The 288,358-nt window shown below is 38.1% G+C and overlaps 2 protein-coding genes across 5 annotated transcripts; one reads left to right on the top strand and one right to left on the bottom strand.

Moving 5' to 3' along the window:
* Nucleotides 1-6,092: 6,092 nt before the first annotated feature.
* ATP13A4 (ATPase 13A4) lies at nt 6,093-145,846 on the bottom strand. The gene is made up of 30 exons (XM_036849669.1): nt 145,592-145,846; nt 110,198-110,371; nt 87,479-87,625; nt 78,672-78,742; nt 78,501-78,581; nt 76,928-76,998; nt 75,282-75,412; nt 71,598-71,667; nt 64,349-64,483; nt 61,780-61,950; nt 60,778-60,935; nt 59,980-60,168; nt 56,924-56,985; nt 51,218-51,368; nt 49,568-49,654; nt 49,185-49,338; nt 47,916-48,027; nt 36,762-36,886; nt 32,081-32,244; nt 31,133-31,255; nt 29,793-29,872; nt 28,327-28,369; nt 27,830-27,939; nt 25,835-25,931; nt 24,028-24,100; nt 16,671-16,842; nt 15,759-15,952; nt 14,462-14,550; nt 11,958-12,038; nt 6,093-7,399 (listed from the first exon to the last, which is right to left on the bottom strand). Exons 1-30 carry the CDS (start codon nt 145,652-145,654, stop codon nt 7,187-7,189), a joined length of 3,591 nt encoding a protein of 1,196 aa, XP_036705564.1. The 5' UTR covers nt 145,655-145,846; the 3' UTR covers nt 6,093-7,186.
* A 39,701-nt stretch (nt 145,847-185,547) lies between these two features.
* On the top strand, nt 185,548-279,353 carry OPA1 (OPA1 mitochondrial dynamin like GTPase). Of its 4 annotated transcripts, XM_036850188.1 has the most exons (31): nt 185,575-185,787; nt 189,390-189,708; nt 190,363-190,459; nt 193,522-193,629; nt 194,681-194,734; nt 195,421-195,488; nt 204,371-204,481; nt 209,733-209,786; nt 212,561-212,665; nt 214,382-214,468; nt 215,112-215,225; nt 217,143-217,223; nt 217,345-217,419; nt 217,748-217,819; nt 217,903-218,002; nt 218,726-218,856; nt 221,507-221,579; nt 221,672-221,744; nt 223,021-223,136; nt 224,047-224,111; nt 224,882-224,958; nt 238,585-238,750; nt 241,418-241,570; nt 242,947-243,055; nt 243,557-243,636; nt 246,749-246,889; nt 248,710-248,826; nt 255,593-255,686; nt 256,201-256,311; nt 276,984-277,058; nt 279,111-279,353. In XM_036850188.1, exons 1-30 carry the CDS (start codon nt 185,756-185,758, stop codon nt 277,046-277,048), a joined length of 3,048 nt encoding a protein of 1,015 aa, XP_036706083.1. In that variant the 5' UTR covers nt 185,575-185,755; the 3' UTR covers nt 277,049-277,058; nt 279,111-279,353. The 4 variants fall into 4 exon arrangements, with proteins under 4 accessions (XP_036706084.1, XP_036706087.1, XP_036706083.1 ...); XM_036850189.1 differs by lacking the exon at nt 194,681-194,734 and having other exon boundaries at nt 185,548-185,787; XM_036850190.1 differs by lacking the exon at nt 204,371-204,481 and having other exon boundaries at nt 185,588-185,787.
* Nucleotides 279,354-288,358: the final 9,005 nt, after the last annotated feature.

Raw genomic sequence — 288,358 nt, forward strand, 5'->3', positions numbered from 1 at the left:
TTTTCTCAGAGTGCTTTACCCCTTAATATTCCTGTATATGATTTCATGAAATGCACCTTCACCTCCTGGATAGGTATCTCTCCTATCTTTATAACCTATGTTTCCCTGGTCACATAAACCTGGGACCGTAGTCAAAAACAGGATCACAGAAGCAGTGCCATGCTGAAGTCTCTCCTGAATCACTGAGAAGATCCACGGAGTACTGCAGTAGGGCTCCTGGTGACAGGACGCTCTCCTCTCCCACACAGACACACAGAGCACCACTCTGAGATGATCTCTGCTGCTTCCATGAGGCTTCTATGGGCTTTATCTGACTTGGAGGTTAGTTGCAGGGGACCCCAAATTGCACGCCACTCTAGTCACACCTCCCCATTTTCCATCTTCTTTAACCACTTTCTACCTCCCTTAGCCATTTGGAGACATGCTCAGGCTGTTTATAATACTTATAGGTCTCTGTGTGACACCCTCAGCCAGTAGCAAAATGCATCTTCCTCTGGTGCTCACACAGTCACATCACTGCAAAGTGACAGAGGCCACAGGTGGATTCCCTCCACTGTGCTTTTATCACACTCTGACACACCAACCACAGAGTGGGCCCCTATCTCTATCCCTCCCCCCATCTCTATCTCTATCTCTACCCCTACCCCTGTCTCTGTCTCTATCCCTATCTCTTTCTCCATCTTTATCTCTATCCCTATCTCTATCTTTTATCTCTTTCTCTCTCTTTTCATCACAGCTTTCTGTTCCTTGGGCCCTTGCAAAAGTTTGTAAAGGTAAGGTGAAACCAGAGAACAAATTGGAAAATACAGAGCCAATTATACTTAAACTCTCCCCCTGTTCCCTAATATCCATTGTTTGGTTTTTGAAAAAGTTTGCTTGCCTCAATTCTCTCTTCCCTCGGTTGAGTACCTTTCTAGGAGAGCCTTTGCACTCACAAATAAACCTCTAGTGTCCTCTACATATTGAGATGGGCTTTGTAGCATATACCTAGCTCTTCTAATTCTACAGCACACCTCCCCCACCTGCTATACAAACCATGTATATGTATATGTATATACATCTGAGCCAAACTCATTAAGCACAACATTGGAATCACTATACTTTTATACTTTTGGTTGTTTTTATTCATAACCCTAATGTTTTAGTTAAGCTTCTTTGTATTGAATAGAAAACAGATGTTCACAGACAAAGGAAGAGAAATAAATCAACAAAATGTCCCAGTGATTATATTTTTTATTCAATCATGCCACAGCTGCTTGCAGAACCTCAACCATGGCCCTGTGCTGCGTATAGAGTGGGAAAATGAAATGAATCAGACTTGGTCCCTACCCTCAGAGAATGTGCTCCTAGTTAAATGGGGTTGTGTAGGCATTGGAGGAAATTGAAACACTATTGGACGATAATACAAGGTAAAAAGAACTGCCTGCTACCCAAAGGATGGGTATGTATAGTGTGATGTGTGTGCAGATAAAAGAGGTCTCCCATTTGGTTTGGCAGATCCGGTGGCATTATAACTGGATCTTGAGAAATAGGTGGGATTTGGATGTATGAAGATAAGAGTAACAATTATAGAGAAAACAGCATGGGAAAAGGTATTGGGGTGGGAAAGTGGTTACTGTATGCTGCGAATAAGTGAATTACAGAATGCTGGGAATAATAAGTGAGTTACTGAGTGTGGGAATGACAGTTTGCTGCATTATAGAGTACAAGGATGAGAAATGTCTGAGATGAGGCCAGATGTGGCCGGTGCAAAGGGTCTTAAATTCCTTACTAAACAATGTGTATTTTATTTGGTAGATAATTTAGACTATGAAAGGTTTCTGATCATGGACGTGGCATGATCAAGTTGGGCGATAAAATTCATAGGGACCTTGAGAAGCAAAACTAGAAGAGAGACTTCAGCTGGGGAGACCAGATAAGAGATTCTTATATTCAGGCAGGTGGTGGCCAATGTCTTGGAGGAGAGGAAGTTCTACTAGAGAGATACCGCCAAGAGAGCGTGCAGGGATTTAAGAACTGATTGGAGGGGGATGGGTGGGACTTTTCATTGCACGCCCACTTTTGTGGTTACACAAGGAAAAGTCCTCACTTACCCACAAAGCCTTCTTGATATCACACAGAGCCACCACTTTTGGCTTGTGATACAATGTGAATGGTGCCCCCTTGAGTTGTGCAGTGCATAATACATGCAACGTATGTGAGACCTTCTGGCAGCACTGTCACCCTTATCCACAACTTCAAACTCAACAGAGTTTCCATAGTCAATATGTGTGCAGCCTTTATCACAGGCCAGTGCTTTATCAGATTTTTCATGAAGCTGAAACACTAAGGAGAGAGAATCGAAAGGAGATGGCAAGGAAATAGAGCTGGGAGAGTCTGGATAACCCTTTGAGTACTCTACATTCAAACATGGATGTTGCTCTACAACATGTTACATTCTTTTCCCTAGAGGATTAGATGATTTGATTAGCAGAATCTGGCTAGGAGTGAAAAACATAAAGGACCTTCATTTGGAAATCTGTAGACTAGGATTTTAGACTCAGGTCACCCATTTCCTAAGTGTGTGATCTCAAACAATTGGGATTTTTTCAACCTCAGTCTCCTGAAGGGTTGCGCAAGTATTATGTAGAAAACAAACCGAGCTAATGGGGTGAGGAAACCCTTGGATAAAGTGGTCGGGGCAGGGCAGACTTTTTTGGAGAAGTGACCAGTGAGCTGAAACCTGAAGGAGAAGGAGTCAGCCATGAGGGTAGGGGTTGGTGGGAGCGGGGGGAGCATTCAAGGCAGAAACGATGGCAAATGCAGTCTTCCCAGGGAAGGAACAAGCTTGACATGTTTGGGAATGCCAGGGTGACTCACTCCTAAGGCTCTGTCAACACCTCCAGGAGAGGTGTGTTTTGTCATTGTTGTTTTTATTTGTATGTTTGTTCAATTTTGAAGAAAGTCATTTCGTTGATAAAGTTTAGAGGGTTCTTTTAACAAGTCTAATGGAACCCAAAGGACAGCCAATGTTGTGTGGCAGCAATTTTCAAGGGTTTTTCCTTAAGCATAAAGAAGTGAGCATAGTACAAAGCCGCGAGAGAATTCATATAACCCTAAAAAAAGCTGTACAAAGCAGGGGCTGAGCAAAGTTCAAGCAGAGATACAGGTTTCTGCTTCTGGAGACTGAAGGCAAAAACCAGAGCTTTATCTGATCTCATGACGTAGGCTCACAGATCTCTGGTTTTATGATTTTACTCTCTCAGCTGTGGGAGTTGACCTCTTCTGTGATTGATGGTTAGGTCCAAGAGAACTTCTAGGAAAACTAAAAACTCTTTCTGGAGGAATTCATACTCATGATGGCAATCCATTGGACAGTTGCCTTGTTTGCCTTCTTGATTGTTGGTGCTGCAAACATCCTGGGGAAAACAACATGGAAGAGTGACACAGCAGAGACTTCGCAGGCAGAGAGGTCCCATGTCTGAATGCAGCTCCAGCTCCTCCACTCACGAGTTGTGTGTCCTCGGACAAGTTACTAAGCCTTTGGAGGATTTGGTACCTCATGAAAAGAAGGAGGATAGTAATCCTTGCCTTGCCTTCTTCCTAAGACTGTTATGAGGCTTAAATAAAAGCACGAGTGTACAGGTGTTTTGGAGACTGTAACATCCTGTAACAAAGCAGGGAATAATAGCATCTGCAGTGTTAGAAATGCCTGGGACTTTGTATAGATGTTGCTTTGACTCAGCATTACTGGAGCAGACCACACCATTTTATTATCCAGAATGAAAGACTTCACTGCGGAGAAAGGGAGACTGCTTTTAGAACAACAGAATGATAGATTTTACTTGCCTCCTTCGTACAGAATAAATTATTATAGCATAAACAACATACAAGGCTCTGAATATATAATCACTTTTTCCAGTCATCACATCTGCAAGTGTGTAACACACACTTCTGTGAGCACATAAGGATGCACATGGCACAGCCATACTTCCATTCTCTATTTCCATCATTGCATATTTAGCAAGGCGAGCCTGGAGTCAGGGTTCTTCTCTATGGGTAAGAGCCGTATACCTTGGAGTAAACATACAGGGGACCCTCCCAAATGGTTTGGACCAGGTGACTATGTCCTTTTCTCCTCCAAGTCCTGGTCAGGAAAGCATATCGGGCACAGGTAGCACTGCCCTTGGGCTTGGGGCACTGTCCCGTGTTCTTTTTCTCAAAATTTTCAAACACCTCTTTCTGAGAAAATACTCACATCAGAAGTATCCCCCAGCTGTCAATTGGGCAGTCAGGGCCCCGCTCTGTGCAACTTTTGTCTAGGTTCCTGTTCCATCAGAAGCCACCTTCCAAGGTACAGAGCCATCAGCCTGTGCATCCTCACCATGGGACCTCCCCAACCTAGCCCCCCACAGGGTCAGTATGATATCTGTGTGGGCAGCAGTCATAAAAGGTTCGCATCACAGCGTGAGACTGAGACACTGGGCGTATCAAGCCTGAAAGGAATCCTGCAGGTAATTGAGTTTCATCTGATACTTGACTTCCCTTGCTTATTGGTCTTTGAATATCTGCTGCAACCACCAATGTCACGGAGTGCACACAGAAGTCACCAGCTTCCCCCTCTGGCAGTGCTGACTGTTAGGGTAGTGGTCTTCGTGTCAGCCTGAAGCCACTCCCATCGTGCTCTTCACCCACTGGTGGTGCCACCGGATCCAGGTCAGAGCTTCCTCTCTCACGGTAACTCCTTCAAGTGTTTGAATACCATTCTGGCGTCCCCTGAATCCCCATTTTTCCAGGCTAAGCACTTCCTGGTCTTTCACTCACTGCCTCTAAGATGTAGTTCGTCTCAAGAACCATCTTTAGAATGAGTCCCTTTTGGCCAAGGTTTTACGGCTGTTTGGCTGGTGAGGAACCAGAGTCCTCCGTCCCTGTTCCCTGCCAGCTGTGTGTGAGTTGCTGAGGATGGAATCACTTCCGATCAAGACAAAAGCAGCTCAGAATTGCAGAAAAACAAGCAGACACCTGTGGTTTGGGGTTTTGTTTTGTTTTTAACACACCTCTAGCCTAAGGCTGGCAGGATGCCTTGAATTCATTTGAACAGAAGGCCCTGGAATTAGCAAACGCTTGCCTCCTTGCACCTGGCAAAGAAGAAATTCACTCTTTGTTTGACTGTGAGATCACACCATGCACCCCTGCCCTGTTGGAGCTTAGTAATTAGGAGGTATTTGGAGGTAACAACAGGTTCGCTGAAGATTTGTGTCCAAGGTCTGGGTGTGCTCTCCTCACCCTGAATCTCAGCTTTCTCATCTGTAAAATGCGGACGGTAAGCCCTTCCCTGTCTGAGTCCCAGGAGGATTATGTAATTCAGACGGCTAGTGGAGGTGATAGCACTTGGTGAGAGGCTTTTCAGAGTATGAACGGTGCACCCCACGCTTGCTCGTCACTAGGCTGCAGACTATCTCCAGCTTGCCCCTGCCCACAACTTTAAAAAGATGAGAACAACTATCAGTTTTAGAAAAAGACATTCAGAGCTTCCATATCACTGCCAAGGCTGACTTTGTCAAAGGAAACATTTCTTTCTGTACTGAGGAAGACAAAGATCCTGCAGCCTGCTCTAATGATTCTTCACACCCTATTTTAAAACCAGAAACGACAAGGTAACTTTGTGGCTGAGAAACACCATGTTCCAGAATTATCTGCACCATGCTCCAGAACCACGCTCAGGAGTTCAGCCGGGTAAGGGAATGCTTGCAGATGCTCTTGGGAAGTAGCCAACCAGCCAGAGACTCACTCCCTGCCCGGAACATTCATTTAGGATTTGATGTTTGCCATGAAAATGTTGCTTTTGCTTTAAAATACTTTTTGTGGATGTTTTCCTAGAATTCAGTGTTGTCTGCTGAGCTCAATATAACCAAACTGTACTAATGATAAAATAAGGGAAATTTTTGTTTTCTGAAATCTAAAGCCTCAAGCTTAAGAAATGCATACGTTGTATGAGGACTTACGTTAATGATAACATATAACGTGGTAGCACAAGACTAACTTTCCTCAAAATAATAGAGCAGAGGAGTAAAAATTCCTGGAATTGGGCACACGGGATGTGGTTCCTGGAATTGAGCACACGAGATGCGGGGTTCCTAAAACATAGACATTCACAGCGTCAGGAGCCAGAGTTTAGTGGACAGTTCTAGTGCTCTTTGATTTGTGCTACTTTCCTTTCTTTTCCAGGAATATAAGCCAGACAAACTATGTAATCTGGGGGACACTTGTTAAAAATAAGGACTTTCAAGATGGCAATAGCAGAGTATTAAACCAACAATGGGACCTTTCTGAGCATGAGACCCTATGCGACTGCCAGATCGTATGCCCATGAAGCCAGCCCTAAATACAGGAGACTGTACTCCCTAGTTTCTTTGCCAAATCCCTGGTTAATGTGGTGTGAGTGATGGGAGAGATGTGTACCACTTTGACACAGTGAAGAGACTCCATCCTCCTTCCCCATCGCAATATACATGGAGTCCTTGTGTTGAGTCGGTGGAGCCATCAGACTGGGGCAGTCACCACTCCGAGGAGGGCTATTCTAAAGAGCCACCCGGATCAAGACAGAAGCTCTTGAGTGTTAAGACACTGAGATACTGGAGTTGTTTGTTATTGCAGCATCGGCTAAGCCTATCCTGACTAATACTTAGGGGAAGGCCGGAAATGGAAGGAAACATCTCAAATCTGAAAAGTACCATAAAGGAAAGGAAACAAGACAGTGAGGAGTGGTGTTATGGTTCTCATGCATTTGTTTTTCCATCAATGAAATAAGAATTCAAAAATGATCTTTAACATGTTTACAATTCTATGCTACTTTCCCTCCACTCATTTAAAAAATATATTACCTAAGAAGAAAGATTAAGTACTCTCCTTCTCCTTTAGCCTCCCAATCTCTTGGCCCATTGCCATCCCTGGACCATTCTTGAATCACTGAACACCTCTAATACTTTCAGAAGCCAAGAGAAAAACACTCTCCTAGGACAGTGTTCTGTTCTGTAGAAAGTATTTTATCAAAAAGACTTTAATTTGTCACCATGATTGGACAGGTTTTTGATTCCAAAAACTCTAGCTGATATTGTAAGAGTCTCACTGCTTAAAAACAAATCACTGAAACTGGTCCCTTTTGTCATCGTTACTATGTTATATAAACTTGGATATCACAATGCCTTCAAAGTTGTTCCTCGTTGCTCTCAAACACTGGGTTGCTGTAAGACACTCCCCTGCCACACGCCGGCATGTCAGAGTAGGAGGTCTGGTTTATGGGGGGCCAACTGGGGTCATTTGCCAAGGCCCTCTGCCATATCCGATACTGGCTTTTTGATTGATAGCCAAAACATCTTTTGATTATCATCCACAGGGCTCTATTTTCAATGATGGCCTCCTGCAAAATAAAAGAGTTACTGTTTACAATCAGAGGTTAAGTGTTTCCAGAATACAGCCTTCCATAGATCCTCATAAGGCACTACTGCATTGACTGCTTCAATCCAGCTTGACAAACAACTTGAGCCTCTGACAAATCCAAGGTGATTTCATGTGATAGGTCATGGCTTCTCAAACTTTTCCACTTAAGAAACTCTTCTGGAAGAAGAGAGAGAAACATAGTCTCAAGAATCCAGAAACATAGCTTGAAGTAGTCTACCTCAAGGATTTCATATGTAAATTAAATGTAAAACCATCCAAATTCTGCAGTTCACTCCATATCACATCCGTATGTGATTTAATATAAATGACACTTAAAATTATCTACTACCAAATGGTATTGACCTTGTAGAAAGCTATGCCATGCTTATGATGTGACTTGGGTGTACCCTGGCACATCACTGTGTAGTCATGAACACAGGTAAAATTTGGGATGTGGGCCACAGTTTCGGAGCTGGACGGATCTGGATTTGAATCCCAGCTCTGACACCTACTATGGGCAAGTTAATCACCCCATCTGAGCCTCAGTGATTAGAAATAATAATTCCTTCCTCTTATATTTGTCATTAGGATTATATAACTCCCCTTACAATGCAGAGCATGGCATGGCATAGCTACTTCCCTTTACCATTCTTCTGAACTATTCATTTAACAAACGGCTGTGCATTGCAGCCTTATTCACATAAGCCTCCAAACTTCACCTACAAATATTTCATTGCAATGCGTTTTTTAAGCTGACAAAAGGTATGTCCTTTGAAAACATTTTGGACTGGCATTTTACTTCATGAGTTAGACTGAGCCTTGAATAGAGCCCAAGTTATAACTTATAATACATAGCACATGAGGGGTTATGTTAAATTCATTTTTTTCATCATATGTGGTCACAGAGATTGACCATCTTATAAGTTATCATGAAAGAAACAAAGAGGAAAATATGAGGACCCAAGCTGTCCCATAGAATTAGAACTGGTTTTGGTGTCTGTCAGTGGTATCTTTGCGAAACTGAAAGAGTTAATTCTGTAGGATTCTACAAGGAACTTTGCTAGAGATAGTGGTTTCCTAAAATTCACCCATCTTTGACATCTGAGTCCACTGCCCATGGAAATCATAGAGAACAGCTAGTCTGAATATTCTCTAAAAACTGATCATCTGCCGACAGGCTGTTAAACACTCACACAGCCATCTTATCAGCATCTTGCAAACCTCAGGGATCACCTAGCCAAACCTGTTCCCTTACTTTCCCAGAGCAAGGTTTTTTGTCCTCCTTAATTAACAAGAGAACAGTAGTTCTCCTTAGAGCTGAGATAAGGCAGGATCATAGGTATTCAATTAAAGGTTTTAAAATCTAATTTATGTCCAGGAAATCTTAGCAGGCTTCAGACAAAACAAATGAACACACACACACGCACACACACAAGACATTAGTGCTCTACACAGTATCTTGAGCTTTGTTACAATTCTACAAATGTGATGACCTGTATTACTTTGCTGCTCTGAAAAGGGAATCAAAGAAAGCACTGAGAAATAATCTGTCCTGTCACTGTACATTGTAAATTAGATGTAGAATGAGAAACAAAAGAAAGCCTTGATGATATACCATTTCTTAAAGAAAAAAACAAAACTTCATCACATGAGCTCTTCTGACAGACATTCAAATAATTCATATATATGTATATATATATATATATATATATACACACACACATACATATACACACACACGCATTCACACAATGCATAAGTAATAAAAGGGAGGGTGTTAAAGCTATCCACATTAGCTCCTCTGCTTGTTAGCAGGAGGTTAGATCATGAGACCCAGCAAGTAAGGATAAGGTCTCACTCAAACTTGTTTTGTGAGTATCAAATTACCGTCTCCATCTGCTGGGGGTGGGCAGGCTCACTTCTTACATTTAAGAATTGAATAAACCTTTACCCAGCTCCTAATAGAATAAAGCAGTTGTTATAGCTAGTAAGATGACTTGCCATAGTTTAATGGCAAGCAAAAAAAGAAATTTATACCCAGATAACTATAACGCTTGTCTTCTTTCTCCCTGTAGATTGTGAGCTCTACCCCTCTGCTATTATTACCCTTTTCACATCATGCCCTAGTACAAGGCACGGGTTCAACAAATGCTTGTGGAAAGAGTGAATGAATAAATGATTGCTAGACACAAAGTAAGGAATGGTAAGTACCACAAGAGATAACATAATAATAAGAGCTTATATTTACTAAGTGCTTACTATGTGCTTTTCACTGTTTACATTTCATGCTCACAGTAACCTATGAGATAAGGTACCATTATTATCATCATTTTGCAGTAAGGTACCATTATTATCATCATTTTGCAGATGAGGAAACAGAGACACAGAGAAGTGTAGTGAACTTGACCAAAGTCAGACCACAAGAAAGGTGGAGCCAGGATTCAAACCCAGGTAGACTACTCTGCAGCTATATTCTTAGCTGCAAATATACTGAAGGAGAACGGCTTCCTGCTGGGGGATTCTGGCAGACTTTGTTGCTTGATTACCCTACAGCCCATTCCTCCTGGCTCTTCCCTGCCCACCTTAAAAAAAAATCATAACTAGTCTAAGCCAATTTGTCTAACTTTTTGGCATAGATCCACTTTCCCAGAGTCCTTTTCTACTAAAGCTGACTATGAGACAGAGTTCTGAGTAATGAGGCATAAGAGGAAGCCTTCTTGTGGGCTGCAGGAAATTTTTTGCTTCCTGATAAAAGGTTCATACTTGTGGGAAAAAAAAAGCTTGCTGGTACCTCTTCTTCCATTTTTTTCCTGCACTGAAAACAGACATAAGGCCAGCTACATGGGAGCTGGCTGGGCCCCATAAGCAACAAGCACAAACATGAAGGCCAACATCTAAGGATGGTGAGACAAAAAGGTGGAAGAATGCAGAGCCCCAATGATGCCACAGAGACACTAAACTAGATCTGAAGCCACTGGCTTCCAATCTTCTTGTTAAGTGAGTCAGTAAATATCTTTGTTGTTTGCACTGTTTGCTGAGCTTTGTTACTTGCCTAACTGATCCAGGCATCAGGAAAAATTTATGAACAGGCTAATACTCTAGCTGTGCCACAGAGGATGGAATGGTATGTCAATATGCAGAAATGGGGAAAGATGTACTAGACAGAAGAAATAACATGATCATGGACAGGAATAAGATATATACATAAGATTATCCCTTAAAGGACAAGGACCATCTTTCTGCAACTCCATAAGAGGACTCTCATGGCAATGCTCTTTTATTAATTCGGTGGCTTTGGGGACCATATTGTTTAGCACAGGACTCCTCAGTGTGATTCCTGAGTCAGCTGCATCAGAATTACCTGGCAACTTATTAGAAACAAAAGCTTGTATCTACTTCAGACCTACCAAATCAGAAATGCTGGGGCAGTTCTGGACAATCTGTGTTTTAACAAGCCCTCCAGGGAATTCTGATGCCCACTCAAGTTTGAGAAGTCCTGGTTTAACAAAGAGATCGATGCTCCTTATCCTAATTCTATGTCCTGTTCCGCCACCAGCTCCTGCGCAGCCTTTACCCTGCTTAGTAAGGAAGGCTCTGGAGCTCCTGCATACAAAATACTGCAGGGCCATCAGGCCCCAGGTGCGCCAGCCCACCACGAATCCCCCCTCACTGGAACCAGTCTGGGTTTGTAAGTGAGAGCAGGACTGGGGACAGATGGAGTCTTAAAGCTCATCCCTCCTACAGAATGGATGCCTTTTCTGGGGCGCCCCCTCCCCAAGAGTGGGCTTTAAGAAATGGGGATTGTGTCTAACAGCCTTGAAGGAGGAGAGAGTAAAGCGCGTAGCAAGGCAAATGGGGAGCACAAGCTCATTTTCCTGGGGAAATGCAGCATAAAGAATAAAAGCTGGGAAAAGCTCACTCTGAATCTCATTTCCCATCTGTAAAGTAAAAATGATAGAAGTTGTTCAGTGAAAGAAGCCAGACACAAAAGGCCACATACTGTATGATCCCCTTTATATGAAATGTCCAGAATAGGCAAATCCATAGAGACAGAAAGTAGTTTAGTAGTTGCCCGGGGGTGAAGGAGGAAGAAGGGGAAATAAGGAGTGACTGCTAATGGGTGTGGGATTTCTTTCAGGGCGATGAGAATGTTCTGGAATTAGACAGTGTTGGAGGTTGCACAACTCAGTGAACATATTAAAAGTCACTGAACTGTACACTTTAAAAAGGTGAATCTTATAGTATGTGACTCATATATCAGTTTCTTTTGAAGAAACTTGAATGAATTGAGTTGGGTCTCTATTTGTGAATTTTAGAAATGGATAGGACCTTCTCCCATCCTCCCCAGCCCCACTTTACAGATAGGCAAACGAATGCCTTGTTTGGAATTCATCAGAGGGAAGCGTCATTGCTCATGTTGCCAAGGAAGGGAGACCCTTGCACTGTTGAACCTTGTCAGCTAAAGCTGTTCCTTTTTCAGACTCCCAGAGAATGCCTCCGCCACCCCAACTAGCAATCAGCAACCTGAGGCCACTTACCTCCACGACAAGGGACACAATGAAATTGGAGCCGAGCATAATGACAATGTAGACCCTCCACAGGACAGGAGTGCAGAGCAGCTGGTGGGAGATGAAAAAGCACAGTCAGTCCGAAGACTAATTATGCTGCAAAAACTTCATGCTGTTCACAGTGTACATGCAGGGCTTCTAACCACACTCATTCTTGTGAGACACTAGACACCTCTGATGGGCAACTTTGGCTTGACTTTCTTGGAATCGCGCTGCAGTCTGAAACTCAACTCATCCAGCTCGCGTTCCTTCCCTCTGTCCTTCACAGGGGTCAGACCCACATCATAGTGTGGCATCCTCCCCACCTCCACTGGCTTCCTAATCTTTTTTTTTTTTTTTTTCCTTCATAGGTAATTCTTCCAATAACTTTCTTACACATCTCACCTCACCTGGATATCTCCATCTCAGAAGACTTGGACAAATGTAACAGTTTGCTACTATTTGGGTAAACGTGGTAGAATATACATATAAGAAATGTATATGGATACATGTATAATACATATCTGAAAGTATGTAAAGTAAACTGGTGTTATCAGTTGTCTCCAGAGAGAGGAACTGGTATTCGGGGGACAAGGATGGGAGGGAGGTTTTCATCACATAACTTCTCTAAACTTCTGAATTTTAAACCATGGGAATGTTTTCTCTATTTAAGAAAAAATATGAATTAAAAAAAAATGAGCAATAATTAGGTTGCAAAGCAGCATGATTCCATTTAAAATAAAATAAACTTCATAAATCAGTCAAACACACATTTATAATATATGAATTTTCAAAGATGGAAGGCTATAGTCAATAATGTTATAATTTTCCTTACCTGCATAGTTACATTTTCTAAAATGCACCCATCATTTTATGTAATAAGAAAAATAATTATTTTTAAGGTGAGCAATAATCCTTTGCAGAATCTTTTGAAGTCATGCTGGCAATGACTCTACACAGGTTCCCTCCAAACCAAATACGTTCCTTATTTTTTTACAAGAGGTCCCAGCCCCTCTGAAACAGTTTTCACTAACTAAAGAGTGTAACTAAATCCAACATGTTTTAACCTTAACTTCTGCAGGATTAAGGAATTTTAACTCATTTAGAAGACTAGTGGGCAAAGACTGTTTATCTCCATGAGTACCTAATCTAACTCATAACAATTATACTGTTGACCACAGTAATACAATTATAAAAATGAAAAACTGAATGTAGATATTAGTTTATATGTCAAATCTCACCATGGGTTTGTGAAGGTGTTGCTGGTTTGGAATGCACTATGTATTCCAAATGCTTGTCTACATTTAGGAACCTGATCTACAATGATCAGTCAGTCAGTCATTGCCATTATGTGCCATTCACTATGCCAGGCACTGGTAATACAAGAGTGAATAAGATAGGATCTTGGCCCTCATGAAACTTATCTTTGAGATGGAGAAGCAGACAGGCAATTTTACAAAGAACTAAAAGCTCAGTTCCCTTTATCATCTCTTCTGTATCCTATTTATCGGCCTAAAGGACATTTATTAATGATTAACTTCTAATTCAAAAGAAGAATAGATTAGAGGAATCAAAATATACATTTTCCCTTGCTTGAATATGTAAAATTTCTGTCTCTTCTAGAGTTTCACAGTTGTCTCAAAATTACAAAACTGTAAGAGAGTACTTGAGGTAAGATATGGATCTTTGAACCTAAGTTTTGCAGACATTAAGTATGTAATACAGAAAAACACGTTTTTAAAGAGTTTTAAAAAAAGATGTAAATACAGATTTGAGAATTAACCCCAAAAGTGTTATAGGCAAAACTGTTTTAAACAGCTTCAAAGCAAAACCATTTAAGAGAAAATTCTCTCACATTTGAAAGAGAAAATATATAAATAGAATTTCCAATCTTACAGGGATCTTTTAAAGGAAAAATGTTCAATGCTTCTGAAATACTTGAAATTAAGGCTAGACAGAATTTTATTTCCCGACCAGCTTAAATAAAAAATATGAATAAATTCAGCATTCATTTTAACCCTACCATCTCAAAAGAATAATAGGTGTCAAGAATCCATGTCGGGGGCTTCCCTGGTGGCACAGCGGTTGAGAATCTGCCTGCCAATGCAGGGGACACGGGTTCGAGCCCTGGTCTGGGAAGATCCCACATGCCGCGGAGCAACTAGGCCCGTGAGCCACAACTACTGAGCCTGTGCGTCTGGAGCTTGTGCTCCGCAACAAGAGAGGCCGCGACAGTGAGAGGCCCGCGCACCGCGATGAAGAGTGGCCCCCGCTTGCCGCAACTAGAGAAAGCCCTCGCACAGAAACGAAGACCCAACACAGCCAAAAATAAATATAAATAAATAAAAATTTAAATGTTGGAGCACACAAGAGTCCCATCTTGAAAAAATAAAAATAAAAAAAGAATCCATGTCAATTGCAATTGTGGCCTGCTTTTTGAAGTCAGGGTGTTATATAACTATAAAATATCATCATATCCCAGAGATAAGACTTACATCCAGACGCCTATATAATTCTGGAATATCGGCAAATAGAATGAATAGACACACACTCAGCTGTATGACCAGCACAAGGACAAATATATCTGCGGAAATAAGAACACAAGCTATCATTTAGAGAAATCTGAGTCCAGAGTATCACATCCATTGATACGCATACTCTAGATTAACACTGATTAGATTTACTTGATTTCTACATCCAAACTCAGCAAAATAGATGAAAAGTACTCATTTCTATGCAATGGGTCTCACCTCTACGATTTCTATGTATGTCCTTGAGGTAAGTGGAAAATTTCACATGCATGTTATATGTTTCAATTAATAAAAATGGGACATACATATAGGGTAATACTGACAAAATAACATTTTCAAAAAATGCCTTGGAGATAACCAAGTATCTGAGTCTCTTTAATGCAAATCATCTGCCTTACATGTATGTGTATAGCTGATTCACTTTGTTATAAAGCAGAAACTAACACACCATTGTAAAGCAATTATACTCCAATAAAGATGTTAAACAAAAATCATCTGCTTCAAATCCTTTTCTGGGAAAATGGAGGGCTGTAAATAAACAAATGTTTGAATTGCAATCATGCGGAGGTCAGCATTCGATTGCTTCCTCATCCCAAGAAGAAGAGCAAAATAACTTTCTCCGAGCAAATTTTTCTGAGGATATTGATTCTTCAACTTGTGCTTCTAAATTTTCCCAATTAGAGGGGTAGTGATGCTATGCAAATACATGTCCCAAAAGCTAAACAGGTCACCTACTTCTCCTAACACTCACCCCCACCCTCAGCCCAGACTCTAAGGAGGTGAGAGGTACTTTGGCCAAGAATCTCAACAACTTTCTATAGTCAGGCTCCTCCAGGCTGGACCCGCTCCCAGAACTGCCAATCACACAGTGTCATCCCAACCATTGTATTCATGGCAGGAGACACTTCCAACTGAGTGCTGTGACCTTCTCCCCATCTCCTCTGAGATGAATTCTGACAAGTACTAACAAGCAGAGAATTAAACGTGCCTTCCCAATTTGGAGTGAACCCATGAAAAGATATCTAGAGACAAATTTCTAGGGAAGGGAAGAGGTGGATTAAGAAACTCTAGTATTTAATGCAGCTTTGAGGGAGGTAGCAAAGGACCAGGAAATAAGGCTGCATGTGTTTACAGAGACCTGGAGTGGAAGTCAGAAGACCCTAGATGAGTGCCAACTCTGCAATTGCTCCTTGAGTGACCCGGAGTATCTATTCTCCTCTCTGATGACCTCTCACCTCTGATATGGTACAGTTCTACTCACAGTTTGTGTAGGTGGGCTGCCTAAATGGTTTTCCTTTAGAGAAGACAAGAGCCACAATGATACAGTTGATTGTTCCCAAGAACCATATAGTAGTGTTCTCAAAACTTGTGAAGACACCATTACTTCCGATGTTATCTGGAGCAGTTGGAGAAATGGTTAACTTTGAGGTGGTTTCATTTTGCACTGTGCAGGTACTAAAAAGGAAACCAAAGAAGCTAATGAAGTGAGATGACAATCCCTTACGAAGCATATGTATCTACACAACTACATGTCCTCAATGCTTCTATAATTGCCTACACTTTGGGAAAGAATATACTGAAAAGTAAAGAAAAAGAAACCAGCATGTATAGATCTATATTTTGGGTAGATGGATAGATGATTGATAGATAGATGATAGATAGATATCAATAGATAGATAGATAGATAACAGATCCAACAAGTTATTTATTCAATAAGTTGGGCACCAATAATGTATTAAGACTATGTGAGAGAAAAAAGATATGAGTAAGTCATGACACTTCCCTCTATTTGCTTCAGATTTCTGAACATTTACAAGTAGTGTGACTGTACAATTTATCATCCAACAGGCACAGATTTGAATGTAAAAGGAAAAAATATATCATTTCTTTGGGATATCAGGCTTAAAATAGGGCTGCCTAGCCAAACTATAATGCATGGTTACCCTAGATAAAAAAGATGGTCAGAGTTTACTATCATTCAAGATGAGCAAAGATAAGTGCTAATGAATGATGCCACCAAGCTGTGCTACAAAGAAGAGATCACTGGAAAACTGCCAAGGGCCTTAAGGAAGCCAAAGCTTTAGTAGAATGAAGACCCATTTGCCTCCCAACATATGGGCCAGATGATGTTTGACAGAAATTAGAATGTGACAATCTAAGGCTGTGATCGTACCTGTGCATCCCCATGGAATACCAAGGCTGCCTCTGAACCAGAATGAAGCCCACAATGTGCATGGCCAGGCTGAGAAGAATGTTGAGAATCACAGAAAGCAGCAGAGGCGGGGAGATCAGCCGTCCTGCAGGTCTGAAAGGCACCAGCTTGGGATAGGCACCATTCAAATTCACTACAAAATAAATTCAAGTTTTATATGTATATGAGAGCAGGAAAATTTTGTATTCTTCATCAGAAGAATGGTGTAACTTCTTGGGCCCATATATCTGAGGAAATTGACAAATTGAAATATTGATACATCACAAAGTAAGGGAATAAAACAATGAATGAATTCAAACTCAAGTCATATGAGGAATTCTTGGAAGAGCAGACATAGAACAACAACAAGATGCCCTTTTCCCCCCTATTAAATAAGCAAAGACTATTAAATTATAGATGAGGAAGTGAAGAAGTGAGCACTCTCATACACTCCTTGTGGAAATGTATATTGACACAAAAATACCTTCTGCAGGGCAATTTGGCAATAAATATGAAGAGATTGAAAAATGTTCATAACCTTTGACATAGCTATTCCATTTCTGGAAATTTATCCTAAGCTAAAAAATCAGAGATGTAGGAAGATGTTCATCACAGCATCATTTACAATAAATTATGGTACATCTCTATAATGAAACAACATACAGTCACTAAGAAGTAATGTTTTCAAATATTTAATAACAAAATGAGGAGTGACATCAACCAAATGGCAGATTAGCAACTCCAACATCCCATCCCTCCACAGAAACATTGAAAAACAAAAGGAAACTGTCAGAAGCAACTTTGTCAGAACTCTGAAAAACAGACGAAAGTTTACAGCAACCAAGCAAATGCTGAATTAAGAAAAAGACAACTTAAAATTGGGAAGAAAGCTTTGTGGCATTTTTACTTGCCCTTGCCCCCCTCCCTCCTTAGCTCAATGGCAATCTTGAACATGGTTGTCTGCATTCCCAGCGGGGGATCCTGGTCCCTGGTTACAAAAGGGGAAAAGCAGACTTTATCCACAAATTATTGTGTCTGTCTGTTCTAACCTGTCTGGGAGCTACCTGGAGAACTGATGCAAGGTGATCATCTCTGTTTTGCCTAATACAAAACTTAGTCAGGGTGGAAAAGCAGCATGCACTCCTTAAAAACACTGTTAAGGCTAACAAGCTACCCATAGTCATGGGGAGCAAAAGATTACAGTTGAGACATAAAATAACAACCTGAAGCCTAGAAAGAAAAGTTAAGGAGCATTTATTTGGAAAATTATGGTATTCAAAAGTACCTGTGCATGTTGGGGAATATAGAAAGCCATATGGGGCTTCCCTGGTGGCGCAGTGGTTGAGAATCTGCCTGCCAATGCAGGAGATACGGGTTTCGAGCCCTGGTCTGGGAAGATCCCGCGTGACGCGGAGCGACTAGGCCCGTGGGCCACAACTGCTGAGCCTGCGCGTCTGGAGCCTGTGCTCCGCAACGAGAGAGGCCGCGATGGTGAGAGGCCCGCGCACCGCGATGAGGAGTGGCCCCCACTTGCCGCAACTAGAGAAAGCCCTCGCACAGAAACGAAGACCCAACACAGCCAAAAATAAATAAATAAATTAATTAATTAATTAAAAAAAAAAAAAGAAAAGAAAGCCATATGCCTGCCAAAGATGTATGCTCAGAAAAGACCAGAAAAGACCCTAAGTTTTCAGCCCTGGATAATTGCTAGACTCAGCACAAGCTTAGTTAAGTGTTGAAGTGCCCCAGCACAGAACTAGTCTGCAAAGACTGGGAGAGGTATTTCTTTGTTCATGTTTTTAAACTCGTGGAATTCAACTCATGGATATCTCTGTCAAAACACTAGCTGAACAAAAGCTAAAGCAATAGAGATTTTAGTGACCACACATGACAACTGATCTAATCTTTGCAAAAATAGTTTAGAAAAGTCACTAAATAAATGGACTACTACAGTCTTCAAAAAGCAGCAAAACAAAAACCATCAAGCCCTGGGGAAGGGAAAGAATCTGATTTCCAGAGTTACAACATTATAATGTTTAATGGAATAAAATAAATTGACAGAAATTATTTCTGAGGAAGCCCAGACGTTGGACTTACTGGGCAAAGACTTTAGTACAACTGTTTTTAACATGCTCAAAGAACTGAAGGAAATCAGAGAAATAATGTGAACAAAAGGAGAGTATTAAAGAGATAGAAATTTTAAAATGAAGCCCAAAGACATTCTTTTTAAAGAATCCTCTTTTATAATTTCTATCTCTTTATTGACATACTCATTTTGCCCAGTAAAGGTAATTTGGGCAAATATAAAATCCTATATTATTGTATTTGTGTTTTTTAACTCAGCTTTTTATTCCTACATGATTTAAAAGACAAATGCATAAAAAAACAATTATATACGTATGTTATTGGGCACACAATGGATAAAGATGTAATTTGACTACAACAGCATAAAAGGAGGAGACAGACCTGTAAAGTAGCAGAGTTTTTATATGCTACTAAAGTTAAGGTACCTATTCAAACTAGATTGTTACACATTTAGCATATTACATGTAATCCTCATAATTATATATTATGTAATAAAAAACCTACAGTTAACATCACACTCAAGGGTGAAAGATTGAAAGCTTTCCCCCCTAAAATCAGGAACAAAACAAGGATGCCTACTTTCACCACTGTTATTCAACATTACATTGGAAGTTCTATCTAGAGCAATTAGAGAAGAAAAAGAAATAAAAGTCATTCAAGTTGGAGGAAAGAAGTAAAACTATCTCTATTCACAAGTGACATGATACCGAATATTGGAAATCCCAAAGAATTCTCAAGAAAACTTCTAGAGTTGATAAATGAATTCAGCTATGTTGCAGGATACAAGATCAACACATAAAAATCAGTTGAGTTTCAACACATCAACATTAAAATGTGGTATATATATAATGGAATATTATTCCGCCATAAAAAAGAATGAAGTTCTGACACATGCTACAACATAGATGAATCATGAAAGTATTATGCGAATAAGATATGCCAGAAACAAAGGGACAGACATTGTATGGTTCAACTTATTTGAAACATCTTGAACTGGCAAATTCATAGAGACAAAAAATAGTTTAGCGGTTATCAGAGGCTAGGTGGAGGGGCAATGGGAGTTGTTGCTTAATGGGTAAAGAGTCTCTGTTTGGGGTGATGAAAAAAATTAGAAATAGATAGTGGTGATGGTTGCACAATGTTGCGAATGTAATTAATGCTCCTGAATTGTACACTTAAAAATGGTGAAAATGGCAAATATTATGTTATGTATAATTTACCACAATAAAAAAGAATGAAAATATTTACACATAAAAAAGTGGTCATAAAGTTAAACTAAAAAAACCAGATGCACAACTATTATATAGAAAACATAATTCAAATTTCTTTATCTATACGTGTGTGTGTGTGTGTGTGTGTGTGTGTGTGTATAATTGGAAGGGAATACATCAAAATGCTTTAATTGGTTAGCTCTGGATAGCAGGATATAGGAGGATATAGGTGGTTTTTTTCTTTGTTATCTCTTGCAATGTTTTCCATCTTCTTTTCACAATGAATTATATCAAAAAATAGAGAAAAATCTGGAGATGCTTGTTATGGGAAAGAGAATAATCACAGAAGAAATGAGAGCTGTTTTCAAATATCTGAAGGACTATTCTGGAGAGAAAAATCAGACTATTCTCTGCCACCCCAAATGGCAGAACTGAAGACTGAGATGGGTGAAAAGTTACACAGAGGTAGATCTGGCTTGATGTAAAGGATTACTCTGTTAACAGTAAGGACTGTCCAAGGATGTTCTTACAGTAGATTTAACAAATATTTAATGAGCTCCTTTGATATGTCCGACACTGTTAGAAGTATTGGGAATACAGCAGTGATCAGGATAGACAAGGTGCTGTTCTCACGAAGTGCACACGCTGAGTGAGGGAAGGCAGGCAAAAACAAATAAAAACATAGGTAAATATCATAATTTCAGATTGTGAAAAGTAGTGTGAAAAAAATAATGCAGAACGTGTGGTGATAGAGAATAACTGGCTTGGTCACTATTTAAAGTGACCTATCTGAAGTGGTGACATTTTTCTGACTAATAAGAAAAAGCCAAAACCATAGGCAGATCTACAGGGAGAGTATTTTAGGCAAAGAAAATAGCAAAAACAAAGGTGCTGAGGTGCCCACAAGCTTGGCAATGCTCACAAGACAGAAAGACCAGGGTGTCTGGAACAAGTAAGTGGGTAGCAGTATGGTTAGAGGTGAAGCTGGAGAAGTAGGCCGGAGCTGGATCATGTAAGACTTTGGATTTAGTGTAAATGGGAAGGATGACAATAAAATTTACATTTAAAAGACAACAGTCTTACTACCGTGTGAAAGGTAAATTGGGGTGAGAAGAAGTCAGCAAGAGCAGAGGCAAGATCAGTTGTGAAGGTACCGCAGTAATCCACAGGGGAGGTGACGTGGCTTTGTGACAGTGGCTACAATAGGGATGGAGAGAAGCTATGTAGGATGTGTTTCGGAGGTAGAGCCAAAAGCAATTGTATATATATATAGATATATGTAAAGGTGAAGAAAAGAGGGAAATTAAGGATGACTCTGGGTCTTCGATGTGAACAACTTGGTAGATTGTGATACTATTTTAATAGAATACAAGCTCCATGAGGAAAGGAATTTCTATGGTTTTTTCCACTGATGTATGTCAAGTGCCTATTACAGTAAGTAGTACAAACCAGACACTCAGTAAATATTTAATAATTTTGTTGAATATCAGATCTGATAGAATAAAGCATTCTGTTGGGGCACATTAAGTCTCCCTCTTGTTAAATATCCAAGATTAGATGCTTAGCAGCTGTATTTCCAGAATTCAGGATAGACATCAAGCCTAGAGACATAAATTTGGGATTCATCAGCATACGGATGACATTAAAGCCATAGAATTGGTTGAAATCACTTAGGGAGATTGTGTAGATTGAAAAGACAAGAGAACCTAAGAACAAGCAAGCCTTGAAACATTCTAAAAGTTAGAGCACAGGTAAAGGAGCAGAGACCAGCAAAAGACATGAGGAAGCTGTATTCATTAAGGCAATAGATAATTCAGGAGTGTGTGGCATCACAAAAGCCAAGAGAAGAAACCTTTTGAAGGATAAGAGTGCTGTTGAGAGATCCAAGTACAATGAGGAAAGAGAAGTGATCAGTACTGTTGACCGCAAGGAAGTCATTGGTGGACTTGACAAGAGCAGTGTTGGGGAAGAGACAGCCGAAGTGTGGATAGTACTTACTCTCCTTGAGTATGTCCTCTGAAAGCAAAGCTTTTGAGCAAGTTTTTTAAACGATAAGTTGGCTTGATAGCTGTTAAGATTATGATGACGAGGTATAAGATGAAATAGTGGAAACAGTGTGAAAGCAAGACCAGGAGGCATGTGGAAGAGGCAGTCTAAGATTGGTACTTTTTTTTTTTGTATAGAAGTATAGTTAATTTACAATGTTGTGTTAGTACAACAAAGTGATTCAGTTTTATATATATATATATATATATATATGTATGTATATATATATTCTTTTTCAGATTCTTTTCCGTTACAGATTATTACAAGATATTGAGTATAGTTCCCTGTTTTATGCAGTAGGTCCTTGTTGTTTTCCTACTTTATATACAGTAGTGTGTATACGCTGGTATTTTTGAATGTATCAGTAATGTGGACCCTCCCAGCCAGTGGTGTTTGGAGCTGGCTCATACGAGCTCACAAGAGCCAACTGCCACTAAGTTTGTAAGCCAATTATTAAATATGGCCATTATTAGAAGAATACTATATAAAGTTGCAATTAATAAATATTATCTTAAAAACAAAGATAATGAATACTCAGAACTGATAACGTCCTAATGATTTTACTACAGTTTAGCATTATCTCTGTTCTTAAAGTTAATAACGGAGATTGAACTTAAACGTGTGTCACGTCTGTAGCCATTACATCATGAACAATTGTTTTTTAACTGAGGAAATATTCTTCCAGATTTCAAGAACTATTATCCAAATAAGTTGCTCACATGACTGATGAATGATTAAAGTTTCAGCATAAGCCTGTGTTGTTTTGCTCACTCAGGTAAAGAAAAACGTCAACGAACATTCATTCACATCAGAACTATTTCAGTCATCAATCACAACAATATATTGACTATGGATACAAGACTTTGATGAAACTCAGTTAAAGCATTCTGTGAGAATCCATTGGCTAAATGGAATTTGCAAGAAAGAGTAATGTATACTTTATTGTTATTTGATAATTGCTCACTACACATTTTTCTTTTTAGTAAAGCTTATAATAAGCTTCTATGCATATGCATATACATGCATATCTACAATTGTTTGGAGAGCTGACTGTTACATATGTGCCAGGAAACCACTGCCTTCCACCAAACAACTGCACACAGGCCCAGAATCCAAATTCATGCCCATGAACATTAGAATCTGGCTGATTGAAATGAAATGACAATAGAATTAGAGATGGCAAGTGGACAAAGTGGGTCTACTCAACTGTTTGGGAAGTTTGAGAATAAAGGGCACAGCAGCTAATGGTAGACTTGGGGTCATGGAAGAGGTTTTAAAGAAAGAAGATACAAAAATATATTTATCTGCTGATTGGAATGATCCAGTGGACCAGAGAAAAGTTGGTGATACAGTAAAAGATCATTCCAGGAACAAAATCCTTGAGGAGGTAGGAGCAGGTAGGATTTAAAGTACAAGTAGAGCTGGTGGCATTCATATATGAGAGAGAGAGAAAAGCAGAGAATATGGTAAAGATGATGGATAGAATATGGAAAAATCCCATAGCAGGGAAACTGGGGAGACAATTCATATATTAGTTAGGAGGTGGTGGGTGAGAGTGGCATAACGGCAAGATTACATTTAATCTCTGTTCTAAATCCTGAGAGGATTGGAAATGGGAAACATAAAAGCCATTTAGCGTCTATAAATTGGGCACATTTGGACCATAACTATACCTAAAAGCACACTGAAGTCAGTGTTCCTGATTTTCAAGGTGCTTTTTTTCATTTTAAAGGTTTAGTGACCATTTATAGAAGCTCTATATTTTGTGGAAAACAGCAAAACAACGAGCCAGCTTTTCCTTTGCTAACACTTTCAACACTTAAAAATGAAGATTCTATTTCCTCTTTCTCTCTCTGCATACCATACCCCTTTGGGAATACGTCACTCATCACTGCGGCTATAGCTGCTACCCCTCAATGGTGGACTAACCCTGCAGGGGCAGAGGGAAGCAAGTGGAGGGGAGTATCTCTGAGAAGAAAATTTAAAAGACGTCTTACTTGTTACACCAATAAGAGTTGTAATGGCCAGGTCCTGGAACAGAAACTGGTAATTTGAAAGGCTGTTTGTCTCCTGAAAATAAAAAGGAAAGTGGCTCAAAAAAGTTATAACCTTCTGGATGAAATGTGACATCAATTGCACTCATTTTCTCACTGCAACATAGGATTTTCAAGTAAATTACCAAGGAGATGGTATGGTCAGGGGCCTGGTCATATCAGCAAGGGTACCAAAGACAAGCCTGCAAACTCCTTTCTAGCCAGGAGGGCCACTGCAGTGTGTTTTCTGGGCTGCTCCTTTGAGCATCAGTGTCACCCCTGTTGAGGGGAACATCTCACTCTGATTCATCTCTGCTCTCTTTTCTACTTGTTAGCAGAAAGGGTGGGGTTTGGTCTGGCACAACAAAATGATACATTCCCAATGGTCAGTGACAAATGTGTGGTGATCTTACCTAAATTTCACCAATGGAAAATGAGAATAACTAAACCCACTATTTGCATTCTTGGGTGTTGTTAGAAAGTCCTGATAAAGCATCTTGATATTCTTGAAACAAAAAATGTTCATGTCTTACTGATTTCAAGAAACTTGCTTCCTTCCCCCCTCCACCCCCTTCGTGGAAAGGAGATAATGATGACCCGTGTTTAACTCTACTTTTGAGCATAATGAGTTATTGGGATTCCAAAATAGGGCCAAGTTTCTATAAACAGCCTCTCCTTTTCCAGCCCATTCATCAGTGAGAGGAAAAGGACTTATATAATCTGAAAATAACGGAAGTAAAAACCTTCATACCAGGAGCAAGGGGGCAAGACATAGAGATGAATCTAGATACCTTCAGCACAAATGGAATTCACCTTCTCAGTGTTACTTAACAGAATAAGCCCACGTGTTGAGCTCACAAATACTAGATATGTCTTTTCTCCTTTTATATTTTGTTAAATAGTAAAAACCATCACAAGACCTATGTGCTATGGGGGCCATGATATGTCAGTTTTCAAGTCCCTGTATTCAGGGAATCAGTGATATGCTGCTTTGTACTAGCTCATGAAAGTCAACTGTTAAATTTTCAGGAATTCCGTGAGCTGGTTTTTAAACACAGTCAATATAAAAACTTAAATTATATAAATTTACCATTAAATAAATTATACTAAAAACACAGGTAATAAATAGCCAAAACTCAGCACTCTCTAATCATTTTCCTACATTTAAATGTTATCAATGGTCTTAAGGTTATTTACAACTCTTGTATCTATATGGTGCAAGTACTATAGAATGGTATGCTACTGTATAATACATCTCTTCCCAACTCCATGTTCAGTGACGTCAGGTAGATAGCTTGAAATCAGCCATGGTGGGAGTAGTTATGCCATTGAAATTGGTAAACATTAATGATTGGGGTTTGTGTTTCCAGGGAGAGCCAGTTATGAAACATTTACCAGAACCCCAATTAGACAAGCATGTCTTTAACCAATGTTATGCTAGGGTGGAACCACACTGGAACTGGGAAGATAGAGACCTGGTCCAGGCAAGCCAAAACAACAGTGAGAGAGAAAGTTTACCTTCAGTTCTGAACCTCAGCTACAACGATAAGAAACTTCTGTCAGAGAGTCAGAGAACTGACACCAACGACTTTTCCTTTGTATCCTTGTCTATTCCTGATTTACTTTCAAAAACGTTAAAGATAGTTATAGAGAGGCTGTTGGTACTCGAAATATCCCATGTGCACTCTTTCTTTAAGAGGCATTGCAAGTTTCCAGTGACCGCTACTTGTTTTAGCTCTCACTAACCAAGAGGCTAGGTCTCAAGTCATACCCAGTAGAGCAGCAGAACACCAACATACTGAATCATGCTGTACAGAGCCATGTACTTAAACATGCAAAATGAGGTAACGAGAGCCGCACGTCCTTCCCTGTGTGAGAAAAGAAATGAAAGAGTAATGAAATGAAAGTCACAAAAAGAAATGATTCATCTCTGCTCTCAGGTCAGTTATTCTGTGCTGTTCAGCTGAGCTCAGAAGAAAAAACCAAAGCCTGATAATTCGATTGTTTGTCTGACAGACTCGACAGTCTTGAGCCAGTGGGAGCCGGCAGTCAGTGTGCTAGATTTTCAAGGAAGACTAATTCCAGGCCAAGGTCCACAGGCCTTTGATTGAGCTTTGGAGCCCGAATGTAGAGTTACTCTTGTCCTGTCTGCAGGCATTATTTCAGCTCTGAGTCAGGAGACCTGGGAACTGGTCCCAGATCTCATATCTACTCACTAATGTGATTTGAAAGGTCATTTTCCCTCTCTTGGTCACAGTTTCTTCATCTGTGAACTGAGGAATTTAAATAAGATTGCAGGTTTGGGGGCTATTTTCATGCTCCAGGTGCTTCAGGAGTTTGCAAACATCTCATTCAAATTTCGTTTGGCAGTCCCAACTTTTTCTAAAACTGAACTAAGACAATAGGCACACTCAAATTAGGCATACATCAAATTTAAAGAGACTGGAATCAATGAGCATGTTCATTTGTATTACTGTTGATTGACTTTGAGTGAATAGTATATATTTAGAGTGTAAAGTAGAGTACTTATGAAATGCCACTTTTATCTCATTGATTTGGGAAAAAATAGAGTTTAAATTTACTTCTGGTCAGAATGGTTTCCTGGGATTCCAAAACCTGACCCTCAAACCAGGCTTTTTCCTGTATGAGGGCTTTGCTGCTGCTGTTTATTCCGCCTAGAAGGTGGTTTCTCCTCCTCCCTCACCTCCTTAGAAAGGCTTCCCCACACCACCACATCTGAAGCAGCCGATTCCGCTGCCCAAGCCATCTTCCAACTTTTCACACTACCCCTGATTTTTCTGTGTGTGTGTTTATTGCCCAACTTCTTCACGGGAAGAAAGCTTCGTGAGATCAAGGGACTTTCGATTTATTTGCTTCTGGGTCCCCAGTGCCTCCAACTGTTCCTGGCACTAAGTCCCTACTTTATAAATATTTGTCAAATTCATGAATACATTTTTTAAATGGGGAGGAGCTAGTCAAATCACTATTTTAATGTGGTGGAAAGGGTATGATATTTGTAGATAAAACACATTGAAACAAAATTAATTCTAATACAATCTTCAATCCTATATGGCTGTGAGCTTCGATACATCAAGTTCTCTGAGCCTCAATTTCTTTGTTTGTAAAAGAAATAGTGACCATCCCTACAATTCCAGGCTGTTTTGATGTATAAGATACTAGGCGTTAAAGCACTTTATAAACTGTAAACACATACTAGTTATAATAACCAAAAGCAGCCACAATGCTAATCATCTCCATCATTCAAACAAAATGCAGCAGAAGTACATATTCTGGGGTTGGGGGAGGGGAACAAAGCACCAAGGGAAATTGTAGCAGAAGCAGCAAAGATGAATAAATATTCTGAAAACTGGTGATAGGAAGGATATTCCAAGGAAGCATAAAGAGGCAAGAGGAAAGGAAAGCAAGTAGGGAAGAGAAAGTTTCTGTCAATTCTCCATTAAGAAAGTATCTAAGGAGATACATTTAAAATAATAATAATAAGAGTATGATTGACATTTTCAAAGCAGCAGTAAGTTCCAGATTCTAATCTAAAAATAATCTATTCAGTGATTTTCATTAGAAATGCCACTGTTTTCCCAGGAGGTAAGTCCACTCTGGAGTAGAATGTTTGACTGCTTTCTCCCACAAAGCACCCTCCCCGCCCAGGGACACACATTTCCACTGCTCTTTGCCTGGTAAAACAAAGGGGTCTGCACCTAAAAGTCAAGAGACATTAAAACAATGCTGGGGAAAAGTACCTACTTACTTGATAAGGTGAGGTACACATTCAATGTTTGGAGTTTTGGAAGTGAAAGGTGAGGCCACAGATGCTTCCTGCTCTGATAAAGAGATGCCCACATGAGCCATTTTCAAAGCCTGAAAGCAAAGAGTCAGCTTACTGTATAGATGCACACTCACACACGTCTCTCCTGAGGCCACACAAGAAAGGCTAGTTAAGCTGCCCACGAAGTGGCTTGTGGGCCCAAGCACTGGCCAGGAGATGATCAAATTTTGCTCTGCCTGCCACATAAGAAAGAGATGGCACTGGGACACCTAGCCAAAGAAGTGGGGAATCCAGAACCAAATTCTACTCCATTTAGTCTGTACTGACCACTGAGTCATTGTGTGGCTTTGGTTAAAACCTTTCCAAACCGTCCACATCAGTTTCTCCTTCAAGAGGAATGGAGGTGGTGTATATCCCAGGGGATACTATCTCTTACAGGGCTTGAAGCAAGTACAATTGACACACTGACAGCTACTTACCCCACAGTCATTGGCTCCATCACCACACATACCTACAAAGTAACTAAAAGGGAACCATGTCAATTGTAGAGGAGATCAAAGCAATCTTACCTGCTAATTGCTCTAATGAAAAAGATAAAATGAGCTTCATTACTTAAGGCTCAAACTTATTATTTACATTAAGGGAGTTTCCCTAATAGTCTGGTTTGACTAAAATAAAGTATGACTCAGCAGTTCCTACAATGGATTAAGAAATCCCATACAGCCTTCCTGACTCCAAGCGATTCAAGGAGACCCTGCACTTCTCTGCCTAGGAGGCAGCTCTGTCAGCTGTAAAACAGGATGTTCATGATTATATGACAGCATGGCATGGTGGGGAGGGCACAGGATTTGAAGCCAGAAGATCTGGATCTCTGACCTGATCCCTTTCCCATTTTGACTATCATTTTTCTCCCCTACGAGCATTATGAGTATTCAGTGAGGTGATGTATTCTAAAATGATAAATAAGAGTTTGTTGTTGGTGACATTAATAGTAACTGGAGAGGAAATCCACCGTGTCAGCTGTCACTCAACTCAAAACTGTGGTGCCAGGACCAGAAGTTGAAGAAAGAAAATATATCCCCATTTCAGGATTGCTTTTTGAGGCCGGATGAATACTGCTCTCTTGAATTGTTGACGAAGACAGTCTGCTTTTTAAGGTAGAAGCACGCTGACAGTGTTTGCAGAATTTGCTGTGCTTCTCTTCCACACTGCTACCTAGGCAACAGGTTTACTGTGGAGGTTTTTAGCCATATTGAGAAGATAGGGCTTTTTGCATATAGAACTTTTGCCTAGTGACTGCATCAAGTGAGTAGGAGGGTGGACCAGGGGCGAGTAGGAGTTGGAGTTGTGTGAGCGTGGTCCAGCACCAGAGGTAAAGAAAGCCTCCGAGACTCCATGGGGTTCCATTAACAGAAAATAAAGGATCCCAAATGATGGGGTTCTGACAATGGAGACCCTTTGTGTTAAGAATATTTTTCTGATTTAGGATGGAGAGGATGCTTTAGCATAAGAATGTTTTAATATTTTTAGGGTTATGTGAATCTCCTGTCATAGGGACCTCCCTATATCATAACCGTGAAAATAACTTGTAAAAATGAAGTCTAAATTTTCATTGTACCTTTAGGAGCCAAGTTCAGATGACCTTTCCAGAGTTATTTCTTGTGCCCCTTATGTTCTAGTTCAGTGGGGTTCTCAATTCTGGATGCAAAATTGACTTATGAAAGGAAATTTTAAAAATACTGATGTCCAAGTGCCCACATGAGCAATTGAATCAGAATCTCTGAATGGTGGTGTCCTGGCATTGCTAATTTTTCAAAGCTCCCAAGGTGACTGTCATGTGTAGCCACGTTAAGAACCACTGCCCTAACCAAACTGAGTGACTTCCTTACTCTCCCCCTGCCATGCCTCCATGCACTTCACACCATCTGAATTGGTAATGACCTACTCTAGTTTCTGAAATTCTTCCACCAGACTGGATTTCTGCCCTGGAGACATTCTTGCAAAGATGGTCCCATTGATCAATATCTGTAAAGAATGCAAAAGGGAAAATTTTTTTTTATTATGTCAGCTGGTCATATATGAAGTAATTGATAACATTCGGAACACTGACTGGGTAATGATATCCATGAGTGAGAAAAATATTTGTTTCCAAGAAGCCCTTCTTTGGATTTTAAGACAGATATTGAGACTTTGGTCATCAGATAAGTGATCAGGAAGACCAAAATCAGTAAAAATGACTACTTAATAGACATAATTGATGAAAATGATGACCTACAGGAATTTAGCTCAGGGGCCATGAAGAATGTGGTCCTGAAAAACCCTGAGCTTGATGGAACCTTAAACCAGTAAAGTATGAGAAATTGCAAGATAACAAGAGGTCAGGATCCCAGGAGAAGGAAAGGAGGCAATTGCTTCTCAGAAAATTGTTCAGATCTAGCAGAAAACTAGCCTAGTGATGAGAGGGTGACTATCTGTGGTCTTTGACTTAACCATACCACCTGGGCTTGACCAATTGTGAAACTCAGCTGATATCTCCAGCCTAATTTGGGCTCTGAAACATTAATGGATTGTCACATTAATGGATTGTTGTATAAAAACCTGTACCAGCTCCATCCACCTGAACCCCATCCAACAGAGTCTAAATTCTTCTGTGTTACAGCTGTGTGCTCTCTGCTCTTCTTGGCTGTAAACTCAGCTTATGGTTCACTCAGCTTTAAAGTCTTCATTCTTTTTTTCTTAAACAGTACTTAAGATAATGAGCAATTGAATACAAATAAATTATCTTTTCTTTACACTGGACACAATCTTTCTCTAGTTTGCTCATATGTTTTTTATGTATATAACTTACCTGCCCTCATTGTGGGTTTGTTCTTCATCAGAAAAGTTTTAAGTTTGACCCTCTTTTGTATAGACGTCCTCTATCAAAAACCTAATGGAATTCCTCTATTCTTGGCCTGCCTTCCTGTATAATTGCTGGATTTACACTATACTGTGAGACACCCTAACCATGGCAATATAGTGACAGCTCCCCCAAAGCAATCTTATCACTTGAGAAGTCACTAATATTTTAATCCTATAGATGATGGATAATTAGTTAGTCAAATTTACTTATTTTAAATCTAGCAGGAAATGAAACAGCAGTGACCTCTGCAAAACTATCTGCTTCCCTTATGATACATTCAATAGGTATATCTAACCTAGTTAGAGGTTTGAAATTACTTACGATCATGCTCTGTGACACTGTTAGCATCTTTACCAGGAGACTGGTACCCTCTAAGAACTTACCTTTGGCAGTAGGCTACTGAAATGTTGACTTATAACCTGGAAGGATTTTCCACTTAGGGCAAAATGGTAACTTCCTTCTCTGCTGTTATCAGAGACTTCTTCCCTGATGTTAATGTAATTGTCCTGCAAAGCAAGACACAGTAATTTTAGACTTGATAGAGTGGTTAGGACCACAAGCATATCTGAGCAAAGGCAACAATGACAGTCTGGGATCTCTCTTTAAAAGTCACACTCCAGCCCTGATTCCTCAGAGAAACACCTTCTCTTTGCTGGATCAATCTTTGCACATCAACAGCCTCTAGTGAACAGGGGGGTAACACTTACTCACGTCCTGTTCTCATCCTGAGATTTGATCTCAGTGAGTCCCAGAGAAAAGCACATTTCACACATTTCAAGTATAAAATACAAAAGCATTGCAGCTTAACAAATCTCTCCCTGAGGTGAGAACTTTCCTTTTTTTTTTTTTTTTTTTACAGAATTAACATTGTTTCACAAGGACACAATAGAGATAGGATACTGACAAGATTGGAGATAAATGAATAAAACTTCTTCCCACCCTGAAGATATAGTCTGGTTTTCCAATGCACACAGCAGTGTCTCTCTTAGGGACTAAATCCCCTTTGAACCCAGTGGGATGGCTGGCAAGCAAGGGAAAAAATGGAAAATTAGACTTGCAGCCCCACTTACTATATTCTTTCTAAAGACTTTTTTTAAGTTTAAAAGAATGTATTATTTCCAGCACCCAGGAAAGCACCATACCTTAAAGCTCAGTAGGAATGGTATGGGAAAGTGATATAACTGAGTTCTTTGAACAGTATACATGTTAGACATTTGGAGAAGTATGTTGACCCTAGGTCACCTCTACACCTCTGCCAGTCAAAGCTGCTCAGTAGCCAACACTGTGTGACGAGTTAGATAATATGGCAGAAGGTCTGCTTTTAGGTATACCTGACTCCTATATGCAATATGTTTCTTCTCTTCGACTAATTGCCAAGATATAGATGCTGATGAGGACTCAGTAGTTTCGTTTGCTTCAATGAGAATGACTTTCTGGCTTTCAGAAACCATTCCAGACTTTCTGGCCACTGTTATTGCAGTCTGAAGATTGTCACCTAGAAGAAAGGAAAAGTATCCCAAGATGAGATCGAAGAGACAGAACCAATTCACGTAGAACCTAGAAAGCTAGGGTAAGGAGTTCAGACCTTATTTTTGGTGCAAGAAGAGATAGTCTCTAAGTTCTCTCTCAGCCCTGACCTTCCATGATTCTGTGATCCCTTTTCTTATTATTGCTGCTTTTCATCTGGTTACTTTATGACCTACTAGTATATTTTTGCCAGGGAGTGGGAAGTAAAATTAAAAAGGAAAAGTTCAAATATGTTTCTGTTATTTGTCAACAGCTTAGTAAATGTTTAGCAAAACTCTACTGGTTTAATATGACATCTGATGGTTCCACTTCCAGCTAATATGGAGTAAGTCCACTAGAATCTATTTCTCCCACTGATTACAATGGAAAACTCTGGAAAAAATGTCATTTAAAAAACCTACCTGAGGACTTTGAAAAGTAAACACAAATGGCAGAATGTGAAAGGGAGTCAAATTTGGAGAAATAATCTACAAGGTGGAGAGATTCTCAGCTTTTTTTCTCTTTCCTCTCACATAATTTGACCTGAGTGTGAGCCCCAGTCCCAGAGCTGTGTAGATAGCTAAAACTCCAAGAAAAACCTACTTTTTCTGGCCAAAGGAACCAGGAAAGGGGCACTGGAGGGCTGAAGAGTTGTGAGGGAAATCCTAGAAAGAAGAGAGCTAGACAAGGAGACTAATTCAGTATATGAACTATGTAAGCCCCAAGCTCAACCCAGAGCTGTGCACGTGTAGAGCAAACCCGAAGAAGGATAGCAAAAGCTTCAAGAACTGAACTATGATATTAATCACCTCCCATATTCCAGAGTTTTACGTGCTAAAACAAAAAACTCAACATTCTCTAGAGGACTTTACCAGGATCCAAAGTATCCCAACATAATATTCAAAATGTTCAGGATTCTCAACATGTGAAAAACCTGGAAAATCTGGCCAATTCTCAAGAAAAAACAATTCAATATTTGCCTGTCCCGAGATGACCCAGATGTTGGAATTATCAGGCAATGCTTTTAAAGCAGCTATTGTAATCCTCCTCCACGTGGTGAAGGTTAATACTCTTGAAATAAATGACAAGATAGAAGTTCTCAACTGAAAAAGCAAAGAACAAAGATTGAAGAATATCAAAAGAACTCACACTCATGTCATTAGAGCCCAAGAAGGAGAGGAGAAAGATTGGAACAGGAAAAAATTTTTTGAAGAAACAATAGCAGAAAACTTCCCAAATATGGTAAAAGATTTAAATTTACAGATTCAAGAAGCTCAGTGAATCCCAAACAAGATAAATTCAGTGAAAACCACACCTAGACACATAATCAAGCTGCTAAAAAACCGAAGATAAAGCAAATATCTTAGGAGCAGCTAGGGAAAACAACAAATTACATATAAGGAAACAATAATTCAAATTATCACAGATTTCTCATCAAAAACCATGAAGGCAAGATAACAGTGCAACATCTTTAAAGTGCTGAAAGAAAAAAATTGTCAACTCAGACTCCTATAGCTAATGAAAATATTCTCAGGAATGAAAGAGAAATAAAGATATTCTTAGATAAGGGAACCTAAGATAATTTGTGCCAGCAGATACGCTCAAAAATAAATGCTTAAAGAAGTTCTTTAGGCTGAAAGGAAATGATACCAGAGGGAAACTTGCAACATAAGACATGAACATTTAGGAACAGAAATAATAAAGAGCTGGATAAATATAAAGTCGATTTTTCTTCACTTATGTTCTCCAACTCTGGACTGTTGAAATTAAAAACTCTAACATTGTCTGGTGGGGTTTCATTATATGTCATACACATATATATACAACAGTAACAGAGGAGAGAAAGTAGGGAATGTTTATGATGATAAGCCTTCTTGAAAGGGTAGGTACAGATATAGTGATTCATAGAGCAACCACTTAAAATAAATAATGTAACAACTGGCTGGCTATCCCTAACATGGTTTCTCCCAGGTTTCTACCAAAATACTTTGAGAATCCTCAAAAGAGCTAACTGGGGGGAAGGAGATGCTCTAGCCTGAGATCAGAAGAGTACAGGGAGCCCTGAGAGTGAGAGGCTCTTCCACATGCCTCAGCAGGGCAACAACGGCCATCTGCTTTGCAACACAGACCTTTCTGCCATCTGTCACCTGCGAGAGGTCTGTTGTTTAGGACATGCAGCCCAGGCCTGATCCTCACCATCTGACAAAAAGAGATAAAAACCTACTTAAGAAATTCCAGAAGCTAGATAAGGAAATATAATGTAGAACAACCAGAACATGACTGGTAAAGTAGGCTAGCTGCTGGAGACAGAAGAAAGCTGCATTAAAAATAATGAGAGCACTTAGGAAACTCAAATGGAGCACAGGGAAAAAATGGTTTTCTAAAGTCACTCTTACCCCAAAACACAACTTAAGAACTTCACAGTTCAAAAGGTGATTTGAAGGAGATCATCCTCATTTTTGATACCTGAGTTTGCAGTTTGAAAAAATTCAGTGCAAAAAAAGGACTCTTAAAGCTCAGAGCAAAATTATAAAAATATGAGAGTTACATAAGATAGACTAAAAAGATGTATGTACAACATGGGGAATATAGCCAATATTTTGTAGTAACTGTAAATGGAATATAGCCTTTAAAAATTATATGAAAAATTTTAAAATATGAGTTAAAAGAAAAAAAGGTAAGAGACCGAGAGGATAGATCCAGGAAGCCTGTCATGTGAATAATGGAAATGCCAGAAGGGAAAAAGGAAAGAGAGAGAACAAAAGCCCTAATTAACAATAGAAGAAATTTTCCTGAGAAGAAGAAGACAGATTAAAAATGCTCACAATGTTCCAGACTAAATTAATGAAAAAAGACAAACATATAGGCACACCTTGGTAACATTTCTACACTCTAAAGTTAAAGAAAAAGGATTACATGTAAACAGAACAAGTTACCTACAGTGGACTCCACTGGCCCTGTGATATGCAATATCAAAAACCGGAAGACAAAAGAATAAAACCTACAGACCATTAATAAAAAAGGACTCTATATATAAAATAGATAACTAATAAGGACCTACTGTATAGCACAGGGAACTCTACTCTGTAATGTAGAGTCCTCTACATTAGTAGTGTAATATAGGTCTCTGTAATGACCTATATGGGAAAAGAACCTAAAGAAGAGTGGATACATTATATGTATTGACATATGTATAACTGATTCACTTTGCTGTACACCTGAAACTAACATAACATTATAAATCAACTATACTCCAATAAAATTTTTTTAAAAAATGTACTCTAACCCAAACATCCTATACCCAGGCAAGACACCATTCACCTATCAGAGCAAAGAAAGATATTTCAGGGTATATAAAAGATCAGAGAGCATATCACCCTTCCAACCCATCCAAGGACAATTCTTCCAAAAAATTACAACCAAGCAAGGAAAGAAGCAGAACAGAAATTTCAATATGAAAGAAGAAGTGAAGAGGGAGTGTTGTGAGCGATGAGCTCTTACTTCTACATAAATCTAACTGGTAAAGGATAGATTCTGAGACTGTGTAAAATCAGTGCTAAATAAAAATTTTGAAACAGAAGGGTCATAATGTAAGGGGAATTCTAATAAGTAGTAAACTAACTCAGCAGCACCTAGAAGCTGGACTGAGGGGCTAAGAAGGGAGAGGGGAAAAAGTGATCCAAAAGTCTCTTGGATTGGGGTGTGTGGTAGTGGAGGGGGATGGAGAAGCACCGAAGGGGAGGGGAATGTATTCTCGAGTTTCCAGCATCAAATTGGGTTCAAGGACAGTGGGATAGGGAGAGAGTGTTTTGGTGGGGCAAGACTGTATCTTGATGCCAGAATTCATAGAGTTAAATGCATCTGACTTCGAGAGCAGAGAAAGGGAAGGCAATACACCCTCAAAAAACATGAATGCATAAGGAAAGCATTGGCTCTCCACTCGGAAGAATTCATTAAGAAATTTCACACATTTCTCTTGCACGATCCTTTCTCACTGCTCCCTTGTTTGTGATTTGGACTTTGGGAGTGGGAGTAGAAGGGACAGAATTTTTTAATCTCCAGAATTGTAGCTCTCATTGATGGGTCTTCAGTGTATTTTACAGACCACAGTGACTAAGCATTCTTCTTCTCCGAACATTTGATAATAAAAATCAACATCCTTGCATGGCTTATGTCTTCTTATTCAGGTGTTATTTCAAAGGTTCCCTCTCAGAAAGGACACCTCATCTAAAGTAGCTGGTCAGACACACTTTACCACATCACCTGTTTTATGTACCTCATAACACTTATTGGTAGCTGTTTATTCAATTGAATGATTGATTTTCTATCTTAACCCACGTGAAAGGAAGCTCAGAGTAATAACTTTGCCTATTTTGTTGGCCATGTCCAATGTCTAGAACAGTGTCTGGCTCATAGTAGCAAGTCAACAAGATTTGCTAAATGAGTGAATCTCTGTCTATTTCCACATCAAATTCTTCCTGTTTTTACACACACTTTGTTCTATACCTGTGATCATTACGGTCCTTATCCGGGCTGAGATGAGCTCTTCAAGGGCAGGTTTTGTCTCTTCCTTCAGTCGATTCTCCAAGATCAGCAATCCCAGAAATATCAGGTCTGATTCTACCTGGTCCCTGGAAGTATATGGATGATTGAACAGAAATCACACATTTTAGTCTTTCTTACAGGAAGCAAAACAAGAACAAAGTCAGGTATCTTCCTCTCAGAGTGGTCCCCACTCATTCACACACCATTCCTGGGGTACTGAATGTGTGCATGAACTATCCAGAAAGAAAACAGGAGGGGGCAAAAGGATATAGAGACTTTTGCTCTGACAGAACTGAAAGGAAGAGAGGATGCTTATTAAGAACGAGATTAACTTTAATCTTTGTAGAGAATGAATTAAATAACCACAAAGCTGCCTTCCATCTGCTGTGGTGATTTTCATCACCACACCTGTTAACAACCACCAGGGAGTTCTAGCTCTGGTAGAAAACACCATTAAAAATAAGTGAGGCAGGGCACCTTCAAGATGGCAGAGGAGTAAGATGTGGAGAACACCTTCCTCCTCACAAATGAGAAATACATCTACATGTGGAACAACTACTATAGAACACCTACTGAACACTGGCAGAAGACCTCAGACTTCCCAAAAGGCAAGAAACTTCCCATGTACATGGCCATGTGGCTGACAGGGTCTTGGTGCTCTGGCTGAGTATCAGGCCTGAGCCTCTGAGGTTGGAGAGCCGAGTTCAGGACATTGGTCCACCAGAGACCTCCTGGCCCCATGTAATATCAAATGGTGAAAGCTCTCCCAGACATCTCCATCTCAAGGCAAAGACCAGCTCCACTCAATGACCAGCAAGCTACAGTGCTGGACACCCTATGCCAAACAACTAGCAAGACAGGAACACAACCCTACCCGTTACCACAGAGGCTGCCTAAAATCATAGTAAGTTCACATACACCCTGAAACACACCACCAAACATGGTCCTGCCCACCAGAATGACAAGATCCATCCTCATCCACCAGAACACAGACACTAGTCCCCTCCACCAGAAAGCCTACACAACCCACTGAACCAACCTTAGCCACTGGGGGCAGACACCAAAAACAGTGGGAACTATGAACCTGCAGCCTGCAAAAAGGAGACCCCAAACACAGTAAGTTAAGCAAAATGAGAAGACAGAGAAACACACAGCAGATGAAGGAGCAAGGTAAAAACTCACCAGACAAAACAAATGAAGAGGAAATAGGCAGTCTACCTGAAAAATAATTCAGAGTAATGATAGTAAAGTTGACCCCAAATCGTAGAAATAGAATGGAGAAACTACAAGAAACTTTTAACAAGGACATAGAAGAACTAAAGAGCAAAAAAACAATGATGAACAACACAATAAATGAAATTAAAAATTCTCTAGAAGGAATGAATAGCAGAATAACTGAGGCAGAAGAACGGATAAGTGACCTGGAAGATAAAATAGTGGAAATAACTACCACAGAGCAGAATAAAGAAAAAAGAATGAAAAGAATTGAGGACAATCTCAGAGACCTCTTGGACAACATTAAACACACCAACATTCGAATTATAGGGGTCCCAGAAGAAGAAGAGAAAAAGAAAGCGACTGAGAAAATATTTGAAGAGATTATAGTTGAAAACTTCCCAAATACGGGTAAGGAAATAGTCAATCAAGTCCAGGAAGGGCAGAGAGTCCCATACAGGATAAATCCAAGGAGAAACACGCCATGACACATATTAATCAAACTATCAAAAATTAAATACAAAGAAAAAATATTAAAAGAAGCACGAGAAAAGGAAAAATTAACATACAAGAAAATCCCCATAAAGTTAACAGCTGATCTTTTAGCAGAAGCTCTGCAAGCCAGAAGGGAGTGGCAGGACATATTTAAAGTGATGAAAGGGAAAAACCTACAACCAAGATTACTCTACACAGCAATGATATCATTCAGATTTGATGGAGAAATTAAAACCTTTACAGATAATCAAAAGCTAAGAGAATTCAGCACCACCAAACCAGGTCTACAACAAATGCTAAAGGAACTTCTCTAGGCAGAAACACAAGAGAAGGAAAAGACTTAAAATAACAAACCCAAAATAATTAAGAAAGTGGTAATAGGAAAATACATATCGATAACTACCTTAAATGTAAATGGATTAAATGCTCCAACCAAAAGACAGACTGGCTGAATGGATACAAAAACAAGACCCGTATATATGCTGTCTACAAGAGACCCACTTCAGACCTAGGGATACATATAGACTGAAAGTGAGGGGATGGAAAAAGATATTCCATGCAAATGGAAATCAAAAGAAAGCTGGAGTAGCAGTTCTCATATCAGACAAAATAGACTTTAAAATAAAGACTATTACAAGAGACAAAGAAGGACACTACATAATGATCAAGGGAGCAATCCAAGAAGAAGATATAACAATTGTAAATATTTATGCACCCAACATAGGAGCACCTCAATACATAAGGCAAATGCTAACAGCCATAAAAGGGGAAATTGACAGTAACACAATAATAGTAGGTGACCTAAACACCCCACGTTCACCAATGGACAGATCATCCAAAATGAAAATAAATAAGGAAACACAAGCTTTAAATGACACATTAGACAAGATAGACTTAATTGATATTTATAGGACATTCCATCCAAAAACAACAGAATACACTTTCTTCTCAAGTGCTCATGGAACATTCTCAAGGATAGATCCTATCTTGGGTCACAAATCAAGCCTTGGAAAATTTAAGGAAATTGAAATCATATCAAGTATCTTTTCTGACCACAACGCTATGAGACTAGATATCAATTACAGGAAAAAAATCTGTAAAAAATACAAACACATGGAGGCTAAACAATACACTACTTAATAACCAAGAGATCACTGAAGAAATCATAGAGGAAATCAAAAAATACCTAGAAACAAATGACAATGAAAACACGATGACCCCAAACCTATCGGATGCAGCAAAAGCAATTCTGAGAGGGAAGTTTATAGCAATACAATCCGACCTAAAGAAACAAGAAACATCTCAACTAAACAACCTAACCTTACACCTAAAGCAATTAGAGAAAGAAGAACAGAAAAACCCTGAGGTTAGCGGAAGGAAAGAAATCATAAAGATCAGATCAGCAATAAATGAAAAAGAAATGAAGGAAACAATAGCAAAGATCAATAAAACTAAATGCTGGTTCTTTGAGAAGATAAACAAAATTGATAAACCATTAGCCAGACTCATCAAGAAAAAAAGGGACAACACTCAAATCAACAGAATTAGAAATTAAAAAGGGGAAGTAACAACTGACATGCAGCAATACAAAGGCTCATGAGAGATTACTACAAGCAACTATATGCCAATAAAATGCACAACTTGGAAGAAGTGTACAAATTCTTAGAAAAGCACAACCTTCCGAAACTGAACCAGGAAGAAATAGAAAATATAAACAGACCAATCACAAGCACTGAAATTGACACTGTGATTAAAAATCTTCCAACAAACAAAAGCCCAGGACCAGATGGCATCACAGGCGAATTCTATGAAACATTTAGAGAAGAGCTAACACCTATCCTTCTCAAACTCTTCCAAAATATAGCAGAAGGAGGAACACTCCCAAACTCATTCTACGAGGCCACCATCACCCAGATACCAAAAACAAAGATGCCACAAAAAAAAGAAAACTACAGGCTAATATCACTGATGAACATAGATGCAAGAATCCTCAACAAAATACTAGCAAACACAATCCAACAGCACATTAAAAGGATCATACACCATGATCAAGTGGGGTTTATCCCAGGAATGCAAGGATTCTTCAAAATACGCAAATCAATCAATGTGATATACCATATTAACAAATTGAAGGAGAAAAACCTTATGATCATCTCAATAGATACAGAAAAACTTTTGACAAAATTCAACACCCATTTATGATAAAACCCCTCCATAAAGGAGGCACAGAGGGAACTTACCTCAAAATAATAAAGGTCGTATATGACAAACCCACAGCCAACATTGTTCTCAATGGTGAAAAACTGAAACCATTTCCACTAAGATCAGGAACAAGACAAGGCTGCCCACTCTCACCACTATTATTCAACATAGTTTTGGAAGTTTTAGGCACAGCAATCAGAGAAGAAAAAGAAATAAAAGAAATCCAAATCAGAAAAGAAGTAAAACCTTCATTGTTTGCAGATGACATGATACTATACATAGAGAATCCTAAAGATGCTACCAGAAAACTACTAGAGCTAATCAATGAATTTGGTAGAGTAGCAGGATACAAAATTAATGCACAGAAATCTCTTGCATTCCTATGCACTAATGATGAAAAATCAGAAAGAGAAATTAAGGAAACACTCCCACTTACCATTGCAACAGAAAGAATAAAATACCTAGGAATAAACCTACCTAAGGAGACAAAAGACCTGTATGCAGAAAACTATAAGACACTGATGAAAGAAATTAAAGACTATAAAAACAGATGGAGAGATATACCATGTTCTTGGATTGGAAGAATCAACATTGTAAAATGACTCTACTACCCAAAGCAATCTACAGATTCAATGCAATCCCTATCAAACTACCAATGGCATTTTTCACAGAACTAGCGCAAAAATTTTCACAATTTGTATGGAATCACAACAGACCCCGAATAGCCAAAGCAATCTTGAGAAAGAAAAAAGGAGCTGGAGGAATCAGGCTCCCTGATTTCACACTGTACTACAAAGCTACAATAATCAAGACAGTATGGTACTGGCACAAACACAGATATATAGATCAATGGAACAGGATAGAAAGCCCAGAGATAAACCCATGCACATATGGTCACCTTATCTTTGATAAAGGAGGCAAGAATATACAATGGAGAAATGACAGCCTCTTCAATAAGTGGTGCTGGGAAAACTGGACAGCTACATGTAAAAGAATGAAATTAGAACACTTCCTAACACTATACACAAAAATAGACTGAAAATGGATTAAAGGCCTAAATGTAAGGCCAGACACTGTAAAAGTCTTAGAGGAAAACACTCTAGAGGAAAACACTTGGAGGCAGAACACTCCATGACATAAATCACGGCAAGATTCTTTTTGACCCACCTCCTAGAGAAATGGAAATAAAAACAAAAACAAATAAAGGGACCTAATGAAACTTAAAAGCTTTTGCACAGCAAAGGAAACCATAAACAAGACGAAAAGACAACCATCAGAATGGGAGAAAATATTTGCAAATGATGCAACTGACAAAGGATTACTCTCCAAAATATACAAGCAGCTCATGCAGCTCAATATCAAAAAAAAACCCAATCCAAAAATGGGCAGAAGACCTAAATAGACTTTTCTCCAAAGAAGATATAGAGATTGCCAAGAAACACACAAAAGGATGCTCAACATCATTAATCATTAGAGAAATGCAAATTAAAACTACAATGAGGTATCACCTCACACTGGTCAGAATGGCCATCATCAAAAAATCTACAAACAATAAATGCTGGAGAGGGTGTGGAGAAAAGGGAACCCTCTTGCACTGCTGGTGGGAATGTAAATTGATACAGCCACTATGGAGAACAGTATGGAGGTTCATCAAAAAACTCAAAATAGAACTACCATATGACCCAGTAATCCCATTACTGGGCATATACCCTGAGAAAACCATAATTCAAGAAGAGTCATGTACCAAAATGTTCATTGCAGCACTATTTACAATAGCCAGAACATGGAAGCAACCTAAGTGTCCATCGACAGATGAATGGATAAAGAAGATGTGGCACGTATATACAATGGAATATTACTCAGCCATAAAAAGAAATGAAATTGGGGGATTCCCTGGTGGCGCAGTGGTTAAGAATCTGCCTGCCAATGAAAGAGACACAGGTTCGTGCCTTGGTAAGGGAAGTTCCTACATGCCGCAGAGCACCTAAGCCTGTGCACCACAACTACTGAGCCTGAGATCTAGAGCCCGCAAGCCACAACTACTGAGCCCACATGCCACAGCTACTGAAGCCTGTGCGTCTAGAGCCTGCACTCCACAACAAGTGAAGCCACGAGAATGAGAAGCCTGTGCACCACAACGAAGAGTAGCCCCCACTCACTGCAACTAGAGAAAGCCCGCACACTGCAATGAAGACCCAACACAGCCAAAAATAAATAAATAAATAAATTTATATTAAAAAAAAAAAAGAAACGAAATTGAGTTATTTGCAGTGAAGTGGACGGACCTAGAGTCTGTCATACAGAGTGAAGTACGTCAGAAAGAGAAAAACAAATACCATATGTTAACGCATATATATGGAATCTAAAAAAAAACAGAAAAACAAAATGGTTCTGAAGAACTTAGGGGCAGGACAGGAATAAAGATGCAGAAGTAGAGAATGGACTTGAGGACATGTGGAGGGGGAAGGGTAAGCTGGGACGAAGTGAGAGAGTGGTATGGGCATATATACACTACCAGATGTAAAATAGATAGCTAGTGGGAAGCAGCCGCATAGCACAGGGAGATCAGCTTGGTGCTTTGTGACCGCCTAGAGGGGTGGGATAGGGAGGGTGGGAGGGAGACACAAGAGGGAGGAGATATGGGGATATATGCATACGTATAGCTGATTCACTTTGTTATACAGCAGAAACTAACACACCATTGTAAAGCAATTATACTCCAATAAAGATGTTTTTAAAAAAAATAAGTGAGGCACAAGGTAAATAAAACAAAAAACCAGTTTCTCTAGAAATCAAAGCTAGAGAAATCTATGGTATTTTAGTCCCAAGAGGCATGAGGCCATAATCTCAAAAAAGGAGCCCTTCTTTTGAAGTCAAGCTTCTCTCTCCCTCCCTGTCTCTCTCCGCCTCTCAGCAGGTAGCATTGCTTCTCTACATAAAGTGTGAATGTTTCTGCAAACAAATAAATTCTCCGAGGCTCCTGACCATCACAAGAACATTTCCAAAACCTTCCACAGGACCAAGTGCAGGGGAGCAAATTTGGGATTGTGGTTTCAAAGATTCTTCCATGATTCATTTATCTGAGACCCAGATACCTCTAGCAGACACAAGAGCAAGGCACCAGTACCGCCCAATTCTGGTCGAAATACAGATGAAAGCAAAAAAACCAACCTGCCTTGCTTGTCTCAGTGCTGGGCCTCACTTCAATCAGGGGCCCGAACTAGAATTAGGGGTACTCTCCAGGACACCACTAACACCTCCACTGGAGTGACAGAAAGTGGACACAGCTGAACTACTCACCTCAGAGCTGGCTCAGAAGGATAGCACTTCCTATTCTTCTGAACCTGCCATTTAAGTCTCTCCATAATCTGATTCCAAATGATCTTTCCAGCTTCATCTATCACTAAATTCTTTGTCCACCCCGACCTCCAGCCAAGTTGGACCACTTACCATGGGTGTACTCCGTACACAACCATCTCTAAACATTTGCTCTTTGTGCTGTAAGACGTTTCCTCTTATTTCATGGAGAAGGTTATAAGTTCCGTTTATCTGCCATTGAAACCCTTCCTATATTTTGAACCTGAGCTCACATGCACCTCCCCATAAAGACTTCCCCAGAGAGAAACACTTGCTACCTCAACATATTACTTCTACCTCAGTTTAGCTTGTATTTTATTTGTCCGTATATTATCATTCGTTGCTGTCTGATCTGTCTCTCTGTCTCAGCTCCTTAAGGGCAACCTTTCTCAGTTCAGTGACAAGTTCAACAATAGTCATGTGGTGCCCATCACAGAGGAGGTGCTCGGCAAACATTTGCCAGTTGAAATGCTCTACTGTCTGCTGTAACAATTTTTCGCCAGGTGACCTAGGAAAATTTACTTCCTCTTTCAGAATTTCTACTACCAGAGGGTTCCCACAGGAACTGAAGTCAACCAGTCTGTCAGATCAATGACCATTTAGTGAACACACAAATAAGTGCAAGGAACAGGTCTCTGGAAAGGGGAAGAGAATATGCAGGGACTATAGTAGCTCCTGACTCCAGAGATTTGACATTCAACTTGGGGGAAAAGATTAGACCTGACCACTTTGGTTACATGGAAGGCTGGGAAAGTATCATGATCATGTGCAAATAAGAGTCCTATGCCATCAAAGAGGAAGGTGAAATCATTTCTGGGTGGAGTGATTGGAGAAGCTTTACGAGAGGAGGTGATATTTGAGCTGCTCTTTGAAGGATAACTTAGTTGATGCTTGATTCAGGTCCTCTAATCTTTCTAGTGGTCCTCATACACAGGCATCAGGTTTTAGACATTTTCAGAGATGACTGACATGGTCCAACCACAAGGCACCAGATCGGGCCAAGAAAATGGCTGCAGGGTCAAGCATGTGATAAAGTCTGCAACCCACTTTGGCACTCGTTTTTCTGGTTCCTCTGGCACATGGCCTTTGTAGGGTTCAGTGCACAGTAATCAGGAGACCAGCATTCTAATCCCAGCTCTGAGACTACCTTACTGTGTAACTATGGGCAAATCATTTTCCTTGTCTGGCAATCTATCTCTACTTTTATAAAAGCAGGTGGTGAAACTAATAGATCTGCAAAGTCTCTTCTAGCTCTAACATGACATGATTCTTCTTTTCATTCAATCTGAGCCAGAAAATAAAGAGAAGACGTAGTCCCTTGGAGGGGCTCATGCTCTGTAACTTGGAATAGCATGCTATCTTTTCCTGCTTCCTTCACAGACATTATACCTCCTCCTGAAGCACCTAAAAATAATGAAGAACGGGGAGTGTAATACAAAGGAGCATTGTCACTCCTGTGATTACACTTCATGTTCTTAAAATCCATGTGATTTTTAAAAGGTGAAATATGCATAAAGCGAACGAAGAACCATCAAAGAAATTATGATATCAGTGCTGGAAGCACTCTGAGTAAACACACACACACATGCACACACACACACCCCAGAAAGAATGTTCTGCTCTAATCATGGATTAGAAAGGCTAGGTAAATTGACTTAGCTAGAAGTATATATAGTGGTGATGTGTCTTTAACACAAGATTGGCAGATTGGCGACCTAAGCTCAGATCCTACCAGTGAACTTGGGTATAGACGTTACCAGATTTTGAAAAGTTGGAATTTCAACGCTGTGAGAGTCAACTGTGACTCTCTTGTGTGTCACCATTTCCCACTGCCCATGTGCCTCTGCCTGAGTGCTTTGTTACATGCACAAGCCCTGAAGCCATGAGTTTGAAACTTGATTTGCAAATATTTTATTATAATAATCAGAAGCAGCAGCTTAGCAGCCAGAATCTTGATAACATGTGTCAACAGGCTCTCAGGAAACAAAGTTTCATTCCCAATTCTGCCGCATCACAGACCCAAGTTTCCTCTTCTTTAAAATGTGAGATCCAATCTCAAAGGTCACTTTTAGCTCTCTGATTTGAGTGAACTGGGTTGATTAAATTACAACAAACATCCAGAATGTAATAACCAAAGTTTTAAGGGTCACAGTAAGCTGGCCCACTCTCCTGGGGCCAGTAAGTCCAGGGATCCAACATTCAATGACTTTGGATGAGCCATTTCCCACTCTGGGCCTCACCCACCATTCACAAAGAGACAAGGTTGGGACACATCAGTGATTCTTATCAGGGGCGATACTGCCCCTAGAGGACATTTTGGAAACTTTTTAGACGTGCAAAATGTTACCCTGCATCCCACATGAATTTTGAATATTTTACAGGACATTCATGGACACTAAAATATTGTTGATACTTTCCTAAGCCAGTACAGAATTATACTGTTTATTTCACACTATTATTATACTATTTAGTGTACTGTGTTTTTATAGTAAATATAGTACAACTATATTATAATAAGCAAATATAAAATTGTTTATACTTCTCCTAGCTCTGTTTTACATATAAACACAAAGTATTTTGTACACATTTTTAAGATTCTATTGAGTTTTCCAGGAATGTGACTACCATATACAATGAGAGGAGGGTGTACTATTTTATTCCACTTTCCCAAGAGTTTTTAGCCATTTCACAGTCACCTTGCTGACAGTAAGACTGCCGGCGGTATTTGAGACTTTGATGTATAACACACCTGTATCAGTCTGCATTCCTGAATGTTACAGCTCCAATGATTCTACATAGGGTGCAAGAAACATCTTGCTTCATTTTGTTTTAATGGAGTCAGCTGTGTATTTATGGAACTATTTATTACTTTTTATAATGCATTGTAATTTTAGCTTCTATTTGTTCTATATAGAGGGCATTATATTTCTTTTTCATGGAGAATATGTGCAGATCATGTTACATATGAATTTTACTTCCTTATATTAAAGGAAGTGATACATAATACAGTTACAGGAAGAGAGTGTTGAATCTGGCAGGGTTGAAAACAAATATATTAGACCTCCCAAATTTAAAATCCTAAATAACAAAATAAGCCTTGATTATCTCCACAGCAGTGTTACCAATAGTGGCTGACATAGAGTATTGGACATGACATTGAAAATGAAATAAACACCATAGTCTGAAAACAGTGGAAAATAAAACAACACATAAATTTGAATCACTAATTACTCCAGTCCATTTTAGCTTTTGAGCATCCTTATTTTAATCTACATACCAAAGCTCTCTTTAGTATGGCCTCTCCAGGTTTTTCTTGTGTTTCTACATTACCTAGATTATATATTGAGTCCAAGCTATATTTATTCATTTCATTAAGTTGTGTACTTTTTATCAAGATTTTTTTTGACAAGTGTTATGTTTTCTTTCAACAAATTCACCAACTATGATAAAAAATAAAAATAATAAAATCCCAAAATAGCTAATTAATTAATTAAATACCAAAAATAATTTAAAACCAAACTTATATTTGGTTCAAAATAGGGGCATGACCACAACTTCAAACTCTCTGGAACATGGGTTGTATTCATATATCTGTTTTCACAAAGCTGTACAATCACATCATATTTTACAGTTTATACAGCTATTTCTCATCAGTTCTCCCAGTCAATGTTCACATCAGCTTTGTGATTTAGGCAGGGCAGGGATGACTATATCCCCATTTACTAAGTTCAGAGGCATTTCATGCACACAAATTCAGTAAGCTATGTTGCTGGGTCCACTGCCCAGTCTGGTGCATCTTCCCACGAAACCATTCTGCTTTATCAAAATTCCCCCCACCCCATTTACCTCATCAAGGCAGTGGTGTGATGGTCCATCTCCAGCTTTTTGTAGGCCAGTCCTATGACCCGGAAGCCCTGTGTCGTGTAAATCTGAAGTTCACTAACAAAACTAGTTGGTACTGTTCAGAAAATAACACAAGATTAGTATGCAATATGAACTCAGCTAGTACTGGGAGAGAAATGCTTTACAAAGAGTTCCAACTCTTGCCCAAGAAAACACACCTCTAAAAATGTACACAAACAAGTCAGTGGGAATGTTAAATATTACTGCATTGTCACGGTTGACCTCTTGGGATCCAGTGAAGCAGAAATGAAAAGGAAGCATTCAAAAAAGAAAAAAACAAAAAGAAGAAGAAGAATGGGAAAAGTGTATGATTCTTTTTTTCTCCAGTTTAACCATCAAATATTTATTGAGTCTACTGTGGGTCAGGAATTAGTGATGCAGAGATTACACTGCAATTGCCACTCTGAGGGTCTTTGTCTAGTAGGGTAACAGCCAGTAGAATAACAATACAATCGAATGAGATCCTTGCTATGATCCAGGCAGTTACAGCACGCTATGGAAACACTTGGTGCATCTATCAGACAGGGAGGATGTGATTAGATGGAGAAGGGAAAGGGCATTTTGGCTGAGGGAGCATCATGTGCTCAGACACAGGGCCATGAGACAGCAAACCTTGATAGTTCATCTCAGGGGGAGCACAGGATGTGAAGATAGGAGTGGTAAGGAAACTCTGGGAAGTTTGATAGGAGTCAGATCATGAAGGCCTTAGATATGATCCTAAAGGAGATTATCCTGGAGCCTATGGGAAGCAACCAAAGAATGAAAGCAGGAATGTGCTAACATCATTATACTGTGTGACAGAAAAACCAATCTGGTCACAGTGTGAAGGGTGAATTAGAGTAGGGGACACTGAGGGGCAGGGAACAAATTCACCAACTATGAAGTGATCCAGTGGAGGGATGATGAGGGCCAGAGCTGATGGAGTGACAGGGCCATGGATTAGCAATTGACAAGACAGAGGCACTGAGGGAGAGAGAGGAATCCAGGAAGAATCCTAAACTGGGATGGGGGAGTAGTACTTTCATTCACTAAGATGGGAAATATAGAGAGTGAGAAAGATAAGCTTGGTTTTGGTACCGCGTTTGAGATGCCAGTGAGTCATCCAATTGGTGATGGTCAGTAGGCAATTGGATTCATCAATCAAATGCTGAGGGGACATATGTGGGTTGGAAATACAGATTTGCCCATTGTAATATAAGTCTGTCCACTTACCTGTCTCAGGTTGGCAAAAGCTGGCCACCCTCTCCGGTGCACCTTTCATGAATGCCAGCCAGTCACCCCCCATCTCTTGGGCAATGACTGTCATCCTCTGCAGCGCTGATGAGAATGGGAACTGATGCAGGATTGCAATTCCTGCCACTGGGACCTGGATGAGGGATGGGGAATGGAGAGGGACACACCACATAGCTTCTAGCTGTTGGAAATTAATTACTCCTTTGCCAATCCTTAGTTTAGCAAATAAGGGCAACAAGGTCTCACCAATTTTCATATGTGGAATTCAAAGAAGACACATCTCTGAGCTTTCAAAATTGTGGGCCTGACAGGACTTTCCTTCTGAGTTGGGTTTTGTGGGGCAGAGGGCGGGCAAGGCTTACCTGGCTGGCTGGTTTGCAGGGCTTAACAACCATGGCACATGCCGGTGCTCCCGTGATGTGGAAATCATGCCCGGAAACCACCATTTCCTATTTCAAACAGGATGTTTCACTGTAGAGATTTCTTTCTTGTTCATCCACTAATACTGTGCTCAAATCCTTCCCTTGAGAACATCTCAAGCCGTCTCAATGTATTCTCCTCCCGCAGCTACACGGAGGTGAACCAGGCTTAATTCGCCACACACAAAAATAATGCATCGGAAATGCTAGGAACTTGAAGGGCAGACACTTCTGAATTATTCATGCAATTTCTCCTGCTTTCTCTGCTGGAATGTGCTGTATAAAAGCTCATTCTCCATTTCTGAAGGGCCTAACTTGAAAACACTGAGCGTGAGTAGCCCGCACCTTACTGCCTTTTTCTCCTGGTTCACTGTTGCTCGTGCACTTCCTTCTCTGTCTAATTTGGATTCATGGTCCCCAGGGTACAGCAGGGCAGGGACTGTGATATATGTGGTTAATGTTCAGTAGACACTCAGGAATTGCTATAATAAAGACCCTAAAGTATAGTCAAAGGAACCTTTTACCCAAAGATGCCAAAATGCTTTATAATCATCTCATTGAGTGGCAGAAAAAATCTCAGAGAAGAAATTATAATCTCTACTTAAAGGTACAGAAACAGTAACCCAAGAAGAATGGAGAAAGTTACATCAGACTGCTACAGAACCATGTCCTATTAGTGTTCGAAGGGACCCTAAAGACTGTCTCCTTCAGTGGGGCTCACACATGCATCACAGGGGCCTGGAGCTGAACCAGGCTATAGGGGGTGGAGGTGGGCTTGTAGCTAAGTAGGTGGGGATGTGTGTTCCCTAAGCTGTGCTTTTACTCCCCATTTTCTATCTCAACCAGAGTAACTCCAACGATTTGTTTTGTGTAGGATGCTTTTGAATAAAATTTCCTTTTAAGAAAAGATTCCAGCTTTTTTGTTTTCTTTTAGGTGAACACTGCTGGTCTAATTCAATCCCCTCATTTTAAAGTTATGGAAAACCCCAACAGGAGACATGACCTCACGAGGTGAAGGAGGCAATCAGAACAGAGCCAAGACTAGAACCTGGAGAGCCGGATTCCTCGTCCTGAACAAGGCCATTTGATCTGAAATCTACTTCAGAGTCTCAACAAAAGCTCTCATGGTTTTCCTTTTTATTGTCTAGTCTTAGAGACAAAATTAATACTAAAGTAGTAGGAATAAAACTCCTGGTAACAACGAATTATCCTAAGCACTGGGGACAGTGACGTTTCCTAATCCCCATGTTCGAGATAACTCTGAAACCAGACATGGCTCATACTACAGCTGGAAAGGGTTAGAAAATAATTATATAATAATTATACTAATACTATTGAGCTGGTAATATATTCCAGGCACAGCACCAGGGATTTTTTTTAATGCGTCCTTCCACTTAATCCTCACAATAACCCTAATATGGAAATACACTGTACAGAGGAGAAAACTGGGGCTTAGATGAGTTTGCCCCTCATTGCCATATGTACTCCATATTGGAGACCTCGCATTTTATGAGTATTGAATAGCTATGATAACACCTGGCTTGGTCTGGCATTGAAGAAGCTTCTTAGAATCTTTGCAGAACAGAAGCTTACCCAGGTAGTAGCTTCAAACATTTTGAGGTCCAGTGGGTCTCCATGGATGGTCCCATCCAGGAGGATCAGAGAATGGCAGCTGGCCATGGCTGCATACAGTGGGCCCCATGGCAAAGCCTTGCCTGAGGCAAAGTTGTGGACTTCCTGGAAGCTAAAGGAGAAAAGGGAAAGGGCTTTAGTCCTATTCCTCCAGGTCAGCATGGAGCTTCTGGAGGTGACCATCCTTTTAAAAAATAAGTTAATATGCTTTGTTACATTACATATCCACACTCTAATCTCCCCAAATGAATAGTGCTTCCTTCATCCATCATCCTTACATAAGTTCAATGAGTATGAGAAAAAATCCTGAGGTTCTTTCAAGCTCTTTCTTCCCTCTTTTCCTTACCCTCTCTCTGGCACTGATTTAAATCCAGAAGTATAGAAAGAACTAGAAGTATCACCCTTAGTTCTAAGTGTGTCCACTCCCACTTGAGCTTCCAGACCACTTTATCTCTTATGCTGTGAGACAGAACAGGCTAGCTCATACTATAGCTACTTGTGTATATCTGTGTATCTCCTTCAATCTATTCTTCAGGGCAGGGCTGTCTCTTCCATATCTCTCTCTCCAACATAGCTGATGTTTGGTCCACAGTAGACAGTCAACAAATATAAGAGCAAATAAATGAATGAGTTGGTTACTGGAAATCTGAAAGACCATAATGGTAAAGAAATGAAATTTTTAAAAGACATTTTGAAAAGGACACGGCATTCTCCTCTTCCACCCTGGCATCTAGGATCTATATTGCAGCCATCGTTACCATTGCTTCCTGTAGAAAGTGCCCTCATCTAAAATCTACCGAGATACAACTCAAACATCACATGCAGAGTTCTTTTACTAACTCAGAGTTGAAGTCATCAGGTTTGGCATTGGACCTACAAAAGGATGTCCTCTGGACCTTATTGGTCAGTCCCTTCTTACATGTGTAGCGCAGTAAGTGGTTCACAAGGCAGGCCATACTGTTTGGTGGACCCTGAGCGGCTGAAGGTGCTTCCTGAATTAAGGCCAAATCTGATTCTTGGAGCCAGTCAGAATCTACTTGCTCCTCCTCCTCCACATGTCAACTTCCTTCAGATTTGTGGGTCAGCTTGGCTGTACCCCCTTTAATACTCCCTTCCTCTGGGATTACACAGGAACCTCTAGCTGTGCTTCCAATGTGCAGTTTCCAGACCTCTGACCTTCCTAGTTACTGTTTCGTGAAAGAATTTGTATTTTTTACTATTTATCATAGTTTGTCTTAAAACATGGTCTCCAGGATCAGACTATTATCTCTCATGATATGGACACTGCATTTCCTTTGGTTGCTCTAGAGTTTTGTTCCTGAAAGCATATACATCAGAACGTTAACTCGTAATTCAGCCAAATTTCTTCCTGGTTTCCTCATTCAAACTTCCTTAAGAGTTCAAAAACCTCTCGACTGATTACTGAGCCTGTTGATCATATCATTATATATTGAAAGATCAAGTTATCTCAGTGGTTACAATATGTCTCTGGTATTTTAGTAAACATCTAAAAGGAAGCAGTCACCATCAGTGATTAACACAGATTCTCAAGCTCACACTGTAAAGCAAACACAGATCAGGAAAAAAGAATCTTATCTTTAAGATGGCACACAAACTGTCTTCCGTATGTAATTCTGAATACACAGTTCTGAGTTTGGGAGGATTGGGCCAGACCCTGGTTTGCACAAAAATAAATAGAACCCTCTGTCATCCCTGACCTTGAACTATTATTTGAATGTTTATGACTTATCAAGACCAGGTAGCTCAGGTAGACTTCCAATGACTTTGAAGTACTTGGCACATTAGGCAGGCCCTCTTTGGAAAAGATAAGAATTATTAGAAATGAGCTTACATTTTACAATAAGATATTTAACAGCGACTAAGTCAAGTGCTGACTTCTTGCTTAGAATTTAATCTGTTTTCTCTTATTCTATCAATTAAATTTGTCAATTAAAAAAATGTTGGGGGAATTCCCTGGTGGTCCAGTGGTTAAAAATCTGCCTTCCATAGCAAGGAACGTGGGTTCGATCCCTGGTCAGGGAACTAAGATCCCACATGCCGTGGGGCAGCTAAGACTGAGCGCTGCAACTACTGAGCCCGTGAGTTCTAGAGCCCATGTGCCACAACTAGAGAGCCCGCGTGCTGCAACTACTGAGTCCGTGCACCACAGCTAGAGAGAAGCCTGCACACCACAACGAAGAGCCCACGTGCCGCGACTAAGACCTGATGCAGCCAAATAAATAAATAAATACTTTAAAACATTTTAAAAAACACTTTTAATTGCTCTTTTAGTCATTTAGAGCCAATTTTGACCTTTTTGAAGGAGGGAAAGGAGGGAGGGGGGAAGGAGAGTGACAGTTTGGATTAATCTATCAATAATCTAAATAGTATATCAATTGTTTTTATTTAAATTTGACAAGTCACTTTTAGAAACAGAAAGTTTTAAAAGTTTTGTGAATAAGATGATGTCAATTCAATACGGAGAAGAGCATTCAAAAGATGGAACATATTAAGTTCACTTTAAATAAACAAACATTTATTGTGCATCTACTATGTGTGCCTGCTATAGTGCTATATGGCATTAGGGACACAAATATAAATAAGAAAAAGACTGCTCTCTGAATGCTCACATATTTGAATAAATGCATACATTTTTTATAGACACTGAAACAGGAAAATACGAATGAACAAGAAGACCGGGTATATATCCAAATCTATCTTCAAGAGAAAATGAAAAGATCTTTAGAAAGTTACCACTTGTAACAGCCTCCTTCTAGAGACTAAAATGGTTAGAAGCACCAGGATTAATTTTTCAACTCCAGAAATGGATTTGCTTATAAATAATACATTAATATGAAAATGTGTTAAACATATATAATTAAAATATTTTATGGTTAAATCGTATGTCATTTGCATAATGCAGAAGAATCACGATGTACCTTTTATGCATAAGATGCTTTGTGATTTAGGTTGCAAGTATGAGAGGGAAGTATTTTCATTAAAAAATCAAAACCTGAGCTCATGCAGCTCAATATCTAAAAAACAAACAACCCCACCAAAAAATGGGAGGAAGATCTAAGCAGACGTTTCTCCAAAAAAGACATACAGATGGCTAAGTGGCACATGAAAAGATGCTCAACATCACTAATTATTAGAGAAATGCAAATCAAAGCTACAGTGAGGTATCACCTCACACCGGTTAGAATGGCCATCATCAAAAAATCTACAAACAACAGATGCTGGAGAAGGTGTGGAGAAAATGGAACCCTCCTACCCTGTTGCTGGGAATGTAAATTGATACAGCCACTATGGAGAACAGTATGGAGATTCCTTAAAAAACTAAAAACAGGGCTTCCCTGGTGGCGCAGTGGTTGAGAGTCTGCCTGCCAATGCAGGGGACACGGGTTCGAGCCCTGGCCTCGGAAGATCCCACATGCCACGGAGCAACTGGGCCTGTGAGCCACAACTGCTGAGCCTGCGCGAATGGAGACTGTGCTCCACAACAAGAGAGGCCGCAATAGTGAGAGGCCCGCGCACCGCAATGAAGAGTGGCCCCTGCTCGCCGCAACTAGAGAAAGCCCTTGTACGGGAACGAAGACCCAAAACAGCCAAAAAATAAATAAATAAATAAACAAAATAACTAGGAAAAAAAACAAAAAACAAAAAAAACAAACAAAAAAAACCTGAAAAATAGAGCTACCATATAATCCAACAATCCCATTCCTGGGCATATATCTGGAGAAAACCATAATTTGAAAAGACACATGCACCCCAATGTTCATTGCAGCACTATTTACAACAGCCAGGTCACGGAAGAAACCTAAATGCCCATCGACAGACGAATGGATAAAGAAGAAGTGGTACATATATACGATGGAATGTTATTCAGCCATAAAAAGGAACGAAATTGGGTCATTTGTAGAGACGTGGATGGATCTAGAGACTGTCATACAGAGTGAAGTAAGTCAGAAAGAGAAAAACAAATATCGTATGTTAACGCATATATGTGGAACCTAGAAAAATGGTACAGATGAACTGGTTTGCAGGGCAGAAATTGAGACACAGATGCAGAGAACAAACGTATGGACACCAAGGAGGGAAAGTGGAGGGAGGGGTGGTGGTGGTGTGATGAATTGGGTGATTGGGATTGACATGCATATACTGATGTGTATAAAATGGATGACTAATAAGGACCTGCTGTATAAAAAAATAAATAAAATGAAATTCAAAAGCAAAAAAAAAAAAGACAAAAAAAATTAATTAAAAAAACCCTGAGGGCTTCCCTGGTGGCGCAGTGGTTGAGAGTCTGCCTGCCAATGTGGGGGACACGGGTTCGAGCCCTGGTCTGGGAAGATCCCACATGCCGCGGAGCGGCTGGGCCCGTGGGCCGCGATTGCTGAGCCTGCGTGTCTGGAGCCTGTGCTTCGCAACAGGGGAGGCCGCGATGGTGGGGGGCCCGTGCACCGTGATGAAGAGTGGCCCCCACTTGCCACAACTAGAGAAAGCCCTTGCACAGAAACGAAGACCCAACACAGCCAAATAAATAAATAAATAAATAAATAAAAATTAAACGTTTAAAAAAAAAAAAAAAAACAAACCCTGAAATCATCTATACCTCAATTTTTTAAAAAAACCCTCAAAACCTGAATTTGTCATATGTTCGTGTTCTGATCAGGCTGGAAGTTGCAGTGGGGAGAAAAAGCAGGCAGAGAAGCAAACTCAAACAAGAGAGCCCCAGCAGAGGGACATGCAAATCTTTACCATGTTAAGTTGTAAACTGCCAAAACGGAGTCCTTTCTGGCCAGAAAAGAGTTTCTGGCAGCCAGAAAGTAGTGTTGCCAGAACTAGAATACCAAGGAAAATGAAGTACACTAGCTGTGGCTCCACAGATGTTCCTCATCCTGAAATTCAGTGTCTACAAGTCAGGGCAGTGTTCCTCCTAGCACATGGAAAGGGTTCAGTTTGTACAAGGAATGTTACCTCCTTGAAGGACAGTGTCTTGGTACTGTCCAAATGACACACACTGGCCCCGAACTAATATGCTGACAGCAAATCACATTTTAGCAAAGATTTAAATGCAGTGTCAAAACTTGCCCTTTGGGCTTCCCTGGTGGCGCAGTGGTTGAGAATCTGCCTGCCAATGCAGGGGACACGGGTTCGAGCCCTGGTCTGGGAAGATCCCACATGCCGCGGAGCAACTAAGCCCGTGCGCCACAACTACTGAGCCTGCGCGTCTGGAGCCTGTGCTCCGCAACAAGAGAGGCCGCGATAGTGAGAGGCCCGCGCACCGCGATGAAGAGTGGCCCCTGCTTGCGACAACTAGAGAAAGCCCTCGCACAGAAACGAAGACCCAACACGGCCATAAATAAATAAATAAAAATTTAAAAATAATACAGACATACACTTTATTAAAAAAAACAAAACAAAAAACTTGCCCTTCATCTCCTGGGTTCTGTGAGTGTCCCGGGGCTGGGACTGGGGTGGAGGAAATATGCATGTTTTAGTGAGCTTTGGAAGTAGTCAAGAAGAGAAATTAAATGAAGATACTCTGGCAACTGCTGCTCACCAAAGCCAGTGCCAAAATCTTTCCATCACTAGTATTCAGGGAAAAAAACACAGAGTTCTGGGAAAAGAGAAATGACAATGCATTTGGTCCCAAGTACTCACCCACTCCTATCACAGGGCACGACTCCCCAGAGATCCAAGCCATCCCTTGTTAAGGTACCTGTCTAAACAGAAACAAGCGCTCGGTTGACTCTGAAGGTGCAGCAGCCCCACAGTGACACTGATAAGCTATGTTTTAACAGGAAAATATATGTCACAACACATGATCAAGATCAGCTCTTCAAGGAAGGACACAATAAGGTGGGTATCTGGAGTCCTGGGTGGAAGATTTGATGAACTCATAGCAGTTGTGTGACAAGCTGGCACTTAATCTCTTTGAACTTTAGTGTTCTCAGCAATAAAGGGAAGAAAACGGTACCTGCCTTACATATTTCAGAGGCTTGTTTTGAGAATTTAACAGAAGACTGAATGGATGGGAGAGTCCTTGGTAAGCCTGCTTTTAAGAGCTATAAAATGGGTGAGTCTCCACAGATATAGAGAACAGACTCGTGGTTGCCAAGGAGGGGGGCGGTGAGGGAGGGATGGATTGGGAATTTGGGATTAACAGATGCAAACTATTATATGTAAGATGGATAAAAAACAGGGTCCTACTGTATAGCACAGGGAAATATATTCAGTACCCTGTGATAAACCATAATGGAAAAGAATACGAAAAAGAATATATATATATGTATAGCTGAGTCACTTTGCTGTGCAGCAGAAACTAAACACAACATTGTAAATCAACTATACTTCAATATAATTTTTTAAAAATGGGTGAGTCCCAGCATTTATAGCAAAAGTTAAAAGTATGTCATCAGAAACAAGTAATGGAAGTAGAATTTTTCACTGTTCTAAAGAAATATAGTTTGCTATTTGACATCTATTTGGTAAAAAGGGGTTTGTTGGTATTTCTCTCAGTGCGGTATAGTGATGAAGAGCTTGGACTGGGCTAAAACACCAGCTGTGTGACCTGGGCCAATTATTTAATCCCCCTAAACATCAGAGCCCTTATCAGTAACATGGTCATAATCATATAGGGTTGTTTTAAAAATTAAATGAGATACTACAAAGTGCTTAACTTAATGTCTAGCATAGAGTAAGAGCTGAGAATAATGATAATTGCTCATAATTATTACTTAATTTTTTATTCAAATTCATATCACAATTATCTTTCCCACTCCCTGTTTCCTTTTCCAAGTCCAAGGATAACATGATCCTAGAACCAGAACGTCTTTTCTTATGATGCTAGTTTGATCACGAAATAACATTGAGATGGTGGCAAGAGCCATATTAACCTTCTGTTCTTGGTAGATCTCTCTGATATTCAAGTAATTATAAAATACAGCTCTGATCCCATTAATTCTCTGCTATCAAAAGCCTTCACTGTACTGTTTAGTGGGTACCGAGTTTCCGTTTGGGAAGAGGGAAGAAGTTCTGGAGATGGATAGTGGTGATGGTTGCACAGAAATGTGAATGCACTTAAAGCCACATAAAAATGGTTAAAATGGTAAATTTTATGTTATGCATCTTTTGCCACAATAAAAAATAAATTAAGAAAATGGAAGGCAACAACAAAAAAGAAGAAAAAACACCTTCAATGACTCCCCACTGCCTAAAGAGTATGTAAACCTTTCTTAGCCATACATTTGAAGTCTACAACACCCTCTCCCGTTACTAATGTTCTGCTCTGATCAAAATCACACTCTATTGCTCTCCTGACTCCTTGCCCACTTTCGCCTACCTACAATGTCCTCGGGTTGTATATCTTTTCGAATTTTCTGTATATTATGATATTTGACATGTTACGAAATCTCTCTCTCTTTTAAATCTATTTTTAATTGTGAAAACAGTGGTTTACATTATGTTATAAATAAAATTATATAAGTTTTGTGTGTATAGCATTATAGTTCTACTTCTGTATACCATACAGTGTGCCCACCACCAAAAGTTCAACTTAAGAAACCTTTCTGACGGACAGACCGCCTCCTTGGGGCTAGCCAATTCTTAGAGATAACCAGGGTCTCAGCCAACAGCATGCCTTTGATATGCAAACTAACCAGTCAGGAGTCATACCTTCTCTATCTGACCAGATTCCCCAGGAAACAGTCTCTCTGACTTAATCACCCCAGCGCCAGCTACTAGACAACTAAAGACCACTCCTATAGCCCAAAGCCCACCAACATCATTCACACTAGCCAATTCTCAGCTGTGTACCCTGCTCTGTCTTGCCCTTCCTGCAGAAGCTCCTATAAAGGCCATAACCCAAGCACTCCCCTCACTCCTGCTTTGCTTCCTGATCAAAATCTGGCATTCCTCCCAGGGCCTTGCCTGGTGAGACATGGCTCTTCTGTCTAGGGGAACTGTGAGTGACATTAAACTTTTCTTTCAAGGGCATCGACCTCTGCCTGCGGTCACTTAGTCACCTTTATAAATTAAGACCCAGGCACAAAACAGCCCTTCATTTCCATCTTACCCTCTTACAGCTCTCACCTTCACGCCAGCACACGAGTATATAGACAAAAAGAATATATGCAGGAGAAGGTAGAATAAGAGGCTGATTGGGAGTAACTGGCATGGGATCAAGGATTATTTTAAGCAATATACTGCAGATGGGAAAATATAGTAAGGGATTGACTGGGGATTTATTTTAACCAAGTCTCATAGTAAGACACAGCTAAATAAACTCTTCCTTTTTTATTCATTCATTAATTCAGTGAATATTTACTGAGCACTGACTGTGTGTCAGGTAATGGTCCTAGCATTAGGGATACAGTAGTAACTGTAATAAAAGTCTTAAATTTTGTTCTTTGCATGAGGGTATTGACTACAGAGGGACAGAATGCTATTTTAATTCATTGTGTTTCATAGAATATTGGAGGTGGAAGAACCCTAAAATATTCACCTATTCAGTCCCTACTCTTCCTTCTCTAAACCCTAGAATCTGAGAGCTCAAGAGATGTATCTGTCCTAGATCACACATCCAACCAGAGACAAAATGAAGTCAGGTACCCAGTACCCACATCTAATGTTTCCTGCCTCACAAGAGTGTAAAGTGCCTGTGCATGACGACAATGATGATAAAAATGTCACTGAGGATGAGAATGAAACACACATACCTTGTCAAAGCAGACAAGGTTTAATTGTCCACATACATTAATCCTCTGGGGGCTAATACAAAAGATGCCTCTCTTCTTCAGCCTCCGCTGGGCATAGATAATGCCTGTGGTCAGGGCAGCAGGTAGAGCGGGAGGAACCGCAATTGTGATGACATCAAGGGCTTTCTTCACCACCTCCTCCGGAGGTTCCTGGGAAGATAAAGTCCCTCTTTAGCTATTACAGATAAATCAACCGTGAACGCTTCTATGCATATGACTTTTTTCCTCCTTTTTGCTTACTTCTTTAGGTCAAATTCCTGGAAATGATGTGAGTGGGCCAAACGTGGTTTAAAGGGTATGAACATGTTTATGGCTCTCAATACATTTTGCCAAAGTGCAATGAAAAAGCTTGTAACAATTCATACCACTACCAGCGGAGAACAATGTAGCAGTTTGCCATGATCTCACCAACATTGGGTTTTATTTTAAATTCCTCGTTTAACAGCTATAAAATACTACACTATTGGAATAAACATCCTCAGATTGAAGATGAAAAACTAGTGTAAGGAAAAGTCCAAGAGCGGAGGCATGTTGCTATCTCAATAAACAAAGTGTTTTATCCCACTAGATCTGATGGCTATTCCGGAACTTGGTGATCAATTGCTTATATTGGGCATCTGGGAGTATATAAGCAGGTTTCAGTGTCTGGCTTTGCTTTCCCAGGTTTGAAAACTGCGCCTTATATTAAGGTCAACATGGAGAGCATAAAATATAGATGAATGTACGTGTGCATGTAGTAAAAGAACAAAAGCTGTTTACCCCACTGAGCACATAGACGCACAAAGTATAGATCATCCCGATGGTGGCTGTTCCTACGAGGCATAGGAGGAACCTGATGGCATCCCTGTAGAGCTTAAAATTCATCGGCTTGGGGTAGAGAATAGATCTCACGAGGTCCCCCTTTGCAGTGTTGAATCCTGAAGCAGCAAACACACACCTCAAACTCTCAGGATGACAAATACTACTGTTAGCGCTCTTCTAATCCTCAACACAGCCTTTGCTTTCTCTAGAGACACTTAAACAGTGCTTAAGCCCAAATGCAATTAAAGGATAATTGGCCAAATACCTAAGTGCTAGAATGGATATACCTGAGCTCTTTCAGAGCCTATTCTTCTCTGGCTTTCCTTCCTTATACTCTTAATTTCAATGCATCCCAGAGATAGGAAAGCACCATATGGGGGCAGAGCACAGCTTTTCCAAATACAGCGTCATTTTAAGGAAAGGATTTGTACGTGTGCACGGATGTGCACACACACACACACACACACGCACAGAACACTTGAATTAAATTAAATGCCCCGTAAATACAGATGGGTTCAATTTCTAATACTTTTCATCATCGAGTTTTCAGTTTCTAGTCCTGCCTGGAAGGAAGTTGAGATATTTCTTTGGGTGAGAATACCTAAGTTCTAGGTCCAGCTCTGTCAGTGACTGGCTGTGTGATTTTTTTAAACTTCACTTGAATTGTGCAGGTCCCAGCTATTCATGTACAAAATGAGGACAGGCATCTTTGTTCTGCTAATCTGATATGTGGAAATAGTTATCAATTACAAAGCATGTGAATAATAATTGTTGTCATCAATGTTATTATTTTTACTAAAAGGTATAGGCCATAGCTCAATTCACATTTTAAATATCTATATTTACATATATGGGGTCTGTCATCTAAAGACTGCTCCTTACCTAATTCATTTAAGGCACTAGACAAATTGAGCGAAAATATTTCATCAAAATAATAAAAAGAAGGAGATGTTGACTAACCCGTCTGCAGTACTACTGCTTTCACGGTGCCAGAGCAAGCCCCCCTGGCCTGGATAACCTCTGTTCCACAGAAGAGGACATGCCGTTTGTAATCCGCTTCACTCTGTGTTTTCCAGGGCACAGAGCTATCCATCTTAGGTAATGGAGTTTTAGTGACCGGAATACTCTCTCCTACAGAAAACAAGCATCTCATTTTGTGAGGTGGGAGGCCTTCACTCACTTAAGCATGCAAATACTAACTCATCACACAGCAGGCATTTTTTGGAGGCTGCCATGTGGCAGGAACAACCCTTGGTATAGGGGATACAAGGAGAAACATAGTTCTTGTGTTTAAGAGGTTTGTAGTCCAGAGGGGGAGACGGCCATGGAAACAAATAAGTATAATGTCATATTATAAATACTATGAGTATTGTAAAATGAAACAGAGATGCTGAAATAGACTGGAAAGAACCATTTAGGGAATAGCAAGTTGTGGGGTCTGGGGAATGAGAGGCCATGAGAGCTACGTAGGAGCCAAAGCATGCCCTGCATGCACATACTTAAGTGTTTAAATGTTTTTCTATAGGCATTGGTGGCAGGAGGGAAATAGGGAGATATTTAGCTGTTTGATTCAGGAGAGTACTATGACGTTTACGTACAAAGAGAGTGTACTCTGTCTGCAGTGCAAGGAATGAATTGAAGTCTGATGAGGTTGGAGGCTGGATATCCAGTTGGGGAAAAATCACAAGAGTCCTGGTTAAAGAAGACAAGGTCTGAACTATGGCAACTGGCAGTAGGAGGAGAAAAGAGGCACTGGTTTTGAGAAATAAGAAATTGAGCAGCTACAAAACTTGGGGAGATTTTTATATTGGCAGATCCATAGGGACAGAGGACTTCTAAATGTCTTCCTGGTTTCTGACTTGGAAGAAAGAACAAAGGGTGGCATTAATCATCAACACAGGGATTATAGGAGGAAGGAGGAATTGCCTTTTGGTCCCTGATTTGGCGATGCCTTGTGGAATGACCATGTCGAGATGCTTTGTAAGCAGTTAGATATTTATTTGGGTCTGGAGCTCAGGGGAGAGGCCTTGACCAGAGATATTTAGTCACAGGTCATCACCTTATGAACAATAATTAAAGCCACAGGAAAAGACAAGATTACTTAGGGTTCGAGTGAAAGGTGAGAAAAGGAAGGGTCCAGGACCCCTGAACAACATCAAAAATCAAAGAGATGGAGGAAGAGGAGCAGTGTAGGAAGCTGAATGGTATTGCCAGTGGTAGAAGAACTTGGAGAGTCAGCACTGTCTTGGAAAGTTAGAAGAGTGTTTTCAGAAGGAAGAGACGGTCAGGATGGTTAAATGCAGCAGATAGGCCAATAAGATGTGAAATTTAAAGAATCCATTGGATTTGCCGATTGGGACATCTGTGACCTTTGCCAGCACACTGGGAGGGGCAGATTTCAGTGGGTTAAGTGGCAATACAAGATGGTGAATGAGTTGTGAGAGTAACCAAATAAAGAATAAAGCTTAGAGAATAAAGCTTATTGAAGCCCTCCACCTCCATTTGCACAAAGGACAGTATAAGATCAGGGATATGTTCCAGTATACTAGGGCCACATTCATTAGGAAAATTGTACTTGGCACTGTAAAAGTCCCAGCACGAAAGGATTTTATCAGTCTATGAATTCCCTAGAAAAGAAACCTGACCTGTCACACATGTTTTTTTTTTTTTTTTTTTTGTAAGTTCACATAAGAGGGAGTTGTGTGCTCTTGTCTGCATTTAATGCCTTCCTGGTCTGCCAGGAGGAATAGACTTGATTTGGACTTTAATGGGAACCACTGTACTGTACATCGATATGTATTTATAGCCTCCAATTCCATCTCTGAACAAGGCTTTATGATTCTTTAGCTTACAGAAAGGTTGGCACAGCATCTTCTTATAAATGCATATGTGAGTAAGAACTCAAAGCACCGTGACCTTGAGAAGTCACTTCTCTCTGAACCTCAGCTTCCATATCCATGATATGACGTCCCTCCCAGCTCCAGCATGCGATTTAAAATGAAAACACGGTTTAGTCCAAAATAACCAGTGTGTATTCTGAAATTAGCAGATTTGGCAAATCCTGCCTCAACCACTTTTCAACATTTTCAAACCAAGCTAGGAAGAGCCTGGCCTTGACCAGGGTGGGGCAGAGTTGAGGGGGAGGTGTTTCAGGATGTCATCTATGGTTTTCAAACCCTCCGTGTTTTTCTGAAGATGTATTTTATAGCAAAATACTAAACATAAAAGTCACAGATGATTCTGAAACATCTAATGACCTCTAAAATCTTTAAATCTTTAAAATGACAGGGTTGTAATAACCCTTTGTTCAAGAAATAAATGCTAAACACTTAAAAAGTTAGGACTGTTATCTAACCTAGTACATAGAAAGCAGCTTTAATTTGAACTCTCAGATCCACCCAGTTGCAGGACTGTTAATAAGATTTGTGGGGATAGGAAGGTCCCATAGCGACCCCATGCTTTGCCATTATCATTCAGGAAAAACCTGGGAGAAGCAGCAGAGGCTGTAAGCTAGGAGACAGAACCATACCTGTCAGCATGCCTTCATCTACCACACAACTTCCATCAAGCAGAATGGCATCACACGGCATTTGCACTTTGTTCCCCGTCAAAATTAATAGATCTCCAGGTACCAGGAAGCGTGATTCCAGCTCCTGGACTCCAGCTGAAAGTGTGAGGAGACAGAGTTGAGTCAGGTTTTTTTCCCACAAAAACACAGTCCAACATCTACCTAAATTGGAAATCAGTGAAAAAGCAACCAGGGCATATATAAAAAGGAAGCCATTCCTCAACATTGATTTGAAATCTGCAAACTATAAGAAAAAAAGATAATACATTATATTACATAAAATAAAAACTTTTGTGTGGCAAAAAAAATAAATAAGCAGAGAAAAAAGTAACGACAAATTCACAGAACATGTTTGAAACTTACATTACAGACAAAAGATTAATATTCCTAATAAACAAAGAGTTTGAGAGAAAAGAGATTATAGCAAATGACTGTATAGCAAAATTGCTGGAGATGTTAACATATAGTTCACACACACACACAAACACACACACACACACTACAAGTGGCAGGTGTTAAACATTTGAAAAGATATTCATTCTTACTCATAATAAGAAAATTGAAAAATCTGTCCTTCCTTTCTGCCTTCTGTCCTTCTTTCCAGTCTTCCTTTACTTCTTATCTTCCTTATTCATTCCCAAAGCCCAAAGCTATAGGGGGTCAAGCAAGATAGACATCCATGCAGGGGGCTGGGTGAAGTGGGGATGGGGGTGGCAGCACCCACCACACGGGGGAGCCTAAAATGGATGAATGGGTGCTTACATGGCCTGGTGCAGAGTGTCAGAGCCCAAGGAGGGAGACAAGGACCCCCATGGTGGCAGTGGCCTGGTGTGAGATATTGGAGTCCAAGCAGGGTGAGAATGGCAGGATTGATACAATAACTGGATATAATGAGGCTAATGAGAGCCAGGTTTCTCACTGAAGAAAGGAAGTTACAAATAGAAACAGAAAGAAAACCAGAATGAACTCTGTAGTATTGGACTAGAATTGGAGACAAGAGTGTAAACTGATGGTTTTCAATAGAGAAATAATATAGACGTGAATGTGTATGTATATAAGAATACATGCAAATGTATTTGCTTGTCTTTTTTTATATGTACATGCTCCAATTCTGTTCTCTGAGAGGGCTGAGAGCAGTGAAAACGCACTACTGATGTGCACACCTAGTGCCCAAATTTTGGTGTCTAAATGTCATTTCCCTTCAAAAAAGAACTAGAGTTCTTTAAAGAAATGGCTGATTAAAACGCTGGGCCAAAAAAAGTACAAATAATATAAGGTAGAACGTCCTGCTATGCCAGTAAGTAGGGAAGTGCTCAAAGAGCAATGGGGTCAGATCAAAAAGATATCAGAGCCAACTTACAGAGCTCTCGCTGCCTAAATCTATAACAATTTGAGCATCAAAGTAATGAATAATTATAATGAACAATAACCCACCAAATAAAATAGGAGTTCATTAGTCCATAATGACATAAGTAAATGAATAAATAAGTGAGGAGAAAGGATAGCTTTTTCTTACAGTAAATTAACAATTAATTATCATAGAAGGAAAGAAAATTAGAAAATCACCATTTGACCATTATCAAAGCAATAATTAATCTAGCCAAGAAACATCAATGGATACTAAAACTAGTGGGTGAAAATTTGATGAGGGTTGTTTATTTATAAAGTCTCAAAGTACACGTCAACAAAATAACTATTAATTAGAAAGAGAAAAAAGTAACTGTACAATAGAGAAACCTGGCAGACACCATTTGATTAAGTAGTCCAAGTTAACATCACCAGTAATAGGACAAGTTTAAATTATGTACCACCTAAGAGAACATGGCATCACTTTTGTAATATTCCAGCCAAAACTGCATAAGCTGAATTTAACTGTAAGGGAATATCAGGCAAATTCAAGTTGAGGGACATTCTACAAAATAACCAAAGTGGGAAGAGTCAAGGTCGTGAAAGTCAAGGAAAGATTAAAGAGATATGGCAAACAACAGTATTCGGTGATCTTGGATCCTTTCTTATAAAGAACATTATTGAGACAATTACAAAATTGGAATGGGACTGAGCATTCTTTGGTACTAATATCAATATTAACTGTCTGATATTAATGTTTTAATTGTTGTTACATAGAAGAATGCTCTTGTCTTTGAGAAATATACACTAAAGCATGAGGGAGTCATGGAGCCACTTATTTTCAAATGGTTCAAGAAAAAAGTTATTTGATCTACTCTTGTGGCTTTTCTGTATATTGTAAATTATTTCATATGGAAAAAGAAAAGAAAGAATGAAAAAAAAAGAGAGAACCATACATGAAATAGCATTGCTCACCTATCTGATTAGAAAAATCTAAAAGTTTGTCAGTATATTCTGTTGGCAAGATTATGAGGAAACAGGTACTTTCACACATTTTTGGTACGAGTGAAAACTGGTACCTTGTCTATGGAAAGAAATTTGGCAATATTTCTCCATCAAAAATACATATGCATTTATTATTTAACTCAGCAATTTTACTTCTCAAAATCTATGTCAAAGATAGACTGGAAAAATATGGAAAGATAAATGCACAAGGCTTTTTAGTACAGCACTATTTGTTATAGTAAAAGGCTGGGAAAGAATCCTTCAGTAGAGAACTTACTGAATAAACAATGGTTCCTCCATACAAGAGAGTATTACGCAGCTGAAATATGAATGAATATCTATATATACTGCTCTGAAAGGGTCCCTGGGAAACATCATTAAGTATGTAGCATACACACCAGGAAATCTAAGTTAAGTGTGTAGGATACATCCCTGCAATCTAAAAAGCAGCAGTATATGTATATATCCTATTCTGTATATATACTATCACTATGAATATTATCTATAATTTGCATTTTTGAATGTAAAAATTTTTTTAAATGATTACTATTGAGAGTATGAGTACACAGGTACAGAAAGGAAGGTTAGGAAATTGACTCCCCTGAATGTCTTTTGTTTTATGGATTTAACTTTCAAATCATATAGATATTTTATATAGTAACTACACTAACACAAAAATAAATTTGAAAAGCTAACGCTAGAAGTCTAAAACAGAATAAATGAGGTGAACCTATAGAGCTGTTGGCATAACCATACAGAGAAGAATTATTTTGAGCGACTTTAAAACATATATTTTCAAGTATAATTTGTACCTTCTTCATGGTGTATCACAAACAGGAGAAAAAAAGAACTCTAAAAAAAATCTTAAATTGTTTTTAGGAATCATATTGTTGCTGGGTGTGTTGGTTTGTTACTCTGAGATTACTATGTGTAATGGGATAAAGCAAAGGAGTACTTTGTTGCTGTAATTGAGAATCAGGACTTGTGGTATGGAGAAAGGAGAGCTAGAAGGACAATCAACAAAGTTAAGTTAAAAACCCTTAGTTCTAAACTTAATCTGGAAATGTCAGTATGAGCTCATCATTTCTGTTTATCTTTAGAATATTATTTTCTAGGTATGTCTTCTGAAAAGGCCTGGAAACAATGACTAACACCACAGAAATGAGCATTCCTAACACTGACTGAGGTCTCTAAGTACCATATGTAAGAGGTCTTTGGAAAGATGGATGTGTCCAGGTTTGGAGCAGGAATTGTCCAAGATGAACTTGGAATAGCTTATCATACCAGAAAGCAATACAATTTTCAAAGATTACTGGGGCCATGTCAAATGAATTCAAGAGTCAACATGAAAAGGTTCTGAATGGCCAAAGATGGGCATCTTGAACAACAAGAATAAAAACTGCAGCGGATGAAAATATACCAACCATGTTAAAATTATACATCTATAATGACGCTAAAATTTTTTTAAAGCCTTTGGAAAATGCTAAAAGATCAACCCATTATTTTGAAAGCTGGTAAATAAGGAGAAATAGTCAGATATTTATCCTGAAACAAACTGAATCTCAGGGTAATGAAATGGTTGAAGAAGCGTGTCTCTCTTTATGGAAATATTCCACTTAATGTATGAAGATGGAATATATTTTAAACTCAATGAAATAATAAATCTGGGTCATGAGGATTTATGTCTGTTAATATCACAAGAAAAAGACAAATATTATGTACCTCTTATTAGAAATACACAATACCAACTATGAAGTACTCTTGCCAAAAACTCAAGCCTCAGATCTAACCACCAATTTATAGGAAGTACAAGGAGTAGAAAATCATGTTAAATTATTCCATGAGTATGCAATCAATACACTCAAAACCGTGGAAACCACAGGATGAGCCACTTACTTTCTTCAACAAAAAATTTTCAAGGAAAAAGATATGATGTGGAGGAGGGAAAGTGTGAATTAAAATAAACTTGAAACTTAACCAATTGCAGTATATGGACTTTATTTGGATCCTGATTTGAAAATATATATTATATATCATAAATATATATTATATATTGTATATCATATATATCATAAGTATATATACACACACTTGTGATTCAATTGGTGGAAATTTGAATACTGCCTGTAGAACTGATGATTTTTTTATGTTTTTGGGTTTTTTTTAACACCATTTCAGAAAGCTCTCTTGTTCCTCCCACTTCACTGCCCTCACTCTTATGTTTTTTTAAAGCTGTGATAAAGGAATTAAAAAGGAGTCTTTATATTTTAGACCTATACTGAAATGTTTTCAAATGAAATTATATGATATCTGAAATAGTTTAAAAATAATCCAGGGTGAGGGAGGAAGTAGAACTGATGAAAACACATTCAGTGACTTGATAATAATTGAGTCTGGGTGATAGGTACATAGGGTTTCATTATCGTATTCTCTCCACTATTGTATATATGTAAAATGTTTCATCATAAAAAGTTACATTTTTATGTAACTTTACATTTCAGGACATTTTTAAAGGGTAAAAATTCACTTCTAGCAAAGATATAGCAAAAAGGAGCAAATTTGTCTTCCCACATGAAACAACCAAAAGTCATACAAAATATATGAAACAATGGTTTTAGACACTAAATATAAGCAACAAAAGAAATGGGAAACAAATGAAGATGCCCTGCATCTTACTGCCTTTAGAGGGTTTCCAGGCCACTATGAAGGAGGCGGAACCCAGACAAAGTCCAGAAGACTCTTAGTTTGGAACAGAGATAAAAGACTATGGAGATTAAGGCATCTTGAGTTCACAGAACAGAGTACTGGAGAGAAAGTAATTGCCCAGAGGGAGAGCCCCAAAGGCCCACAGAGGTCCCCTTTTAGTATTCAGCAGACTAGTAATCAGCACATGCATATGAGGGAACTACTAGCAAATGAACAATGGGACATTCACATTTAAAATATCATTTAAATAGCATCAAAATATGAAATATTTAAAAATAAATCTGAGAAAGAGTGAAAAACTGTACGATGAAAACTACAAAACACTGCTGAGAGAAATCAAAGACAAATAAATGCAGATACACCATGTCTGCAGGTCACAAGACCCAAATTTGTTAACATGTCAGTTTTTCACAAATTGATCTATAGATTCAACACAATCCCAATCAAAATCTCAGCATGTTCTTTTGGTAGAAATTAACAGGTTGATTCTAGAAGTCATATGGAAATGCAAAGAGCCCAATATTGCCAAAACAATTCTGAAAGAGAAGAAAGCTGGAGGACTAACATTATTCTAGTTCAAGACTTATTATAAAGCCACGTTGTGTGGCACTGATATAAAGACAGGCAAATAGAACAGTAGAATAGGATGAATAGGATAAGGAGTCCAGAAGTAGATCCACCCATGTACAGGACACTGATTTTTGGCAAAGGTGTAAAGACAATTTAATGGAGAAAGGACAGTCTTTTCAACATATGGTATTGGGACATTTGGATATCTGCTTGCAAAAAATGAACTTCAATCCAAAAAAAAAAAGAAAAAGAAAAAAAACTTCAAAGTACAACAGAGACGAAAATGTAAAACTTAAAACTATAACACCTCTAGAAGACAATGTAGAAAATCTTGATGACCTTGGGTTAGGCAAAGATGTCTTAGATATGACAAAACACATGATCCACAAAAGAAAAAACTGATAAACTAGACTTTAACAAAAGTAAAACATCGGGCCCTTTTAAAGACACATGAAGGGAATGAAAAGATATTATAAGTTACAGACTGGGATAAAATATTTGCAAATCATATTGGAAAAAGGACTTGTATCCAGAATGCAGAAAGAACACTCAAAATTTAATAATAAGCAAACAGTCTAATAAGGAAAAGATTTAAACAGATACTTCACCAAAGAAGATATACAAGTAGCAAAGAAACACTTGAAAAGATGCTCAATGCCATTCGTCATCAGGAAAATGCAAATTAAGACAACAATGAGATACTACCCCTCAGCTATTAAAATGGCTAAAATTAAAAGACTGACCATACCAAGCAGTGGCAAGAATGTGGAGCAACTGGAACTCTTACACACTGCTGGTGGAATGTAAAATAGCACAACCACTTTGGAAAACAGTTTGGCAGTTTCTTTAAAAGTTAAATATTTACTTATCATAAGATCCAGCCATTCCACAGTTAGGTATTTTCCCATAAGAAATGAAAGTGTATGTCCGTAGAAACACTTGAACCCAAATGTTCAAGTGGCATTATTTGTAATAGCCCCTAACTGGAAATAACCCATATTTCCATCAATGAATGAATGAATGAACAAACTGGTCTATCTGGACAATGGAATTCACTCAGAAATAAAAAGAAATAAACTATTGATGTTCTTAACAAAACGGATGAACTTCAAAATTATTATGAACTTCGATCCCCAAAAAATTAACCCAAAATATACTATAAAAGACAAAAAATGCATACTATACAATACCATTTATAAAACATTCTAAACATGCAAAGTGGTTGCCTGAGGATGGGGATGAAATTGTGAGAAATTGAAAGGGAAGATTACAAACAGGCACAAGGCAACTCTTAGGGGTGATGGACAGTCATCTTTATTGTGGTGATAATTTCATAAGTAGGTACACATGTCAAAACCTATCAAATTGTACACTTTAATTATGTTCAGCCTATCATATGTCAGTTTTACCTCAATGTTTTTTTAAAAGGTGAAAAAAATCTCCACTTCCCCACCCCTTTAAGTAAATGCACAGGAAAAGATACATATGAAGATGAGAGTAGTAGGAACAATCAGAAATACAAATTTAAATCCTTTTCTCATTTCATATGGACAACACACAGATCTAAAATGAAGTGACTTACCTTTTTTCTCACATACAGAGACTGTAATGCTATTATGTGATTCAACTAAATGGTGGAGCTTTACAGATTGCTGAAAAAAGAAGAACAGAAAATTTTAAAAAGCCTTTTCTATTTGAGGGATAGGTCCCAGATATTATTCAGTAAAGTGTTAGCCTTCTTTAAAGATGGAGCCAACTGAATGTACTGTTTAAAAACAAGACTGAGTAGCCTCCTACTCAACTGAAAAAGCATCCAACTTGCGGTGCTCTTCAGCCAGTGATAGAAGTACGTGCTGTTTAATAGAAAGGAAGTTCCCAGCATGCTCTGTCCACTCAAAAGAACTTTGATCATTCAAGATTTATGTTTATACCTAAATAGTATCAAGAACCAAAGCATTATCTCAGTTTTGGGTTATCCCACATCAGAGTTCTAATCCTAACTTCATAAGGAGTTTGATTGTTCCTGTTATGCCCTCATAGTATTTGCTGGTTTAATAGGTGAAATATATGGGACATTGAGAGTGAATAAATAAGAGGAGACAAAAATAATAATACAATTATATTTGATTTCACATTTATGAAGAAATTATTGTGTGAAAGACCTTTTACATGGTCCTGGGGATTACAAATTCTTATCATTTAGGTGTTTTCATTTTTTATTATGATTTGGTCATCTAAGACTCTCCCTTAATCCCTAGCTTCAAATCATTTACAACCCGAATGAATATGTCCTAAGAATGATGAATAGAATCATATAAGGCAAAAGAGGTTTCTGCTATCAACTTATTCTTTTATTCATTTATACATTCACTCAACATTTATTGAACAACCTTATGCTGAGAGGTTTGGGGTAGAATGGTCAACAAAACAGATATGATTCTTAGCATCAGGAATTTACAACCTACTGGGTAAATACATTTAATCAAATAATCACACACATAAATATATCACTGCAATCAACAATAAAATGAAAACAATAAGGTGTTTTTGGAGCATATATAGCTAATGAACCAATAGAAATCTTCCCTGAAGAAGTGACATTGAATCAAATAGGTTGTTGAATCTATGTATCTCAACTCACATAGAGATATTTGAACTTGAAATACATATATAAATTTGAAAGTCATTAGCATATGCCTTTAGAAGTCATTAGTATATGCAGCATAAGAATAATGAACACTCAATGTACTTGCATGAAAAGACCATCAAGGCAGTATTATTAATAATAATAGTAAAGCTAGGTAGGAAATAGTGTAATTATGCTCCCTCTTACATAAGAAAGGAAAACAAAATATATGTATATTCCAAAAAAATTTTTGGAAGAATGCCCAAGAAACTAAAAAGTGGTTGCATAAGTGGAGGGGTGGAGGAAGAGGGAGCCTTTATGTGGTGAACATTTTCATATTGTTTTGATATGAGACACCGTTTTTTAAAAAGCCAGGTAGAGGAGGATGAACTATAAAAAGAGAATAGAAGAGCAGCTAGAGAGGTGGAGAGCGTGTTGTCACTGAAGCCGAAGGGAAAGCTTGGGAGCAGTTAACAGTGTCAAATGCAACTGAGAGGTTTAGTGAAATCTACGCTGTGGAAGAAAGTATACACTGTGGGAGGGGAATCATGAAATCAGCAAGCAAAAGACCAACCACTCAATAAAAATTAATGAGGGACATGAATACGGTTCACAGTAAAAGAAATACAAATAGCTTAAAACATGAGCAAGTGCTCAACTCACAATGGAAAACATGCTATTATAGTTATGAAATTCTATTTTCATTTATATTGGCAAAAATAAGGAAAATAAACACTCATCTACTCTTGGGAGAAGTGTATATTGGCATTACTTGTTTAAGGGGCATTTGACAATGTCTAGTAAAAAAATAGATTTGGCTTGTGATTAAGCAATTTCAAATATAGAAAATTTATATCTCCTTATCAATACAGATATGTTTTACACACATTTACATGTAATATAAATTATATATACTTGTGATTTATACATATTTGCAAACACATATATGTGGATGTATGAAAAGATATATATGCAAATATCCTCAATGCAGCATTGTTTTAATAGCAAAAGACTAGAAACAGCCTAAATATCCATCAATATAAGACTGGTTTTAAAATTATGGTACATTTAGAGAAAATATATTTGTGCAGATACAGAAAGATATTTAAGATACATTAGGTGAAAAATGCAAGTGCATAACAGTGTATATACTAGTATACTTCCATTTGTGTAAAACAAATTAATGCATATGTGTTTAACAGTGCTAAAAGTATATAGAACATCTGGTCCCAGTGGATGCTTCTTAAAAGGAGACCCAGACACTGAAAGAACTAAGGTGGGAGGAGTATTTACTTCTCATTTACACTATTTTGTTCTTGTGAACTTTTTTTATTATGTCCATATATTACTCCTTCTATTAAGAAAAAAGACTAACTAGTTTTAAAAAGTACTTGTTTTTTGATTTTAAAAACTATCTATGAGCCTTAGGATTATAGTGGTGACCTTAGCAAGAGCTGTTTGAATGGAGTCCTAAGAGAGGAAGCCAGCTCCATGTAGATGAGCAATGAGAGGGAGATGAGTAAATGAAGAGAGGTGCATAATGAGCTTGAGAAGTTCTGCCATCAAAGGGAGAAAAGAGGTAGAGTAGTAGCTGAAGTTTGAAGCATGGTCAAAAGAAGGGATTTTTTTCATTTGTTTCTGTTTTTTTTTGTTTGTTTTTTTGTTTTGTTTTGTTTTTAAGTTGGGAGAAGCTTGAGCATGTTTAAATGCTGATGGGAAGGCTCTTAGGGAGAGGGAATGAGAAAAAGAGTCATTCACTGACCCCATAAGCATGCTGAGAAGGTGGAAAGGATGCTATCAAAAGCACAAGCAGAGGGCACCTCCTCCTCTGTAATGAGAGATCAGGTCGGGAGGGAGGTGGAGACAAAAGTCATCTGGAAGTAGGAGGGTGTGGAACTGAGCAAATTCCTATCTTATGATTTCTATCTTTGTGGGGAAAAAAAAAAGCAATGAGATAGATTATCAGCTGAATTAGAGGAAAAGTGGAATGTGGGCAGTTAGGCATCTCAGAAACTTGAAGGAAGATTTGGTTTGAAAACTTAATTCCAGAGAATGGGAGAGCACATTGACCAGAGACATATAGAAAGCTTGGGCAGATGAGGTCGGTATTCATGGATTTATAGCGCAATCAACCAACCTGTACTGTGTGATTTTTTTCCCAGCAGCACCTAGATCCCCTTGTGTAGGCATAAAGAAAGCCAAGAGTTGGACTGGGGTTTTTGACAAATGATTACCAACCAAACAGAAAGGACAAAGATATTAAACACTCCTTATTAAATATTAAAGACTCCTCCACCTCTACCACCCCCTTTTCCACCATCTTCAAGACCCATCAGTAGTCTCTACACATATTTTTTCACTTATTCACATTCATAAATATTTGCATTTTCTTCTCAATAATCAGACTTAGTAAGCTAAAGAGAGGGAAAAAAATAACTTGAAAGGTTAGGGATTGGGATGGGAAGGAAAGGAAGAACTAGAATTTGTTGAGCATCAGCTATTGTGCTAGATATTTACAAACGTGGTCTCATTTGTTATGGAGTGGGCAATGATTATTTTCCGATTATACTCTTTTCAAACAAAATTTCAACAAGTCACACTCTTTCTTTCTCAGACCATACGATTGGTGGAAAAACTCACCTCTCTGAGATCATATACGGTCAAAGCGATGGAAATGATCGACATGATTATGATAGCAAAAGCATACTCCTTATAGTCTTCGCTAAACCACAGACAGACACTGAAGAGCTGAAATATGTAAAAATGGATTTAAAACCTGTTGGCAGCATAAAAACAGGAAGACAAGGGAGATATTTAGGTTTACACTTAGCTATTCATTGACTTGTTTGTTATCATAATCATCTCCATGACATAAATCGTCCCCACCCAATATTCTTAGTCTTATTATATTTATGCAGCAATTACCATGTGCCAGATACTGCACTAAGCAACTTTACCTGAATTTACTCATTTAATTCCCATAATTATCTTATTATCCAGAAGTTATTACTTATCTCCATTGTAAAGATGAAGAAACTGGGCCTTAATATGTTGAGAAACTTGCCCAAGTTCACAGAGCCACAACTGTTACAGATCAGGACTTGAACCCAGGCAATCTGGCCCCAGAGCACTTATTTTTAAATCAACCACTGCACCTTATACTTTAACAAAGTATTGTCTCATGTATCACCATGTTGACCGTCACAACAGTTGTGTGAGGAGTAGATATTATCATGTCCAGTTTACATTGAGTGGTCTTTGGAACCTGACCTACTGGTCAGGTTTACAAAGTTAAAATGCTTTCTAGTTGTTCTTCTCTATGATACAACATTGCCATATCTGAAGCCATTAAAGTACTTTAGATTAATGTACGAGTTGAAGACTAAATTTTCTCATAAATAGAGAGCCAAGCTGAAAGGAATAATCTAGATAATTGAGCATCTAGAACACTATGAGAGAAAGCAGAGATTAACTCCAACAGTTGTAATCCTGCCTGGGATAAAAACATTTTGTGCCCTTACTCAAATTCCCTCTAGTTGATTTCCATCTTTCTAAAATAGGAACAGTAATCTTTGCCTCTGGTTAGGGAACAAGCACACAGAAACTTTTATCAGTTTCTTCTGCTCTGTTTCATGACTTAAAACTTGCTAGAAATATTGAGAAAGTAGCTGGAGCTTAGTAAGTCTTTTTTAAGTCAAGGAGGAGTGGAGGTACCATGCAGGAGAGGACCCAGAGTACAGCTGTAAGGTTGTAGTATCATAATAATCATGGTAAAATGAAAAATGAGCTCAGTGATAGAGTCAAACAGAAAAAATTCAATGTAGTAAATTACGGTCAAATCTTTCTTTCCCTCCCACACGCACATTGAGATCAGTAGAACTAATAAGGCTGAACAGATGTTTTCTTCCTACAGTTTTGGATGCTAATGCAATTGTATATGTTGCCCATAAGAAAGGGATTGAGTTGTTTAAGTTTTAATTATTATTTAGTTTCACAAGATGAGACGGGATAAAAAGTATAGGATTAAGAAAGAAAGAAAGAAAGGAAACCCTGTGTTCATCTAGTCATTAAGGATAAATAGACACATGAGCATCATATCTTATGCTGTAACAGGAAATGTGTGTGCAAAAATGGACCACAAGAAACAGTAGAGATATGAATACGTTTTGCATTCTTTTAAAATAGCCCAAATTACAGTTACTATTAACAAGTAGCATTCTTGATCGTTTGACTAAAAATCTAACCTTGTTATTTTCTAGCCAGCACCAAGAGAAAATACTGATTACCCTCCTTGATGAGCAGTTTCCAGATGGGTGTGATTTCAACATCAATAGTATTTGGCCCACATATTAACCTCCTATAGGGAGAGATCACAGCTCACTCAGTTACTAATAATAAAAATGAAACTCATTTCTTACCCTTTCAAAAAAAAAGTCTATTCCATGTTCACTTTCTCACTTGTGGGATCACATATGCCTCCCTTATTACATAACATCACCATCTTTCTCAAAATAACTGGAGAGGGGGAGGTTTCCAGGTGCAAAACCAATAAACATGATCATTTATTAAATTAAATATTTCCCTGATGGTAATTTGGGTATTTAATTTTAGTCATTGTTCCATTCAAGTAGTTTCAGGATTAGCACTCTCTCAACTCTGTCTCTCCCCAACTCTTGGCTCCATGGATGTGGGACAGAGGGCTCATTACAGGGGAACAGTTTTACTGATAAGGAATACCGGGCCTACTTTTCCTCCTCCTATTCAGTTCTGGGAAGCTGCAGAATTTGTTTTAATGTGAGTGAAAAGGTGTTGAACTCTCAAAAATAACTCCACAGTTATACCGCCCTTTAATTGAAAACTCAGAGATGTGTTTCTTTGATTACACAGAGCAATGACACTCTGTGAGTTATTTTGCTGTTGGGAATGCTAAACACTTTCTCTGTGCCTTCTACATAGATGCTCAGACCAAAGAGCTTAACGGAATGTAAATACTACAGCAGCGCTTCTCAAACTTTAATGTTCATACAGACGGCCTTGTGGTCTTGCGAATGGGAAGATTCTGATTCAATAAGGATGAGATGTGATCTGAGATTCTGCATTTCTAACAAGCACCCAGGTCATGCTGATGCAGCACTCTGAGTCCATTCAAAGAACCACCAAAGCTCCGCCCCAAAATGGGGTGGAGGGGAATGCAGTAATCATAGAAACTTAGGACAGCAAGGTGTTTACAGAGTTCTCCTCCCCTTTTTAACAGTTAGGAAACTGAAGCCCAAAAAGGAGAAGCCATTTGCTCAAAGCCACAAGTGAATTAGTGACAGACTCTTGGCATTCAACCCAATGCCCTTCCCAAACCTCGCTCCCCTGCCCAGTAGATTATTTAGAATTGTGGAGCTACAAGTCTTGCATGATATTCTTCTGCTGCTCTACAATTATTATTTAACTATGCTGTCGTAGTATAATATATATTTCCTGATCACAGCCAAAACTGGTTCAACCTTATTATTATAGTAACCTTGAGGAACATTATGCAGAGTAGAAAGATAACTAAGCCTATAGTCAGAGATGCACTTCTTCCTCTATCACTTCCATCCGTGTGACCTAGTTCAGGCCACTAAACCTCTCTGAGTCTCAGATTTCTCATCTGTTATACTGAGATGATGAGGATGTCTGTTCTAACTCCCCCACGAGGTTGCATGAAGGGAGGTAATGCATATAAAAGCATTTAATTTAATAATACTAAATAGAGCATTACAACATATTCTGATGTTGAACAGTTAAGATAACCGTTTCCTGGGCTCTCTTTTTCACTAACTGGTGACAGTCGTTCTGAGCTGGTGTAGATAAAAATATACGTGGTACCTAATCTCTTGTTCTTCTGTTGTTAGACCTGATCCAAACTTTACATGTATCTTGGCAGAACTGAGCCAGTCTTCCAAAGAGCTAAAATAATAACAATGAGAGAGACATACTGAGCAAAATATTTTTGAAATAATATTTTTCTTTTCAGATGCAATTGCTCAAACAACTTACCCAATTTTCTGAAACTGTCCTTCCAAGTTGTTCCAAACATACCTTATTTTCTGCACTTTTATGCATCTCACCTGCAAAAGAAAAGTCCTAAGAAATCTCCAGTTTGAGGATCAGTAAATACATAGCAGTTCAGTGACTAAAGAAGCATTCGTGGAAGAAGCAAAGATAGAGCCCTAGTATACTTATTTAAGATTTATCCTTTCCTAACAAATCCTATCCTTGGTTACTACACAAATGGCATTCTTTATTAGAAGTCATCATTCAAGCAACGTGTATCATGGGCCTACTACACGGATAAGTATATAAGTAAAACTCAGCCTCTGCATACCACTACTTGATAACCAAACAAGGGAAGAAAATATGTTATGAAAGGGAAAACTATACCATACAGTCAAATTATGCACATGTCAAAGAAATGAAAACATAATAAAGTAAAAATTATAGTATTGAAATGCTGTAGAAATACAGAGAGGGTAGATGACAGAAGGTATCATGGAGAAGAAGAATCAGAGCTGCATCCTTAAAGGACTGGAAGAATTTTGCTCAGGTGAGAAGGGAAGAAGGCATTTCAAAGAGATTATACACAATTTAGTTGTGAGGGAGGGGTAAGTGAGGGGAGCCTATTTGACAGCAGAATGGAGAATGAGGCTGGAAGGATAAATAAAGACCAGATGATGCATCCTTAAGTGCTAGCATGAGTATTTAGAACTTTCTTTTGTAAGCAATGGATTTTCAAAGTAACCTATGGAAGAGACACTGAAGACACAGTCTAAAAGATTAGACTGGCAGCAGGTTCTAGAAGACAGTGAGATGGCTATTGCAAGAAAATGAACTCTAGGAAGCAAGCATCTGAGGGTGTTGGCAATGGAAAGAAAGGTTAATGCTTATGACGTAATGCCTTCTTATTTTTGATTTCTTTAAGCAACTTTACATATAAATCTGAATTTCCTTTAACAGGTGACCTAATTAAGTACAAAGAGAAATGGTAAGACTGTCATATTGTTATGGAGCAATGGTTATAACCTCATTTTGCCCATTGGAATCAACTGGGGAGTTTTAAAGAATACTGATGACTGGGTCCCACTCCCAGAGAGATTCTAATTTCCTTTGTCTGGGGTACAGCCTGGGCATAAATAGTTTTAAACTTCCTCAGGTAATTCTAATGTGCAGCCAAAGTTGAGAAACAGTGTCCAAGACTTCCTTTTACAGCTGCTCTTATCATTGTGTCCTTGAGAAATTCAATGAAATTTCTCTGCACCTCAATTTTCCCATGAATAAATTAAGGCAATTGGCCAGATCATTTCTAAGTTCCACTGCAACTCCTCTGAATATGTTCTATACCTATGAGTATTATAGTCTGTATAAACATTAGATAAAATCTAAAACTTGGAAGAGCATATAGTTGGTACATAACAAGTGCTCAACACATTTTTTATTAAATAAATAAATGAGTGCTTTTCACAACCACATGTCAACTAGAAATAGAATTTATTTTCTTTTTTGTAAATTGAAGTATAGTTAATTTACAATGTTGTGCTAATTTCTGCTGTACAGCAAATTAATTCAGTTATACTGTATATACTTTCTTTTTAATATTCTTTTCCATTATGGTTTATCACAGGATACTGAATTTAGTTCCCTGTACTATACAGTAGGACCTTGTTGTTTATCCATTCTATATATGCTAGTTTGCATCTGCTAATCCCAAACTCTGACTCCATCCCTGCCCCCTTGGCAACCACAATAGAAATAGAGTTTAAATCCCTAAGCTCCAAGACCTGGGTTACTTCAAATGACTTTTAACCTTGTCCAATAAATATATATATGTAAACTTACTGTGGTAGTCATTTCATGATGTATGTAAATCAAATCATTATACTGTACACCTTAAACTTATACAGTGCTCAGTGCTGTGTGTCAATTATATCTCAATAAAACTAGAAGAAAAAAAATATATGTGTATGTGTGCACCCATACACACATTCATAGTTACCAAGTGAGCGTATTAAATACTGTATTTTTTATTTTACAGAATGGATTTATTTCAATGTGTTGGTTGCAAAATAATATTTAAAAAAATAAATCCTATCTTCCAATTGACTTTCAGTATAAAATTGGAGTGAATTGCCACTGGGAACAATTCTTCCTTCACAAGCTACAAGTTAAGGTGAGGAAACATGACCAGCCTGGGGTGTGTTAGCTGTCATGGCCCATCTTGGAGTCTCGAGTTTTTTGCCTCACATTTTCCTTTCCTTTCCAGTATTCTCTACAATTTTACAAATAGAGCTAGACTGTGATCACAGCTACTGTTTACTGAGCACTTGGGGGGGCGGGGTTCTTGTCTTTTTAATCATCCTGTGGTAGGACAGATATTATCTTCATTTCCACTTTGCCGCTTAAGTTCATTTTGATTAAGTAACTTGCCCAAGACCACATCTATTAAGAAACAGGGCTGGGACTTCCCTGCTGGTGCAGTGGTTAAGAATCTGCCTTCCAATGCAGGGGACACAGTTTCGAGCCCTGGTCCAGAAAGATCCCTTGTGCTGCGGAGCAACTAAGCCCATGCCCCACTACTACTGAGCCTGTGTGCTGCAACTACTGAAGCCCGCAAACCTACAGCCCGTGCTCCACAACAAGAGAAGCCCCTGCAATAAGAAGCCCATTCACCCCAACGAAGAGTAGCCCCTGCTCGCCGCAACTAGAGAAAGCCCACGTGCAGCAACGAAAACCCAACACAGCCAAAAAATAAAATAAAGAAAGAAAGAAAGAAAGAAAGAAAGAAAGAAAGAAAGAAAGAAAGAAAGAAAGAAAGAAAGAAAGAAAGAAAGAAAGAAACAGGGCTGGAAATTGAACTCGAGCCCCTCTAGCCCCCAAGTCTAGTCTCTGAAGGATCTAATAGTCAAGCTAGTCTCAGAAGACAGTCTGAAAATCCCATAACTTCCAGTATTCAAGTTGTATAAAGTGAGGGTTGCCTACTTTATTAATTCTGTAAGTTCAAATATTCAAGTTAGAAAAAATGTAAAAGACAAACGATGGTAGAATGTGAGACCCCTGCTCAGTTAGAGAACCTAGATCAATAGGCTGTGAGAAAGTTATATAACATAATAGCAGATGAAGGCAGCAATAATGAGGAACAAAGAGGTTACTGATAAGTTTTATGTCAGGCCAGAAAATGGAAAATCCCATTATCTCCTGACAATTTCTGAGGCTATTCATCACAGAGTGAGAAGAATGACTCCATCATAGGCCTTTTAAATATCTTTGAGATTCCCCAAGCAGGAAACATCTCTGCCTGGAGTTTCTCGACTTCCCTCTTCACGTCCAGAGGCTCTGAAAGCTGATAAGTGGATGTTAAGCATAATATTTGCAAAGGGTGAAGTTTATTTGCCCATTGCCTGGAACTTCAGACCAAGAAACAGTAATTAGGAAATCAAGGATCAGCTGTGGGGTGATTTTCATCTTTCTGCTCAGAACCAGAAATTGTTTCAACCTCAGGCATCCCACTCTTCATTTCTTGTTGGAACAAGTTGTAAGAGCATCCTGTTTAACAGGTTAAGCCATGGGTTTCACTTTTGTGTGTAATCCTACAAAATAGCCCTTGGAGTCTCCTCTTAGCCTACATTTGCTGCAGTCTCCAAACTCCCCCTATGTGGTCCTGAACGGTTATCATTTTGCTATTGTGTTATTGCTGTCATTGTCATCATTGTTGCTGTGGCTAAGCCTGTGACATATCTTCCAATTTTAATAAAAGTTTCAGTCCTTTATATGAATATAGCTAATTACCGCTCACAAATCACATTATTCTTCCTTTCATTTTAGTTTCACGACAGCCCTGAGAAACAGGCAGAGAAGGCATTACTACTCTTATTTTATAAATAAGAAACTCAAGACCCAGGGAGGCAGTAACCAACCAAACTTCCTATGTTGTATGCTTGTAAACAAAGATATCAAGCCTGGGTGCCAGAACTTTCCATTTCAAGACCCTTGCCCTCTCCTCACATTTTGTTTGTTTATTTGAACATTTCTCCATTTGTCTGTCCACTTATTTGTTTGATGCAATTAAAGATGGTGGAGGTCAATAATATTCTGAGGCCATGTCCATAGGCTGATTTTGTTTGTCTACCCTCAGGTGAATGGCCATGTAAAAAATTAAGCAATCTGTTGGTTGGGTGCTTCATCTCTTTTGATTTTGTTTATTTTGGCAGTTAAGACAACTGGGTGATAACAATTGACAGAAGAGAAACTGCTCAGCAATTGACTTTTATTGTTTTAAAAAATTGACCTTGAGCTCATAAAACCAATTTAAACAGCTTTCTACACATATATAGATTGAAGAGAAAGCAGTCTGTGTTATAAAATATGTTTTTAGTACGAATGTTAACTAGTCATAATCCAAGTAATACTAATTTAATATGATGGGAAAGGAGTAAACCAAATACATTTGAATGATAAGATCATTTTACAAACATAAACTTACTAGAATATTTTTGGGGGGGTTACCTTTACCATAAGACAAGCCCTGTTGCATAGATTATAATATAGGGCATGATGCTACTAACAGTTAATATGCACTGAGCATCTACTATATACCTGCCACCATACTGATCTTTGTATTTCTTAATTTAGTGAATTTTATCAATTAATATTAGAGGTAGGCAATATCATCATTTTATACATGAGAAAATTGAGGCTCAGCAGAGTTTAGTAATTGACCCAAGGCTGCACAGTTTTGAGGGATGAAGCTGAAATTTCAATTGAGCTCTGTATGGCTCCGAAATCCATGTTCTTCATAATGTCCTATACTGTCAGTTCAAGACTGGCACAGTGGAGGATCAATCCAAGAAGAACATATAACAATTATAAATATATAACATAGGAGCCCCTCAATACATAAGGAAAGGCTAACAGCTATAAAAAGAGGAAATTGACAGTAACACAAAAATAGTGGGGGACTTTAATACTTCACTTACACCAATGGACAGATCATCCAGACAGAAAATTAATAAGGAAACAAAAGATTTAAATGACACAATAGGCCAGATAGATTTCATTGATATTTACAGGACATTCCATCCAAAAACAGCAGATTACACTTTCTTCTCAAGTGCACACAGAACATTCTCCAGGATAGATCACATCTTGGGTCACAAATCAAGCCTTGGTAAATTTAAGAAAATTGAAATCATATCAAGCATTTTTTCTGACCACAATGCTATGAGATTAGAAATAAATTACAGGGAAAAAAATGTAAAAAACACAAACACATGGAGGCTACACAATATGTTACTAAATAACCAAGAGATCACTGAAGAAATCAAAGAGGAAATCAAACAATACCTAGAGAAAAGTGACAATGAAAACATGACAATCCAAAACCTATGGGATGCAGCAAAAGCAGTTCTAACAGGGAAGTTTATAGCAATACAATCCTACCTCAAGAAACAAGAAAAATCTCAAATAAACAATCCAACCTTACACCTAAAAGAACTAAAGAAAGAAGAACAAACAAGACCCAAGTTAGTAAAAGGAAAGAAATCATAAAGATCAGAGCAGAAATAAATGAAATAGAGGCAAAGAAACCAACGCAAAGATCAACGAAACTAAAAGCTTGTTCTCTGAGAAGATAAACAAAATTAATAAACATTTAGCCAGACTCATCAAGAAAAGAAGGGAGAGGACTCATATCAATAAAATTAGAAATGAAAAGGGAGAAGTTACAATGGACACTGCAGAAATACAAAGCATCATAAGAGACTACTACGAGCAACTTTATGCCAAAAAAATGGACAACCTGGAAGAAATGGACAAATTCTTAGAAAGGTATAAGCTTCCAAGACTGAACCTAGAAGAAATAGAAAATATGAACAGACCAATCACAAGTAATGAAATTGAAACTGTGATTTAAAATCTTCCAACAAACAAAAGTCCAGGACCAGATGGCTCCACAGTTGAATTCTATCAAACATTTAGAGAAGAGCTAAAACCCATCCTTCTCAAAACTCTTCCAAAAAATTGCAGAGGAAGGAACACTCTCAAACTCATTCTACAAGGCCACCATCACCTTGATACCAAAACCAGACAAAGATAATACAAAAAAGAAAATTACAGACCAGTATCACTGATGAATATAGATGCAAAAATCCTCAACAAAATACTAGCAAATAGAATCCAAGAGCACATTAAAAGGGATCATATACCATGTTCAAGTGGGATTTATGCCAGGGATGCAAGGATTCTTCAAAATATGCAAATCAATCAATGTGACACACCATATTAACAAATTGAAGAATAAAAAACATATGATCATCTCAATAGATGCAGAAAAAGCTTTTGACAAAATTCAACACCCATTTATGAAAAAAACTCTCCAGAAAGTAGTCATAGAGGGAAACTGCCTCAACATAATAAAGGCCATATACAACAAACCCACAGCAAACGTCATTCTCAGTGGTGAAAAACTGAAAGCATTTCCTCTAAGATCAGGAACAAGACAAGGATGTCCATTCTCACCACTATTATTCACATAGTTTTAGAAGTCCTAGCCATGGCAATCAGAGAAGAAAAAGAAATAAAAGGAATACAAATGGAAAAGAAGAAGTAAAACTGTCACTGTTTGCAGATGACATGATACTATACATAGATAATCCTAAAGATGACACCAGAAAACTGCTAGAGATAATCAATGAATTTGGTAAAGTTGCAGGCTACAAAATTAATGCACAGAAATCTCTTGCATTTCTATACACTAACAACGAAAGATCAGAAAGAGAAATTAAGGAAACAATCCCATTCACCACTGCAAAAAAAAGAATAAAATACCTAGGAATAAACCTACCTAAGGAGGTAAAAGACCTGTACTCAGAAAACTATAAGACACTGATGAAAGAAATCAAAGATGACAGAAACAGATGGAGAGATATACCATGTTCTTGGATTGGAAGAATCAATATTGTGAAAATGGCTATACTACCCAAAGCAATCTACAGATTCTATGCAATCCCTATCAAATTACCAATGGCATTTTTTACAGAACTAGAACAAAAAATCTTAAAATTTACACGGAGACACAAAAGACCTCGAATAGCCGAAGCAATCTTAAGGGAAATAAACAGAGCTGGAGGAATCAGATTCCCTGACTTCAGACTATACTACAAACTTACAGTAATGAAGACAATATGGTACTGGCACAAAAACAGAAATATAGATCAGTGGAACAGGAATCCCAGAGATAAACCCACGCATATATGGTTAACTAATCTATGATAAAGGAGGCAAGGATATACAATAGAGAAAAGACATTCTCTTCAATAAGTGGTTCTGGGAAAACTGGACAGCTACATGTAAAAGAATGAAATTAGAACACTCCCTAACACCATACACAAAAATAAACTCAAAATGGATTAAAGACCTAAATGTAAGGCCAGACACTATAAAACTCTTACAGGAAAACATAAGAAGAACACTCTTTGACATAAATCACAGCAAGATCTTTTTTGACCCACCTCCTAGAGTAATGGAAATAAAAACAAAAATAAAAAAATTGAACTTAATGAAATTTAAAAGCTTTTGCACAACAAAGGAAACTATAAACAAGACAAAAAGACAACCCTCAGAATGGGAGAAAATATTTGCAAATGAATCAATGGACAAAGGATTAATCTCCAAAATATATAAACAGTTCATGCAGCTCAATATTAAAAAAACAAACAACCCAATCAAAAAATGGGCAGAAGATCTAAACAGACATCTCTCCAAAGAATATATACAGATGGCCAAAAGGCACATGAAAAGCTGCTCAGCATCACTGGTTATTAGAGAAATGCAAATCAAAACTACAATGAGGTATCACCTCACACCAGTTAGAATGGGCATCATCAGAAAATCTACAAACAACAAATGCTGGAGAGGGTGTGGAGAAAAGGGAACCCTCGTGCACTGTTGGTGGGAATGTAAATTGATACAGCTACTATGGAGAACAGTATGGAGGTTCCTTAAAAAACTAAAAATAGAATTACCATATGACCCAGCAATCCCACTACTGGGCATATACCCAGGGAAAACCATAATTCAAAAAGTCACATGCACCCCAGTGTTTATTGCAGCACTATTTACAATAGCCAGGTCATGGAATCAACCTAAATGCCCATCGACAGAATGGATAAAGAAGACGTGGTACATGTATACAGTGGAATATTACTCAGCCATAAAAAGGAATGAAATTGGGTCATTTGTAGAGATGTGGATGGATCTAGAGACTGTCATACAGAGTGAAGTAAGTCAGAAAGAGAAAAACAAATATTGTATATTAACGCATATATGTGGAATCTAGAAAAATGGTACAGATGAAGCGGTTTGCAAGGCAGAAATAGAGACACAGATGTAGAGAGCAAATATATGGATACCAAGGGGGGAAAGTTGTGTGTGTGGGGGTGGGGGGGTGGGATGAATTGGGAGATTGAGATTGATATATATACACTAATATGTATAAAATAGATAACTAATAAGAACCTGCTATATAAAAAATAAATAAATAAAATAAAATTGAAATTAAAAAAAGAGCTTACAAGTAGAAAAAAAAGAAGATTGGCACAGTGGAGGAACTGAATTTAATCTTTTTGTATTGAAGTATAGTAGCTGTACAATATTATATAATTACAGGTGTACAATATAGTGATTCACAATTTTTAAAGGTTATATTCCATTTATTGTTATTCTAAAGTTTTGGCTATATATAAATTTAATCTTGTACTTGGAGGGGAAAATGATTAAATTTCTTTAGCACCTGCAGGAGCCATAAGTGTACTTACCTTTAGGTCTGGCTTTCTTATGGCTCTATTTATGATATATTCCTCATCTGTGATGAGAGGGTGGTCAGGAATGAGCTGAAATGCACTGTTCAATGCTGACAGGCAGATCCACACTACCTTTTTCCAAGAGTAAGTTTGGAATTCATCCTGAGGAAATAAACACCGAAACCCCCGTGAAGTTAAGAGAGGTCATCAGTCTAAAATTCGACCTGAAAAACATCATTTTAATATAATTCTGTATGTTTACAGAGTTAAACATTCTTGACAGAGTCCTATGCCTTTGAAATCTGGTAGATCTAGAGCCTTGAGGGGAAAAGTCTTGCCATCACTTACTGAGGAATCAGGATGTGAATACTGGCACACACAACAACGCTCAAGAGTCATGAGGCAGATGCTCAGGTAAGAGCTAGTTTTCCCTATTACCCTCCAACCATGGGGCTACGGCCAGATACAAATTTCACAGGGGAAGAAAAAAAAAAAAGCAAGCATTCCAAAGTGTTTCTGTAGGTCTCAAGGGTTAGGAGACCAGGTCAACAGGACCATTCCTATGTTTTGAGGCTTAACAATTCCACCTCTTCCAGAACAACCTCTTTAACACCCTCTTGGGTTGGGGGGGGTGTGGTTTGGGGGACTGTCACTATACTAATTCTGAAAGATTGTCACTGTCCTTCCCTTGTGTTCCCAATTACCTTCTGCCTTGCATTCTCTTCGTTCTTCTAGACTATCTTGAAGGTAAGGACCATGTTTTACTGTCCCTTATATCCCAAACACATGGGGAATTTTGATCTGCTCAGTGAAAGTCTGATGAATGGATGGGAAAAATACTGAAAATATGAACTGAGCATGTCCAAGGGTAATTGTCAAGATGTTAGCACAGGTAGCATTGAGGAAGGTATCTTCATGCGTGACCCTAATTGAAGCTGCTTCCCTTTGCAGTTCACTGATGACTCCAACACAGAATAAAACTAGAGGGAGCAGCACTGGATTGAGTAACAGGTACCACAATGGTCCCTTAGAGACTGATGTGATAATAATAGTTTACTATCTGAATGGGTAAATGCCACACATAAATTCCACTCGGATGTCTGGTAAACCTTGGGAGCAAGGAAGAATGGCCAGGGAAGTCAAGCCTGGGAAACAATTTGATGCGTGGGAATGTAGGTCAGAACCAGGGATTGTCTCCACCATACCCACTTTTGCCATGAAGAGTGTCTGAGCTGACTCTGCAAAAGGTAGTGAGAAGGATTAGTAGTTGTAGCTAATCTCTTACATTGATTCTCCTCAGGAGAGGCCCACCTCCATGCCTTTGCTCCTGCTGCTTCCTCAGCCTGGAATGCGCATCCTTCTCTCCTCTCTTTAAGTCTTCATGGGGCTAGATCTTTTTTTTTTAATAAATTTAACACGATTACAACAAATAAGTTTTTTCACTAGTCAATGATTTTCAAATGCATACAGCAGTCAAGACGGCCTTGCCTCTAGGAACAGCTTGCAAGTTTAACAAAACCTCAAGACCACCCACATTCACCCATGCTGTAGACCATGATGGTTTGAGTAGTTCTAAGTAGGACAACCTCTGAAGACCTACTTTGGTGGATATTAATATTTAATATCCCTTTTTTACATCACTGTTGAACTTCTTTGCCATTTGTTTGCACAGTCGTCCAGGTTTGGGCTATTTCTGCTTCATTCTGAATACCACCAGGTCTCTAGTTGCTTTGCAACTGGATTCTCTTTTTTTTTGGCCACACCACGCAACTTGTGGGATCTTAGTTCCCCAATCAGGGATCGAACCCAGGCCCTGGGCAGTGAAAGAGCAGGAGTCCTAACCGCTGGACCTCCAGGGAAGTCCCATGTACCCAATTCTTTAATATATTTTTAAAGCGAACAAAAGATAGTTGGAGGGCAGAAGATGAGTTTTATGTATCTCTTTTATCCCACAAAGAAATCCAGGTCTGTGTACACTTAGGTTATGAAAGAAAATAACTGAACTAAAACACCATTGGGGCTACATCTTCCCTTAGTATTATATGCCACTATCATTCTTTCAATTCCCTCCAACCAAGACCAACTGATAACTTCTTCCAAGAGGTTAATATGTGCAAATATCTGTGCCCTTGTTTTCTAACCTTACCCAAATGTATAAACTTCCTTCCCAACAGGACAAATCACAAAATATAGAATGCCAGATATTTACACCCTAGGAATATGATAGGGATAAGTATTATTCAGTTAATACATAGCCAGCAAAAACAAGTCTAAAATGACAAGAATTTTTTTAAAGGTACTCAAATAAGTCTCAAATTTTAATAAAATCCTCTATAAACACATTTATTTGCTACTGAAAATTGAAACAGCACATCAAAAATTTTTATTACAATTCAACACGCTGTTCTAACAATGCTGTGGTCAAGCCACCCAACGTTTTCTTCCCTTTCCTTCCACACAAGTTAATTTGTTTCACAAAGTGGAACTAAAATATATTCAAGTCATTCAAATGCAAGCTACATAGATTCCTTATAAGTTACTGTATTAAGGTAGAAAAGAGATGCAAGAAAAAAGGACATCACAGAACTTGTAATACAGGTGATCGAAATATTGGTACACAATCCTTCCCAAGCTTCACAATGATCCTAAAATTACCAGGAAGAAAAAATAGTACAAGAATAAGGTTTATGGCTCCTTCGACTCCATGTCGTAATTACTGTAATACTTATTGTTGTAATAATTCTCATAATTATCCTCAGAAGGATCTCTATGAAACCGGCAAAAACGACAGCTACTTCTAAACCTTTGCCCTCTTGACTGAGTCTCAACATCATTCTGCCATGGTTCTCTTTGAGAGTCAGACCAAGGAACTCCTTTGCCGTAGCGTTTTTTAATAGATTGAATCAATTGAAAAATTGATTGTTCTATCTTATCTCTCCGATCAGTTAACACAGTCCTCACCCCTCTCCTATAGGGTATGGTTTCACCAAGTAACCGCCCAGTTGGTTGAGGCAGACATTCTGGTAGAATGAATGGCAGTTTGATACTAGGGTTGGGCGTCAGGTTACTGAGGTTCTTTATTAACACTTCAGACATAGGTTGAGAGGCAACTGGAATTGCCTGGGAATTTTCATCAATGGAAGTTTGAGGAGACTCCAGGGTCCAGGTTGGGTTAACCTCTGATGAATCCATTCCGAGTCTTGTCACAGCTTGAAGCTCCTCCTAGACCTTTGGCTTCCAGTGGCGGGTGATGTTTTAGACTCAAATTGCTACAAAGCAGCCTGGAAGAACTATAGAGCTAAGAAAGAGGGAGAAAAATCCAAGCTGACACACTGTGGTGAGAGAAAAAGCCAACCTCATGGGGCTAGATCTTAACCATCCTTCAGGGTCTGGCTCAAAGTTCATGTCATGGGAACCTCCCTAATTTCTCTGGGTGATCTGTCCTCGAAACCATCAGGGTATTTGAGATTCTCACCACATTCTACCTCATGGCATTGCCCTTTGCCCCCTCACCTTATCACTCCTCTTGGACTGTGGGTAGGGATCATGTTTGATGGATGTCTGTGCTCCAGCCAGGCCTGGCACAGATTCTGAGAGAGAGAGAGGGAGAGGGAGAGAGAGAGAGCAGTGAGAAAAGGGAGAGGAGAGGGGAAAGCAAAGCAAAGGAAGTAGGGAGGGGAGGGAAAGGGAGAGGGAAGGAGGGAAAGTGAAGGAGGATATGGAAAGAAAAGAAAAAGAGAGGAAAGGAGGGGTGGGAGAGGGAGGAGGGGAAGGGGATAAAAACCTTAGTAGAAATTTGGAAGTTAATGAATTAATTTTAAAAACCAGTAAAATTGGCTATTACCGTATTTTTTGAAAAGATGACTAAATTAAATCAAATCAAATTTGCATGGAGTTACCTTCAAAGCCTAAGAATGACCAAAGATGGCTACATTTCCAATGACTAAGCCACTGAACTTGTGGACATGTTCTAGATACTGTGGAATGTGCCAACAACTCCCTAGAACACACCTTGACATAGCTCAGCATTATACAGCTTTGCCTTTGACCACATCAAAAGGTCATGTGGTCTCTGTTATGAGAACAATTTTGAGCTTCTAATAATAACGGTAATAAAAACAGTTAATATTTGTTTAGCACTTATTATGTTCTAGGCACATAATGCCACATGTGTATTCTTTCATTTAAAGTTTTAAAACCCTATAAGGTAGTTACTGTTCATTACCATCCCCATTCTACAAGTGAGGAAACTAAGTCACGGTTGGTAAACATTAGAGCAGGGATTTGATGCCCTCATGCCCCAGCCCTTCCAGAGTCCCATCTTACCCTCTGCTCTATTCTACATTCTGTTCAACAATACAATTTGACTGGACTGCCACTTTTATATCCAGCCTGAACTAGAATTGCCAAAGAACAAAGTTTCAATGAAAAACTTGGTAAGAAAACACATAATTTGTAGGTAAATAGGAACACAAATTATAAAAATGGCATCAGGACCAGAGACCTCAGGCCACCAAGTAAGAACAATAAGGAAGATAAGCTCCTCTTGGCCCTCTTAAATGAAGCAAAATAATATTAACTACTAATTTTCAAATGATTGCTTCGCAGTTTATAAACACTTTTTGTGTCAGTTTTCCTATTTTAGGCTCACAATTCTTCAAAGTCAAAACTATGGTATCCATTTTGCAGATGAGAAAACTCTTCATCAACAAGGCTTAGAATTGCCCAAGCCAGTCTGGTATGGGGAGCAGGAGGGAACAGAGACCTGAGGTCAGGTTTTCCCACGCTATATCTTGGCTCCTTCCTCTTTGTTTCAACAAGTCGTCCCCACGGTGTTTGTGACTCATGTATAAAAATCACCTTGAGGGACTTCCCTGGTGTTCCAATGGTAAAGAATCTGCCTTCCAATACAGGGGACATGGGTTCAATCCCTGGTTGGGGAACTAAGATCCCACATGCCACGGGGCAACTAAGCCCACGTCACAAATACTGAGCTTGCACGCCTCAACGAGAGAGCCACGTGCTGCAAATCTACAGAGCCCACGCGCCCTGGAGCCCACGTGCCACAACTAGAGAGTGAAAACCAGCATGCCACAACTAGAGAGAAACTTGTGCTCTGCAGCGAAGAGCTCATACACTGCAAGGAAAGATCCTGCATTCCTCAACGAAGATCCTGCATGCTGCAACTAACACACGGCACAGCCAAAAATAAAATTAAATAAATAAATAAATAAAATGTTAATAAATAGATAAATAAATAAATATCACCTTGAATTCTAGACTCTGTAACAAATAGCATCCAGTTGCTCAGAATTTCTGATCTCCTAGCAACAGAAAATCTGATTCCCAAAATCAAGCTGTCACCCTTTGGCCCAGTGTGAAAGCAAACAGACCTCTAGACTGTAATCCCTAAAAAGGGAAAAGCAAATTGGAACATTGAAACTCCCCAGCTCCCACAGGCCAGTGTTAATCCAATGCACCAACTGCATGCTTTAGTCTAGGCGAGTATTAAAGGCTGGAATTCATCTTATTACAGTCTGTAGCATGGCTAAATTGAAGGTGCTTGGATATATTTGCTCCATTCCTGTCATCGCCTTTACCTCTGGGGTCTTTTAACTCATAATTCTGTATAATGTAAAGTAGAAATCTACAGGCTAAATAAAGATGCCACAGTGAGACATTTTTCTTAGAATAAGGTAGTATCACTGACTTTTCTCTTGTTTACCACTCTGTTAAAGACTCTGTAAAATCATGCATATTTTAATAACTATAAATGAAAAGTAACCTTTAAAAAGTATATAATTTAAAATTTTTTTAATTAAAAAAAGAAATTCATCCAACTTTTTAAGGGGGAAAAGACGGCAAAGAAAGGGAGGGAGGGACTTCCCTGGTGGGGCAATGGTTAAGAATACGCCTGCCAATGCAGGGGACGTGGGTTTGATCCCTGGTCTGGGAAGATCCCACATTAGCTGCCATGGAGCAACTAAGCCTGTGAGCCACAACTACTGAGCCCGTGTGCCACAACTACTGAAGCTCGTGTGCCTAGAGCCCTTGCTCTGCAACAAGAGAAGCCACTGCAATGAGAAGCCTGCATGCAGCAACAAAGACCCAATGCAGTCAAAAATAAATAAATAAACTAATAAATACATTTTTAAAAAAAAAGAAAGGGAGGGAAAATGTGTCACTGTGAAGTGGTCACTGTGGGTGACCTCATCAACTTCTCTCCGTTTTTAGCTTGGTGTTGTCCAGTATGGAAAGAACATGGGCTCCTTTGTGAGTTCAAATCTCAGCTCCAAACCAAATTGAAAAATCATTGCAACTCTCTGAACCTAATTTTCTTTATCCAGGAAGTGGGGATGATGATACACATTTCATGGATGCTTGAAGAATTAAATGCATAATGTGCATGACCTGGTCCGAGGTCTGACCCATAGCTGGGTGTGACAAATATTGGTTGGGTGTAGCTCTGTACCTCATTTCCACAGTATGTTTTTCCTGAGATTTTTCTGTAACTAGGAACTTCTTTTCCCTTTAAGGAAACTTTAGAATCTCTAAGAGTCTATTTTCCTTTCTGGGAAAGAAGTGTATTTACCTAGAAACAGCTATTTCCACTTCAGTCTGTTTCCCAGCTCTCTCAAGCAGTTAATGATCTATAAAATACTTAAATGCACCAGAAGACCTACCACTTTAAATAATTGCTTTGTAATGCAGATAATCCAAATTGTTTGCCTGGCAAATCTAGACATTTTAACACCTCAAGTCTCCTCTTTACCTCCCCTTTACCAAGAGAATTAACCAGACCAGTCCTTGAACTCTAAAAGAGTAGGATTTAAAATAACTCGAGTGGATTTCAAAGAATGGAATGTATACAGAAGACTTGGGTTTGACCTGGACAGAAAAATACAGAAGCAAACCTGGGCATTTTTTATTTCCTATGGACCTGCACTTTCTGAACCTGAAAATGCCAGACTAACTCTTACATTGAATGAAGTGAGTGACCTTGCTTATCTTCTTCCAACCTTGCTATAAGCACCTCATCTCTTGAAATTTAAAAGCATTGCAGTGGTCACTTCAAGTTGAGGCCAATTCTATGACTTATCCCCCACCCCTTTTTTTCCTTTTTGCCACACAGCCAGCGGGATCCTAGTTCCCTGTAGAAATCACACCCGTGCCTCCTGCAGTGGAAGCAGGAGTCTTAACCACTGGACCTCCAGGGGAGTCACTGACTCTTATGTAGGAGTTCATTCCCACAACATGTAGTACTTCTGAGCTTTGCCTTAAAAGAAAATGTAACCCATTGCGAAGTTTCCAAAGAGGTATTAGGAAATCAGTATTTTCCTAATACTGATTAGGAGAAAGAAGAAAAAGACAATTTCTTTTTTGCGGGATGGATACATTGCGGATGGATACATTGTCTTGGATCTGAGTAGGTACCTGCAAGAGTCCCGCTCTATTGTCTCCTTAGTGGTCCCAGAATTTGGTTTGGAAGTCCTCTGTACTGAAACCCTCCCACCTTGGTAGGAGACAGGGTGTCCTCTGTTACCAGCTACTGTCCTCCAGGATCTCACTCCCCATCTTCTCTGTTTGTTCAAGTGGCCTTCAGGATTTCACTTCCTGTTTTGTTTGGGCTACCGGCTTCTGTTTCTTTGGATTTGTTTACTTTTCTTTCTTTTCCTGGTAAATAATTACTTTTGGAATATGAGAAGTTCACTCTCTAAGGACCGCCTCCTTCTTCATAAAACTTCTGCTGGTTTTATGTATAAGAACTATGGGCCTTAGTCCTGCAAGTATTTGTCTTGCTGGGCTACAATTAAACTGGGATGATTTACAATAAAATTGGCCAACATGGGGCTCCTTTGAAATTCCCTAAATTAGTTTGTCTGGGCAGTCAATTAAAAAAAGGATGTAAGGCCAGAATAGAAGCGTATCTCAACTTGTATTTTTGAGGACACAGAAAAACATAATAATGAATCCACTATCGCTTCCCTCAGAGAACTAACTCACAATTATCTCAAAGGATTTCAGAACTGGAAATTCCTCTGAGGCTTCTGAGAGCTCTCTCCCTCTCTGTCTCTCTGTCTCTTTTACCTCTTACACACCCTCTCTCTCTCTCTCTCCCTCTACTCCTTCCTGTTCCTCTGAATGTCCACTGCAATGCTCTCCTCCTTGCCATCCATCTCTTCTGAGCTTTCTTTTATAACAGCAAGATTGATCCCCACAGAAGGCAACAACAATTCCACAGGGGCCTGATGAAAAGGTCTATGATTATTATGGCCATTTTGAAAAACATTTTTTGAAAAAAAAAAATTTTTTTTTAAAAAATTCTGACCCTAAGGGGACAAAAGTCCTTCTAGGAGGAGCTTGTATTTCTCTCCCTGTACTTTGAAATATAAATGTTTACCTCATCTAGACATCTCCAATTCCTAAGACTGAAAAAAAAAAAAAAAGAGGCCTTTTAATATTCAAATTGCTAGAAGGACTCTCTTGCCAAATAACCTCCTTAAAATTGCTTGCCAAAGGCAAATGCAAGCTGATGTCTTCTCCACCATAATAAAAGACTTTAGCCATCTGAGCAGCAGATGTAATTTATTCACTGTTATTTATAACCTAGTGAGCTTTTTTTATTGTACCTGATTCTGACTCAAGCTTTAAACTAAAACTATGAGAATCTGTCTGTGCCTATCTGGATGTATGTATGCCCATGTATGTAACTTCTAGATGTAGTATGCTTCTACTTTTGGATGGTCTTACCAAAATTAATTGTAAAAGAGCTCTATTTAATTGGCTTAAAAAAATCAAGCTCTTAAATAAAATAAATTCTCAGAAATATAGTGTAACCCAAATGAATTTCAGGTTCAAGAGAGCTGGGAAATATTCAGTATTAAAGTTGAAGTTCATTGATTAATTAATGCAGACATGCCTTTAGTCATCAACATTAAGTATAAATACTTTTATTGTACCTAGGTTTACTAAAAGTCAAATAAGTTTTTGTTATATCTGTTACAAACTTTGTCAGCAATAAAAATCATTCAGTATGATACTTTCATACGTACATTAATAAATGTAAATGAATAGGAGTTTTTAGGTGAACTCTTTAAGAATAGTTATGTTTTATGATGTGTCTATCTCAAAATAGTTCCCCCAAACCTTTTTGGAAACTTTTGAGTTTTCCTAGATTAAGTTAAATGATGGAAATTTATTAAATATCTAAATCATTTCCAAACAAAATAAGGTACTGAAACATTAATTACTGAATATAGACTTCCTTTTACAGAGAAACAAAAGATATTTGGGACTATTAGTAAATATTTTTGGTACCACACTGAAATATTTTCTATAAGAAAGCACAAGTTTTTAAAAATTATAAAAGTAATTATAAGTTTGCCAATCTACAGATACTACTGGAAAAGACAGTTCATAATTGCTTATTCTTAGTTTTTACTAAAAATTACGGTTTCTCAAGCTTAAACTTTCTAGTTAATATACGTAATTTAAACCTATTAACCTTAATAAGGAAAACTTTTCATATTCAAGGAAAACAAATTTTTAAGGTACAAAAAATTGCCAATACATTTTGTTACGGGAAAAGAAAGATTTTGTCTCAAGCTGGTTATTTCTAAATGCGAAAGAAAAAAAAGGGGGAAATTAAAACAGACATAGAAAGCTGTAGAAAATTTGTGGAAAAAAAGAGTCTTTAGAGAGGAATTTTATGTGCCATCAGGACTGGCTAAGGTTAGAATGAATAAATTTTAATATAAAAAGTAAGCTGGTACAAAATTTGGTTTTTCTGTTAAAAGGACAAAGTGTTTTGAGATTAATGGTCTGGTCTTAATGAGAAATTGTAAACAAAGATTTCTTTACCTTAATGTAATCTGTCTAGAAAAACAAGATTCTATATTTTGTAGCTAAGACTATTTACAACTATATAACATTTATATTTACCTATGAAGTATTTAATTCTTATTTTGTTTAAATGAATAACTAAGCATTATTTCACAGTGACTTATGATCCTATTTGACCAAGTGTTTAAAAACAAAAATTTGATATTTTTGACAAACTTCCCAAAATCAAATTCTAAATGAAGTCTTTTTAACTTAGATCTAACTTTGAGATATGAGATGTTTCAGAAGGCCCCTGAAATATCTCAGAGATTTGTCCTCTCTCCTTATAAAAAGGGAGATGTTAAACTAATTACGCTTATTTGACATGTTAAATCACACGGGAGGCATTGTCAAAAAAAGAAGTAATACTAAGCCTGCTTTATGTTGTGTCTGTATAGGTATATGTTTATAAGTGTTATAGAAACTATGAAATTTCTGGAATTCTGCTTGTCCTGCCATAATGTTATCAATCATAATCCTAGATATTATCTTAAAATGGTGTATGTCACAGAAATAACTTAATTTCCTTGTCAATTGCACTGTAATCAGCACTTTAACCATGCATTTTTCTTTTTAACATCTTTATTGGAGTATAATTGCTTTACAATGGTGTGTTAGTTTCTGCTGTATAACAAAGTGAATCAGCTATATGTATATATATACCCTCATATCCACTCCCTCTTGTGTTTCCCTCACACCCTCTGTATCCCACCCCTCTAGGTGATCACAAATCACCGAGCTGATCTCCCTGTGCTATGTGTTTGCTTCCCCACTAGCTATCTATTTTACATTTTAACTCTTTGTCATTTATAGACAGTTATTGTTTTTACTTTGATGCTTTTACAAATATGTTTCATCCTTACAGAGATTCATAGAAAGGCTTCTGATACTTTCTCTAGAGTACAGTTTTCTGATAAACTCTCAGACCATACTACTGAATTGGGTAAGAATTTACAGAACTCTAATGAAGAAACAGATGGCTTCATAAAACTGCTACCAAAAGATCAAGAATTAATTCCACAGGACTGAATGAACTGATCAGGATGATTATAATTTTTGTTTTAAAACATTGCTGGTTCTTTTATGTTTTGCTTTTTCCAGATTTAAGGAAAACTTTTCTTTCAACTATCTATGACTTGCAGCTATTTGATAAATGATAACTTTGTAAACAAAGATAGAACATTTCTCTTTTTTCTCCCTACCTGATCCCTCCAGAATTTGGAAACTCTTAGTGAGTATTCTCATTTTCATGGCAATATAGTTACTTGCATAAGTTCACTAAGAATCTGTTCTCCTTATAACAGGACACAATTGGAAACATTGGTTATATTATCAAGGCTTTGACTGAAATGTCATATTTGACAGAGGCATGCATTGACTAGGTATGACCAGACAGCTTTAAAGCACTAAGATTGACTTTATGGAGCCAAAAATGACTCTTGGAAATATTTACCTAGTACCATGCCTACAGGGCTTCCAGAAGTCTTACCAGGTGAGTAAGGAAGGTCAGTCCCTGGCAGGTGCAGGAACCTCAAGATAGTTTGGGGACCTCAAGAAGAGAGGAATTTACCCAAATCTGTACGTTTAGCAGTCAATGTCTGATGGCAAGTCATTATTTGACTTTCCCGGCTTGAAAGGCCTTTTAAAAGTTCAATCTGATATTCCTTTCGAAAAGTTCCAGCAAAGCAGATTTAAAAGAGCCTATATGATCAGTTGTTATTCTTTTCTTTTAAATTTTTATTGGAGTATAGTTGATTTACAATGTTGTGTAAGTTTAAGGTGTAGAGCAAAGTGAATCAGTTATATGTAAACATATATCCACTCTTTTGTAGATTCTTTTCCCATATAGGCCATTACAGAGTACAAACCCAAAACAATTAAGAAAATGGTAATAAGAACATACATATGGATAATTACCTTAAATGTAAATGGATTAAATGCTCCAACCAAAAGACATACACTGGCTGAATGGATACAAAAACAAGACTTGTATATATGCTGTCTACAAGAGACCCACTTCAGACCTAGGGACACATACAGACTGAAAGTGAGGGGATAGAAAAAGATATTCCATGCAAATGGAATCAAAGAAATCTGGAGTAGCAGTTCTCATATCAGACAAATAGACTTTAAAATAAGGACTATTACAAGAGACGAAAGAGGACACTACATAATGATCAAGGGATCAATCCACGAAGAAGATATACAATTGTAATATTTATGCCCCAACATAGGAGTACTTCAATACATAAGGCAAATGCTAACAGCCATAAAAGGGGAAATCGACAGTAACACAATAATAGTAGGGGACTTTAACACCCCACTTTCACCAATGGACAGATCATCCAAAATGAAAATAAATAAGGAAACACAAGCTTTAAATGACACATTCAACAAGATGGACTTAATTGATATTTATAAGACATTCCATCCAAAAACAACACAATACACTTCTTCTCAAGTGCTCATGGAACATTGCCCAGGATAGATCGTATCTTGGGTCACAAATCAAGCCCTGGTAAATTTAAGGAAATTGAAATAGTATCAAGTATCTTTTTGGACCACAATGGTATGAGCCTAGATATCAATTACAGGAAAAATCTGTAAAAAATACAAACACATGGAGGCTAAACAATACATTAATAAATAACCAAGAGATCACTGAAGAAATCAAAGAGAACATCAAACAATACCTAAAAATAAATGACAATGAAAACATAATGACCCAAAACCTATGGGATGTAGCAAAAGCAGTTCTAAGAGGGAAGTTTATAGCAATACAATCTTACCTCAAGAAACAAGAAACATCTCAATTAAACAACTTAACCTTACACCTAAAGCAATTAGAGAAAGAAGAACAAGAAACCCCCCAAAGTTGGCAGAAGGAGAGAAACCATAAAGATCAGATCAGAAATAAATGAAAAAGAAATGGAAGAAATGAGAGCAAAGATCAATAAAACTAAAAGCTGGGTCTTTGAGAAGATAAACCAAACTGACAAACCATTAGCCAAACTCATCAAGAAAAAAAGGAAGAAGACTCAGATTAATAGAATTAGAAATGAAAAAGGAGAAGTAACAACTGACACTGCAGAAATACAAAGGATCATGAGAGATTACTACAAGCAACTATATGCTAATAAAACGGACAACCTAGAAGAAATGGACAAATTCTTAGAAAAGCACAATGTTCTGAGACTAAACCAGGAAGAAATAGAAAATATAAACAGCCTAATCACAAGCACTGAAATTGAAACTGTGATTAAAAATCTTCCAACAAACAAAAACCCAGGACCAGATGGCTTCACAGGCAAATTCTATCAAACAATTAGATAAGAGCTAACATCTACCCTTCTCAAACTCTTCCAAAATATAGCAGAGGGAAGAACACTTCCAAACTCATTCTACAAGGCCACCATCACCCTGATACCAAAACCAGACAAAGATAATACAAAAAAGAAAATTACAGACCAGTATCACTGATGAATATAGATGCAAAAATCCTCAACAAAATACTAGCAAACAGAATCCAACAGCACATTAAAAGGATCATACACCATGATCAAGTGGGGTTTATCCCAGGAATGCAAGGATTCTTCAATATATGCAAATCAATCAATGTGATACACCATATTAACAAACTGAAGGATAAAAACCATATGATAATCTCAATAGATGCAGAAAAAGCATTTGACAAAATTCAACACCCATTTATGATAAAAACTCTCAAGAAAGTAGGCAGAGAGGGAACTTACCTCAACATAATAAAGGCCATATAGGACAAACCCACAGCCAACATCGTTCTCACTGGTGAAAAACTGAAATCATTTCCTCTAAGATCAGGAACAAGATAAGGATGTCCACTCTCGCCACTATTATTCCACATAGTTTTGGATGTTTTAGCCACAGAAATCAGAGAAGTAAAAGAAATAAAAAGAATCAAAATCGGAAAAGAAGTAAAACTGTCACTGTTTGCAGATGACATGGTACTATACATAGAGAATCCTAAAGATGCTACCAGAAAACTACTAGAGCTAAACAATGAATTTGGTAATGTAGCAGGATACAAAATTAATGCACAGAAATCTCTTGCATTCCTATACACTAATGATAAAAAATCAGAAAGAGAAATTAAGGAAACACTCCCATTTACCATTGCAACAAAAAGAATAGAATACCTAGGAATAAACCTACCTAAGGAGACAAAAGACCTGTATGCAGAAAATTGTAAGACACTGATGAAAGAAATTAAAGACTATACAAACAGATGGAGAGATATACCATGTTTTTGGATTGGAAGAATCAACATCATGAAAATGACTATACTACCTAAAGTAATCTACAGATTCAATGCAATCCCTTTCAAACTACCAATGGCTTTTTTCACAGAACTAAAACAAAAAATTTCACGAATTGTATGGAACACAAAAGACCCCGAATAGCCAAAGCTATCTTGAGAAAGAAAAATGGAGCTGGAGGAATCAGGCTCCCTGGCTTCAGACTATACTACAAAGCTACAATAATCAAGACAATATGGTACTGGCACAAAAACTGAAATATAGATCAATGGAACAGGATAGAAAGCCCAGAGATAAACCCACGCACATTTGGTCACCTTATCTTTGATAAAGGAGGCAAGAATATACAATGGAGAAAAGACAGCCTCTTCAATAAGTGGCACTGGGAAAACTGGACAGCTACATGTAAAAGAATGAAATTAGAACATTTCCTAATGCCATACACAAAAAATAAACTCAAAATGGATTAAAGACTTAAATGTAAGGTCAGACACTATAAAACTCTTAGAGGAAAACATAGGCAGAACACTTCATGATATAAATCACAGCAAGATCCTTTTTGACCCACCTCCTAGAGAAATGGAAATAAAAACAAAAATAAACAAATGGGGCCTAATGAAACTTAAAAGCTTTTTCAGAGCAAAGGAAACCATAAACAAGACGAAAAGACAACCCTTAGAATGGGAGAAAATATTTGCAAATGAAGCAACTGACAAAGGATTAATCTCCAAAATATACAAGCAGTTCATGCAGCTCAATAACAAATAACAAACAACCCAATCCAAAAATGGCCAGAAGACGCCAATAGACATTTCTCCAAAGAAGAGACACAGATTGCTAAAAAACACGTGAAGGGATGCTCAACATCACTAATCATTAGGGAAATGCAAATCAAAACTACAATGAGGTATCACCTCACTCCAGTAAGAATAGCCATCATCAAAAAATCTACAAACAATAAATGCTGGAGAGGGTGTGGAGAAAAGGGAACCCTCTTGCACTGTTGGTGGGAATGTAAATTGATACAGCCACTATGGAGAACAGTATGGAGGTTCCTCAAAAAACTAAAAAAAGAACTACCATATGACCCAGCAATTCCATTACTGGGCATATACCCTGAGAAAACCATAATTCAAAAAGAGTCATGTACCAAAATGTTCATTGTAGCTCTATTTACAATAGCCAGGACATGGAAGTAACCTAAGGGTCCATCAACAGATGAATGGATAAAGAAGATGTGGCACATATATACAATGGAATATCACTCAGCCATAAAAAGAAACGAATTTGAGTTATTTGTAGTGAGGTGGATGGACCTAGAGTCTGTCATACATAGTGAAGTAAGTCAGAAAGAGAAAAACAAATACCGTATGCTAACATATATATATGGAATCTAAAAAAAGAAAAAAAAATGGTTCTGAAGAACCTAGGGGCAGGACAGGAATAAAGACGCAGAGGTAGAGAATGGACTTGAGGACACAGGGAGGGAGAAGCGTAAGCTGGGACGAAGTGACAGAGTGGCATGGACATATATACACTACCAAATGTAAAATAGATAGCTAGTGGAAAGCAGCCGCATAGCATGGGGAGATCAGCTGGGTGCTTTGTGACCACCTAGAGGGGTGGGATAGGGAGCATGGGAGGGAGACGCAAGAGAGAGGGGATATGGGGATATATGTATACATGTAGCTGACTCGCTTTGTTATACAGCAGAAACTAACACAACATTGTAAAGCAATTATACTCCAATAAAGATGTTAAAAAAAAAAGAAAAAAAATCCTGAACAATTCAGCATAAATTTTGTTTTCACTGCTTACAGCTGTAACACCCATGAGCATTTCTTTTAACTTCTTCATGTCTCCAATGTAAAATGGGGGGAAAATAATCTCTATTAGTAAGGACCAAATGAGACAATATATATGCAAAAGCTTTGCAAACTATAAATCACAATAGAAATAGCCCTGTTTTACAATAGATAACGGCCTCAGAACTATTTGTCTTTAAAAAAAAATCATCTGTGAGAAGCCAGCTCATAGAATCTCAGGGATTTCCGACTGAATGCCTAACAAAAAAATGGTTTAAAATGGGGGATGGGGGGGACTTCTGTGGTGGTGCAGTGGATAAGAATCCGCTTGCCAATGCAGGGGACACGGGTTCAATCCCTGGTCTAGGAAGATCCCACATGCCGTGGAGCAACTAAGCCTGTGCACCACAACTACTGAGCCTGTGCTCTAGAGCCCGTGAGCCACAACTACTGAACTCATGTGCCACAACTACTGAAGCCCACAGGCCTAGAGCCCGTGCTCCCCAACAAGAGAAGCCACCACAATGAGAAGCCTGCACAGCGCAACAAAGAGTAGCCCCGGCTCACCACAACTACAGAAAGCCCGTGCACAGCAACGAAGACGCAACACAGCCAAAAATAAATAAATAAATAAATAAACGTATTAGGGAAAAAAAAGGGGGGGGGGTATGGGGGAATAAGATTCAGAAGAAGGAATGAGTACCTAAAAGAATCATACTATCTTCTCTTACATTCTCAATCGTGACTTTTCACCTTAGGGTCTTTGTGATAAAGTGTTGGTAGAAACCATGAGACCATTTATTACAGATTTAATTCATTTATTTAATTGAATTAAATAATTATTGAACACTCACTGTGGACACGTGCTAAGTGCTGTGGGGAATGAAAAGCCATGACAACTGTCTGCAAAAAGCTTCTAGTGTAATAGGAGAAAAAGCTATAAAAAGGAATGTAGCATAGTGGGGGAAAGTGCTGGGCTTAGAGAGTCAGAAGACAGGTTCAAGTTCTTTGTCCACACTACCCCCTTTACCTGGACCATTCCCCATATGCTCCTCTCCACCAGCCACCATCAACTTTTTTTTTTATATTGGGGTCTAGTTGCTTTATAATGTTGTGTTACTTTCTGCTGTACAATGAAGTGAATCAGCTATGTGTATACATATATCCCCTCCCTCTTGGACCTCCCTGCCACCCCACTCCCCCCCATCCCACCCACCTAGGTCACCACAGAGCACCAAGCTGAGCTCCCTGGGCTATACAGCAGGTTCCCACTAGCTATCTGTTTTACACATGGCCGTGCACATATGTCAATCCCAATCTCCCAATTCATCCCACACCCTCTCCCCGCCCACACCCCCCAACTCCCCCCACCCCCCCGCTGTGTCCACACATCTGTTCTCTAATCATCCTCTGATGGCTCAGGAAAGCCTTTCCTGGTTTTCTTGACTTGATCAAATCCCTTGTCTATAATCATACAATAACCACGAAGCTTTCCTAAGTACCACTTATAACAGTTGGATTTTTGCATTTTTTTGTGTAGTTGATTTGACGAACTCTGTGGAGTCAAGAACCCTGATTTTACTGTTATACTCCCTGCCCCCTGCGCTGTCCATGAGATAGCACTGTGGCTGGCATACAACATGTGCTCATCAAATTTATGAAGGAAGGAGGAAGGGAAAGAGACAGAAAGGAAGGGAGAGGGAAATGCTGGCTGACATTTACTAGGCTGCAAAGTTATTGTCCTCTCTGTATCCTCATCTGTAAAATAAAAATGATAATGCCATTTCCTAGGGTTGTTATGAGAAGTAAATAATATAATCGATGAGATGCTGTTTTATAAAATGTAGAGCAAATAGCATTTTAATAGAAGGCAGACTGCAGAAAGCATTACAGCAGTCAGAGCTGGCAAATACAGAGCTAAGAGAGAAGGAAGGACAGGCAATTAATTCCCTCCGGTATTGGGGCAGAGAAGGGATCAACAAAGATTTAATAGAAAAGGTGGTGTATGGCTGAAGAATGAGTAGGTTTTAATAAGTAGAGATAGAACACCTACTGTCTATATTTACTGTAGAGAGAATGTGTGTATGAGTGTGTACAAGTGTCTATCAGTTGAGTCCTATCCAGAATGTCCGTCTGTAAGAAGGATTTCCATCTGTTTTGTTCATAGCTGTATTCCCAGTGCCTATAACAATGTCTGGTACTTGACAGGTACTCAATAAATACTTGTTGAATGAATAAGTGAATGAATGAATGGGGGAGATAGGGAATATCAGAAGAAATTTTATGAGTAAGAGCATAGACAAAACAAACTGTCTGATTCCCTTAGAAAGTGGTGCCAATGTGTGTAGCCTGGGCTTGGAGAGACCAGGTTGCAGAAGAGGAGGGAGGGGAGGAAGTAAGGGATCCAGGAAACATGAACACAAATGCTGGTATCTGATGAGTATGCTGGTGGGTTGGTGGACCCAAGATGCCATTTGCATGGCTGATTTGGGGGATTTCTAAGTTTTTAAACTAAAGCCCCAACCACTGACATCTTTAGGTGAAACGGAAGGGAAATGTTCCCCATTAAAACATTGAAATGAAATGCCCGGAGTCAGGCCTAATAGCCAATCATCACAAAGTTCTTCTCTGAACGTTGTGAGTCTTTGGCAACATGTGACATACAGTGACAGTGAAGGAAAAATGTATATGCAATTATAATAAAGATAAAAACTACGAAAATCATCAGGAGCATCTGAATTCAAAACACCAGTGAATATAAATCACGTTATTTGCATAGAAATGTGGCATCGCTACAGATACTGGTTAAAATTCAGAAGTAGATGAATAATGAATAAAATGACACTTTTAAATTATAAAATAGAAATGTAATTACTCTTATCTTTTGGAAAAATCTCACTCTTAGAGGTGCTTATTAAGAGGAGGGGAACAGAAAATAAACTAGGTGCTGAAGACTTTCAGTCAGTACATCACATTACTATTTTTTTTTAATGTTAAAAAATGACTACCTAATCAGTATCTGGGATAATGATCTGTAATCTTACCAGTGTAAGACTGATGATAAATACCAAGTACTGATTTTTTAATTACATGGAAAACAGGTATGCAGCACATTCTCAGGGAAGAGTCATCCAGTCTTTCTTACTGGGAAATCTTTACTGTCCAGCTATTATAATATAATTCAAATAATATCTTTCTTAAGGTGTCATTTTAATGCAAATAACCTTACAGCAGACTTTTAAACTATTGACTCTCAAAGCTTATTTTTATCTAAGACTCACATAGTAAAAGTGTTTGAAATAATCGGGTTCTTATCTAATTACCTAAAGACTAATTTAGCACCTCATTTATTTGGAGAGTCTCTGGCATAGCAAATCCATTTAAAATGATGCACAAGAGCAGGTAATTAAAAATTAAGGTTGAAATCAAGATGAAAAAGACAAGATTGAAGCTGGTTTCAATAGCTCTGATTAGTTGCAGAGGGCAGTGAAATGGGAGAAAGGTTTAATAGACTTTCAAAGAGCCAAAGAAAGAGGCAGGGTGATGGAATGCAGCTCCCTGAGCCACCGATGCCTTTTTAATCTTTCTGCTGTACGTCCAGTTCAAAGCTGATCACGTGCGACTAGGAGAGGTGACCTGCTTGAGCACATATGAGTGCTGGGGATTCCTAGTTATAGGGCATCTTCCCCATGTCTCCTGTCCTGGAAGGAAGTGCCAGGTCCCCTGGATAATAAGGGAAGGACACAGCATCCAGATGAGCAGGGCCATTATGCATGGGTGCATCTAGGCTATTGCAAGCCCTTTTGTACAGGAAGCTTGTGATGTTGCTATATCAAAAGCGCATACATAATCAAAATTATCTTTGATGATGCATTTTACAGTTTGTAAATGGTTTTTACATATGTAATCTCACTTCATCCTCACACCAACCCAAGAAAGAACAAGTGCTTTTACTAGGCCTATTTTACAAATAGAGAAACTGAGGTCCTGAAATGTTAAGTAACAAACCTAAGGTGTCATGTGTCTAAGGTGCTGGGACTAGAAGTCAAAACTTTTGACTCCAAATCCCAAAATGGACCAGCTCCGTGTTGGTTGACATTTTTTTATTTCTTTCACTCTTACCAGATCTTCTTTTCTTCCTTTGTAAATTTTAGGTTTTATTATTGAAGTATAGTCCATTTACAATTTTATATTAACTTCAGGTGTACAGCATAGTGATTCAGTATTTTTACAGGTTATACTCCATTAAAAGTTATCACAAGATAATGGCTATAATTCCCTGTGCTGTACAATACATTCTTGTTGTATATCATAGTAGTTTATGTCATACACAGTAGCTTGTATCTTACTAGATCTTTCTCTTTTCCCCCCTCTTTATTTCTCTTTTACCTATTTCCCTCTCCTTTTCTTTCATTTTGCTCCCTTCCTTGCCATTTCCTTGTTCATTTCCTCTTGCTCCTCTGTGCCTTGACTCTGCCAGTAACCTCGGAGCTTATAGCTCAGCCAACCAGATGCTCTCAGATCTGAAAAATCTGGTGATACATTCTGAAAGGCTGAAAGCTTTTCTGTTTCTGAGGTTGTTTCTGCTGCAACAAAAGCATTGCCCCCTGAGAACTAGTTGGGCGAAATGAAAGCACCTGCAGGGTAGAGTGAAGTACTTTTCCAAATCCTCCTTTCATGCCAAAAAATAAGAATCTCATAGGTCCTTAAGTTCACATGGAAGGGGTCGAACTATGAAAGTATCCCAAAGATGTGGTCTTCCATAAGTCCTTACATTCCTATCCTGAGCCCCAGAAAACAAACCTCTCTCTACCCCTGCTCCAGCAAGACACTAGGGCTGTATACAGCAGGACCATGTATAACACTTTGCTAAATCTGGATCATTCCCCTTGAAACCATATAAATATATATTGGCTGAGCCATAAAGCAAATGCCCAGGCCTCTATTCCTCTCCCAAGGACCAAGTAAGCTCATCAGTGGGAGTGATGACGATCTGCAGCAGTTTTGCTCAAAGTATGGTCCCTTACCAGAAGCATTAGCATCATCTGAGAACTTGTTAAAAATGCAAACTCTGGAGCCCCAATCCAAATCTAAAGAATTAGAAACCCTGGGAGGGGGGCCCAGCAATCTGTTCATAAGCCCTCCAGATGATTCTAATGCTGGTTGATGTTTGGGAACCACTGATCTACGTGCAGTCATGAGGGGACAACCCTGAACTAGGAACTGGGAAATATGGTACTTCTTCCTGGTGAGGCCCCTAACTTATCAAGGAGTGGGGCTAAAATATGCACCCTCTCCAGACCCCATTTCCTCCCCAATCAAATGACGAGATCTTCCTTGGTGAGCGCCAGGCACTCTTCTCTCATGCGTATTCTGTGAGTCTTCGTGAAGTATGGTTTGAGGCAGCAGTGGAGCAGGGCTCCCAACCCAACACCATCAAAATGAGATGCTCTGACTCCACTGTCATCTTGCCTTCTTAATGTCTTGAAGTCTATTCTCCAAGAATCTTGAGTTAAATTATAGTTGAACTTGGGTGGAGCTGCCTCAGCTCTCACCTGTAATATGGTCCACATGTCAGCTAAGCTGGGACATAGAACAGGTGGCTCTTGAAGTGACCAGGAGCCAGAAATGAGGGATGGGGCTGACCCCAGGGGGAGCAGGTCAACAAAGACAAACTTCATCCAATTGCCAGTTTCACTGAGGTCTAGCTCCAACTCAGATTGAAACGTGGGGAAAAAAATTTGGGGTCAGTTATAAGACTTGTTGCTATCCTCTTCTCTCACTGAAATGAATAGAATGTTTATCTAGCGAGGTTGCTACATAAAAAAAAAAGAAGCTAACAGCCCAGCAGAGTTTGATTTATCAAGAATTTGGTTGTCATTCTGGGTCATTTGGGCTGACGCATTGTTAGACACACTCAGTAAAAGTCAGCCCAAAAAGGATCCTCTGTGAGACTGCACTTTGACTTCTATCAAGAGGAATGTCCACTTTAGCCCGTCAGCCACCACATATGTATGGAATCCCTACCATGTGCCGGAACTAGGGATGCAGTTAACAAGTTAGAGATAGTCCCTTCTATTGTGGAGCTAACAGTCCAGCAGGAACAATGCACTTTGCCTAAGTGTAATGAGTGCTAGAAGGAAGTGTTATCAGAGCCAATACAGGGGAACTCCCCTAACACCAGGACCTTGTATTAGCAGAAAGCGGCAATCTCCTCAGGGACAAGATGGCCACACTTTTAAACCCTAGCATATCTACAGGATGCAACAGACTCCTATCGATAACCATGGCTCTCTCAAAGGAGCAGGGGAAGACAGGATCCTCCTCAGAGGGGCACTTCCCACCTCCTCCCCACCATCCCTTCCCCCAGGGATACTCCAGTGGAGGGGGGCTGGGATAGGCATTGATGTGTCAGGATGGGGGTGGGGAGAAGGAAGAGTATGAACGTTATAACCTATAGCCTGACTTAACTACTTCACACTATTATTTTGAGCTATTAACATGGTTATTCCCTATTCCGACATTCACTAAAATCACACTTTTAAAAGGAATACCCTATGAATTAGGTCTTCTTAATGAAATCCAATCATACACAAATTATTGAATTCTTGGTAAGTAAATGTAAGGCTGTGATGGAGCCTGAGGCTGGATATCCAGCTGCCACCTGCCTTGTGCTCATCTCCCCACAACCATCCCATAACAAGATGCCCAGGAAAAAGGGCCACCAGGTACAGAACCAGGTACACACTTACTGTTGTCCTCAGCAACACGACGTCTGCTTCTTGCAAGGAACACGGGATGCAGTTTGCCCACACGTGCCAAGCGGGTCTCCAGTAAAACACCAAGGGGAGGATCCCAAAGGAGAAGATAGATCCAGCAAGGCAGAGAGTTTTCCGGCAGCTCTGAGTCCGGTAGCCAAATATCTCCTGGGACAGAACCAAAATGACCCCAAACATTGATTAAGCACAGCAAACAACAAATGAACAAATTGGAATTTTGGTGATGAAACTGGTGGGAGGGGCAGAGAGTGAAGAAGCTGAGGAAGGTAAGGGGAGGACAGAGTGAGGGGTTAAGGAAGTGAAGAAGGATCCCTGACAAAGATCCTTCATAAGACATGATCTCAGGCCTCCAAGAAGTTGTAATCTAACTGGGAAATTCAGTTTCTACAATTTCAGCACGTGGTTACCCCATGCCAAACACTATACTACGTGATATGTTATCTGGTTTCAGTCTCTCAAGCATATCCTGAATAGGATAATATGACCCTCGCTCCATAAATGATGAGGTTTAGCTCAGAAAGGCTGAATGTAATGACTTGTCCAAGGCCACACAGCTGGCAAGTTCTGCTGCCCTGATTCAGACCCAGATCTGTCAGCCTTCAAGTCTTGAACTCAATCCACAGCCTTCACAGACGTGACCATGAGCCATGTGACAGAAGGACTGGGTGATGGCAGCAATGAATGATTCCCTTGGCTGGAACCAGGGAACCATCATGGGCAAGAGGGGTTGGAAAAGGCCTTGAGTTTGGAGTCAGGATTTGGTGAAAGTGTTTGACCAAAAGAGGACGAACAACTAAATCCCAGCTTGCCTTTAAGGGTTTATGGTAGAGGGAGCTATGCCTTCCTACCCTCCTCTCTTGTTTAATAACAAAAAGAATTTTACATCAAGGGGAAAAAACCGCAGAGACAATTTAGTTTATTTCAACTGTTGAGCAGCTGCTATGTGCCATGAGGGTACAAATAACAAAAAGATAAGAGACCGACCTCTAATATGTATAATCTGGACAAACTTCTTCCTTCCAAGGAAAGCCTGGGACAGAATGGAAAACCACACCTGAAGCTTATGGCCTAGGTCCCACAGCTATATCCCACAAAGTCATAGGTGTACTTTATACTGGTTATAATGGCTACAGTTGAGAGGAAGGAGAGTGTCCGAGTTAAAAGCACATTCTCTGGACCAAAACACTTTGAGTTCAAAGCCTAGTGTGCCCCTTACTAGCTGTGACCTTGAACAAGTTAGTTAACATCCGTATTCCTCAGTTTGTCATCTATAAAATGGGGGTGCTGATAGTACCCCCTTCCCAGGGTTGCTGTGTGTTACTATGTATAAGTGCTATGTAAACATTTACTGCTGCTGCTACTATTTTACTATTTCCCCTAACATAGACCTGAAATTTGATCCCTGGGTCTACTGGCATTTAGAGCTAAGAATTCTTAGTGTCAATAGTTCTGTTTTTGTTAGAATTGCCTGTTAGGATAACAAGGGATCTGGAACATGCATCTTTAAATCCACCGACTTCTCTGTCTCACTTGGTAAAGATATATTATCAGAAAAGTTTCTGTGATCCTTGACGGAAAGCTGCTTTCATGTGTACTTACTAGGTTCCTTTCTCTTATTAGCAGTGCACGCAGGTGCCGAATGGCTTCCTTAGGTAGTGTCCACATCAGGCATGCCTTTGATAAAATGCTCACCTCACCTCAGAAATGCAAGCTCTTGACTCATTTTGCAAAGCAGAATGTCTATCCTGACATAAATGTTCTTCTGTCCCACACTGAAGCTGTTGCTCCCCAGATGCCAAGCCTGGGATGCTCTGTCCCCTCACCATGACAGAAGCAATGCTTTGCTGGTTTCATACCAAGCAGGGTCACAATTCCAAATTCCAGACACCTGTCCTGAGTCCATCCCACTGTCTTTTCCCACGTGCTTTTATTATATTCCTACACTTTGGAACAGATCAACTTCTACCCACCCTCCCCATCTGGCCAGTTTTTCGTCTTTTAAAAATATTATATTTAAAAGCTTGCTTATCTTGCCATTCAATCTAGCTCCTCATATAATATGCCGAAGTTATGCCAGTTCTGTAAGCACAAACCTCCCTGTCAACGTGCATTCTTTTACAGGCTATGCAATGAGAGCTCTATGTAGTTTCCAAAGTGTCTTCATGTTCATTATCAAAGTAAAGCAGGAATGATGACCTTCCATTTCCAGCTAAGAAAACTGGAATTTAAAATGATTATAGGACTTCCCTGGTGGCACAGTGGTTAAGAATCCTCCTGCCAATGCAGGGGACACGGGTTTGAGCCCTGGTCTAGGAAGATCCCACATGCCACGGATCAACTAAGCCCGTGCACCACAACTACTGAGCCTGCACTGTAGAGCCCGTGAGCCACAACTACTGAGCCCACGTGCCACAACTACTAAAGCCCCTGCGCCTAGAGCCTGTGCTCCGCAACAAGAGGAGCCACCGCAGTGACAAGCCCGTGCACCACAACGAAGAGTAACCCCGGCTCACCGCAACTAGAGAAAGCCCATGCACAGCAACGAGGACCCAACACAGCTAAAAATAAATAAATAAATTTAAAGTGATTATAGTAATAGTTATTATTAACAACTAATAATTTGGAAACAATGACGGCAGCTAACATTGGTGGAGCACTGCAACGTCTTTCACCAAGCACTTTATACACACTTTCCTTTTGTTGAAAAAGATTAAATAAGTTTCCCAATGTACGATGCTCATAAGTGACTCAGAGCTGGGCCTCCAGTCCGGGCCTCAGCAGCACACGGAAGACAATGTGAGCTGACCATTTCTACTCTAAGGCCCTTCTTCATTCTGTTTTTAATTTCAGTTCAACTGAAGAAATATTTTTTTTAAGTGTCCAGAGAATAGCAGGCATGTGCTAGACACAGAGATAAATGAGACAATGCTTCCAGCCTCAAGAAGCTCATTAGTTTAATGGGAAGCTCCAGAGGCACATAAACAGATTAAACACGTTTAGAGCAATACAAGTGTTATAGAGAGAGGTGACTATATAAATTGTCATCTGAATTGGGTGCTATTAATAACAACACAGGTAGACCAGAAGTATCCCAGGAAAGACACATGAATACCCCCTAGTGATACCAGAGTGGTACCCTAAAAGATTGCTTGCTCTCAGCCTGTGGACACAACACCTGTTAGTAGCTCACGACCCATAACCCATTGCCAAATTTTCAGTAGAAAAGCTGGAATAATGTGGACAAGGAGTGTTCAATTATTGCTTGTTGAAATGAGTTGAACTGTACTGACTTGAGGTGAATTACATTGCAGGGACTATTCATAGATACTGGGTTTAAAATTGCAAAACTTAGTCCAGTGCTGTTTCTTGTCACCCCATAGCAATTTCCTTCGTGCATTACAAAGTACCTTCCATGTCTCCAAAAATGCTTGGGAGAACTGTCCCTGCTACCCTGCACTCCACCCACCCTTCCTCCCACAAAAAGGAGTCAATCAGTCAAAAAAAAAAAAACATGTTGGGAAAATGTCCAAAGAATATTACACTCATGGCAGTCTACATGCATTACGGAATAGCGTGCTATCACTTTCATCATCCACCTCCAACCCACAGATTCTTCTCCTCCCTCTGTCCCAGGGCGTCTACATCCTTTGCACCCCTAAGGGCTTAAAGTCTGTCTTCCAGGTGTACAGGCCTTCTCCTTTCTCCCCTATACTCAAGAAGTCAAACTATGCTCCCCGGAGCAATGATCTAAACTACCTCAGCCAACAGAACCTCTTAAGAGTCTACAGACCCTCTTCCCAGAAACACACACACATAAAGTTCTCCATAGAGATTTAGGGGGTTCCCAGAATCTAGAAAAGACCCTGCCCTAGAGGGTTCATAAGGCTAAATCAAGGCTGATCTTTCAGAGTTTACACTCTTTATGTGAACCTGGGGTCTGGCACTAGGTAAGCACTTAGTGAATGGAGAAGTGTGAAGACAGGAACTCATGGAAATTCAGGGGAGAGTGAGAGGGTGACAACAAAAGCAGAGCAGTGACTGACTCCAAAAAGCTCCATCGGGTGATATTATCACCTGGGAGCCACCAAGTCCTGAAAATGGCTCCCGGTCTTCTAGTTCCAGAGGCTGCCAGGAGAACACCTCTCCCAGAGAATACTCACATCAACCAGGTCTCAGAAACCGGGGTGTCATGAGAGAGGGAGGTGTATGTACCTGTCACACAGACCAGATAAATACACACTCAGGTATTAAGAGTTTGTTCTCTTCCCAGCAGCACCATCTCCACAGTTGTGACTGTCCTGCCGATGGAGCTGTAAGCAAGCACAGTGCCTAAATTGGGCTCTGGAAACTTCTCTGATGAATTCTCTCACCTTGACTGACATGCCTTCTTTAAATATATTCAATCAATTACAGCCAGATCCTGTTGGCCTGAGAGCCATTTATTCTCTTTAAGACAATTTTGCATTTCTCTACTGGCTTCATTAAACATTGGAAAGTTCAAGTGATTCATTTTTTTAAAGTTTACTTCCTTAAAGATAAGCTCTTTTCCCTTATTTCCAAATGTTGGGAGTGAAGAGAATGTTTTGCTACAATTTCCATGCAGTACAACAAGTTGTGCTACTGGAAGGTAGTTTACGTCACTGCCGATCTTCACCACACACTCTATTCAAATTTCTGCCTGGGTCATTTCCTGTTTCCCACTCTTTTGTGCTAAAGAATGATTTCCTAAGTGTCCTCAGTTAAGTTAACTTCTCGATCCAGCTGAGAAATTCTCAACCTGAATGACCTAATCTTAAACTGGAGGCTCAAAAAGAATAGCCTGCAGACAGGTTTCTCGTTGGCCTGGTAAGTATTTCTTAAAACTTTAAATTGGTCCCCCAGTTATTTTCACATAAAAGTTCTACCTTTTCTTTAAAATTAATCAGAAATTGTGACCTTACTGTACTCACATTCTTGCACTGTAAGAATCAACTGGGGACTAAAAAAATGATACAAATGAACTTATTTACAAAACAGAAACAGATTCACAGACACAGCAAACAACCTTATGGTTACCAAAGGGGAAAGGTGGGGGGAGGATAAATTAGGAATCTGGGAGGAACATATACACACTACTATATATAAAATAAACAACAAGGACCTACTCTATAGCACAGAGAACTATACTCAATATTTTGTAATAGCATATATGGGAAAAGAATCTGAAAAAGAATAGATATATATATGAATAACTGAGTCTGTTTGCTGGACACCTGAAAATAACACAACACTGTAAATCAACTATACTTCAATAAAAATAAATAAATAAAAATTTTTAAAAAGAATCCTCTGAGGAGCACCAAGAGACACATACAAAGTAGTCCAGGAACTAACCCAACACCACCCAGTGAGACAGAGGATGATGCATTGTGATGTATTCACACTACAAGATCTGATACAGCACTTCAAACAAACCAGCTCCCAGCAACACCCAAGAGTAGGGATGACTCTTAGTAATACAATAGTAAGTGAAAACAGTCAGTGCAAAGGCTTACTTACGTCAGCATGATAATCTTTTTATAAAGTAAAAAACGACTAAAATTTTAAGAATATTTAAGAATATTTTAAGGATATGCTTAGATAAAAGAAAACTATATAGAAAGGAAGGCAAGGGAATGATGACCACATGGTACGGGACAATGGTTACTTCTATTGGGGCGAGGCAGAGAAAGAGGGGACACATTGTCAAATGTAGGTTATTGTCAAAATTCTAGATTTTGTTTGAGTGGTAGGGTCATCACATTATTATAAGGAGTTAATTAAATGACTAAATTAATACAAGATAGCATGGGCAAAGAACGAGTGTGTCATGAACCAAAGATTATGGACAACTAATTGGGAGAACCTGAAGTCTTAAGGAAAAAAGGAAGAATCAGCCAGAGCAAGTGAGAGATGCCCCCCTTTAAACGAGCAGGTGTTCCCCATTTCCCATGGTCTCTGCCATGCTCTCTCTTTTCCCCAACACTGAGGCTCTATGTCAGCTTCTAGTTCTCATGTCATCCCGGGCCTGTTCATTGGAGATACAACTTCTCTCTGTAGGCCAGTGGTTCTCAACCAGGAGTTATCTTGTGCCCCCCGGGGACATTTGGCAATGGCTGGAAGTCACTCTCACCTGGGTTAGAGGTACTACAGACATCTGATGGGTAGAGGCCAGGAATGCTGTTAAACATCTTACAATGCAGAGGACAGCTGCCCCAAAAGCTCTACACAAAAAAAACATTATGTGGCCCAAAACTGTAGAGCTTGAGAAGCCTGCTGTAGGCATTTGCCCCACCTAAGCAGGTCTCTAGGCTCTAGTGCCTAGAACGCCATCCTCAGCACCCAGAGGAGAATTAGAAAATTTTGATTTTGAAATCTATGGTAAACAAGGATAAGTACTTAATGCCAAATGGCCCTAAGATCAGTAGTGGTCATAGGAAGTCATTTTGCAGACGAGGAAACAGGAGCTAAGAGAGAAATCCAGCTGCCCCTATGGACTACACCCGCTTCCCTCCCCGAAAAGAACCACCCCGCTATCTCACTCTGCCTCAGCCACAAGGACGTTTCCTTAAACTCATGGAGCCCTATCTTGCCTCGGGATCTTCCATTGCCTGGCGACTTCTCATCCTTTTAAGTCTCCTTCAAATGTTTCCTTCTCAGAGAAGCCTTAGCCAATCTCCTATATAATTATAAGCCCCTGATCTCATACACCCTTTATAATACTTTTCTGGCATTTTCCCAACTGGCAATTAATATTTTTTTGCTTGCTTTTCTAACTGTTCTTCCTTTCTGTCCCCACAAGGCTTTAAGTTCTGTCCATTTAGGATCCATTCAAGTTTGTTTCCTCCAATACTGTTTACCCGGCACCTAGTACATGATCTGCACATAGTGGGCACTGGATGAATGAATAAATAAATGAGTGATTGTAGGTTGTACTGAGGAAAAGAGGGAAGGAAGGATTAAGAGAAAGAGGAAATGAAAATTAATAAACCCTACTTTCCTTGTCGTATCCCAAGAAGTTTAACTATATCCTATTTTTGGGCATTCTAAAAATTAAATCAATGTACTGAGGGTCAAAGAAAAAAGGAGACATAAGCAATCCCCAGACACTGTTCTGTGCCTTGGGCCATTAGGAAATGTTAACTAGTCTCATCATTTACATCACACTTAATCTCTAAGGCTAGGTTTCTTGAACAAGTGCTTTAATTTTTCTTTTTCTTCCTCCTTATCATCTGTCTCCGGGAGTTGAAAAGATGCCAAAGGTAAGGCTGAGTTTCCCACGCTCCTCACCTTCAACAGAGACAAACCAGGTGCCTGGGCTGGAAGGGACAAAGTGATTTGGACATCTGCCACCCAGGCTCCTGCTCTGGACCAAAAGGTGAGTTCACAATTACTTTTGGGTGAGCTGTGCTAATTTCCTGGTCTTGGAAATTACTTTACAGGAAAATGATTTTTAAAATATATAAGGAAATACTCTGCAACAATAACTACTTAAACACTGAGTCCCATTTTCCATTAACAGTGTTGACATGCATTGAATGGTGCAAGTGTGAGCCTTGAGGGAGGGGATCCTTGGGAGTCTAGCGACCTGGCTGTCATTCACTGTCCTGTGGCAGAAAGTTAGAATGTCACTAAGCTCAATTTCATTCTCAGGTCTGGGATTTCACTTCTCTCTTATTCCTAGCTTTGGAGTGCCCCCTCTCTGGCCATTGACTCCCAGTTTGCTTGTTCAGCGTTACCTCCCAAGACTGCTATGGGAAAGAGTGGAATGACTCTGTCAGGCCCCAGAACCAAGGAACTCCACATGAAAATGTTTAGGTGCTGCATCCCCAGCGTAAAGTCTTCAAGGCATTTTTGCTTCTGTTCAATTTATATTGTCTACTGTGTCTAAGGCCATGGGTAAGGTAGGTCTGTTAGAGATAAATTTCCCACCCTCAAGGAGCTGATGGGAGAGGTGATGGATTAAAAAATACAATTCAGGGCAGAAAATATGAAGTGTCATGTGAAAAGCCCAGAGAGAAAAATGCTATTAGTTTAAAATGATGATGATACCCAACTGAGATGATACTTAGAAAAAGCTTGCCAGGAGGATTGTGGCTTGAGGTGAACTTGGGGAGAATTGTTAGAACTTCAGTAGTTGGGAAAGGAGGGTAGGAAGAACAAGCCTTGAGCAAAGGGACAGCGTCTGGAAACATGGAGTGTACCAAAGAACAAAATGTGAGTTTCAGGTAGCACAGGTCCGTGTATTGTGGTGTTCCAATTAACCCCGTCCTATATGGCCAGAGAATACAACTTTGGGTGAGACTTTGGGATTCTAAGACATGTCCTCTACTCCAGCTAGCCATTGATCAAAAGAGAGTTTGTCGAACCCTTAAAAACTACACCTACATCTCTCCCCCTCCACAACCAGCAAGCGAACCTCTTGCAACTTTCATAAAGCTGGGGTCCTCGGGCAAAGTCAGGGACAGAGAGACCTCTGCCTGTGGCCATTCCAGCTGGGCAGCAGTCTGGTTATGGAAGCAGGAAGATGTGCTTGGGGCTTCAGTGTCCTTTGACCTAATCAGGGTTACCTTTCTCAGCCCAGGAGGCTGCCAGCCTGGGCTGTGGAAACTCCCCCTTGTCATACCAGTGGGCTGGCAGAAAAGCAACCTGTTCCACCCATCAGTGGCAGGCAGGGTGGTGCTACCCTGCCCTGTGGATAACTGTGAACCCAAATTTGGCTGAAGCTCATGAAACACACAGTTCGCGTGAATAATAACTTGTTATTATGTCCCAATCACCCTAAATATCGTTTTTCCATATTCTGTTTTAATCCTCATAACCCTACAAGGAAGGTAATATCAGCTGGGGGTGAGACTGAGAAAGGTAAGTTTCAAGGAGGTTAAGGAAGGCCCTCAGAGTCACCCAGCTAGTAGGTCACAAGGAAAACTCTTTCTACCAATAGGGCTGTCTCTCATGAAGACACTCCCTCCCCTGCTCTCTGATAGTCTCATTTGGCAGGTGTCACCAGGGGCAGTGCTTGAACTCTTGCTGATGGTTCACATTTGAGCTAATGGATGCACTGCCCAGACAGGTTCTTAGGTTCCCCTTAAACAGGTTTTCACAAGCTTCAAACTGCAGAGAGAAAGGAAATAGGAGAGAAGGACTCCACCCAGCTAACAGAAGGTGGTTTCTGCAATCAACATCTTAATCTTCTGGTCTGGTAATCTTGGGCAAGATGCACTTTCCAGATTCCCATGTGATGCTGAAATGAAAACTTCTCTTGCTGGTGATGTCTGAGTAGTGTAAGACAGGTAGAGCTCGGATAGATCGGTATCCGGGACACCATCTGGTCTGGGCAGCCTCCTCAGTGCACAGGAAGAAAGACCCAAGACAAGGCAGAGCAGGGGAAACGCCACATGTAAAGACCAAACACTGAGTTCAAGACCTGTTTCTGCCACTTACTAATTTTAGCGTCCGGAAGTCCCTACCCCACCTAGAAATAATAATTGCACTAATGCCTACCTCACAAAACTGTATTGACAATAAAATGGGACAACAGTGGTGAAAGCATGATTCAAATAGAAGTTGTTCTTATTATGAAGGCAGTTAGACTTAAAGTTAATTGATAAACCCTCATGGACGCCCTGACATGGCTGCTTCCACCCCCTTCTCACTCAGATCTCAGCTTCCCTGACCACACAGCCTAAAGAAGATGCCCAATCACTCTCTTCCCATCATCCTTTTTAAACCTCTACAAGCCCTTATCTTTATCTGATATTTTTCTTATTTGTTTATTTTTTTATGATTGGTTCCTAGAATGTAAGTTTCACAAGAGCAGAGCTTCGGTCTGTCCTGTTCATCTCTGGATCCCTGCACATAGCAGAACACTTCCTGGAACACAGGAGGCCCACTCATATTTTTTGATTGAACAAATGGCTCCAATTACATTGTTGAATATTACTAGACTCCTAAACAGAGAGGCCAAGAATGACAATTCGACACTGTTAGCATGTGATGAATCTTAGCAAACATCCAGTCAAACATCATTTTTCAAGAGGAGAAATCTGAGATCTTAGGAGAATTCTCAAACAAGGGCACACAGAAAGAGAGAAAGCATAGGAAAAAGCAGTGATCTCCTTCCAAAGTCAGACTTCCACTCTTTGATCAATGGAGAATTTATCTTGACAGTTGATTGTATCCTCAAGGATTCTTATTGGTCTTTATCCCCAGGTATGATTATTTGTCACTTACCTTAGGATTTTAGAAAATGAAAGAGGGGGAAGTATGCTATCTGAACTCTGAAAGAGGGAAGGGTCAGAGATCCGATCCTACGTTTCTTTCACAATATGAAACACCCACACCTCCAGTGAAGCAAACTCTACTTCCTGGTGAAGTCTGTTTCATTTTCAGACAACCTTACTAATAACTACACCATGTACCAGACACTGGGCTGAAGCCCAGAAGGTGGTACTCTGAGCTCAAACACTTCCCTCTCAACCAGAACAACTGCATTTCTATCTGTCCAAACAATATAAAATCAATATAAATATATTGATCTTCCATTACAAATTTATGCCTAAACAAGGGCTTCTGTATATAAAAATCATTTTGAAAATCATTGTATTTATTACCAAGCTCTCTTGCTGAGATGGCCTGAAATCTTTTCCGTATAGTAGAAGTGGGTGGAAAGCATTCCTAGAACAACGGTTACCACCTTTTTAGAATGAGGAGCCCTTTCTTAACATTGCTGGTGAGAGATAAATTGTTAAAACTGCTTTGGAAAGTAGTTTGGCATTCTATAGCAAGGCTAAAGATATGCATGCTGTGTGATCCAGCAATTCCACTGGTAAGTGTCTTCTCTACAGAAATGTATGCACATGTGTGCCAGGAGACATGAACAAGAAAAACTCAAAGCTTGAAACAATCCAAAAGTCCATCAACAATGAAACTGACATTTTTTTAGTATAGTCTTACCATGATCTATTCTGACACAATGAAAATGAATAAACTCTAATTTTATGCAATAATATGGATACATCTCACAGAAGAAGCAAAACACAAAAGAATATAATCGATGTGGTTTCAATCGTATAAGCTTCAAAAATATTGTTATGGAATGGTTAGAAAAAATATTTTTTAAGGCAAGAAAATAAGAATTACAGAAGACAAGTAAGAGGTTACTTCTACATTGGGGGAGGGAGACAGAGATGGGTTATGATTAAGGAGGGTCCCAGGAAAACATCTTGAATGCTTGCAGTGTTCTACCTTCGGATCCAGGCAATGACCATATGAGTTTCGATTTATTATTAAATTGGCTGTATATATTTTTTGCACGTTTATTTGACAGTTTTTTAAATGCTGCACACTCTCAAATGATTGAGTTCTACTTCTGGAGAACTGTCAATGCTTGTTGGGCATACAAGTCCTTGGATCCATAGCGATAACTCTTGAGAGTCGTAGCCGACAGACAGGTTTGCAAACACTGATGTAGAGGGGAAAAAACACTGGGTTGGAGATGGGCAAGCCTGGGCTCTAGTCTGAACTCTGGTTTTATTAAATAATCCCTTTCCCCTCTCTGGGCCTCAGTTTCACCCTCTGTAACAGAGGGGGTGGAATTATATGATCTCTTGAGTCCCTCTAAATTTTGATGCCTGTAGTTCTTATAACAATAGGAACCTCGCGAATATCACCTATGTGACCAGCTTGCAGTCCCCTCATAGGTGCACATCAAACGTCATAAACCCCTTCCATGTAGATGCCTGCCTCCACTTCAAAGCTGCCCATGTGGCCTTCACTCAAGCTTTAACGTTCCTTTAACGAAAAATAGAGGGTGGTTTCTATTGCACCATTTGTGCAAATTGCTGCCAACGTATTGTGCAGACAACCTGCTTGAGACCATCAGACAGCTCTCCAGAAGAGGGAGCATGCCACATGCAGGAAGCCCCTTGCCTGGCCCTGAGGATGGGAGCTGGCATGCCACTCCCATTGTGAAATTGTGTGACTTCCTGGCCACTGTGCAATGTTCACCAACTGAGCATCGGAATTCCCCAATGTGGAAAGACTACATGATTCATTTCCATAACTGGTATTCAGACCTAAGCACCGCCTTGGGGAAGGTTTCTTGCAATTCTGTAAGATGACACCACCAAGCCATGATGCATGATTCTGGTTTTAACTGACAGAAAAGAGGCCTCATAATCTGCTGGAGAATTTCAAGCAAATGGATCTAAGTGGTAGATGATGAAGTTAGGATAGGTGATAAGGAAATGAACGACCCAATAAAAATGGAATATTGTTTGGGAGAGTAGTGGGGCAAAAGGGAGACCAGAATTTCTATCTTTTGAAATATTCTGGGATGTCACACCCAACTAGAGGATACTTCAGGACACAATGCTGGGCCAGATAGTTATGATATAATCTCAGGTATTCCTTTTATGCTTTTATTATTACAGAAGCAATACATGCACATTTTAAAGATTAGAAAAGGAACATACAACAAAAACTTTACATTCCCACAACCCAGAGATTCCCGCAGTTAACAACATGCTGCATATATGTTGTTTCTTTCACCAAAATGAAACCATACTATAAATGCTCTTTTCTGATCTGCTTTTTCATTCACTGGCCTCCATTTGTCCATGTCAGTGAGTTTTTATCTCAACTAAAACCCAAATTGTATTCAAATTTTTCAATGGACCCACTAAGTTCCACTACAACTGGTTTTTCCAAACTGGTGTGGCACTACTCTATTTCTTAACCTCGATGATAATTAATAAATTTTCACCTTATAAATATCTATTAAGTTGTACAAAAATGTTTCGTGTGCTTTAATATAGGTATTATATAATATTTCACAATAAAAGAAAAGGGGAAATGTCTCACACTCCTATATGATTAACATCATAATTTTCCTGGTTCTTTTAATCTAGATCTTTCCCTATTTCATGATAATGACTTATGGAACAGCCAGCACTTCTGCAAGAATTCAAATGTTAATAGCTACATTCCCAATGATTTCAGATTTTACACAAAGACAACAAATAAATGACCTAATCTTCAGCTGCTTTTAATTAATGGGTTTTATTTTAGAAATAATAACATCTATCCCAAAAAGCAATGGTTAAAAACAAATCCAAAGTTTTTGTTTATAAAGAATTTAATCATTTCAAAATATATATATTTACCAAATCATCACATTGTACACCTTAAACTTATACAATGTTGTATGTAATTATGTACCGATAACGCTGGGGGAAAAAATAAAAAGTCTATGAGCAAGAAAGAAAAAAAAGAACTTAATTTTTGTTTTGTTATTTTGCATTCTAATAAAAATAGAGGTGTGATTTTATGTCAATTTAAGTTTGACTATAAACCAAACCATAAAAGAGATTTCCTTAGCACAGTGCTTCCAAATCTTTTTTACACACAGTGCAGATCAGATAAGTAGATGAGGCTGCTTGAAGCTGGAGGAGATCAATATCTCAACATTCCTATATGAACTCCTGTAATCCATCTGTAGCACCCCCAGCACCATCCATGATATACCAACTGGGTAGCCTTGCCTTATCCTATATTTATAGTAAAACAACACCTTCTTTTCTCTTACTTACCTCAGTCTAATCAGAGTCGTAACAGGCAAAGTTGTACTTAAAATGAGTATGTCCTATAACTACACATCATTCTTAGAAATACCCTCTTACCTACCAATATGTGTTTATTCAAGCAGGTTTTTGTTTGTTTCTATTTTGCAAATGTCTGCCCCTACCTTGTTGTTCCTTCACCTAGGTAAAAAAAAATCCTAGGAATCTTTAAATGTTATTCAGATAAAACTTGCTCTATGAATCTTCCTCAGTCCGAATTCATCACAAATTTAAAACCAAACTCATTACCCACACTCTCTTCTCTCTCTGAATCACCACTACCACCACACAGCCAGTTATGTGACTCAGAAATCTAGGGATTCCCTCTAATATTCTCCCCCTCCTCCCTCAGCATCTAATTAGCTCAAGGTCTATGGATTGTGTCTCCTAGATTTTTCTCAAATTAGTCTCCTCTGCTTCATCACTGATAATTCTCTCCTATTAGTTCAACCTCTAGGCTTACTAGAATCACTGCAAGAGCCCCCGTTTCAGTTCCACGTGCACCTGCACTGTTGTCCACGCTGCTACAGAGTTACCTTCCCAAACACCTTCTTTCAGTTCCTTACTAGAGTAACCAACCAACCCGATTTGTCTAGGATTGAGGGATTTTTGCGGATGTGGGCTTTCAGTGCTAAAGGCCAAAAGGTCCAGGTAAACCAGGATGGTTGCCTTAGATCCACCCTTCAATCACTTTAGAATGGCAGGCAAAGCTCTTCCTAACCTTCCCCACACTATCTTCTGAGCCTCTTCTCTCTGTTCTTCCCATCCCACTCCACCACACACACATACACCCTGCACACCAACTTTGCCAAGCTACATTCAGTTCTCCGAATGGAATGTGCTCTGTCTCTTTACATCTCAGTACCTTTGTACATTGTGTCTCCTTGATTTAGAATGTTCTTTGTCTTATCTGGGCTTGCTGGTAAACTCCTATTCGTCCATCTAGATTATTTTCAGTTGGCACTTTTTCACTGAGGTCATCCAGGAATTGGCTGTAGCTTCCTCTCTGTTCCCACAGCACCTTGGATATACTGCTGTCGTAACAGTAGCCCACTGAACTCTACCCTCTACCAGATATTTGGCCCTAGGACTTTTTTTTGTATCCCTAATACCAAACACAGGGACTCATACACAGAAAGTGCTCAAGAAGGAAGGAAGGAAGGAAGGAAGGATGGAAGGACGGATGGAAGGAAGAGAGGGAGGGAGGGAAGGAGGGAGGAAGGAAGGAAAGAAGGAAGGAAAGAAAGGCATTTCCTTAGATCACTTTGCCTTCCGTGTAGAACTTATATTTGGGTTAGTTGAATAAAATGTTTGCTTCTTCCATTAAAGCATTAGGTCATTGAAGGCTATATCTATCTCCACAGCAACCACACTGCAGAGACTCATTACATTTGTTCAACTGATATGGTTTATCTATTGTCTAAGGCTGAGAAAAGATGGTGACATGAAGGTCTTTGCTGGGGGACATGTCAAGAGGGACTGCAGGGATGTATACATGTAGTCTAAAGGTATAAACTGAGTGCTCTCCCTTCCCTGTATGTGACTGCCATGGATTTACATTTGCAACAACCATTTCTCTTAAGGGGAAACCTCTTTATTGCTAAATAGATAGGAGAGTGGAGAATTGGAATCTCCCAACTAAACCAGGCACTGGAAACACCTGAAACAGCTCTACACTTAACTAGCTTCTCTGACTATTGAGAGAAAATGATTCCTTGCTCAGTCGTCATATAGCCCCTATTTCAAAGCCATAAGTAAATATTTATACCAGAGTGTCTAAATGTGGGACTGCCAACCATATGCATCAGAATCACATGGACGTTTTTTAAAAATGCAAATTCCTGGACCACCACCCCAAATTTTGGAGGGTAGGGCCAGAGGACCAGGGCATTTCCAGCTCAGTATCTCCGCTGATTCTTATGCACATGGCATCTGGGAAAAGTTGATCGATACAGTGAAGGAGACTCTGCCATTTAGACCAAGTAACATTTCTTCTCTCAAATGACTATTATAATGATAACTACCTCATAGGGTTGATGTGACAATTAAAAAATATGTTGCCTATAAAGTATTCACACAATGACTAACACAAGACAAGTGCTCAGTATGTATTAGCCAGTACTGCTCCTAGACTTTGAGTCCCTTGGTGAAAGAACATGCCTTTTTCATCCTTGTATTGACCTTGACATTTTGGTATCCAATATATGAACCTACAGATAATCAGCCCGCAACAAATTGAGTTACATTGAACTTTGATCTTGAATAAGGTTGGAGGGAAAATTTAAAACAAAATGCCATTTTTACTAAAATTGGCCAAGATCTTTGGCAAGTGCTGAAAACTGACCCAAGAGAGTTACAAAGGCATTTTTTTATAAAGTTGGTAGGATCCTTCATAAAGTGGCACAACCTTTCTAAAAAGCGATTCAGCAAATTTATCGAGTCTTAAAAGTGTTCCTAATTTTTGTTGCAGTATTATAATTATTATTTCTAGGAATTCATCATAAGGAAATAATCTGAAATGAAAAGGTAAAATTCTACGTTTTTATACACAAGAGTAAAACATGCACATGCACTAGAAAGAACTTAACTGTCCGACATTTGGAGAACAGTTAAGTAAATATGACACCTCCACAAAATAGAATGTTATTCAGTCATCAAATTGAAATTTACAATAAATTTTTCATGACATAGGGAAAATTTATCATGTGTTAAATGAATAAAGGCATTTATGGGTTGAGTCCAATAATGTTGAAGAAAATTTATAGAAAAAAAAAGCTAGTAGAAAATATATCAAATGTTAACAATGATAGAACCATGGTGGTTTGTCATATTTCCTTATATTTTTCTGTGCTTTCAAAATTTTATAAAGTAGAATAAAATATATTTTAAAATAAAGTCAGAAAGTAATATTATCTTTAAAAGTAACTGAGACTTTTACTTCTGGAAACATGGAGTAGACTTACTTTTTCCTATTCCTCTCAATAAATTCAACTAAAATCCATGAACGTTATATAGAAAACAAACATAAGAAGGTTGAATGGTGGAGAGAAGGCAGATTGACTACAGAACTTGGGAACCAAGGAACCAGTGACACAGTAGTGAGTTCCCTGGGTTTTCTCTTTGCCTCATCTATGACTTGGAGCAAAAGAAGCTGGCAATGGGAGAAGACACACACACACACACACACACACACACACACACACACACACACACACACACATGCACACACCAAAAGCCTGATCTCTCTAGCCAAATGACCAGGAAAGGATCCAAAGTTCACACACAGAAAAACTGTGGCCCCACCCCACCTACACGAGCAAAGGCCAAGTGGGGAGTCTAGACTGCTCTTCTCCACATATTGTAAGGAGGAACCTCAACCCCCGGCGGGAATGATGTTAGATAAGGCTGCATAAGGAGCCAAGACTTTCATTCCCACCAAGTAATAGCAAGCACCCTTTTCCCTGTGGTAACAGTGGAAACTATGTGGAGCCCAGACCACCACTCCCAACCAGCAGTAACAAAGCTTCTCACCTCCTCCTCCTCCTCCGTGCTAGGGTGTTGTCAGAGGAAGCCCAAGGAGAGCAAGATTTTTCACTACCACCTAGCAGTAGTAACACCCCCTCCCGCGGTGTCAGTGGAGGTCATGTGAGAAGGAGCAGCGAGGCACTTCTAATTCTCCAAGCCAGAGAGTTATCACTGGAAGCCTAATGGTGCTGAAACTTCCACCCTCAACCAACAGTAATGAGGAGCCTCCCCCTCCTCAAGTGTCAATGGCGATTGAGTAGGTTACCTGGACTTTCCCCACCAACTGGCAGTAATGAGGTGGTGCCCTACTCTTCCTCTGCTAGAGCAGTGGCAACAGAAGCCAACTAAAATATAAGTTTTAAATAAGATCCAGAGTCTTGTAACATAATACCTGAAATGTCCAGTTTTTAATTTTTTAAAAGTCATACCAAAAAGAAGAAGATCTCAAACTGAATGAAGAAACAGAATCAACAGATGACAACGCCAAGATAACAGACATGTTGGAATGATCTCATAAAGATTTTAAATCAGCCATTGTAAAAATACTTTGAGAAGCAACTACAGTCACACCCAAAAAATGAAAAAAAGAGAATATCTCAACAAGAAATAGAAGATCAAAGTAGAACCAAATGGAAACTTCAGAACTGAATAATACAGTGCCTGAAATTAAAAAAAAAAAAAAAAAACCCTCAATGAATGGACTCAACATTAGAATGGAGGGGAAAGAAATAATCAGTGAAATGAAAGATAACATAATAAAAATTGCCCAAACTGAACTACAAAGAGAAAATAGTCTTTAAAAAAATAAAACCATAAAACCGGTGAAACTATTAAAAAAGATCTTATTATTCATGTCATTAGAAGGATAATAGATAATTTGAATAACCCTGGAACTATCAAGAAAATTGAATCTATACTTTTGAAATTTCTAAAAGGAAATCCCTGGGAGTTCCCCGGTTGCCTAATCATTAGGATTCCGGGCTTTCACTGCCCTGGCCCAGGTTCAATCCCTGGTTGGGGAAGATCCAGCAAGCCTCATGGTGCAGCCAAAAAAAGAAATCCCTAAGTCCAGGTGGTTTCACTGAAAAATTCACTAAACATTTAAAGAAGAATTAATATCAATTCTTCACAATTGCTTCCAGAAAATAAAAACGGATGAATTGAAACATTCCCTAATTCATTTTATGAAGTTAATGTTACCCTGATAACAAAACTAGACAGTATTAAAAAAAGAAAGGAAGAAAGGAAAAAGAAAGCAATCACACTGTAGACCAATATCCCTTAGGAGTATAGAAGCAGAAGTCCTAAATGAAATACTAACAAATAGAATTCTGCAATATGCTAAAAGAATTATGCACCATTATCAAGTGGTGTATTCAAGGGATACAAGACTACTTCAACATTCATAAATCAATCAGTGTAATCCATCATGTTAACAGAGTAAAAAAAACAAAAAAACAAAACAAAACAAAACAAAAACACAATCATATCAATCAATACAGAAAATACATCTGACAAAATTTCACAGCCATTCATGATGAAAACTCTCAGAGAAATAGGAAATAAAGAGAACTTCCTCAACTTGACAAAGAACATCTTTAAAACATACAGTTAACATATATTTAATGATGACAGACTGAATGTTTTCCCCATAAGATCAGGAGCAAGACAAGGTGTCTATTCTCACCACTCTTATTCAAACACATTACTGGAGTTGTAGCTAGACAAGAAAAAATAAATAACAGCATACAGAAATAAAATTGTTTCTACTTGCATATGGCATGATTTCTATTATAGAAAATCCCAAGAAATCTACAAACAGAAAACCTCTTAGACTCTTGGAACTAATAAATGAGTTCACACCGCAGTCACAAGATACAAGATAAACATACAGAAATCAATTGTATTTCTATATCCCAGTAAAGAACATGTGAATACCAAAACTAAAAATAACAAGATGATTTACCATCACAAAAATGAATACTTAGATGTAAATATAACAAAATATGTACAGGACGCATATATTGAAAGCTACAAAATGCTAATGAAATAAACTAAAGAAGATCTAAATAAATGGAGAGACACACCATGTTGATGGTTTGGAAAACTCAACAGAGTGAAAATTTTAATTCTCTACAAATTAATATATGGGTTTAATATAATTCCTATGAAAATCTCAGTAAGATTTTTGGTAGATATAAACAAGATTATTAAAATTTGGAATATGGAAAAGCAAATGAACTATAATAGCTAAAACAATTTTGAAAAATACAAATGAAGTAGGAGCAACAAGTCTACCTAATTTCAAGACCTATTATATAGCTACCTTAATCAAGACTGTGTAGCGTTGACACATAGCTCAGCAGAACAGAATAGAAACCAAGAAATAGACCTATAAAAATATGCCCAGCTGATTTTTGACAAATGTGCACAAGTGATTTAATGGAGAAAAAATAGCCTTTTTAACAAATAGTACAGGAGCAATTGCACATCCATAGGCAAAAAATGACCCTCAACCTAAGTCTCATACCTTATACAAAAACTAACTCTCAATGGATTGCACACTTAAATATAAAACATAAAACTTTAAGAGCAAAAGCAGGAAAAAATATTGGGACCTATGGCTGCACAAAGAGTTCTTAGACTTGACTTCAAAAGCACAGTCCATAAAAGGAATAAATGATAATTGGAATTCTTTAAACATTGCTTTGTGAAAATTTTTGCCTTTTAAGAGGAGGAAAAGAAAATCTATTGACTGAGAGAAAATATTTGCGAGCCACACATCTGACAAAGGACTGGTAGCTGGAATGTATAAAGAACTTTCAAACTCAACAGTAAAAAAAAAAACAGTTCAACTAGACAATTGACAAAAGACATGAAGATGCAGATGGCTAACAGCACACAAAAAGATGTTCAAAATCAATAGCCATTAGGGAAATGCAAACTAAAACCAGAGTGAAATATCACTACATACCTATCAGAATGGTTAAAATTAAAAATAGTGACAATGGTAAATGCTGGTGAGGATGTAAAGAAGCTGAATCATTCAGACATTGCTGATGGGAATGTAAAATGGTACAGCCACTCTGGAAAACAATTTGGTACTTTCTTTTAAAACTAAACATGTAACTTCCATACAACCCAGTAATTGCTCTCCTGAACATTTATTCCCAAGAAATGAAAAGTTACATTCACACAAAAACCTATACACAAATGTTTATAGCAGCTTTATTCATGATAGCCAAATACTGGAAACAACTCAGATGACCTTTAATGGATGAATGGTTAAATAAAACATGGCGCCATGGAATACCATGGAACACTACTCAGCAATAAAAAAGAATGAATTCTTGATACACACAACAACCTGGATCAATTTCAGGAAATTACACTGAATAAAAAAGTAAATCTCAAAGTTTACATACTGTATGACTACATTTATATAACAGTCTTGAAATGATGAAATCATTGAAATAGAGAACAGATTAGTGGTTGCCAGAACTTAAGGAGGGAGTGCAGATAAGAAGGAAATGGATTTGGCTATGAAAAGGCAAATGAAGTATCCTTGTGGTAATGGAAATGTTCTGTACCTTGATCGTATCCATGTCAATTTCCTGATTGTGAGATTGTACTATAGTTTTACAAGATGTTACCAATGGGTACACAGAATCTCTGTATTATTTCTTACAACTGCATGTGAATCTACAATTATCTTTACAAAAAAAAAAAGACAAAAAATGAATGTGTCGGACTAGATTATTTCTGAGTTGACTTTCTATACCTGAAATTCCATGATTGAGGTGTCTAAGGATCCATTTGGCTCTTGGTGATAATGGCTGAACTATGTCTAGTAGGCAAAACTTCTTACAGATCTGGCACCTCAAAATGAGGACAGGTATGAAACTAAATCAGACAGATCCTACAGATCTATATCTATTTAGAGATGGAAGAAACAGAGGCCCGACAAGGGAAATTCCTCACACAAAATGAATGGTTAATGGAATAATTCATGCTAGAAAGAGCCCAGGCTTCTAAACAGGCCCTTTCCACCATGGCGGTTTGTAAATATCTACTGCCTTCACTGACAGCCTGTCCAAACTGTTAAACACCACCCAGCCCCAGTCCTTTCAGAGCTCTACTAAATGAGCACTGGTGGATAAAGAAAATGTAGACAATCTTAACAAGTACATTTTACTATGGCAATAAAGCAAAAGTTTTTTTAAAAAAGAATGAGACCAGAAAGGAAGGAAAAGAACAAGTCAATGTTTTCTGTAAAGTACCACATAGAAAACATTTTCAGCTTTGTAGGCTATACGGTCTCTCTCACAACTATTCAGTTCTGCTGTTGTAGTGCAGAAGCAACCAGAGACAATCTGTAAACAAATGAAGGATCTGTTTTCCAACAAAACTTTATTTACAAAGCAATCAGTGGGCCAGATCTCACCCACAATCTGTAGTATGCAGACACCTGCCATAGAAGAACAACAGATACATTTAATGTTTGCACCTGTAGTGACAGTACCTACCTAATGGGGTTATTATAAATTTAAAATGAAGCATCACATGAAAAGCGCTTATCAAAGGACATAGGTCCTAGTAAGTAGTCAATAACTACGACTATTGCAATTATTAGGCAAGAATTGTAAGCAGCTCTTTTGCCCCTTTTCTGTTTGTCCATCTCTGTTTCCCTCAGACCTTATTATGAGATCACTAGGTAACATTTAACCTAACTCCTGTCTTATGCTCTACTGAATGTACACAATGCCTTGTCTAACTTGTTGATTTCTTTCCCGGATTAAAAGGAGTAAGAATGAAGAATTAAGTAGTTAAAGAATGACTGACTCTTTACCCCAGCATAACCCTCAGCAAATTGCAGGTGGACCAAGCGGGCAAGATAGCATCCAAAGGAAGATCAGGAGAGGTCAGCAAATCTGCATAGAATGGAAACATGACAAAGAATCTCACCCCCTCCATTAATGGTTAACTGAAATTATTTCCCCCTTTTCCCTTTAACAGTTTTCACGGCCTAGCAGAATCTTCAAGAGTTGGTTTTGGAGCATAAGTCCACCTTCTCCCCTGGTTGCCAGTCCTGATTAAAGCAACCTTTCCTTCCAACCAACAATTGTCTCTTGAGTACTGATTTTTCAACCGGCGAGGAGCCAAACCTGAGTTTGGTAACAGAATCAGACTGATCTAAGACCTGTCTGGTTCTGAACAGAAAGGTCTGAACTCCTTATTGTCAACAACCTTGGTGACACAGTAAGTGGCACTTCTGTGTTCCTCCTGGTAGATGCCCCTTTATCCCAGAATCTCTGTGGATTTCAAAGAGAGAATTACACTAAGAGAAGGTAGCTTCTTTAAATTATCATTCCAAGATTTTCTGAAGTAAATTTCAAAGAACGATGCCACATGAAGAGTGACTGAAGGAACTCTTTAGATTGGAGAAGAGATACCTGGAGGGGTGGGGCTGAAGGACATACAAGAACAATTTTTAAATGCCTGACTTGTAGAAATGGAAGCTGATTTTTGACAGGGAGACCCAAAAGGCAAAAGAAGTAAGACTAATGAATTCAGGTTAATAGAACTATATTTCAGTTCAGCATAGAGTTTTTTAAATTGTCTGCTCTCTCTTACAAGGAAATGATTTATCTTATGCTGAGTTTCCTTCTCTGACGGCATTTAAGGAAAGGTTAGTTGGGTGAGGTAAGGGGCAGGAGAAGGTCAGATAAACTTTGAAGAAGCTTTTGGCCTGAGACTCTGATTCTATGGAATGAATCTGAGGTGAAATGAAGTGTAGTAAACTAGGCATCTACTTCTCTCAATTCTAATCCTTATTTACCTTTCAATTTGTATGCTGTTTCATATAATTTTGGAATATAACTAGCTACATTCATCCATCATTCATTCATTTATTTATTCCAAAAATATATATTGTGCACTTACTTTGTGCCAGGCATTTTTCTAAGCATTGGAGATATAGCAGTGAATAGTTGATCAATAAGCTATGAAAGATTAAGTAGAAAAGTATACCTTCCTTGGGGTAATATAATATTCTACTTTTATTTGCATATCTTTTGCTATTTTCAATTAGCCAATTAATTTATATAGGGACCCTTTGTAGGCAATTATTTCAATGATGGAAAACTCAAAAATAATTTTTTTCCTGCTCTGTGATCTTGTGTAAAAGTTCAGAAAGAAGATGATTGGGCTTTTCTGCCTATAGTGTGAAAGTCCCATAATCAGGCCTTTATTAAAGAACAGATACTATAGCTGTGACCACAGGGGATAGAATTTGATACCAAGATAATAGGAACTCTATCTTTTATTTATTCTTCCTAGGGTAGAAACAGCAGGGGGAAGCTACATAGAAAACTTTCCTGAAATGAAATATGAAGCCTCCCTAGTCTATTGCTATAGCCCCATTCACCTCTGCAACATGGGACTGCTGCGGTCAGAATTGATCCTTTATATGCACATGATGCCTTTTGCCTGAAAAGCCTTTAAATAAATAGAAGTTTCACAACTTTCTATTACACACTTCCTCTTCATAGTTTTCTGGGATGGAGAATGGGAAACATGGCATTTCTGAGCATCAAAATCATATCCCTTCTTGCAGTTCCACACGAGTCTAGATCTCTACTCCTGAGAGGGGTTTTGAAAGCCAATCTGGCTTTACAAATGCACAGACGCCCCTGAAGGGTATGATTTTAGCAACTAGGAAAGACTGTCTTTAAAAATATCCCTCTAACTTATACAAAACACAGACAAGATTTATATGCATTTATATGCAAGATTTATATTTATATTGTAGATATTCACTACAATATTATTAGTAGTAGTAATAGAAAGCTACCTATGTATATAAGAATCTGGTAATCATTAAATGATATTATATAGCCATTAAATTAATGTTTAAGTATTTTTAATAACATGGGGAACATGTACATGTACTAATATTAAGTGAAGGGAAACAACATAAAATTATGCAGTATGATTTCAAATTTAATTGAAAAAAAGGTGAAGCACAAACAAAAAAAGACTGAAATATAAATGTATAAAATAAAATACTCGTGGTATTTGCCTTGGGTGATGGCATCATTGTGATTCTTCTTTTACTTCTATATTGTGCATATTTTAATCATTGAATATGATTAAATGAACCTTTTTAATAACCAAAATTATTTTATTTTATTTCATTTTTTATTTTTTATTTTATACTGGGGCATAGTTGATTAACAATGTTGTTAGTTTCAGGTGTACAGCAAAGTGATTCAGTTATACATATACATGTACCTATTCTTTTTCAAATTCTTTTCCCATTTAAGTTATTGCAAAATATTGAGCAGAGTTCCCTGCGCTATACAGGAGGTCCATGTTAGTTATCTATTTTAAATATAGCAGTGTATACATGTCAATCCCAAACTCCCAATCTCTCTCTTCCCCTCACCCTTCCCCCTGGTAACCATAAGTTCGTTCTCTACGTCTGTGAGTCTGTTTCTGTTTTGTAATAAGTAAATACGATTCAATGAACTTTTAAAATCAGAAAAATAGCAACATGGATGGACCTAGAGATTATCATACTAATTGAAGTAAGTCAAACAAAGACAAATATTATATGATATCACTCATACGTGGAATCTAAAAAATAATAAAAATGAACTTATTTACAAAACAGAAACAGAATCACAGACATAGAAAACAAACATAATTACCAAAGGGGAAAGGGAGATAAATTAGGAGTATGGGATTAACAGATACACAGTACCATATATAAAATAAACAGCAAGGATTTACTGTATAGTACAGGGAACAGTATTCAATATATTGTAACAACCTATAAAGGAAAGAATAGGAAAAAAAAGATATATATACAGAGAGAGAGAACCGAATTACTTTGCTGTATACCTGAGACTAATACAGTACTGTAAATCAACTATACTTCAATTAAATAATTTTTTAAATAAAAATGAACATATATTTTAAAGGCTCTTTTCTACCTCTTCACAGATATCTAAAATACCTTCAGCAAAGCTCCATATTTTATATTCTCTGAGGCAAAAAATATCACAGGGGGACCCAACCACTTTAAACATTATTTGTTCAGTTCAGCTAACCTATGATTTATTGACTATCAGATTGGAAATTCTGTTCGTCCATTTGTATTTTCTTGTCTAGACCACCCAATCCCCATTTATTTCAGTCCAGGTAATAGCATCCAATACCCCAATTTTCTTCTGTCAAACCACTCCCTTCACCACCCTCTGCTGATGTGCTTTATGCAGAGTTGACTCTGACCCCAACTCTAGGACTGGGCATGTGACTAAGACCATGGTATTCTCCTGTCCACACTAATAAATTTGAAAAGAGGAGATGATCCAATCAGAGCCAGTGAGAAAAGATGAGTCTTTTTTGCTCATCTATTTTACTGAGACTATTGAAAGAAAGGCAAATTGTTTTTTCCACTGGCTTAGTATCTGGGGATATGTAATCCTGGAGTTATCAGAAGGCCGCATGTGAAGTTTGGGACGAAAACCAGTACTGTATGACCAAGTTGACAAAGGTCAGTTACTTCTAAGTAGGAAATCCTCTCTGACACAAGCAAAAATCCATTGGTGCTGGATGAAGAACGGAAGCAAAAATCCTCTACCACTTACCATCCTGAAACCAGGATTCTACAAAATCATGCTCAAGAAACTGCGATCAGAGGGGCAGAAAGCTCCCATCTCAGACCACTGACAGATAGAAGACAGAGGTGGCTACCATGGAGAGGATGAACAGGAGTATTGACAAAGCACCACTCCCTGAAGCCCAAACACAAAAGGACTGGCTAGGATTACCTTCTCTGCCCCTACTAAAAGCCTAGCACTGAGTAACAAGCCAAGGAGGACACACTGGTGGAGGGACAAGAGCATGAAGAGAGACCACTTCTGTGATGCAGGCAGGCACGGATGGCTGAAAACTGAAGGGGAATCCAGGTGACCTGATTCCAGTACCTGTGCCCTTGTTCACTTTCATGCCCAAAAGATCAGAAAGCTATGACTTTTATAAAAGAGACCTGGAGGTTTTCTCACAAACTCAAAATGAGCCCTAAATATAACATAGCTGCTAAACTAATACACACTGTGTTGGGCTTATTTTATAGCTGTAGTAGTGGTGGTGGTAGTAGTGGTAGTAGTGATAGTCGTGGGTAGTGATAGTAGTAGTAGAGATAGTGGTATTAGTAGGGGTGGTAGCAGTAATAGTAGCCAGGAAACTATTGGAGTTAGAGCAGGAGATTTGGAATCAACCTGCCAAGGTTCAAGATCTGTTTTTGCTGCTTCTTAACTTTCAGATTTGGACAGATTACATAATTTCTCAGTACTTGTTTTTGTAAAATTCAGATTAACAACTCAATTGAGTCAGGAAAGAAGAGAAAAACTCTTCTAATATTGGCATAAAATCTTGAATCTATCTTATCAGAAATATAGTAAATAACTTCAATGTTATGTGTGAGATATAGACATGAAATAAGATGCAGTACCCGCCCCTACTAATTCGCAATCTGTTGAGAGAGAAAGATAAACACATGACTCTACTACAGAAGCCAGTGAAAATTGCTATAGTAGGCATTCAAACCCACTCCAGACAAGGAAGGGACCAAGTGTGACCCAGGGGCTCCCAGATGGCTTAAAGAAGGAAGTCAGATTTGAGATGAGTTCTGATGGAGGGGCAGGGCTCTGAAGGCCAGATATTAGGGTGAAGATACCACCCTGGCAGAGAAAGTACATAATGTATTCTGGGAAGAGCAAGAAGACCACATTTTGATGATGAAAGAAAATGGAAAGTAAAAAATTGTCTCTTGGAATTGACTAAAGGAAAGACCTGCACAGTGTGACGTGGCCTCCAAGCTGAAAGATCCTTATCATGCTTGGTGATTCCAAGCTGAAGGAGAGAAAACTTGAAGGTAAATGTATGCCATAAAATTCAACCTTATTCTTCCATTAAAAGCAAGTAGAAGGAACCACTTATCTACCCAGACTGCATTCTTGGATGCTTTTGTTTTTGACCTGGCCTCAAAAATTGACCTTTCCTCACAATATCATCTTCTTTGTACTGATCCTGAGACTGGAGTACCAGAGATTCAAAATCCTGCAGCCATGGTTCCCCCAAGAAGATTCTGGAAATGCTAAGGTGATTATAGTCTCAGCCAGAGCCCTGTGTGTGCAACCACTAAAATCAGAAAGTGTTCTGGCCTGAGGGACATAATATTTCTCTGGAAATCACCCAGTCCATTTGGGCCTCTTTCTGTTCTTTTTCTGAGGGGGCATCTAGGGCATAACTGTGCTCATTGTACATAAAAGTAGCCTCAGGGTGAGGATGGATTTGAGGAGGCGATGTTCTGAGCTGCCTTCCAACTCTACCCAGCTGTGGTTTCAGGCAACTCACCAAGGTTTACATGATGGGCATCTAGAAATAGCTGTAGCCCATTTAGATACATGGTCTCACTCTGGCTAGTCTTCAAGAGGCTTTGAAATAGTCACAGAGTCTTGAAACTGGTGCCCAGGAATGAATTTCCTCTGGACATATCACCAAATCACCAATTCTTTTGAAGGCTAAGTGCCTGTGCTCTGTGTCTTCTGTGGGCCTGAGGGAGCTGTAGGGTTTAGCACTGGTTAATTATTTATGAATAGATTTACTCCTTATTCCTTTATTCATTGAGTAATTAATACAGCAACTGCCATAAATTTCCATCTCCCACTTAATGTAATGTCTCCAGATATGTTCTCCTTTCCATGACTAAAAAAATCTCACAGCACTTTGAAAAAATTAGGAGTATCACTTAAATTTCTTAAGATGTTTCACAGAGATTTTATCCACGTGTTTTAAAACTTTTTAAACCATATTTTGTATGTGTGCTGGAGAGTACACAAAGAAACTATCTGCATTGGTCTCTGGTTCAAACCAGTAAGGTATTATTATCTCCATCTTGTAAATGAGGTGAAATCAAAGAGAGATGACCATGATCTACTTTAATAATGGCAGAGCCAACACCACAGTGCTGGTCTCCAGACTCTTAATGTTGTGTTTCTTTCAATTATGCCCTGCTGCTTTGCAACCATTAACAACTGAAGTAGTGCATCCAAAATTAAGCAAAACCAAGAGGCAGTAAATTATCATGTTTAAAGCACAAACTTAGGCTATAGCCTTCCATTTACTTAGCCAGATGAACCTGTGCATGTCATTTAATCTCTCTGTGCCTCAGTTTCCTCATTGGTAGAAGAGAGATGCTCATCCCTCCTAGGGTTGCTGAGAGGGTTAAATAAGTTACTATATGTAAAGTTCTTAGTCCAGATCAACCGCCATATAAGTATTTGCTGTGACTATTGCCATCCCCGCTCCCAACCTGTTCCTACTTTTCCCTATGGGATTAAGTGGTAGCATCATGTTCTCCAATTGGACAAAGTAGGAACCTTAAAGCCTTCCTTAATAATTACTCATCCTGTTCACCCCTTCTCTCTTATACCACAGTCTATGGATCATGAAGTCTTTTTAGTTCTAATTTTTAAATATCTCTTAAATCCATTCTTCACTCAGCATCCTGAAGCTCTCACCTGGACTATTTCAAACACTCCTTCCTTGTCTTGCCTCCTCCAACCAAACTTCCTCATCCCCTGACGTAACATCCTTTGGAAAGGCAAATCCTACCGTATCATTCCCTGTTTCAAATTTTTCAGTAGCTTCCCCATTGCTTCCATCAGGTTGGCATCACATCTTTCTGACCAAGTCCAACTCAACCGTCAAAGATTCTAATTTAGTAGGCCTGGAATGGGGACCCAGGAATCTATTTTTTTGTACTCCCCAACTTGATTCTGGTATGGTTTTTTCATGGACCAACGTTTGGGAATCATTGGAAAAGATAAAATGTGTACTCATTAGGATGTCTTATACAGTCCTTCAAAGGCTGGCCCCTCCAGGGAAATTAAATGCCATCTTTCCCCTTGGAGTGTTCTTTGACAGAGTTGCTACTTCTTCTGTGCTCCCACAGCTCTGTATGCATAAGTCCCACAATGATACCTATTTCAGCACACTTTCATTACATTTGCATCCCTGGTTCCCCCAACTGTAGGACAGCTTCATGAGTGTGTGTCTTGTGCAGTCACACAAGGCCCTGCTTTTGGAAGGATGCTCTGCTACAGTGATCTTGAAGTTCTTAATAATTCTTGAACCAGGGATACCTCATTTTCATTTTGTACTTGACCCCACAAATTACATACTTGGTCCTGCCGACTCTACTGTGAAATCCTTGAAAATAGAAACTGTTTGCTATTCACTCGGAATCCTCTTTGGTTAGCACAGAGGACTCCTGGTACAGAGTAAGAGTTTGGTAAATATTTGTTGAGTTTATACGTGAACGGATGAAAGGGTAGAATAAGGTATCTCACAGAAAAATAGTGTAGCATGGCTAATTAACTCTGAAGAATAAGCTTTGTTTATGCCTGAGGGAGAGAGCAGTCAATTGATAAATTCACAAAATGATTGACAATCCCCAATAAATAACATAAAATTTCCTAAATTTCTCTTTAAATTTATCAAGCTGTTGCAGCCTTTGAGTCTTGTTACCTCCCTGTTCTTCTCAGAATGCAAAATTGCAGGTTAATGGGGCTTGCAATTGTGCCATCGGATATGCCCTGAGTGTTTGTGCCAAGAACTGTGCTAAATTCTGGGTGGGAGTGGGAAAGGGGAGAAGGAGGCCATAGAAAGGTGAACCAAGCAGGGCCCCTCTTCTCAAGAAGCCATTAAATCGTACTTTTCAAGAGTTTCAATCAAAGATGAGTTGACTTCATGGGAGTTCTGCAGCAATGAATCAAGAATAAAGACCCTAGACTTGGCCAGTGGCCCAGCTTCCTGAACATTTCAACTGACAAAATGTCTCAGTCCGAACACAATTCCTCCACTATGAGATCTGTGGGTTCACTAGTTAACATTGGCAACCAACTCGGAGGTGCTCATGCAGCATAATAAATAAGTGGCTATTGAGGTGGGGGGAGGTGCTTTTGCTCCCTGGTGTTAAGGAAGAAAAGGCCAACATCAGCTATCAAAGTGAGCCAAATAATTGCAGAGGACAGATGCCCCTAGCTCACGCTGAAGGCACAACAGGACTTCCAATGTGGCAAAGGCCACACACCACCCTGCTGCTATATTGTGTGCCCGTGGCACTAACTTCTTGCTGTTCCCACAAATGACTTGGAAGTTCAAAAAGAGTTTCTCTTGCTTTTCCACATTCACTAGTTTTTAGTTACCCAGTCTACTGGTTGATATAACATCAGTGATAGCATTAATATATTCTAGTAAAGAAAAAGTGCTAAGAAACGTATAGCGATGTGATCAATTTCAAATTAAGGAAATGAAAAATAATTCCGCCATAAAGTATCATTTTCACATTCCAGATGAGCCAAAGTCAAAAATACTGATAATGCTCAACATTGGCAAGTATGGTAGAGAAATCAAGTATTCTCAAAAACAGACTGCTAGGGGGCTTCCCTGGTGGCGCAGTGGTTGAGAATCTGCCTGCCAATGCAGGGGACACGGGTTCGAGCCCTGGTCTGGGAAGATCCCACATGCCGCGGAGCAACTAGGCCGAGGAGCCACAACTACTGAGCCTGCGCGTCTGGAGCCTGTGCTCTGCAACAAGAGAGGCCGCGATAGTGAGAGGCCCGCGCATCGCGATGAAGAGTGGCCCCCGCTTGCCGCAACTAGAGAAAGCCCTCACACAGAAACAAAGACCCAACACAGCCAAAAATAAATAATAAATAAATTAAAAAAAAAAAAAAAAAAGACTGCTAGTTAGAGTATATTTCTGTACAACCGCAATCTTAGGGAGGGCAATTTGGGCAATGTAGGGCAATGTATCAATCAAAATTTAAAACACACATCCCCTTTAATGCAGCAGTGCTTTTTCTAGGACTTTATCCTAAGGAAATGATCTGATAAATATTTTAAAACACATGCACAAAGTTGTCCATCACAGCCAAAAAAATTTAGAAATGACATAAGTGAGTAACACGAGAGATTTACTTAGTATAGCATAGTCCATCCAAACACAATTTAAACATTAAAATGGTTATGTGGAGCTGTAAATATCAAAAGGAAAATATGTCCCTAATATATTTTAAGTGTAATGAAAAGCCAGCTTCAAAAAAGAGTATAAATGGAATGACTCCATTTTTTGTTTTAAAAAAAAAAAACGTATTTGTAAATAGGTGGTGTACATTCTTTTAAGAATAGATTGTGATTGTCTTTTGTTTTGGCATGGTGCATAGTGCAAATAAATGGATGATACCCAAACACAATATTCTTATTCTATTCAGACATGTATGGGGGTAAAAAGGGAAGTCTTGAAGTACTAATATGTGCTGTGGTGTGCTGGAATGTATTTAACAGCAAGCCTTCAGGTGGGGCAGGTAGAAGTTCTCTGTAGCACTTACTGATTTCTGTGGCATAAATACTCCCAACATTATTCATTTCAAGCTACTAATGTGACATCACTGAATGCAGAGTTGGGAAGAGATGTACAGTAACATACCATTATGTAGTATTTCCATGATACGGATACAACAGATAAAAATAATCATAAGAGTATAGATAATACTAAAATGTAGTAAAATATTAGAAAGTGATTGTATATGCATTTTTTATAAATCTGGAAGGAGAGTCACCAATATAATAATATTGATCATGTCTGGGTGGAAATTTCATGAATCATATTTACTTCATTCTTTAGAACTTTATATGTCATTTCAATATTTTTATAGTAAACATATGTTACCTTTATAATCAGAAAAAATTTTCAAGGTTTTTTTTTCTTTCTTATTTGCTAAAATCTAGGAAAGAAAGAAATCAGAGAACACAACTTTTAAAACAAGTCTAGCTGTAACAAAACACTTCCCCAAAAAGGAGTCTGATCTCATTAGAGTATAACTAAAGATAATGGTGAGTAAAATTTGAATCAATTAAATCATACCTTTATTCAGTCATGGTATAAGGAAATGAGCACTCAGTGTTTCTAAGGCCTTTCAAAAAATAAAAATATGCAACATCTGAATACAAAGGAATTTGAGCTCCCAGCCCATCTTACACTCTCCCTCTACAAATAAGGACACTGCGTCCTAAAACTGGTAGGTGTTTTCCAAAGTAAGCACTACAAAGCAGGTTATAAAGTAACTCAGCTCCTCTCCATTTATAAATGGTCTCTACAGCTTGTGAATAAAAGTATATATTCCTCACTTATCATTATTTAATGAGAAGAGATGACCTCATGGTGGGTAGGTGGACAGGGTAGTATTCATTCATTTGGTTAAATGCTGAAGCCCTCACTCCTCCTATCTTTGCATAGACATCAGCTTATGCTTCTCCAGAATTTTATACTTCTTCAGACAATTCCACATAGACTGTCTTAGTTGATCCTCATAAGAGCTCTGTGAGACAGGTAAAATAAGAAGGACAACTCCCATTTTACAGGCACAAAAACTGAGGCTAGAGCAGGCAAGTGGCTAGCCCAAAGCTAGTGAGAGCCTGGTCTCTGGTTCCATTATGGTGCTGTCTGGGAGATGGTCTCCTCTTTGAGGTCTTTCAGAGGCAGTCATCTGGGTGAACCTTCTCAGAAGGTCACTTTCTCCTCTTTCCTGCCTTGTTCTCCTAACAAGTTCTTTCTTCCATTGGTTCCTATCTCATTTTGCACTTAAGGATATTACTTTCAGGTCACCTAGAGTGTCTCTTTCATTCTTGTTTTATTAGTTCTAGAGTGGAAGATAGTCCCAGGCATCATTAGGCATGGAGATATTCTGTTCTTCTTTATTTGACATGAGGGCTAAACCCTAGAATGCTGTTTTCTCTTGAAACTTGCAGTCATTTCTATCATCGGAGGAATGACTTCTGCAAAGGTCCAAAGAGTGTATATTAGAAAGCAAGAAACTGTAAACACTTTGGTGTGACACATTTCTAGACAATCTTGATTTGCTAAAAGGGATTAACGTTGAGGCCAAACAAGACAGACTGACTCAGGAAATACAAATCATGTACCGCAAGAGATCCTGGGAAATCTAAGCAGATGAGATGCATCTAAGCTTTGTTTTATGAGGGAGGAAGTGTGTTCTCCTATTAAGAGTGCTATATCCTCTGCAAAAGCTGAAGAAGGCATCAGGAGGCTATGTTCAGGTCTACCAACTTAACCTACGTGGGGTCTCGGCTCCTGGTCTTCATGGTTGATGTAACCTTAGATGAGCAAATTCTCAGTGTATCAGTTTTCTCCTCTTTCAGGTGGGAAGCATAGCACCTACCTCATAGGGTGTAGTGAAAACCAAGTTAGCTAGTAGGCAAGAAACTATTGGTAAACTAAAAATTTCTAAATATATGTGGCATACATTTAAGATATCCTGCTAATCTTTGAAGCTTACTGCTCTGGGAGAAGGGAATGGAGTAATGAGTTTAAAAGGGACAGAGTGTCAGACACAGCAACAGGCAGGTGGCCAGGTTTCTCCAGGCCGAGCAGGATGGAGAGCTCAAGAGCGCATACTAATTGCTGCACCTCCACTGAGACTACCGGCCAGATGACTCCTCTCCAGGAAACACAGTGTCCTTTCCTTGTCAAAGGCCCTCTCCTAACTGGGCTTTCAGCTGCATGCAATACTAAGTTGACACTGTGATGCATTGACTGGGTGATGCTGTTACGAAGATGAACTATTAACCACACTGCTTCGCTAGGATACGTAGGCTAAAGAAGGGGTAGTAGTTTCCCTCGAACTAGGAAAGCCTTGACAGAAAGTAGATGATTCTTCATGACTCTTGAATGAGAAATTGTGGAAGAGAAGAAATGAGTGTGCAGGAAAAGAGTAGGTGTGTTTCCATCTGAGGATTTGAGGGAGAATTTAAAAAATCAGTAGAGGGAAGGAGACTCTGCCTTCTGGTGAAGAATATTCAAGATGAGGATCAAATTTTCAACTTAATATAGAGAATTCTCTTCATTCTCTTAATATAGAGAAAACACTCTGGAGAAATAAGGATGATATCCAACGTGGGTCAGAAGGTCATTTCTGGTGACATTTGTGTAGGGCCTAAAGGCAACTGTCATTTGGTGGTCAAATCCAAAAGAAGTAAGGAGATGGTTAAGAAAGTCACGTAAACTTGGGTGACTTTGAATCCCTTATAATTTTTTCAGCTTTGATAGCAGAAGGCATCTACTCTTGAAGGTCCAAAAAAATGTTGTTGCTATAGGAACAGGTAAGCAGATTAGACTTGAAAGACCAGTTCAGGAGCAAAGAATTTAACAGCCAGGGCTAAAGCAATTAACCAAGAAAACATTTTAAGTAAGTATCTTTTGGGTTTGTTATTTATATATTAATTCCAGGAAGATAAAAATGTTACTGTAGAATGAGAGCTTCACATTTTAACGTTTTAATTACACCATTACTGGCATAAAAGTCTATGCTTACACAATTAGCAGAACAGCCTTATTAACAGAAGTACACATTCCTAACTCTCTCTTGATTATATTGTAATTGAGAAATACAGCTTTAATTTCAGCAAGAGCATAAGAATCATCTTTGATTTTTCCTACAGTTTCTCAGATGGGAACACATCTAAATGAAAAGAGACAGTGAACTCCAGAAATTTTTCTGAGACCAATCTTTATGTAGGGAGCTACAAGTAAAATTCTAGAAGTAAAGAGAAATGCATGTAGGCTGATAATTGTTAATATTTTATATGTTTTCCCTATCCAACAGTCTTTGTGAACACAGATGTGTGAGCAGAGAAGAAGGTCAGAACCCCGGCTCCCCTCCTATTTCACTGTAGATGTGCTACTTCTTCCTATCACTGCTCTCAACATTAGGGATTTGTTGAAATTATTAGATGTTTTGAACAGAACTTGCTATACTGATAAGTCTCAAAAACATATCATGAAGGGGCATTGTACTTCTCTCCCTTTCAATTTTACTTCAAAACATTCTTGATAAAACGAATACAATATTTTCCATCCTAGAAAATTTCTGCTGTCAGAGGTTACATTTATGAGAAAGAAAGATTTCTTGAACATTACCTTTTCTCACATAATGCCAGAATCAAATCGCAGAGAAGAGTGTGTGTATGAGTGTGTGTGTGTGCGTGTGAGTATTGGAAGCTGGGGAGTGGGAATGGAAAGAGAGGGGGAAAGTGGCTAGAATCTTACCATCTCATTCTCTTCTCCTTCATTGAGCAAAGCTTGCTGGCCCTTCTCAAAGTGGTCCCCCATGGAAAAGTGATTCCACTCCTCCCTGACCTTCTGGAGCAGATGCGTCCAGGACGAATTGAACTTGCCCAGCCACCGCCGCTCACCAGCTGACTGAAAGACTTAATGATCCTCCAGGTTAAAACTCCTTCTGGAGCACACACCTTCTTTGAGCAAATGACAGTACTTAGCAAACTGAACTCCTCCTACGAGCCACCCTCTGCGTGGAGGAATTTCTGCAGGCTCCGGACTAACTGCATTCTCTCTGAGCAGCTGTCCCAAAGGAGGCTGCTCCCATGCTGATCTTTTTGTGCCCAACATACAGGGAAAGAACTCATTGCCTGCACAGTGCCTGCCAGCAGAAAACATCTGACTGCAAATCCAGCGGGACAATGCGGAGTGGGCAGGACCTCTCCGAGGAGAGGGGAGCGGGCACAAGGACTCCCAGATTTATTCACGAGGAACGGGGGTGGGAAGGAGGCTAACAGAGCTGCAGAATTTATTTGATTAATGAAAGCCCTAATCCATCGGCTTTTAATAGGATCCTCATTCATTTTGCTTACCAAAGGTACAAATTGTGACTAATCCTCTTCAAAAGGTATTTGAAATCGCATTCCTCTGTGTGCAAAACACATCGCACTTAATGTGTACGTGGAATTGTTTACTTTTTTGAGAGGCTTGCAGAAAAAAAAACCAAAGGTATAACCAAGCTATGCTGTGTAGTCTCCTCTCACTAAATACTGGTGGTTAAACTCTTAAGGAGTCTAGACTCATTTTTTTGATTTTTTCACGCATTCATTCAAGACACATTATTTGAGCACGGCGACTACATACATAAATCAAGTCATATTTGCCACCCTCAAAGTGATGTAGAGCTTCAAATATGCAAACAAATGTGATGAATTGTGGTTAGTTATCATGGGAGCTGGAACAGAAGTCTAAGATAACTGTCAGAAGTCCCAGAATGGTGGTGGGGAACACACATCCATGTCCGCTCTGGAAAAAAAAAAAAAAATCTAGCTGCTCATCTGCGCTGGCCTCGCCATGTGATCATTTAACCTACAAGAACTGGTCTTCTCATCCAGTAATTGGAGGAATTGAATGAGGGCTTGGGGAAATGTATCGTACAGCACTGATCAAGGGCTGTTGTTATAATTAAACTAAACATCCAGTTTAACAGCAGTCAGTAGAGCACAGTGTTTAAGGGCATGTGCTCGGAATTTGGAGGGCCTGGGTTCAGATTTGGACTTTCCTAGTTATGCCACCTGCGGATAACAAGTTTCATAAGCTCTAGAAGCCTCCATTTGCTCACATGTAGAATAAAGATGATAATAGAACTTACCTCCTAAAACTGTTATATGAGGGACAGTGCCCGGGAAACAGTATCTGTTCAATAAAGAAGAGTTATTTTTACCTTCACTGTGTCCACTCCCTCTCCTTCAAGCTATGCACAAATGTTGGCACTGATATTCCCAACCTGATATGAAAAACCCTAACAAGACAAAGACTAAAGTGTGTGTGGGTGTGTGTGTAAAACATTGAGCAAATGGTAAAGTATAACTAAGATAAACATTAAAAAGTAACCTATTGTAATATTAATTACTATATTATACATACATGCAGTTCTCTGAATTTCTAAAAATTATCAGCACACCTAACCACGTCAATAACCATTTTATCACAAGATCAAAATATGAGGAGTATGAGGTTTCTTTTTAGGGGAATGAAAATGTTCTGGAATTAGATAGTGGTTATGGCAGCAAAACTTTGTGAATATACCAAAACTCACTGAATTGTATACTTTTTAAAAGGGTAGATTTTATGAATGTGAATTATATCTCAATAAAAAATTATGTCTCAAAAAAAGTAACATTTTAGAGCTCTAACAGGAGTCATTTAAATATTTAGCAGAGAAAAATAGTAAAATAAGAAGATTTTAAACTTTATCTCAACTTATGGGGATTGAGGAATGTTTGTATGTGAAGTGGTAAAACTATACCAGTGCTAGTCGGCAAGTGAGAAAGAAGTGCTTCATTCTATTGCCTCTAACTGGTAATTCCTGCACTGTTTCCTTCTGGCTGGGTTCCTGAATAAACTTGGCAATTCCTGCACCACTGTGGGGTTAAGATGACTGTGTAATTTATTAAGAATCTCAGGGAAAACTGCACACGAACTTACCTCATTAAACAGATCTGGTTACGCCGTAACAATATTTAAGCCAAACTTGAATAGCAAAGTCATTCCCTAAGAACGTAAAAAATGTTTATGAAAACTTGCAACCAATAGAAAATCATTTCAACAGCATGGTCCAGGAGAATGAGGGCTTTGAAACAGTGTTTCCTCACATCTCTCCGAAAGTTCTAATGGTAAAATGTCCCAGTGCCTCTACAGCCACATGGCTTGTGGGCAACCTCCTTCCTCGTGCAGCACTGTGAGTTCGCAAGCATGAATGTACCCAGAAACAGAGCTAGATTCCACGGAAAAGGAAACACTTACAGAACATGTCCATATACCAGACACTATTCTGAGCATTTTACACACACATTCACAATCCTTACGATGGCCTCTGTAGTCAGTAGTATTATGATCCTCCCCACTTAGCAGACATGGAAACACCAGCACAGAAAATAAATAATTAGTGAAGAGTGAGTATTTGGCCATGGCAATGCAGCTCTCCCAGTCCATGACCCTAGTTACTAGGCTAACACGGCTACTACAGGTTCATTTGGCATAATCAAAGTGCTCTGTGAGGGATGTTACATCAATATGACCAGGAGAGCCTCTTGGTGAAGGGAGCATTTGAGAAGGGCCTTGAAAACAGACAGAAAAGACTTCAATAGGTGGAGTGCTGGGGCCTACACTGGAAGTGGGCCATAGGAAAGAGCATCTAAAGCAAGGGAGCCATCAGAAGGAGGAACACACGGGCTGGTCCAGAATAAGTCCATCACCTTTGCTGCAGCCAGGGTGTGTGTGAAGGAATAAGGGAGTGAGATGTGGCAGGAAATAGAGATCAAGATCATTACGTGGAAGTCTTGAATTTGAGGCCTGAGTCTGGGCTTAATACAATGAGTAGTGATGTCAGTAAAGACAAACTGATGTAAATTTGCATATTTTTATGGATCAGGCTGTGCTTAAATATCACACAAATCATTGCACAAGCAAGTTCTGAAGTAACCCAGTCTTTGTAAACAATATTATGTGTATATAGACAGTTTCTTTGAACCCTCTAAGTTAAATCTTCTACTTCCCTTTAGAACATTGTTTGAAAGTTAATTATTATTTATCAAATAAATGTTAATATAAAATAAATTTCAATAGACTTTTTTTTAGAGCACTTTTAGGTTCACACCAAAATTGAGCAGATGGTACAGAGATTTTCCATATACTCTTTAGAAACACACATCCTCCCTACCCCATTGGCATCCCCCACCAGAATGGTATATTTGTCACCAATTGAACCTACATTGATTGACGCATCATTTTTACTCAAAGTCCACAGTTTACGATGGAGTTCACTTTTCATGTTGTCCATTCTGTGGGTTTTAACCACTGTAGTATCGTATAGGGTAGTTTCACTGCCCTAAAAATTCTCTCTGCTCCCGCATTCATCCCTAACCCTCCCATGACCCATGGCAATCGCTGATTCTTTTACTGTCTCCATATATTGTTGCCTTTTAGAATGTCATATAGTTGGAATCATACAGTATGTTGCCTTTTCAGATTGACTTATTTCGCTTAGTAATAAGCACTTAAGTTTCTCCTTGTCTTTTCCTTGCTTGATAGCTCATTTCTTTTTAGAGTTGAATAATATTCCATTGTCCGGATGCACCACAGTTTATTTATCCATTCACCTACTGAAAGACATCTTGGTTGCTTCCAAGTTTTGGGCACTATGAAAAAGGCTGCTATAAACATTCACGTGCAGGTTTTTGTGTGGACAAACGTTTAGGAACAAAAAATTTAATAATCAGGGCTAAAGCAATTAACCAAGAAAACAATTTAGGTAAATATCTTTTGGGTTTGTTATTTATAATCAACTCATTGGATTATGTCATCAGGGACTTGTAAATTAAAATAACAATGAGCAATCACTACACACGTATTAAAATGATCGAAATCTGGAACACTGACAATATCAAATACCAGCAAGGATGTGGAGCAACAGGAATTCTCATTGCTGATAGGAATGCAAAATGGTACAGTCACTTTGGAAGACAGGTTGGGAATATTTCACAAGATTAAACCTCTTACCATATGATTCAGTGATCACGTTCCTTGGAATTTACCCAAAGGAGTTGAAAGTTTATTATTTAAATCAGTCTCTCTTTCCCTTAATTTTGCCTGTTCAAAATTTCTATTCTACACTATATGTGCCTCACAGGGTGTGATATGACATGGTGAGAGTAGCAGATGTGGATTTGGTGTGGTCTAAATTCAAACCTTGGGCTTCCCTGGTGGCGCAGTGGTTGAGAATCTGCCTGTCAATGCAGGGGACATGGGTTCGAGCACTGGTCTGGGAAGATCCCACATGCCGCGGAGCAACTGGGCCCGTGAGCCACAACTACTGAGCCTGCGCGTCTGGAGCCTGTGCTCCGCAACAAGAGAGGCCGCGATAGTGAGACGCCCGCGAACCGCGATGAAGAGTGGCCCTTGCTCGCCGCAACTAGAGAAAGTCCTCGCACAGAAACGAAGACCCAACACAGCCAAAAATAAAAATAAATAAATTCGAACCTTGACATTTTGCTGAGAGAGACCATTCATTCATTTAACACTTATTTGATTAACTTCAGTGTGCCAAGACTTGTACTAGATGAAGAACGTAAATTAATAAAATACACCCTGGAAGAGCTAAGTCTATTAAGAAGCAAGACAAACACCAAAATATGAATTCCAAAAGAAGTGCTAATCACAAAGGAGTGGCAGAGGAAGTTCAGGTAGAAAGTTAGGCCAGGAAGACTCTATGGATGTGGGAAGTTCTATGCCAGCCTAGATAAATGGAGATGGATGGAGGAAACGTTTCTAACAAAGAAGACTGAAAACAAAGGCCCAGGGGAGGACCTGCAAGTGAGCCCATTCTTGGGAATCTGAATAATATGCATATATTGATAACTTAGAATTGAGAGGAATGCCCAAGAGGAAATGTTGCTTCAGCCATTCCCTCTCAAATATTCCATCTCAAATAAGAATGGAAAAGAAAAAAAGAGAAGAAAACTAAAAATTAGCTACCTCTTTTCTGATCTGGTATCTCAACTTGCTTTCATTTATCCCAGGAGCATCTCTGCTGCCCTGAGCACCTCTCACCCTCTTTGGGTGTATATAATAAATGCTAAATGGAAATAATGGCATTTCTGGTTTCTGCTGGGACTGTGGGGATGCGGCTACTTCACATACCTAACCCATTTAGATAGTGTGAAGATAAGTGGTGATAATGTTTCATCATATGTTAATTTCCACCTTTCTTCTGAGAACTCCACAGCCTGTTACAAACACTATTCCTTGAAACATTTCTATGGAGTATGAAGATGAGTAGTATTATTGTCCCCACTTGAGAGCTGTAGGAACTGAGTCACAAAGGAGTCACAAAGACCTGTCCAAGGTCATGTGTCCTCAACATGGAGTGAAACCCGAAATGAGCACAATGTCTCTGCTTGTCGTCATTGGCAATGAGCTGCCTCAAACTTCCTCTTCAGTCCTCCTTCCTCAAATCTGGTTATTTGCCAAGTGCTTGAGATCTTTAGTTCCAGAGCTTTATCTAAACTCAAGGTTTTATTATCAATTATCCTAATCTGCATTCATGCATAATCTGTGGATGACACTGGAGCAAGCAAAGATGTGATGTGTCGAAGAGGACTTACCTGCCTCAAGGTGGCGATGTGAAGTTTCATTGAATTAATTAACATTTGTGAAACATTTAGCAACCCCTAGATGAAAGGGTCTAATATAAAGATACAGGGCCTCCCCATTAATTACAGAAGAAAAGAGCAGGTTACCACTGTCTCTACTGCTCAGACGCATTGCTCTCAACTACCCCTGCTTGGCACTGGGTTCTGACCTTCTTTAGGGTGACTTGGGGGGGCCCATTGGTCCACCTTCAGAAGAGCCCCCCTTTTGTAAAAAAAGCTTTTTGTAAATAACTTTCTGTTATTTACAAAAATAAAAAATATAAAGCTCCTCTCTGGAGGTAAGGCAGCTTCCCTTCTGTGAAGCGTATTTTAGTCGGCAACAATTATGACAATCCCAGATCATTAAGGACAGTCTACAAAAACAAAAGCCAAAGAGTAAATTCTCAGGCAGAAACTTCATGCCAGTGTACTTAATTTTGAGAACTTCTAACCTGAATTTTTTTTTTTTTTTTTTGGCCACACTGCAGTGCATGTGGGATCTTAGCTCCCCGACCAGGGATCGAACACACGTCCCCTGCATTGGAAGTGCGAAGTCTTAACCACTGGACTGCCAGGGAGTCCCTTAACCTGAAATTTTGAATGTACAAAACAATGCATGTTAAGGTATAACTATTAAGAATCACAGACTGTTACAGCTAGACTGGACCTAAGAAATTACTAAATTACCTTCACTGTTTCTCAGGTGAAGAAAAAGTTCCAGGAAGACTGCATAATGATTTTCCGAGGTCACAGTCTATGAGAGGTGGGCCTCAAATAAAGAACTCGTCTTATATAAGGTACTTTACACTGCACCATATTTCTACCCACTTTTTGTAAAGGAATCAGAATAGGATTCTTTGAACAGTCTCTCTAGCATATTTAAAAGAGGATTTCATTTGGAATGTTCTATTTAAATAGAATGTTTGCAGAATCCACTAATTGTGTAAAGTCAGAGCCATATCACAGAATTGTAGGGTGTATCCAACTACTTAGGCAAGATAGAGAGGACGTGGAGAGGATGTGGACACACCCAATGGAGTAAATATCTGTACTTGGGGAACTGATGGAATTACAGGTGCTAACAAAGTAAGTTCAGTCTAGCAGTTGAACTTTATGGCAATCTTTGCTTACAGCTCAGGAGAGCAGTTGGCCAGGAGAAGGGAGGCCATAAGACAGAAGTGGAAGGGACTCTGTGCTTCCAATGCAGGGGGCTTGGGTTCGATTCCTGGTCAGGGAACTAAGATCCCACATGCTGCGTGGCACGGCCAAAAAAAAAAAAAAAGACAGAAGTGGAAACATTTCCAACAAGCAGTTAAGTCCAGCCATGAGGAATATGGGGCAGGTGATATTTGGAAATCCAAACAGGAAGCTGGCTCTGGAGTCTGTCCTCTAGTGGCCAAGCCCAGCCAGAAACTTTGGGCCTGGGGCAGTGTTCCAATTCCGGGTAGGAGCCTGGCAAGAGAAAGGCTAGTCCTTACTCCTAGGAAGGACCTGGGGGTCGAGGCAGGCTGCCAGACAGGAACTTGGGAACAGTAGTACCCACAGGGGATCTTATGTTTGGGAATTAGGCAGAAGCCCAATTTGCAGAATCAGGACACTGCCTCCAGTCAGACTGGTGGGGAGTGTGACTTGGGGCTGAGCAGTGGAGAGTGAGGCTGGGCTGGGTTTGGTACCCCTGCCATAGGATGACCCAGGAACAGGGCTGAGCCTCCTAGTGGGAATCAAGAACAGGTCCTTGCTGGAGATGGAGAGAGAGAGGCAAAACTGGGACTGGCTGTTGGGGCTCCCTGTTTACCATCCTCCCTTATGTCCACTTTAGGATGACTTATGCTAGTCATCACTTTCATCATTCATCAGCAACTAAGACCCTGCACAGATGGGAGGACACTCTCAAGTGGATCAACCAGTGATATCTGGGGAGGGAGAAGAGACTGAAATGAACGCCTCATGAAGTTCAGAGCTTTTATTTGTTCATCTTACATATGTCTTCCAATGCACTAAGCAAATGGGTGATGGAAAGTGTTATTTCCTGATGGGAACACGAGTGGAAATTGGAATTGATGCACTCCCAGTACTCAGACCCACCCCTGCATAGCATGGCATCAAAGGAGGCTCGCTGAGGTCTTTAGTTCACCCAAACCCTCCACTAACACTGCCCAAGCATCTCAAGTTAACAATCTAAGGAAAAAGTGAGTTTGCCATGCAAATGCAACTTTAAAATAAGTCGCCCAGCTTCCAGCTCGATCTCTGTTCTAATACAGGTGTTTAGGGGCTGTCACTGTCTTGTCACTGCCCTCCTGTGCAATGCCCCATGAAACAGCACTTTCTTCCCACGTCTGCCACAGGAACGTCCCTATACCTCTCCTCACACTGGGAACTGAGTGGCTTTTTCTCCCTTTAGTCTTTCTCTGGCCCCAGGACACTTGTCATTGGCTGCCTGCTTTGTTGTTGCTATGTTTGTTTATATCCCATTCATTCTACAGGGGGCACCTAGAAGAGCAGAAGTTCTATACCAGGGGTGCCTGTCGGTTACCTGGGAACACTTCTAGACTCCATGCAGCCTCCCAGGCCAGACCTACCGAATCAGAATCCCTGGGAGTGGAAACACAGCATCTACACTTTTGGCAAGTAGGGTTATGTTGTGCTTGTACTACTTATTTTAAAAAAGGAAAATAAAAAATAAGGTAGATCTATTGTCATGGCAAGCTGTCTATGATACATAAACTGCTAAGTTAAATTATAGAACACTATGTGGAACATAATCCTGTTTTTGTAAAAGCAGAAAATATATATATTTGTGTGTGTGATGTGATGTATTCGAAAGTATTTAATCAAAGAAATCCTTGGACCTGGGATTTTAGCCACTGTTTCCTGTTCCCCTCAGCCACTCACCTCCCAAATCCTTAATGCACTGAAATTAGTTTCAGCCATAGAATCAGATAACTTATATTATGAGTCTACCATGTAAGAGTGAGGGAAAATTTGACAAGTTACTGAATTACCTTAAGCTTCAGTTTTTCATCTGTGAAATAGAATGCTACTACTACTCTATTCTAGGGGGTGCTTGTAAGGATAAATAAGATAAAGTATACATGCCCAGTCTAGTGTCAGACAAATTATAAGAATATTTTTAAAGGAAAGATTAGTAGAAGTTGAAGATAACTGTACTTGGGAATTTTTTCTTCCCTAAAAACATTTTTATATGGAATACATGTATATATAAATACAAAACATATTTATAAATATTATTTGTATATTTATTCCATATACATACATAAAATTGGAAAAAAGACAATTGAATAATTTTATTTTAGCAGGGAAGGGCAAGATAGGGGTACAGGATTAAGAGATACAAACTGCAATGTATAAAGTAGATAAGCAACAGGGATATGTTGCACAGCACAGGAAAATACAGCCATTATTCTGTAACAACTTTAAATGGAATATAATCTATAAAAATACTGAATCACTATGCTAGACAGCTGAAACTAATATAATATTGTAAATCAACCATACTTCGATAAGAATAAATAAATAATAAAATAATTTTATTAATCTTTCTAAAATAAACACAAACAAATTGATTGTTTGGTTGAAGGATATCAGTCTATTAGGACGAGAGCATTCAGAGCAGGCCAGGCTAAGCCAGAGACATCAGAACCCTGGCCACTGAACCTGCCTACCTGGGCCTTGCTGTGGGCACTGCTACCTGCCACCTACAGGTCTGGTCCCAGACTGTGTACTCAGTAACAATAGCTGCATGGCTTTTGGCAGATTGAAGAATCATCCAAATATCCAATTACCTGGGCAAAATACATATGGGAGGGTTAACAAGCTGATAAGAGAAAATCAGCTATGTCCCATGAAATGCATTTGCAGAAACTCATAAAGGTGCTTGAAGAAGCACAAGTTGGTCATTTTCAAGTATCTGACTGCTTGTCATATAGGATGGGAATGACACTGATCTAGTGAAGCCAAGGGAAGGACTAGTATTAACAGGGAGAAGCTGCTGCCTAGTGGTTACGAGTTAGGGCTTCAGTCCTCTTGATTGTGGTGATGGTTTCACAGGTATACACTTGACATATTTTATACTTTATATGCGCTCAGTTTATTGTAATCCAATTATACGTCAATAAAGTAAAAAGCATGTGAGCCTTTATGTCCAGTGGTTTGGCTCCAATTATTGCCTTGCCACTTACTATCAGTGTGATCTAAAACAAATTCCTTAACCTCGGGACCTTCAAGATGGCAGAGGAGTAAGACATGGAGATCACCTTCCTCCCCACAAATACAACAAAAATACATCTACACGTGAAACAACTCCTACAGAACACCTACTGAATGCTGGCAGAAGACCTCAAACTTCCCAACAGGCAAGAAAATCCCCACATACCTGGGTAGGGCAAAAGAAAAAACAGAGACAAAAGAATAGGGACAGGACCTGGATCTCTGGGAGGGAGCTGTGAAGGAGGAAAAGTTTCCACACACTAGGAAGTCCCTTCACTGGCAGGGACAGGGGGTAGGCAGGGGGAAGCTTCAGAGCCACAGAGGAGTGTACAGCAACAGGAGTGCAGAGGGCAAAGCAGAGAGATTCCCTCACAGAGGATCAGTGCCGACCAGAACTCACCAGCCTAAGAGGCTTGTCTGCTCACCCGCTGGGGCGGGTGGGGGCTGGGAGCTGAGGCTCAGGCTTTGGAGGTCAGATCCCAGGGAGAGGACAGGGGTTGGCTGCCTGAACACAGCCAGAAAGGGTCTAGTGTGGCACAGCTAGCCGGGAAGGAGTCTGGGAAAAAGTCTGGATCTGCCTAAGAGGCAAGACACCAATGTTTTGGAGTATGTGAGGAGAGGGGATTCTTTCCCCATCTGCCCACAGAAGGCAGAGCACCGCCTAAAGGAGCTCCAAAGATGGGCACAAGCCATAGCTATCAGCTCGGACCCCAGAGACGGGCGTGAAACGCTAACACTGCTGCTGCAGCCACCAAGAATCCTGTGTGCAAGCACAGGTCACTATCTACACCACCCCCTCCCCGTGAGCCTGTGCAACCTGCCACTGCCAGGTTCCCGTGATCCAGGGACAACTTCCCCAGGAGAACACATGGCATGCCTCAGGCTGTTGCAACATCACACCAGTCTCTGCCATCACAGGCTCACCCTGCATTCCAATTATGACTACTGTACCCCTCCCTCTTTGTGACCTGAGTGAGCAAGGGCCCCATGATCAGCCCCTGCTTTAACTCCCTCCTGTCTGGGCGGGGAATAGATGTCTGAGGACAACCTACACACAGAAGTGGGGCCAAAACCAAAGCTGAACCTCAGGAGCCGTGCAAACAAAGAAGAGAAAGGGAAATCTCTCCCAGCAGCCTCAGGAGCAGCGGATTAAATCTCCACAATCAACTTGATATACCCTACATCTGTGGAATACCTGAATAGACAACGAATCATCCCAAAATTTAGGCGGTGGACTTTGGGAGCAACTGTAGACTTGGGATTTTTTTGTCTGCGACTGATTTGTTTCTGATTTTTATGTTTTAGTTTCGTTTTCAGTGCTTGTTATCATTGGTGGATTTGTTTATTGGTTTGGTTGCTCTCTTCTTTTTCTTTTTATTATTATTATTTTTTTTTACTTATTATTTTAATAATTTTTTTATTCATTATTTTTGTAATTATTTTTCCTTTCTTTTTTCCTCCATTTTCTTCTGAGCCATGTGGCTGACAGGGTCTTGGTGCTCTGGCCTGGTTCAGGCCTGAACCTCCGAGGTGGGAGAGCCGAGTTCAGGACATTGGACTACCGGAGACCTCCCAGCCCAACATAATATTAGTCGATGAGAGCTCTCCCAGAGATCTCTGTCTCAGCGCTAAAACCCAGCTCCACCCAATGGCCAGCAAGCTGTGGTGCTGGATGCCTAATGCCAAACAACTAGCAAGACAGGAACACAACCCCACCCATTAGCAGACAAGCTGCCTAAAATCATACTAAGTTCACAGACACCCCAAAACACACCACCAGACGCAGCCCTGCCCACCAGAAAAACAAGATCCAGCCCCACCCACCAGAACACAGGCACCAGTCCCCTCCACCAGGAAGCCTACACAACCCACTGAACCAACCTCACCCACTGGGGGCAGACACCAAAAACAACGGGAACTATGAACCTGCAGCCTGTGAAAAGGAGACCCCAAACACGGTAACTTAAACAAAACGAGAAGACAGAGAAATATGCAGCCGATGAAGGAACAAAGTAAAAACCCACCAGACCAAACCAGTCTCAGACACCTCTGGGACAACGCTAAACGCACCAACATTTGAATTATAGGGGTCCCAGAACAAGAAGAGAAAAAGAAAGGGTCTGAGAAAATATTTGAAGAGATTATAGTTGAAAACTTCCCTAACATGGGAAGGGAAATAGTCAGTCAAGTCCAGGAAAGACAGAGAGTCCCATACAGGATAAATCCAAGGAGAAACACACCAAGATTCATATTAATCAAACTATCAAAAATTAAATACAAAGAAAAAATATTAAAAGCAGCAAGGGAAAAGCAACAAATAACATACAAGGGAATCCCCATAAGGTTAACAGCTGATCTTTCAACAGAAACTCTGAAAGCCAGAAGGGAGTGGCAGGACATATTTAAAGTGATGAAAGGGGAAAACCTACACCCAAGATTACTCTACTCAACAAGGATCTCATTCAGATTTGACAGAGAAATTAAAACCTTTACAGACAAGCAAAAGCTAAGCGAATTCAGCACCACCAAACCAGCTTTACAACAAATGCTAAAGCAACTTCTCTAAGCAGGAAACACAAGAGAAGGAAGAAACCTACAAACACAAACCCAAAACAATTAAGAAAATGGTAATAGGAACATACATATCGATAATTACCTTAAATGTAAATGGATTAAATGCTCCAACCAAAAGACATAGACTGGCTGAAAGGATACAAAAACAAGACCAGTATATATGCTGTCTACAAGAGACCCACTTCAGACCTAGGGACACGTACAGACTGAAACTGAGGGGATGGAAAAAGATATTCCATGCAAATGGAAATCAAAAGAAAGCTGGAGTAGCAATTCTCATATCAGACAAAATAGACTTTAAAATAAGGACTACTACAACAGACAAAGAAGGACACTACATAATGATCATGGGATCAATCCAAGGAGAAGATATAACAATTGTAAATATTTATGCACCCAACATAGGAGTACTTCAATACATAAGACAAATGCTAACAGCCATAAAATGGGAAATCGACAGTAACAAAATAATAGTAGGAGACTTAAACACCCCACTTTCACCAATGGAAAGATCATCCAAAATGAAAATAAATAAGGAAACACAAGCTTTAAATGACATATTAGACAAGATGAACTTAATTGATATTTATAGGACATTCCATCCAAAAACAACAGAATACACTTTCTTCTCAAGTGCTCATGGAACATTCTCCAGGATAGATCACATCTTGGGTCACAAATCAAGCCTTGTTAAATTTAAGAAAAGTGAAATCATATCAAGTATCTTTTCTGACCACAATGCTATGAGACTAGGTATCAATGACAGGGAAAAAAGTGTAAAAACTACAAACACATGGAGGCTAAACAATACACTACTAAATAACCAGGAGATCACTGAAGAAATCAAAGAAGAAATAAAAAAATACCGAGAAACAAATGACAATGAAAACACAATGACCCAAAACCTATGAGATGCAGCAAAAGCTGTTCTAAGAGGGAAGTTTATAGCAATACAATCCTACCTCAAGAAACAAGAAACAGCTCAAATAAACAACCTAACCTTACACCTAAAGCAATTAGAGAAAGAAGAACCAAAAAACCCCAAAGTTAGCCGAAGGAAAGAAATCATAAAGATCAGATCAGAAATAAATGAAAAAGAAATGAAGGAACCAGTAGCAAAGATCAATAAAATTAAAAGCTGGTTATTTGAGAAGACAAACAAAATTGATAAATCATTAGCCAGACTCATCAAGAAAAAAAGGGAGAAAACTCAAATCAACAGAATAAGAAATGAAAACGGAGAAGTAACAACTGGCACTGCAAAATACAAAGGATCATGAGAGATTACTACAAGAAACTATATGCCAATAAAATGGACAACTTGGAAGAAAAGGACAAATTCTTAGAAAAGCACAACCTTCCGAGACTGAACCAGGAAGAAATAGAAAATATGAACGACCAATCACAGCACTGAAATAGAATTGTGATTAAAAATCTTCCAACATGGGCTTCCCTGGTGGCTCAGCAGTTAAGAATACGCCTGCCAATGCAGGGGACACAGGTTCAAGCCCTGGTCCAGGAGGATCCCACATGCCATGGAGCAACTAAGCCCGTGCGCCACAACTACTGAGCCTGTGCTCTAGAGCTCACAAGCCACAACTACTGAAATCCACGTGTCTAGAGCCCATGCTCCTCAACAAGAGAGACCACCAGAATGTGAATCCTGCACACCACAAGGAAGAGTAGCCCCCACTTGCCACAACTGGAGAAACCCCACATGCAGCAACAAAGACTCAACCCAGCCTAAATAATAAAAAGGTGAATTTACTGTATATAAATTATACCTCAATAAACCTGACTTTAAAAAAAGAAATCTTCCAACAAACAAAAGCCCAGGACCAGATGGCTTCACAGGTGAATGCTATCAAAACACGTAGAGAAGAGCTAACACCTATCCTTCTCAAACTCTTCCAAAATATAGCAGAGGGAGGAACACTCCCAAACTCATTCTTTGAGGCCACCATCATCCTGATACCAAAACCAGGCAAAGATGTCACAAAAAAAGAAAACTACAGGCCAATGTCACTGATGAAAATAAATGCAAAAATCCTCAACAAAATACTAGCAAACAGAATCCAACAACACATTAAAAGGATCATACACCATGATCAAGTAGGGTTTATCCCAGGAATGCAAGGATTCTTCAATATACACAGATCAATCAATGTGTTATGCCATATTAACAAATTGAAGGATAAAAACCATATGATAATCTCAATAGATGCAGAAAAAGCTTTCAACAAAATTCAACAGTCATTTATGATAAAAACCCTCCAGAAAGTAGGCAGAGAGGGAACTTACTTCAACATAATAAAGGCAAACCCACAGCCAACATCATTCTCAACGATGAAAAACTGAAGTCATTTCCTTTAAGATCAGGAACAAGACAAGGCTGCCCACTCTCACCACTGTTATTCCACATAGTTTTGGAACTTTTAGCCACTGCAATCAGAGAAGAAAAAGAAACAAAAGGAATCTAAATCAGAATAGAAGAAGTAAAACTGTCACTGTTTGCAGATGACATGATACTATATATAGTCCTAAAAATGCTACCAGAAAACTACTAGAGCTGATCAATGAATTTGGTAATTTAGCAGGATACAAAATTACTGCACAGAAATCTCTTGTATTCCTATACACTAACAACAAAAGATCAGAAAGAGAAATTAAGGAAACACTCCCATTTACCCATTTACCATTGCAACAAAAAGAATAAAATACCTAGGAGTAAACCTACCTAAGGAGACAAAAGACCTGTACTCAGAAAACTATAAGACACTGATGAAAGAAATTAAAGATGATACAAACAGATGGAGAGATATACCATGTTCTTGGATTGGAAGAATCAACATTGTGAAAATGACTATACTACCCAAAGTAATCTACAGATTCAATGCAATCCCTATCAAACTACCAACGGCATTTTTCACAGAACTAGAACAAAAAATTTCACAAATTGGAAACACAAAAGACCCCGAATAGCCAAAGCAATCTTGAGAAAGAAAAATGGAGCTGGAGGAATCAGGCTCCCTGGCTTCAGACTATACTACAAAGCTACAGTAATCAAGAAAATATGATACTGGCACAAAAATAGAAATATAGATCAATGGAACAGGATAGGAAGTCCAGAGATAAACCCATGCACATATGGTTACCTTATCTTTGGTAAAGGAGGCAAGAATATACAATGGAGAAAAGAAGCCTCTTCAGTAAGTGGTGCTGGGAAAGCTGGACAGCAACATGTAAAAGAATGAAATTAGAACACTCCCTAACACCATACACAAAAATAAACTCAAAATGGATTAAAGACCTAAATGTAAGGCCAGACGCTATAAAACTCTTAGAGTAAAACATAGGCAGAACACTCTATGACATAAATCACAGCAAGATCCTTTTTGACCCACCTCCTAGAGAAATGGAAATAAAAACAAAAATAAACAAATGGGACCTAATGAAACTTAAAAACTTTTACACAGCAAAGGAAACCATAAACGAGATGAAAAGACAACCTTCAGAATGGGAGAAAATATTTGCAAACAAAGCAACTGACAAAGGATTAATCTCCAAAATATACAAGCAGCTCATGCAGTTCAATATCAAAAAAAAAACAACCCAATCCAAAAATGGCCAGAAGACCTAAATAGACATTTCTCAAAAGAAGATATACAGATTGCCAACAAACACATGAAAGGATGCTCAACATCACTAATCATTTGAGAAATGCAAATCAAAACTACAATGAGGGGCTTCCCTGGTGGCGCAGTGGTTGAGAATCTGCCTGCCAATGCAGGGGACACGGGTTTGAGCCCTGGCCTGGGAAGATCCCACATGCTGCAGAGCAACTAGGCCCGTGAGCCACAACTACTGAGCCTGCGCGTCTGGAGCCTGTGCCCTGCAACAAGAGAGGCCGCGATAGTGAAAGGCCCGTGCACCGCGATGAAGAGTGGCCCCCGCTTGCCGCAGCTAGAGAAAGCCCTCGCACGAAACAAAGACCCAACACAGCCAAAAATAAATAAATAAATAAATAGTCCTTCCCTCTACTTTAAAAAAAAAACAAAAAACTACAATGAGGTATCACCTCACTCCAGTAAGAATAGCCATCATCAAAAAATCTACAAACAACAAATGCTGGAGAGGGTGTGGAGAAAAAGGAACCCTCTTGCACTGTTGGTGGGAATGTAAATTGATACAGCCACTATGGAGAACAGTATGGAGGTTCCTTAAAAAACTAAAAATAGAACTACCATACAACCCAGCAATGCCACTACTGGGCATATACTCTGAGAAAACCATAATTCAAAAAGAGTCATGTACCACAATGTTCATTGCAGCTCTATTTACAATAGCCAGGACAAGGAAGCAACCTAAATGTCCATCGACAGATGAATGGTTAAAGAAGATGTGGCACATATATATAATGGTATATTACTCAGCCATAAAAGGAAATGAAATTGAGTTATTTGTAGTGAGGTGGATGGATCTAGAGTCTGTCACACAGAGTGAAGTAAGTCAGAAAGAGAAAAACAAATACCGTATGCTAACACATATATATGGAATGTAAAAAAAAAAAATTGTTCTGAAGAACCTAGGGGCAGGACAGGAATAAAGACGCAGACGTACAGAATGGACTTGAGGACACGGGGAGGGGGAAGGGTAAGCTGGGACAAAGTGAGAGAGTGTCATGGACATATATACACTACCAAATGTAAAATAGATAGCTAGTGGGAAGCAGCCGCATAGCACAGGGAGATCAGCTCGGTGCTTTGTGACCACCTAGAGGGGTGGGATAGGGAGGGTGGGAGGGAGGCTCAAGAGGGAGGGGATATGGGGATATATGTATACATATAGCTGATTCACTTTGCTATACAGCAGAAACAAACACACCATGTAAAGCAATTATACTCCAATAAAGACGTTAAAAAAAAATTCCTTAACCTCTAATAAATCTCTTGTAGTTGATAAGAAGTCAGGTGAGATAATGCATATAAAGTGCTTAGCACAGAGTCAATGTGGCAAAAATTTGCGTAGGAGCCCCCTAGGGACTTCACAGAAGGCCTCCTGCCAGACCTAGGAGGGCAGATTCAGGGTGGTGGGTTTTCAGGGACTTTGGAAAGGCCATCAGAGAGCACTGCAGAGAGGGAGAATCCCAACCGACTTTTGTCAGCCTCACTGTATAAAGTGGGCAACCCCAGCTTTTTTTTTTTTTTTTTTTTTGGCCGTATGGCATGTGGGATCTAGTTCCCTGGCCAGGGATCAAACCCATGCCTCCTGCTTCGGGAGTGCAGAGTCTTAACTCCTGGACCACCAGGGAAGTCCAACCCCAGCTTTTTAAATGAGCAGAATTCAGTCAGATGATCTTGCCAGGATTTTCTTTGCTTTGATCTTTTTAACCCTTATGATAGAATAGATGGTCTCCAGCTTACACCTTCTCCACAACAGAATATTCCATCCCAATCTGGACAGCAGCTGGCCTACCTCCTTCCTCAAAGCACTGGTGACCCCACTCAGCCTGTATTCTGCCCTCAATAATCTGTGACTGCTCCTGGGTCCACAGCCCCACACTTGATCTGCTGGGGATCCCAGCCCCAGGAAGACATTAGGCATCACAAGAGCCTTGCATCTCTTTCCCTGTAGCCCCACAATGCCACACACGCATATACACACACATGCACGCATACTGACACACTATCGCAGCGTGAGCCCTGGTCACACTTCCATCAGATGCAGTGGTGACATTTGCCTCACCATTTCTTTCCATGGTATTTCTCACCCCTTTAACCCACTCTTTGGAAGGCCTATTGCTAATTTTTTCAATTCCCTTATGCCAAAACCCCATCTCTTACCCCAGATGTCATCACAAAGCTTAGAGTTGTGGTTCACAATATTTTCAATTCCTATTAAAATATTTAATGACCTGCTTATGTTAAGAATGAAAAGGAGTCTTCTGGAAGATTATTTGTTAATATTTATCAAGTAGAATATATTTTCAACAATCATACCTAACATTCATTGAATGCTTGCCATGTACCAAACACTGCTGTGAGTGGTTTAATTCATCTGATCTCATTTTCCTGACATCAACTCTCTGGAACACATATTTTTATTATCACCACTTTATTCCACTTCCAGAAATTTTTCCTAAGGGAATAATCTTGGCTATATTCAAAATGTACATATACAAAAATTTATCACAGTATATTTCAAACTGAATATATCCAATATCCATGAGATATCAGATTTTTCAGGAATACTTAATAAGATGAAACAGGTAATCAAATATTAAGTGAAAAACAAGATGTAAATTTTTACATGCAACATGAGCCTGATATTATCCATGGATGTGTAGACAAGAAAAAATAAAGGAGAAATACAACAAAAATCTAAGAGTAAATATCTCTAAGTTGGAGAATTCGTTCCTTTATTTGCTTGTCTGTATCATCTAATTTTCCACAGTAAACACGCTTTAATGTCATAATCAGAAAAAGTAAATGTTATTAAAAATATTTTTGGCTATAGCATAATTTCTTCAAGTTCTAGTTAACTGCTACTAAAGTTCAAGTCTCTTGCTTGTCCCCAATGAGAACTTTACAGTGTCAACCTCTTTGATGGGGCCCATCTGCTAGCAGTTAATATTATTACCAAAGATAAGGAACTGGAAATGTAATGCAAGTTTGTTCCAATTACACAGAAGATATCCAAATAAAAAACCTGTGCGCCTCACTTGGTGGCAGGAAATTTATCCTCATTAAGGAGCTACCGAAGCTCCTAAACTGCCCAGAGAAATGGAAATGTAGCTACCATGCATTAGGCCTTCTCTTTCCCGCCAGAATATTTCCTTCTTACAGTATTTTTCATCTCAGTGATGTTCTTTGTTTCTTTCCTCCCCACCAGCCCCTGCCTCTCCAAATCAGATTGGTTCCGGTCCTGTTCAAAGCCTGCCCAGGGTCCTCCAGGAAGACTCCTCTCCCTCTAATCTTGTAAGCCAGGTCAGGACAGACCATCTGAGGTTCTGGGTCCATGGTGGCTTCCTCAGTAAATTAGGGGTTCCAGAAGGATCACCACTTTCCTTTGACTGCCAGAGAGCTTCAGCAAACAATTGACTCCAAGATAAATTCTTTCTCTGGTGGGAAACAAAAGTAAAGGCAAAATCTTTCATCCAATTGCAGGGAATAATGTATACTCCTCTTCCACTTTAGCCATTATTTCTGGGCATATTGAAAGGAACATGAATTTGTAGTCACCTCAAATCTGGACGTGAGGCCAGGGTCTACTACTAGCTGGGGGAGATTTTTCATGGCTGTGAAGAAAGCTCATCCATAAAATAGGACTAATAACTTTACAGGACAGTTGGAAGAATAAAATTATACAAAATGTATAGCTAAGTGAACATAAAGCTAGCACCCTGATCTTTGTTTCTAATACCATTCTCCAACAAAAGGGACCAGGGCTCCTTGGGAAAAAAAAAAAAAGGCTGATTCCAGGACTAGGGCAGCAAATATGAAAGATGAGCTTGGAGCCTCTTTTAGGGCCAGAAAGGTAAGAAATGTTCACAAAAACAAAACAAAAACAAAGACAAAAAGAACAATGATGGGGGTATATCAAAAGGGCACTGGAGAAAATGAAAGAGTTCTCAAGGGCCAAAACAGCCTGAGCAACAAAATTTTAAAATTGGATTTGGATTATAACCCAAAGTGTAAAGTAACTATCCATGAGTCCACACTGATATAAACAAAGGATCGAGTAAATAAATAACTGGGGGAGAAGAGACAAATCTCCTAAGCAGAAGAATCCAAATAATGTGTGTAGATACTGCCCCCTCCAGGAGGGTTACATAACTCCCTACTCCTTAAGTGTGGGCTGCTCATGGGGACTGCCTTCCACAAAGCACCGCATGGGAAGGGGTCGAAAGAGTAACTTCGCACTGGAGAAGCCTGACAAACACTAGCCCAGCCAGGTGATCAAGGTCAACATCAACAGTCCTAAATCATGGTGCTAGTATGTACCCTTAATGATGAGATAAGAATGGCACTTTACCTCTGTGATATTCTTCTCTCAAACTCATAATACCAGCCTAATAATGAGGAAAAAAGTTAGCCAGATCCCCATAGAGGGATAATGTACGAAATACCTGACCAGTACTCCTCAAAACTGCCCAGGTCATCAAAACAAAGAAAGTTTGAGAAACTGTCACAGCCAAGAGGAACCTAAGGAGCCATGACAACTACATGTAATGTGGGATCCTGGAACAAATAAAGAATATTTGGTTAAAACTAAGAAAACTTGAATAAATTACAGACTTTAGTTACTAATAATGTGTCAGTACTGGTTCATTGGTTGTGATAAATGTACCATACTAATGCCAGATGTTAACAATAGGGGAAGGTGAGTTTGGGACATATGGGAACTCTATAGGATTTTCACAATTTTCCTGCAAATCTAAAACTATTCTAAAATTAAAAGTTCATTCTTCAAAAAGCAGTGTGAATACAATGTGTTTGTTAGAGTAACTGGAAGCTGCTTATTTTAAATATATATCAGCCCAGCCTTTATCACCTCATTAAAATAATTGAAGCCACCTTGATGACAATGTCGGGATTTAGATCTAAATTGATGGTATAAACTGGCTTGGATTTTCCGGAAAAACCTTGGTTTAGTGGGATAGCTCTGCCCTCTAGTGGATTAATATTTAATCTATATTTTGTGTCAAACAAAGGAAAGCCTTAACGCTCCAAGTTTGACGTTTCAAAGCCTAAATAAGAGTCACACTATACTCAGAGCCCTTAACCTCTTGGACCGTACCCCACTTTGTTCATATACATAGAACTTTACCCTCCTGAGCGGTATCTGAAAAAAGGGACATCCACATGAAGGAATCAGCTGATGGGAATGTAAATGGTATGGCTAGGCGGGAGGGCTGTTGGACCATGTGAATAGGAAGCCTTAAAAATATTTATATACCTTTACCCAGTAATTTCACTTTTGGAAATTGTTCCCCAAAAAGTAATTAAAGTTGTAGGAAAAGATTTAAACTGTTTAAAAAAATGTTTCATATAACAGTAAAAAATTAGAAACAAAGTAAGTATCTAACAATCAGGGAATTATGGAAGGAAGGAAGGAAAGAAGGAAGGAGGGAAAGAAGGAAGGAAGGAAGGGACGGAGGAAGGAAGGAAGGAAAGAAGGATAGAAGAAATGGAGGAAAGAAGGAAGGGGAAGGAAAACTATACCCATACAATGGATTTATTATGCAGTCAGTAAAAACATGTCCAAGAATATTTAATGACATGGTTAAACTGCTCATGATAGAATGTTTAGTAAAACTCTATAACAGTGTCATCAAAACTTTAGGGAATAACGTAGATGACCATATATACACATACACACGTAAACAACAATACGTATTTCTTAGGTCACAGCGTGCAGAAAATGTAACTTTATTTTTTTTATATCTCAACTTGATTTTTCTTTTATTCCCTCATTTTGCCTGATGGCAGGAAATGAATCTAGTCAACTGAGAGGTAGCTAAGTCACCCTGGGGTATTCCCAAGTACTTTGTATTTAAACAGTTAGTTAAGCATTTCCCCCTTCCCTCTTACTTCCGTTAGATTCCATTCCCCGGATGTTGGTGTCACAGAGTGCAGAAAGACTGGCCCTTTCGCTGTCCTCTGTCCCTCACTGGCATCTGCTGAGTCATCATTTATTTACTTGGTCGTCTGCATTTACTAGGCTTGCCTCCGTTGAGACATCTGTGGCTCCACCACGGTTTGTACCTCAGCCTCCTCTCAGCCCTTCTCCACACTTTGGGGCAAATGAAACTCTAGGGTATTTTCCCAAGCCTCCTGGGCCACAGGCAACGTGGGGTCCCTGACTAGACTTTTCCTGCTTCATCCACTTCTCCACGACTGCTGTGACGTGTCAGTACGCAGGACTTCTCTGTCAATGTCACTGTCCCTTCAGATTTCCCCAGGAGTCAGGATCCAGGTCTCTGCTTGAGGTCCCCAACAGCACTGCTCTGAGACACCTATCAACTCACAAGGTATGGGAGTGTCTCCGGGACCTACACCACACCGAACTCAATCATACTTCCCAAATCTGTCCTTCCTCAGCTGTGAAATGTTTAGCAAATCCATGATAAAGTGGATTTGAAAACTGGATCTTACATCATTCATTCTTCCAAAGTCTATTATTTATAAAATGAAATTTAGCTTTTGTACCCAAAAGTCAGACTTTAAGACTCAGAAATCCTTTTTTGTCTAAGTAAAGTATTTTCTGGGAATTTCAAGTCTATTTTGAAAACTTAAGTACTGATAATTGTCTCATTGCTTTCTCTTTGCTTTCCTATTGTAACCTTACACTGAGTGCCCATAGAGAAGTTTTGCTGGTGACTGAACAATCAAAGAAAGGATGGGAGGAAAAAGGAATGAATATATGTACACATAGACACACATATATGTGTGCACAGAAGCATACATATTTATATAAAGAATAGAAAAATCAATTCAACAAAAGGTTTTAGTGGTTGTCTATACATTTTCCCCCATATTTCCTAAATGCCTAGAAGGAACATGTTTCATGTCATCAGAAAAAAAAAGATATATAAAAATAAATCTGTGGACAAGGTCTCTGATGCCCATCATCACCACCCACAGTGAAGGAGGTAGAGGAAGGGACCCAAGCCTTCTGCTGGCCTCACTCAAGAATCTCCTCTCCTCAGCCTTTGTGTTACATGATCTTTGACCCTATTGACCACTCTCTTCTTGAAACCATCTCCTTTCCTCGGCTTTCAGAGCACCAAGCTCTCTTAGCTCTTTTCCTAGTTCTCTCATCTATCTAAAACCTAGACCTCAAGTCTGAGTCTGATGCTGTAATAAGATGAGACATTTGGGGGTCCTGGGAGGGAAACAGGGTAATTTGCATGAAGGAGTAATGTCAAAATTTGTGGCCAGAGGATTGATTATGGTAATAAAGATGACGACACATTTACTTGAATCTGACAGGCTCTGACTACTTTGACAGATATGGCAGAAGTGACACTGAGGGGTGAGGCTTTAAAACACTGGCAGCTTCCATTTCTGTCAGGAGGAGCCGTTTCTCTAGGAGCCCTGAGCCACAATGAGAAAGGTGAACTAGTCTGAGAATAAATACTCTGCTGCAAGGAGCCCAAACTAACCACAGAGTATGCCATTTGGAGAGAGATAGTAAGAAATGGTGGTTATTTTAAGCCACTAAATTTTGGGTAGTTTTTATGCTGTAATGGATAATTATAACAGATTCCCCCCAATAAAAAGGACCTAATACTACTGTAGCTCACTAGGAGGAGCTATAGTAGGAATTATCTTCATAACATGTTGCAGAATTTCTGTGAGGGAGGGGGCTTTTTTGTTTAGGAAAATACCTTGATAAGCCTGTTAGGACTAGAAGGTGAGAACCTAAAGGGATGAGTTGGTACAGAGAAATAAAAAGATATAACTAAACCTCTTTGAAATGAAAATGGACAGGAATTTGGAGGCAGGGAAGAGCAAGAATAGAGAAGTACATAGTGATAAGGGAAGAGAAATAGAAGAGGGGCGAGTAATGTGGCCAGAAGTTAGAATCCAAGTTGCAGAAATGACTGAAAGACTTTAAAAACATGAGCATCTAAGAAATTTGATTTGGTTCCATATTTGTGATGAAAATCTCTCCATTTCTGCAGAACTTCCATCAAATGTGCTACCAGTATTAGATACCTTTTGTTACATTTTTTTTTTTTAATGGTGGAAATTGAGAAAAATGTCTGAGTGCCACACTCAGACAGACTTGGTGAGAACAGAGACAACAGGGACCAGTTCCTACACTGAATTACTTTAGGATAGTGGTTCCCAACAGGGAGTGATTTTGCCCCCCAGGGAACATTTAGTATTGTCCAGAGACACTTTTAATTGTCATGACTGGGGACAGGGCAGTCATAAGATTCAGACTGGCATTGGGTGGGCAGATTCTGGGGATGCTGCCAAAAATTCCTACAATTCCGCCTAAAATGTCAATAGTCCCAGGGTTGAGAAATCTTGATTTAGGCGACACAAAAGCTCTGAGTCAGATGTGTCCGTGAGAACCCGAGTCTCCCACAGAATTTATAGAAATCTTGGAGAAGATGTTAGACTTTCTACAGTCCACGGAATATAATTTGAATCAGTCTTATCTAAATTATCAGGGCAGGATTGTTCTATTCAACATCTGGGTTATGGCATCAAATAAGAAAACTGAATTAGTTATGGTTCTTATTTGAAAGTAACAGAAACTAACTCTGGGGAAATTGAGCAGGAAAGGAATGTATCGAGCAATAGTGAGCAGCTCATAGAATCTCTGGAAGAGCTGGGGAACGTGGCTTGTTCTTTTCTGAAAAGCATACTGCAGAGCCGGTCCGTGGAAACAGTGGGGCTCCCATCACTGGCACAGACACTGCTGGAATGAAGGAAGTATGGATGTACTAGAAATTATGATAGGATGGATGCTTCAAAAGAGGAAGGGAAAAAGAAACAACAAAGAAGTTTATTTTAAAAATATATAAATGTCTTTCAGCCTTAACATTCACAAAATGAAAACTCAACCATTTGGGCTTAAAGCTTCATTGCCATCTTTGACCCCATAATCATAATCCAAGTCAGAACACATTTGGATAATTACACTTCCTCCTAACCGGCTCTCTGTTTTCAGTTTCCCATCTTTAACGAATCTTACTCTCCACTGGAAGATTAACCTCCATAGAGCACCATTTGGATCATGGTGCTTCCCCACAAAGAAATTACACGTAAGTCCTTTTGCCAAAATAAAAATATCCAAATATAATTTGACATCTTCAAAACACTCTGTGATCTCCTCTAAACCTACTTTTCAGTTTTCTCTTCCATTACTCTTCCAAGCAAATGGTTTGCAAATTGAGCCCTTAATATACCATACATTTCCAAATTACTGTGTGACCTGGAGAAAACTAACATATTTCTCTGAACTCATAAGAATAGAACATGGAAATCATATAGTTTGCACTGCTCATTGGTAGAATAGAACATGGAAGTCATACGGTCTACACTGCTCATTGGTAGCACTGGTAGCTTTAAACCCAGTGTCCTAAGGTAACTGGAAGGTAAGCACTAAAGCACAGTCTTTCTCATGTCTTTTTGCCTGATGCAGTGGGATTAATTTCCAAGTCCAACCCTTTATCAAACAGATCTCGAAGATGCAACCCAGCATGTAGAAGGCTGCACTTCACAATAACCTTTCTTCCAGGGCTCTTAAAAGAGCCAGGCCTGATTAACAGCCATAGAACAATCCTAAAAGTTAAAAATACTTCAATCTATTTCAGTCTCTCTACATAGAGTGTATATTTTAATGGAGCAGGTATGAATCTCAGACTGTAAACTTAGCTGTGTGATAAATATTGCATTTCTTTACATCAACTGAATTTTAACTCTGAGCCCTCATTTAGCTGGTGTCTGGGAAATTCAATCTCTGCCAGTATGGTGGTTCTCCTGTTATGGAGATTAAAATTAGGTTACTCTCCCATTATGGAGAATAAAATAAAAGTAGGGGGACTTCCCTGGTGGTCCAGTGGGTAAGTCTCCACACTCCCAATGAAGGGGGCCAGGATTCAATCCCTGGTCGGGGAACTAGATCCCACACGCACACTGCAACTAAGAGTCCACATGCTGCAACTAAAAGATCCCGCATGCCGCAACTAAAAGATCCCGCATGCCACAACTAACAGATCCCACATGCTGCAGTGAAGATCCCACGTGCCACAACTAAGACCCAGTGCAGCCAAAATAAATAAATAATAAAATAAATAAATATTTTTTAAAATAAATAAATAAAATAAAAGTAGGTTTCATGGTGTTTTAGAAACAGATGGACATAAGAAGTAAGCTAAAACTGTAAGTTCAATGGAAATATAGATAGTAATACTTAAATAGAAGAAAATATCTCATTCTTAGAGAATAATAACATTGTTATTGTTATAGCTAATGCTTATAACTGGAGAGACAGGCAGTCAGAATAACTGTCCGCCTTCTCCTCTGTAGTTCTCAGCTTTACTGGTGGTTATATTGGCTGTAGGACCAGGTTCTGGCCAATAGAATGTGAGCAGAAGTGAACCTTGACCCTATTGACCACTGGTGGTCACACTCTCAAGTCATTTCTAGCCCTTAAAAATCATACCAGACAATCCTCCATGCTCACCAAAGTGACCTTGAAGGTAGCATGTTTCAGATGGTATAGGCTCAGGTGGGAAGCACCCTGGGTGTCAGTCAGCTGCCTTCAGGAGAGACACCCACCCAACCAGTGCACATCAGACTGTCATGTGAGAAGGGAGTAACTCTATTGTGATTAAGTCCTTGAGATGTGGGAGTTTATCTTCTAGAGCAGCCTATCCCATCCTATCTCAACTAATAGAATTATTAAGTGCTTACTATGTACCAGGCACTGCTTTAAATGCTTCATACGTATTAACTCATTTTGTGATGAGATAGACGTATTAACAGGTATGGTAAAGTCATGGTAGTAGAATGATGCAGAAGTACAAACCTAAAATGGCCACTGACCCCCATATTCATCACACACATCCTTACAGTATTTCTTCCCCCATCCTTTCTGCTCATCTAAATCTCACCCATCCCCAAGGAGGGAACAAAATGGCAAGCTGGGTAGAGTAAAGGAAACAAAGGAAGAAGAGGTTCTAATTTGTGTTTCTTTAACACAAATAGGTAAATCTAATCCTGCTTGTTAAGAACTTCTTGGGGGCTGTGCATTCCTATCATCTCTCCTCCTGGTGTACCCCTGTAAATGAATCACTGTGTGCAGATTCTTTTTGCCTTCTCTAAATGCAAGCACCATTGCTGCTAAAGTGGGTCTCCAGACTGGGAGATGGTGGATCTCACTCTTCTGGTGGTGTTTGTAAACCAGATCAGGATTATAGCAGTTGTAGCGGGCTGCTGTGTCAACTGCTCATCTTGGCCCTTCCCACTACAAAGGAAACTAAGACCACCCGAGGTATGAGGGAGTCAGGAGGCTGTCAACAGCAAGAAGGATGTGAGAGCTAGTTCCTCTTCAAGGCACACAGTTCAATCTTCTCCTGCTGAGGAAGATGCCAGCAAGCTGGAAAGGCATCTGGTGCAGATACTACAAGAATGGATTACCATGCAGTGTTACTTAAAGGCAAGTAAATGTTTTATTTCTTGAACAGGCCACACTTGGGAATAGGGTGTTGGTAGAGGACATGTTATTGATCTAAAAGGGAAGCAAGGTGGAAATGTTCCAAAGTGTAGAGAAAAATACCTCTAAGCAGGGGTAAGAAACCTCAGAACCTGAGGAGTGGAGAAAGGGATATTCTGCAGGCTTTGGACATGACATTGGGCCAAAAGAGGACATGGCCAGGGACTTCCCTGGTGGCGCAGTGGTTAAGAATCTGCCTGCCAAGGCAGGGGACACGGGTTCGAGCCATGGTCCAGGAAGATCCCACATGCCGCGGAGCAACTAAGCCCGTGCACAACAACTACTGAGCCTGTGCTCTAGAGCCTGCGAGCCACAACTACTGAGCCTGCATGGCACAACTACTGAAGCCTACGCGCCTAGAGCCCGTGCTCCACAACAAAGAGAAGCCACAGCAATGAGAAGCCCGCGCACCACAACAAAGAGTAGCCCCCACTCGCCGCAACTAGAGAAAGCCCGTGGGCAGCAACGAAGACCCAACACTGCCAAAAATAAATAAATTTATTATTAAAAAAAAAAAAGAGGACATGGCTGTATAAGTGGTCAGAGATATAGGAAACTTCAAAACAAAGAAAAAAACTAAATGGCACAAGTTTTCAACTATGGAAAGGTAGAAGAAGAGAAGTAGTGTGTTACTCAAGCATACATGTGCACACCAGTGTTGTCCTGGCAAATGTTTAGCAACTAGCTCTGCCAGAAAAGTATGCATCCATATGCAAAGTATCAGTATAAACTTTACTAGGAATAAGTGCTTGATTATTTTGATTTCTATTGATACTAAAGAACTTACTATCAATTACTAAATATACTAAAGAAGTTGCTCACATCACTGGCCTATGAGTTTACATCTGACATGAATATAAGTTGATATTCTCTATACATTAACAAGTAAGAGAAATGTGAAACAACAAAGACGTATGTCAGAACTTGAATCATCCATGATGATGTGTAAGATTTCTTTCCTGAATCAGATAACAGATTTTTAAATACTGGAAGAATATTTCCTCAATGTTCTGTGCTATTCACAATGGAACAGGCACAGATACACTTTTAAATTGAACCTACAGTATTACCATTTCTCCATCACTTTCTTAAGACTAAACAGTCAACAAAATAATAAATCAAGCCTTGATTGGTAGAGTTTGCTGATTTCTGTGGTGGTAGTAGTAGTATTTTTTATTAGGGGTAAACTAATTACAAACTACCAACGAGATGTCACTGAATGCAGAGTGGGAAGAGATACACAGTAGCACACTATTATATAGTATTTCTACCAGACAGATGTAATAGACATAATAAATAACTATATGTGTAGAAAATAATTCTTTACAATTAATGGTCATAGGTAATTTCTGGAGTTCACCCAAATTCCTAGTCTTCATGATCCTTTTGAATCTGATGGATCTGCTGTTTCTGATCATGCTTAGGTGGAATTTTACGGCGGCTGAGACCCCTCATAGGTCTTAATCTCTCCCAAGTACAGGACAGGGAGTTAGGGGAGAACATTCTCCTCTGTCTGGCCTCTAGGATCTCTACCCTCCAACTTTTGCTTCAACTCTAGGAGTCTCTACCATCCAACTTTTGCTTTTCCAAGGCCCTTTCTCTACTACATGCCTCCTCGCAAAATCCTAACACTAGACTTAAGCTTTCACAGAAACCTTTCACCAGGAGAGCCTTTGAATTCCCCATACTTCCTTCCTCCTAATATATGTGAGGCAAGGAAATTACAAAAGCTGCCTGCCTTTTCAATGGCAGAAGAGAAATAGAAGTCTGGGAAAAACAGTATAAATTCAATTTTCAAAAATGTATTCCACCTCACAGTTCGTCCAACTAAAGCAAGTCTTCAGTTTGAATATCTGCAAGGGAGCCACATTTTCTCAGCCAGTAAGGTCTATATTTGACTATCCGTCCTTGGTGCAGTTTATTTCTAATTAATTACTAAAATACCTGTGAAAATGCAACAAAAGTATGAAAATTTATAACAGTGACAAAAAACAAACAAACCTGTAGCCAGAATTATGGAGGAATAACCACTAAGTACAAGATATATGCAGCAGAATTAGAGATTTTAATCATTGGTTAATACATACTTTGTGATACAAAACAAAGTAAACCCTCTGGCCTAGAAGAGCAAGGAAGAAAACAAAAAATGAAGCCTGTGACAAAAATATTGTAGAAAAGAATGGAGGGAGATATATGTAAGGAGGGAGCATGGTGCCTAGCACATTTGATGAGTGTCCTCTGGTGATAGTAATCACAATAGTTGTAATAGAAAATCCAGAGGAAGATCATATCTATGATTTTACTGCCTATGAGTTTATTTACTATAGGGACAAGAAAAAAATTTAGACAATAATTTTGCATCTTTAAGATAATGAAAAAACTTGACCTCTAAGGTACAGGCAGAAAGCAGTAAAGATAAGTGAGGGAAATATAACAAGATTTACAAGGCAGAAGAATATTAAAAAGTACTTAGAAGGCAGGAAAGGCAACAGGACCACTGCAGAAAATGACATTTGTGGACACGGAATGCAAATTTGAGATTTCTTTTTAAACCGCAGGAAAAAATGACAAATGTATAAAAATCATTAAAAATAAGAAAATGATAAATATGAAAACAAAGATTAGAAGTACAATTTTAAAACTACAGCTATTCCCAGGTGTGGTTGGGTGGGATAAACCTGATACTTCAGACATGCACAAACACACACACACACACACACACTCACACACACTCACACACCTTAGTATCAGAGAGATCAGTCAAAAGAATTTAAATGGAGCTGTCTAGTAGGCAGGATAATGCCTCCCACAAAGAAGTCCACATCCTAATCCCTGGAACTTGTGAATATGGCAAAGGGGAATTAAGGATGCAGTTGAAATTAAGGTTGTTAATCATTTGACTTTAAAATAGGAAGGTAATTCTAGATTATATGGGTGGACCAATGTAATCACAAGGGTCCCTAAATGTGGAAGAGGGAGAAGAGTTAGTGTCAGAGTGATGCTGTTAGGAAGATTCAGGCAGCTATTGCTGGCTTTAAAGGCAGAAATGAGCCAGAGCCAAGGAATGCAGGCAGCCGCTAAAAGCTGGAAAAGGCAAGACAAACAGGCAAAATGGAGTCTTCCCTAGATCCCCCAGAAAGAATCCAGCACTATAGACATTTTGTTTTTAGCCCAGTGAGACCCATTTCTTACTTCTGACCTCCAGAATTGTTTGGAGTAATTTATTACAGCAGCCACAGGAAACTAATACACCTGGAATAACTTCTACACAGCACATAGGCTATTTGCCTTTCATAGTCATTCTCTGCTCTTCATTTTTACACTGATGAGACTGCCTGTCAAATGCATTTCATTTCCCTTCTTGTATTATTTTTACAAGAATCATATGATACAGTTTAAAACTTTTATAATGAAAACTTTAAACACATACAAAGTGAACAGAAAAGTATATAAATGAATTGTGTGTATATATAATGACTCATATCCACCACCCAGCTTCCACAATTATCAACATTTTGTTATTCTTGTTGCATTTAATCTCCCTGCTTCAACCTTCCTCACTCGATTATTTTTTATAGATTTATGCAAAATGTAAATGTGCATATCTGAAATTTGAAATGCACAAATCTTAGCTGTACATTTTGATAAATGGATACATCCAGGTCATCCAGACTCCTATCATATGAACATTTCCATCTCCCTAGAAAGTACCCTAATATTCCTTTCCCACTCCCAACACCCATTTTCCATGTTCTAGAACATCACATGAACGAAACATCCTCTTTTGAGTTCAGCATGTCTGTTAGACTCATTCATGTTGTTACCTGTATTGATAATTCATTCCTGTTTGTTGTTGAGTAGTATTTCCTTGTATAAATTTGCTTATCCATTTTCTTGTTGATGAACATTTGGTTTGGTTCCAGTTCTTGGCTACTGTAAATAAAGCTGCTGGGACATTTTTATACAAACCTTTTTTGCATACATGTGTTTTTATTTCTCTTAGGTAAATCCCTAAGAGTGGAATTGTTGGACCAAAGGGGAAGTGTACGTTTAGCTTTGTAAGAAACTGTCAAATATTTTTCCAAAGTGGTTTTACCATTTTACATACCCATCAGCAGTGCCTGAGAGTTCTTCATCAAACTTGGTATTGTCATTCTTTTTCATTTTAGCAGCTTAGTGGAGATATATTGGGATCTTGTGGTTTTAATTTGCATTTCCCTGATGACTAATAACATTGTGCACTTCATTTATGTGTTCTTTAGTTATTTATGTATATCTTCCTTTGTTCAGTGTTTGTTTGGATTTTTTTTGCCCATTTTTAATTGGGTTGTGCCTTAGTCAATTAGGGCTGATATAACAAAATGCCATAAACTGGGTAGCTTATAAAGAACAGAAATTTATTTTTCATAGTTCTGGAGGCTGGACAGTCCAAGATCAAGGTGCCAGCATGGTCTCTTTCTAGTCGGTGAGATCCTCCAACCTCTGCCTCTGTCTTCACATTGCCTTCTCCTCTGTGTGTACCTGTGACATCTTCCTCTTGTAAGGATACATGTACTGGCATTTAGGGCCCACCTGGATAATCTAAAATATTGTACTATTCACGTCTCAAGATCCTTAATATAACATCTGCAAAGGCCCTTTTTCCAAATAAGGTAACAATTACAAGTTCCAATGATTAAGATCTGATATCTGCACAGGTGTTTTTGCAAGTATATAGCACCACAATTATTTTTTTATATTCACCTTGTATTCTGAGACTCTTCTTACCTCATTAATTATATCTAGTAGCTTATTTTTTCTTATTGATTTCTTAAGGTTTTCAATGTGAACAATCATTTGAAAATGTTATGCCTTATATTTCTTTTTTTTTTTTTAATTAATTAATTAATTTATTTATTTTTGGCTGTGTTGGGTCTTCGTTTCTGTGCGAGGGCTTTCTCTAGTTGTGGCAAGTGGGGACCACTCTTCATCGCGGTGCGCGGGCCTCTCACTATCGCGGCCTCTCTTGTTGTGGAGCACAGGCTCCAGACGCGCAGGCTCAGTAGTTGTGGCTCATGGGCCTAGTTGCTCTGCGGCATGTGGGATCTTCCCAGACCAGGGCTCGAACCCGTGTCCCCTGCATTGGCAGGCAGATTCTCAACCACTGCGCCACCAGGGAAGCCCTATATTTCTTCTTCTTGCATTATTTCACTGCATGTAATACTTTTAGTCTTAAAATATAAACATTATAAAATAATGTGGATTTAATCATTTGTAAACAATTTCAAGTTCTTGCACAGTTTCCCAAAGGTTAATGTGATTCAGTTTGGGACTTCCCTGGAGGTCCAATGGTTAAGACTCCACGCTTCCATTGCAGGGGAATTAAGATCCCGCATGCAGCAGCCAAGAAATAAAAAAGTTTTTAAAAAAGTGATTCAGTTTCACCTTTATAAAGACAATTCTCAAATCTGTATTGCAAGCCTTACCTCCTTCTGGAATTCCAGGACTTGATTTATAAGAGCCTCATAGATTTTTCAACCTAGATAACTCATTAATGCCTCAGCATTAATCATCAATCCAAAACCAGCATTATCATATCTCCACTCCAAATTAGCTTGCCTATATCTGTGACTGTCACTAGTGCTGTTGATTCACTACAGCTTGATATACTAGTCATCTTTGATTCCTGTCCCTAGTTTCTGCATTTAGTTTTCCATTGCTTTAACTATTCAAAAATATCCTTTTAAATGATCTCTCACCTCTATCCCATTGCTGTACTTAGCTCAGACCCCTCACACTTGACTTTCTCATCTAGCCTTCCCAACCTTCAGTCTCTGTCTTTACAAATTCATCTTTTTCTGTTTTTTTTTTTCCCAGAATTATCTTCCTTAAGCCCACTTGATTAAGCTATAGTTCTGTCCTGTAGCAGAACTTCCACCCCTTACTAGGTCCTCAGTATGTACTCAATCATTGTTTACCTTTGTAAACATTGTTTACCTTTTTAGGTATGTGTCTCCCTAGCCAGACCATGGTTACTTGAGAGCAGGGCTGGGTTTTACTCTTTTTAAAAAATATATCCATATATATATGTGTGTGTATATATATATATACATATATATATACATATATATATATATATATACACACACATATATATGTATATATATATATATAATCCAAATGAGGATTTTTAGGAAATCATTTATAATGTTTGTTGAGTAGGATTATGACATGCTTTTCTGAAGGGTGGGAAGAGTTTGATAACCCTGATGGTGCAGTTATGTGTGACTTAGCTAGTTTCCCTCTCCAGGAAACCACAGAGGAAGAGTGCAGTGTCAGGGAACTTGGGCATCTCCCAGGAAGAACTTGGCAAAAACTTCTATTGTAACAATTTTAACACAAAACTTAAAAAAACAAATGCAAATATTTCAGTTTCCATTAACATCTCCCTTTCTGAAGATCCCTGATTCTCTGAAAAATGTCTTTTTGCAAATAAATATATTAATAAATGTTTTGGGAATTTTAATTGGTGCACTGTTCAATTTCCATCTGAACCTGAAAGTTTAAAATAGTAAAATTATTTCATGACTTCTGGACCAGAAAAACATTTTTAACATCTATTTCCTTAAGTAAATAATACACATGTTAACAAATTCAGAGTATAAAAGGATTTACAGTGAAAGTAAGTCTCCTTTCCACTCACGACTCACCATCCTCAAGTCCTTCCCCAGATCCCTCCTGTAAAGGATAAAGAGTCCTCCTGTGTCTACTCCTGATACCCTCTGAATCCTCTGCTTTACTTCTGACACTTCTAGTCACCAAAAGTCATTGAGGGTGGTGGGGATTGGGATGGTTCCCTCCCATCAAGCAATTTTCAGATTCTCCAGACACCAGCTGGGTGTTCTATAATTTAATTCAATTGTGACACTATCTACTTGGAGATAGCATCAGATCCTACAGGTTAGGGGCTCAGCTCCACAAGACTGGTTCCCTAAGCCCTCACTTCAGATCCAATCACAAGTCCAGGTTGTTACTGTTACCAAACAAAATTTGGGTCCACATGCCCGCAGTGCAACAAAGCCAATCTACTGACACCAGGTTGTGGTGAAGGAAAGTACAGCATTTATTTGCAGGGTGCCAAGCAAGGAGAACAGGCAGCTCATGCTTAAAAGACCCAAACTCCCTGATGGCTTCCAGGAAGGTTTTTAAAAGCAACATCTGGGTTGAGGGTTGCAGCTCGTGAACTTTAATCTGATTGGTGGTGAGGTAACAGGATGATGTTTCAGGAATCTTATTCATCAACCTTCTGGTTGCAACCAGTCTGGGGTTCACTGCTTGTGGTCAGCATGTAGTCACCATTTTCCACCTGGGTGAGGGTCTTAGTTTCTGCAGAACAACTCAAAGATATGCATCAGATGGTTATGTGTATCCCTTGAGTATGAAATATGACTCTGTTTTATCACTGAACTATTTGCTTTTCCTTTGTTTCTGTATTCCCTCACTTCCCTAATTAGTAATTGCTTGAGTCTACAAAGTGGAACTCAGAGAAGGCCGGGAGACTAAAGCCTTTTTCTATAAACAAGGAACAGGGGCACAGAGAGGCTTTTGTACCCAGGAGGGCCTCATTGGGTTAGGTGTTAAATCTAGGTTTGGTATCATGGGCTTTAGCATAAGTGACACTGTTTGGGGTCTGTGGTTTTTCCTTTTAACAGCAACAAGTTCAATATTATTTTTAAAACACCAAATAGGCTAACACAAGCCAAACAAAACAGGTCAGGGGGATGAATTTGGACCAATGGTGGCATTTTGATTACACAATATTCTGCCCCTTTATTCTCATGTGATACTATATATTAGAAATTGTTCCTTATCAGGACAAAGAGATCTAACTCATAGATTTTCATGGCTAGTATGAATATAATTTATTTAACTATTTCTATTTCTGGCTATTTTTCTTATTAAATTAATTAACAGAAAGGTCATTAGACAAGATGGTTCTAATGTCTTGGCAGTGTCGAGGAGGAAGAAGTTTTCCTCTACCCTTCTAGGTTCTTCTGTCTGGCCTTGAAATGGAGCAGGATGCTGTGGGGCGCTCCTTGTACAAAAGCCTTTCTATATCCCCCATTTCTTGTTTGTAGGAAAAAAACTTCAGCCTCCTAGACCTCCTGAGTTCCAAGTGGCAGATTCAAACAGTTTCTAATTAGGGAAGGAAGGGAATGCAGAAACAAAGAAGGAGCAATCAAGAGACAAGAGTGCAGCCATAAAGCAAGGTCCTGGTTCCTCCTCAAGGGATATACATAACTTTGAGTTCTTCTGTAGAAACTAAGGCCCCCACTCAGGTGGAGAACGGTAATTACAGGCTGAGTACAAGATTCCTGGAACAGGGTCCTGTTACCTCACCACCAACCAATCAGAAAAAAGTCATATATCCTGCAGCCTTCATCCTAAATCTTGTTTATAAAACTTCTTCCCCCAAAACCATCTGGGAGTTTGGGTTTTCTGAGCACAAGCTGCCCATTCTCCTTTCATGGCCCTTTCAAGAAACCTTTCTCTACTCCAAACCTCTAGGTTTGTTTGGCATCACTGTGTGTTGGGCACGTGAACTTGTGCTCAGCAATAGTCTAATAATTAAGTTGACATGAGACAGATAAATAGGAGACAATCAAACAAAAGTTTAATAACATGTATACATGGGAGAGACCCGGAAAAACTGTGAATCGCCAAAATGACTGAAGCCTTACCTTAAATATCAGTACCATCCTCAGCTAAAGACAAAAGAAGATGTTGGGGATAGGGGCTTGGGACTTCAAAGGGGAGAAAGGAAATTCACATGGAATTGGAAAAGTAAATATTTCCTAAATAAATGCTGGGCCATTCAGAGACAATTGGATGGAGAGTGGATTCTGATCACTAAGAGTTTTCCCCCACTGCACTTAGTCCATATCTTTTACAGATATCTCTGGTGATAGCTCTGTTCCTACAACAGGCCCTCTGTCTAAATTCCTTAGGCAGCTAAGGGGGAGGTAAAAAAGAAAGACTTCTGAGTCTTCTGTTTCTTAAAAATAATCCACTTAAATTAACCTCATGCCAAAGAGACACATTTTGTGGTGGCAAATTTTGTTCCCCTATAGCAGCCTACTAAGCAAAACAAAACCTAAGCCTCAAGGTTAAGAAATCAAAACCTAAAACAACCAATCAGAAACAGCCAACTAGGCTTTCCCAAATAAGGTAACCACTTAAAGTACAGCCAACCAAATAATTTCCTTTCTTCACTTCCGTGTCTTCTCCATAAAAGTGTCAATGGATGGATCACTTCTAACCAATTCTAGCTTTGTTACCGAATCCAATCTCACTCTGCTCGCCACAGGACAGGCCAATAAATTGGGAGACGAGGTGTTGAGGCAAGGAATAACGACTTTATTCGGAAAGCTGGCAGGCTGAGAAGATGGCGGACTAGGGTCCCCAAAAACCATCTTATCGGGGCCTGGATGCCAGTCTCTTTTATAGAATCAGAGAGGGAGAGGCGGTGAGGAAGTAAAGTAAAAAGGGCCATGAGTCTTGCAAAACATCTCCCATGGCCTGCATTGAGGAGGGGATATGTTAATTTCTTCTTTCTGCAGCCATTCACAGGTGGGCAGGGTCAGATTGTCTCCCTGTGAGCTGAACAAAGAAAGGCACTTTAGTTTAACATTCAGGCAGAGGGGCAGGGTTCCCTGAGGCAGGCCATCATGTATGATTATAATAACAAAGGCAATGAAAAGCAAAGGTTAAAGTCAAAGAAACAGATCCAGCATGGAGTCAAAATTGGCTCTTCCCTGTTACAGCTGGGTACTGCTTGATTTGAATAATTTTTGATCAAGTAAACTCTTAAAATTTTTATTGAGTCAGTTTATCTGTTAATGATGTTGATTCCGATCTTTTGCTATTTCATACAATGCAGAAAGAAACAGCATGTATACATCTTTGCATGACTTGTAAGCAGATGAAGTAGAGGGCCCGGAGAAAGAAAACTACGTATGGCTTTCATGGCATTAGAGAAGGCATTTTGGGCCAAAGCCATTGTGTGATCTCAGCCTGGCCACAATGCTTCCCCTCAGGTCTCAGTAATTAACGATCTTAAGGGAACAAAAGAATACAGAAACAAACAACTGTTATCAGGCAAGAGAAGCAACAGTAGCAAAGAGAATGTATCAGTTGTAAAGACTCCCAGTTCTGTTTCACTGGTAAAGATTAGCCTGAAGCCTCAACCACCAGATCAACTGGCACCTAAGGGATGATGATGTTGACATTTTCTGACCTGTGTGACTCCAATCAACTCAAGCTTGGACTCTGTTGACGGCCCAACCCCTTCATGAACATGCACGTTCCCTTAGCTTACAACTTCCCAAATTTTGCTGTTGGAGGAATCACTGCTTTGGGAGATTCCCAGTTTTCTCCTCACTTGCTGCAAGGAATAAATCCTTTCTTCTCCTGAACTTTGGCTTAGTTGTGTCTTTTGGCTTGACACGCACCAAGAGGAGAACCCAGTTTTTCGGAGAACAGATTCAGTAGGCTAAATGCCTAGAAGTAGAATCACAAAACAAGGACTTTGTAAGATGTAAAGATAACCCATATATGAAAGGAGTTGCCATTATTTGGTTTCCACTTTTTTTTCCCATAAAACAACTGGAATTAACAGTAACAAAGGAATTTTTGCATAAATCTACAATCCTGGGAAACCTACATTTTGTACAGATCAGTATAGCAAGTTCCCATTTGTACTTGCCATTAAAACAGTCACCACACTAAATATAATAAAGAAAATCCCAGAGTCCTTCATTTGGGAAGTTTACTACCATAGGCTGGGTCTATATTTGGTGTTACTGTGAATGGATGCACACTGACTTATGAGTCTGATGATTACGGGGAAAGGAATTTTGTGTGTAGCATGTGCCGGGGGTGGAGTTCTTAAAATGAAGGGGGCATACCCGGCTCTCTGATATTGGGCCACTAATTGACTTCACTACCTTCCACAGGTCACATCCCTTGTATGGGCCCGTTTCCACATAAAACATAAAATGATAAGAGTTGGAATGGGAAAAGGGCATTTAAAGTCATAGAACTGACTTAGAGTACTTAGAGAGATAATGAAGACAGAGAAGAGAAGGGGGTCCAGGATCTCAAGAGATCCTACGTTGAGAGTCTGGCAGGAGGAAATGGCAAAGGAGACTGGGGAGTAGCAGGTCCTTGAGAAAAGGTGAATGTGATGTCCTGAAAGCCAGGAGAGGGAAGCCGATTAAGGAGTGTGCTGAGATCCAATATTCTGAGCTGAACGCGGAGCGGTCCAGTGACCACTGGCAATATGGAGTTGTTGGAGGCTTTGACAACAGCAATTTCAACAAATTAGTGTGATTAAAAGCCAGATGAAAGCCGGTTAAGGAGTAAATGAACAAAATCATTTTTGACGCCTTTATAAACTGCACAAGCTTGTACCAAGCTCTTAGGTCTCCTAATTCATGACCCCTCTTAGATCTGACCTTCAGAGATTCTAAAGCATTTAACTTGTCCAGTACTTCTCCAGCCTCCGGAGATTGCTCTCAGGATATGAAAGTACTTCGTAAACAAAGAGGCCAAACAAAGGAGAAGGGCAAAGGGGCAGCCGTGGGTTTTCATTACTCTCTTCTATTACTCTATCCGCGTACTGTATTCATTTTGTATTCCCTAGGCTCCTCTATGCTCCTGCAATACCAAATTTTCTAAACGGTAGCCACCCAGTAAGAATTTATCACTCCGTATTTCTCGCCCTTCAGCCCCTGGCCCCACACCTCGACCCCTCCCCTCCCCAAGTCTTTAACCAGAGAGGCACGAGTTCACCATTCCACTCTGGAAACAAAAAGGGAGGGGCGGGGCGGGGCGGGGCGGGGTGGGGAGAGGGGAGGGGAGGGGAAAATACTGTGGTTTCTACAGAGGCTTTGAGCGCATGCGTGAGTCCTCCCCCGGACCGTTTGTGCTGCCCTCCTAGGAAGGGGCGGGGGGTGGAGGTTTGCCGGACGGACCGAGTACGGGTGCCGAGCAGGCTCTCACGGAAGTCCATTCGCCATTGGGAGGTCCGCAGTGGGTGCTCTGTGCCCTTGTTGCCGAGGGCCTCTTCTTGGGTCATTCCTGGAGTAGGAGCCGGACTGGGGCTGACACCGGAGCTCCCCCCTGGCCGCCTCGGCGCCTGTGTGACCTCCTCGCCGGCGGGATGTGGCGACTACGCCGGGCTGCCGTGGCCTGGTAAGTGCGGGCTCCGACCTGGCCCCGTTATTTCTGGGGCCTCCAGAAAACGAGGTTGTCCCATCACTACATCCAGAATGTGCAGTAACTCTCAGGCCAAGCAGACAGCAGTTGGAGGAGTCCGGGATATTTTTGAGGACCCGGAGTGACAAGAGCCCTGACTAGGCTTACCTACGTGCTGGCCGCCGTACTGGCTCCTGTCCGTGTTCCTATGCCCCTCGGAAGATTCTGGGCGCTTTTCAGTCTTGGCCTTTTCTATGTCCTTTTGTGCCTGCCCCTTTCACCCTTCTATCCTGGCTGTTATCTCTGTCTCTGGTGGCTTCTTCTGTCCGGGCTCTATGACTCTAACCATGTGTCACCCTTGCCGCGTCTCTTAATTCTCACTGTCTTTTTCTTCTACCTGCACGCCAGCTTACATTGCTTTTGCAGGTACCTGAGCTCTTCTCTCGGGGTGAAGGGGACTCTGCCTCTTTCCTTAGTACGCTGAGTGAACATGATTTGGAGTCAGATCTGGAGCGGTGACGCATACACGTAGTGTCAGAGATGGTGATCAGAGATGGTGATTAGAGATATTCTCTTAATAGCAGCTTTTTTCAGTGTTTAAGAAGGGAGACTTGCTTTTTGGATGTGAGGTGGTGAATGTAGCACCACCTTTCTAATCACTGTGTTACTGTTGCCCTGGTCTGTGTTAATCCTAAACCGAAAATCATAGAAGTATTTACATTTCTATGGGTTACTATGTGCATTTTAATGAAATTAAATTTGACTTTAATCTTTACACGTAGCTGTGTTCTAGTATCCTTAGATATCTTCAGGTTTAACTCATTGTTGCAGGCATTTGATGAGAAGTAACATACATCAAGCAAGGTTGGAAAAACTTGGTGTTCCTGAATTAACTCAGTCTCTAAACACCTGTCTTGAATTTTTTTCGGAATGTTTTAAGTGGTGTAATTTATAGTGTTTATAAGTGATGGGATCCATTTGTTTTATGAAGGTTAATTTGAGTCTAAATTTAGAACTGAATGGCATACAATAGTTGAAGTTTCAGTCCATTAGAATAATTGAATAAGTTACTTCTAATGTCATGGAATTTTAATTTCTGAGTAAATCCCCAGCCCTTGGTACTGAACTAAGTTATTTACAACCTTTTTATTTCTACTCAGTATTTACTGGGGAAATATATCTAATTTTCTTTAAATAAGAAAAGACTTTGCAGAAAATAGCGTACTTTGTTGGAGCAATTAAGATATGTAGGAAAAACTTTAAAAATTGAGTTTCCAATCGACTAATTATCAACTGATAATTGTTTATTCAATTGGATGCTGTCGGCTAAATTGTTTCTAAAGTTACTATTGACTCTGTAGTCATGGCTTAAAATGTCTTATGTTGATAGCACAGTTTAGCTGCCTGCAGAAGTAGAAATGCGGACGGTCAGATGCCCCAAGTTCTGGAGTTTGTCTTTTGATGTAGCTCCTATGCATGTTATGAAGGAGTACATTTAAGTTCTTACTCTTTAATAAATAAACATTCTTTGACATATATATCTAAATATGTGCTCATAGACATGTCAGAAAACCAATGACCAACATTTATTTAGGTGCAATAAATATTTGCATAAAATTGTTGAAAAAATAATAACATGCTAGGAAACAGTACATAGGTTAAAAGCAGATGATGGATGAGTGTGAATAGATGATTTCTGGGGTTGGAGTCGGGGAGCCTTGTTTTGCATCACATTTGATTTTTAGTTTGGCCTAATATAGAAGTATATATTCAAATTCCTTTTCCACCATTCACTAGTCATTCTACCTTAGGCAAGACACAGTTAAAAAAAGCAAGTTGGTAAAATAAGGATACTTACCTTACTGGGTTTTTTTGAGAGTTAACAGTAGCATTTGTGTAAACATTTGACATAATGCCTGGCAGTTAGATACCCCTTTCCCCTCACTGTCCTTCGTCACAACATTATTTCAATGTTCCTTGATTCCTCCTTAAGATATTTCTACTCCCGTGTAATTAAATGAATTACAAATTTATTCTTTAGTATGGGGCCTGGCCCATAGTAAGCACTATGACTGTGTGTTGAATAAGATAATCAGGCGTATGTTTGTTGGTAGGAGACTTTCATTCTCTGCCAGGAAGGACAGGAGGAAAGAGCTCAGATAGTAACATGTGCATTTAGATTTTTTTCTCTTTGGGGTGTTCCCCCCCCCTTTCTTTCTTTCTTTTTCTGGGGAGCCAGGTACATGAGGTGTTAATAATTTTTCCTTAAATTCCTGGACCGTCTCAGGATTGTGAAACATAGATGAGAGGGCAAAGAATAGATGTTATAAGCTACTGGAACTTTTGTGCTTAAAAGTAAAAGTTTACACGCTTTTTTTGTATAGGTGCATCCATAATTCACATTTATTTTCATGCCACCATTTTAGCCTAACATTACATGAAATCTTTTCGTACATCTACATGGTCTTCGTATTTATCACTTTAATGGCTATACACAGTATTCTCTTTTGTTTATGTACCATAGTTTATAAATTTATGTTCTTAATGTTAGATATTTAAGTGGTAACATTTTTTGCTATTACAGTACATCTTTTTTTAACAGCTTTATTGAGGTATAATTGACATACAGCACTGTATAGGTTTAAGGCGTACAGCATAGTGATTTGACTTATATGCATCATGAAATGATGACCACAGTAAGTTTAGTGAACAGCCATCGTCTCATATAGATACAAAATTAAAGAAATAGAAAAAAATATTTTTTATGATGAGAATTCTTAGGATTTACTGTCTTAACAACTTTCATATATAACATACAGCCTGTTAATTGTATTTATCATGTTGTACATTACAGTCTTAGTATTTATTTCTCGTAGAACTCTAAATTTGTACCTTTTGACTGCCTTCATTCAATTCCCCCTTCTGCCACCCCCTTCCTCTGGTAACCACAAATCTGATCTTTTTTCTATGTGTGTTTGTTTGTTTGTTTGTTTGTGAAGTATAATTGACCTACAACACTGTGTTAGTTCCTATTACACAACATGGTGATTTGGTATTTCTGTACCATTTCAAAATGATTACCGTGATGAGTTTAGTTCGGATATGTCACTATACAAAGATATTTTGTTTTCAACTTTACTGACAGCAAATAGCTGTCAGTAGTTAATAAAATAAGTCTCTACCTTTTTTGTTTTCAGTTTTGATTTCTTGGACCAGGATCATAGCCCACATATAGTAAATAGTAAATTAGGGGACAGGCTCTGGAGTCCCACTGCCTAGGTTTGAATCCCTCCTTTACTCCTTATGTCAGTGGAGACTTCAGCAACTTACTTATGTCTGTCCGCCTTTTCCTCGTTGGTAAAATGGGGACGATACTAGTACTTTTATCATAGGATTATCAGCAGGATCAAATGAGTTAGTTCCTGCTGCAGGAGTGCCTGGCACACAGTAAATGGTTAGTAACTGTGGGCTATCGTAAGGCACAGTGTGATTGGTCATGTGTGCCTGTGTGTTTTCACTTTTGCATATTGCTCTTTTATATCGTTTCCTTTGCACTGTTTCCCCATCTGATCTTTCTCCCACACCTATTTTTCTTTCAGTGAGGTCTGCCAGTCCTTAGTGAAACACAGCTCTGGAACAAAAGGAAGCTTACCACTACAAAAACTGCATCTGGTTTCACGAAGTATTTATTATTCGCATCATCCTATCTTAAAGCTTCAAAGACCCCACTTCAGGACCTCATTTCAGCAGTTCTCCTCTCTAACTAACCTTCCTTTACGTAAACTGAAACTTTCTCCAATTAAATATGGTTACCAGCCCCGCAGAAATTTTTGGCCAGCGAGATTAGCTGCAAGACTCTTAAAACTTCGGTATCTCATACTCGGATCTGCTGTTGGGGGTGGCTATACCGCCAAAAAGGTGAGTTTAACTTTCCTACTGCTTTTCCAATTATTCCAGCATGATTGTTTTAAGGTTTCTTAGCATATGTCATTTTTCTTTAGTGCAGTAGAATGTAATTAGATGTTTAAACATTTATTGTGTGCCTCTATTATGTGATAAATTGTTTTAATGGTGCTAATAGGAAAACGCTCTCTGAATCTTAGTTATTATAAGAGATGAAAATGGCCTAGTGGAAGGAGCACTGGTCTGGGAGTAAGAACACTTAGGTTTGATTTTCAGCTTTGCCATTTAGTAGCACAGGCAGGGAAGTAAGTGGCATGCTCATGCAACTACTTCGTAGCAGCTCTGGGACCGAAGGTGGGGTATCCTGATCCCTGGTCTGTCTTCCTTGTATTCCTCAGTGTTGTTTAAAGCCAAATCATGAAACCCATTTGAAATAGGAGTACATTTTGAATTTTTCCATTTTCTGTATTTCGTAAAGGAACATTTACATGTTTTATATGCTTGTCTGCTAATTTATTTTTAGAAGAGCAGAGGCCACTTTGTTTCTAAAAATTTTGAACATAATACATTGCTCTTAGTAGCTTAGCATGTTTTAACAAAATAAATAGTTTTTTTAATCTTTTATATGGCATTCAGATCATTTGATTGGCATACTTTCTTATCTTTTAGACTTTTGATCAGTGGAAAGATATGATACCTGACCTTAGTGACTATAAATGGATTGTGCCCGACATTGTATGGGAGATTGATGAGTATATCGATTTGGGTTTGTATCAACATTAAAATACTTTTCTTGGTTGTATCTTTAGGAAAGAGAAATAGTTGTACTGAGATAGCTCCTTAACTCTAAGTTTAAGGTTGTAGCAGTTGTTTTATTTTTTTGACATCTTTATTGGAGTATAATTGCTTTACAATGGTGTGTTAGTTTCTGCTGTATAACAAAGTGAATCCTGTGTACGTATACATATATCCCCATATCTCCTCCCTTTTAAGTCTCCCTCCCACTCTCCCTATCCCACCCCTCCAGGTGATCACAAAGCAGCGAGCTGATCTCCCTGTGCTATGCAGCTGCTTCCCACTAGCTATCTATTTTACATTTGGTAGTGTATATATGTTAGTACTACTCTCTCACTTCGTCCCAGCTTACCCTTCCCCCTCCCTGTGTCCTCAAGTCCATTCTCTACATCTGCGTCTTTATTCCTGTCCTGCCCCTAGGTTCATTAGAAGCTTTTTTTTTTTTTTTTAGATTCCATATATATGTATTAGCATACAGTATTTGTTTTTCTCTTTCTGACTTACTTCACTCTGTATGACAGACTCTAGGTCCATCCACCTCACTACAAATAACTAGTTTCATTTCTTTTTATGGCTGAGTAATATTCCATTGTATATATGTGCCACATCTTCTTTATCCATTCATCTGTCGATGGACACTTAGGTTGCTTCCATGTCCTGGCTATTGTAAATAGAGCTGCAATGAACATTGTGGTACATGACTCTTTTTGAATTATGGTTTTCTCAGGGTATATGTCCAGTAGTGGGATTGCTGGGTCATATGGTAATTCTATTTTTAGTTTTTTAAGGAACCTCTATACTGTTCTCCATAGTGGCTGTATCAATTTACATTCCCACCAACAGTGCAAGAGGGTTCCCTTTTCTCCACACCCCCTCCAGCATTTATTGTTTGTAGATTTTTTTTTTTTTATATAGCAGGTTCTTATTAGTTATCCATTTTATACGCATTAGTGTATATATGTCAATCCCAATCTCCCAATTCATCACACCACCATGTTTGTAGATTTTTTGATGATGGCCTGTTGTAGCAGTTTTATTTTAATGATAAAAGTAATAGAATAGCAGAAAAAAAATAGGTAAGAAAAAAAATTATCCACTAGTTCATCAGTTTAACACAGCTGCCACGATCCTTAGGGATCAGTTTCTTTTAATTGTACCTATTTTGTGTATGTGGTTAATATTTTACTTTCCTTTTTAAGAATTATATAGTCATAGTGAACATACACTTTGCTATCTTGTCTTTTGCTACCTAACACATTTGTCAGCATTTTCTACTCTACTGAGCAGCCTTCTTGAATATCATTTTCAATGTTGTATGATGTTACCCAGAACAGATGCACTGTACTTCACCTAACTAGCTCCCTTTGATTGAGTACCTTGGTTACCTCTACTTTTTGTAACCAGGTTCCTTAAAAGCCTGCTAGTGTCCAGAGTAATTTCTCCTGTTAGTCTTTCATTGTTCCCTTTTTCAAATAATAGATGAGAAAAAAAGTATATTTGATAGTTATGATTGCCAGTAACTCATGGTGATCTTTAGAAAAAGATTTTTTCTGATGAAATTATTTTCCTCAGGTCTCTTTTTTAAGACTTTGTGTAGACATTTTTTAGACTTTAGCTTAGGTGTATACGGGGGTGGATTTAATCTCTGCATGCACTATTCACAGCACTGTCTTAAAGATAAAATTGTTACATTGACAAAGATATTTACAGGAAAAGCACTCCTTCAAATTATTTTTCTAACGTTTATGAGAAGAGCTTTTAATGTTATGCATTCACTAGTCCCACGCTGTAGTGACTGCAAGCCTGGGTTCTGAAGCTAGACTGTTTAGGCTTAAAACTGACTCCCCCACTTTGCTGTATGTGCAGGTCCTGTTACTTAACCTCTGTGCCTCATTCCTTGTCTGTAAAATGGGGTTGATGAGAACTGTTTTGTAGCATTGACATGAAGATTAAACAAGTTAATGCTTTTATAGCACTTAGAATAAGACCTAATACATATTCTTATTTTGAGAAACTTTGTGTTTTATCTTCTCCAGAGAAAATTAGAAAAGCCCTTCCTAATTCAGAAGACACTGTAAAGTTGTACCAAACTTTGACAAAATTGTTGAGTATTTGTAAACAAAAATAAATACTTGATCACTTTGTAAATAAAGCTAGCAATAATAAAGTAATGGCGGGCTTCCCTGGTGGCGCAGTGGTTGAGAATCTGCCTGCCAATGCAGGGGACGCGGGTTCGAGCCCTGGTCTGGGAGGATCCCACATGCCGCGGAGCAACTCGGCCCGTGAGCCACAATTACTGAGCCTGCGCGTCTGGAGCCTGTGCTCGGCAACGAGAGGCCGCGATAGTGAGAGGCCCGCGCACCGCGATGAAGAGTGGCCCCCACTTGCCACAACTAGAGAAAGCCCTCGCACAGAAACGAAGACCCAACACAGCCATACATACATACATACATAAATAAAAAGAATGTAAGCAGACAAGAATAGCATTAAAAAAAAAAAAACAATTAAAGTAATGACTTGTCTTGGGTTCAGAGACAGTTTTTTTGAAGTGGTAACAAGTGTAAGTCTTCCTAGGGAATACAAAAGGAGAGAGAAAAGTAATGGAATTCTGTTCTTAAACTTGAACTGGGATTTCATCACTTTTTTTTGAATTCAGGTCAGGTGCTACAAAAGATATTTTTTCTTTTTTCTTTGATTCATTGCCTTTCTGCTGTGACTTCCTCCCAAAAAATACTTCTGATTCCAATCCAGTGTTAACATTTATACAGTGCTTCTGTCTCAAGGCATTTAACTTATAAATCAAAGTTAACCCTCTAAACCGTATGTTTGGTGAGTCTTTTTTAAAAATTTTCATGGCTTGTAGAAGATCATCAGAATAGCACATTGTTTCAGATATATGTAGCAGTTGTAGTTGGAATAGGGAGAAAAATGGAAAAAATATTTAAATTTAAGTTTATATATGATTATTTAAATTGTATGAATGTTTCAATAGTCAAATTCTTATTTTGAGACTATTTCTTTTCTCTTCTCCAGAGAAAATTAGAAAAGCCCTTCCTGATTCAGAGGACCTTGCAAAATTGGCACCTGACTTTGACAAGATTGTTGAAAGCCTCAGCTTATTGAAGGACTTTTTCACCACAGGTAAGGAAGGACGTGTGTTTGATCTCGTTTAAAATGTCGGGAAACACAGAGGAAAAATACTTAAAATGTATTCATTTGTTTATTTCCATCTTTTATTTATTTATTTATTATTTTAAATTAACATTTTTTAAAATAAATTTATTTATTTTGTTTATTTATTTTCGGCTGCATTGGGTCTTCATTGCTGCACGCGGGCTTCCTCTAGTTGTGGCGAGCGGGGGCTACTCTTCCTTGCAGCAGGCGGGCTTTTCATTGTGGTGGCTTCTTCTGTTGCGGAGCACGGGCTCTAGGCACGCGGGCTCAGTAGTTGTGGCACGTGGGCTCAGTAGTTGTAGCTCGCGGGCTCTAGAGCGTAGGCTCGGTAGTTGTGGCTCACAGGCTTAGTTGCTCCGTGGCATGTGGGATCTTCCTGGATCAGGGCTTGAACCTGTGTCCCCTGCATTGGTAGGCGGATTCTCAGCCACTGCACCACCAGGGAAGTCCCTATTTCCATCTTTTAAATGAAAATATTTAGTACAAATAAAAGCCAGGTTTTTGATAAAAAGATAAACACGAAGTTTTGTTGCTCTGTGGTTTTACTATTTTTTTAATTTATTTTTATTTTTTGGCTGCGCCATGTGGCACACGGGATCTTAGTTCCCTGACCAGGGATCGAACTTGTGCCCCCTGCAGTGGAAGCACGGGGTCTTAACCACTGGACCACCAGGGAAGTCCCCGTGGTTTTAATTTTTGTTTAGCCCAACAAAATGAAAATTTGCAAGAACTTAAACATGCTTGGCTTTAGTCAGTGAGGGAAAAATAAATCACTTGTTCTTGACAAGCAGATGATACTTCCTATGTGTTTGCTGTCCATAATTGCTTAGAGCTGATTTGGTGATTTTAAAACAAATTTAATTATAACGGACCATAATGAGTAGAATTTACTAAGGTTAGTTCTGGTGTATTTGCCCAATTCTGCCCTATCATGATATAAATCTGAGGTCTCAGACATCTTTGTTTGCTCATTGTTAAATTTTACATTTCTATTTCCCCCTTTGCTGATTTTTCACAGGTCACAAATTGGTTAGTGAAGTCATAGAAGCTTCTGACCTACTTCTCTTGTTAGGTGTGTAAACAGATATTTTTGCTGATCTTAACATGCCTTTTAAATGCATCTAATAAACTAGCTGCAAATAAAATTGCAGACCAAATTTATAATATTGCTTATGCTGAATTTTAAAATGTCAGAATTATATTGGGCAAATTCATTATCCTTTAGGTGGAAATAATAAAATAATTTTTTTGTGGTAAAACTAAAATTTCTAAATATGTGTGTCTATATTATAAGATTAAAGCTATTAAAAAGAAAGTTTGCTTAACCAAAATATTTTCTTGAACCTGATCTTATTGTTTCTGATAATTGAAACAAAAGTCATTTTAGTTTGTCTCATCTGTCCTGTCACAGTTGACATTTTTAATTTAATTTTTTTACTGTATATGGTCTGTAATGGCAGTAGTGTATGGCTGAACTGTAAGTATTCTCATGTAAAATAATCCTTATCAAAGATTACCTTATTTTTTATTGTAATTTTCAGTGATATTTTAAAAAATCAGTTAAACATGTCCTATAATGGTTTTGAAAATTTTTTTCTTAGGTTACCACTGCATTCCTTAAAATAAGAATAGCTTTCCAAAAAGTGATTTTTGCTCTAAAAATCCTTTTATCTTTCAACCGACTAAACATAATTTGGAATTTAGTTTAGGCTGTTGACTTCACTGGAGAATTTAAAGGACTGCATATTTATCTTTAAGGTTCACCTGGAGAAACAGCATTTAGAGCGACAGATCCCGGGTCTGAAAGTGACAAGCGTTATAGAAAGGTACGTATAAAGGAGCATTCTTCACATAGATAGTCTTGAAAGATTTTTAAAAGTTTTTACCTACCCTGGAAGATCTGAAAATGGTAACATCCGAGAAGCAAACATAAAAGCATCCAGTGGAGGTATGGTTGTTATTCTTGGTACAACATGCAAGGTATTATTCAGCAGTTCTGGAAATATAATTGGAGAAGCTAGTTTCCCTCAAATATGTCTGTGAAATATTAGTTTCCAGGGTTGTCCCCAGCAAAGGGTTTTGTTGTTAAATATGTGCGGGGGAAAGCTGGTATAAATAAAACAAACAGGCTTCTTTTCTTTTCCCTAGGATTTCTCAGACCTTAATATATGCATGTGCATTGTGAATCTCTAAGAGAAGTCAAAGTGTGCAGGGTTTTCCAGATTTATTTAGCAACAAAACCCTTTTTCCATGAATACCTTTTAGGGACTAATGTTTCATGATATACAGTTAGGGGAAATATTAAGGGAGTAGCAAGTTTGTTACTAAGGGATAAATAGACTTCTGTTACATTGATAGTCAACAGAATTACGTATGGGGTTATTTAGGATATGTTAATTTCAATTCATGCATTAAAACCCATATGAAACTTTTAGGAGAATTGCTGATGTAGAATAACATGCATTGTTGTGTATTTATATTCATATGTTAACATGATATTGTCTTACTCTTCACTTTTTTCATCTTTTGAAATTAGTAAGATAACTGATTCCTTGGAAGTTTTTTTTTTTTTTAATAATAACCTAGATAAATAAATATCTGGAAAAAATACTCCATGAACATTTAAAAATTAAATGATGAAGGTTATTATGGTTTTGGGGAAGCAGGAAGAAAGTAATTCCTATGTGTAGATTTCCATCTTGTTTCCTGTCCTTCAACTTTGAGCTTTTTACATGATATTCCAAGTTTTAATTATATTTCAAAAGATTTTTTTTCTTTTGTCTTTTAACTTGATCTTTTGGAGAAAACATTTTTCAAAATGTGTGTATATATGTGTGTGTGTGTTTGCCTTTTAACTTGATCATTTTTGATACCTTTTCCACTGGCATTATTTTAACCAAGAGATACCCTTGACTATACATGCTACTGGGAAGAAAAATTTGAATAGAAATTAGCCTATGATGCACAGCTTATTTTGAGCCAAGGCCTTGGCCCTTAATGCAGATAGACTTAATGTGCAGAGAAAAGCTAATCTAACTGGGGAGAAGGAACCCCTGTTACAACTATGGTAGTATGGTTTTTGAGCGACAGGATATCTTGTTGCCTAGATTGGTTAGGGGAGGCTTGCATCTCTGTTCTTTTCTGATATGGCCTAGGATTGTTTTGGTAAATGAGAATCCTGTTTAGGACCTGACAGATAATTCCCTTAAAATCCTGTTAAGGTGATAAATGAGTAGTAACTGATAAATGATCAAGAGCTCTGCAGTATAGAAGAAACAAGAGAACTGATCTCTGGGAATTTATTTATATTTACAGATTTTATTTTATACAGTAGACATGAGAGCAAATTTATTGCTTTATTTTATAATTTACTTTGCTTGAAGACAAGTGCTGTTGTAGACTATTTCTTCTTAACTTTTCCATAATTTATGGTGATTATCTTGCCCATTAAAAACGCACCAATTATTTACAACTATTTGTTATAAATTAAGCCGTTTTCATTATAGGTTAAATCAGATAGTATTAAATGCTAGTATAAATGTTTACTATACAGAAAAAGTATTTTCAACCTCAACTAGTGGTTTTAAATTTTATTAATATGCAGCATTATGTTTTCAAGGCTTGACTGTTACCTGTGATATTTGAAAATAATGAACTACTCAGACAAGACGCAGATAAACTGACTGTAAGAGACTTGTCTGTAAATTGATGGTTGAATGTAAGCATGGAAAGGGAGACCTTAGCAGAAGCCTTTTTGAAATTATTCTAAAGCATCAAATTTGAAAATTTGGGCAATAATCAGAGGTGGTAGGATGGCATCCAGAGTTCAGGTGATACCTTTTTGATTGGTTCAGTCTGGTGTCTGAGAGCCCCAAGATTTAAAATGGTGCTCATGCCTTAGCTTAATGATTGTTGGGTTTATACCAAAGTTTCTGGCTAGACTTCTATTAGAAGTGTAAAAGTAAATGTGAATCAGATTTTTTTTTATGTGGTAATAAATTAAAAACATTTCGACTAGAAGTAAAAAGAAAAACTTGTTCTTTCTAATAAGAGAACACATCTGGAAAAGTGCTGGCAAGTAGAGGGACAATTAGGAACCTTTCTAAGTCAACTGAAGTGAAAGTGACAGGGAGTTGCAGGAACACAGATGCCAGATTGACTTGAGTCAGGCAGAATGAACCACACAATAGACAGATTACCTGCGGTTCGCAGTCTGGGGTCACTAGACTTTTAGGTGTTCTGGAAAGTTGTGATTGAGGTCTTCAAGAAGTCAAAAAGCATGTATTCCCACATAATGCTACACAGGCTAACTAAACATCAAGTTTCTTTGATTTTGCCTGGATTTATATCTGTTCAGTTTGTGGACAGTAGTTATGTTTATCAAAAGTTCTTGTACGTATTTTTGATAAATAAAAAAGGGAAAAATACTAAAACCACATTTTAGTAAAATGCTTTTAGTTAATCAAAAATTTTTAAACTTGTGTTCACTATAGAAAAATATTAGAAAGAGCCCTTAGTGTGACCTGAATAATATTCTTGAGACCTGGAGACCTTTAGAACTACCTGAAGACAAATTCGGAATTGGAGTGGCAAGCCTTTTTTAGTGAATTAATGGACTCACCTGGTTTGTAAGTCAGTAGATTTCTGTATATCGGTCATAGTATATATAGGTTGACAGGACCACTTAGTGTATCTCCTTTTTTTAGATTCAGTAGCATTGTTGTGTTCTAATGAAAATTAATTTGCTAAATGAGACATTATCTGTGCTTTTGTTCTATCATGTTTCTGATTTCTCATAAACTTCTCATAGAAGTAAGGAATATGGTCATTCTGAAGGTTACAAGCCCATTTATAATTTATAGAAAATATTTGAAGTCCAAATCATAAAAAGTATTGTTACTCTTTAAAAATAATCATTAAATAGTAATGCTCTTCCTTTCCACGTTACTGTAATTCTTATTTGTGTGGCTTTACTTATTTTATACCTACCCTCTGAAATATCTCTCTTCCCTTTTCTCTGCCTAATTTCCACTCATCCTGAAAGCCCAGTTCAGTTGTCACCTTTGTGAAGCCTTCCATAACCATTTTAGTCCCAATAATTATTCTCTTAACAATTTAAAACATTTGACAGATGAAACAGTATTTACTTTGGCTTTCATTCTTACTGTTTAATAGGCTATTTCTATCACAAAATCTCTGTTCTCAGAGCACCTAGGATAATGCTGAACTCTTAACACAATTTGTCCGTTGATTTAACTCAGTAAAAGTCTAATTTAAAGTAAGCAAATTTGATTAATGCTAACAAGAGTGGGCCCAAAGATTTTATGTAATGTGTCTTTTTGCTCTGATTACCTTTGAATTTCTCCTGGCCTTCAATATTTGACAACTGTTGAGGAGAGCAAGAATGTGAAGGTAGCACTTATACTCGGAATTCTGAGTTGTAACAAAGCAGTGTTGCTTAAGTAGGACTTACATTTCTGGGATTCCTCATGCAACAAATAATGTAAACTGTGGCAAAATGAAATTCTCACAACCAGCACCATGAAGTAGCCGCAGATTCAGGAAACTTAGGTTTCCTGAGCAACTAACAATTGGCAACTATATTTGGTTAGATACTTGTTTTATTCCTTAATAATAAGCATATTGCATTTTTATGTCATTTAAAAAACATTTAATATATACTGTGTACATAACATTGTTTTTAGGCAATAATTTAGAACAAAGGGGATTTGGTAGAAATTGTAATATCGCTAAAAACTATTGGTAATAGACTGATTTGTTCATCTCTTAAAATTATTATTTTTAGAAATTGTCCAAATAGTAAAATAGGATACGATATTTCTCAATTGGAGCAAATTAAACAATTCAAGTAGAAAGACATACTTCTTTCTGATATCCAATAATAAACATATTTTAGTTGGCTGTAAATATCTTGAGCTGAATTATATATTACTGGGAGGGAGAAAAATAGATCTTTTTAGCTAATGAAATAGAACTATTCAAACTTTGAAAAGTAGTTTAGTGCCTAGGAATATTTTTTTTTTTTTTTTTTTACACTTTAAGATTTATTTGTTGATTGATTGATTGCTATGTTGAGTCTTAGTTTCTGTGCGAGGGCTTTCTCTAGTTGTGGCAAGCGGGGGCCACTCTTCATCGCGGTGCGCGGGCCTCTCACTATCGCGGCCTCTCTTGTTGCGGAGCACAGGCTCCAGACGCGCAGGCTCAGTAGTTGTGGCGCACGGGCTTAGTTGCTCCGCGGCATGTGGGATCTTCCCAGACCAGGGCTCGAACCCGTGTACCCTGCGTTGGCAGGCAGATTCTCAACCACTGCGCCACCAGGGAAGCCCCATAGAAATATTTTTTAAATGGAAGGGGAAAGAAGTCTTCACTTTCATGAAGTTCTTTTCTGGACCCAAGTTACTTCTAAAACTAATAAAGCAGGGGTTGGCAAGCTTTTCCTTAGAGGCCAGATGGTAAATATTTTAGGTTTGCAAGCCCTATGGTCTCTAGGACTACTCAGGTAGCCCACTGTACTTTGTCAACTCCTTCTCTAAAGAGTAATTTACATTTGCCCTCCAAAATATTGTAGTTTTACCATTTTCCTCATTTAAATGTAAGTTGAACGTGAGGGATCAAAGGCACTTTGAAAATAGTGAGACTGTAGAGCTAACAGGTATCAGGTGCAGACTTTGGAGTCACACTGCCTGTATTCAGACTCTCTCCTTCCTATTTTCTGAGCTGTGTGACCTTGGATAAGTTCCTTAGCTTCTCTGAATTTCTGGTTTCCTTTTCAGTAATAGAGGGAACCCTACCTGACAAGGGTTATTGTGAGCATTTCGTAAAGCCCTTTAGCACAAGATCTTGGCACATGATAAAACTAAATAAATATTAATATGATGATAATAACAATGATGATTATTACCATCTAACACTTTGAATTATTCCATGAGTTAGCATATTAACATTATTTGATTAATTTCCTCCCCTTTTCTTAATTCCTGTTGAATCTGTTCTGGGAATTGTGATAAGTGGGAAAATGGACTGTAGGGTTGATGTGTAGCTTATTTACAGAATAGGCAATTTTTAGTAAACCCAATTTAGATTTTATGCTGTAAACTTTGTATGCATTTTTAGGTAAAATTAGGTTATCATTTAATTCATTCAAGCAGCAGACATGGGCCAAGCCCTATCCTAGATGCTGGCCATAACACATCGAACGTGTCAGGCCTTATTCTGTGTGCTAGGTATAAAAACAAACAAGGTATGGACCCTTTAGAATACTGTTAAAAATATAGTATTGGGTTGGCCAAAAAGTTCGTTTGGGTTTTTCCATATCTTACAGAAAAACCCAAACAAACTTTTTGGCCAACCCAATATTTTATTTTATTTTATTTTATTTTATTTTATTTTATTTTATTTTTTTGGCCATGCCTCCCAGGTTGCGGGATCTTAGTTCCCCAACCAAGGATCGAACTCAGGGCCCCAGCAGTGAGAGCGCCAAGTGCCAACCACTGGACTGCCAGGGAATTCCCAAAAATATAGCATTTTAAATGTATTCACATAAGAATGAGTCATAATTTCAAGATTTAAAAAAATATTTTCTAACAAGCTTATCAACTTCTAGAGGTATTTGCAGCATTTTTAGTTGATATTTTGGTTTCTGGAGTTATCACTGATTTTCTTGGTCTGACATTATACTTTTTTAAAAACCCGAGAACACTGTACATGATATATGGGACTATGAGAGCTGCAGTGTCAAATTGACAGTAACCAGGAGATGTATAGAGAGTATTCATCTGTGGTTGTTTACAATAACTATTGTTAAAGACCACAATTAGTACATTTTTAATGTAATATATATCATTTAAAAAACAATTATGTGCTATTTCTTGAGAGAAGAATGTCTGAGCTTGGGAAAATATTTATTGAGTAAAAGTGTTCTGTTCATGTAAGGAGGCATGAACAAATGCCTCATCTTGCACAGGAGGCACACACATTTTTCCCTTCCTTATTCCACAAGCCTTAGCTTTAAAAGCTAATCCAGCTGTGCTTAGGGTGAGATTTGATGCCTAAAATTGGATAAAGGCAACCTTTTTTAGTATAGTGTATATAGCTTTTTCTGTGTCTAATTCTTGTTTTCTTCCTACTTTTTTCAGGAGGTAACAGTTAATTTCAACTACCTTCACATAAAAGTGCTTCAGTAACAGACATGGAAGGAAAGTGAGGTGTCAGTAGAAAGAGAGGGTGTTTTTCTTGTAATAGATATTAGATATTTACCATACAATTTTTATGTACATATAAGCAGTGGATGAAGGAGGGGTGTTTAAGCTATGAATAAACAAGAATCCTGTGCCTGATAGACCAGCACAGTTAAGAAATGTGGAATATTTTCTCACTGCTTTGGCATTTTATAACTTATACTACTGGATGTTATGTTAATTAAAGCACAGGTACACTAATGTGTAAGCCAACATGGGAAGCCTTCTTTAAAAGGGAACTGTTCTGAGAAGTCTAAACACTTGGATGAGGAGAAGAAGTGATTATGATAAATGACTAAATGAATAAAAATGAGTTGGATTACTTTTCTTTCTGCTTGATGAAAGGCAGTGATAAAAAAAATGAAAAAAAAGGACATAAAAAATTATGGGAATGATGAGGGTAGTGAGTTGGCATTGCCTTTCTTTGATAGATTTATCAATGACCATAAAAGTATTTATTTAAAAGATAACCACAGATTTTTATAAATATATTTTGTACTATTGAATTTGGAAACAAATGTTGAAATTTCAGTTATGTTACTTGCCACTTTGATGTTCTCTTACTTTTCATGAAGAAATATCAACTAGTTTCATCCTTTGATTTATATAGTAAGTCAACCAGTTTCATTATGTTGGTATAACTTAATGTATTAAAACTAAGAATCAAACAAAATAAAAATCCCCCTAATTGTTTGCAAATATTTCCCTTAATTTAAAGTGCTTTACTGTAATACAGCTTTTCTATTTGTATTTATTTCTTTTCTGGTAAACTTTTTTATTTATATAAATCTTTGGATGATATAAACTAAGTTATTAAGCCTCCAGGTGAGTCTACTAATTAAAATTTGAATGTGATGTTAACCAATATTTCATTTTAAGAAACTTTATAATTGTACTATACAAAATAAAATATTTTTGGCAGTTATTTTATAAAGCTGTGAAGCTATTTGAAACTCCTAATTTAGATTATTTTAATGAGTATTAGTTTTCCTAATTCTTTTTATAATAATTTTTATAACTTGGTAAAAATTGTTCTCCCAGGTAAACTATTCTTGTGCAAGTTAAAGAGTGACCTCATTCATTGGAACTTCGCCTTTTTAGGGTTTCTAATTGAGAAAATATAAGGTTCCTGACATTGTCAATTCCTAGTTGTTTTTTCTCCTGCATTTCTTGAGGTTGATTATCTAATAGACAGCAATTAAAAACACTGTACAGAAAATGACATGTATTTTAGTTTCATGTCACAAGTGAATATATTGTATCAGATGAACATTTCATGATTATTAAATGGAGTGAATTTTAAACATAGAAATGATGATTATTTTGTGCATAGGTCCAAACTGGGTTTTGTTTTATTTTTATTTTCATAGTAACTATATTATCTCCATATCTTAATTATGTTATTTTATTGAACTTGTGCCTTAGTAATTGTTATGTCCTTGGTTATATTCTCAGAGGCCATTTTTATTTAATGTCAAAACAGCTCATAAAAAGTGAAAATTCAGTCAGACTACTTATTTGATGTTGTATAAAGCTAAAACAGTACCTCAAAAAATTATTTTTTAATTTGCAAAAGAAAAAAAACCCTTAAATTTTAATCAAGTAAGATTCTGTGCGTAGACATGTAAAATTATGAATTAATGTAAAACCTCGATTAACTTGATGCTCGAGACTACGTTTTGAAGGATCTTTATTTATTTACTTTTTGGCCATGCCACGTGGCATGTGGAATCTTAGTTCCCAGACCAGGGGTCAAACCCACGCCCCCTGCAGTGGGAGCTTGGAGTTTTAACCACTGGACCTCCAGGGAAGTCCCTTGAGGGGTCTTTAATTGAAGACATCAGATGTCAAGGAAAACTGAAGAATAATAATTTAATAAGTGATTAAGCTATTATGTATTCTCCATTTAGTCTTATGAAACTTATGGTTGAGAATTAGAAGATTCAGACCTTTCAAATCAACACTGTTCAAAAATCAGTTTTGTTTTTTCCCCCATATGTATCAAGTTAGGAGCATACACTAGTTCGTATTGGCAATTCAAAAATAAGGGTTGAAGTATTTGTTTTCTCAATTTTTCTGTTACTAGGACATTTAGTTAACTATAGTGCCACCTTCCTTGAGCATTCCAGTTAGTCTCGGTTTTATTGTATGTTGATATTATATATCTGGCTCGTTTTATTCAGCAAACAGTCACTTATTGCATTTTCCTTTTCACTTATTAAACTATGCTGTTTTATATTTCTGAGACATAATTTTATTGAGGAGAAAAATGGAAATGTAGTACAGAACCCAGTTATATTGTGGCTCTAAAGGTGCATAACTGAGTTTCCATTTTTGTTATAAGCTATCCATTCCTCTCTGACTTACATCTGTTCCTTTCTTGTGCCCTTTGGTTTAACATTGTTCTCCTCCCCAATTTTCCTCTTCTCCTCGTTGTAAACTCATGGCAGGGTCTGCTTGGTGAGCTCATTCTCTTACAACAGCAAATTCAAGAGCATGAAGAGGAAGCACGCAGAGCCGCAGGCCAATATAGCACGAGCCATGCCCAACAGAAGCGCAAGGTGATGGATGGTTTAAGGGGGCTACTGATATGTTCACACTAATCAGCCGTTTCTACCAGGATCATGTCACCTTAATCCATTCATGGACTCCAATTATGAGAAATTATTTTTGACAAAGTAAAAATATGAAAGATAAAAGAGATATGCAATTTTCCTAGAGTAGGTAAATCCAAAATATTAAACATAGGAATTTATTTTCTGAAAATTAGATTATCTGTGAGGGTTCATGGATTTGTACTTAGATAAGAATTATGAATTGTAGTTTCCTTGGTCCAGTTATTGAGTCACCTTAAATTTGTAGCCAACTTGTCTATTCTCCAAGTTTTCATTTGTAAAATGAAAAGGGTTACTGTGAATGACCATGTTAAATTAAAGAATGAAATGTATTTGTTTTAGTTAAAATGAATCAGCAGAGGATTCTTATTTCTTACAGAAGGAAACTATTTTGACTTAACTTTGGGGCAAAGTTATTCTTAGATACTTTGATAAATTTGTGTAAAGACTTTCCACATTTATTAATAAAGTCAGCACAAATTTTCACCTTGTCCACTGAAGGATTGAACATTGGAAATTTGATACAATTCTGGTCAATAAAGAACAGATTCTGATAAAACTCAACATAACAGTACACAAATGTTTGGTTATAGGTGCAACCAAGGAATCCTTAAAGATATACTTTTGGCTGTTAGATGATCCTATAATATAGATCCCAAGGTTAATGTTCTAAAGAGACTAGAGTCAAATGAACTGTATGTAACGATTTAAAAATTATACTCTAAGATCTTGAAATCAGCTATTTGTGTTACATATATTAGATAAGAAAAGTTTTGGAGTTAGGTGCAAATCTTATTCAGGAAAAAAGATTCAGTCATATAATTAGCTTCCTGTAGGTTCTGATATTGAAATCAACCAATATTATAGATAATTAGTGCAATAATTCTGCTGGCTAACCCTGTCGCATTTGGTGGTGGTTAATACTTGAGAATACTCATCATAGTTTCATTTATTTTTTCAGTATCACTACCTGGCTTTTCTCAATTCCATGGCTGTGGAATCAACTCCTATATGTTGTTTAGCTTTCAGTGAATGAATAACATAGGTAGAAATAGAAAACAAGTTATTTTCCTACTTGTGTTAAACCAAGGGAGGACTTACTTTTTTTTTTGCCTGTGTTGGGTCTTCGTTGCTGTGTGTGGGTTTTCTCTAGTTGTGGTGAGCGGAGGCTACTCTTCATTGCGGTGTGCAGGCTTCTCATTGCAGTGGCTTCTCTTGTTGCGGAGCACAGGCTCTATGTGCGCGGGCTCAGTAGTTGCAGCACCCGGGCCCTAGAGTGCATGGGCTTCAGTAGTTGCGGTGCGTGGGCTCAGTAGTTGCGGTGCGCGGGCTCTAGGGTGCGCAGGCTTCAGTAGTTGTGGCGCGTGGGCTCAGTAGTTGTGGCTCACGGGCTCTAGAGAGCAGGCTCAGTAGTTGTGGCGCACGGACTTAGTTGCTCCGCAGCATGTGGGATCCTCCCAGACCAGGGATTGAACCTGTGTCCCCTGCATTGGTAGGCGGATTCTTAACCACTGTGCCACCAGGGAAGTCCCAAGGGAGGGCTTACTTTAAATGGTGCTTTAACATTCTCTGTTCCTCATGCTGTTGAGAGTACCATTTAAATATTGCAACAAGTTGGATGCTTAGGCTAAGCCCTCCGTTCCTTAGCGTTGTTACAGAAAGAAGGGGAGGGAGCTACTGTGTTTTGGTATGTTAGTTAGGATTATGAATATAACTCTAGTTACTAGTAGTTCTTGTTTTTTTCATAATGGTAAAATAATTTGCAATGAGTCCTATAGATCTGCTATTTTAAGATTCTAAGATACAGTTTAAGATTATTGATGTGTTACTGAATCTGATGATTTAAGCAATATCAATAGTGAATATTGTTTATTTTCTACACTGCCAAGGGTTAATGTTCATTTGGGGCCTACTTTACTAGCCTTTTTTCAGGCTTAGGGTTATCCTTCCTATTCCTAATATTTATTGGATTATCCATGTAACCCTTTTATTCCTCACTTTACACATTTGTAAAAGAGCTACTGGCAGGACTATACCTCCATCTGTTTTGTTTATTAAGGCATACTAAGTAGAGCACGAAACAGGACTTGTTCCTGCCCACTTTGCAGTTACCTTGTGTGAAAGTAAATGAGACTAAAAACAATTTATGCTCCTCTATAATAATATCATTCCTTTTACTGTCCTTAAAGATGGTTTCCTTACTGTATCTTCCCCTTTGTTCCCCCTATAGTTAGTACACAGATGAATTTTCAGCCCTACATTGTCATAATGACCAAAATCCTAATTTGATGAGATTTTTATCATTCCAAGCATTTGAGGTTTGCTTGAGGTACAAAGCTACAGCTACTTTTTGTTGCTTTTTGATCATTATTTCTTATTACACCTTGAAAATATAAGTAGGCCTTCATTATTTATATCTTATTAGTAGCAGCTAATAGATTTACCCTGTATCATCTGAGCAAAGGAGCTCATGCAGAGACAGTAGATTAAGACTGCCATTGATAGGTTTGCCTCCTGTGAATATGTACACATACATAAAAATTTTTATGAGTCTTATGCATTTCTGTATTTCAGAATGTCCACAATTGCTTAGTAGGAAGAAATATTTAAAATTTAAAAATCAGGCTTGTTTTTGTGAGGAGCTAGTAAAGGTTTTTCTCTTTCAGCTTTAGCTTGTTTCTGCAGAGGGTTCTGCTCTTTCTCCATCAATTTTACAGCCCTGGAATTGTAGAAAAGCTCTGGTTTCAAGACTGTTGATACCCATTTCTGTCAGGGTGAGTTTTAAATTAATTTCATAATGAAAACTAAATATATTAAACAGCAGGACAAGAACTTACTGTAAGTAGCTGAATTTTACCAGTAAAGTGCATCAAAATAAAATATACCCAGGTTGCTAGTTAAGACCGCAAATAAATGATAGACTAAGAATAGCATGTAGTATTATCTTAAGAAAATATGTAAAAGTATCTTATCATTAATCTTTAATATTTATTTTGTGAACCTAAATGTTTTGATTTTGTTTCCTAGAAAATATTAGGTCTAATTCTTGATTCCACCATCACCTGTCTTTTATATAACAACATTAATCTTTTAATTTAACATTAAACTAAGCAGATAGGAAGTGTATTGGTAAAACTGTGCATGAGTTGTTCCTAACAGTCGTGCCAGAAGGGCACATGATAAATTTAAATATTCCTAAAAATCCAAATTTATGAAAATCTTAACAGTCATTGTTACTAAATACTAATATTAGCATAAAGATTGTATTTGTAATGTTCTAATAACCTTATATCATTTTAACTCTTTATATATCCTTTTTATTTTACCAAATTATCAAGGTAACCTTTTATAGTGCTTGGCTTATAGTAAACATTCTAACTTTGTGTAATTGTATTAGTTTCTTAATTACTGCCCCAGATATAGAGAAATGTCGGATTTTCTACTGTAATTTAGGATATATTGCATGAAATCATTAAATATTCACATCTAAAACTGAAACAGTTTACACTAATATTGTTTATACTTTTCATACTAATTTAACTGCAGTTGGATGAATAGTTAACAGAACAGAGTAAATCAGAGAAACTTTCAAAATGAATTGGGAATATAATCTGCATAACAAAATTTTTATGACCATACTATTACAGTATGATGGCATGCCATATGGTCAAAATATGGAATTACATATTTCTTCATTGGCCTTTAAAATTTTGTTCTTTGGGTTGTGGGCTCCTCCCCAACGTGCTTGTTTCCTCACATTTTAGGAGACGATTAATAATTCTTGTCCATTTTACACAAACACATAGTCAAATGAAAAACACTTCTATCCACAAGTCTCTGGCAAAGTTTGTTTTATATTATCGTTTTTCTAATTACCAAATCAAATTTAGAATTTTTAGACATAGGCTTTTTAGGAAAAAATGATACATACCTATCATTTCTAGCAAGTATTGTCATTTTTATTTAAAAGAATTTTGAGGGAAATTTTGATAAATTATTTGGAAGTAGGAATTAAAATCTCAAAATAACTTTATTGCATGGATAAGAGTTATTAACGTCTACCTCAATAAGCAAATCATTTAGAATGTTTTCATATATATTTGCTACCATGATGTCTTGACTGCTTAAATAGCCAATGAATAAAGATGAATAAAGATTTACATGAATTTTAACTTGATTTTTGTCTCCTATGGAATAAAATCATCTCTAAAAATTTTGAGTATCAGAAATTAGATAATTATTTTGAAAGACTGAGAATGGCAACTTCGGCATCTCACCAAGGAGTCAAAGTACAGTTACATGTATTTGTCATAAATGACATCATTTTAATTACAGTTGATTATTGTGTTTTATATTTGGAATTGTGACTACTTTAAAGCCTGTTATAGAATAAAGTTTTTTGTTGTTTTGAATATTTTATCTTAGAACTATTAGCATTAATAACAATTTGGAGTAGTTTCCCCAATACCTGTGGATTTTATCCTACTTTTGTTTTATGTTCAAATCAATTTTAGTTGCTTTACTCAACTTCATTGCTCCTGATCCACTCGCTTTATGGGTTTTTTTTTTTTTAATGGGTTAGCAGATCTTGCATTGGAACTGAATTTCAAAACAAGCATCTGGCTCCACTTAAAGCTCTGAAGATGCAAGTTGTTCTTTGCATTTATTAAACACTTTCCTACTTACAGAATAGAAATGGATAGTGTTTGCTTAAAGATACACTATGACCAAGCTCTTCTTGATTTTTCTTTTTTAATGAAAAGTGTTACAGTAGCTGTAAATGATAACATGTGTCTGACTTCCCGAAACATTTCTGTAAGGATATCATTGCCTTATTTCTCCAAGCATCCAAGTCCCTGTGCTTGAGTACAAAATAACCTATCAAGAATATAGTAACCATATGTGTTGCTTTCTTATTTTTCTAACAAGCCAGCCATATATGACTAGAATGGCAATAGGAAGATGGTTTCTTTTTAAGGTTTTCACTTAATATAAAATTTTGATGAGCTTTTTTTAATTGATGAATAAGATTTTTTTACTTAAATAAGCATTTGATTTAAAATTTGCTTTGATTAAATATCCATATAAAGCCAGTAGTTTTCACTCTTAAAAATGCTTTTTTAAAAACATTAACTTACTGTATATTCTATATAAACCTAATTCTACTCAAATAAAATTATTTATTTTAAACATTTAGGTGTCAGACAAAGAGAAAATAGACCAACTTCAAGAAGAGCTTCTGCATACCCAGGTAATTCTGATGAGTGAAAAGAACCAGAAAGTTTTTCTTATACTCTAAGTTTGGTGATATGGAAATTTATCTTTTTAACAAAGCAAAATTTAGAGTGGTTTAATGATAGAACCTTATTATTATAAGTAGATGCCCCCCAAAATGCAAAAACTAATTGAGAAATAAGGAATAATGAAGGAACTTGATAAGTTTAATTAACTAATTTATGTGTAAAAACCTATTTTTTAGTGAATCTTATGCTTCTAATTTTAAAGAAAAACTACAGCAAAAACTGGGGAAAGTGACCTGTCCTTATATAAATCTAAGCTTGCAATTTTACATTGATAGGCTAATTAAGTAACAGTTAAAGAAATTGGAGTTGAGTCTACCACAGTTCTTCTCTGAAGCCCAAAGCCAATCAGATAATAACCTTTCCGAAGGTATTTATAACACTACTATGAAAACCTATTCTCTTATAATTGATGATAACAATTATCATTAAAGACTTGTTCTGTGCAGTGTAATTGAGTAGGTAACAGTCTAGTGAAAAATTGCCCTATCACCCACTCTATCTTTAGTTATTCTATGTAGATACAAAGATATGCAGTAATTAAGAATAAGTTAAAAAGACTTATTGGCTCTCTCTTTTTAGGGGAAAAAAATACAACAAGGACAATCTAGATGAAATTAGGAACTAGTATATTTTGAGTCCCAGGTTTCCTTAATATCTGTGCATTATTCTTACACTTGACTATACGTTAGAATTGCGTGTGCTCTGAGCAGCACTGTATATATTTGTTATGGCTTCCCAGCCAGGTGATTACAATCTGCAGCCAGGGATTAAGACTCATTGGCCTCGGAATGTGGTCTCTGCAGCATTAGCATCAGTTATGTCCTTTGGGAACTTGTTGGAAATGCAGATTATTGGTCCCATCCCATCTGCACTGAGTGGGAAGCTCTGGGTGTAGAACTGAGCAATCTTTGTTCTTAAAAACCCTCAAGTGATTCTGATGAATTCTTAAGTTTGAGAATTACTGGTCTAGACGTCTTTGCAGGATGACCCAGCAGCACATCTCTGTAGGAAGACTGCAGATTGGCACCTGTACTAAAGAGTGTTTCCAGCCCCAGAAAATGTAGACCCCATAATTGATTCCATATTTACCAAGAAGTGAGCCAGTGGAAATCCTACCACCCCTATATATACCTATTGATATCAACCCTTCAATTTGTACAGTTGTTGTCAGCTGCTAGGCATTGACACAAACACTCGATGGAGAGTTCATGATGTAATAATAGCGTTATCTATATCAGTAGTGTCCAGTAGAAATATAATGCAAGCCATGTACTTTAAAATTTTTACATTAAAATAAGGCTGAAAAGAAATAGAATTTTGATGTTAATAATAAATTTAACCCAGCAGATCTAAAATAATATCATTTAAACATCTAATTAGTATAAAAAATATTCATGTGGTGTTTATGTATTTTTACTGAATTATAGAAATCTGGTGTGTATTTTATACTTAACTCATCTCCATTCAGACTAGCCACATTTCAAGTGCTCAGTACCTGCATGTGGCTAGTGGCTACCATCCATATTAGACAGCACAGATCTAATTCTTAGATAACTACCAGTATTTTGTTATATATACTATTACTACAGATAGATGAACAAATTTTGTAAAATACATTTATAATAGAATCTAGCCTGTAATTCTACCTGTCTCATACTATAATGTTGAATTACATAATATTTTCTTTAATTTGGCTAAAGCTGGACATTCTCTGAGGATAGAGCCATGATCTCTTGTTATTTACATTTACTTGTATGCTTGGAAGATTATAACAACCTAACATATTTTCTAAGAAATATTTTCCATTATAAGAGTCATGTTATTTTAAGTTGGGCATAAACATCCAGTTGGTTATAGGAAAGAGTAATTCTTAATAGTTTTCTGAACATTGTTAATGTTTAGAGAAGAAATAATAGTGTACAAACAGAGAAGGCCAGTTAGAAAAGGATCACATTTATTTGAGAAGAACATTGTGTAGCCAAGCATCTACTTTGACAAAAAAGCCTGTCTAAATGTATTAGTTTTCTTTAAATTGTTCTTATATCAATATTTTAAAAATTAATGTGTAATTTCTGGCCACAGAAACTTACCAAAACTTGGAAGAGTTTGACCCCTCAACTCAGACCTGTATTCAAAACTCTGTGACCTTAGACAGGCTACCAAGCATCCCTGACCTCTGATTCCTAATCTGTATAACCTTTGCCTCACTTGAAGGCTTACGGGAGTTAATGCAGGTGAAACAGTCAGTAAAGGGCCTGTCACATACTGCATGGTCAGGTACTGTTAGCTTTTTTTATTTTGTATCATTTTTATATAATAATATGGGGGATGGGAAGAGTTTGAATTTTTGTCAAATGTCCCTTTAATGAAGACTTAAAATTTTGTTGTAATAGGAAATATTGCTTCATAGAGTATACTTAAGAACTTCCTTCTTCAACTCCTTTCGTTTTCAGTATTTTTAATAATTTCTTCAACGTAAACAGCAAAGACTTTTCCAAACAAAATGCCAATTGAAATAGAAAACTATAATGAAGTTCATTGTTTGAGATAATATTCATAATTTATTTGTTAAACATTTTCATAGATGACTTTTAAATGAAATAATTCATTTTAAGTAGGCAGGAGATATTGCTTCAGGATCTTGGAAGATTTTAATTTACACTTAATGTTATTTTTTAACCCATCTCTTTCTTATAAAGTTATGTGTATTATTTTGTTGCAGTTAAAGTACCAGAGAATCTTGGAACGGCTAGAAAAGGAGAACAAAGAATTGAGAAAATTAGTATTACAGAAAGATGACAAAGGCATCCATCATAGAAAGCTTAAGGTACTTTAAGTTTGTCTTAATTTGTTTGCTCTCAGAACTTTACCACTTCACATTGTGTGTTGATCAATACCGGTTTTTAAGGAACTGCAAAGGGTGCTATCATCCTTTTCTTTCTAACCTGATATGCTTAGGGGATAGGGAGGTCTCTTCCTATGTTAAGACTTTTCACAAATTATAATCTCCAAACATTTATTTTATACTATATCCATAAATTTTCATACTTTCAAGAGTCATTTCTTGTGAATCAGTTTATTTTTTCTGAAATATTTAGTTTCTTGTGAATCAGTTTATTTCTTCTGTAATATTTAGTTTATCTCTAGGTTTACTTAATTTATACAGCTATAAAACCAGCAATGTAAGTTGATAGAAAGTTACATATGTCTTATTTTCATTGCCTTACTTGTATTGCCACTCAGTGAAGAGGCCACTTTCTCCAGTTTTACAATAGTTAATGTTTTCTTCTGGAAGGTTCCTTAGACGTTTTAAAGTATTTTTGAAAAGCATGCTGGTATTGTTATCATCAGCACATTGGTAATTACCATTATCAGTTAATTAAATCTTATTATTCCCCACTAAACCAACCTTTATGTGCTAAATGAAATTGAAGTAATTCTTTTAACTTAAATGTCATATAAGTAAACAGAATTTGTACGTAGCAAAACTGCAATAAATCATGGCACATTCATTTTGTAGCCACGGTCCAAAGATATATAGCCCTGGTTTAACCAACATGTATTAATAGTTCTGACTCCAAATTACGACTGCATAAAACAAATAAATAGCATGACTTTATTTATAAGTCAACACATGGCAGTTGGGAAAAACCACATCCAAGTGTTAATATATATTGAGAATTGTATACGTTAACACTGAGAAATTGTATTTTCTCTCATAAAATGAAATGGTAATGAAAATTCGAAAAGTTTTTTGTTTATTTTTAGGTGGAGGGGATAACAGTTGCTTTCCTTTTAATTATTTCTAGGTGTTGAGAGATGAAAGGAAGTGTAGACCCTCATTTTTTTCCTACTTTGGCATTAAAACTTACCTTTAATTATTAAATGCTTGATAGTAACCTTTTTCCCAGGCCTGTGTATATGTTCAATCATTCCTCAAATACTTGAAGCTTATAATTTTCCAGGCACCGTGTTTGATACTGGTTTTACTGAGACAACAGGGCAGGATGTCTGCCCCTGGTGCTCTCACATTTTGGTCTGCCCAGTTATCAGTGTACACTAATCATTCATACTGATTTAACAATACTCTTGGTGATTCTTTCTCTACTTTAGCCTTTCTTCAGTCTCTCTTTCTCTCCCACTCTGACGCATACACCAAACATTCCTTTCCGTTGGTCACCTGACCCCTTATTGGGCGTTTTTGGTATTAATGGTCTTCCTTTGTTGAGCACTTAATGTTAGCTCTTCAATATTAAACAATAACCTCCTTCTTTTACCATTTAATTAGAAGGTTCGGAAATCATGAATTAATATTCTGTGTTAAATCATTGTCTCTTTAAATAAAATAAATTGTATAAGAACATATGGAATTTTATTCTGTACTGTTTTACATTTACTAGGAATATTTATTTGCATAACTAGGAAAAGCAATACAATTATTATGGAAACATTTTGAATGTATCAGCTTTTTTATCTCGACACATCTGTGGTTTTTAAAAAATGTTTTCACTATTTTATATTATTAATGTTTTGAATTTTATAGAAATCTTTGATTGACATGTACTCTGAAGTTCTTGATGTTCTGTCCGATTATGATGCCAGTTATAATACACAAGATCATCTGCCAAGGGTAAGTGAAAAATTAGTACACAGTGAACTTGCCCATTAGCAAAAAAGCACTGTAGTTTTTTTAAAAGTTACATACATAATACATACACATATGTACAGACAAAGACATAAAATTTTCTGTATAATATTGATGTGTTCTAGGTGATGCCCTAAGCATTGAATATTGTTTGACTCTTTATTTTGGTGCATTGGTTTACTTATATTTATGCATAATAAAGTAAGACTTTCAGATATTTGGCATTATGTATTCATGATATCCATGATATTAAAATACCTGAATGGTGGATAAGATTAGGTACATGAGTGAAATTTAACCTTATAGAATTGAAAATGTCTTTGTAAAGAGTAAACTAGCTATGGAAAAGATTTGTGGAATATTAGTGTTAATGTGGTTTTAAAACTAGTGGTTTAAATTAGCATAAGTCTTTAATAAAAATTTGGCTGTAAATAATGGATCCAGTTAATGTTTTGCTGTTTATATTTTCAGTACACATCCTTGTATGAACCATCATTTTTTTCTGGATGATATTTTGAAATCATTTAATTGTGGATAATTTTTAAGACTAAAAATTCTCAGCAGCATTCCAAATCTATTAAATTTAAGTTGGTATCAAAAAATATGAATATGTGGTATTTGTCTTAAGGTTGTTGTGGTTGGAGATCAAAGTGCTGGAAAAACTAGTGTGTTGGAAATGATTGCTCAAGCACGAATATTCCCTAGAGGATCTGGGGAGATGATGACACGTTCTCCAGTTAAGGTAAGAAAATAGGCCCTCTGGATTAACAGACTTATTGTGGTGGTCATTTTGTAATGTATTTAAATGTTGAATCACTATGTTATACACCGAAACTAACATAATATTGTCAACTCTACTTCAGTTAAAAAGGAAAATAGGCCAAATGAAGTTCCTCAGGAAAGTAGTCACCTTAATGAAGTTTGTCCATTGTGTTAAAATGAAGAATTCTGACAAAAGAAATAATTGATATGTAGCATTTGGAATTATTGCTAGTGTAGAAATCAGTAGGTGGCATCCCTCAGGCATGAACAAAGATAAGGAGTTTTTCTTGCTGTAATGTAGACACAAGGATGTGTGTGTATGTTTTAACTCAGCTGATGGATGGAGTAGGTATAGAGTGATTGGAGAAATGGAAAATTGAAGTCACCAAGAATGTAGGCTAGAATAGTGGTAGAAGGTGAGACAATGAGGCTGATGCTGAAGTCCTGCAGAACTGAGGTCTGTTTATAATTGCAAAAGGCAGTCTAGTGTGATTCAGACAGTGCATTATTTGGGGTCTGGCTGTGATTTCAACCATGTTGTGTAAAACTAGTTCCTTTTTCATTGCTTTGTGTTATTATGTGAATATACCACACTTTCCGTTTTATTGCTGATGGGCATTTGGAATATTACCAATTTAGGGGGAAAAGAATGAACTGACTATACTTTATATCATGCTCTGTAATCAACTGTAAAAGTATTGTGAACCTACCTTGTACATTGTAACCACCACCCTAATTGTAGTGGCTGTGGCTGTGGCTGATACTATATTTTAGGAAGGAGTTCACTTTCTTCCAGCAGGCAGATATCATGGACAGATTTCCTTGAAACAGACAAGGCTGTTCTCTTTTCAGTTTGCCATTACTTCACTAGCATTTACCAGGACTTCTCCTCCTTGATGGACTCTAAACTCCAGATTTTTGTCTCCCCTTGAAGAGTGAAATTGCCAAAATCTTGACTTAACATTTTAACCTCTTTAACAGCTTCTTTGTTCCTTAATGTGCAAATGCATTCAAGGGAAATTGTGCATAGAATGTAGGGCTCAGTTTTTGGAGATTTATTTCTGCTGTCCATTTTTCTCTGAGAGTTTGGCATCTTAAATCGTGGCTGCTTGATAACCCTGGAATCCGATTTTGTCTCTTCAACACAGTGAGACTGCTGCAAGTTTTAAACTTCTCTTTCAGGCCACCCTGTGTCACAAATCAGCAAATGCCCTGAGGGAAAATAGCTGCAGGAATATACCCATCCATATCCTTCGGGGTCTTGGACTCAGTCCAGGCTACCATGGTTGCTCCTCTGATGTCTTCAAACAGCTAGGTTTTATTTGTTATCCTCTGTACGCTTAGCTAATCTTAGTAGACAGAATTGTATTTTAAAAGTGAAATCGGATCATTAGAAGCTTGAAAAGTTACAACTGAAAAGTTAAGGAATGTGAAGTTTAGAAGTTCTCATGCAACCACTGACTGTTGACATATAAGTTGTTAGAGAATTTCTTGCTCAAATGTCACTCCTTGGGTGAAGGCTGCCTTAGTTCCCCTTAGTACTGCTCTCCTCTGTGGCATCCTAGGTTTTGCTACACAGACCTATTCTCTCTGTATATTTCTCCCAGTATATAATGAGGCCTAAACCAGGGACAGTCAATTCTTCAAGTTCCCCCATCTACAATGCCTGACATAGTTGGCTCGCAATAAATAGATGTTGAATAAATGAATTGGCCTTTACCTAAATTTAGCTTTGATGTGAAATGCAGGATTTCCTTTTAGTTTTTCCAGTTTTGAGATTGATGGTTTTGTGCTCGGTACTCTGTATAATGTTGACTGGAAAATGAGAACCATGTAAGTGCTGTGGGAATTAATAAGAATTGTAAATACAGTCTTCTCAATTTTCTGTTAATTTCAGGTGACTCTCAGTGAAGGCCCTCACCACGTGGCCTTGTTTAAAGATAGTTCTCGGGAGTTTGATCTTACCAAAGAGGAAGATGTAAGTAGTATTTGTATGAGGTTTATGTATGTAACTTTTTATAACGTGTAAACTTACAAAAGAACTAAATGGAATATTTAACTGAAGATTTCCTTAGGATTTTGTTGCTTTCCATTGATAGCTTGCAGCATTAAGACATGAAATAGAACTCCGAATGAGAAAAAATGTGAAAGAAGGCTGTACTGTTAGCCCTGAGGTAAGTGTTGCAATTCATTTCAACAATGTTTTATGGAAATCCAGTGTTTATGGTTTGAAATCATGGTGTTAGCATTGATGTTTAGATTGCAGCTGTTCCAAGATACTTAGTCTTTTTTTTTTCTTTTAATATTCCAAAGAATGTATTGTTTTGTGGATAATTTTCTATGATAATTACTGTTATGGTCAGAAAAAGCATAATTTTTTTCTGAGCTGCATATCTGAATGGATGAGATACAGAATTTTCAAAATATGTGTCACCAAAAAATTCCTAACAAGCTGCCTCCCAAAATTAGTTTTTTGGTTTTGGATTTTTTTTCCCTGCACAGACCATATCCTTAAATGTAAAGGGCCCTGGACTACAGAGGATGGTGCTTGTTGACCTACCAGGTGTGATTAATGTAAGTATCTACAAAATGTGTGTTTTATCTTATTCCTATTGTGAAAGACATTTATAATGACATTTAAAACCTTTTTCTTCAAGACTGTGACATCAGGCATGGCTCCTGACACAAAAGAAATTATTTTCAGTATCAGCAAAGCTTATATGCAGAACCCTAATGCTATCATACTATGTATTCAAGGTAAGTCTTATTGAAAGATTTTAATTGCACTGATATTCTTCCTTACTTAGCAATCAAAGCTTTGTTCAACATATGCATGTTACATAAACATACAAAATAAATATGTTTTGTCCTTTCCTCTTACTTGTTCGTTTTATTAGTAAATAGAATTGAAGTTGGTGATATTTTGATAAATTTCACTGTGTAGGCATCATAGACATTTTTATTGGCTAGAGTGTCTTTTCATAACTAAGATAAAATATTAAGAAAAATTTTCTTACTATAATGTAGACACAAGGATGTAGCTTGTTGAAGTTTTTAAAACCTACTTTGTAACCATTACAGTGTCTTATTTATTTATTTATTTATTTATTTATTTATTTATTTATTTATTTATGGCTGCGTTGGGTCTTTGTTGCTGCGCATGGGCTTTCTCTAGTGGCAAGTGCGGGCTACTCTTCGTTGCGGTGCACGGGCTTCTCAACGCGGGGGCCTCTCTTGTTGCAGAGCATGGGCTCTAGGCCTGCGGGCTTCAGTAGCTGTGACACGTGGGCTCAGTAGTTGTGGCTCGCGGGCTCTAGAGCGCAGGCTCAGTATTTGTGGCGCACGGGCTTAGTTGCTCTGCGGCATGTGGGATCTTGCCGGACCAGGGTTTGAACCTGTGTCCCCTGCACTGACAGGTGGATTCTTAACCACTGCGCCGCCATGGAAGCCCTACAGTGTCATTCTTCAATTTTTTTTCAGATGGATCTGTGGATGCTGAACGCAGCATTGTTACAGACTTGGTCAGTCAAATGGATCCTCATGGAAGAAGGACAATATTTGTTTTGACCAAAGTAGACCTGGCAGAGAAAAATGTGGCTAGTCCAAGCAGGGTGAGGGCAAGTTCTTTATACAGGCTCCAGTTATGACAGGGACTGGTTGGGGGAAAAAATAATTTCCTTGTGAAATACAAGTAGTAATGGGATTTTTCTTGGTTCTCATTAAAAACAAAGTATTGTATAGTTATAGTAAATTACTTAAGTGCAATATCGAGGTATAAGAGGTATAAGTGAAATTCCATAGTTGTAATCAGTTTGCTTCAAATACTTAAAACTGCTAATGTTGCTTACTCTAATTTAATTTAAATTTTGTATGTTGACAGAGAGTCATTAACCTCATTTGTAGTATTTTTTGTTATAGTTTAAACTTTGTTTTTAGTTGATGTTCATAAATTAATGTAAAACTAGTGACAGTTTAAATTCCTTTTGGGCCTTACTTATTTTATCCTGTTTTTTTTAAAAAAAATTATTATTTATTTATGTATTATTTTCAGATAAACATTACCTTTCTTAACTGATCAAAGACTGTGTGGCAGATTTTCATAATAGAGAAGGCATTGTATGGGGTGTCGGGGCTCAGCATTCTTATCCATGCTCTACCACCAACCAGCTGCATGTCCTCGGGCAAATCTTGTGACTTTTCTGCATCCAGTCAATGCACCATCCAACATATTAGTCTAGTTGATCTCTAGGTCATTTTCATTTCTGAGATTCTGTGACTTCTCTTCATGATATTCAGTGTCCCTTCTCTCCTCCTCCCTTAACAAGGAAAGAATTTTATTTCAAGGTACGATTGTGTGCAAGTTTTATTAGGACATGGCTCTCTGCTTAATTATGAAGGCATAAGGTAAAAGTGGGTAAAAGTGCACAATCTGTAGCCAGGTTGCTTGGTTTCACATCTGCTCTACTGTTTGCTAGTTGTGTAACCTTAGGTAAGTTGTTTTACTTTTTCAGTGCTTCAGGCTTTCTCGTCTGTTGGAAATGAAGATATTAATGGTACTGTCTCATAGGTTATGAAAATTTATTGAGTTAAATATCCGTCATAAAGTGGTTGAAATAGTGCTTGGCAAAAAAGTGTTATGTAAATGGTGGCTGTCATCTGTTGTTATTATGTCTTCATCCCCCATGGAACAACTTCAGATATAAGTACCCATCCCTCGGGCCACTGCTTAGAATTTCTCTTTTTCCCATCCGAAACTCTGTAGGACTATGCCTCTGTGATGGGGTTCCCAAGACAGACCACCCTTAGGCTCCCTGATTCCGTAGAAGGACTCACAGGACTCAGTACATAGTCATACTTCCACCTAAGATTTTATTACAATGATAGGATGCAAAGCAAAATTACAAAAGGAGAAGGTGCAAAAGGTGATATCTGAAGGAAACCAAGCTCACGTTTCCAAGAGTTCTTTCCTAGTAGAGTCATACAGAAAATGCTTAATCCTGCCAGCAACAAGTTACTCATTAGAGATGCAGCACCTAGGGTTTTTATCAGGGGCTGTTCATGTAGCCACTCTCAAGTACCAAGATTCCAGACATCCAAAGGAAAGCAGATGTTCAGCATAAACCACATGGATTACACAATGAGCCACTGTTATTTAGGGAAAGTTTTATATCAGTGTAGGGAATTGTTTACCAGTTAAGTTCCCAGATGCCAGCCAAGGACAAGCAGGCCTTTCTGAGGACAGCAGTCTCAGGCCTGCTGCGTTAACTCTTTTCTGTACAGCCTCCGTGACCTTAGCTTTGCCTTATTTTTAAGGGTAAGGCCTGCCTTTGGCAGTATTGGTCCTGATAGGGAGGAGGGGAGAAGTGAGGTAGAAGCAAATTTCTGTGCTTCCTTCCCATTTCCCATCATTCCTTTCATTTCTTTCTCCTCTTCTTTAGGATAAGGAGTTTGCATTTCCTTTGAATACAGTTGAAGCTTCTATCAGTCTTTTTTTATACCAAAGATTCAGCATTAGCTTAGAAATGTAACTTGTCTTAGAGGAGGGATTCTTACCTCAGTATTAATCTGAATGAGCTTCTGGGAGTAGGAACTCTTTTATGTTATGTGTGAATGATAGATCTCTGTGCAAATGTGCATTTTTCTGGAGACAGAGTCTGTAGTTTTTATTTCATTTAGAAAAGGAGTTTTGACCCTAAAAGAGTTGAGAACCAATGGATCCAAATTCTTTTTTCTTACAGAGTTAAAAAAAGAAAAAGAAAAAAAAGACCGTCCAACTTTGTTAGAATTTAGTTATTGGGGAAATAATAATAGCAGCTACTATTATTGTGTGCTTCTGCATGCCTGGCACTGTGTTAAGTATCGTATAATCTTTTCAACTACCATTTTGAAAAAGTTAAGTAGCTTACTTAAGGCCACACACCTAGTAAGTGCCAGAGCGGAAATTCAAACTAAGGCCTGACTCCAAAGCTCTATATGTCATTCCAAGTTCTAATTTTGGTACTTACGTTTTAATAATACATTTTTAATATAACAAAATTAAATGTATTTAATTTTTTCCTCAAATAGCAATTGAAATGCATTTCAGTACTTTTGTACAGACATATATAGCAATTGAGATACATTTCAGTACTTTTGTACGGACATATATTTACCTAAACGTATACATATATAGCATTATTAAATTTGCTTTCTAAATAGCATGTTATGCTTTAAAAATTATGTAAACTTGCATCTGTTTATTTTTCCCACTTTTGAAAATAGATTCAGCAGATAATTGAAGGAAAACTCTTCCCAATGAAAGCTCTAGGTTATTTTGCTGTTGTAACAGGAAAAGGTATGCAAAGACAGATTATTATAGTTTTTTGTTGTTTTCAAATAATAAAAATGAATTTTCTTAGTGAAAACTTTACCATCATCTCTCCCTAGGAAACAGCTCTGAAAGCATTGACGCTATAAGAGACTATGAAGAAGAATTTTTTCAGAATTCAAAACTCCTAAAGTAGGTATCTTGTTTAAATATTTAAAGAATTTATAGTGAGGGAGTAGCTTCAACTATTTTCATTTAAAAGTTTGTTTTATAGCTATCAGTTTAACATTGAATTTCCAGAACTGAATTCCCAAATAGCGATCTGTATTTAATAAGCAAGTCCTCAAGCTACTCTGACAGAATTGGGAGCAGTTTATCACACAGTACAGTACATGCTGTTGTAATAAACTGCCCCTTGGCATATGGGCATTGGAGACCACACTGACACCACTTAAGTTGTTTTACTTATAAGTTGATTTTTTAAAATCAACACTTACATGTTTAAATGCGTGTACACATTTCTCTTACAGTATTGGGGAAAGTTGGAGTGAGGGGTGGGAGTGTGAAAGGGGTGTCCTTAAATAGATATTGACAGAAATTAACAGAAAATAAGATACTGCAGAAAAGCAAAGAGGAAAAGCTAAAGGGCAACTGAATTTTAAAACATTATAACATGTAGAGAGTCTCTTGAACTGGAAGAATGTGTTTGCCTCTATATTAGTATAGTAAGCCAAGGTAGTCTTTTCACATGTAGTCTTGAGAATTGTCTGTTGGGTTGGGATCTGGCATGTGGGTAGAACTATGCTATCCAATACAGTGGTCACTAGCCTTGTGTGCTTGTTTAAATTTATTTACTTATTTATTTTAAAATAAATTTATTTATTTATTTTTGGCTGTGTTGGTTCTTTGTTGGACGCGCGTGTTTTCTCTACTTTCAGCAAGCAGGGGCTTTGTTGCGGTGCGCAGGCTTCTCATTGCGGTGGCTTCTCTTGTTGTGGAGCATGGGCTCTAGGTGGCGTGGGCTTAGTAGTTGTGGCTTGCAGGTTCTAGAGCGCAGGCTCAGTAGTTGTGGCACACGGGCTTAGTTGCTCTGCGGCATGTGGGATCCTCCCGGACCAGGGCTCGAACCCATGTACCCTACACTGGCAGGCAGACTCTTAACCACTGTGCCACCAGGGAAGTCTCTAAATTTAAATTAGTTAACATTAAATAGAAGGAAAATTTGAGTTCCTCAGTCACACTAGCCACACATTTCAAGGGGTCAATAACCCCATGTGACTAGTAGCTACCATATTGGACAGCACGGGTATAGATTATTTTCCTCATCACAGAAAGTTCATTGGACCGCCCTAGTATAAAATGATTAAGTGGCTATTCTCATGTTATAACAAGCACATTCTCAAACTTGGTGATAGTGTTGTCCTTTCTGCCACTTTAATATACTTTAGCTCTGGTTATTGTTTTGTAGGACAAGCATGCTAAAGGCACACCAGGTGACTACAAGAAATCTAAGCCTTGCTGTATCGGACTGCTTTTGGAAAATGGTACGAGAGTCAGTTGAACAACAGGCCGACAGTTTCAAAGGTAAGTTGGGTTTTTAAAATAAACTCTCAAATTTAGATATTTTATTAGCTGGCAGTCTTGGGCATCCATCAGGTTCTTTACTTCCTTTTCTTTAACAGTTGCTTTTCATTCATTTACTGTAAGATAGTATGTAGGAAAAGGAAAAATACAAATCTTCAGTTGTATGAGAGCAGGATTTTTCCTTTCAGGGGAAACGGTGCTAGGAGCACATTACAAAATTTAAACAGAAAGTTTGCAGTAGTGTTTGGGAGAAAGAACCTAGTATAACTATAGAGAACTCAGATTCCGCCTTTTTAGAGGAAAGAGAGGAGATGTGTTGGGAAGCAGAGCAGCCAGTGTACTTTCAGCTACATTGTACTGGTTCCTGAATCCCACGCTTTCCTGTTCCATGGCTTTGCTTGCCTCCGTAGTTTCATTTGGTGAGAGTATATCCTCCTTCCCTTTTCTCATTAGGAAAGCCTACCTATTTATCCCATTAGTCCCTCAGCAACCTTGTAAGTATTAGTCTCATCTTACAGAAGAGCAAACTGAGGCAGAGAATAATTTACCTAAGTAACACACCCAGCATCAAACAGTAATAGATAATAGACCCAGGATTTGAATGGGGTTCAAAATCAGGATTGAGTTGGTGGTGTGACTTCAGAATCCCATGCTCTTAGCAGCTGTACTAAATTGTGTCAGCTGTGAGCTTTGTGGATTGAAAATGGAGAAACTAAAGTCAAAGGGATTAGTTTGGAAAGCTGTTGCAATAATGCTATTCTGAGATATTGAGAGCCCAGAGTACTCAGGAGCTATCTGTGCACACTAAGAAATTCAGTTAATATAGCAGATATGTGAGAGATAGCCTTTAACCACTGCATCTGGAACTGAAGAGAATCCTCAAACTTGAGCATTTTTCCTTCTTCCTCAGCAACACGTTTTAACCTTGAAACTGAGTGGAAGAATAACTATCCTCGCCTGCGAGAACTTGACCGGGTAACATTTATGTACCTCATGTATTTTGTATATATCTAATTTAGTATTGTGCTCTAACAAAATTTATGTTGACGAGCAAAATCTGGTAAGCTAAATTGTTTTGGTTTTAACCATGATTACTAATTTAGAGTTGCAAGAATACATTTCCAGGAACAGTTGTCACTTTTGCAAATAATTTAAATTATTTATTACATAATAATAAAAATAATTAGGGATCATAGGATATCCAAACAAGTGTTCAAAATTTTTTTCTGGGAAGGTGAAGAATAGTCTTTCAAGGTCTTATAAATTAACATATATGTAATGTAAACTTAAAAATTATACATCAGCTTTTTAACCTTTTCACTGTTTATACTCTAAGTTAATAGGTCTTAAGTATTGGTTTTCCTTGATTTTAAAATGCCATCAGTTGTAAAACACAGCATCAGATTACTGTTACTAATACACTAAATTAATGTGCGTTGATAACTTTCACATAACGTTTGTTACGTAAAAAACTTACCTGAACAAATGTTCTGTGAAAAACTGCATTCAGAGTTGAGTGAATAAGGTAGACATGTGTGTCAGTTTCTTTGTCCTTATCTGGATATTGGCATTCCTAAAGAAAGAGACTAGAAGAGAAGAGCGTTACTTGCTGGTCAGGCATGCTTCAAACCTAAGCCCAGCCAGTAGCTTGTCAGAGGCCTTCCTTTTAGTTATCTCTGAAAATCATGGCAGGGCAAATTGACTATCTTATGAAAATCTTACTTACGTGTATCTATATTGCCTAGAACGAACTGTTTGAAAAAGCTAAAAATGAAATCCTTGATGAAGTTATCAGTCTGAGCCAGGTTACTCCAAAACACTGGTGAGTATTGGACCTTTTCTCAGACTTTACTATGTGAATTATAATGGAATACTAAAATTTAGATTGATAAAGCAGTGATTTATTGTAGCCTTAGCCTGCCCCCCCAAACACTTAGTAAATAGGCAAGGACATAAAAGTATGTTTTTTTGCAAAATCTAACCACTATTCTAGTCTAACCAATTAAGTATTTTAAGTATAATGAATTATGTATTTATTATATATCTCTGAGAAGAGATATTCTGAAAGATAGCTTTCTCTATGCTCTTTTGAAATCTTCATTCATCTTAGGTTTTTCCTTATCGTATACTTAATAAATACATAATTTTGATTTCTATAAAATCATTTAGGTAAAAGTTTTATCAAATTGTGCTTTAGCTAAGTATCAAACAGTCTATCAAAACTGGTTGCTCTTGTTGGATTACACATAGAGAACAAAACTACAGAGAAAATTGATTTGTAAACGGAGAAGAGTATATTACTTTCAAATTCTCACATCTGCATAAGAACACCGGTGCTTTTGTAATATGTGTCTGATATGTTTTGTACAAATCACATTTGAAATTGAATCCTATTTGAGATTTTTTTTTTAAATAGCAAGTAAATGCATTCTTTTGAAAAATACTCATGCAAATCGCTTTTAGGGCCAAGTGTCACCTTCAATTTATGTTTTATGTAAATATTGGCACTCTTAAATATGTTGGAATGGCAGTAACCAAAATAGGTTCCATGTACCTCAAGCAAGCTATGTATAAATAGCTTAAATTTTAAATTTTTATAATCGTATTTTAATTAACAAATCCCTTGTATAAAAATTATCTTTATAATGAAGTCTGTAGTATTTTAAGAATTTATTATTCTTGGAGCAGAACTGCCATTTATTATGAATATTTTCTGTAACTCTTCTGTTTGCTCAGTTGAAGATTATCAAAATTTAACTTAGACAGTAGTGTCCAGTCCTTAAGTTTGTATTCAGTACTACTAGTTTCCTTATGTTGGTGCCCTTTCTTCCTCAGTAGTGAACCTTTTTCTCTCTTCAAGTAGTCAAAATTTGCCTATTTTTAATCTCTCTCCTTATCTAAAAAAGAATTCTGATTTTATCGTATTTGTTGATTGATTAATCATATATATATATATATATATATATATATATATATATATATACACACACAAAAAAAAAACTTATTATCATTATTATTTGTATTTTAAGCCAGTTCTATGGCTTTCTATAAGTCATCCAGCTTTTGAAGTTTGCAAGAGATAGATATGTATGTTATATATATGTATGTATGTGTATAGTATATACATATACACGTACACACAGAATGAATAGTACTACTTACCTTACTAGGTTGTATGAAGATAATGTTACAGAAAAAGTGATTTGTAAACTATAATAACTCATAATGCTATTTATGGGAGAAAAATGTGGTGCCTCTGTGAACTTCTGGCATCATCAAATGGAATGGTTAGTTTTGTTTGGACAGAGCAAGTCTGAAATCAAACTGTACCTACACTTAAGCGAGCCTTGAAGATAAATCTAATTTACTTAACACATGGGTGATGAAGGGAATTTGTGAAGGGACAAGAAACCTATATTGCCAGATTGCCTATTGAGAAGGCAAGGGAGAGAACTAGGACATCTGGCTGCTAGAGATTTATTCTTTGAGCTGCTGGATCTTTTCATCACCACCCCCCCACCCCCGCCCCACAGTTTTTCCCCAGACGCTGTAGCTTAACACAAACATAGATCAAAATAGCAGGTCCTAATCTTAGCTGTTTGTGCCACATTGATTTCAACTGCATTGCACCCAAAATGTTTTATTTTTGTGACATAGTTGATGTTGTATCAGGTAGCGTCTTTTTGCTGCTTAATGCCTTATGTGACATTTTAGGATACACCTCTAAGATGTTTATAATTATTTAAGTCACAGGACTGTTTGATCTGTATTTGGTAATATGGAAACACTGTTACAAGCATTTTGTCATTCTATACTTCAATCATATTTTAAGAAAGTTATTGGAGGTGTAGATTTGACATATGATTCATTAGAGTAAGATACAGGCTCTCAGCGCTTTCACACAATATACTTGATCTTTAGGAGTCGATTACGAACACTAAGCAGGAGATAGTTATTTTATCCTTATTTAGAAGGATAGCTGGCAGGATTTATAGAAATACACTTAAAAATGGTATCGCAGTATACATACAATTTTTGGTGAAAAGTATTAAGTTTATTTTGTTGAAGTTAAAAGAATGAAAGGAATATGAGAATGCACAGTTAAGTACCCTAACTCAGATGTAAGGAATCCAAAAAGATTTCTTATAATTTGAGATTTAAAGAGTGAATAGATGCTAGGTAAAGGCAGTGACCAGAATATTGCAGAGGCCAAGAGGTGAGAGCAAGAAAAGTGATACAGGTAATTGAAGACAGGTACCTATGGCTTTAGCATAGAAGGAGGCAAGAGGCAGAGATGAAACGGTGGATATAAGCAAGATATAGATAATTAAGGGCCTTAGAAACCATGTTTAGAAGCTTGAAATTTATCCCACAACCAGTGAGGGCCAATGAAGAGGTTTAGGCAGATTTGCATTTTAGAAAGATTTTTGTAGTAGGGAAAGTGGAATACAGGTGGAAAAAACTGAGCAAGGAGACAGTTGACTGTTGAAATAATCTAGACCAGAAGAGATAGTGGCTTGAACTTGAATAGTGGTTGTGCAGGTGGAGAAGAGGAGGCATTTTTGAGATATTTGAGAGGTTACCTAGAGGATAGAATTGACAGGATTTAGAGATTGGATGTGTAGGTAATGGAGAAGAGGAGTCAGTTAAACACTGAGTACATCTATATCCAATAATTATATTGCTAGGGCTCTATGGAAATGAAGATTTATTTGTTTGTTTGTTTGTTTTTGTTTTTGTTTTTTTTAAGAAATCTCCATTTTTATTTACTTATTTATGGTTGAGTTGGGTCTTCGTTTCTATGTGAGGGCTTTCTCTAGTTGCGGCACGTGGGGGCCACTCTTCATCGCGGTGCACAGGCCTCTCACTATCGTGGCTCTCTCTTGTTGCGGAGCACAGGCTCCAGATGCGCAGGCTCAGTAGTTGTGGCTCACGGGCCCAGCTGCTCTGCGGCATGTGGGATCTTCCCAAACCAGGGCTCGAACCCGTGTCCCCTGCATTTGCAGGCGGATTCTCAACCACTGGGCCACCAGGGAAGCCCCTGAAGATATTTTTGACGAAGATGAACGCATAAGAATCTTCACCATGGTTTTGTTTATAAGTGTAAAAAATTGAAAACTTCTGTTTTTATTTGGAATTACATAATATTTGCTTTATCCATAGAGTGGATTACTATGCAGCCATTGAAAAATATAGGATGTCAACATGGAAAACTATGTATAATATACTTTAATATTATATTTTTTAAACAGTATGTGTAATATCACCTGTGTAAACACACACAAATAGTAATGTAGACATTGAATATTTTTAATGATAAATTAAGCTGTGAATAGTGGTCATTTAGTGAAAGAGAAATTATGGAGGACTTCTTACTTTTTCTGTATTGGTTTTAAATTATTATATGGAGTAAGTCCTCTGCTTTAAAAGAAGATATTTTCATTTTGAAAAAAAATTTAATTAAAAGGGCATATAGGTAAAGTTCAGGAGATAAAGGGGGTGATAAATAGAACTATAATGGTAATTGTATTTTGTGTCTTAGTGGTATTTATCCCTGGATGATGGCAAAACTTAGAGAAGAAGTCTACAATCACCTAGAATATATACTGGGGGAACTGGTCGATGTGAGTAGAGGACTGATGGTCTGGAAGAGAGATTGTGGGGTAAGGAGAACATAGTTTCCACTTCCTGACTCTGAAGCACGCTCAGCTAATGAGCAGCTTCCAGGCAGCAGAATTTGAGGACAGTTACTGCCTGTAAGGGAGGGTGAGGAAAGGTTTGAAGATGCAAGGAAAAGGGAAAGAATGAGAATATAAAATGGTTTGTTTGTTATGGAACAAGGTATTGGAGGCACAATAAAAGTTATTGTGATGGAGGGGAGGAGGGGGAGTCGGGACAGAGGACAGCAGCTTAGTGATGAAAGGGCAAGTGAGCTGGGTAAGGATAAGTGACAGCAGCCACCTTTGGTGGATTGGGAAGCTGCAGCCTCCTTTGAGAAAGTTACCTAAGGCTTGTCAGAATTTGGTGGTCTGGAATTTTGTTATGATCTCCTCGAAAGGGTGTCTGGGTTGTAGAGTCCTGTCCCGTAGACTCCTAGGAAGAGATTAACAGACCATGTCTGTTCTGAGACAGGAGCAGCAAAAGACCTTCGTGATCAGAGGCTGTATCCTGATTTTCTGTTCATCTTTCAGATATCTTGAGTTTGTGTTTAAAATTGTCTGAGTAGATGGCCCTGACAAACTTCTTTTCTTCCACCTTGCTCTTAAAATTCTCCCATTATCTGTCATTAATGCCGTGACTAAATGGACTTTGTCCTTTTGATCCTCAGTGATTTATTCTCTCCACATACTCTTTCTCTCTCTTTCCTTCTTTCCTTCTTTCCTTCCTTTTGTTTGTATTGAAATATAGTTGACATACAATATTATGTTACTTTCAGTGCACTACATAGTGATTTTTTTTAACATCTTTATTAGAGTATAATTGCTTTACAATGGTATGTCAGTTTCTGCTTTATAACAAAGTGAATCAGTTATACATATACATATGTCCCCATATCTCTTCCCTCTTGCATCTCCCTCCCTCCCACCCTCCCTATCCCACCCCTCTAGGTGGTCACAGAGCACCGAGCTGATCTCCCTGTGCTATGCGGCTGCTTCCCACTAGCTATCAATTTTACATTTGGTAGTGTATATATGTCCATGCCACTCTCTCACTTTGTCCCAGCTTACCCTTCCCCCTCCCTGTATCCTCAAGTCCATTCTCTAGTAGGTCTGCATCTTTATTCCCGTCTTGCTCCTAGGTTCTTCTGACCATTTTCTTTTTGTTTTTCTCTTTCTGACTTACTTCACTCTGTATGACAGTCTCTAGATCCATCCACCTCGCTACAAATAACTCAGTTTCGTTCCCTTTTATGGCTGAGTAATATTCCATTGTATATATGTGCCACATCTTCTTTATCCATTCATCTGTTCATGGACACTTAGGTTGCTTCCATGTCCTGGATATTGTAAATAGAGCTGCACTGAACATTGTGGTACATGACTCTTTTTGAATTATGGTTTTCTCAGGGTATATGCCCAGTAGTGGGATTGCTGGGTCGTATGGTAGTTCTATTTTTAGTTTTTTGAGAAAATTCCATACTGTTCTCCAAAGTGGCTGTATCAGTTTACATTCCCACCAACAGTGCAAGAAGGTTCCCTTTTCTCCACACCCTCTCCAACATTTATTGTTTGTAGATTTTTTGATGGTGGCCATTCTGACCGGTGTGAGATGATATCTCATTGTAGTTTTGATTTGCATTTCTCTAATGATTAATGATATTCAGCATACTTTCATGTGTTTGTTGGCAATCTGTATATCTTCTTTGGAGAAATGTCTGTTTAGGTCTTCTGCCCATTTTTGGATTGGGTTGTTTGATTTTTTGATATTGAGCTGCATGAGTTGCTTGTATGTTTTGGAGATTAATCCTTTGTCAATTGCTTCATTTGCAAATATTTTCTCCCATTCTGAAGGTTGTCTTTTCGTCTTGTTTATGGTTTCCTTTGCTGTGCAAAAGCTTTTAAGTTTCATTAGGTCCCATTTATTTATTTTTGTTATTATTTCCATTTCTCTAGGAGGTGGGTCAAAAAGGATCTTGCTGTGATTTATGTCATAGAGTGTTCTGCCTATGTTTTCCTCTAAGAGTTTGATGGTGTCTGGCCTTACATTTAGGTCTTTAATCCACATTGAGTTTATTTGTGTGTGTGGTGTTAGGGAGTGTTCTAATTTTATTCTTTTACATGTAGCTGTCCAGTTTTCCCAGCACCGCTTATTGAAGAGGCTGTCTGTTCTCCACTGTATATTCTTGCCTCCTTTATCAAAGATAAGGTGACCATATGTGCGTGGGTTTATCTCTGGGGTTTCCATCCTGTTCCATTGAGCTATATTTCTGTTTCTGTGCCACTACCATACTGTCTTGATTACTGTAGCTTTGTAGTATAGTCTGAAGTCGGGGAGCCTGATACCTCCAGCTCCGTTTTTCTTTCTCAAGATTGCTTTGGCTATTCGGGGTCTTTTGTGTTTCCATACAAATTGTGAAATTTTTTGTTCTAGTTCTGTGAAAAATGCCAATGGTAGTTTGATAGGGATTACATTGAATCTGTAGATTGCTTTGGGTCGTATAGTCATTTTCACAATGTTGATTCTTCCAATCCAAGAACATGGTATATCTCTCCATCTATTTGTATCATCTTTAATTTCTTTCATCAGTGTCTTATAATTTTCTGCATACAGGTCTTTTGTCTCCTTAGGTAGGTTTATTCCTAGATATTTTATTCTTTTTGTTGCAATGGTAAATGGGAATGTTTTCTTAAATTCACTTTCAGATTTTTCATCATTAGTGTGTAGGAATGCAAGAGATTTCTGTGCATTAATTTTTATCCTGCTACTTTACCAAATTCATTGGTTAGCTCTAGTAGTTTTCTGGTAGCATCTTTAGGATTCTCTATGTATAGTATCATGTCATCTGCAAACAGTGACGGCTTTACTTCTTCTTTTCCGTTTGGATTCCTTTTATTTCTTTTTCTTCTCTGATTGCTGTGGCTAACACTTCCAAAACTATGTTGAATAATAGTGGTGAGAGTGGGCAACCTTGTCTTGTTCCTGATCTTAGTGGAAATGGTTTTAGTTTTTCACCATTGACGACGATGTTGGCTGTGGGTTTGTCATATATGGCCTTTATTATGTTGAGGAAAGTTCCCTCTGTGCCTACTTTCTGGAGGGTTTTTATCAAATGGGTGTTGAATTTTGTCAAAAGCTTTCTCTACATCTATTGAGATTATCATATGGTTTTTCTCCTTCAATTTGTAAATATGGTGTATCACGTTGATTGATTTGCATATATTGAAGAATCCTTGCATTCCTGGGATAAACCCCACTTGATCATGGTGTATGATCCTTTTAATGTGCTGTTGGATTGTGTTGGCTAGTATTTTGTTGAGGATTTTTGCATCTATGTTCATCAGTGATATTGGCCTGTAGTTTTCTTTCTTTGTGACATCTTCGTCTGGTTTTGGTATCAGAGTGATGGTGACCTCGTAGAATGAGTTTGGGAGTGTTCCTACCTCTACTATATTTGGAAGAGTTTGAGAAGGATAGGTGTTAGCTCTTCTCTAAATGTTTGATAGAATTCGCCTGTGAAGCTATCTGGTCCTGGGCTTTTGTTTGTTGGAAGATTTTTAATCACAGTTTCAATTTCAGTGCTTGTGATTGGTCTGTTCATATTTTCTATTTCTTCCTGGTTCAGTCTTGGAAGGTTTTGCATTTTTAAGAATTTTTCCATTTCTTCCAGGTTGTCCATTTTATTGGCATATTGTTGCTTATAGTAATCTCTCATAATCCTTTGTATTTCTACAGTGTCAGTTGTTACTTCTCCTTTTTCATTTCTAATTCTATTGATTTAAGTCTTCTCCCTTTTTTTCTTGCTAAGTCTGGCTAATGGTTTATCAATTTTGTTTATCTTCTCAAAGAACTAACTTTTAGTCTTATTGATCTTTGCTATCTTTTTCTGCATTTCTTTTTCATTTATTTCTGATCTGATCTTTATGATTTCTTTCCTTCTGCTAACTTTGGGGTTTTTTTTGTTCTTTCTGTAATTGCTTTAGGTGTAAGGTTAGGTTGTTTATTTGAGATGTTTCTTGTTTCTTGAGGTAGGCTTGTATAGCTATAAACTTCGCTCTTAGAACTGCTTTTGCTGCATCCCATAGGTTTTGGGTCGTTGTGTTTTCATTATCATTTGTTTCTAGGTATGCTTTGTTTTCCTCTTTGATTTCTTCAGTGATCACTTCGTTATTAAGTAGTGTATTGTGTAGCCTCCATGTGTTTGTATTTTTTACAGATTTTTTCCTGTAATTGATATCTAGTCTCATAGCATTGTGGTCAGAAAAGATACTTGATATGATTTCAATTTCCTTAAATTTTCCAAGGCTTGATTTGTGACCCAAGATAGGATCTATCCTTGAGAATGTTCCATGAGCACTTGAGAAGAAAGTGTATTCTGTTGTTTTTGGATGGAATGTCCTATAAATATCAATTAAGTCTATCTTGTCTAATGTGTCATTTAAAGCTTGTGTTTCCTTATTTATTTTCATTTTGGATGATCTGTCCATTGGTGAACGTGGGGTGTTTAGGTCACCTACTATTATTGTGTTACTGTCAATTTCCCCTTTTATGGCTGTTAGCATTTGCCTTATGTATTGAGGTGCTCCTATGTTGGGTGCATAAATATTTACAATTGTTATATCTTCTTCTTGGATTGCTCCCTTGATCATTATGTAGTGTCCTTCTTTTTTTTTTTTATTTATTTATTTATTTATTTATTATTTATTTATTTTATTTATGGCTGTGTTGGGTCTTCGTTTCTGTGCGAGGGCTTTCTCTAGTTGCAGCAAGTGGGGGCCACTCTTCATCGCGGTGCGCGGGCCTCTCACTATCACGGCCTCTCTTGTTGCGGAGCACAGGCTCCAGACGCGCAGGCTCAGTAGTTGTGGCGCACGGGCCTAGTCGCTCCGCGGCATGTGGGATCTTCCCAGACCAGGACTCGAACCCGTGTCCCCTGCATTGGCAGGCAGATTCTCAACCACTGCGCCACCAGGGAAGCCCTGTAGTGTCCTTCTTTGTCTCTTGTTATAGTCTTTGTTTTAAAGTCTATTTTGTCTGATATGAGAATTGCTATTCCAGCTTTCTTTTGATTTCCATTTGTGTGGAATATCTTTTTCCATCCCCTCACTTTCAGTCTGTATGTGTCCCTAGGTCTGAAGTCGGTCTCTTGTAGACAGCATATATACGGGTCTTGTTTTTGTATCCATTCAGCCAGTGTATGTCTTTTGGTTGGAGCATTTAATCCATTTACATTTAAGGTAATTATCGATATGCATGTTCCTATTACCATTTTCTTAATTGTTTGGGGTTTATTATTGTAGGTCTTTTCCTTCTCTTGTGTTTCCTGCCTAGAGAAGTTCCTTTAGCATTTGTTTTAAAGCTGGTTTGGTGGTGCTGAATTCTCTTAGCTTTTGCTTGTCTGTAGAGCTTTTAATTTCTCCGTCAAATCTGAATGAGATCCTTGCTGGGTAGAGTAATCTTGGTTGTAGGTTTTTCTCTTTCATCACTTTAAATATGTCCTGCCACTCCCTTCTGGCTTGCAGAGTTTCAGTTGAAAGATCAGCTGTTAACCTTATGGGGATTCCCTTATGTGTTACTTGTTGTTTTTCCCTTGCTGCTTTTAATATTTGTTCCTTGTATTTAATTTTTGATAGTTTGATTAATATGTGTCTTGGCATGTTTCTCCTTGGATTTATCCTGTATGGGACTCTCTGTGCTTCCTGGGCTTGATTAACTATTTCCTTTTCCATATTAGGGAAGTTTTCAACTATAATCTCTTCAAATATTTTCTCAGTCCTTTTCTTTTTCTCTTCTTCTTCTGGGACCCCTACAATTCGAATGTTGGTGCGTTTAATGTTGTCCCAGAGGTTTCTGAGACTGTCCTCAATTCTTTTCATTCTTTTTTCTGCTCTGCAGTAGTTATTTCCACTATTTTATCTTCCAGGTCACTTATCCGTTCTTCTGCCTCAGTTATTCTGCTATCGATCCCTTCTAGAGAATTTTTAATTTCATTTATTGTGTTGTTCATCTCTGTTTGCTCTTTAGTTCTTCTAGGTCCTTGTTAAGCGTTTCTTGTATTTTCTCCATTCTATTTCCAAGATTTTGGATCATCTTTACTATCATTATTCTGAATTCTTTTTCAGGTAGAATGCCTATTTCCTCTTCATTTGTTAGGTCTGGTGGGTTTTTGCCTTGCTCCTTCATCTGCTGTGTGTTTCTCTGTCTTCTCATTTTGCTTAACTTACTGTGTTTGGGGTCTCCCTTTTGCAGTCTGCAAGTTCGTAGTTTCCATTGTTTTTGGTGTCTGTCCCCAGTGGCTAAGGTTGGTTCAGTGGGTTGTGTAGGCTTCCTGGTGGAGGGGACTAGTGCCTGTGTTCTGGTGGATGAGGCTGGATCTTATCTTTCTGGTGGGCAGGTCCACGTCTGGTGGTGTGTTTTGGGGTGTCTGTAGCCTTGTTATGATTTTAGGCAGCCTCTGTGCTAATGGATGGGGTTGTGTTCCTGTCTTGCTAGTTGTTTGGCATAGGGTGCCCTGCACTGTAGCTTGCTGGTCATTGAGTGGATCTGGGTCTTGGCATTGAGATGGAGATCTCTGGGAGATTTTCACCATTTGATATGACGTGGAGCTGGGAGGCCTCTTGTGGACCAGTGTCCTGAACTTGGCTCTCCCACCTCAGTGGCACAGCCCTGATGCCTGGCTGGAGCACCAAGAGCCTGTCCTCCACACAGCTCAGAATAAAAGGGAGAAAAAAAAGAAAGACAGAAAGAAAGAAGATAAAATAAAATAAAATAAAGTAAAATAAAATAAAGTTATTAAAATAAAAAATAATTACTAAGAAAAAAAATTTTTTTAAGTAATAAAAAAAAGAACGGACAGACAGAACACTAGGACAAATGGTAAAAGCAAAGCTATACAGACAAAATCACACAGAGAAGCATACACATACACACTCACAAAAAGAGAAAAAGGGGGAAAATATATATATATATCGTTGCCCCCAAAGTCCACCTCCTCAATTTTGGATGATTTGTTGCCTATTCTGGTATTCCACAGATGCAGGGTACATCAAGTTGATTGTGGAGATTTAATCCACTGCTCCTGAGGCTGCTGGGAGAAATTTCCTTTTCTTTGTTTGCATAGCTCCCGGGCTTCAGCTTTGGATTTGGACCCGCCTCTGCATGTAGGTCGCCTGAGGGCGTCTGTTCTTCGCTCAGGCAGGATGGGGTTAAAGGAGCAGCTGCTTCGGGGGCTCTGAGTCACTCAGGCCGGGGGGAGGGAGGGGTACGGATGCGGGGCAAGCCTGCGGCAGCAGAGGCCAGCCTGACATTGCACCAGCCTGAGGCGCGCCATGTGTTCTCCCGGGGAAGTTGTCCCTGGATCATGGGACCCTGGCAGTGGCAGGGTGCACAGGCTCCTGGGAGGGGAGGTATGGAGAGTGACCTGTGCTCGCACACAGGCTTCTTGGTGGCGGCAGCAGCAGCCTTAGCGTCTCATGCCTATCTCTGGAGTTCGCGCTGATAGCCGCGGCTTGCGCCCGTCTCTGGACCTTGTTTAGGCAGCGCTCTGAATCCCCTCTCCTCGCGCACCAGGAAACAGAGAGGCAAGAAAAAGTCTCTTGTCTCTTCGGCAGCTCCAGACTATTTCCTGGACTCCCTCCCGGCTAGCTGTGGCACACTAGCCCGCTTCAGGCTGTGTTCACGCAGCCAACCCCAGTCCTCTCCCTGCGATCTGACCTCCGACCTACGAAGCCCGAGCCTCAGCTCCCAGCCCCCACCCGCCCCAGCAGGTGAGCAGCCAAGCCTCTCGGGCTGGTGAGTGCTGGTCGGCTCCGATCATCTGTGCGGGAGTCTCTCCACTTTGCCCTCCGCACCCCTGTTGCTGCACTCTTCTCCGTGGCTCCGAAGCTTCCCCCCTCCGCCCCCCGCAGTCTCCACCCGCGAAGGGGCTTCCTAGCGCGTGGAAACCTTTCCTCCTTCGCAGCTCCCTCCCACTGGTGCAGGTCTTGTCCCTATTCTTTTGCCTCTGTTTTTTCTTTTTTCTTTTGCCCTACCCAAGTACGTGGGGAGTTTCTTGCCTTTTGGGAGGTCTGAGGTCTTCTGCCAGCGTTCAGTAGGTGTTCTGTAGGAGTTGTTCCACATGTAGATGTATTTCTGATGTATTTGTGGGGAGGAAGGTGATCTCCGCATCTTACTCTTCCGCCATCTTGAAGCTCCTCCTCTACGTAGTGATTTGACATTTGCATACATTATGGAACAGTCATCATGATAAGTCTAGTAACCATCTGTCCCCATGCAAAGTTATTACAATATTATTGGTCATGTTCTTCATGCTGTATATTACATCCGCATGACTTATTTATTTTACAACTGTATGTTTTTACCTCTTTATCTTCTTCGCGTGTTTTGTCCTCCTTCCCATACTCTTTTGTTTTCTGGTTGTAAGGGGAAAAAGACCTGAAAATTAGCAAGGGAAGACCTGCAGCTAAGCTCATTGACTCAGTAGACTTAATTTTACAGAAAATATCGAGTGAGTATGAGTCAACTTGCATGGCAGTAAGTGTTAGCTCTCCTCACCCAAGAAAAGTGCAGTTTGGCTTTTGGACAGAAGGGGGTGTTTCTGTTGCCCTGAGCTTTGTAACTGCATCCTAAAAGGTGAGGTTACTCCTAAGACTGATCATTTGATAAACAGAGTGTTTTTGTATATTTTAGCACTGTATAACAGTAAAGATTAGTTTGGGAGAAGCCAAATAAGTATTTTCTAGAGATTTCTAATTTTTTCTTGATTGAAGTAGTTTTCTTTTTTCTATTTAGAGAACCGTATTCTTGTAAGATGTCTTTTAAAAGGTAGAATTTTCAACTTGATTATTCATCCTTTATATTATCATAAAATGTTGAACAATTTTACCTAGCAATATCCCATAATGTCTCTGTGCTTTGTGCTGTGGTCTGATAAATTGTTAAAATCATACCAAGAAGTTTACAGTCTTGGACTGTACTTCACAGTCAACACATATAAAGTATGTATTAATATTAGGTAAATGAACACATAAAAAGACACTTGGAATTATTAGTCATTAGGGAAATGCAAATTAAGACCATAATGAGATACCACTGTAAACCTATTACAGTGACAAAAATGAAAATGACTAATCATACCAAATGTTGGCAAGATGTAGAGGATCTAGAACTCTCATACTCTGGTGGGAATGTCAAATGGTTCAACTGATCTGGAAAACATTTTGGCAGTATCTTATAAAGTTAAATATATAATTACCATATCATCCAGCCATTCCACTCCTAGATATTTGCCCAAGAGGAACAAGAGCATATGTCATACAAAGACTTGTACATGAATGCTCATAGCAGCTTTATTTGTGATAGCCAACAACTGGAAACAGCCCAAATGTCCGTCAGCAGGTGAATAAGTAAACAGATTTATGCAATGGAATATTATTCAGCAAAAAAGGAAGTGAAATATTAATATACACAACAACATGGATGAATCTCAAAGTAATTATGCTGATGAAAGAAGACAGAGAAAATAAGAGTACATGCTACATGACTGCATTTATATTAAATTGTAGAAAATATAAACTAAGCTGCAGTGACAGAAAGTAGATCCAGTGGTTACAACTTTTGAGGATGATGAATAAGTTCATTATCTTGATTGCTGTGATACATAGGCATGTACATATGTCAAAACTTTAAATATGTGCAATTTATTGTAAGTTGATACGTCAATAAAGCTGTTTATAAAAACAATATTATATTTGAATTTGGTGTTCTTGGAACTTTTTTTTTTTAATTTCAGGGAGGAAATCCTTCAGCAGTCTTTGTGGGAAAGAGTATCAACTCATGTGATTGAAAACATCTATCTTCCAGCTGCACAGACCATGAATTCTGGAACTTTTAATACGACAGTGGATATCAAGCTTAAACAGTGGACTGATAAGCAGCTTCCTAATAAAGCAGTCGAGGTTAGGATATAATTTAATTAAATGGGTAAGAAGCATTATCTGAAGGGATTAGGAGCTGTGAATTTTAGGTTTTATTCCTATCACAGCCACTATCTTTCTCTTTGGTCCTTATGCTCCTTTATTCTTTATTCCTAATCTCTGTATTGGGATTAACCTTAATGCTCCTACCAGTGACTACTGTCAAAAAAATTTACTAATTGGTATGGTGTTGGTCTGAGGGTATTGGTTTTCTTTCCAAAGGTAGCACTTAACAAAACCGGCAAAATTTGTTTGAATGTGAAATATTTTTAACTTCTGTGGTTAGAGATTCCATAAGGAAAATGTTTAATGGATGAAGCATTTTATTTGTTGATTTTCTGCAGGGCTCAATTTTACTTAAATAATTATTTCCTTAGTTAGGACCCTGCCAGAAGGTTAGACTAGGAATTGTAAGCAAGTGCCTTAGAGAATGCATTTCTGATACCCATGTATCTTGGCTCTACCACTTTGTAGCTATGCGATCCTTGGGCTATTTGCTTAATAACCTTCCTGTTTTCTCATCTATAAAATAAGGATGAAAGTGTTGCCTACGTCACAAATTGTTGTACGGAGTCAAGGAGTTAACATATGTAGAATACTTAGACAAAATCTGGTCCATAGTAACCATTTGGTAAATGCAAGCTGCTATTATGATGATTATGATCATCATCCTAGTTGATCTTGCCAGGCACATTACTCTGAAGAATGATTGTTGTAGATAAGAGCCAGTGTGTCCTTTGCTTCAGTGTGAAGTTGCTCACAAAATTAGAATCCGTGTTAAAAATTTTGTTTTTCATACCTACCTTAGAAACAAAATGTCAGTGTCTAATTATTCAGGTGTATTTTACCCCTTTCCTATCTTTCCAGTCCTTGCTTCTTTTTTTTTTTTTTTTTTTAAGACACCAATTGTACTTGAACATTTGTTACCTTTTTTTTTTGGCTGTGTTGGGTCTTCATTTCTGTGCGAGGGCTTTCTCTAGTTGTGGCAAGCGGAGGCCACTCTTCATCGCGGTGCGCGGGCCTCTCACTATTGTGGCCTCTCTTGTGGAGCACAGGCTCCAGACATGCAGGCTCAGTAGCTGTGGCTCATGGGCCTAGTTGCTCCGCGGCCTGTGGGATCTTCCCAGACCAGGGCTCGAGCCCGTGTCCCCTGCATTAGCAGGCAGACTCTCAACCACTGCGCCACCAAGGAAGCCCCCAGTCCTTGCTTCTTTATCTCTGTTCTCAATTTCCTCAAGTCTCTTTTTCTAAGAACTCTTACAGCCACTCTATCTAAGCTCCATGTTGCTGACCCCTGGTCTCGACACATTTCCCCCTAAAGTAATTAGAGAGCTGCTGCCACTTCTTCTCCTCACTACTGGCTCTAACATTTTTCTGGACCCTGTCCCATGAAAGCACATTTTCATATCCTAAGGTTCAAGCAGCAGAAGTGATCGTAAAAATGGCAAGTGATTCTGTCTTTTGCTGCTTTCTCCCTTCACACATAGGTGTGGTAGAAAGACGTGAACCTGCTGAAGGTCAGGAAACAGATTTTAATACCTCACTCTATATTCTTGGACAGTCACCTTTCTTCTTTTTTTTTAAAAAAAATTATTTATTTATTTATGACTGTGTTAGGTCTTCGTTTCCGTGCGAGGGCTTTCTCCAGTTGCGGCAAGTGGGGGCCGCTCTTCATCACGGTGCGCGGGCCTCTCACTATCGCGGCCTCTCTTGTTGCGGAGCACAGGCTCCAGACGTGCAGGCTCAGTAATTGTGGCTCACGGGCCCAGTTGCTCCACAGCATGTGGGATCTTCCCAGACCAGGGCTCGAACCCGTGTCCCCTGCATTGGCAGGCGGATTCTCAACCACTGCGCCACCAGGGAAGCCCCAAGAGTCACCTTTCTTTATGCCATAATTTCTTAATGTTTAAAACGAAGAGGGCTAGATATAAAATACAATATTAACTAGCCCACTTAGTCGTAAGTAGGTTTAGTTCTTAATTGCTTTTGACACTGTGCTGTCCTTTCACTGTTCAGATAATTGGGAATTAGCAATAGTACAAGGCTGAATAATACCTGTGTTCGAAAGTATTGACACATTGCCTCATGTATTTGCATAAGGGCAAAGATGTGAAAAAACTAAATCATTAAGAAATTTTAAACTTTTTACAGTATGGAAGAGGCAGGCAAACTCAGATGTTGTAGAGAGTGAAGTAAATAAGTAACTGAACCGAGTCTGGTGGCTGATGTGGCCTGTGTGCCTTCTCTGAAGGGACAGGCAGCTCCTGTTCAGCTCCAGCGGGCGAAGGTGTGCAAGAACGTGGGCCCGTTGTTGCCAGGTGGTTCAAGTGAGTCTGGAAGCATGGATTTTATAGGAAGTCTCTAAGTTTTTAAATGTTGGTTACTAATTTTTTAAAATTTGAGATGCTGTGTACGTGTAGCGAAACATGTCAGGAGGCCAAGTCTATTCCACCAGCTACCAGTATGAGCTCTTGAGGGCAGAGTTTATATTTGCTATACCTTTTTTAAAAAATGTGATTTCATATGTATTTTCTGATAAACTGATTTATCACATCTACTTGGCTTAAATTCATGTGTTTATTTTTCTTGTTACACGTTAAATGAAAGTATGCAATATAGATGCAGCTTTTTTCTTTTAAATCATTCTAGGTTGCTTGGGAGACCCTACAAGAAGAATTTTCCCGCTTCATGACAGAACCGAAAGGAAAAGAGCATGATGACATATTTGATAAACTTAAAGAGGCTGTTAAGGAAGAAACTATTAAACGCCACAAGTGGAATGATTTTGCAGAGGACAGCTTGGTATGTCGTTTGTATATTAGGGTGCCAGCCTCATATTTTTATGTAATTTCTCAAATTGATATTCTTTTATAGAATATTTTTATACGACTATTTAAATTAGGTTCTGAATTGAAAATAATGAAGGAAAGAAATAGATTTACGAAATATAATCGGCCTTTTGACGTTTTTCTGCCCTTCTAAAATCGCCCTCTGCTATTTCTTTCTTGGCTGTCATTTCAGAAGAAAATCAAACCTTGCAGTAAACAGGTTTCTATAAACTTCCACAGAATTTACATGGGCCTGAACTACGGATAGCTGCTTCTCATTTTACCCTCAGTGGTAAAAGGGATTAGATGCATTGGTTTTCAGTGGAGTTGAGTCAAAATGTTAGATTCCTAAAATCATAATGCTAACTACCATGTGTTGGATGCTTAGGAGGTACCAGAAACTCTATGTATTTTGTAAGCATGATTTTAGTTTGTTCTTAAGCAGTTCTATTGTTGTCACTGGCAAAGCTGGGATACGAGCCCCATTGTGTCTTAATTGTAAAGCCTGGCTCCTGACCTTCATCACCTGTTAAATCTTTTGTTACGTAGAATGTTCTCATCACCTAATCAAACCTTTTTTAACCACCCACTCTGTTCAGACAGTTAATGGGAGGAACTGTTGAAAGACAAGATTGAGCAGTTTTCTAAAAATGCATATTTCACTGTGGGCTGATCGTAATTATAGGGTTTTTTTTAAGAAATGTTTGTCTTCATATTTGAAAACCATATTCATTCTTGTTAAATGCCTTAATAAGATTGGCTTACTGAGAGAGAGTGGTGCCGTTTTCATTCATTCATTAATTCAAAAGCTATAAGATTTGGAAACCAATTTTCTTAAAATAAATAACTAATGTTTACTTATGATTGTCTAGACCTCTTAAGCTTCCTTCCATTACATTTTCCATTGGTGTTAACAGTGAGATAATGGTTATTGCTTTTTTTTTTCTCCTCTCCTTTTTGAAAATGCTAACACATAGGTCATATGGCATAAAGAAGCAGTAGAGATGATCTGAATCATTAGCTTCTGAATACCAGGGTTCTAGGGTGTAATTTTATGTAGTTAAGTATGTAATTCTCTACCCACCCCCCAACCCCCAACTATCTTCTCGATGGTGAGCTCATTTAATTTGGGCTAGGAGAAAATCTCCACTGTTTTATTTTTTAGACAGAAAGCTGACAAATAAGCAGGCAGATAATAGGACCCTCTGCATTTGTGTGGGAGGGACATACTTTTATGTTGTAGATACATCTGCTAGTTTGGATATTTGCTGAGCTGTCAATTAGAATTAAAATTGCTAAAATGACAAGATATACATCAAAATAGCTTTTTTTCTTTCCTTGTTATTTCAGAGGGTTATTCAGCACAATGCTTTAGAAGATCGGTCCATATCTGATAAACAGCAGTGGGATGCAGCTATTTATTTTATGGAAGAGGCTCTTCAGGCTCGTCTCAAGGACAGTAAGTAGGGACATGGGTTTTTGAGTTTTGAGTATTCTCAGTGGATAAAGAGTCATCTAACTTTAGTGAACATTGGTTTAAAAAAAAACAAAAACTAACATCTCAAGTTCTTTGTCAGTACTGTTCTAGTTGAATATTATTTGTGCAATTCTTTGGTCAACTGCTTGTAACTATTAAAAATGTTAAATTGGACACATGATATTTTTATGTACTTATATTCTAAAAAGCTGTAATTCAGACTGTTTCAGTGTTTACTACTATACTTATGGGAACTTTATAAGCAATTATACTTTTCATAGATTCTAAACATATGTAATTAAATTCTTTCTTATATATGTACCCTATCAATTATATAGTTTTATTCTTTATTTCAACTGACTTCATATTGACACAGTGTTTTGAAGTGGTTAAGAAAGCAAGATAGTATTAGTTATAATTTATGTACCTGGTAAGTGATAAAATTCCTGATAAATTAAAAAAAATTTTTTTTAATTTTTCTAGCTGAAAATGCAATTGAAAATATGGTAGGTCCAGATTGGAAAAAGAGGTGGTTATACTGGAAGAATCGAACCCAAGAACAGGTAAAAACAAATCTTCGGCATTTTAATTCAGGTATTAAAATATAACCTCTGAATGCCTCTAAGCCAAACTTAATAATTTCAAATATTTTATATCAGCCTTTCTGGAAGACAATAAATCTTTAGAAAAAACAGTAAACTACAAAAGAAAGTTTAAAAAAAAAAATGAGGTAGCTTTTTTTATTAAAGAGAGTGGTTGATTACTTTGTTCAAGTGCCTATTTGAGGTAAAATGAAGATTAAATTTATAAACGGAAGAAAAAATGACAAGGACTTCAGAGGATGTAGAATGAATGTGATTAGAATAAAAGATATAATGACTTTTTTAAAAACCTTATTCTATTAATATTATCACTGGATTTTTCTGTTAGTTGTCTATTTAAATTATTTTATTCTTTTGCATTTTTTGCTCCTGTGTTCACAAAATAAGCATAAAAATTCAGACAGGAAGTAGAATTATAGAATTCATATTATAAGCATTTAATGATCACTTTAAAAGAACAAAATGGTAAAGGCAAGTATAAATAACTTTAGAAATTAAATAGAGGGAAAATGTGTAATCATTAAAATCCTCCCCCCCTTTCCCCCACCCATTTTTATTCTTTCCTTGCTGTTATGGCTTCTTTTCCTATTAGCATTGAGTCTTACACCACCATCTCCTTCTTATGTTAATTCCTTAAATAAAAGATTGTAAGTAGAATATAAAATCAAAATACATAGATGAAGGAAGTAATGAATAAGAAAAAGAGGTGGCATCCAATTTACTTTCCTTTCTTCCTTCCTTGAATCCATGTAATTAGAGAAATGAGACCATCAGATGTGTGTATATTGAGAGAGCAGATAAAGAGAATGAAAAATTACCAAATGACATATCATTCCTATTTTCTTCTTTTTTTATTTTTTTGTTTTTATTTTAAATACAGTTAATTATATAATCAACACCCTATTTTTTTCTGGTTTTATGCATTTCTTGTTTCATAAGATATCTATCAGATATAAGTCCTAGTTTGTCTTAAAATAGTGAGGGGACAGTCTTCCTCTTCTCTTTTTTTTCTGATATGATTTTTGTGGGAAAATGAGTCACTCAGAGACTGAAAAGAAGCTGAAGAAATGGACAGAGTTAGTGGTTGGGTCATGCATGTATTCAGAGTGCATCAGTTATCTCTGCCATACAGATGGGCTGTGAGGAGGCAGTCTTTCAGAAAAGAATTCCTAGCGGATTCATCAGAGGTTTCTGACTTTGAGACAGGTAGAGGCATTGATTAGAAAGAACTGGTGTAAGGCAGATAAACTCCAAAGAAAAATGGTGTCTGACCTTTAAGGCTTAGTGAAATTAGGCCTAATTAGGTCTAGAACAATCAATGATGGCAGAACTTGCCTCAGCAACTAGTAGTAAATATGCTTTGGCCAAACATTCTCAGAGAGGAATGATTCCTGGTTGTAAGTTACTTTCTCAGGAACTCGAACCCATAGGGAATCCCTTCAAGAGAAGCAGAGGAATTAGTTTTACTGCCAGTGCAAGGATCTGTAGCCTAGAAGAGGAATTTGGAAACCCTTCAGAGAAGAGCTTCTCCTAGGGTTTCGGGGCAGCATGTGTAAGACTCAGTCTGACTGTAGAACAAACAGAGGCCATAGTTTGGAGTGTAGAGGGGAGGGACAGGAGAACCGCTGGGGAGGTGTTTGTATACACAGGTTTTGTTTTCTCTGTCAAAGCAAAGCGTCATGTCAGACTCATCGACTCAAGCTCTCCTCTAACCTCTCTAACCCTCCCACTCCCAGTTGAAAACCACTGGTCTAGACTTCATACCTGGAGTTTTCAGTGAGAAACAGATTCTAGAAGTTGAGAATATCCCTGGGTCCCACACTGCAAGTTTAGATAGCTGTGTAACAGTTCCTTTTCTTTTTGAGTTGGCAGGATTTAGCAGGAAAAGAAACTTAAGATTGTCCTTTGCTAAAGATGAGAAATCCATGTTCTGAAAACTATGTTTTGCTTTTATATTGTTACTTTTTCCTAATCTTCTGGGGAAAAACCATTCCTTTGAAACATTTTCACTTTGAGCTAAACTAATGGAAATCTCGGTCAGGATAGATGGGAGAGTGGTGTTCTCCTGAACAGCCAGCGTGGTGGGAACAGGTGGGCAGGTGGCAGTGAAACAGGGCAGGAAGAGTGGGAGAATATAGTCGGAGTTTTCCTTCCTGTCTCAGACCAGATAGCAGAAGTGTAAGGAAACAGTTGAGATTTCTCTTTATTACATTTCTTCTAATGTTTTCAGAGAATACTATTTAGTAGTTCCATTTCCAAGCCATTTATTTGTGTTTCAGTGTTATTTTTATATAGATACTCAGATTCCATAGCTTGGTACAGTTTAGGGCAAAGTGCTATTTATGGTAGTAACTTGTTTAGAGTAATTAGTGAATTTGAAGCTAGTTTCCTGTACCATGCAGTTTTGAAAGAAGGATGGAAAAAATGAAAAGATAAAGTTAATTTGACACCGTACTGAGTCTTGCTTTCAGACTTACCACTAGTGTGTATGCTTTCCTCATTTGGTGAAGAGATTGTAAACAATTATAGAGAAGAGACTGGAAGTGAATTTAAGAATGTTGGGCACCTCACAGAAGCAATCTAAGAACGATTTTAATGAAAAGACTTTTTAAAAAAGTCAGACTATGAATTTTGTATTTATCAGAAAAGGGGCATGTCAACAGGCACAGGGCCTTACAGTCATCCAGTTCTTAGATATGAGGCATTTATAGAACATTATCTCTTCCCATGTATATAGGGCACTTTTTCCTAGATTGAAATCATACCCTAAGGTCAAGAAAGGAAGTACATAGTAAGGTGCCTGATCCTGTAACTTGGACAGTAAAACATCTCAGCCAAAGTATCGATAAAATATAGCAAATAGGGCTAATCCCCTTCCCCCCTTGCCCTCTCATGCGTCCAGGTTGTTTTGCATTCATAAGCCGGGATACTCTGGTTTTCCTTGTTTGTTGTGGTTGAGCTTTTGTCACCAATCGTGCAAAAGTAATATATTTATTAAAATTGGGACTCTGTTTTTATAATTATGCCAAATCATGAACCATCTAAACACAGTCCTCTTTTAAACATTTCAAAGTGTGTTCACAATGAAACCAAGAATGAACTGGAGAAGATGTTGAAATGTAATGAGGAGCACCCAGCTTATCTTGCAAGTGATGAGATAACTACAGTCCGAAAGAACCTTGAATCCCGAGGAGTAGAAGTAGACCCGAGCTTGGTAATAAACTGCTGAAAAGCATGAATTTGCTTCCTTAGTCTTTGTTTCTTGTAGTAAAATGTTACTACTTCTGATGTATTACTTAGATGTTTAAGTGCTTAATTGCACTTTGATTGTGTGTACTTCTGCTGACAAAAAGAACTTGGTCATTTTGAGTGTGGAAACAGTTGAAATTTTATTCTCAGTATTGCTTTAAGTATAATGCTTTAATTTGTAAATGGGGAACTTGAGACTTAGAAAAGGGAAGTTATCTGGGCAAATTCAGCAGTAAGTTCTGGCAAAAGGGGAGGGACCCCACCCAGATCTCTGCACTATGTTACACTGTTTCAGATTACAGAATGAAATTTTTGCTTAAATGTGGCTCACTTATATGTATGTTTTTTCAGTCAAATGTATCTTAATCAGGTATGAGTAAATTGGATAATGCCTTTGGGTTCTGTCTCATTTTCTTTCTTCATAATAAATATGAGGATATATAATTATAGTTTAGACTACTTTTGCTTACCTTCATGATGCTTATTTGGAGAAAATTTTAAAAAAACAATTGTGTTTCTGGGCCTGTGTTCCCTAGTTAGTTAGGGTGTAAGGGATCAAAACTTCATTTGAACATTAGCTTAAATTAGCTTAAGTGAACCCCATTTAGAAAAGTAATTCTAGTGAGGAAAACAATCATTTAAGAAGTTTCAGGGCCATGCATAGATTCTTTTAAAGATTTATTTGCTATTTATATTTCTGCACTTGAGAAATGAGTATTCTTAATTTTAAATCCACCAGAGGTCAGAACAAGAAAAGAAAACTGATGAAAAGAAACAGTTAAAGCTGCTGTACATCTCATTGTTTATAAATTGAAAATAAAATTAAAACTAATGATTACATGAAATTATTAGTTGAATATAGATTTCATTTATCCACATTGGTCCTAGCTCTTACTAACAGTAAGTTCTGTTCGGTTGGATACTTTTGAACTTTATAAGTGGTTAATACAATAGGAGGGACTTTATCTATATCTTAGGATATGGATTGGCTGTATATCTTAATTACTTTATGTGAGTGAGAAAATATCAGGTTTTTTCCAAGAGAAACTGTGTTCACTGCATTTTATGAAGCTATAAAATAAGTAGCAAAGTACTGTGATAAGAAAAGTGGATGGATTAGATGTCAGGAGATGTGAATTCCAGTACACTTCCATTCCATTAGCTAGTAATATTGCCTTTAGTTATTGGTATAATCTCAGCCCCCTTTTCTCATCTGTCAAATGGTGTTGATGATGCTTGTTCTACTTTCTCAACATTATTTTTGTCGTGCTCGGAAAAAGACAATGGTGTGGAAGACCTCTGAACACCCTAACAGACTATATAATAAAGTGGTGGGGGTCATATTGCTGAGGGAACAATGAAATTTCATAATGAGAAAGGAAATGTTGTTGGGTTGATGGACATGGTCTGAGACCAGCTTCCTAGTCTGACTCTGACCTCAGACAAGGCTCACAACCTCTTTTTGCCTTGGACACCTTACTTCTAACTAGAGGAAGATAATCTCCACCCTCTCTACTCTACAAGATGATTAATAATAATGCTTGTTAGAAACACTGCAAATGTTGAAGTATATAGACTGGTAAGGAGTCAGAGTACTAGTGATCTAATCTTTATCTTGAAAAAAAATTTTTAATGGATATAAAAGTTTGATAGAATAACAACATTGCCATTGGTTTTAATTAACTTTTTTATAAGTAAACTTTGTATATGACTTTTCAGAATGTGTTTGATCAACCTGGAGAGCATACAGTGACTCTTTGGTCTGTTTTCTTTTTATTATTTTAGATCAAGGATACTTGGCACCAAGTTTATAGAAGACATTTCTTGAAAACAGCTCTAAACCATTGTAACCTTTGTCGAAGAGGCTTCTATTACTACCAGAGGCATTTTGTAGATTCTGAGGTAAGGTTTCCAAAAACAAAGAGAAATGTATTTTAGTGATAGTTGTTTAATTGCTTAAAAGTAAGCTTGAGGTTTAGCATTAACTTTAAGTCTTCTGATCTTCTGGAAAAAAGTATGTGTAATTTATAGAGTGATCTAACTCTTATTTTTTCAAAGATATTTACCACTTTTGTAGTAATTACATTTTACATACATATCATCCCAGTGCATATTAGATCGTGTGCATATAATAGGCACTACACTACTTTTTAAAGATTTTTTTAAGAATTAACTTTATGTTAGAAAATAATACTTTCCCATTATAGAAAGTAAATGGAATAAATAAATGTTAAAAAAAAAACATGCAAAAGGAAACAGTATTTTATAATCCCCTGACCTAGAAGTACTTTTAGTTAACATTTTTATGTATATCCATTCACCTTTCTATACATGTCGTATGTATATGTGTGTAGATATATAACATAACCATTTATTTGCATAATGGAAATAATAATGCACTACATTTTTTATCATGCTTTTCCCCCCATATTATAATTCTTTCTTTATATCATGAAAATCTTTTTTTTTGTTTTTGAATTTTATCCTATTTATTTTTTTTATACAGCACGTTCTTATTAGTTATCTATTTTATACATATTAGTGTATATATGTCAATCCCAATCTCCCAATTCATCCCACCACCACCACCCCTCTCCCTGCTTTCCCCCCTTGGTGTCCATATGTTTGTTCACTACATCTGTGTCTCTATTTCTTCCTTGCAAACCAGTTCATCTGTACCATTTTTCTAGATTCCACATATCTGCATTAATATACAACATTTGTTTTTCTCTTTCTGACTTACTTCACTCTGTTTGACAGTCTCTAGGTCTATCCATGTCTCTACAAATGACCCAGTTTCGTTCCTTTTTATGGCTGAGTAATATTCCATTGTATATATGTCCCACATCTTCTTTATCCATTCGTCTTTCGATGGGCATTTAGATTGCTTCCATAGCTGGCTATTGTAAATAGTGCTGCAGTGAACATTGGGGTGCATGTGTCTTTTTGAATTATGGTTTTCTCTGTGTATATGCCCTGTAGTGGGATTGCTGGGTCATATGGTAATTCTGTTTTTAGTTTTTTAAGGAACCTCCATACTATTCTCCATAGTGACTGTATCAATTTACATTCCCACCAACAGTGCAAGAGGGTTCCCTTTTCTCCACACCCTCTCCAGCGTTTGTTGTTTGTAGATTTTCTGATGATGCCCATTCTAACCGGTGTGAGGTGATACCTCATTGTAGTTTTGATTTCCATTTCTCTAATAATTAGTGATGTTGAGCAGCTTTTCGTGTGCCTCTTGGCCATCTGTATGTCTTCTTTGGAGAAATGTCTATTTAGGTCTTCTGCCCATTTTTGGATTGGGTTGTTTGTTTTTTTACTATTGAGCTGCATGAGCTGTTTATATATTTTGGAGATTAATGCTTTGTCCATTGATTCATTTGCAAATGTTTTCTCCCATTCTGAGGGTTGTCTTTTCATCTTGTTTATAGTTTCCTTGCTGTGCAAAAGCTTTTAAGTTTCATTAGGTCCCATTTCTTTATTTTTGTTTTTATTTCCACTACTCTAGGAGGTGGGTCAAAAAAGATCTCACTGTATTTTATGTCAAAGAGTGTTCTTCCTAGGTTTTCCTGTAAGAGTTTTATAGTGTCTGGCCTTACATTTAGGTCTTTAATCCATTTTGAGTTTATTTTTGTGTATGGTGTTAGGGAGTGTTCTAATTTCATTCTTTTACATGTAGCTGTCCAGTTTTCCCAGCACCACTTATTGAAGAGACTGTCTTTTCTCCATTGTATATCCTTGCCTCCTTTGTCATAGATTAGTTGCCCATAGGTGCGTGGGTTTATCTCTGGGCTTTCTATCCTGTTCCATTGATCTATATTTCTGTTTTTGTGCCAGTACCATATTGTCTTGACTACTGTAACTTTGTAGTATAGTCCGAAGTCAGGGAGTCTGATTCCTCCAGCTCCGTTTTTTCCCTCAGGATTGCTTTCGCTATTCGGGGTCTTTTGTGTCTCCATACAAATTTTAATATTTTTTTTTTGTTCTAGTTCTGTAAAAAATGCCATTTGTAATTTCATAGGGATTGCATTGAATCTGTAGATTGCTTTAGGTAGTACAGTCATTTTCACAATATTGATTCTTCCAATCTAAGAACATGGTATATGTCTCCATCTGTTTGTGTCATCTTTGATTTCTTTCATCAGTGTCTTATAGTTTTCTGAGTACAGGTCTTTTACCTCCTTAGGTAGGTTTATTCCCAGGTATTTTATTCTTTTTGTTTCAGTGGTGAATGGGATTTTTTCCTTAATTTCTCTTTCTGATCTTTTCTTGTTAGTGTATAGGAATGCAAGAGATTTCTGTGCATTAATTTTGTAGCCTGCAACTTTACCAAATTCATTGATTATCTCTAGCAGTTTTCTGGTGTCATCTTTAGGATTCTCTATGTATAGTATCATGTCATCTGCGAACAGTGACAGTTTTACTTCTTCTTTTCCCATTTGTATTCCTTTTATTTCTTTTTCTTCTCTGATTGCTGTGGCTAGGACTTCCAAAACTATTTGGAATAATAATGGTGAGAATGGACATCCTTGTCTTGTTCCCGATCTTAGAGGAAATGCTTTCAGTTTTTCACCACTGAGAATGATGTTTGCTGTGGGTTTGTCATACATGGCCTTTATTATGTTGAGATAGGTTCCCTCTATGCCCACTTTCTGGAGAGTTTTCATCATGAATGGGTGTTCAATTTTGTCAAAAGCTTTTTCTGCATCTAGTGAGATGATCGTATGGTTTTTATTCTTCAGTTTGTTAATATGGTGTATCACATTGATTGATTTGCATATTTTGAAGAATCCTTGCATCCCTGGGATAAATCACACTTCATCATGGTGTATGATCCTTTCAGTGTGTTGCTGGATTCTGTTTGCTAGGATTTTGTTGAGGATTTTTGCATCTAAATTCATCAGTGATATTGGGCTGTAATTTTCTTTTTTTGTAGTATCTTTTTCTGGTTTTGGTATCAGGGTAGTGGTGGCCTTGTAGAATGAGTTTGGGAGTGTTCCTTCCTCTGCAATTTTTTGGAAGAGTTTGAGAAGGATGGGTGTTAGCTCTTCTCTAAATGTTTGATAGAAATCGCCTGTGAAGCCATCTGGTCCTGGGCTTTTATTTGTTAGGAGATTTTTAATCACAGTTTCATTACTTGTAATTGGTTTGTTCATATTTTCTGTTTCTTCCTGGTTCAGTCTTGGAAGCTTATACCTTTCTAAGAATTTGTCCATTTCTTCTAGGTTGTCCATTTTATTGGCATACAGTTGCTTGTAGTAGTCTCTTAGGATGCTTTGTATTTCTGCGGTGTCCATTGTAACTTCTCCTTTTTCATTTCTAATTTTACTGATTTGAGTCCTCTCCCTCTTCTTCTTGATGCATCTGGCTAAAGGTTTATCAATTTTGTTTATCTTCTCAAAGAACCAGCTTTTAGTTTTATTGATCTTTGCTATTGTTTTCTTGTTTTTATTTCATTTATTTCTACTCTCATGTTTATTATTTCTTTCCTTCTACTAACTTTGGGTTTTGTTTGTTCTTCTTTCTCTAGTTCCTTTAGGTGTAACTTTAGGTTATTTGTTTGAGATTTTTCTTGTTTCTTGAGGTAGGATTGTATTGCTATAAACTTCCCTCTTAGAACTGCTTTCGCTGCATTGCATAGGTTTTGGTTTGTCGTATTTTCGTTGTCATTTGTCTCTAGGTATTTTTTGATTTCCTCTTTGGTTTCTTCAGTGATCTCTTGATTATTTAGAAACATATTTTTTAGCCTTCATGTGTTTGTGTTTTTTACGTTTTTTTCCCTGTAATTTATTTCTAATCTCATAGTGTTTTTGGTCAGAAAAAAATGCTTGATATGATTTCAGTTTTTTTGAATTTACCAAGGCTTGATTTGAGACCCAAGATGTGATCTATCCTGGAGAATGTTCCATGTGCACTTGAGAAGAAAGTGTAATCTGCTGTTTTTGGATGGAATGTCCTATAAATATCAATTAAATCTATCTGGTCTATTGTGTCATTTAAAGCTTGTGTTTCCTTATTAATTTTCTCTTTGGATGATGTGTCCATTGGTGTAAGTGAGGTGTTAAAGTTCCCCACTATTGTGTTACTGTTGATTTTCTCTTTTATAGCTGTTAGCATTTGCCTTATGTATTGAGGTGCTCCTATGTTGGGTGCATATATATTTATAATTGTTATATCTTCTTCTTGGATTGATCCCTTGATCATATGTAGTGTCCTTCCTTGTCTCTTGTAACATTCTTTATTTTAAAGTCTATTTTATCTGTTAAGAGTATTGCTACTCCAGCTTTCTTTTGATTTCCATTTACATGGAGTGTCTTTTTCCATCCCCTCACTTTTAGTCTGTATGTGTCCCTAGTCTGAAGTGGGTCTCTTGTAGACAGCATATATATGGGTCTTGTTTTTGTATCCATTCAGTGAGCCTGTGTCTTTTGGTTGGAGCATTTAATCCATTCACATTTAAGGTAATTATCAATCAATATGTATGTTCCTATTACCATTATGTTAATTGTTTTGGGTTTGTTTTTACAGGTCCTTCTCTTGTGTTTCCCACTTAGAGAAGTGCCTTTAGCATTTGTTTTAGAGCTGGTTTGGTGGTTCTGAATTCTCTTAGCTTTTGCTTGTCTAAAGCTTTTGATTTCTCTGTCAAATTTGAGTGAGATCCCTGTTGGGTAGAGTGATCTTGGTTGTAGGTTCTTCCCTTGCATCACTTTAAATATATCGTGCCACTCCCTTCTGGCCTACAGAGTTTCTACTGAGAAATCAGCTGACAACCTTATGGGAATTCCCTTGTATGTTATTTGTTGCTTTTCCCTTGTTGCATTTAATATTTTTTCATTATCTTTAACTTTTATCAACTTGATTACTATGTGTCTTGCATGTTATCCTGCCTGGGACTCTCTGAGCTTCCTGAACTTAGGTGACTATTTCCTTTCCCATGTTAGGGAAGTTTTCAGCAATTATCTCTTCAAATATTTTCTCAGGCCCTTTCTTTCGCTCTTCTCCTTCTGGCACCCTATGATGCGAATGTTGATGTGTTTAATGTTGCCCCAGAGGTCTCTTAGGCCATCTTCATTTCTTTTCATTCTTTTTTCTTTATTGTGTTCCACGGCAGTGAATTCCACTATTTTGTCTTCCAGGTCACTTATCCGTTTTTGTACCTCAGTTATTCTGCTATTGATTACTCCTAGGGTATTATTCATTTCAGTTATTGTATTCATCTCTGTTTGTTTGTTCTTTAATTCTTCTAGGTCCTTGTTAAACATTTCTTGCATCTTCTTGATCTTTGCCTCCATTCTTTTTCCGAGGTCCTGGATCATCTTCACTATCATTATTCTGAATTCTTTTTCTGGAAGGTTGCCTATCTCCACTTCATTAATTGTTTTTCTGGGGTTTTATTTTGTTCCTTCATCTGGTACGTAGTCCTCTGCCTTTTCATTTTGTCTGTCTTTCTGTGAATGTGGTTTACGTTCCACAGGCTGCAGGATTATAGTTCTTGTTTCTGGTGTCTGCCCTTTGGTGGATGAGGCTATCTAAGAGGCTTGTGCAAGCTTCCTCCATGAAAATCTTGCTTTAAATAATTCTTTAAAAGAACTGTATAAAGTTCTTAGAATGGACAACCGCACTTTCATGTCACATTTTACAAAGTAACCCCTAGGTGGCGGTAAACTAATGTATTTTGAGTTTTTTCATACAAGCAGAAGTGCTTTTTAAAGTGTCCTTCTGAAAGATCTCTGTTAATCAACGATCTTATTTGAGACCCCTAAAATGTTTTTCTTTTGTGTTTTCAGCAGCTTAAAAGAAATTTGTGTTTAAATATGCCTATGTAAAAATTGGCAAGTTGTTTGCATAATTTTCATTGTTAGTAAGACCTCTCTATTGAATAAGCTTGCTTTCTTCTCTTTCTTTCTTTTCTTTCTTTCTTGCTTTCTTGGTTTCTTTCTCCCTTTCTTGCTTTCTTGCTTTCGAAAAGGAATATGGTATTTTTTTTTGAAGTATAGTTGATTTACTATTTTATATTAGTTTCAGGTATACAGCATAGTGATTCAATATTTTTATAGATTATACTCCATTTAAAGTTATTATAAAATATTGGCTATATTTCCCTGTGCTGTACAATATATCCTTGTAGCTTATTTATTTTATACATAGTTGTTTGTACTACTTAATCTCCTACCCCTGTTTTACTCCTCACCCAGAGGATAAGCTTTTTTAAAATATCATTAATGTATTTTCATATGCAGCTGAATTTCAAAAATGGCTTGAGTGCACACTCAAAGAAAAGAGGTTAGCCTAAGGACATATTTAAGATAACATGATTGTTAGTTGAACTAAATGCTAAGTAAGGATATATTCTGTGAACTTCTGCTTGTATATAACATAATGAAATTCTCTACTTCCCAAGTTTACTTGCTTTGTCATTGGAATCAAAACAAAGCTATGTAGCGGTGGTGCAAATAAAACCCAAATCATGTAGAACTTTGTGGTTCCCGTGCAGAAAAAATGCAGTAGGTCCTATCTACAAGAGGAATATATATATTAGGTAAATCTGAATATTGTTTATTAAAGCAGAGGTTGTAGGTACTGACTTCAGGAATTTTATGTGTTCATGAATGTGGTTTTCATTTTTAAGTTTGCATCTGGTAATCTTTATTACCTAATATTTCAGTTGGAATGCAATGATGTTGTCCTGTTTTGGCGAATACAACGAATGCTTGCTATCACCGCAAATACTTTAAGACAGCAACTTACAAACACTGAAGGTAAGCCACAGAAGGACCACTTTCTAATTTGACATGAAAAATAACAGTAATAACATTCCAGTTTAAATAGATGGATGCCAAAATATTTCCTGAATATTAGATTTATTAGAAAACCAGAAATTATAATTTGCCTTTAAAATATTAATGAAAATAAACCATAATTGAAAAAGATGGGAGATAAACATACCAGGAGTCTTTCTTCATTACACAAAAACTCTGTTAGGAAAGAAAGGACTCCTAAGCATCACTTAGGGTTTTTGGGGAATCTGTACTTCCTTAAAGTGTTAAGGCTTAAGAATAGGACTTTCTCTGAGGATATGTATTAGTTTCATGTTGATAAAAGTACTGCATAACAGGTAGATATTCTCCCTATAACTGTGAGAAGCCTGAACTTAACAATAGATTTATCGTGATGAGAAAAATAAGAACTTGCTCTCCATATATTGTTAATTTTATCATCCTTGTGCATTCATAAAAATCATGCTTCTCATGTTTCTTTATTTGCTTTAAACAGTCAGGCGATTAGAGAAAAATGTTAAAGAGGTACTGGAAGATTTTGCTGAAGATAGTGAGAAGAAGGTAAAATTGCTTACTGGTAAACGAGTTCAACTGGCTGAAGACCTCAGTAAGTAATCCTTCCTGCCCTCCATCTCACTGCCTTTTTACCTTCCTCATGTCCATTTATTTCTCCATCTCATTTTAAACTTACAGAAAAGTATGTACAAAGAGCTTTTTCCCCCTGAACTGTTTGAAAGTTGCTGACCTGAAGCTCCATCAGTTCCAAGTACTTTAACGTGTGTTGTTTTAGAAACAAGTATTTTCTCCTAGCAACCATCAAAATCGAGATGTTAATAACACTGATAAATGACTACATCTAATTTTCAGACTCCATGCAAGTTTCACCTGTTGTCCTAATATTGTCCTTCTACACAAGATGTTCCATATTCATCTTGTGCTTTCCCTGACCAAGCTTCCCTTTTTGGAGAATGATATTTAGAAATCAAGAACTAGGAATCAGATATGTTCATCATTATTGAAATATCACTGTTCCCAGACCCACTCGGTGGAGCGAGGGAACAAATACCATGTGTGTGCGTGCACATATATATGCATATTTACATCTGTATTTCTAATCATATGTATATATCTGTATTGAAAACCATAAGTTGACACCAGTGCTTTCCATTTTAATCTAATAATACCGAGTTCATTCTAATTTTTTCCTTTTCCTTATTTGTAATTCCTTTTTCTGACAATGAGAAATCTGGCTCTAAGTATCTTTAATATATTTACTTATTTTGATCAGTCCTCTTATGTGTAACCAAACTTGCCACTGTCCCCTTTATTGCACAAATGTCCTTCTCACCCAGCTCGGTTCTTACCACCCAACTCCAGGCCACCACCACAATACCTTACCCTGTGTTGACACCCTTTCCACCTCATCTAGGCTCTGACATTCTGTGCCAGGTTGCCCTTCCTCACGGAGTCCTTTTTACTGAGCTCATGCTCTGACACTGCCAGGCATCTCTCTCTCTCATTCTTCCTACCCCCTGCCCGGCTGCACAAGGACTCTTCCTCACCTGAAACCCAACTGTGCTTTTGTAGAGATACTGTTTTCATCCTGCTTGTGCTTTGGCCGCCTGCACTGACTCTCCTCCTACATGGATCCTCTCCTCACTACTGGGCAGGTCACCAACACCCCCATACGAACACCTTCTTACACCTGGTCTGGCTTTAACACCTATACCAGGGTGATAATGGCTCCCCACCGTCAGCCCCCAACCTAGCTGGGCCCTGTTAGTCACTTTGTCACTTGGTTTTTGGGGGCTTTGGTGGGGCACGGAGGGACATTTGCTTCTTCTTTGAATGCTAGTGAATTCCTAGCTTTAAGATGTTTGGATTGCCTATTAAGATTTACTTAGATACTTGAGAACCCAAGGAAATCAGTGAGAAGTTAATCTTATTAAATAAAAATAAAAATACTAGTGGTTAGTGCTTCTGTTTGAGTTTACCTTGTTACAAGTTTCCCTTATTTCAACTTCATGAAACAGTATTTTTTCCTTTAAATGTAAACTTAAATTTACTATCTATGAATTTTCTGATATCCAAAAGATAGCACATGCTCAACCAAAAGCAGTTCTTCGAATTTGAAAACAGTTTCTAAGCTGAATATTTAGCACTACAATACAATCCCTAGAACATGCAAGCGAAACCAAGCAGCGTTTTCCTGTCTTCTGCTGTGTGCCAGAGCAGCATGTTCTCCACTGCTTGTCCTCTCTTCCTCTCTCCTCCCTACTGTTTCAGCTTCCTGTGTCTTTCTCTTTTTTCCTTCTTTCTTTAGGTAATCTTTTTTTGAAACATATCTCACTTTAACTTTTATTTCCATCTTCTGTTGCTATTCTTTCAGTTTTTTCATGCTGCCTTGGTGGTGTAGTTAAGTCTGTGCTAACTCAGAAGGCCTGTGCTTAAATCTGAACTACTGTGCACTGGCTGTGTTATCTTAGGCAGGGTATCTTCCACAGCCTTAGCTTCTTTGTAAGAATGATACTATGATAGTTTTTTTTACAGGGTAGGGGAATTGGTTCAAAAAACATTTGGAAGTTTCTGGTTCATAATTTCATGCTCAATTAGTACTGTTACAGGAAGAGATGTGTCAGTATCACAGTGTATACAGATCTATTTCTTTTGTATCCCTCAAGACATAGTTATCAGACAGTGAAATACTTCCATGTGTTTTACCAGCATATACATTTTTAAGTGATTAGAAAGTGATGTCTTTTCTCATGTTTTATAATAGTCTTGTGTAACCCCATCATTTTCTACTCCCAATTTGAAATTTGATTGTTTAAGGAAAGTGTATTGCTAACACAAATTTGTGCACTGTCAAGCCAAGTCTTATGTTTTCCTGAGAAAGTACTCATATGACTCCCTTGAAATGATTTACTACTTTTGTATATATATAATTATTGCCGTGTTAATGTACCAAATAATGTCCTTGGAAGCAAGTGTTTGACCAGTGACTCAGCCTCATCAGTCACACTAAAGGAGATGAGCCATGACTTTGTCCATTAGTTGAAAAAAAGTCTTGAGAGTACCTTTTCTTTACTGTTTATGTTCAGTCTGACACTTGCGAATATGTTCATGGATACTTTCAGCCAGTAAACTTTCACAGTTTAATGGTTACTACTGTCTTACACAGATCAAAGTTCCTAGTATAGCATATTCAGTTAGAATATGTTAAGTCGGTTAATGAAATTTAGAGAAAGGGAGTCAGAGTTTTTGTTTGTTTGTTTTTACTACAGTTTCAGAATGGTACAGGGTAGATTATTGTAGAGATTGGTAGAAGTTTGATGCATCATATATTTTGCCAGTTTTAAGCTTGCCCAATTTCATATCATTTCACCACTTTACTTTGGGGATTCGTCAACTGGTTGTCCTTTAAGATGAGTACATAAGTAGTACAGTGTTCTCTCATATTCTGGAGAAAATACACTGTGTTCAATATTGAAATGAAGCCACAAAGCTAGAATTAGGAAGATGAAAGAAGAACTTGCCTCTTCTAGTCCTAGGAGGCTCATGAGATGAGGAGGCATACAAGGAAGCAGGACTCTGGAGATGCAGTGGATTCCATAGGTGGAGCAGGGGAAGGTCAGGAGGAACCTGGGACATCTTAGGAGGTAGAAAGTAAGGAAGTAGTTGAAAGATGATAGGGACACGTCAACAAGATACAGAAGCCAACGTGCAGAGGTTCCTGTTGGCCAAAACTAGGACAGTTTGGGCATCAATATAAATAAGGACAGTTATAAATTATAATCCATTGAATAAAACAGGAGTCCATAAGTTGATAATTATATAAGTAAATGAATAAAATCAGTGATGAGGAATGGGGTGTTTGTATAATCACACAAACTATCTCCATGCAAAATTAAAAAGGAAAAAAGAGTAACTTTACAGTGGGGAAGCCTGGTAATAACCACCTTAATCAAGTGGTCACAGTAATATTATCAGTAGTGGTCAAATCAGAACTGTGTGCCACCTTATAGAATGCAGTGAGAAGAACGCAGTGTCACTTCTATGATTTTCTTACCTTCAATGTATAACTTAAATTCAATCATAAGGATACATCAGAAAAACCCAAATTAAAGCGCAGTCTACAAAATAACTGGCTTGTAATCTTTAAAATGTATCAAGATCATGAGAGACAAGGAAAGACTGAGGAACTGTTCCAGCTTGAGGGAGACTAAAGAACAGGAAAACAAAATACAATGCGTGATCCTGAACTAGATCTTTTTGCTCTAAAGGACATTCATGGGACAGTTGGTGGGAATCTAAGGGTTACATGGTAGTAATACTTCACTGTTAATTTTTAAACTTTGTTAGATTGGGATTATTTAGGAAAATATCCTTATTTGTAGCTAATACACAGTAGATTATTTGGGTTTGTGGGGCATAATGACAGTAAATGATTCAGGAAAAATGTTCTTTGTAGTATGCTTACAACTGTTCCCTAAGTCTGAGAAAAGGGTAAAAAAATATTTAATTTTGTTTTTATAGCTGATAATGGATCAAGGATCATATGAAAATAATTTAGAGATAATAAGACTTTTGAAAACATGACCTCTGAAGATGTTGAAAGACTGGATTGCCTCATGGACAGTTTAGTAAAATACATAGCTAATCTTTCCACCTTATTCCTTTTTTGCATTGTCCAGTCATACTCAGAACTGTCTGGTGTTTAAATATGTTCGCTATGACCTTGATGAAATTCTTTTGATTTTATAGTGAATTTTATCTCAAAGGATTTTTTATAGATACTTAAATACAGCATTAATTTAGATAAAATCTATTTGGATTCCCAGCATAGTTTTTAATAATGTGTCCAGTGTATTTACTGAAACAGACTGCAATTTTAAAACGCTTTCTTTGGAGAGGAAAAAATTGGCATGTTACAGCTCAATTTAAAGTGTTTCTTTCTATAATGATCTGCTTATGATTTATAAGATATATTTTATGATTGTCATTATATAAAATAAGTAATAGTGCTAACATCTCACAGACTTTTTTTTGGAATTTATTCTCCATCCCAGCCTGGAAACTGAGTGTCTGGACACTGGTAACAACTGCTGGTAATGTTGCTAAACTGAGTTTCATCAGAACAGCATGGGATTTTTTTATTGTTTGTCTGTAAATATCGTATCAACAGTTAACTAGTTTATTGTGAGTTTTTGGACCTTGATATCAATTGCATGGGGTTTAGAGCTTAGGTTTCTTTTTTAACTCTTGTTCACTATTCCCTGTGTACATAATCAAAGAATCGCTGATACCCAGGAATTAAAGGGGTATTACCAATCATTTAGATTGTTCTCTTCTTATTTTACAATAAATTCCTTTTCATTTTTGTATCGAAACTTGAATCTATTTATGAATATAAATTAATATTTGAATAAATTTCCTGTGCCAGATATTAGGTTATGTGTTTAACATGCAGTCTCATAGGTACAGTCATTTTTCTCATGTTATAGAAAAAGAAACGTCAGCCTAAGAAACACACAGATAGTAACTGGTAAAGCGAAGATTTGAGCCCAGGTCTTTTAACTACTCTGCTGAACTAATTTGAGAAAAAAACCCCAAGGTGTTAGACAATATAATTATATAAAATGGTCTTTTATATTTGGAAGCTCCCATAGTTAACAGTGTCCTTTACGGAGAGGGTCAAAAAAGACGTACATGTTAGTTATGACCGTGATAATCATCATGATCATTATCATCCTATGTACTTCCTACACTACAAAAACTTTGCAGCTTAAACTTTCAAACAATATGAAAACTTTGATAGCATTAGAACATCTGGGTAAGAGAACACAAAAGTGTAAATGAAGCCAGTAAACAGACTGAAGGAAGTTAATTTTCTTTATGTGACTTGTTAAACTGTCTTGAAGTACACTCAGTTGAATTCCGCCATAGGTAAGTAGTATCAAAGTTGCCCAAAATTCAGACACAGCTTTTCAGTGTGGTGTGTTTGTACTTAGAGACTTAAAATCCAGCTGTAACAGATCCAGAATCTTTACTTGAGCATAATGGCTGTTATTCTAAGTTGAGGCTTTTTGTCGAGCTTGTCCGGGAGTGTTGAAATGTTTTATAATAAGCCTCAGTGTATTTCTTCATATTTCTTGTACTTTACATGAAGAGAAGATATGCTTCAGTCAAAACCAAATATTTCATATTTACATCTATCTCATTTACTAATGAAATGTGAAAACAGTCATAAACCTTTTTACTTGGGCTACCATTACACAGGCTTATTTTAATGATAATAGTTTGATGTCCTCAATGTTAAAAACAGTGTAGCTTAAAGAGGCTGGTAAATTAGAATTTTCCAATATCCGCAGCTTTTTTTCTCCCATGGTTAATTTGCTCTGCTGACTCTCTACACGAGGTGGCAACAGCTGGCCTTTTTACTAGAGGTCCGGGGATTAGAGAAGCGGTCGCGGCAGCATGCTCGGCCTCTTGCCTCTGTTGACTGTTCTTTATTGTTTGATGCCTGAGCATCTCCCAGACAGCCGGCAATTGTTTCTTGAAACTAAAGTTTGTTTCTCTTGGCAATATACAATGCTGGTGGGGCTTGTCTTTGTGTCTCCTTACTTTCCTAGTCTCCTCTTATCCTCCATCCTATGCTTTCTCTTGATAATTAGAATGGAGTAAAGATACAAGCTTTCTATCTTAGTGTGCAGGAGATTCAGTTTTGATGCTAAAAACTTAGAAATATAGATGACAGATGGAAATTTCTTTTTTCTCTGAGCTACCAGGTAGTAACAAATTATTTTTATAATGAAAATTTTGTTTGTTCTTCATAATTAATGTACTAGTGAATTTTTTAAATTATGGTGATAAAAAGGGAGTAGCAGCAGAATGATCCAGTACTACCATTTTAAAAGCTAAGATCGGAAGAGAAATGCACCTTAGCTGCTTAAGTTTAAGAAGTACCTTCATTATCTCTGAAATATAATTCTAATTTATAAGAGAGTTAAGAAATGTCTTCATGCATGTTAAAACTTGGATAAAAAGTAGTCAGGAAATATCTAGATGGGAGAAGCTTCAGCAAGAATAATTTTGTTGTTCTTTATTTAGGAAAGAAAAATAGCAAGATACTCTTGAATTTAATTTTCATTGGCTCCTCCACATTCCTAAACTTCTGCCGTACTTGCGGAATCCTTGAGGGCCTTTATGGATGAAAACCGTGGCCGCAAAGTAGTGTGAGACTGAAAATCATCCTAGGAAGATTATTGTACTCAGAATCTGGAACTTAAAACTGTAGAAAAAGGAAGTCATGTGTTTAAACTATTTTTCCAGAGGTGTAGGGCTAAGGCATGCATATTTTGCCAAGTCTCCGCAGGTGATTGTTGCCACACGCCGCCACCACCCACTCTGCCCCTGCACCAGTACTCTGGAGAGTTCTTCATGTTTACAGCGGCACAGTCTGTTATTTTTATTAATGGGCATGAAATCGACATATATCTTCTTTTAGTAGAGTCTGATAAATCATGTGACTATTGAAAATTTGTTATTTGAACTATTATCTATAGTAGCATGTTCATTTTGTTTCTGTAGACATAACCAAAGAAAATGAATTTTAAAGGGATTTAAAGGAGGAGAGGGTAGCATTGAGTTGTAGAATTCTAGGTACCTAGGCAACTGTAAAAACCATAATCTCTGTGGCATCATTTATACCTACATACTGTGATTGTGGTTTTTGGGCCAGTAATTATAGGCACTCAGTACTGCTTTCTCATCTCTCCTGGCTTCTAGCACATTTCTAAGCAGTCTTTCCCTCTTTGTCTCTTTTTTTCTTATGTCTCTCACTGTGCCTTCTTATACATCATTATTGTCTCTTGGTCCTGAGCTAGTGTTTTTCCTCCTCTCTGCTTATTTACCTTCCTTCAGTGGTTAAAAACCTTACTGAGGTACTGCCAGTGTTGTTTAACTGAGCAGAAGGCAGGCTTCCCACTATAGACAACTGTAGATCAACCAAAATAACCAATTGAAGAAGAAAAATTTTTCATATCTATTATGATTGATCTATTCTGCCAGAGCCATTTGCTTCTTTCATAAATTCACCATATTTTATATATCATATTGAATGTGTTTGCTGAATGTTGGATCATGACGTTTTAATACAGGCTCTTCATTACCCCCTTCTCTTAACTTAAAAAAGAGGGAGAAGAAAGCTTTCTTCCACTCTGTCTCACCAGAAAACTGCCACCTCATTTCTCTTGTGGAGCAGCTCGCATTTGCTGCATTCACCCCTATACCCACACATTCCTTTGCTAGCATCTTGCGACTAGCTTTCATCCCTAGCAGAACCACTTCTTACTTCTTTCTAGGTCGCCAGTGATGTCCTAATCCCCGGTCCACCCAGTTCACCGAAACACTCATTTTTGTGTGTGTGTTTATTAGGAATTTTTAAGTCGATTGGAATATTTTTATTCTATTTGACATATATGTACTTTCTGGAATGGTTAGTAGAAGTGAGTATATTTGAAAAATGGAAAGATTGGAATGTTTCTTTTCTTCACTACAGAATAAATAGCTTCTTTCTGTTTTATGTTATCAGTGTTTGAGGTCTGTAAGGTATCTTCTCAGGGTTAAAGTGATTGAATTTTTAACTTCTGCCTTTGTGAAATATTTTTCCTAGTAAGGTGAAATTGACAAAGCAGCTAAGGAAGAGAGTGAAGGATTATTTTTACCTTGAGTCTGCAGAGATGAAGTAGACTCTGCCTTTGTGTTGTAGTCCAAAAAAGGGAGAGAGAGTGAGTTGACACAAAGAATAAAGTAATCCTCAGGGAGAGTCCTGTGTGTTAGAGAAGCAGTTATTTACATGCACAGTTCCACACGATGAGTCCGAATTGTGTGCTTTCCAGGTTATTGATGAGAAAATTCAGACTCAAAATGGGGCTTTTACAATCAAGCACATTTTTCATGCCCTAAGTCTGTCTTTTAAAGACAACATTGATGGATATTGATAAATTGGTACAAGATTAAAAGGATATTTACAGGCTATTGGTATTCAGTGCTTTACTAGCAAGTATATTCTTTTTTGCTTTAAACTCACATTTTAACTGATTAAAAGTGAGAATAAAGATAGGAAAGGGCTCTTCAGTAATTTATGGATTGAATTTTTTTGTTGATCATTTTAAAGTGGTTTCTATTTATGTGTTATGTATTATGTGCTTGTGTGTATATGATTATGTATAAAAAAGACAGCGTACATTTTTAAAGCTAGAAATGAGGCTGTTTTTCCCCATGTTATTAATGCTTACCACTCCCTCAGTGAGACTTTAGGATGAAATAATATCTACGTTTTGGATTAAACTTCGTTTTATTTTTTAATTATGTATTCTCTCCATTCTAAGATGGAAAAAAATGGAATCTAGTTACTGAAAACTAAATCGAATTGCAAAACAATCCATTGATCTGTGGAACAGTATATTAAAAAATAAAATTAAACAAGATATGAATAAATTTTTTAAAAAAGAGAGAACTGTCTTGAAGGACAAATTGATGCACACTGAACTGGTAACCTCTGTGAAAGAGGGTTCTCAGGATAGTTGCAGGAGAGGTTGAGGACAAAAGAAATTTTAATTTCTTTACCATTTTATACATTTCTAAACTGTTTCCAAATGAGCATAATTCAACATTACCTTAGAAATTTCATATTCTTAATTATCACATTCATAGAAATGATTAAGCTGATTCATGATATGATCAATTTTAAAAGTGACTGATATCTTCCCAAATAACCTCTTGGTAATTGTGACACCAAGAGACATTTCACGGGGCCACATAGTAATTGGCTGTCATCGTATCATCCTTTGTGGTTGGGGTTTCACTTTGAATTCTTCCATTTCTAGTAACTGCCCTTCCTGGATCTGTCACCTGCGAATGAATTGAAATCTTTCTTGAACTGGTGAAGTTTTCACGCTTGTACAGCCCATTAAAGATTTTCTCTGCTTCGTCGTTACCTACTGTGTATGGAATTAGTCCATTTTAATTTCTCTTAGAAGAACTTTTTCAGTCTGTTCCTTAGTTTTAGTCTTTTGAGTTAGATCTTTTTTCTGGGCCAAGGAATTCAGGTCTTTTTTAGTCTCTCCTTTTATTGGTACCACTTCATATTCTGTGTCATGTGTACCTGTCTTCACCCAGTACAACTACCAGAATTTTAGGTGTTTTTGTTTTAATCTTTTTTATCACAAAACTAGTGCGTATGCATTGTATAAAGTTAGAAGATATAGATGCAGAATTTTTTAAACTATTGCCACTGCCGAGAGATAACCACTGTAACATTGTATTCTAACAAAATTTTTAATGTGATCTTAGGGACATAATTTCTGTTACACTTCTGGAACACATTTTTCATGAAGAAATCTTGGGTTGGCTTCCTCTTATACCCCAAATCTTCAATTTGTTGTCATTGCTCCTATTTCTGGTTTCTCATCTATCAGAGTAGGCTCAATTTCTCTTCCTTTTCTTCATACAAACTTATTTCAAAAAGATTCCCTGAGAGGAATAAGCAGCATTAGTAAAAATAAAACCTATAGTACCCATTGATTTAAATAGGTCAGGGATTCCAGAGGCTATATAGTAACAAAACATGTACTAAGAATCACTCTGCTTTTAAAATTAATCTCCACCTGTATTCAGGACCCTGGCACTTCCTATATGTACTTATACCTTCATTATGTCTCTCTTTCTTCAAAGATGCTGAAATCATTCCCATCTTAAAACTACTAGATTGATTCTTCTGTGCACTCTAGCTACGTTTGATCATGATTTTCTTTTACACAGGAAAACTTTTTTTTCCTTAATAAATTTATTTATTTATTTATTTTTGGCTGCGTTGGGTCTTTGTTGCTGCGCACAGGCTTTTCTCTAGTTGCCGCGAGTGTATGCTACTCTTCGTTGCAGTGCGCGGGCTTCTCACTGCAGTGGCTTCTCTTGTTGCGGAGCACAGGCTCTAGGCGTGTGGGCTTCAGTAGTTGTGGCACGCGGGCTCAGTAGTTGTGGCACGCGGGCTCAGTAGTTATGGCTCGCAGGCTCTAGAGCGCAGCCTCAGTAGTTGTGGCGCATGGGCTTAGTTGCTCCGCGGCATGTGGGATCTTCCTGGACCAGGGATCGAACCCATGTCCCCTTCATTGGCAGGTGGATTCTTAACCACTGCGCCACCTGGGAAGTCTACAGGAAAACTTCTGAATGTTTGGCTGCTGTCTCTACTTTAAACCATCCACTCTCTTCCTAACTTTGTAATCTTTTATTCTCACTTCTACTGAGATTGCTGACAATCAGGAAAGCAATGAGCCAGGCAAGCATTAGGAATAGAAAGTATTCTCATGTAACTGCATCATTTGGTACTTTGGAATCCAAATTAAATCCTGTTTGGAACTCTATATATGTGCTTTAAGTTTGTATAGAGCTTTGCACTTTACACAGTGTGTTATGTTTGTCTTCTAAAGGCGTATAAGGCTTGTAAGTTATTGTCCCCATTGTTCAGATGGGGAAATTGATGTTCACTGAGGGAAATGATTTAGCCAGTTACATAAATATTTATGGCGAAGTTGGGGCTAACAACATGTGTCAGAGATAGTATCTTTTTAGATTTGTTTTGGGATTCTGTTCATTTTTAGTCTGGGTTTGTGCTAGTGGTGACTGTAGATAACCAAGTTCATATAGTTTGGCTTCCTTTTTTATATTATTTTCAGTGTGTTATTTTTAGAGCCTACTCTCCTAGTTCAACTAATCATTAACTCGAGAACAATGAGTTTGTCTCCTAAAGAAATCTGTAATGGTTTCATTCTTCAAAAAAGATAACCCAGGCTTATCCATCTATGCATTCTTATTGCTATTTCAATTTTATTCCTTTTCTGTAGAAAAAAAGAAATTGTGACTTATAATTTAAAGGTGATTTTCTAAATTACTGAATGCATGAAATTAATTCTGAAGTTGCATTTATGTCTTTGAGCCTTACTCTGCCTTATGGAACCAATATCAGTAATGATACCAATTTATAGGGTTATAGTGAGAAATAACTGAAAACTTATGAAATCAGCCTAAAACAACACAAATGCCTATCAGTTCTCCTTGTGATAAGATTAATAATACTTTGTCCTTATGTAGCATCTTATTTAAGAGATATAATTGTATTCCATTTTTGTTTTTCATCTCACTTAATTCATAACTTTATTAAAGTCTGCAAGTTTTAATTCCATACTCTTTTCTATATACTTTCAGTTTGGCTCATAAATCAGAATTACATTCTCCCTTGTATTATTTTCTTTTACTTTTAAAATTACATTAATGAGCTGACTGTTTAAGAATCATTCTCATGATTCATTCATCTGTTACACCTCCTTTTTAAAATTTCAGCACTGAAGGTCTTTTGACAAACCAATATTTATAACAGTTTGACAGCAGGATGAGGAACAGCGTTTGTCTTTGTAACAGCTTGAAGAAAGACCCTTTCCAGGACCCAGTCATGCAGTTACAATCTTGACCTCTTTCTTGTGCTGGGAACATACATACAGCGGCACCTCCCATGTGTTTTCTTGTCCCATTGACTGTCCATTCACTTCCCATCTGTTTTGCAGTCTTAAAGGAACAGAAAGGGCCCTCTTCTTATAAATCTGTCTTTTCAGGTGATAAATGATGTCCTGTCTCTTTAAGGGCTGCCTGGGTGGTTTTCCTTCTCTTAAAATGTTTCAACTTCCCTCCTAACAAAATTCAGAGTAAAATATGCTTTTAAGAAGAGGAAAATAGAAAAGAAAAAAATGAGTTATTTTAAAACCTCAATTGTTTGGGACTGAATATTTTACTGGTCATTACGCTAACGCTTTTTTAGCTTTCCCAGTTAATTACCTATATCATAGTTTTTAAACTGTAGTGATATTTAGGTTTTTTTATGGGGAGAAAAAGAAAGGTATTCATTTTGAAATAGCGTATTTATTTAAACTTTTTTGAGAAAAAAAAATGTATCATTAATGAGTTACCACATAAAATAACTTAAATATTTTTTCATCATAGTATGAGTTGATAGATGCAATGAATATGGAATATTTTATGTACTGGATACAGAATAAAATAATTCACAGGAGACAATTATAATCTTATGGTAGAATCTATCTATCATTCACATTTAAAAAGACGATCATGAATCCCATAAAAATGTATGATTTTTTTCTGTTGCTGAAAATAATGACTTGAAATATAGATTTTTATATCATTGAGTTTTCTGAGAATTGAGCAGAAGTAAAAATACTTTATTTTTTTCTCTCATGTAAGGATTATTCATAGAAAGTTAAATGTGACAAATATTGTTCTCCCAAAATATTCTTAAATTACTGATTTAAAAAGTATTACCAGTATAAAAAGATTATTTTTAGAATATTATAGTATATTATATGAATCAGCTACCTAGTGGTATATCTTCTACAAACTAGCTTGTTAGTTTATTAATTCCCTGCCTTATTCCCCAAACAGTTTGAGGCAGCTTATAAAGATCTACCCTGTGCAAAAAGTAAAAATACTTGAGTGGAAAAATTGGGTGGAAGGGAAGAGAAAATCCAGGCAAGTGAAATAATGTGAAATTTGGGCTAAGATTGGTGCTCAAGGGTTCTGCGTACTTTGCTATAAGCAAGCTGCATATCTGGCCCTGAGCTTCCTAGTAGTGTTACCGAACTGAACACTGGTCCACTCGCCCTATGCACAGCAAAGCCAATCAACTGACACTGGGCTGTGGTGAAGGAAAGTACAGCATTTATTGTAGGACCCCAAGCAAGAGCAGGCAGCTCGTGCTCAAAAGACCTGAACTCCGTGCTGGCTTTCAGGAACGGTTTTTAAAGGCAACCGTTAAGTGTGAGGTTCACAGGGTGCCTGATCAGCTCGTGGACATTCTTCTGATTGGTTTGGTGGTGAGGTAACAGGGTGATGTTTAGGTAATCTCAGTCATCCACTTTCCAGTTCCAAGCAGTCTGGGGTCTACTTGCTTGCCAACAGCATGTAGTCACCTTCCTCCACTGGGTGGGGGGTCTTAGTTTCCACAGAACAACTCGAAGATATGCGTCAGATTGTCATCTATGTCCCTTCAGGAGGAACTAGGAGTCTTGTGACTCTGTTCTAATCATTAACTGCTTTACTCTGCTGTTTGGAACTCAGGGAAGGTCAAACAAGAAGCAGGGGACATGGAGGGCCTTGTACCTGGGGAATGCTCCGCGAGGTCCTGCTCGGTTTCAGTCCCCTCTTTTCTTTGCTACTTCTCAATCTTCAGGGGGACAGGGACGGGACAAGAAAAGGAATAAAGTTTCGGGTAGAGAGGTTAATCATAAGCCCTGCAGGGGAACTTAGTTTCAGGGGGAGTTGGTTTCAGTAGCTGATGCAAAATGGAAAGCAGAGTTGATTACCTGATTTATGATAGCTCTCAGACAACAGCACAGCAGTTGCTTAGCTGAAGCACAGGTATATCTGGTACACACACCTGAGAGAAAAGTCACTAGTCCTCATAAGAGGAACACTGAGTTATATGATATACTGAATCAAATGACTGCACATAATCATGAATTTCATGGGGCTCTTTATTGTAATGTTCCTCAGTGTAGGCCAGTAACAAGCAATTCTGGACAAAATCAGAATGATGCCATCTAAATAAATAGCTATTTGGTTTGGCTTATCTAAAGATGAAATATATAGCATCTAGAGAAATAGATGAATTATATGTCCCCCATACAATTTTCCATAAATGTGATTTTTTCTTGCAACTGAGCCTTTTAGTAAGTATCAGGTAGCAGAGAAAGTTCAAGATTTTACACCGATTGACACTGACAAGCACCTGGAATGGTGTGACTCTATTGGTTAAGGGCAGGTCCATAAGAATTAATAGCTGAGATGAAATTAGGGTTGCCATCTATTTATGAAAGTGTAAGGGCCTAACCAATATAAAGGCCTGGGTATAAAGCTACTCTGTGTTCATCCATACTGAAGTCTTTTGGAGAATAGGCTTCAAAATTCAAGAAAGTATTTTTTAAGAGGTTTTGATTCTATTAGCCAAAAAGGAGCCTGGTAGAAATGCTCAGTTAAAGTTGTTTTTAAAATTTAGGCTGAATTTATTCACAAGTCGCTTTGAGCTGTTTATACATTCAGCAGACATAAATTATAATTTACTTCACAGACTTTCTTATGGCAGCTTTCTTTCTAAATCATACTGTTTGGGGGTCTGAAATAGCAAAATTTTAAAATAATCATCTTTAATGTTTGCATTAAGTATTGGTTAAGTCAGATCACTCACCAATAAATAAATGAATGAGCAATGAATGAATATTCATGGGCATCTATTACATAGCAAGTGCTGTAGCACTTGCTGAGTGATTTTAAATGACAGACTTCTTTGTTAAGTAGGTAATTCATACAAGCAGTCCCACATTGATTCCTGGGGGAAAAAAAAACAGTATAAAACTGATCTTTCTAAAATGAATTCTGCAACCCTATGAGAATAATATTATCATTTGTGGTTGCATTTTTTACTAGGAGCTTAACATCAAATAAAAAGATACTAAAGAACAAAGAAAAGACCATTTACAAGTTTTAAAAGGTACAATTAAAACATGATCAGTTAGAATAGTACATTTCAGTCCTAAGTTTTAAAGTAATATGGGCTTTTTTTTAGACTGATTCCCTCATTTTAGAGATAAAGAAACTAGGACCATGATTTGTCTGCAGTCGTAAGATTAAAGGCAAAACCAGGACTAGAAACTTAGTTCCCCTGATCACGTTATCGTATACCTGTTAATACATTATGTTCTCATCTTCATAAAGATCATATGAAATAACTACTCCATTGATTGTTAGGGGCATTAGACCAGGGATTCCTAACATTTTTTTTTTCATCAAACACTCCTTTCATTATTGTATACTCTTGTGAAGTCCATGTTTTATAAGATTTGTCTACAATGCATATAGTTTTAATTTGAAACATAGAATTGCAATTATATCTTTAATCAGCCTAAATAACTAATTGTTACAAGAGTAGATGTAATTCTAGCCCAAACAAAGATTTCCATTTGAACTTTTGAAACAATGGAAATAACCCAGAGAACTCTATTTCCACCTCACAGACTCCTGGAAGTCTGGGACCCCACCCAGCTTTACAATTACTGTCCAAGTCTCAAACAGCTTTCCAGGACATAGGAAACGATGCCTCCTTCTTCTGTAACAAGCAGAAGTATACTGTTTGTCTTCATTAATGAGTCTGTTTAAAAATAATCATACCTATTTGTAGGGGAAAAAAACTACAGGGCCAAGATTCAGGAGATAAGTGTTAGATTTAGCTATACATCTGTCACTCTGTATCTCTTTGGCTCTTCCTTTCAGCTGTAAGAGGTGTACACCTTTTCTTGTGCTAAGTCTAAGATTTCGGCTGTAGTTTTAAGACTCTTGAATTTGGTCTATTATTCACTTTTTGTTGTTGTTGGTTTTCTTGTTTCCCTAGATGATTCCTTTAAATACTGAATTTCTAAAGAGCACTTACAGTGTAATTGTCTAATGAAAAGCAAGCCTGTTTAGGAACAACATATATAACACAATAAGAAGTGTTCCTTTAATTTTCAGTCTTTTAGTGAACCGCTTTTTATAGCAAAATCTCACCTACAAGGTGTCCTCAAGCTTGGTACAAAATGTGTATGCAGTATGTTATAAAACAGTTCTGTTAAGGTACATTTGGATCTTTGGATGTGTGGTTTGTTTAAAATACACTGCATTAGTAAGTTTGCAGCTCGTTTCTTTATGCTTTCTCTAAAAACATCAAAAGCTAAAAGGTTTATTTCAGTTCATGTGGTAGTGTTTTGTGTGTGATTCTTTGTTCCTGTTCTAAACTGTTATTAACCACTGAAGTGAACCTTCTCCCAGGTCTGGCCTTTTGGTATTCACAGTGTATTCAAATCCTAATTACAGATTAGTCTATATTTGAGACTTTTAGAGCAAGTATCAGAAGTCTCAAAAAGAAAATGAGAGTAGCAGTATCATTTCATGTGGAGATAAAGAGACCCAAAACATGAATGAGTGTCAAGTCATCCGAAGAAAAGAAAAAAGAGAAGGAACTTCATTCACTGAGACTGACGGTTTATGAGTTGGGGATTATGGGAATATTCATGACTCAATCAAGAAGCACAATGAATTGATGTTTGAAATTGTTCATCTTTTAAGTAAACATTGGACAAATGGAAAGTAGACTCAGTATTCACTACATGTGGAATTGGCTATTTCAGTGTAACAGAAATAGCAGTTTGTTAATCCCTTCCTGAGTTGGTTTAGTTTATCAAGTAAATCACAAATTTATAGGAATTCTCTAGCTATATAAATATTTATTGCAAATATTTAATAGAAAAAGGAGTTTGCTCTATAATTAGCCATGCTAATATATACACATTTTTCTGTGGGAAAGTAAGTTCTAATGGTGAAAAAATTAAATACCATAATATTTGGGGATTTGAAAACACTGTAATAGTGAGACATTAATTTGGAAGGATCAGAAAGTGTTAAGTGTTAGTTGCTAACATTCCAACTTGATTTTTACACATAACTCAGTTTTCTGTGCAGCCAGGAGGCATAGTTGGTATACAAGACAGTGCTGGAACCTTACATCAGAATTTAAAATGAATGAATTCAAATATGGAAAATAATGCTGCTATATTATTTGTAATATAGCTTCCTTGCAAAGCATGAAACGCTTGTGTGTGCTTGTGTAGTCAGCATATTTTAGCCTTCTTAAGGTGCAATAATTAAGTTGTCCCCCACCCCACCCCCCATCCCCCCCCCGCCCCCGCAAAATGCTATTGTGTTCTAAGACCTGAGTATTCTCTGTTCTGCGGTGCTTTATGTGGTTCAGGTGACCCACCAGCTTTCCTTGTTCTTCACTGTCAGTGTATACCCTGCCTCCTGTTCTCAGACTTGCTCTAGCTCTTGTGATCCTGGCATAACATCCAGGAAGCATGTTAAGTGCTTTTTTTCCCTTCTTGATAACCTACAGCCCTCATTTTCCATGCCATACTTTTGGGAACTTCATTTATCAAATATTTATTGAGCATATATAGCGAGTCAGGCATTGTTGTAGACACTGAAGATGCTAAACTTTTTTGGGCCAGTTTCCTACTCTTATATTGTTCTCCAAGGGTCTCTCCAAGTGTGTATAGATCTAGTCTCCTCAAGAGGTAATAATATTCATCTGAGTATGGTAACATATATTTTTTAGACATTTCTAGGCACAGAACTACTTAGGAGGTGCTCAGTAACTATCTCACTCCCTAATTTTTATCAAAATGTCTTATCTTACATAAAAGGTAAAACTTTCAACAAATACACTTGAAATAATAGCATTTGTTTTGTTACCATTTAGAGTCTGCATATGGTAGCAGATCTAGTATGTGTTTCTTAATTGGAGGAGTGTGGACAAGGCTAACTCTCCAGGCTTAATGTCCTCATCTTTGGCAGTGAAACCTGCTGGGTTGTATGAGGACCAAATGAAATGTGGGATCTGACATCACGCAAAACATAGTAGACACTTACAGACTTAGACAGAGGTAGAAAGTAAGCAAGGGATTCTTCTCAAAGGCAGGGTATACTGTGTGTCCCCGTGTCACTCCATTAAGTACATTGTATAAGTGAAGGAATGAATGAAGAAATGAGTTTTTCAATTTAGTATTAAAAGGATACATTTATCACAACTATTCTTTTTTTTTTAACATTTACCTCCATCCTCTTCTCTCCTCTTCCTATCCTCTCCCTGCATTACTTCCTAGTAACTTACTAATGTTTTTTGTGTCATTCTTGAGGTTTCAGTACAGTGTCCTGATATTCCGATTGTAAAATATTTTGTAAAAAAGCTTTTTAAAGGGAAATTTGGTAATTTTTTATTCTGTGCTTTTCATATTTAAATTAATTAGTTTTTTTTTTAACTTTCATTTACGAAAAACATCACTTATCTCTAATTTTAGAAGAATTTGAATTTGATTCAGATTCCACAATTAGGCACATGCATCAGAGTCGCTCTTGGCTTCTTTCAATACAAATAGATCTTGCTCTGAACAGCGTCTTGTGAGTGATGCTACTGTATCACCCACTCACAGATAGTCTGTCCAGCTGAACATAGAGGTCATTGACAGGGCAAAAGGATGGCTAGAGCTGGCCGTTCAGCTGCCTGATTGTACTCTGATCATGGAGCAGATAGAATGATTTCCTTTCTTCATACAGTATAGTTTTCCCAAGTAGAAATAGTTCTCAGTCTCTAATGTTAGAGAGCTGCTAAGGCTCTGAAAACTTGTTTTAGATTTCCCTGTTTTGTGCTATTTAAGCTAGATGATTTTTTAAAGACCCCATCCGTTTCCAAAATTCTATGAGACAGTTTAGAAAACTTTTTTCCACCTGTTTCCCAACCCCCTTTAAAAATTCTTCAACTGATGACCTGTAGTATCTGGAACTCTCTAAATGTTCAATGAAGAACATAGGTAAACTGTTTCTAAGCAACTACATGAAATAATTTTTAAAATAAGAAATGTGGCCTTATTTTGAGAAAGGAAGTGTGTTTACTGGTTTGACTGCTAGTTTAAAAACAAAAAAAAACAGACTACCAAAAAGTACAAACTAAACTTCCAAGAGTTTAATTTTTTATATATAAGGAGTTACTCCTGCCTTTGTGATAACTAAAATCATATTTTCTCAGTAAATAATGATTAAAACAATAGGGGATCCCCCTCCCCTGGCTTTTTTTGGTGTGTGTTAGTCTCGGTCTAATACCAAGAATTAGAAGTGCTGAATTACTGGAAAAAGAAGATGAAGACATTACGTTCTTTATATGCAGCCCTGGTAGGCTGTGTTGAGTTCCTGCAATGCTAATAAGAATTTACAAAAAGGATAGTTCTTTTTATTGGCTACTCATCACAAATGCTGTCTCACTGTTAAAAAGGGATACTTATATCTTGAATTGCAGATTATTTATTTTTAAATGATACAGTTTGTATCTTTTAGAAGATACAAATGTTGTAAATCAACTATACTTCAATTTTTTAAAAAATCTGAAAAAAAAAGAATATAAACATCATGATAGTGAGAATATTGTCTTATTCAGGCTTTGCACTATGCAGCCATTCAGTGACTGCCAACAAATAAAGTATGCATGAAGTTCTGGGGGGAAAAATATAAGTGTTGACTATTAACACCTCTTACATGTTTTTTTCTGTAAGATATAAAGTAGAATGCTTTGCAGTTTTGCCTCTAGATCACCAGCTTTGAACCAGTCATTTCACTTTAATTGGTAATTCTCACCAACATGTTAAATTGTGTTAACGGGACAAAAATATTTGTTACCATGCTTACTATAACCTGTATTTTAAAATGGGAGCTGCATGATTAGGTTAGTGAAGTAGAATAAATCACGACTTCTGTTTTTAATATTAGGAGATTGGCGTGTCCTGTGAATAGTTTACATTTTGAAGGAAATTTTTATATTTCAGAGAGAAATTATAGATTTTATTTGAACATCTATAAACATGAAAACCTAAAATCAAATAAAATAATGTAAATCTGTCATCAGTGGCTCTGGTGTTTTTAAACTTTCCTCATTCACAGCAAGAAAAGTACGTTTTTATTTTTTAAAGTGTTATTTCCTTTTTCATGTTTGTTGAAAATATTTCCTACAATTTCTTTTGCCTTTCAATTTTAGGACATTTTGACATATAAAGGGTACATTTTAATGTCATATTGGTTGATCTTTGTAACTCTCCCATTACTTCATACTTAGAAAGTAATTTCCCAGTTGAAGGCCAGTTATATACTCACCTGTATTCTCTTCTAATTTTAAAAAATGGTTTCATTATTTTATATTTTCCTCTGTTCCAGATAATACTAACTGTGAGTCCTTGGTTAGACTCCAGAGAATCTGACAACTCCTTAGAATTCTATACGTAATGGTATATTTATCTATACTTGCATTTTTCTGTGTAAGGATCCACAGCTTGTATTAAATCCTCAAAGGGATCTGTCACAAACCCCCACGCTCCTCCCCTTCCAAAGATTTAGAAGCTCCTGCTATTACATAATCTGTTCGAACTTTATTTGGCTATAAGATGGCATGTGGTGCTAAGGTAATTTTCCCTCCTTTTCCCAAGTCGTTAAAGTATCCCAAACCATTTATCTTCTATGATTTGTGATGCCTTTGAAAAATAAATTTGTTTTTAACTAATTTATTATCTCTTTTTATCTCCACAGAGAAAGTTAGAGAAATTCAAGAAAAACTTGATGCTTTTATTGAAGCTCTTCATCAGGAGAAATAAATTGTAATAAGTGAGTAAAAAACTTCTTACTGCATTGGTAATGACTAAACACAAAATTTATATTTTAGACTTATTTTAATAGTTTATCATTCTATTTAACTATATCCAACTTGTTCCTTAATAATAATCTTAATGTAATTAAATAATTTAAAAAGGAGGCATTTCTGAAACTAGATTCTAAATTTTGTATGTATGATGTTCCTTTGAATAACTTGATTGCCTTGTGGCTAAACTAAAAATATCCTCTAGAACTCTTTGAACAGAAGAAAGGTGAATAAAGCTAAGATATTTAATAGTGTGCAGGTGGCTCATAGAGTTTCTGTATGTGAAGAGTTGAGCTGTAGCTCTCATTGTTTTATTTCTCATTGTTCATATTCAATGGATAATTGTGTATATGTTCACTTGCAAAGCTTTTTATTTGTCTTGACTAAAAATTTTAACAGTTTTTCTTAATCTTATTCTCAATGTTTAAAAACATTTAAATAAACCATTTTTCAATTTAAAGTCACTTAGATAGCTGTAGAATTTAGGACTCTTCTGAATGTATGGGCTCTTGTTTAATTCTGTAGTCTGGCATTTTAAGCAGTTCCCAATAAAATATTGTATATTTGAAGACTTCCCTTAGTAGCGGAGTTAATTGTTAATTATTGCTGAAGAATTATAATTAGTAAGTCTTTTATAGAAGAAGTTGAGAAAGGGAAAATGCTGTAATTAAGACCTTATCATGAATTTGAAGTATTTAATGACTCACTTTATCTGTGAGCCTTACACTATAGGCAGCCTGCAGCACAGTCAGAAGTGAAAGGAGTAGAAATGTGAAAGATTCATTCTCTCCCTAGGTGCATTCTGTTCAGAAAAGGCCCTTAAATCAGACTACCTGCTTTCTTGTAGTGTAGGGGCGATATATTTGAGAAAGCAAGCTAGGAAGGGAAGCACAGCTCAGACCAACATCATTCAGAACAGTATACCAGCAATGAATGAGAGAGGAAGGAGTTAAAAGCTTTAGAATAATGCTTTGTTACTCTGTTTGTTTGTCTCTTTCATAAGTTAAGACTGGTGTATGGATGTATACAAAAATATATCTAGAAACTAAATATCATTCATCTTTAACTCAGACCAAACATAATTCAGTGTTTTTAAGTGTCTTTGTTTGTAAATGTTTTATACAACTTCAATGTATGAAAATGTTCTTTTAAAACCGTAAAGTGTTACGATGTCTTCCTCATCATCATAATTACTATCAGTAGTTAATGTTAGAAACAGTTTGAGAGTCTTCTGGATTTGGAGATTCTCTTCATGAACACCAGTTTACTTGATGTCTTTGTTTACACATATGGTTTTTTGGGGGAAAAATTCACAGAAACCCCATTAAAAATATAAGGTATGTTTCTGTCTTTTCAATGAAATAAGGTAGCCCAAAGCCAACCAGTGTTTTACAGAACAGTCATTGTCACTTCCCTAAGCTGATCAGTGTGACATCTGGAGTTACTGTTGCTGCTGGGAACATGCCTTTTCCTGCCAGAGTGTCTGTCTCAATTGCAGGCCAGGGCAGTCCTATGAGGCCGGCTGTGTACAGGAAAATAGTCCCAACTTTCTTTGTTCCCTACTTGTCTCTACTCTCTATGCCCCGAACTGTTACATGTATCTGTGAATTGGACAGATGATCTACTTTGTATCCTGCAAATCCATTTAAAAGAATAAATCTGGCAAAATTGTAGCCTTGCTTCATTCTGACCATTTAATAAAAGTTACCAAGCATCTTAAGGAATACTTTTGCAATGACAGTTTTAAGATGCGTGGAGTTACTCAGCCTGATCGTTTTGAGTAACCAATTCTGATACTTGCTGAAGATGAAGTCCAATATTTGATTCATACATCATGTTTGATAAAATTATTTTATATTGTTCTGGTGGTGGATATTTTAAATTTAATAAAACTAGCAAACTTAGGCAGTTAAGCGTCAACATTTTTATGATCATGCAGTAGTAAAATTTACTTAGAAATTTTACATTTGTCTCCCTAGACCTAAATTTATCAATGAAAATTCTGTTTATTTTTACAGACCTCCTACTCATAATATAATCACCTCTGCACACATCTGAAGAAAGAAAACTCCAGAGCCTTTTGTCCTGCCTTTTTTTTTCTTCTGCTATTCCACCTTTCTAAACATAAAATAAAGTCATGGAATAAAAATAATTTATGCGTGTTAGAGGCACTTTAACCATCAGCTGCCTTTTCAATGGAAAAACAGTGGAAATGGCATTAACATTCTATTTTTTTGTATTCAAGTGACAAATTGGGATAATTTAACTTGGTATGGCCAGTAGGCTCAGTCCTTGAAGATAAGAAACTCGCTCTCCTGCTTGTTGTCTCACTTGTAGTGGCACTAGTTCAACTAACTCATTAGCTGATGTTACTCCATGTCGGTTTCTTTTCCAGAAAAAGAATGCTAGGTGTTTTGAAATAAAACTGATGGCAATTTTCTAAAGGCTATCAATTGTGTATAAATTGATGGTAACCTGCTGAGTTGTTGTCTGTTTCTGTAATGTTCTGTATCCAGAAACTATTTGACCATGATAATTCAGTTTATATTCTTCACATGAAAGAAAGCGAGTTAACAGAAAAACCCCTCAAATGGGTTAATTTGTATTACAATTCCGTGTACATTCAGTGAAAGATTTCAACCCTTCATTGACAGCTTAGAAGTTGCCTTAGAAGCTAAGTGAGTAGCAGCTTACCTATTTGATTCAGTTGATGTTTTTGTACTCTCTCTACCCATTTGAAATTCATTCATTTTGGATGTTGTATACTTGAGCTAGGCTTTCTTGTTAACAGTTTCTTTTACCATTTGACAGAGCTGTTGGTTTGTGACATAGGATAGGGAAGATTAAGAATAATCAATTGACTAATTTCATTTAGACTAATTTCAGCTATTGTCAAACATTTCAGCTAGGCCTCAGGAAAAAAGCCTTCTTTCATAAGACTGTATTTTAAATAGAAATTATTTCAACAATTAGAATAATGTTGACCATCCACCTCTTACTGAATGTTTAAAGAAAAATATAGTTTAATTCATTACAGTTCAATTACAGTAATATCCTCACATCATTTTCATTTTTTTATATAAATATTTTTTTATTGGCTAAAGGACTTTAAAGCAAAGAAATAGGCCATTTTTTATTTTAAATGTCTTTCTCATTTAACTCTGCTCTTTGCTGCCATTTCATTCAGCCTTTATTATTCTAATGAAAATGCCCATTGTGTGACAGTTTTTATTTTACAGTTTACTTAATTTTACAGTTTTCTTGGAATTATGTTTTGGTAACAGTTTCCTTGCCACCTCACTTTTTTTTTTTTTTTTAATTTAACATCAGTACATTCTTTATTGTGATCTCTATCAAGATCTGACACTTAATATGCAAGGTTAAAGGATACCACAAAATATTTCCGAAATTGAGAATTCAGGAAATATTTGTTTTAAACTGGTTGGTAAGAAAAGTAGATCCAGTTTTAAGCAGCTAGTAGCAGTATACTTTATTTGGGAGCTGAGTAGTCAAGGACATTTCTGTATCCTTCAGACCTAGGGATAGTGGGTGAATGGAAAGGGAGTAGAGCTCCCCAGTGTCCTGTACAAAGGTTAGGAGATGACCTTACCGGTTAACTCCCTCTAACCAGTGTTGGCCAGTGGATAAACACCCTCACGGAAGCAAACATCATGCAATTATTAATTAATATTTTTGCAGTTGTAAAACACGACCACTTTATAACTACAAATCTATTTCTAAAGAAAAAAAGAAATAGGACCATGTCTATCTCTGTGAGCTATGGATAGGGAAGAATGCCCTCAGCTGTATTTCTACAGATTTCGCCCAAGCATAAAGGCTGATGTTAAGTCATTACTACTATTGCGTCTCTTTGTATAAATTTAAGAAAGGTGTGGGGGAGGGAGGATGGATGTCTCCATTTCTTTGAGATCAGTATTTGTAATTTAAATATATAAATAGATAATAAAAATATTATTAAAAATCCCACATTAGAGTCCAGATATTCCCCGTCCTCCTCAGTAATATAACTTCTTTCATGGATTATACATTTTTTTCCTTTATGGCTATTCTCACACTAAGCATGCTTCCCTCCCCACCCAAAAGCCAGGTATTTATTAAATGCAGATGTTATTAAAAGAAAAAAATAAAATTCAGATTCTCAACAGTAAACCCTGTGTATTGTGTCTGTAGTTCAGAAATTACAAATGATTCAAATATCAACAAATCACTATACAGAAGTATACAAATGTAACAAATAAAAACAAATTCAATATACAGAAGTTAAATTCTAACTAGACCAGGAATCATTTGTTTTTCATGTCAGAATTTGCAAAGAATAGAATGAACAAAGCTCTGTATGGAAGACTGAACAACTGTAAATTATATCTAAAATTTACTCGGTCCGGGTATCAATTTAAAAAATCAAACTGTGTAGGCAAATCATGACAGGAAACGAGCAGTTCTTGCAGCTTCACGGTTGAATTATAGTTCAGCTGAGCTTTAGTTATAGGCGGAGCAATCAGCCTTTCTTAGCGGCTTAATTATATTCTCTTTTCTTTGTATTATACCCCCGTTCCAGGCTTTACTCCAGCAGACTCCTTCCCACAAATTATTTAGCCTCCAGATGCAAATGAATAGTGTAAAAATAAGTAGGGAACATTGCAGAGAGTGGTGTTTCCTGACCTTATAATTTGGGAGTTTTACACATGATGATAAGATTCAGAGTGTAGGTTTAAAAGGTAAATCCCTTAACTAGTTAATAATTTTATTTTTTATTTATTTTAGAGGTATTTATCTGCAAAAAAAATAATGTTGTTTTAGTTTACCAATAAAGGGGATCAAAGTAATTTTTTTTAAATTTCAGTTCTCTAAGCTGGTATATGCTGTGGTTTCAGGAACTTTAGCAGTATAGAAATGTGCTCATAAATATGCTTACCTTTTGAATAATCATGCTTTGTGTTTAAATATTTAAAACTTAACCTTGTTTTTACTTGTGCACTATGAATGAACTCTGTATTATTTTTAAAAACCTTCACACTATATGTAGATATTACTGCGATTTATATTTTGCCTGTGCTTGATCTAAGGTCATTTGTGTAGATGAGTAATTAAAGATACTGAAATCATGTTATAATTCTCTTATTGGAGAGCAGTTTTTAAGTTGTCTCTGTTTTAATGAGGGAGAGAGAGAGAAACCTGTGCACCTAGGGAAATAATTTGACGCCACAGTATAACCAAATGCATGGTCTAACAGGCCTCTTAAATGTAACTCTTCTTTGAATGCTTGAATTTCACATGCCTCACATTGCACAGTTGTAATTCATGGTCTAACAATGCTCTTTTTCATGTCTTGATACTTGTCAATACATTTTGGTATTTTCTTTGGTAAAATATATTTTTTAAATGTTTTTAATTGCATTTTGCTGCCATGGCCACCATTTTCTGTCTTTTTTTGAAAAATTTATTTATTTTTGGCTGCATTGTGTCTTCATTGCTGCGCGCGGGCTTTCTCTAGTTGTGGCGAGCAGGGGCTGCTTTTCATTGTGGTGCGCGGGCTTCTCATAGTGGTGGCTTCTGTTGTTGTGGAGCACAGGCTCTGGGCACAAGGGCTTCAGTAGTTGTGGCTCGTGGGCTCTAGAGCGCAGGCTCAGTAGTTGTGGTGCACGGGCTTCATTGCTCCGCAGCATGTGGGATCTTCCCGGACCAGGGATCGAACCCGTGTCTCCTGCATTGGCAGGCAGATTCTTAACCACTGCGCCACCAGGGAAGCCCATGGCCACCATTTTCATTAATGATGCTAACATGTTCAGTCATATATGAGGCTTACTAACAAGTCATCATTAAGTCTTCGAGCTGGAAGGAACCTCAAAGGTCACCTAATTCCATCTACCACCTGATTATGAACTCCCATTTTTTATTTTATAATTCTTCCCAGAACTTTGCTCATAAATGATGCTTATTAAAGATTTGGTGATCATTAGATGTGTAAAATAAGGCAGAGCATGGGTGTGTCTTCTCCAGGATTCATGTGGTTGGCTGAAATCAAAACCAGGAAGAGACTCTGTAAAGTCGTGATTGCTTCCATAAGTGGAAGACAATAGCTGGAGTGTGGTATATTTCTGGTGAATAGGTGTCAAGACAATCTTTGACTTCCTTTAGAAGGTTTATAAGGAAGAACATATTTCAGTCATATGAGCAGTTATTTCACTTGTCAACGTCAACAGACCAATCCTAGTTTGAGGCCCCGAAACTAGTTGCATTTTAAATTGTTTTCATCCTTTGTGCACTTCAAGTTCAAAATCTTCATGGGTCAAGAAAGTTTGAAGAATTTACTTCCTGAAGATTTAATAGGGTAATTTATGTGTTTTCTTCTAATACTTTCAGCTGAAGAATTAGTATCTTTGTCAAAGTGAAGTAGCTACCATGTGCTTGTAAATAATACAGATGCATTATTTAATTATATTACAAAATGTGTTTTAAAATAATAATTATTGTTTCAATAAAATTTAAACAATAAAATACCCAATTTGTGATAACTAAGTCATAATTTCTGCACATATTAGACTAAGTTGATAGATGTAGAAAACTTAAGAGTTAAGACAGGTACTCCAAAAGTTGTCAAAGATTGCAAAGCAGAACAGTGTCAGGACAGTTTAAATGTGAGTGATCTTTAGCCCGAAGAAGACAGTTTTATAAAATAAGGGTAAGAAAAACATATATCCTAAGGCATTGGGTTAAATATGTATCTTGAAATGAGAGTTGTTACCAGCTTGACAGTGAGAGAGTGTATATGATCGCCCTCTGAAAGGGGACCTTTTTGTGTGTTTTGTTCACATTCTGTGGGATCAGTGTTAAGGTTCATTGGGGTCACGTCACTGATAGGGGGTAACTATAGCTTTTAAATGTTTTTAATCAGTTCCTTATTCTTTGTGGTAAAGGATTCTTATTATTTGTTTTGTTTTGTTTTTAACTAATTAACCCAGGTATAGCCTGGTTCCTATCCAAGTATTTGAGAAAATGCAAAAAGTCTTTAAAAAAAAAAAAAAATGTAGGCCATAGACCTCACTGAAGATCCAGTGAAACTGTCAGCAGCCTCCACAGAGGCATATCTTATGGTTGTGTTAAGAATACAAGTTTCACCCCTTAGAGTTCAAAGCAGAATGTCCGTTCTGCTACTTACTCTTGAAGTAACTAAATCATAGCAACAACATGGAAATTAGAATTTTATCCACTGGTCAAAAAATATGTTCATGGCGTACGTGAGCTTGTGAGACCTCTAACATTTGGGAGAAAGTATGTAGGGAATAGGTTAACTCCATCTTCTTGCTTTGATAAAGTTTATCTGAGAATTAGGCCAAATCATCAGAAAGCAGTACTACGTGGACTACTTACCTTTACCGACTTCTTAATTTATCTAGTATTATGCCTTTGGCTTTCGCAGACAAATACTGTATGATGCACCTATTTGACAAAATACACAGTACCTTTTGCAATAGTAAAATCTAATGACATGTCTCTGTTATCACTTAAGTTCTTTAAAGTAAGGATTACTAGATAATTCAGTGCCAGCAGAGTTTCCCACTACAGACAAACGCATATGGTGCTTCCCTTCTGTCAAAGAGAACTCAAGACGTCACCTGTTTCTTTCTTTTTTTTTTTTTTAATTTTATTTATTTATTTATTTATGGCTGTGTTGGGTCTTTGTTTCTGTGCGAGGGCTTTCTCTAGTTGCGGCAAGTGGGGGCCACTCTTCATCGCGGTGCGCGGGCCTCTCACTGTCGTGGCCTCTCTTGTTGCGGAGCACAGGCTCCAGACACGCAGGCTCAGCAATTGTGGCTCACAGGCCTAGTTGCTCCGCGGCATGTGGGATCTTCCCAGACCAGGGCTCGAACCCGTGTCCCCTGCATTAGCAGGCAGATTCTCAACCACTGCGCCACCAGGGAAACCCTTCACCTGTTTCTTTGCTTCAGCTACCAGGAAATATTGAAATTAATATACCTCTTAAGGGATGAACCTATCCATTTCTCTGCTCCCTTAGTTTGTGTTCCATTTTTGTTTTTAATCTCTCTTTTCCATACATGGAACTCATGGGATCAAGCGATCCTCCTGCCCTCAGCCTCCCAAGTAGCTGGGACTGCTGGCACGTGCCACCTCACCTGGCTCACAGCCAATCCCTCTGGATGCCCAATGTATATCATTTTTGTCTACCATCAGTGTATATGTAGTGAAAACCAGGAGTCACCTATACCTTAACACAGCACAGCACCGCACACACCCAGTAATGATAGTGAACCCGCCTCCCCACCGCCATGAGCAGCACTAATGCGAGGGGCGGTGTTTTGGGAGAAAAGGTGCACAGCCGCCTCAGTCACGGCCATTGCAGGGGTGGCAGCACACCCTGAGTGAGAGCCTGTATAAAGGTCTTAGCAGGACTCAGGACACAGTGTACTGTCACTGGCCATGAGCCTTTGGGGATCTATCTAGAGACCCCCCTGAAACCTTTTTAATGGTCAGTATCCTATCTTGCCGAGGATTAATCCTGTGAAACGTTTTTGACTTTCCTTTTAAACTTTGAAGAAAAGAACTTAAATCTAGAGCAAAGAACCAGTATGTCTTGTGTTATGCATCCATTATCATGGGCAGTATTATTTCCATTTTTATAGATGAGAAAATAAGCTCAGAAAAGTTAAATAACCAAGGTCATTCCAGTGAATAGCAGAGTCTAAGTTGGAAAACAAATCTGGTTACAAGCCTACGCACTTCTAAAATGTGCTCTCTCTCAAATATACTTCTAGGAAAATGAATTTATTTATAAAATTATGAGTATATTAGGGCACTGATACACCTAGAAAGTGCAAGTCAAGCTAACTTTACAGAAATGGCCTAGGATGGTTTTCCCTAATTATATGAGGCTTGTTGCACCACAAGAATAGAAACCCCTGCAGAGATGGTTTCCTCCGGGGCTCTGGGGGACAAGGTGATACTGAGATTCAGGGGGCTCTAATCTCAGGTCTACCCCAGACCTTAGGAGTGAAAATGAATACCCTGCAATTTTCCCTTAACATGTTAATCATGTTAATTTTCCCATTTTACCTCTACAGATTCTCTAATTCTTTTTGAGTTAGCCCAACTGTTAAGATGCAGAATTATTTTTACCCCAGTTTTCAAAACCTTGATTGAATATTTTATTTTTCCAAATTTTGACTGCCTTTTGATTTCTAATAAATTTAGCACTTGAAGGGAAAGCTATTAACAGAAGCCTTTACAATCTCTAAGTTTATTTTCAGGAATATCATTTATATTCTTTATTTAATTTTCTTGCCCTGAGAGTCTCTAGTTTCCCAGGACCATTAGGATAGGAATAGGTAATAAATACTTCCCTGCCAACATTCTCGTGAGTTCTTAGTCCAGTATCAGATCCCCCCTAGTATGAGTGCCTAATTGAATATCCCCGCCCTCTGCTGCCTCTGCCACACCGAAGGCTCTCAGCAGGAGCACGAAGCCACGCCCATTTTCATACATTCAGATTTCTCTTTTTAAATATCTGAGACACTTACGTTCTTACTAATTATACTAATTGCTGAATCAGGATCCTGAGACTGTGGGCCCATTCACGTCAAAAGCACTATGTTTTGTCACTGTAGCAGTGGATGGGGCATTAGGATCTCGTTCTCTGGGACAGGCGCCCGGGTTGGTGCGGTTCGCCAGCTGTGTACCCTATGATTGGCTGGGCTTTTGATGTGCAGATACTACAAGTTGGTCACCAACTTGTGTACAATGGGCCTGTTCTGGTTCATGTGAAAATCAACATCCTTTTTTTGTGTTCCTGGGTGACAGGATGCTACAATACTATTAGCATTTGCAAAGAGTGCGCTCTGTCCAAGGGTGTAACCACAGATCGTGTGCTGCTCAGTTTGTGTTTCTCTATTATGTGAGAGACACAAAGAAGCTGAAGGCTGGCAAAGGCCTGTCAGATCTTGTAATGTAGCGCTCGACCCCCAAACTCCACTTGGCCTCCGAGGGGCTCTTGTTCCTGGTCCCACCCCTTCCCCTGAATGGGCTCTGAGGTAGGTAAATGAATTCAGGAGCCTGGTAGGCGGGGGATTCCTTTCTGACCTCATTCCTGTACCATTTGTTTGTGGGCTTGTAGGGGGAGAGGAGGACATTTTGGAATCCTTTGTGTCAAATAATTTTTTTGCAGGTTGGGGAGTTAATGGTAACTTTGTCTGAAGCCACTGGAGCAGAAAGCCTCCACGGCCGAGGCGTGGCATGCTCACCCTCAAAACTACAAGATGAGAATGTGGAAATAGGGAAATTTCCACGGCAGATGGATACGCGGCACGTCTGCATGTTCAGCATCTGGTGGTGGGCAGCTTTCATCTTCCCGAGTATATGAGACAGAGCACTTTTTCCTTTAAAAATAGCTTCCTCTTTCTGAGTTACCATGGCTTTTATACAGATGCCTATAGTTTGGATAATCTTTTGTGTTACCAGTTATATATATACTGAAACATTTTTTAAAACCTTCTACCACCTGGCTAACTGTACAGAGTATGATGTGATTTCTAGAGGAGTTATGTCATTTTTTTTACTGTCGGACTTGCTTTGCTTATCTAGAAAGTGAATTATAGTTTTAGAACAACGATAGCTCTTGTTTTGTTAAAAAAAAAAAAAAAAAAGGAAGAAGAAGAAGAAAAGAGACCCAGAGAGAAGAAACAATTTGTTCAATCAGTGGTGGAGCTAGAACCCTTGCCTCCTGACTCCCAGGGAAGTATTGTTTCTGTTCCATGAAGATTTAAATCAGGGGCCACAAATGTAATGCCTCCAAAGTCAGTCATTTTGTAAAGGAAGTTGGGGATCCAAATAATCATATGAAACCTCCTGCCTTTTAAATGTTACCAGCTGATTTTAAGAATCTTTTAAACAGTGCGTGAGTCAGACAGAAACATCTGTAACACCCTGCCCACCCGTGGGTCACCGTTTGAAACCTCTGATTTAAACGGTAACTTTCTGCTCACCTCTGGCCTCCACGGATTTGAGTGACAGTATTACTAGGGCTTCTGAAAATCATATGATTTCTGCTCATTCTTAGAGATGCGTAGATTTTTAGCTTCATTTATATACCTAGAGCTCTAGCTTCACTGATGATGAGGCTGGACTGAAGGGAAAATTTTACGGTACGTCAACTCTGGCTCAGAGAGGCTGCCTGAAGTTCCGAGGCTGGCTTGTTGGCCAAGTCTTTCTGGGATTCCAGGAAGGTTTGAGT

Source organism: Balaenoptera musculus, chromosome 4, assembly GCF_009873245.2.
Source record: "Balaenoptera musculus isolate JJ_BM4_2016_0621 chromosome 4, mBalMus1.pri.v3, whole genome shotgun sequence".
NCBI lineage: Eukaryota > Metazoa > Chordata > Mammalia > Artiodactyla > Balaenopteridae > Balaenoptera > Balaenoptera musculus.

Bases quoted from the DNA above. Each gene is read 5' to 3' on its own strand.
- ATP13A4 (XM_036849669.1), bottom strand. From the start codon at position 145,654: ATGGGGGACCACTTTGAGAAGGGCCAGCAAGCTTTGCTCAATGAAGGA. The intron at 78,582-78,671 runs GTAAGTTGTTTG...TTATTATTTTAG, and splicing joins GGACAGTTTCAGAAAATTGG to CTCTTTGGAAGACTGGCTCA. The intron at 61,951-64,348 runs GTATGGTTCTGT...TGTTTTCTGTAG, and splicing joins AGATGAAGGCATGCTGACAG to GAGAGAGTATTCCGGTCACT.
- OPA1 (XM_036850188.1), top strand. From the start codon at position 185,756: ATGTGGCGACTACGCCGGGCTGCCGTGGCCTG. The intron at 209,787-212,560 runs GTAATTCTGATG...ATTTTGTTGCAG, and splicing joins AAGAGCTTCTGCATACCCAG to TTAAAGTACCAGAGAATCTT. The intron at 217,420-217,747 runs GTAAGTGTTGCA...TTCCCTGCACAG, and splicing joins GCTGTACTGTTAGCCCTGAG to ACCATATCCTTAAATGTAAA.